Source organism: Molossus molossus, unplaced genomic scaffold, assembly GCF_014108415.1.
Source record: "Molossus molossus isolate mMolMol1 unplaced genomic scaffold, mMolMol1.p scaffold_m16_p_8, whole genome shotgun sequence".
NCBI lineage: Eukaryota > Metazoa > Chordata > Mammalia > Chiroptera > Molossidae > Molossus > Molossus molossus.
In genome coordinates, this window is record NW_023425402.1 from 19,475,911 (window position 1) to 19,745,916 (window position 270,006).

General features: G+C 38.4%; 1 protein-coding gene across 1 annotated transcript; it reads left to right on the forward strand.

Annotated features, from left to right (window-relative positions):
* The first annotated feature begins 35,380 nt into the window (after positions 1-35,380).
* Positions 35,381-220,865, forward strand: PTCHD4 (patched domain containing 4). The gene is made up of 4 exons (XM_036248867.1): positions 35,381-35,518; positions 35,838-36,252; positions 88,489-88,969; positions 218,849-220,865. Exons 1-4 carry the CDS (start codon positions 35,514-35,516, stop codon positions 220,480-220,482), a joined length of 2,535 nt encoding a protein of 844 aa, XP_036104760.1. The 5' UTR covers positions 35,381-35,513; the 3' UTR covers positions 220,483-220,865.
* Positions 220,866-270,006: the final 49,141 nt, after the last annotated feature.

A 270,006-nucleotide genomic window follows, 5' to 3' on the forward strand; every position in this document is an offset into this window, starting at 1 on the left:
GGCAAACAGTAGGATGGTTGGAAAAGCTCTGGTCACATTGTTTGAGTAGCTGTCAGAGGTTCCAGCACTGAGAAAAGTCCATTACAAAGCTCAAAATTATCCCACTGCCATGTCTATGGAAGGACAGTGAGTTTTATGAGTAGTCAGAACTCAAGATGCCACAAAAGAGACAGGCAAAATTTCAGAGATTATTGTGCATGCCAGTTGCCTCAAATGAAGTAGGAAACTCTTTTCTGAGAGGGGGCAGCTCTCCACTTTGATCCAACCTCTTCCGGTGCATGCGAGACAGAACCTCACCGAGCCAGCCTTCTGCATTCTTGATATGAGTTTGTGAGGGCAGGTTGAGGGACAGAGGTTGACATCATCTTCTTGAGAGAACAGAGGAATCTGTGTGGTGGATACAGGGGCTTGCTACAGCTACCTCTGTGCCTGTCATGACTTACTCCTCACTCTGTCATCACAGAGCCCTAATGGAAGGAACCTTGGCTTTTTGTTTTCTAACCTCTCTCTCTCTCTTCAGGAACAACTTTCACATGTGGTCTTATGGTCTGAGGTAGAACACTTCTACAGATAAAAAAAGACATTGCTGCACCACGTGTACCTTTAGTTCATTCATTCATTCTCCCTCAACAAACATTTAATGATCACCTTGATGGTTAAATATCCTTTGAGATCCAAAGACAAACTAAATTTCTATTATTTAAGAAGTTCACATAATCATATCAATAATAAGACATAAACCAAAATAATTCCATTTCAGTTAAGGGTGATAGGTATGGGCTGAATTGTGTCCTTCCAAAATCCAGATGTTGAAATCTTAACCTTCAGTACCTCATAATGTGATTGTCTCTGGAGATAGGGTCATTTAAGAGGTAAAATGAGGTCATTAGCATGGGCCCTAGTCCAGTATGACTGGTGTCCTTATAAGAAGAGGAGATTAGGACACAGACAAACACAGAGGAAGACCATGTGAGGACACTAGAAGAAGAAACCCATTTCACACTAAGGAGTGAAGCTCTCAGAAGAAACCAACCCTGCTGACACTGTGATCTTGAACTTGTAACCTCCAGAACTGGGAGAAAATAAATTTTGTTGTTGAAATATCCGGTCTGTAGTACTTTGTGATGAAAGCCCTAGCAAACTAACACAATATCTCTGACAGAATTAGGAAAGGGTAAAATATCACTTCATACACACACACACACACACACAAATTATGATCTAATGAGTCCTTACAATCTCTTATTTTAAAACATTGGAACATTGCTTCACCTCCTTAAACTTCTCTGATTCTACTCTCTTCTTGATCACATTTATAAATTATGTTTTTGTATGTTTTTTTTCAATTTATTTTTTAGAGAGAGAGAAACATTGATGAAAGAAACACCCATCAGCTGCCCCCTGCAGGCTCCCTACTGGGAATGGAGCCCACAGCCCAGGTATGTGCCCAGAATAGGAATCACTGGGGACCTCTGAGAGCATGGAATGATGCTTACCCAAATGAACCACACCATCCAGGGCTATAAACTCTTTTAATTACATTAGAATATAATCTTTTGATACCTGAAAACTAAATATCATTTAAAGGGTCAAGGTAGTCACTTTATATCTTTTCTCATGTATTGAGTTACATTCCCCCCTGACACCCTTTCTTTACATCTCCTTGTTAAAGAAAACAAAAGAAAATAATCGCTGACTATGTGTGCTGTTTCTGTCAGGTTAATAAAAGTGTACATCTCCTGTAAACAGTTCCCTTTCATGTTCAGCTTATGTTCTCATCTGCTTTTAGATGGGGAAAAAAATTGTCTTAAGCTTCTTTTCATAGATCTCAACAAAGTGTGGGCTTTGGGCTATAATGACCAGCCTGCTGCAGGCCTCCCTGAGCCGTTGAAGGCCTTCCAGCACACATCCATTCAGTGATCTTAATGATCTCTCTGTGTCAGTTCTTCCTCATTTTCTTTTTACATGTTTTTTTAAATGCTGATCTCAGAGAGCTCTGCTTGTAGTCACTTTGTTCTCTTCCATGGAATTATTAAAATTTTGTTAGAATACTATTCTGGAAGATCCTATCATTCTTTCATGTCAAATTTTATTTAAATATATTTACATAATTAGATAATAAAATATAAGTTCACTGTAAAATTGCTTTTCAATAATACAGAAGTTTATAGAACAGAAAGATAGATTTCTCCAGTGCCCATAATTATTCCAGTTCTATACCCAGAGGTAGTTGCCATTCATATTTTGATGTTTCAATCATTTTCTAGGAATTTTCTGGAAGAGTCAGCAAAAGGATGTGACCTCCAGATGGCCTGAGAGTTAGGAACTCTAGACAGGTTCCTCACCCTCTCCCTTTTTTCTGCTCACCATTCCCTCACTAAGAGCTGTTTCAAGGACACAGCTGTGAAAGTGTAATGTGTATGAAGACCATCTGGACTAAATGCAAGACTTAACCATGTTAAGACCTCTATATAAACTTTTAAGATTCTGGTGGGCAGGTGCCAGAATCCTGAGGTCACCCAAGACAAGCTCAGATATCAGTTCCCTTGCTTACTAACACTGCCACCTCCCAATCTAATGTGGTATGCCTCTTTGTTCTCTCCTTGCCCTCTGTGTTTCAAATTTTATGTGGGCAAATCCTGAGTGTTTGAATCAACAGCATTTAAATATGGCAGAAGACACCTGGATATAAACATCGGACTTTTTTGTTGTTGTTTGTTTTTTAATCCTCACCCGAAGATATTTTTCTATCTATATTCAGATAGAGTGGAAGGGAGAGAGAGGGAGAGAAAGGAAAACATTTATGTGAGAGGGACACATCGACTTGTTTCCTCTCACATGACCCTGACCAGGGCCAGGACAAACCGCAAACCGAGGTACGTGCTCTTGACTGGAATCGAACCTATGACTCACTGGTCCATGGGCCAAGGCTCTACCACTGAGCCAAACGGGCCAGGGTTAAACACCAGACGTTTTCAAGACTTTATCGTCTGTTCTTTGATCATCACTTTGTAAACCAAAGTGCCATCAAATTGAAAGGAATCACAATGCATGATACTATCGTGCCCTGTTGTGAATGGTACTTGTGGGTGGTGCTGCAAATGAAATCCTGGCCATGGGATCTTTGTTCTTTGTGATACAGCCAGCGAGTGTGGACCCTAAGGAAGGGGTTGCATGAACGTCCAGTATTATTGTTGGAATGACATAAGTGGTTTAGGATGTACAGTCACTGAGGTTCTTGGATAGTTAAAGCTCTTTTGAAACCACTGAACTGTCCAAGTGTGTATTCTGTAGTCAAATCTTTCTTTCTATTATAGCGCACTGTGATTTTGAACTATCTAAATGTTGGAAACAGCATTAAACCAAAACATGGCAAATCTCGACATGGATAAATTATATACGGGTACCTTTTCCGGGTCTTTTTAAAATCTAACATATCCATTGTGGAATTATGTTCATGTCAGTACACTATTTCTCCTTCGCACTATTTCATAGTTGCAGGGTATTGCATAGCTTGTCCAACAGTTGTGGCTCCAACAAGAAGCACGTGTGCCGCCCTGGCCAGTTTGGCTCAGTGGTTAGAGCGTCGGCCTGCGGTCCGGAGAGACCCGGGTTCGGTTCCCGCTAAGGGCACGTACTTCGGTTGCAGTTTGTCCCCGGCCCTGGTTGGTTGTGCGGGTGGCAGCCACTCTATGTGTCCCTTCACATCGATGTCTCTCACTCTCTCTCCCTCCCACTCTATCTGTATAAAAAATGGAAAAATATCCTCGGGTGAGGTTAAAAAAAAAAAGAAGCACGTGTGGGCAGGATTAAGTGAAACAGCAAAGGATGGTAAAATATCTCTGTTTTGTTAACAGAAGAACGAGCTACCACCTGCAGGCCTGAGGAAACAGGGAGAGAATGTTCTTTGTTACTTAAGTCAGGGGGAGCGATGCCCATGGGGGAGGGGTTGTCCATAATTCCGCCCTGGGATGTCTGACCACAGGTAGAGGGATGCAGTCACTATCAACCACAGTACAGCCGAGGAGAAACACCAGAAACCCCCTCACTGTCCATTCCTGTCAGTGCCTGCTTGGCTGATACAAACTAAAAGCCAGAGGGTAAGAAAATCCCAGGTCAGCTTCCAGAAATCACAGCAAGGCAGAGAATGAGTACAGAGGAGCAATCACGAAATAAAGAGTATTATATGTATATGAGTCCTTCTAAAATATTAATTGAGGACCTGCTATATGTTAGGCATTGTTTCAGGAGCAGGGGATACAATATTGAATGAAACAGACAAACACACTATTTTCTTTTAAATTTTCCTTTATTAATTTATTTTTGTTACAGATGTTTCTCCTTTTCCCCCCATTGACACCCTCCTCCCGATCCCAACCCCTTAGCCCCATCCCCAGCATTGTCGTCTATGTCCATTGGTTACACATACATGCATATAAGTTCAGTGGTTTATCTTCCCCCCCCCACCCCCTCTTCTGAAATTTGTCTGTCTGTATCCTACTTCTATGTCTCCGGGTCTATTTTGTTCATCAGCTTGTTTTGTTCATTATATTCCACAAATAAGTGAAATCATGTGGTATTTGTCTTTCTCTGACTGGCTTATTTAGCTTAGGATAATACTATCCAAGTCCCTCCATGTCCTTTCAAAGGATACACCATTTTCAATGAGCTTACAATTCTAGGGTGGGGAGGAAACAATGAAACTAACACATCTAGTTACATACTATATATCCACTGCCAGACATTGTTCTAAGTCCTTTCAAAATATCACCCCAGTAAATATATTCATAGCATAAACTTTGAATATTTCTCTAGTGATGAAACATAAGATGTTCCCTGTTTCCTTCCTTCCTTCCTTCCTTCCTTCCTTCCTTCCTTCCTTCCTTCCTTCCTTCCTTCCTTCCTTCCTCCCTCCCTCCCTCCCTCCCTCCCTCCCTCCCTCCCTCCCCTCCCTCCCCTCCCCTCCCCTCCCTCCCCTCCCCTCCCCTCCCCTCCCCTCCCCTCCCCTTCCTTCCTTTCCTTTCCTTTCTTTCTTCCATCTTTCTTTTCTTTTCTTCTATCACCAGTAATGGCAAAATAAATTGTTTTGAAGATTTTTTTTTTGTTCACACCTATAAGTGGTTCTGTGAAAAAGAAACTATCTAGATATGAAACTGCAGAATCAAAAAGGAGGTATTTCTTTTTAACTTAACAGATTCAGTTAAATAATTCTCTGGGAAACTATACTCACCAATGAAAATGCCAGATTCCCCAGACCCTCCCCCTGAGTCACAGACTTTTAGAGCACCTTGGAAACCATCCTGAATATAGGACGGATTGCTGCTCGGGTGGATGTTGGAAGAAAGATTCAATTAACAAAGATCTAATTAATCAGATGACCCTTTAGATACTTTGTAAACCTGAAATTCTGTGGTGCTGTGCTTTATGTTTAAATAAAAATATGTTTCCTCGACCAACATAATGCATCAAGATGATGAAGCTATAATGATGCCACACACAACCACCAGCCAGCTTTACTTCGGGAGCTTAGGGTCTGGGCCTTTGGGGCAACTGTAGACAATTCCCCAAGAGATCCCCTAACTGGAAGCCATCATTGGAATTAGAGATGAGAATACCTATGTGTTTTTGACCCTAAAAAATAACATTAAATTGAACACAAATCACAGATCAAAAATGTCATTACAATATTCTCCTGTGTATCTCATGTTGCTGTTACCCTGTGCAATTGGTGCCCTGGACCCAGGACATGGAGCAAAAAAAAAAAAAGGAAACAAAGCTGAGTTGCCTCTGTGATGTAGGAAGTCCAAACAGGCACAATGCCAAGTTCTATAAGAGCAGAAATTCCAGAGGTGTCTTGAAGGCCTGCTTCCATGGGCCCACAGCCCAGACACACCGGTGCCTCCTGGTGCTGGAGGCCGGTGTCCCTTTGAGAAATGGAGAGATGCAGACTGGTGACCAGTATCCAGAGATCCTAGAGTTTGCAAAGCCCTCTCCCAGTGTCCATTAGAAATCTGGATCAGGTCTGCATGCCCTAAGCCAACCTCATTACTGCCAGAAAGGAAGCAGCTTCTCAAATGCAAAGAAGATAAAGAAGCTTCTTTGTCATACTAATTACAGACAAAAATAGCTGAAATGCTATTTAATACAAAGCAAATTGCTGTGGAGGTACAGAGCTTGGTCTCCAGAAGAACAAGAGATACAATATGCTCTTTGCTGATTATCTTTGATGATTGTGTGCTGACGGTACGATTTGTCATTTTACTTTTCATATTTAGTTATATCTTAGAGAGGATGGTAATTCTCCTTTCTATGATTTGAACTTTCCTTTTCCTAGGGAAAGGATAGTTCTAGAGCTTCTCCAAACCCAGAAAGGATTTGTATTAAAAAGATTACTGTCTTTGTACAAGCACCAGGGGGTGATAGATAGTATCAAATATAAGTGTAGTTTGGTCAAGGGAAACATCAATTTCATAAATATGAAATTACAGTACCTTATCCATTTAGCCCGTACTTATTTCACGTTGAAGCTAAAGCAACTTCTATGTTTGCTTTTATTTATTTATTTTTTTTACCTTGCCTTCAAAATGTCAGCTCTTTTTGCTGCAATTGTTTTGTAGTGGAAAATGACACCTCAGTGGTTATTTGCTCCTGGATTTTTCTGGATATCTGAGAATATCAGTTTGGGTGACAGTGTCTGGAAGCCTTAAGAAGGGATACTGGTCATGCCTATCCAGGCCATAAGACCAGACTGCTTTGATTGGACAGATTATGTACAGGGTCTCGGCTACCAACCATGGACTTAAATAACTAAGGTAACCTCTTCTCTGCTTGCCACTGTCTTGTTCTAAAATTGATGTTAAGAGACACTTTCTTCCTGCTTCAAGACTTGGCCAGACTCATCCTATTTTGCTTAGATCTACAAAAATGAATTGTCCCTATTTGCAGATGGACTAAATTTCTGTATGCATGATCTCTTTGATTTCTTTTCCCATCAAACTTACTCTGTACCTTATATCTCTGTGCAATTTATAAAAGCTTCCCAGTAAGGGCTTACCTTCCTGGCTAAATTATAAGCCCTTAGAGGGCAGGGCCTCTGTCTTATTCATCATATATGCTTTTAGGTACTGGTCACAAAGTAAGTGCTCAGTGAAACTTACTAAATTGAACAGTTCAGGACCCAACATAGACTTTTTAGGGTCGGGTTGAATGACACCTTAGAATATTTCTTACTCTATTATTGGTCTTTTCATTAATGATTTTTAAATTGCAAAGGAATAGGCATAATATTTGGAGTTGGTAGATTTAAATTTAAATTCCAAGACTATCATTCACCTAACCACTGAGAACATTTTCAGGTATTATTAAAGTGACATTTTCCACTATAAAACAATCAGAAAAAAAAACAGCTGAAATTTTGAGGCAAGGTAAAAAAAAAAAAAAAAGCAAAGATAAAAATTGCTTTAGCTTCAATGTGAAATAAGTATGGGCTAAATGGATAAAGAACTGTAATTTCTTATTTATGAAATTGATGTTTCCTTTGATTTAAACTTTTTGAGTCTCCATGTCCTTGTCTTTCAAATGGGATAAATGATGCCTCTCTTATAAGGTTTTTTAAAAGAACTAAGTTGACATAAAAAAGGCTAATTGTTATATTTATCACATATTATATGAATTTCCCTATCCTAATAAAAAGATGAAATTATTTAAATCTCTAGCCTGATTATATGTATGAAAGGTTTTGGGTTTAGATCTTCTAATATTCAAACACAGTCACAAAACTAGAGAGCAAATAGAACCTTAAAAATTATAAACCCTAATAATTTTCAAACTTAAGTAGCTGTGGGATGCTCTGTTCAAGAAACGTCCTTCTAGGAACCTTACCTTTTGTAACAGCATGAAGGAACCTGGAGAGTATTATGCTAAGTGAAATAAGCCAGTCAGAGAAAGACAGAAACCATATGATCTCACTTGTATATGAAAACTAATGAACAAAATAAACTAATGAAGAAAATAAAAACAGACTCATAGTTATAGGGAACAGACTGACAGCTGTCAGAGGGAAGGGGGTTTGGGGGCTGGAAGAAAAAAGTGAAGGGATTAAGCAAAGATCAAAAACCTCATAGACACAGACAACAGTATGGCAGTTACCAGAGGGAAAGGGGTGGGGGGAGGAGAGGGGCAAATGGTAGTGGAAGGAGACTTCACTTGGGCTGGTACAATACAGTGCAATGTACAGATGACCATAAAAAAAGAAATTATTTCAAACACACACACACACACACACACACACACACACACACACACACACACAAGAACCAGGCTTCCTGGTTTCCAATGTGGTGCTCTCTGTAGGACAGCACATGTATTCAGCATGAAAAGGACAGCTGGTCCCATATTTATCTTTCAGGTCAATACATCCAAATAACAGTGACATTAAAAGTATCTAATTTTTGTTGAAGGTTTACTGTATATCAAACATTATGTTATGTATTTTAGAATCACTCTTTCAGTTAGCAGCTGTAAAAAACCTATGATTTGAATATTACTATAACTCCATGTGACAACTGACAACTTGAGTATTAGGTCAAATAACTTGCTTATGTTTACTCAGCAAGAATCTCTCGTGGTCTGAGCTAAACTCAAATTTTTCCAGCATCAAAATCTATATTGAAACAACACTGTACTTAGGAAACTAAAAAAATAGATAAAAATATTGAATAAATCAGTAATCTTTAAATCAGCCAAACAAAGATATTATCTGACTCCAGTCAGGGAAAAATGTTCATCCAAATAAAAGTTTTCCACTCCGTGCATTTGAAAAAGATTTAATAATTACTTTGCTTTTCCTAAACAAGCCATTTGCTTTATTAAAAGCCATTAATAACCACTGCTTTTTAAATTGGTCTTGCATTTCTCAAGCGTGTTTAAATTTTACAAGTCTTTATTTCCCAAGAGAAAGCTACATTTAATCAATATTTTTTCTAAGAAAGTTTTTGATCTATGATAATATGCTAATATTAAGACTTTAAATAACAAAGAAGTATAATCATGACTTAGCGAGCTGCTATAAATTGATATAGATTTACATTACAAAAATTATTTTAAGAGGAAATAAAATTATGGGTATTTTTGGTTGTACTCCTGTATCAATTTTTCTTTATATAGCTCCAAAATTACCCTTTGTAAAGGTCAAATATTTAACCATTGAATTCTTTTTGCACTGATTATTTTATTAGAGTCATTTATTTTTCTTGTCTAGTGCAATGCATATTTGTGCCAGTTTTACATTGATTATATACTTTCATATACTTAGAAGTTCTAGTGGTTCCCTTATGTATGAATTCTCCAGGGCAGCATACTGAGCCCATCCCAATATCGCCCCAAACTGTCCTCAGATTCATCTTTTAACTTTCTCCCACATTTGCTCTCTCCATCATGAACAACATGTCTTAAGCCATCTCCTAAGTACTATGCCCACTTAGGTCTACAGACTTTTGCACGTTTCTTCTGTATTGAATCTTTATACACTTTTCTCTGCTGAACTCTTTCTTCAAGGACAATGGAACTGTTCCTTTTTCCACTCAGATAATTAGTGGCTTCCTTCTTTGTACTTCTACTATATTCTATTCATAACATTATGACAAAATGTAAAGCACATAATAATTTATTTTCCTATCCATCTATTATCTATCTATCTATCTATCTATCTATCTATCTATCTATCTATTATCTATCTATCTATTTATCTATCTATCTATCTATCATCTATCATCTATCTATCTATCATCATCTATCTATCATCTATTTACCTATCTAATCTATCTACTTACCTACCTACCTACCTACCTACCTACCTACCTACCTACCTATCTTTCCTTCTTTCTGTCTATATACCTACAAAAAGAGAGAGAATACAACCCCCAAAAGAAAAAGCACATCCTATTTATCTTTTTATTCCCATACTTTTGCACGGTACCAACAAAACTATTTTAAATATTTCTAAATAATCTTATCTTTTTAAGTAAAATGTGACACAGATATTATATGTCCCATCTTTCACGTAATAAGATGAGGTTAAGTTCCAAAATCACAGAGTAAACCAAAGCCATAGTTGGCATAAGAGTGCAGGCATTCTGCCAAGAGGTCCTGATCTTCTAATGAATTGCAAAAATACTGTTTTTCATAGATATAATAGTATATTTCTTTTTAAAAATCACTATGAAGTAAGTTCCCCTGTTCCACAGGAAGAAGAGACATCCTGTGTCAGAGGCATATATTCTTAGGGGTTATCCAAGATTTGCCAAGATTATTATAGATTCTGGGTGCAAATAGATTTTCTATCATTCATATTATGTTTCTTTAAAGCTCCTTTATTAAAGTTTAATTGGCACAAAAACTGCACATGCATAAAGTGTGCAATTTGAGAAGTTTTGCTACATTTATTCCCTTATAAAACTATGCAGAAAAATAGTGAACACGTCTATAATCTCCCAATGTTTCCTTATGACCTTTTATAATCTGCCCTTGTTCCAAGCATTTACTAATCCATCTTTGTCCCTATAGACTAGTTTGATTTTTCTAGAGTTTTATATATGGAAGAATATAGTATGTGCCCTTTGGGGAAGGGCCAGTGAGTCTGGCTTCTTTCACCCAATACAATTACTTTGAGGCTCATCTATATGTTACACGTATCAGTAATAAACTCTAAAGTCACTACTTGTTCTAACTTGCTATAATTTCAAGGAGAAAAAAACCACACTTCTCTGTTATATGAAAACATTGCCATTATCTACTCACATTTGCCGTATTACCCTAACTCTTCCTTATTTCTTTAGGCCATCAATCACAAGATTTTTTGAGATACACACTTATAGATTCAATCATATCTCTTGAAAAAAAAAGAAAAAAAAAGAAAAGAAAGAAAGCTTGAAAGAGCTAGCCCCAAGAATTTAGAGAGGAAAAGTAATTTTATGATTTTGTCAAATCCATATATCTTCCAATATACTGTCAATGATGTTCTTAGTTGATTGTATTACTCAGCATTCAATGGGGCTTTTGCAGACTTCTTGTCTTCTGACTGATCTCACTATTTCTCCATTTTTTGTAGTATAAGCCTATTTCCCCTTTCTTCACTTTATCCATCAACTAGCAGTAAATGCTCCCAAAATGCTCCCAGTAAGTTCCCTCAGTGAAATCTTCCTGTTGTCACTAGTCATTATTCATATCTTTGTTTCCTTACATTATTTTTTTCACAAATCAGCTCTTTGGTTGCAACAACATACCATCCTTCATCCCTGAGACTTTCTCCTAGTATTTGTTTTTGTCTTTCAGGGAAAGAAAAAAAACACGATGCTTATGGTAAAGCATATTCCTCGTTATCTGGAATGCCCTTTCCCAAACAACCTCATTTTGCTGACCACTTTGAACTCTTCCCCCAGTCTCCCAAGACCATCCACTTTGAATTCATATCTGTTTCTATGCACTCCCACAGTACTTCACTTGAAACCACTATTGCATATTTAGTCCCCTTAATTTTATGGTAAGATTAAGAATGCATATAATATTTTCTTACCGCCTATGAGCTCTCAAATGGCAGCCTTTGAATCTTTGAAAATGCTTTGCACTGATGGGATAAACATTATCTCAGGAATTCTGTCATTCTTCTTTCTCTGAACAAATGCAAAAGCTTCCATGATAATCTTCCCACCACCCCTCATTATGGACTAGTAAGTCTCCTTATGGTCAATTTCCTTCTCCTCCTTCCAAGTTCCTTCTTCCTTTAAAGTGACAGATGATTCATATATGAAGGTGGAAAAAGTGGGCAACAAAGTAGTAACAGGTAATTGGATGTATCTAGAATTAAAGATGGAAAGAGAGGTTGTCAAATTTGATAAAGATTAATTTCTAGCAATTTCTCCCATCTCATATTTTCAAATTAAGTGAACAGAAATGACATTGTTACTTCTGCTCATTGGTACACTGCTTTATATTGTCACTCATTATTGACACATCATTTTATTATGCAATCTCTATTCGTTTCCCTACCACTTAGGTCTGCCTTCAAAAAGTAGCATGAACTTTCTCCCAAGGCTAGTAAATGCAATTTAAAGTTTAATTTCTACAGTAACTAAAAATGCATTCTACACTATGGCCTGCAGTTATTCACCTGTTTTGAATTCACATTTTTAAAAAGAGAACTGCTTAGGCAAGTCACTTCGCCTTTTGTGATTTCAATTTTTTTTCACTTGAAACATCATGAAGTGATTTGAAGCAAATGATCTCCGAAGTCTCTTATATCTTGAAGTCTCTCTGAATCTGTGACTCTATAATGTGTGCTTTGCAGGAATTCTATGAGAATTAATGTTTGTGAAATAATTTAAGGCTGAAGGGTGAATGGTTGTATGCTAGGGCCCAAAACTATGTTTTTATTAGATGAAGCCTGTCAAGGAAACGTTTTATATCTGGGGATAGTTGCTCTCAGGGACCCCAGCATTGCTTGTGCCCAACACAGCCTCCAAAAGGGGAAAAGGGAACAAAAATTCCTCTAATGGAGTCAGAAATCACAGGGAGTGGAGAACACAAATATTCATGAAATTCAAACCAGGAAGTGAGAACATGTACATATGAACACTAAACACTTCTGGATAAAATAAAGAGTCCATGAAAAGATTTTGCCTTGGTGACCCTAGTAAGGCCCATTCCCATGCCAGGGAAGAGGGTTGGTGATACCTCTGTACACTTGTTTGCACAACGTATCCCAATGACTTCCCTTCATGCTGAACCTTTCCTTGCATGCCTCCTTCTGCCCCATCAAAGCACACCCATTGGATAACCCCAGTTAGGCCATCTAAGTAAATGAAGTGATTGAGTGGGAATTAAAGACAACTTAAAATTATTAATTCAAAATTTTTTAATATCTTTCATATTAAAAACTAAGCCTCAGAGCAGTCAATGAACTATCAAAACTCACAATTACTGTATAGTTATACCAGGGCTGAATAGCAGACCTGTGGCTCATAACCAATGCTTCTTTCACTGCAGTTTATTATTTTATATAAAAGAATTCTAGTCTTGATACTGACTGAGGGGGCAGTATAAAAGATTCCCTAGCCTCAGGTTGACAAAAATTTTAATACTTTAACACAGAAGATGAAGAGAAGTGGATAATCTAGCACTTGGCAAGGCTGATTAAGGAGATATTATACAAGACCACTGGAACAGGTGATGCACACCATCTAGGGATAATCAAGGAATCATGGTCAATAAACTTGGCCCCATTGGTGAATTAGTATTTTAATTCCTCTTCAGGTCTCATTTTCTGCATTGATGGAATGGCAAGTTTAGAATTAAACCATCAAGTTCATAGAGTCATTTTTATTCACAGTAGATGAACATCAGCAATTTTAGGACAGGAGACAGATGTAGGGGATTTCTTTTTTCTTTTTTTTTTTTTATCCTCACCCGAAGACATTTTTCCATTTTCTTTGTTCAGATAGAGTAGGAGGGAGAGAGAGGGAGAAAGAAAGAGAAACAGTGACATGAAAGGGACACATCGAGTGGCTACCACCCACACAACCTAACCAGGGCCGGGGACAAACTGCAACCGAGGTACGTGCCCTTAGCAGAAACCGAACCCGGGTCTGTCCAGACCACAGACCAACACTCTAACCGCTGAGCCAAACCGGCCGAGGCTGTAGGGGATATTTTGAAGGTAGTTTTCCAGTAAGAGCTTATTTGGGTCTTTATTTAGTGGTCACACTAATAACAGGGAATCTTACCGAATATAATTTCTTCTTCAATAGGCTGGAGTGTGGTGCACGTGTGTGCACTCGGGATGCTGAGGCTGCCGGCCGGAGGACCTCACGTTGAGGAGCAGTGCTCTCCAGCATGCCTCAGAATCACACATGTTCTCAGAAATTGCTTAATGTGGAATTTGCAGGGAAATTTTAATAGAAAAAGTGGTTATGCTTTTTTATTACTTTATTATGTAATACGTGGTCAACCGAAAAGTTTGGTGTGAATTAAAGCTGTGAATTTTAACCAGATTTAAGTACCATGGAAGCATGCTGCTTTAAACAATGACAACACACTATTGTGATTTTACTTCTGTGAAAAATAAAGCAATCAAAGTTAAGACTAAAGTGGGACAGCTGATAAATAGTACACATGACTTGTTTTAGTGACTTGAACATCTATGGATTCCGTCTAGCTGCCAATGCTCATCCTACATGGTGCATTCTTGTCTGTACTACTGAGTGGCCCACCCCAGGCATGGAGAAATGACCAGGGATAGAGATTCTGCAGCCCTGGCAGCTTGATTTTCTCATGGAATAATTACATTTTTTTCCTTCTGAGATTTTTTTTCTGCAGCTTAGTGTATAAAAATTATAGGATTTTGAATCAAGCAGCTCTCAGTTCAAATCCTAGCATAGATAATTTTTAACAGGAAGACCTTTATGAGCCTGCTGTGAAATGGCACTAAAAATATCTACTTGGCAGGGTGGTGGCGAGGATTAGAGACTGTATGAGTTAAGTATCCTAGTTCCCAGCAGATAGCAGCTATTTTTTTATGGTGAAGCCATGTTTTTATAAGCTTCCCTGGGAATGATTTTCCCTCCAGTCAAATATCCAATGATCATGTGAAAATGACTCTTGTTAATTTATAAATAATGACTCAAAAGATAATTGTGGGTTTTGATTATTTATAAGAACTGTGTGCATTTCTGAATACATGTTTACTTAATATTGTTCATAATTAAGTTTGGAATTTCTAACTAACATTGAACTATCTATTTTAACTTTTAACAGATAATAATTATTTTTCTAATAACAGTAGAGGTTCTGAATATTAACTAAATCAAATGGCAATGTACTAAGAAGTATTAAAATAGACTAAAATTATCAAGTAGCTCTGAGACACTATAAAAATGGTAATAAAATGTTAAAGGATATATCAAATTGACTCTTCATTAAAAAAAACAAACAAAAAAAACCTTCTGTATCAAAGAAGGCCCATGGACAATATTAAAGAAAGGGAACCAATAGAAATGAAAATAGAGGCAAAGTAATCATGTGGTGTTGTATGAAGTGAACAAATCGCAGCCGTAATCAATATGGGAGACATACAATGGAACATGTGGGACAGAAAGTTGCAATTTACAACATTGGAGAGAAGAATTTCTAATGCAACTGAAAAATTCATTGAATACTATCATGATGCAAAGGTTTTCCTCAACCTGCTGAACTAGACATCTACTCTATTTAAAAAGATGATAAAGTTCGGTTGGTGTGGCTCAGTGGTTGAGCATCGACCCATGCACCAAGAGGTTGTCAGTTCGATTCTCGGTCAAGACACATGCCCAGGTTGTGGGCCAAATCCCCATTGGGGAGCATGCAGGAGGTGGCCAATGGATGTTTCTATCTCTCCCTCTCACTTCCTCTCTCTCTACAATCAATTAAAAAAAAGCTTTATAAAAAAAATATCACTAAGGAAATTTAAGAACAAAATAATTACAAAATCTTACACAAGAGGACATTTTAATAATGGGGGTTATGCCAATGAGTGCCAAAATTAAACCAATAATCTCTATGGTCATTCTCAAAAGAGTCACCATTGAACTTTAGTCATATAATTATTAGTTGTCTTTAAAATGACTATATGATTAAATACATTAATATGTGTTAATATTTTATTACCAATCATTAAAATCTGTTAAAACTATAAGTTCTCAGTTGGTCTAGCTAATTGTGATTCTTCCTCATCCAGTAGAGACAGATGGATAGGCTTTATATACCCATTCTACCTCTTCATTTGTAATTATAACTCACAGAGTTAAAGACCAATATTATGGAAAGTATTAAATAGATAATATATAGAGCATTCTTTTTAAAATGTTTTTTCTTTATTAATTTTAGAAAGAAAGGGAGAGAAAGAGAGATATAGAAACATTGATGAGCGAGAACATCAATTGGCTGCCTCCTGCATGCCTCCCATTGGGGTTTGGGCCCACAACCTGGGCATGTACCCTGACCAGGAATTGAATCAGTGACCTCTTGATGTATAGGTTCACACTCAACAACTGAGCCACACTAGCCAGGGTATAGAGAATTCATAAAACCATGTTTGTCCTAGACTGAAGTACACTGCAAGTTCTTCTTTTATCATCATTTAATTATTAGTCCCTTGGGAATTTTCATCTCATCTGACCTTGCTACTATTGACCTCACATCGATATAACTCTATCTTCAACATGGGCAAGTTTGATTGAATATGAATGTTACCCATGTTTTTTAAACCAAACATTTGGGAAAAACCAGTGAAATGGAACAAAAGACAGGTATATTTGATGTTGTAAAATATGTTCACTTCCACTTCACTAAATAAAGCCATCGTTGTTTAGTCTGGCTAGTGTGGCTCAGTGGTTGAGTGTCGAGCCATGCAACAAGAGGTCGCTGGTTCGATTCATGGTCAGGACACATGCCCAGGTTGCGGGCCCAATCCCTAGTGGAAGGCATGCAGGAGGCGGCCAATTGATGTTCTCTCTCATTGATGTTTCTCTCTCTCTCTCTCTCTCTCTCTCTCTTACTCCCTCTCTAAAATCAATAAAGAAAAAAATAAAAATAAAACCACAGTTGTTTAGTACCTGGGGGGGAACACTTAATGATATTCTTACATTTGTTGTACTTCACTGGATATTTGATCACTGCTTTGAAATAGTAAGTCATCTTCAACAACTCACATTCATGTTTACACAATCATTTCAAGCATTGCTTTTGTTTGATTTACTCAATAGTCTTCTTTAACACAATTGTCTCATAGTCATTATAGATTCTGAAAAGTCAATTGCTTTTTATGAACTAAAGAAACATTTAAATTACAAATTGCACACCCATTTTTGAACTTGGGGTTTTCATAAAATGGATCAAATTGACATATTCACTGCAGCTAAATTATGCTAAGTAAAGCAAATCAATCTCTACTGACTGGGGCAAGAAACCCATCCATCCAAATGGTACACACCAAAATTCTATCAATGGAAGACTCTAAAAATACAAACAGTATTTGTTTTGTGATTTATCTGATGAAGCCAACACGGGATGCTTTCCTCTAAAACTTCTTATAAAAAATGACAAGGAATCTATGATCTTGAGTTTTCTCTTGATAGCCTTGTAACCTAACATGCCAACTCAAAATGTAATTTTGATTTTGAAATAAATAAAATTATTACTTCTACTCTCAACTTATTGCAGCCAACTGGATTATGTATCATACAATAGATTGATATTTTAACCTAGAAGTTGCCTTTATATCAATATGTTCTATATATTATACATTTTATCTGAGATTTAACTTTTTAAGAGGCTACCATAGGATAATTCCAGTGGCATAGAGCTACATAGACATTATCATTGATCCTTGTCTTTGCTGTTTAACTCATTAATAATTGAGAACTGAATTATGTGTTAGATCACATACTAGTAGGTTAATTCTTTCTAATAGTTATGCCTTTTTCATTTGCCCTATCAGATTTCTCTTTAAAGCAATATGTAGGCTTTGGAGGAAGATAGATCTGGATTTGAATCCAGGCTCTGCCATCTAGTGGTTATGAGATCTTAAAGTTATTTCTCTTCTTGGAGCCTCAGTGAATTGCTCTGCAACCCTGTCACAATTAATCCTGCTCACCCAGGACTTTTGTGAGGATTAAATAAAGGAGAGTATGGAAAGGTTCTGGCTTTGGTAAGGGTGCCATAAATGTTCATTACTATGATTAACATCACTGTCATTGTAATAGCTTTATTAATAAATGGTATGATCATAGCACGACTTGGTTTATCGTATTTGTTATTTTACCGCTTACAAGCATAAAGGTGCTGGTTTAAGTACATTTCCTAGGGGAAGAAAACAAGGACTGAATATAAGACTCTGGGTGTAGGGGTTCCTGAAGATATCGAATAAGCCAGAAAAGGGAAGCGTTGAGGGATGGTCACAGAAACCGAAACCAAATCCCATTGCATAGTTTTTGTAGACAGGAGCTAGTCCTGTCCTGAAACAAAGAAATGCTGTGCCACATCGCTGCACAGACAAAGATGGGCTCAGAGGGGAGCAGAGAGGTGGCTGGGTAGGTGGGAATTGATGGCAATAGCCGTGACATCTCCCGGTTAACACTTTAAATAAGTAGGTGGCTTCTTCTCTGTGTAAAGCCTACTTTGGAAGAAACAGCTCTTGGGTGTTTACGATATAATTATGAAAATAAACAAAAACCAATGTTCTAGAATATTAAGGGAAAGGGCGTCTTCTTATTACCTCTTTTAGATAATTAGAATATAAATGTAAAGAAATTCTCATGTGCACTTTTATTTTTTTTTTATTATTTTTTTTTAATCCTCACCAGAGGACATTTTTTGATATTTTGTTCAGATAGAGTGGGAGGGAGAAAGACAGAGAGAAACATCAACGTGAAAGGGACGCATTGAGTGGCTGCCATCCACACAACCCAACCAGGGCTGGGGACAAACTGCAACAGAGGTACGTGCCCTTAGCAGGAACCAAACCTGGGTCTCTCCAGACCACAGGCCGACACTCTAACCGCTGAGCCAAACCGGCCAGGGCTCATGTGCACTTTTAGAAAAGAACAGGAGTCCGGCCGGTTTGGCTCAGTGGTTAGAGTGTTGGCCTGCGGACCAAGGAGTCGTGGGATCAATTGTGGCCAAGGGCAGGTACCTCAGTTGCAATTCGTCTCCTGGCCCTGGTCGGGGTCGTGCAGAAAGCGACCAGTCGATGTGTCTCTCTCACATTGATGATTCTCTCTCCCCCTCCCTCCCCTTCACTTTTTTAAAGATGAATGGAAAAATGTCCTCAGGTGAAGATTTAAAAAAAAGAACAGGAATAAGAAAAAATACTAAGACAAACGGTGTCACTTGTGCAAGTGACCAAAACACACACACACTCACACTCAGAGTAACTGTACAGTCATGGTGGGAATGTTTCATTTTTTCCTGTGTGTGTCATGTTTTTCTCCGTAGATATTCTCACTTTCTTAATCTGAAGCATTTTCTTTCCCTTCACTAAAGGAATAAATGCTTAAGGGGAAATATCTAAATTCCTCTTTTTATTGATATCCTTCTACTGCTCTCTATTCATAGTAGACGTAGAATCTTTAGTTTATTTATAAGCAGATTTGCTCTGAGAAAGAACTGAATATGTCTTTCCCTTTTCCCTCTGCACATCCCACTCTTTCCTACTATTTCCTACTGAAGTATATCAAAAAAATAATGATGACCATTTAGTGGTTCAAGTTTATTTGACATTTTTGAGCTTTTATTAAAGGATATCCTTCTGGTACAGGGATCTGCAAACTATAGCTCAATGGTTTAATCCAGATTTCTATCTGTTTTTGTGTAGATGATAAGATAAGGATGAGTTTTTCCTTTTTAAATCATCGAAGTAAAGTCAGAAGAAAAATAACAATAATTTGGGGCATGTGAAAATTCTGTGAAATGTTAGTGTGCATAATTAAAGTTTTATTAGAACACAGCCTCACTCATTCGCCTACACATTGTCTATGGCTCTTCCATGCTCCAGGAGCTGAGCTGAGTGGCTGTGACACAGACCATATGTTACTACAGTCCAATTGCTTTGCACTGCTGCTTGGTTCACTACAACTTAAAATCTACAGCCTTTCTGGTGCCAAGCATACCCCATACAATAACATTTGTTTTATTACTCTTGCATGTCATGTCAAAATGATAAAAAAAGAACAAAGGTGGAGTTTGAATATTGCAATTGTGGCACACTGGTATACATCATTCTGTTAACAAATAATTAGATCGCAAAATATCTTTTTTTAATTAAGCAATAACACTATAGCAATGCTACATAAATATTGATATTACCAGACTCTTCACTCATCACATCTTCAACTCATAGGAAAACAACAATCAAAAGAGGTAGAAAATTTTAAATGAAATATTATATTACAAAAGGATTTCTTCACAAAGATAAAAGACAAAAAAGGAGGCTACAACTAAATTTTGCAGAAGTTCATTTATTAACCAAGCTAAAAAAAAAAAAAAAAAAAAAAATCAATGTACCAATGTTAATTTAGCAATTGAAGAAATGTGGCCAGAGAAAGTAATTAAAACTATTAACTTCTTAAGAACGATTTCTCAAAGAATTAAAAAAATTAGAAGCAACATCAATAGTCAACTTAAAAACAATGCACTCCAGGTTCCTCCATGCTGTCTCAAAGGGTAAGAGATCCTTCTGTTTCACAGCTGCATAGTATTCCATGGTGTATATGTACCACAGCTTTTTATGCACTCATCTACTGATGGACACTTGTGCTGATTCCAAATCTTGGCTATTGTAAATAATGCTGCTATGAATATAGGGGGTGCATATATTCTTATGAATTAGCGTTTTGCGTTTCTTCAAATAAATTCCCAGAAGTGGAATCATTGGGTCATAAGGCTGTTCCATTTTTAATTTTTTGAGGTAACTCCATAACTTTTTTCACAGAGGCTGCACCAATCTGCAAGACCATCAACAGTATACAATGTTAAGTGAAATAAGCCTGTCAGAGAAATACGAGTACTATATGATTTCACTCATATGTGGAATCTAATGAACAAAATGAACTAATAAGCACAATAGAGACAGACTTATAGATAGAGAGCAGGCTGACAGCTGTCAGGAAGGGGGGTACTGGGTAGGTGGGGTGATACAGGGATTGAACAAAAAAGAAAAAAGGAGAAAGAACCCGTAGACATGGACAACACTGTGGTGATTGCTGGTAGGTGAGGAGAGGTGGGAAGTGGAGGAGGGTATGGGGGGATAAATGGTGATGGATGGAGACTTAACCTGGGGTGGTGAACACACTGTAGAGTGTATAGATGATATGTTGTAGAATTGTGCACCTGAAACATGTATAATTTTGTTAACCAGTGTCACCCCAATAAATTCAGTAATAAGGATAAAAAATAAAAAATAACAACAATGAAAATGATCTTGAATGTCTTTGCATGGCTGTTGGTAAGTCAAAAGATGTTACCAATACTCGTCAGTTGTTTCTTGTTAGAGAAGTCAGTGATGTGTTTGAAATGACTGAAGATTTATCAGGTATGAATAGTGAGTGTGGAACAAGTACAGGTGAGAATGTTTTCAAAGAAGTTGAGAAAACACTATTTTAGTACAACCTGAAGTGGAATCTGCTAAGATGTGTTATGACTAATGGCTGTAAAAATATATGTAGAGCATAAAAGAGTTTAGTTTTTCACAAATTCACAAAATTTGTGAAGATATAAAGTATTTAAAGCCTAAGATTATTCATGATATTAGTCATCAGAAGTTACTTTGAAGAAAGTATTTGGATCCATCTGATGTTATTGATAGAGTAGTGTCAACAGTATACTTCATTCACTCTTACAGACAGATGATTTTGAACGCAGGCCCAAGAATGAAATGTTTCTTAATAAGAAGAACTCTCAACCACTACTATCAAATACTAAGAACCTTTGAAATTAGCTTTTGCTATGGACTTGATAAAGTTCCTTAATGAATATTACAAAAGGCAAAACAGTGCGTTTATCTGTGAAATGTCTATTTCAGTATAGTCATTTCCACAACTGATATTGTTTGAATCACAGGTATTATATTTTATAAGTCCTATGCTTTCAAAAGTATTTGATCTCCATTTTTAAACAAACTAGTAGTAGACTGACCTCTAGTTCTGAGATAAAGCTATGGTTACAGTAACATTATTCTGATCTTGAAGAAAATATAATGGGAATTTTTATATTTTAAAGTTCATTTAACTGCAACTGAAGAGCTTTCCTCTAACCTTCATTGGAAGTAACGTATGACATGTTAAAAAGCAAATCTCAAAAAGAGAATCCAATAGAAATATATAATTCCCTTCCAATTAAAATGTTCAATTAAAATCACATGTCTGTGGATTTATTTGGCAGCACCAGCATATGTGAAAAGACATTTTGTACATGAAACATACAAAATCTCTTTTCAGCTCAATATTAACAGATGGACACATGTGACCACTTTTGATGATAAAGAACATTAAATTTGAAAGCCCAGTGTGTGAGTTTTCTATCACTGCTATAACAAATTACTACAATTTAGTGGCTTAAAACAACACCATTTTAATCTCACAGATAGCAAGTCAGAAGTCTGAGTTACAGAATAACTCATCTGGATTCCTTGCTTAAAGTCTCATAAGGCCAAAATCAAGGTGTCAGCAAAGAAGTGTTTCTCACCGAAGGGTTTGGAAATTATCCCAATTTTAAGTTCACTCAGGTTGCTGCACAAATTTAGTTCCCTGAGGCCCTCATCTCCTTGCCGACTGTCAGCCAGGGGCCAATCTTTGCTTCTAAATACTCTTCACATTCTTTCTCATGTTTTCCTTGTGGCCCCTCCACCAACGGTGGGTCAAGTCCCTCTCCTGCTTCTCATCTCTACAACTTCTCCTTCAGCTGCATCTCTCTGACTTCAGCCTGAGAGCATCCTCTCTGCCTTTGAGAGCTCATTTGTTTAGATCAGTTCCACCTGGACAACACAGGCTGCTCTCCCCTACTTTAACATCCACAATCTCAATCATATCTACAACTTCTTTTTTGCTATACACATATTTAAAGAGCCAAGGATCTGAATGTGGACGTATTTATGGGGTTGTCTTTCTGCCACTGACTCAAGCAAGCACAGAGGTATTACCCAAAAAGAATTTCATTCTTAATATTAGCAGATCTGTGTTATAAAATTTTATCTATTATTATTATTGTTATATTTTAAATGTTATTAATTAAAAGTGTATGAACATTTATGTTTTATTTTTGTTATATAGCTTTCTAGTATCCCCAATTTTTCCTTTTAGCACATAAAGATAAAATATTTATTATCTGGCCCATTACAGAAAGAGTTGCTAAACCCTGTTTTAGTAGAAAAATTAATTGATGTAGACTTTCTAGAAGGAAGTTTAACAATATATGTCAAAAAATAAATAAAACAAAACAAACAAAGTGTCAGAAATCATATTACTAAGAATTTTTCCTGTGACACTAAGTATATAACACTCAAATACAGCAATAGTTTTTATTTATTCGCATCATCTACAAAGGCAGAAATTTGGAGTTAATCTAAGTATATACAAAGAAGGATATGGTTAAATAAATCAAAGTAAAATTTTGTTGCTGCTAAAATTACATTATAATTAATATAAATACTACCTATTATTGTCATTAATTATATACATTCTAATGTTTTTAAATAATGCATATTTATTACATTTTAGAGAGATAACTATAATTAAAGTTATTTTTATAAAACGAATTGACTTAATATTGCAGGAACATTAAGGAAGCAATAAAAAAGACTTTGGTCTACAGTGATTAATATGAAAGCAGAGCTCTATAAATATCGTTTAGAGATATGGAAGAATGTTCAAGTAGAAAGGGCTAAACATGATGAAAGTTGTCCTTCCAGAGTAGGACTGAGAGTGAGAAGTCTTGCTTCTCATTATAAAGCTTCCATAGCATTTGCCTCTGAAATGTGGTGTTGAGGGAGAGCTCCAAAGATACCCAGAACTTCCAGAAAGGGGAACAAGCGGGTCCGAGAGCAAATTAAGCCTGAACATCGCTGGAGGCAACAATGACAAAAGCTGCCCTACTTCAGGTACATCAAGAGAAGGAGGGGTTCTTTGGAAAAGACAGCAATGCTGGGAATAATTAAAGGCACCCGAAATAGAGGAAGACCAACTATGAAGTGGACTGACTGCGTAAAAGAAGCCATAGGCAGGAATCTGCAGGAGCTGAACATCACTGTTGAGGACAAGACGTGGTGGACTTCAGTCATTTATAGATTCACCAGGAATTGGAGATGACTCAATGACATCACACACACACACACTATTTGATTTTACTTTAAAGCATAAAACTATCCTTATGTGTGTGTGCAGTTTATTCTTTTAAGAGATATATGATAGAGGCTAACCTTTCATCAGGAAATCAATACAGACCAGAAAACAGAAATGAGTAAGGAACAGAGAGTAGAGCTCATTACTATGGTTACTCCGTATGACCCAACAGGCCGTCACTTAAATGAATAAAACATAAATTGAATGAAATCTCACTGGGCTTGAAAATAATATTGTGTAGCTCATATTTTTCCTTTTGATTTTCATGTTCTCACATCTTCCTTCTGTACTCATATTTTAAAGGGAGGGCTTCTGCTGCCAATGGAGATCCCTCCCTTCCCACCAAGAGAACTTTTTTTTAAAAAATTTTTTTCTCTTTATTGATTTTAGAGAGAGAGAAAGAGATGGAAACATAGATGAGAGAGAACATCGGTTGGCCACCTCCTACATGCCACCCACGGGGGATCCGGCCCACAACCTGGGCATATGTCCTGACAGGGAATCTAACCGGCAACCTCTTGGTGCATGGGTCGACGCTCAACCAGTCAGCCACACCAGCTAGGCACCAAGGGAACGCTTTAAGCAAGGGTCTTTTTTATTCCCCTAGGGCAAACCAGACACAAGCAGTAAAATATTTTTCCTGGATAGATGAATAGGCAAAGTAAGAAAAAGTCAATAAATAGACAATGTTTCTTAAGAAGGGGATATGCCAAGAACACAGAACATTCTTCTACTCAGCAGTACCAATACTGGGATGAGCAGGGACTTTGGAGTACTCAGGTTTGACTGCAGATCCCGGTAATCGCAAGCCCTAGAAACCTTAATACTCATACCTGTAATGGTGAATAAGTGATATTATGTCAAAGGGTTTTAAAATAATTAATTAAACAATAAATATAACTAACACAATGTTTAGTATAGGTAAAGATTGAACATAGCTAAGTTTTTCTGTCTTTATTTAATTGTAAACTTCTCTCACCAAATCCTATTATTTTAGTGTCTATAATTATCACATATCTAACATATCTTTATATACTTAGGTATAACTTTTAAATGCATAAAAATTAATTTAATTATATGTTCCATTTTTAGTAGTTTCATTTATGATAAATATTTTGAAGGCAAGAACACATGTAGTAATTCTTGTATAGCTCCATATAATGTGCATCCTATTTCTATTAGTGCATTTGAATATTTTCATTCAGTATTCCACTTAATCTTCACAAAAACTAATGGTGTGTGAGCTTTTTTTTATTTTACTGTAACAAAAGAGAAGTCTAAAACTCCAAGTGGTTAAATAACTTGGCCAAGGTAACACCTTGGTGGCTGAACAGGGATTTAGGAAATTTGAACCTGGATGTGTCTATGTCCCGAGTGTAGACATCTACTATGTTTATTGCCCTCACCCATAGAACAGGTGGAAATGTTACTGTAAGCGTTTTTATACTTATCTTTGTAAGTGCCTTCAGGAGGCACACTATCTGTTATTAGTGTACACATCCACATATAACCCATCACCAAATAATATCTATTTTCACTTGTAAACAACTCACAAAGCTTCATTCCCCACCATCCCTGCTCTTAGCACCCTAGTTCAGGATGCTCCTGTCGAGGTTCAAACCATGTTAGCCTCCGAAGGACCACCTAGTCTTCATTTCTCACTGCAGCAGAGGTGTGGTCTAAACCCAGCCTGCTCTTGTAAAGTTTGTAATTCCACATTGCCCTAGCTCTTTAACCCCCCTCAAATGGTAACTCTGTGAAAGTAGCGACCCTTTCCAGCTTGCCAGGGAAGGTCTTGTGCATTTTGGTTTCCCACTAAGTCTTTGGTCAATGTGTTGAATGAAGCTGATTTTCGAGCTCCTTTATATGTGTGCACCAGTTCATTCCTTCAACCTCGTCTTCTGCTACTCCAGCCCTTGAATTTACACTCTAGCTATAATGAACTTGGTTTAGATCCGGTAAATCACCAACAAGAGATACAGTTATCAGAAACACACAGCAGTAAAAGCCAGAAAGGTAAACTCCAAGATCCAGAAGATCTGATAATATCAGGAGAGCTGAGCTGGGTGACAGGGTGTCTAGGGGGGCCAAACAAAGAGACGCTTGGGAATAAAAGGAAAACGGGCAATGGACACAAAGCAAACAGTACAGACCCATGTCAGAGCCACAAGGAATGAGTCTCTGCATTAAAAGTACCTGGTTGTGTCTTATCTTGACCGACGTTTAAACTTGTCACCTTTCTTGGTTTCTTTCATAGTTCTCTGACACTAAGAGAGCCATTCTGGAATGTGTTAAGTAGTGATTGTGCTATTATGTGGTTATTATGTACCAGGCATCCTGCTGGCACTGAGGGTACCTGGCCAGAGGGCAATAGGCATCGCCCTCCTGAAGACGCAGTCTATGTAGGAGGGAGGCATAGATCACGTCAACACGGTACAATGAAGACTGCTCTAAATTTCACAGCTACCCAGCAAAGGAGGAGCACTCTGCCAAAGGAAGAGGTTTCATCTGTTAAAATCAAGGACACGTGAAGAACAGCCTTGAAAGTTCCCAGAGCAGACAAACCCATTTAGTGATACAAAGCTTAACTTATTTTGCAAGACTAATTATAATATTCAGGACAGGCCTCCCCTACATATGCCACTATGTATTCAGTAGTCAATATACATCTTGAATTAAAGTTACTGACAGAACAGCTGGGGGAGGAAGAACACTTTCACCCTCCTTTACTCCCCCATGAAAACAGGAAATAAATTTCCCATGTGAAAGAGACCCTCCTTGTACCAAGAGAAAAAGAGGCATCCTTATCGCCAGAGAGAGGAAATTTGGGGCCAAGAAGGCTGTATAAACTTTGTCACTTCTTCAAGAATTTGCTACCCCATGCCAGAACTCTTTTGACAGTTTTTCGGGAATAATTGTTTCTCTGTTTAAAGGGTATATGTGCTGCCTGATTTGGTCACTTTTCTAAGCCTCATCCCAAGTGTTGGGTTGAGTGCTACTGGTTTGCAAAGCAGACTTTCAGTGTCTGCACAAAAAGCGGTTACTCATTACCACTTTAATGGTTCCTTGATTTGACTTTTGCTGTTGGTGAGCCTGGGACAGGTCACAGTTTCTCAAAGTGTCTGGTCATATGAAACTTTCTTATTTTCCCATTTGGACACCAACTTAGTTTGTTGACATCGTTTTTCCTGGCTGAAATGCTGAAAATGTCCCAAAGGTCACAGTGGAATGGCTCGCCTCGACAGGCTGAAGAGTACCTTTTTGAATGTCAAACTTTTCAATAGTCTGAGTTGGTCTGTTGTCTGATGCCATTTCACTTCTGTGTTTCCTGAAAAAATCTGTTTTCCCCGGTGTGAAAACGCAGTCTGAAATCCAGTCACAGGCAGGTTGTGCTGCCACAGGGGTCAGGTTCTTCCGTTACTTTCCTCTCCAAGTGGAGACCACGGTGAGGGGAATATGTCATCAGTCATCGTAAGGGCAGGGACTCCCATCATAGGAACAGAACAACGGTGACTTTCATATTGTGATTACAACTCGACTGTAAGTCCACTCACATCTGCTCAGCAATATGCAGTATTGAGTGCACAGAGTGGAACGTTAGTCAGAAACCACAGTTGCAGCTCCTGGGGGCAGCGATGTGCAGAGGAGAGGCACAGGGCAGAGGGCGGAACAATGGCAGTGTCCCATCTCTGTACAGGTGGTAACAGCACGGGCTGGAGAAAATCTAAAGACGTAGTAAAGCCGACTAGAATCTAGTTTGCTTTTTATTATCACTATATATTGTCATTCTAAATGAAGGCAGCGATTAAACCTCCTCCCTGTGGGATAGACCACGCCCTCTGTGCAACTCTGTCCCCAGACAGCCCTCTTCTCAGGACTTATGTGTTTCTTTCTCACTGGCCCTACTGAGCAAGGGCTGCTGTTAACAGAGATGGGGGTTGTCAGCTTCTGTTGCTGTTTAGAATGATTCAATGGGATGTCTATGAGGCAACAGTAGCATGGGATCTAATGCAGGGCAACATCCTCATTGCTTCCCCATTCGAACAGCTCCACCATGGTGCATCTGATGTTCACGTCCACTCCACAAGCAGCTGCATAAAGTTATTTTTCCCGGATCTGATTGGGAAAATTGCCTTTTCAGGGAGTAGGATAATTTTTGTGGTCATGCTTGAAATTAATGAACACATCCCTCAGCAGCAGGCATCTCTCTGAGTGCATAACACCACCAAAGACCCATTTTGGTAACCAAGAACCCAATTTTAATATGAGCACAAGTGTTTGGAAAATGTGTAACTTTGTGACAAACAATATGAATGTTAATATACCGCTGAGTTCATTCAGAAGGGAAGAGAAAGAGAGAGAGAGAGAGAGAGAGAGAGAGAGAGAGAGAGAGAGAGAAGACCTTTACAGAAACATTTTAGATAAATGAATTGCTATTGGAAGAAAAAGAAGAAGGAAAGGAGAGAGGGAAGGAAAGCAATGTAGGAAATCCTTCCATTTTTTGTAGGGCAGACTGACCTGTACGACACTTGGATTTAAGAAGTAACAAAATTAAATTAAAAGGTGATTTTTTTAAAAGTATGGTGTACTTCTTCCCAAATGACAAAATGTGTATTTACATGATTGAAAACCCAGCGTGTCCAGAGCAGCGTGCCATCTTTGCGCATTGTTTCAGTAGGAGTCTGTCTGCACCGTACTGTGTTTTGGCAGGTAGTATTCCATCTCAGTCCAGCTGTTCCCCTATGGCCTCAATTCCCCAGGTATTTTTACAACCTCTCTTTTTTCTAGACCACACCAAAGTTTGCATCTCCTTGTATGCCGAGCCACTCCCAAAGCTCAGTGACTGAGTCCAACATACTGTATAAACAACAAGAAGAAAAAAACAGGCTGAGACTTGAGTAGGGAATCAAAGGTTGTTCTTGGTGAGATATAGCAAATGGAGCCAATGAACCCCATGAACTCAAGTTCCAGAAGATCATGAAATCATAGCTGGAGAAAGAGTTAATGATCCCTTACTCCAGCTCTATTACTTTGTATTAGTTTACAGGTATAAATCAAAGGCAAGGTGATACAATGATGAAGCAAGAAGAGGAACTAACAGAATAATTAAGCAGAACCTTAATTGCCAGAATTCTCTAGAACTTGAGCCATGTTCCACCGTAGGAAAATACTAGTTCTGGCAAAAATTCAGTACTGATGATTTATTTATAAATGATATCAATGTATAAACATCTATATTATTTTGAGCCTTTTTTGAATATATAATGTGGATATTTTACCATTAGAGTGGGAATGGTACTTATTTTAGATTTGAAGCATACAAACTACAACAACATGGTAAAGAGACTGAACTTATGAGCCAAATTTGATGCACAACCTTTTATATAACAAATTTTAAATGATCTAGGAATGCAAATGTTATCTAAATTTTTTTTTTTTTTACTTTTATTTTGTCAAGATGATTGAATAAACTCCTTAGGTCAGTCATTTCCACCCCATATGGATATGGTAATCAAAGAGAGTGGATTTTCCAGAAGAATAATACTTACATATTTGTATCCCATTGAAATGAAGGTACTTTTTAATAGATCAAATATCACTGTACTTCCTTCTCAGACCATTATAAAGCTTTTAGTTTAAATGAATTGCAAGTCAGAAAATCAATCCTTTTGACAGATTTTAGCTCTATTTTTTATTCAGAAAACATGGTCTCCAGAAACTAGTTTGCACCATACAGAAAAACTCAGCACCGAGGTTAGTAGCAGCTGTACAACTTCCAAACATTCTTGCCATCACACCATGTTTCTTCCTAAAGAAACTTTTGCTTAAAACAAAACACTCTAACAGAATAAACCCCACAGAATCTCCCACATGACAGACAGCATGCTCAGAGAAGAGGCTAGCCCCATTCTCAGCTCCCCCGTGAGCCCAGATTGGTCCAAGTCGGTTACTATATTATCATTCTGCTTACTAGTGATTGGACATGGGAAATGTCACTCAAGAGCAAGTGTGTCAGGGATCTTCTGAAAAAGGCTTCTCCACTCTTAGAAAAGATGCAGAGGAAAAGGCAGCTTCTTCTTCCCAGGGTCTTGTTTTGGCTGGATGTGTTGCCTGCACGGGCTTAAAGCCTCTGGTCCCGAATGTGCAAAGCAGAATGAGAATGAGGACCTGGGTTTTTAATGACACCCTTGAACCTCTATATTAACCAGCTCTATCATTGCTGTTCTTCTGGACATCTTGTTTTGTGAGATAAGAAATGTCCTTATTACTTAAACTGGTTGCAGCTGGAAACATACAAAATATTCAAAACAAAATTGCCTCTAAAACTTTCTCAGAGGTCCCCTTCCTGGATGCACCAAGCCTGGCACAGGTGCGGGTGATCCAATGCAAAATCCTTAAAGCTAACACAAAATGAGCTCAGAGAGAATTTTCTTAAAGCCCCCAAGCCAGAATTTTGTAAATGGCAGTGGCTAAATGATGAGTGCTGTGTGAAATGACAAAGTGGCATCTGATATTAACCTCCAATTCATGATAGGGACTTTGGGTAAACAAAGCAAGAGAATGTAGAAAGAGGGTGATAATTTTGCTACCTGATCATTGAATACATCCCCTCTCCTCTCTAGCCACATAGCTTAGCTGCATTATTCAGCCTCTCTTATGACTAAGTTCTAATCAGAGGATGTAAGAGGAAGTGATGCGTGCCATTTTCCAGACTGAGCCATAAAAACCTCCCTGGTGTACTCCTCCAGGTTTTCCCCCTTTCAGCTGGCTAGCTAGGAAATGGACTCAGAAATGACCTTGGAAGCCATGAGGTGGATAAATGACTTATGAAACTGAAACCTCTGTGCTCCATGTTTTTCTGCTGAGCAGGAATATCCATAATGGACTGTTAACTCTGAACAAGATATAAACTTTTATTGTTCTGTGCTGCCGAGTTTTAGAGGTTATTTGTTGCAATTTCTAGTATTACAGCATTAGATAATACAGTAGAGTTACAGAGTTCTGGTGAATAGTGATATGAGTGAATTCACAGTGGGGCTAATATAATTCAAATCTATAAATAAGGAAACCGTGGGTGAGAGTTGAATATCTTGTCCAAAGCATCAATGAAGTGGCATTTGGAGCTTTCCTAGAGCTCAGCTGCTCTGTATCCAAGCTCACGTTCTTCTGGTGTCCTGTCTTGCAAAAGGACAAGCAAATAATTCCAGCTTGTTTCCAAGTGCTGAGAAATGACCCTGATCAAGATACATCAGAGAAGATAAATCCTGTATGAACTAAACACTACAGATGCTTGTGTTGTTACTGATTGATCCCTAAATGCACTGCTTTCAGCTGTATATTGACCTTCATTTAAAATCAGATTGACTAGAATCATCCTGTGATTGCTATTCACTGAAGTGTTAGTGAAAATTAACTCTTTTTATTTTGATTTGGAATATTGTTAGCATGTTTCTTCTTTTAAGCACATACTTTATGTTTCTAATGAATGCATAATACTATTTGGCATTATCCATGCCTGGTACCAAATTAAGGATCCATTTTTTCCTTCTTCCCCTTAAACATTTTTTCTAATAAAAATTAATATGCTTTTTTTTTATAGAATAGTGATTTGAAAATCACCCATGGAGCCAATTTTTCACCTCTCGAATGGGAGGTTAAAGGTAAGTAAGGAGAAGAGACTATAGTGATCCATGTTGCAATAGATTAGAAGATGAGACATATGTATAAATTCATACTTAGCTTAATATATATATATGGAGAGTTACACATGGAACTATTTCTGGACAACATATACACAGGTTAGTATAACCATGTATTTCATTGCTGTCAGATGAGAGGGCTTAGAAGCAATAACACCACCACAACAAGCAGCACATAAAATACCTAGATCTTTGTTTCTAGTACCATTTTTTAATGAAAACAAACCAGGGCTCCTTGGAGAAATGGCTGGTTCTAGCCTGGAGAAGGAAAGATACAAGATGAGCCTGGAATATCTCACAGTGCAATAAACAAGAAATAATTTTTTTACAGCACCTGACAATATTGGGATATGTCAAAAGGAAACAGGAACTAATGGAAAGAGATCCCAATAGCCAAAGTTGGAAAAGTCTGAGCAACAAAGAAGTACGAAATATAACCCAAAATATGAAAAACATACTTAGAAATATCCTTGCATCCATACTAATATAAATGAAAAGTTGAAAGGATAAAATAAAACAGAATGGAATGGAATAGAATAAAATAGGACAAATCTCCCATGTGGAAGAATTCCAAATAACTTATGTAGACTCCATCCTCAAGGAGGGAGGAGGTGGAGCATACTCCCACTCTACGTGTGGGCGCACATAATGACATCATTCCAAAGAGGACACTATGGAAAATGGAGAAGAGAGTAACTTTACAGTGGAGAAACCTGACAAACACTACCTCAGGCAGGTGATCAAGATTCACATCAACAATGGTAGATGCATTGATAGAATGTACCCTTGATATGATATCATAAAAATGGCTCTTTATCCAAATGTTATTCCTCCCCAAAACTCCTATTCCCAGTCTAATAATAAGAAAAACATCAGACAATTCCCAATTGAGGGACATTCTTCAAAATACCTGACCACTGCTCATCAAAACTGTCAAGATCACCCAAAACAAGGAAAGTATGAGAAACTGTCCCAGCCAAGAGGACCAGAGGAAAGCTGATGACTAAATGCAATGTGATATTCTGAATAGAATCCTGGAAGCAAAAGAAGAAGATTAGTGAAAACTAAGAAAATCTGGATAAACTATGAAATGTAGTTAATAATATATAAATCTCAGTTTATTAATTATAACAAATGTACCATCCTAATAAGATATTAATAAGAGGGACAGGATGTGTTGTATAAGGGTGCTCTGTGTACTATCTTTGCAACTTTTTGTAATCTAAAACTTCTAAATTTAAGATTTTTGTCTTTGAAAAGTAATCACGCATTATCTAGCAATTTAAAAAATTGCAATTTAAAAAATTTTTTTAATGCAGATTTTATTTTTATCCAGTGTCTATTTAAATTTTTCAAAGTGATTTCATACTGTACATACTTTTTTTCACTTACCATTTAGTGGATGTGTTTTTATGTGCTTATAATTCTACAACATGATTTTTATCTACATTAGAGTAGTTCACCTTAGGAAGTATCACATTATTTAGTCAATTATCCATAGGTATTTTTATTCTTCTCTAATCCCACTGAATTTATTGAGGAAGAAGATGTGGGAGATGGAGGCCCTAAGAAGAGAGAAGGAAGTCTGACCTAGTTGTTCATGGTGAAAAACAGAGGGGTGGGCCTGGTCCAGTATTGCCAGGGGAAACGCAATGGGACGAGAAACAAGACGCTGGTCTTAGCTTTGCAAATAACGTAAGAGTACAGTTAATCTCACGTAACCTCTACAGTTCTTAGTGTCCTTACCTATAACATGAACTACATACTTTATTCAACTGTCTAGTCCTAAAATCTACTGGTATACATTTTGCAAAAAGACCATTTTTAAGAAAATGTCATGTATAGAATATGACCAAGCATACTTAATATAATAGAGTGGGTGTAGAAAATGGATGATAGACACATTTCCTCTTTGCTGTATAGCCCAAAACGATTTCCCATCATGTTGTACTAATGGAATATATCATATGAAATGACATGAAGTTCTGACAGTTGTGCAAAGGGGACTCTTCCCAGTGAAGAAGAGGGAGGACTAGTCTATAAATGTTGCAAAGAAACTGAGTTCAGCTAAACACAAAGAAGGTGCTGTCTAAAAACAGAATGGGCTCAGAAAAATGAGGGGGTTCTTATATGTAAAGAATTTTGCAGCATAGGCTGGCTAGAGAATCATCAGGGATATTTTAGAAACTGTTCCTGCCCTTGGTAGAAATTCAAACTGATTGTCTCCAAGTTCACTTTCAATTTTAAAAGGCTAGAATTTTTCTTTAATGTTTCTTTAATGTTATGTACAACACTATCCTTTAGACTATTACCCCAAATCATTGCTCCTGTTTCTGAGTTCTCTGCTGTCTCATTGGTCTCTAGATAACCAAAGAATATATTGCACTAGCAAAAAAACAAAAACAAAAACAAACAAACAAAAAAACAACAACATCTATTTATTAAGAGGATGGTTCCTTTGGTTTGTTTGTGTGCATGAATGGGTACCTCTAAGCATCTAATGAAGAAGTTCTTTGGTGTCTTGAAGAAGGTGTGAGCAAATCTTCTCTTAAAACTCATTCTTCTCTAAGAAGTCAAAGCAAAAAGAACAGAAACGTTGGAAAGCAGGTCTCCAGTTCACAATCAAATTTTAGAATTTGTCCTCAAGATTTCTTCTTTCCAGAACATGAACTTGTGAAAGCTCTAATAGGTAAGAAATAACACACATACACAAACTTATTAGTATTCAAGTTTTTGCAGTTGATCTGATGCAGGTGAGATTTCCTCACCTTCACATTTTTGTGTACTGAGGAAGGAATTGTGCCTGATGAGAGTTTTCTTTCCTAAATGGTGAAGGTGACTCACTGTTTTACACAGCAAGTGACTCCAGTGTGCTTCCCTCAAGCATCTAGCCCTCTTTATTCAGGCAAAAACGGTGTGATGAGTGTCTCAAAATGGTTTCATTTTTCTGGAATTCTATTCACAGGGGAAAATTAGATAGCCTCTTAGTTTGCTTCATCTCAGAATTAATCAGATGGCTAGAAACCATTTTCAGGGGTGCAGAGTGGAAGAGAATATGGGGAAAGAGGACTGAAATCAGTTTTTAAAACTTTTTGTCCTAAACTTCAAAAGCACAGCATGTGGATGTAATATTGGATGAGCAACCATATACTGCATGTAGATCTTCACCACACACACACACACACACACACACACACACACTCCACAGGCTACTGCTAATGGCAACTGTCTCCTCTTCAATCACCAGAGCAAAGAACGGATGGTTCCCTACAGCTCCAAAGCACCGCGGGTCTCTGGCAGCCCTCACTGCAGCGTGTAGCCCATAATCTGTGGAATGACAGCGTGTAAGGTGTTGAAAGGAAATCCTTTGCATGCTTTGTGATATGTTAAAAATGCAGCATCATCCTCTCTGTTCCTTTTCGTCAGCCAAAGAGCAGAATTCGAGGGCACAGGGAACCTGGAGGGGCAAAACTGGCTGCCTGCCCCCAGGAGCTCCCTCCCTCCAGGTCCACCCGCCTTTCTGGGCTCTAATCGCCTCCGCTCCAATGGGCCAGCGGCACCTTCACCCATTTCCTCTTCCATTCACTCAGCGGGGAGGAAAGAAGGAAAGCAAAACTCTAAAAATAACTGTCAGCGTCTTTAAAAAAGAAAAGCTTAGCTGCTCCCCCCACACCCCAGCGCGCTCCCGCCTCCCCCCTCCTCCCCGTTCCTTCTGGGGCACGTGTCTGCTTCTTACAACACCGAGGCACATGGTTCCAGTTCGGCGCCAAACCCCACCGGGACGGAGAGGAAATCCACATCTGTGGGACGCTCCGCTCGGAACCACCTCCAGCGAGGGAGGCCCGGGGACTGCCGCAGCGAGATGAAGGGCTAGACCGCGGGATCGCTGCTCATGCGGTGAGAGGGGGCGCGGGAGACCGCGAGGGCGGCGGGAGGCCAGGGAGGGGTGGGCCCGCGGTGCCCCCGCAGCGCCCGCCGCTCGCCCCCACGAGCGCTGTGGATATTTGCCCGCCTTACTGCAACTTGCTGCAGTGTTTGAAAGAAGTAGTAGGAGCGCATGGAGGTGGGGCCCGGGAAAGACCAAGCGGAGGGGTCCGGGGTGAGCGCGGATGGGTTGGGGAGGTGGCAGCGGAGGGGAAGGGGGCTGGTCTCCACGGGGGTGGGATGCTGGAGAGGGTTAGCCCGGCGCTTACACGTGTCACATGTGATTTTTAAGACGGCCCGGAGCGCCTGCAAGCTGGATCTGGTGGAGGATGCTGCTGCGGCAGGTGCTTCGCAGAGGGCTCCAGTCGTTCTGCCACAGGCTGGGCTTGTGCGTGAGCCGGCACCCGGTCTTTTTCCTCACCGTGCCCGCAGTCTTGACCATCACCTTCGGCCTCAGCGCGCTCAACCACTTCCAGCCCGAAGGCGACCTGGAGCGCCTGGTCGCTCCCAGCCACAGCCTGGCCAAGATCGAGCGCAGCCTGGCCAGCAGCCTTTTCCCCCTGGACCAGTCCAAAAGCCAGCTCTATTCGGACTTACACACCCCTGGGAGGTATGGCAGGGTGATCCTCCTCTCGCCACCCGGGGACAATATTTTGCTCCAGGCTGAGGGGATCCTGCAGACCCACCGAGCCGTGCTGGAAATGAAGGTGAACCACAAGGGCTATAATTATACTTTTTCCCATCTGTGTGTGTTGAGAAATCAGGATAAGAAATGCGTGCTGGATGATATTATTTCAGTGCTAGAGGATCTCAGGCAGGCTGCCGTCTCCAATAAGACAACAGCCAGGGTGCAAGTGAGGTATCCCAACACTAAATTAAAGGTATGCTCCTCCTGCATGCTTCTGCCAATTAAAGAGGCAGCACTTCATTTCTTGCCCTAAACAAGCAAAGAAAATGCAGAGGTCTCATCCTTAAGACACAGAAGCTGATGCTTCTTTCATTTTGGGGGTGGGGGGGAGAATGGGCAACTGAGTGAAGAAAACGGGCAATGAATGGTATGACTAGATATTAAGAATTCAAAGCCAAACAAAACAAATGCCAAAAATGAAAAAAGAAAAAAAAAAAAAAAAAAAAAGGAAAAAAAAGTGTTTCTGAGACCCTGCAATTACATCTTTGTTCAGGGTTAATAAATCAGTGAATGGAAGGGGGAGGGGGAATCCTGAACAATTTGGGGGGTTTCTTTTCATTATGGGGCTCAATGTATTTCTTATTACTGATTACACATCCACCTGGTGTCATATCCACCTATTCGCATCTTCAGCCTGGCTTGATTTTGACATGTGGGAGTTTGTGTCTCAGTGCCCTGTGTGAGTCTGTGTCTGAGAGCAGTGGGTGTGAATGTAGTTGGGATTCCAGGAATTATGTGTCTGTGTGTGTGCATAGCAAAAGAAACAGACATTTTCTCTGATGTACTAGTTTCCTGTCGTCGTCCCATGAAAATAACCAAACCAAAGCAAGATTATTACAATAGCAAAAGGAAAGAAAAGCATCCACAGCCAACACAAATGACAAAGAATGATTATCTCAGCGCTAAATAGATTGTGCCATTTAAACGCTCAATTCAAATTGTGTTGCTCAAATGAGATTTATAAACTCATCCTACACTGTCAGGATTGAACTGCTGCGGGCAATGAGGCATGCAGTCTCCAGGTGACTGAAGTTTCAGGGACGAATGTGACTTCTAAAAGAGTCACTGCACCATTTGTATGCTCGACCCTATGCAGGCTCAGAAGCTGCACAACCAAGAATTCCCAAGACAGGTGTTTCCCTAGAAGAAGGCATTTCTTTCTTCTAATGTGTGTGAGGATGTGTGTGTTCTTTCATGGGGATAATGGAATAGGAGGAACTCCACTCTCAATAAATGGATGGCCTAAATATAGGAAACCACTAATATTTCTGTTTATCTGATATAGTGAGCATCTATACACACACAAAAAAATAATTGTCTCAGGATTTTTGAGACCAAAAGGCTCTTTTTCCTGAACAGAAGGAGGATTCAATGTACTTGGAAGCTAGGGATTCCTCAGGAAACCTCATCACCTGCCTCCTTTTAACATGTTGTCCTTATTTAAATGCATCTTCAGGCTGATAGGGTTTCAGCACCTTGTTTAGTTGAACAGCTCCTTGAGGTTTAGTGAAACTGGACATGATTCATCACCTTGAAATTTAGGTAAGAGCTTGTCTGCTTCACACTTATTGAAGGGAGTATGATGAATATATATGGTTGGGCAGCATGCTTTTCATTTCCTGAATCCTTTACATCATCATTAATGCTTGCTAAAGAAAACGATGTGGTGAGGAGTGATCTTCTCAGCCCATAGCCTTTTAACTGAGTTCTATCCCATGCCAAACATCTGGTGTAAAAAAGGTTTGAAACTGTGTCATGTATCAACTTCAGTTTGTTTCCGCTATTGAGGCTAGTTGGCAGTTTATTGATATGCATTGTTAGTTGGGTCCTTTATTTTCTTTATTCAGCAGTATTCTCTGGGTGTCAGAGCTTTGTCCATTCAGTCATTGTGGACGTTTTGTTTATCTGACAATATCATTGTGACATTTATAGTACAGACCCCTGAGGCCTTTAATCCACTCATTTAATAATCATTGGTTATGCTCCTATGATTTATTAGGTGCTCTACTTCATATGAGACAGTTAGAGGCATGAAAATCAAGGTTCTTATCCTCATGGGGCATTAAAGTAGTATGTCAGTGTTCTCACCCAGAGTTATCTGGAAGCAGGGACTTTGCAATTTGGGGGTTTACCATTGAGCCAATACCATGCTAGGCCCATAATAGGGGCTCGGTCAAAACTTTTGGTCTGACTGGTTGATTGGTCTATATCTTGGTAGAAGTCAGTGGATAATCATACAGGAATGGAGTAATTGATTATGAGGTCAATGTAATACGAGTAGAATTATTCCACTAACCATAAAAGAACTAAATTATATATTGGCTCTGTAAACTGTAACGCTCTTCTTCTGCTATATTCTAATGTCAATGTCTCCTCAAATGTGTTGGCTTGACTCCCTCTGCATGACATCAGTGGTGTCTTTAAGCTTTGATTGGGTAAATGAGTCTTTTAAGAACCTCTTGAGAACAATGTGCTCTCTCAAGCATCCAGATGTAATCTCACACAAGCTAATGTAATAGAAAATATAATTTGTGGAGTACCAGGGATGCTTAGAATCCTATCAAAGGGCCTCCAATGACCTTCAGGTTAAGAACTCCCTGGCACAGAGCAAAGTGAGATGGCTCTTGTTTCAATTACATGTTGTTTGGAAATAATTTTAATTCATATGTGCAGTAATATTCAAAGAATACTCCGACCTTACGATGCTGACCCATGCTAAGTTTGAGAGCTTCTGGCATATGAGATTTGAGGGAAATTTTTATACATAATTTTTGTTTGGCTTTCTAATTTATTTTGCGCTCCTCTGTCATACTTGGATCACCAATCTTTCAAACTCTGGACAATATGGAAAATTTTAGTGCTGGAAGATGCTTTGGTGGGCAGGGAGTCAGAAGCTGAAGAAAGATGAAAAATAAATAGCAGTGGTTGAGTGTCAACCCATGCACCAAAGGTCACTGGTTCGATTCCCAATCAGGGCACATGCCCAGGTTGTGGGCCAAACCCCTAGTAGGGGGCATGCAGGAGACAGCCAGTCTCTGTTCTCTCTCATCGATGTTTCTATCTCTCTCTTCCTCTTTCTTCCTCTCTCTCTCTAAAGTCAATTAAAAAAATAAATATCAGTGGCTGGATAATAGGAGTAGGAAATGGCAATCTCTTGACCTGATAGAGCTTAAAGGTAGTCTGAACATGTATAAACACTGACTGACAGAAAGGAGTGGTCAAAAACCTTAGTTATAACAATCATAAGGGCATCTTCCAAATATTATTAAGACACCCAAGTAGTCCTGAGCACATAAAGGTTTGAGACTTCTGATGAACATGATTATCTTGACAAGGTGATCCAGACAAGCAGAGACACAGAAAGCTGCTGGTATAGAATTCTAAACAGAGGCTCAGATAATGCTGGTATGAAAAAACAGCAGTCAGCTTAGAATAATACTACAGAAGAAATGAAACATATACGCATTTTCAAAAGCTGTGTACAAAAGAGGCCAAGCTCTGAAATCCCTACACCTACATAATGTGAATGTTGTAATTGTGCCTATCGTTATCATGTGTATGTTATTACACCTCTTAGTAGGCACAGAGGTCATGTCTTATATTCCTTCTGTACTATTCACATTCCTCCAGCCCAACCTTGTCGAATTCTGTGTAGATAGTAGTCACATCATTGATTTGTCTGTTGATTAATTTGTATATTTATGCTGTAATATCACACAATCATCATCACTTTTCAAACCTCTGTGTCATGCTTTTATTTTCATGGCATTCCAGATTTCTATAAAGTACTTTTGACCCCAATAATTTGGGGGTCTTTTTTTGTTTACCTATTAAAATCTATTTAGTATAAGTTAATACAATGTGGCCAGACTGAACTTTGCAGTTAAATGCATAACATATTGTTGAAACAAATCTCTTGATTAAAATGAGACAGGCACTCAAACTTGCTGAGCAAGAATGACTCTGGACTCCAAGGTGTATGTTCATGATAATTCAAGGGGCTCAGGTTGTTTCAGGTAATATTTTCCTGCCTCTTAGGTAGGCCATCATGACCGCACACCTCCATCTGCCTAGTTCTAAGAAAGGAACAATTCCCATATGTTCCCAGTTCTTTATTTTGGCCACATTAAAAGAAAAGAAAAGAAAAGAAAAGAAAAGAAAAGAAAAGAAAAGAAAAGAAAAGAAAAGAAAAGAAAAGAAAGAAAAAGAGAGAGAGAGAGAAAGAAAGAAAGAAAGAAAGAAAGAAAGAAAGAAAGAAAGAAAGAAAGAGAAAGAGAGAGAGAGAAAGAAAGACGCAGACAAATGTGGCCCATGACAAATGCTGAGAAAGGAATAATGCAGATTTGATTCCCCTGGAGCCTGTTCTTCCCATTAAAGTCCATAATACCACACCTCTGGACACCTGTTTAAATGGAGTGTATGTGCTTTATTATACCACATTTAAGAATAGTAACAAAGAAACACTTCCTGCTTTTAACAAAATAGAGTGTTTCTTTGGGTACATGGGGAATGCATCTTCCCGGTTTGGAAGATGTTGCTATTTGAGAAGGGCAGTGGAAGCCAGCGTGGAAACTGAAGACTTGATATCATTTTCAGAGGTTGCAAGAAAAGTTATTCCACAGACTTCTTTCCCTAATTCATTCTAAAACCTCACAAGACCTCCATGTCAGGATCTTCTCTGCTATTTAGATTTAAGCTTACTTTTTCGTATCTGTCTCTTAATAAGGGAAAACATGCCTATCTTGCTGAATGTCCAGGTGGTGTCCTGAGTGATGGTGTTTTATATACAGCATGTGATGTTTACAAGTCTGAGCCAGAGTGAGACTTTATTTCCATTTTAGAGGTAAGAAAACTAAAGACCAGGAGGAAGTTAAATTACTTCTATGAGGTCTCCAAGGTAGTACATTTAGAATCTGGGATTTAAATCCAGGTCTGTTTGGTATTGAACATCATCATCTTAACCACAATATACTATGTTAAGTTCTAGTACCTTCTGAGCCATTCTCAGTAACAGAAGCCCTTTGTACTAGGGACTAGGGCTGTACATCCAAACCATGTGAAATCCATGTTACAAGACCACTAATGCTCAGTCAGGGAGCTCAGCCTTGAAGAAGGTGAAGTGAGGCTGACCCACCCATGAGGGAGTGAATGCTGCAGTTTGGGCAAACTCCTACTCTGTGTCTACTGTGGAACCTACCACAAAGAGTTAAGAAAATTCCTCACTAGCATATGATTTCACCTTTTCTGTAACATCACATCAATGCAGAACACACCCAAGTGAGGCTCCAGGATTAACCGAAAGTGGGAATCTGTGATGTGACCCAAGGTTCTGAGCTAGGACCGTATGTGCCAGACAACAGGCTGGAGTATTTCTATCTTAAATTAGCATTAGGAAAAAAGAATGGATGAGATAGCATGGGATAATACAATAAAACAATGAGAATTAAACTGAGAAATATTCAAGAGACCTAACTAAATTCTAACCCCAGTCTTTAAAGAACAGTTGTGACATTTGGCCAGTCCCATCACAATCTGGGCTTCAAGTTCTAGGATTCTTCTGTAACATTCCACCATGTAGGACTAAGTATCATTACAGTATATTTGGGGATGTGTTCTAAAATATTTTTTCTCTTGAGTAAAGTAGATTTGCTTGATTAGATTTGAACTATGCTGTTGCTCACAGTTTCCTAACTAAAATTTTGCACATAGGTTTCCTAGCCTCTGTAACAGGATAAGTTTGTTTATTAAATTTTTCAGAGCACCCAAGTAGGCAAAACACTTGGTATTGGAACCTAGATCCCGCTCCTTGGTTTTAACAAAAACTTACTTTAAATTAAATTAAATAATTTTGGTATTTGTGTTGTTTTCCATTTTTGAAATTCAAGAATTAAGAGAGGGCTTTAAAAAATGGAACATCAATGGTTCTTTCCATTGTTCTCATTTCTTTACAATCAGCTGAGCTGATGGTGGATTCTTCAGTGGCCCAGGACCACTAAGGACTTGGGAGTGGAGTAGGGAAAAGGCAAAGACACACACAGCATGATGGAAATATAGATGGGACTACAGCCACCCCTCCCTCCCCCCAAAAACACACTTTTTTGCCTCTCCTATGTTAAGAAATAATTAACTCAGTTGTTTTTCTTAATCTGTTTTATGTTAAACATCATCATAACTGAAACACGCTAGGATGCACTTTTCAAAATATATTGCGTTTGGAGAACATGTTTTTATTTTAACCCATTAGTTATTACACCATGATTGGACCACATTGCTTTTAATTCCATTGTAGAGTTGATCAGCATATGTTCAAACCTATTCCAGATACATCCAGACATTTCTGCAGATGCTCAACATAAATATTGTTAAAGAGGATGTCTGGAATTTCCAAGATTCTAGATTTGCATAAGATAGCTCTAGATTGGACAGCAGGTCTGTTTCTTCCCTAAATGAGTCCCCCCCTCCCCCCACTTCCCAGGGTCGAACCATTGGAGTGACTCATTTCTGCGATGGTTTATGACAGCCGGAGGTGGACAGTTACATTCATCACAGCCCTGGCCCACAGAAACAGTTAGGCAATGCTTTTGACTAAAGAGCATGCCAAGTGCATTGTAAAGCACAAAGCTAATTTGCCACAGAAGTAATTTTGTTGCATTTTTCAAGACCTTGCTTCTCTAAGTGTTGTTTATGGACCAGCACCTTGCAGCTTGTTAGAAATTAAAACTCCCCAGGTTGACCTTAGTATTCCTCATTCATGGCTTGAGTTTAAAGGAACAAAAACACCCGAAGAAAATTGAGTAATTGAGCTCAGAGTCATATCATTTAGTCATGTGGTAGAGATGGAGAAATGCCTGAAGAATTATCTAGTAGCTGCTCCACAATGACAAACCCTCATCCCTGTCATCTGTAACCAGCCCTGCCACCTGGGTAAACTTGAAGCTGATAACTGTTATTCAATATTTTCCCAAAATGTTGAAATTAAATCTATCTCTTTAAGAAAAAAAAACGCAACATTTTTCTCAAGCCTGTTTGCGGTTATTTCACAAGAGTAGGAACATTAAACCCAGGTTAGACTAATTATGTTAATATCAGGAGAATGCAAGGTATAAGAACTATACATAGGAGCAAGAGTATCTGGGGAAAATGAAACACACAATTACAGTGATGTGTATTTTGAAAGTGACCTTGAAATCCATGCTTTACTCAGACAAGATTATTATGGCAGAGCCATTCATTGAAATCAAGGCTTATTCTCTGTTATTCCGGGAAATTCAGGGCCTCCGAAAGCTACCTGATGAGCAGCACTTGAAATGAATGGACTGTGTTTAGTTGTAGGGTTGTGCAGTGTTTTCTCTTCAGAGCTACCCTCCCAACATGGACAGGCCACACCTGGGCCACTCCATCTTTGCTGTCTCAAAGGCTGGCTCTGGTACAGGCTCTGGTTTTGGAAAGCAGCAACATGTTTTAAGGGTTTTCATAGCTTCAGAAGGTCTGAAAGCAGCTCCAGGTGTTCGTGGCAGATGGAGACTTGACTGCTATTTAGGGTTTAGCCTCAAAGATTACACTTCCCTTTGAGTGTTTGGTCTGTTCTCTCACTTCTCCAGGTCTCTTGATCACACGGAGAGAGGGAATGTCCAGTTCCGATGGTCACTGCAGGTCATACGAACGTGGGCAAGACATTCATATCCGTGTTCGTTTGGGTAACTATTTTAAGTGTCAGCTGGGAACAAAAGAAGTGTGGTGCTTGCCTCCCAGGAGCTTGAGTCTGGTAAAAAAGACAAAAGTCACATAGATAAATTCATAATTACAGGTTAGAGTGGAAGGAAATACATGGTGCTGAGAGAGTAGGATACTAAGACTTGGGGGTGTTAGAAATGACTTTCCCAAGAAAGTGGCTCTGGGCTGAGATCTGAAGGGAGTTCACACTCCTCAAGAGTGGGTTAGATGATAGAAGCAAGAGTACCATGGAGAGGACATGGGCCCTTAGATGCATCAGCAAAAGCCACTGTGGATGGATGTCCAAGAGTGATAATGGTGAGGGTGCCAAGGGCCATGGTGGGACTTTCTTGTGAGTTGGTGTAGAACAGAGTCTGTGAATGTGGATTGTCTAGATCTTTGCTGTACCCTATTAGCTCTTATGACTTTGCACACATATTTTAGCTTTGCTATTTAGTTCCTTGATCAGAGCGCCTACCTTGCAGTACTGAGTGGATTAAATGAGTTTGTGATACCTCAAGCAGTGCTTCTCAAACTGTGTCAGCCAGTGATTCTGATGCCTCTGGTCCATGAACCACCCCAGCCTCTGAGTAGGAAGCTCTTAGACCAGTACCTGGTTCACTGAAAGTTCTTAAATGCTAGTGGTTTCACCCTTAAGCACTGATACTCTGTTCTTATTCAGAATCAGTTCATTGACTTTCTTGTGAACTCATAATGAAATGAAAAACCCCTTTGTTGTTAACCCTCAGAGCTGAAAATCTATCATGTGGTAGTTGTTGCTATTTCCTTAGTGAGCACAGAGTGAGGGACATAAATCCCTCTGCTCTTTGCACTAAAAAGTTTGAGCTGTTTGCAGGGTTACCATTATGTATGTGATGTCTCTTTGCTAAGCACAGTAGAGGGCAGATAAGGAAGGTGTGGGAGGATGGTTTCGATGTTCACTAGGTTTGGATGTGTCCTGGAGGCTGCGTTTTTGTGGTAGTCTCAATAGAGCTAGTCTTGACAACTTTCTCCCCTCCTGGTTTCTGTGACTTTTGGTTTTCCTTGTATGTCCCTGAGGGATCTCTACTAACTGTCTCACTGCCTTTGCTATTCTCATATTTATAATCGCTCCCATGAAACGGTCTTTTTCACGGTCTGTTCTCTTACGATTCTCATTCAAGCCAAACATCTGTTTTCTTCCATGTCTGTAACTCTTGCAATGCCATCTCTATTCTGTCACTTACTCAGGCTCACCTAGGATTAACCCCTCCTTCCTTCCCAACCCAGCCAAGCTATTTACACAAGGTCATAGCTCATTAATGATCAGGTGCTGATCATCCTGCAGCAGACCTTCTCAAAGTGCGGTCCTGGCACCAGCAGCATCCCCATCATCTGAGAACTAGTTAGAAGTGTAAATTCACAGACCTCACTTCAGGTCTATTGAAACTCTGGGGGTGGGCTCAACATGCCCTCTAGGTGATTCTAATTCCTGCTGAAGTGTGAGAAGCACAGTTCTACAGCGTTAGCGCTCCACCGTGGCTGAGGTGGGAGGGAGCCTCAAGAATACTGATGTCATCTCCAGAGACTCTGATTTAATTAGTCTGGAAGTGGCATGGGTGTGGGGATTTTTTTAAGGTCCTCTTTTGATTAGAGTGGATTACCAAGGTCTCCTTTTCAAAAATCTTTTCCTTTTCTTTCTCACTGTCTTTCCTTTGGGCCCTTATTATTTATGTGAGCATCTAACCTCTCTCACATAATTTCTCACACTTGGCACCTAGCCTATGTAACAGGATCCTCTGTATTTATTGATTATATTTTCCAGTAACTAAATCTTGCAAGGGCTTCTCACTGCCTGGAGAAGAAGGGACAAACTCTCGACCATGACCACTGAGAACTTTCCTTGGCCAAGCCCCCAATTTTACTTGTAGTTTCAGATTGTAATACATCCCCTGCTACCACCAAACTAAAGTAAAGCCACCCTACACTTTCTTGTGTTCTTACCTCGATTTACACTTTTCATTCTGCTTGGCATTGCTTTTGCACTGTCAAATTCACACACGTCTCTTAAAAGCTGAGCCTCAAAGCCCATTTTTCCATGATGCTTCTCTGAGTGCTCCCAAAGGTAGAAAACACTTCCATATACCTTGGAGGCACTTGGAAGGCATTTCCCTTAATCACAGTATAAGGTGTATTATAGATCTGTCACACGTCTTTGCTAAGATACAACTGCATGTGCCTAACAAGCCAACGGGCTGGTAGCCTTCCTTACATAAATGGATTTGCCTGGGAGAAGCCAGCCAATAGGATGAGGTATGTAGGGAAAGCCATTGGGGGAATGTAGGGGAACAGGGAAAAAGCTCATCCCCGTCTCAGTCTGACATTCTCAGGCTGTGCCTGAGCCTGAAAGAGAGATGGCCACCAAAAGACATTAAAAGCTCTTTTCATGAGTGGTCCTGAGATAACTTGAGGCACAAGCAACCTAACTTTGGGCTTGGGAGACAACGAGCCAGCAGAAGACGGGGGGAGAGAAACACTTTTCCCACAGAACCCATGTGACTCCAGCTCAGGTGAGGCTGCGGGGAATCTACGTGGCTTGGGCATTGGAAGGGCTGACAGTTGTAGTGAATGAAAATGCAGGAAACCGTGCCCACCCGGTGTGGCTCAGTGGTTGAGTGTCGACCCATGCACCAAGAAGTCACTGGTTCGACTTCTGGCCTGGACACATGCCCAGGTTGTGGGCCCCATCCCCAGTGGGGGACATGCAGAAGGCGGCCAATCGATGTTCTCTCATTGATTTTTTTTTTCTCTCCTTCTCCCTTCCTCTCTCTCTAAAATCAATAAAGAAAAAAATAAAAAGAAAATACAAGACACCAAATTAGGTTTGAATTTTGGATAAATAAAGAATATGTTTTTTAGTATAAGTATGTCCTAAGTATTGAATTATTCATCTAATATTTAGATTCAACTTGGTGTCCTATGCTTTACCTGGTAGCTGAGCACTCTGGGAGTTCACAGAATCACATCTGAAAAACCCGGTTCTGGGGCTTATGTGCCAGACGGGATTCACTGCAGTTTAACTCTCAGTCCTGGCCATCAGTCAGAGGGCTTGCCGGGAACATCTGGAAAGGTCTAGTTGGGAAGTAATAATGATAGTGTAAGGACTCCCAGAAATACATGGGTGAGAATTTGCAGAGGCCAGGGTTCCTGTCTTATTCAAGTGGGGATATAAGAAAGAGAAACTTAAGTTCCTTTTCATATGTCCTAATTTGTATACTCTGGCCTTAGGAAACCCAGGTTACATTTATGGGTTTATTGAGCCATAGACAGGCTAGGTTACCCTTTCCACAGATGGACTGCTACATTGCAAGCAAAGGTGTGGCACTCTTGAATATTTGTCCAGCAGCACCAATAAAGTATTTGTGCTATTCAGAGACCATCTTATTTTCCTTCAAGACTATAAGGCTTTTTTATTTTTTTTAATTATTTATTTATTTTTTTGTTACAGATGTTTCTCCTTTTTTACCCCATTGGCACCCCCCTCCCCACCTCACCCCCACCCTGTCCCCAGCTTTGTTGTCCATGTCCATTGGTCATGCATACATGCATATAAGTTCTGTGGTTTAGCTCCTCCCACTCCTCACCCCCTCTTCTGAGGGATGTCAGTCTGTGCCCTACTTCCATGTTTCTGGGTCTACCGTATTCCTCAGACTGTTATGTTCATTATATTCTGTATATAAGTGAGATCATGTGGTATTTGTCTTTTTCTGCTTCACTTATTTCACTTAGGATAATACTTTCCAGGTCCCTCCATGTTGTCTCAAATGATAAGAGATCTTTCTTTCTTACAGCTGCATAGTAATCCATTGTGTATATGTACCACAGCTTTTTTATCCATTCGTCTACTGATGAACATTTGGGCTGTTTCCAGATCTTAGCTATTGTAAATAGTGCTGCTACAAACATATATTCTTCCTGATTGGTGTTTCAGGCTTCTTAGGGTATATTCCTAGAAGCGGGATCACTGGGTCAAATGGAAGTTCAATTTTTAATTTTTTGCGGGTAACACCATATTGTTTTCCATAGTGGCTGCACCAGTCTGCATTCCCACCAGCAGTGCACTAGAGTCCCCTTTTCTCCACACCCTCGCCAACACTTGTTGTTTGATGATTTGTTGATGGCGGCCATTCTGACAGGTGTGAGGTGAAACCTCATTGTTGTTTTAATTTGCATCTCTCTGATGATTAGTGATGTTGAGCATTTCTTCATATGTCTCTTGGCCATTTAAGGGTGGGAATCATAGCTGGTTCACATTTCTAGATCAAAAGAAATGTGGGAAAAGTCAAGTTTGTCATTTCTCTCTTCCCAGGAATCAGGACTTCCCGCACAAGCCAGTTTAGGGGATGGTTTCTGTAAGGCCAGGTCCCAGGTCAGTGAGGCAGAGCCTGAGTAATGGAGCGTGAGGACAGCGAGAACAGGGCACCAGGAAGTGCCCCTCGAGACAAACATGCACCTGTGAGGCCTCCCAGGGGGTGAGGAGCTCAGGGTCTGAACTAGTTTATGACCCCTTTTCATAGGTAGAGCATGCCTCTCTAAGGGAATAGCACATAAAACTGGCTTTAGCAACTTGACTTTTATTTTCATTTGTTCTTTTCGACCATTTTTACCTTGGGGATTATTTTTTTAAGGAATTGGATTTTTTCTAGACTGAGAAAATTGTGACTTTTTAAAAAAACTAACCACGTATTACCAGCCTGTCTCACTAAACAATGTTCAAGTTTATAATTTAGTGAACCTATCTAAAAAAATTTATTTTTATAAATACTTCTCTTCTTCCTGATTGAAGAATATTTTGGTAATTGATAACTAAATTGATCAGAGATCCTCACTTCTCATCTTTTCCTCAGTTGAGTATCCTGAAACCTTATTGGTGATACTAAAATTACAAGTGTTGACAATCTGGCCCATGTAACCTAAAGCAACATATATTTTTATTATGGTGGGTCTTATTTCTTAATGGATTGACAGAGGGGCACTGCTTACTGATTGAGTCCCTCTTTTAAAATGTGTAAATAATGACCGTGGTTGAGTAGCTCCGTTGGTTAGAACATTGGTCCAATGTGCCAAGGTTACAGGTTTTATTCCCAGTCAGGGCACATATGAGAAACAACAAATGAATTCATAAATAAGTGGAACAACAAATTAATCTCTGTCTTGCATTGTCCCTCTAATCAATAAATAAAACAATAATAAAATAAAATTTGTAAATAATGAAGAAGAGGGTGCTAAAAAGGAAACAGACAAATTTATGTTTGAATCTAATTTCTTTATTTACTAGCAGTATGACTTTGGACATGTTCCCTAATGCTTTTGTCCCCATTTTTTATATGTTAACAAACAGTATTATTACTATTAATTCTGTAGATTTTTTAAATGTCTGGCACTTTGTAGTTTCTTAATAAATTGTAGCTCTTCTTTATAAAAATTCAACATCATGACAACACCAAGGAATGATTAGAAAGCCATGTAAAAAATCACTTACAACTTCACCACCAATTCTCTAAACAATTTGTTTTCATCTTTCACTGCAGAATATACAATGCATGTCTTTTTTGATCCTGTTTGTTTTCATTTTTTCATAAGCATTTCCATATTTATCATTTTATTCCTTGCTCATATTCTGGCAAGTGATTCTGACAGAATTTACTTAACTGTTCATTTATCGTTGCCTTTGGAGTATTTCTGGGGCAGTGTTTTTGTACAATCTTTAACAGGCATAGGAAGAAAGCAAAATATTCTGGCTTGTCAGCAGACGCGGTAGGAAAAGAGCACTTCCTTATGTGATTTAAAGTGTGGCTTTTGTAAGTATGTGCACTTATGAAAGCAAGATACAAATATAGGTCAAGTTCTAGGGGAGCAGGTGTCCCAGGAATAAGCTTGGATAAAAATTAGAAGGACCTGTTATATTTATAGACCCTAATGCTGTAAATGGCTTTGTTAAGGACAACATCCAAGATTACACTTCTAAGAGTACCTTGTGGTTTATCCCACTACAAAGTAATTTTTCCCTCTTTTCACTTGGTATAGCTCAATGATTCTCATATGAAACACTTCAGGAACTTTCCAATTATAGGATGCCTGGGGCCCCTCCCCAGACCAATTGAAACATAATCCCTGGGGAAAAAGCCTGAGAATTGTTGTTTTGTAAGCTTTTTGTGTGAATACAGTGGAGAACCTGATTGAGAAACACTGAAGGACAGACCAGAAAGAGAACTGTCCTACTCAGCTCCTTCCCAGTGTACATAGGTTGAGAGGATAAGGGAATAACCTGCTTTCCCTGAGTCTCAGCTTCAGGCCCAGTCAGGGGTCTCAAAGGAGAGAGCATTCACCCTGACACCAAGTCACCATCGCCCCATCAGGTAAACTACCTCTTTGGGAACTCTGTTGCTAAAATGAACAACTTCATCCTCTTCTGTAATTCCCTAATCTGGTACTGACTAGCCAGAAAAGTGATGTTTTAATCAATTTGCTGTGCTTCAAAGATGTTCTAGATTGCTAGGCATTGGAAAGATATATCCCTTGACACTTTAAAAGGCATTGTTACTTAATACATTTCTGCAAAGAGATTAATAAAGAAAACCGTAGGCACGTAGTAAATATTTATTATTATGGTGATAGAACCAAAGGGAATAAATGTTGATAATTCCAAGAAGTATAGTACTATTCAATTTTTCAATTTTTACTAAATTGTTATTAGTTCCTTCATTTCTGTCAAGGTAACCAAAATCTCTTCATATACCGAGGTGGTCTATGTTTGCTAATTTGTAACCAATTTGTTAATGCTATCCTTTGTTAGCCCATTCTTTTGATAAGCACATAGGAGATAAATGTGTGTTGAATGAATGGCTTTTTAATTGTTCCATTTTGAGTTTTAGAAGCATGGCATTAAAGAATTCAAAATACTCCACGTCTCAGCTTAGCCAAAATTCGCTCACTCTTCAGCCAACTTCCATACCCTCTATCTTTTCACCTGTGAAAATATGATTACACTTCTTTGCTAGAAAGATGCATTCTGGTAAAGTACTAATTTTAGCAAGCTGGTGACTTCTAACTCATTCATGTATGAATCCTGGCTTTGCCAGTTCTGTGTGGCAAGTCCATCCGTATTCAACCAGTATGAACACGATGTCTAATTAAGGAAAAAGTATGTTCATTAAAGTGCAATAAATATTTAAAGTAATTTCAGCTACATAGGAGCCATAACAATCTAAGTGCCCTTCTTGGGTCAGTAGAAAGCTATTGCATTAGCATCCCAGTGGGTTCACAAATCATATACTTTCTTATTATTTTTAAATGGCAATTATAAATCACTTGATACAGTGAGGTGAAAGGGTGTTCTGCTAGTCAACATGAATGATGTGATGTGCACCACTGGCCGCTGGTAACTGGAAATTATCCATGACATAAGCAAAGCTACATATTTGTTTCCCCTTCACTGGCTTCATATTAAATACATCACCTGTGGCAAAAAGTAAAAACATTTGACAAAGTTGAATCTGTATATTTGCCTTATATTTTGCAGAGCCACATAAAAATAGGTATTTTAAAAAATTTACTATTTAAAAAAACTATTAAACAATTGTGACAGATCTTACACGAGTTTGACATGAGCATCATACTATGTACATATATTTTCACAAGGCTTCATCGAGACAGATTTTAGAAGGTTATCTGATCTACACACTTCAGAAAGCCCTGTTATGTATAATTGCTTCAATAACCCACTTACTAATTAGTATCTCTCTAGAAGAAAAGTATTCCTTCAATCTGTTTAAAACAGGTATCCTATCTGTTCTTCCTTCGGCGAAGGAGGACCCTTGTCATTACTGTCATTTTTTAACCATCTTCTACCTGCGGCTTTACAAATGGTCATTATATTCTCTTGGCCTTCTCCTCTCTGGCTGAATAATCTCTCACACATAGACCTCATTCTCCACCTCCCCGCCTTTGTGGTTTTAGCAAACTTCTAAGGTTGAGAAATTGATATGTCCCCTGAATCTTAAACACCTATGTTGTGTTCTTTTGAAAGATATATATCTTCCCTGCTCCAAACCTTCCCCTCCATGTATTTGCCTTATCTCAAGGTAATAGCCTTTCTCAATAGAGATGGGTTCTACACTTACATTGTTTCAGACTGTGGGTCAGGGACTGGAGTTACTGAGATATGTTACGGACCCTTTCTTTCAGAAACCTACAGTCTAGTGAGGAAGACTAGGACATGAAAAATTAGTATAGTACGAAAACTTGAATCTTAAAGGTTAGTCCCAAATGATCTAGAACTCTGAATAATCCAGAGTCTGTGCTATATCAAATTCAGCCTCCGCAGGGGCTCTGTAATGAAAACAAACACTCTTTATTGGTAGGAGAAGTCTTTCAGAGCCATTGATTTGAATCTGTAATAAATGTTTTCTTTTTCAAATTGAGGTCAGTAGAGAGCTGCTCTCCATAAGCAGAGAAATATTTTGCTGTGATCAATTACTGTGAAGGTTATGAAGTCAGCATAAAATCCCAATAATGCTATAGACTTAAAAATGAACACAAAACAGGAAAATTTTATGGGTATGGACCAAGAAATATCAAGATGAAAAAACACAAGGGTTATAAATTATCCACAAGACCTGGCCACAAAATTGTTGGATAGTGGAACTTTCCATGACCCCCAAAATCATCCTGCCTTTGGGTTTTTCCTCATCAGTGTATAGAAACTTTTAGGGTATTTAGGATTATTTAACCAGCAAAAATGGGGCATACATACAACTATAAAGCATCTTTTATAAATTGTGAAACAACCACAACTGTGAGACTGGGAATTTTTAATAGGGGCAAAAAATAGAGTTACTTCCTACTTTTGTTAAGGTAATGTCTGGTTTAATAAACTCTCATTTAGTGCCCACTTGGGTGATAGATCAACATTTTTATTCCCTTTAAAAAATTAGTTTATATCTTTAACAAAAGGTCAAAATAAATCTATCTAGAACAGAATGTGTGAATATCAGGAAAAAAAGGTATCTTACATCTTTACTGATCAAAAGGATGTTTGATGTATGCTTCTGAGTGTTAATGTTTGTGTACAAATTGCAGGACTCTAACTCTCTGTGTTAAGAAACATAATATGGAAATGTACCATTCTCTATTTTCAGTAAGGATTATCCATATCAGTAAAGTGAAGCACAGCATTACATAATTGCCCAGTGTATTCAATCATCCTGCATAGAAAATCTGGTTATTGTTAGCCCTGGCTGGTTTGGCTAGTGGTTAGAGTGCAGGCCCATGGACCAGAGAGTCACGGGTTCCATTCTGGTCAAAGGCACGTGCCTCAGTTGTAGTTCGTCCCCCGCCCTGGTTGGGTTGTGCAGGAGTCAGTGTGTCTCTCTCACATTGATGTTTCTCTCTCTCTCCCTTCCTCCCACTCTATCATCTGAGGATAAATAGGAAAATGTCCTCGGATGAGGATTAAAAAAAACATTTTTTTAAAGAAAATCTAGTTATTGTTATCAGTCTTAAGGCAACATTTTTATTTATTTATTTATTTATTTATTTATTTTTGTTCATCCTCACCCGAGGATATTTTCTATTGATTTTTAGAGAGAGTGGATGGGAAGGGGTAAGGGGAGAGAGAGAGAGAGAGAGAGAGAGAGAGAGAGAGAGAGAGAGAGAGAGACATCAAAGTGAAAGAGACACATCGATTGGTTGCCTCCTGCATAACTCTGACCAGGACCAGGGACTGAACCTGCAACCCAGGTACGTGCCCTTGACCTGGAATTGAACCCACAGCTCTTCAATCCCCAGGCTGACACTGTAACCACTAAGCCAAACCAGCCATGGCACAACAATTTTATTTTGCTTTACTTACCTCAGTAATTATTTCAGTTCTCTTGTTTATGGCTGTTGTTGTTGTTGTATGTTTTGATTTAGACATTATAAGACAGCAAGTTAGGAAGTCTGTTTTTTCTAATCATGGGGTTGGGGAAAGGACAGATGACAACGTGTCTGATGGGGTCTATGGGAGAAGTTCTACCACATGGGGGGATGTGCTCTGACAGACCCAGTATTCTGTGTTAGAGGGAGAAGGCCCTTTTCCTAAGAAGATACAGGAATTCAGCTGGTCCTCACGGGCAAGCCAGTGAGGGCCTGCCTTATCTTATCCTTATTTGCACAATGAGGAAACTGAGGCACAGATAGTTAAAAGTTGTCCAAAGCCCTCAGACTGGAGTGATGCCAGTGTTCTTACTGCAGCACCTACGTCTTTCTCCTACACCATTGACCACACATTGGCCTGACCACATAGGTTCTTCAGTCTCTGGTTTGGTTGCATGTAATATTTCCAAAGTTATTCCTGATGTTTTTCATAGGAAACTCAAGATTGAAAGTGGAAAAGGATTCACTGTGTCATCAAGTCATCCTTACCCAGAACTAATAAAAGTATATTCCCTGGCGCATTTTTCCCAAAGCAATTTCGGCAGTTTTATTAAGTACAATTTATGTGCACCTCATTTAATTGATTGAATTTCTGCATCTTTCTTGGAATACTCCTCTAAAGCTTAATAAACCTGACTAATAGAATGACACTTCTCTATTATAAAACTATTTCTCTTTATTATGATATTCCATTATTCCTTTTTCTATTAACAACAGAGAATGACCCTGAATAATTCTTCTTTTTCTAATAAGTCATGCTGACATCTAGTTTCTGTGAAGGCCAGAAATCAAAGTCCTCATCCTGGTTTGTAGAATAAGAACCACCATAAATAGAAACACGTTTGATGTAATTTTAAAATGACCTCTTCCTGCCCCAGTTAGACTGGGGACAACTGGCAGCCAAAGTCCTTCTAATTTTATTTAATAATCACCATTCGGAGGGTTCCCAGAATGTATGAAGACGTGATGTATAAACATGTATAGAGTTCTCACTATGTGCAAGGTAATCATTGACTGTCTGTTTCTGAAGTGGCGTGAAACACTGTTGCTCCCAGCAAGGAATTTACAACCAGTGACATGTCACATGCGTGCCGTGAGCGTATAAGAGAGCAAGTGCCTAGTGAGGGGTGCAGACCCCACTTGCTATAGAAAGGAGCTTCCTTAAGGCTTTCAGAATAAAGTAAGTTTTGAGGGCGTTCCCAGAAGAAGGGTTGCCATCCATTCACTGGAAAACTACAGAGAGAACACTTGAGACAAAAGAAGAACCAGTCTCTAGAGTATGCCGTCTTGGGTGGTAAATCAGCATTTCTATTCTCATTAAACACTGGGGACAATAAGTTTATTTCCTAGAATGGGCCCTGGTAAGCTAATTAGAGTCATGGAAAGCCCTCTTAAAGCAGTTAATTGTAAGACCCCAAGTATGCCAACATTTAAGAGAACTTGAAGTACTTGTAAATTCTCTAGTTCAAGGTTTCTTAACCTTAGCACTACTGACATTTGGGGCCTGGTGGTTTTTTGTTGTGAGGAACTGTCCTGTGCATTGTGGGATGTTTGGCAGCATCCTGCCCTCTCAAGTCAATCACCTTGGCACCTGACCTAAATCCCTCATTTTGCATGTGGTAACCCTCTTTGTTAGAGTGCCTTTCATGTCAGGAGTACTCAGACCACTTGGCAGGACACTGGGCTGCAATATCTGCAGAATTCCCAGGATGCACAGCAACAGCCACTAAGAAATGCTCGCGAATCTCTCTTCTCCACTGAATAAAAACTCTTCAGTCTTGCTCACTCGTCAAAATCGTAGTGCTTTTCAGATCAGAAACCTATTTCAATTGTAAATTCCATTGGTAGGGAAAGCTCAGCATTCAGGAGAAAGCACAGCCGGTGCTTTCTGGAAGTTAAATAATTTATCCTCCTCATTTTGGAGAGTCAGACACAGCCAAGCTGAGATGCTAAATTCTCAAGGTAATGTTGCAAAACCTAGTCCCTGGCACTAAGGAGGGAAAAGGACTACTACTTATCAGAAGCCACCCTGCACAGCTTTAGGAGAAGCTGTAGAGGAAGACTGTTTGCTAATGTGATCACTCCCCATTTGGAAGACAGGTGGCCCCGGGAGAACATTGTGAAACTCCAGGAAGCAAAATCAGCCCTTCCCCACGTAATGTATCGCCAGGCCTTTGCCACTCACGCGTTCGGTTCATTTTTCATGTGAAATGTTGTGATCCTTCGGAAAAGTACTTTCCCAAGATATCAAAAGCTAGTCTCGGAAATGGGGAACCACCTTCTCAATCGCATTTATAGAAAATAAATGGCATTTGGGCAACAGCTCAATAATAAATATTTCACATGAATGGCTCTATTTGCACAGCTGCCAATTTTTTTTAAAGATTTTTTTTATTATTATTATTATTTTGAGAGGGGAAGGAGAGAGAGAGAAACACAGATCGATATGAGAGCTAAACATCAACTGGCTGCCTCCTGCACGCCCCCTATAAGGGATCAAGGCCATAACCTGAGCATGTCCACTGACTGGGAATCAAACCAGACACCTTTCAGTACACGGGATGACACCCGACCAACTGAACTACAATGGCCAGGACGACACTTGTCAATTTATTGCACCATCAGTTTTAGTCCAAATCGTCCTAGTGCCTGTCTCGAGCTCATCTTATTTCTGTTGAAACTGCAGTAAATCTTCTGGAATGCACAGCTCCTACAACAGAGTTCTAAAGTAGTTCACTAACGCTATTTCAGGTAACAAGATCTTTTATTTCTGTGCCCTGAAAGAAGTAACTTTCTTACCAGAATGCCTGTTTTTTATCTTAATGAGACAATATCCTTCTTCCTATACGACCAGCTCCATAGGTGTGCTACTAACCTGTATGCTCAACTCCACCGAGTTTCATTGATTGTGGGACTCTGATGAGAATTTACAATGCTCAGGGTCTGTAGAAAGCTTCATATCTATATCTATCTATATCTATATCTATATCTATATCTATATCTATATCTATATCTATATCTATATCTATATCTAATCTATATCTATCTATCTGTGTGTGTGTGTGTGCTTGAGTGGTTGACTTCATGTGATATAAACAATCAAAACTACCAAACATCATATTTTTACATGGGTCAGGCTCTGCTGTCTTGAGTAATTGTACACAAGGTAAAGGAATGGGAGAAGCCTGCATGCACCCAGTTCTCAGGAAACACAAATCTCTGGATAATAATTTGGTTTTTCATTCCGGGGGGGGGGGGGTTTCTCAGGGTACATACATGGACAAATACTGAATTTCCCACCTGAAAACTGGCCTGCAGTGATTCGTTACGGGCCTGTGCTGTTGAAAAAGATGTAGTCATCAGAACAAGAAAGAAGGGAAAGGCAGGAGAGTTGTAATCAACAAAACCTCACTTTGAGTTCATTTAGTAAAGTCTTTCCTCACCCGGCTGGTGTGACTCAGTGGTTGAGCATTGACCCATGCACCCCACCTCCAGTGGGGGGCACGCAGGAGGCGGCCAGTTGATGTTCTCTCACTGATGTTTCCATTTCTCTCCCCCTTCCCTTCCTCTGTCTCTCAAATCAATAGAGAAAAAAATTTTTTAAAGAAGTCTTTCCTCATCTCATAAGAATGAAGGAGAAAAACCAAATGTTCTGGTGACTGGGCGCATGGGCCAGGCAACCCGAGGTCCAGGCTCTGACAGGGAGTCCAAGACTTCCAAATGATATTCAGTTTATGGAGTCCTACCACTGGAGGTGTTTTGAGCATCTACACTTTTTTTTTCCTTCATGATGTTTTCTTTGGAAATGAGCAATGTAACCTGAGCTACTCCAGCTTCTTAATAACTGCTTCCTTTAATGCCCCAAAGAGGGACATTTCATTCAAGCCAGGCTCCATTTTATTATGTTTCAAACATATCTTCCTTGGGAAACCTCATTTGAAAATTGACAAGTTGTATCCTAGAACGGATGTCATGCTGCATAATAAGATATGTATCATTAAAGAAGTCTGAACAATTGAGAAAGCTGTTCCAATATAGTATCGGTAAGTCGGGAAGCATATATACCATGGAAGGAAAATAGAAATTACTGGAAATCTTCATAATAAGGATTCTTATAAGTAATATAGTTAACACGGTTAAACTACTAGCTTAAAACTGATATTCAAAGGTAGAAAAGAATCAACCATCCTACCAATTAAAAGTATATTTGCTTAATCTAAAATGAAGTTGTAGTGCTGGGAATATAACAGACACTTTTAAATCTATCTGAATCCCACGCAGAAGAGCCTGGGAGAGTTCATTCAAGGTGCTTTCTTGGACGGGGGCTTCCCATTAGAGCTACTTGCACTTTGAATTCTTTTGTTTCTGGAAAGGAACAACTCCAGTAGGAATGAGATAAATAAATTTAAACATGGGCATATATCTGGGAATCAGTGACCATTATTAAATGGATGAAAAGGCCTTAGTCATGAGGGAAGACATTTGGACATTAACATAAACTAGTTCCGAGATGGCAAGTTTTAGAGTTATTTTCTCATTAATTCTCCCCAAACACTTATATTTATTTGTTCCCTGGTATTATTTAATGTGTCATCGTGGGTATTTGCTTTCTAATTGTCCATTTTCTCTGAATATCTGAATGAGGTCTTCAAACAAATTGTGACATAGTCAGGCTGGGTCAGTCATAGCTAAACCAAGACATACCTGCTAAGGATATAGCTAACATTTTTACGTAGACTTTAAACACCCTGTTTGAAATGTGTTTAGTCATTTATTCATTCAACATACATTTTAGCGAGACTCTCCTGCATGGGGAGAACGTGTGCTGAACCCTGGAACAAAAGGGCAGTCACCCAATTCCTCCCCTCCACGCTGCACAGACCGTGGGCAAGAGCCCATCTCTGCAATCAGCCCGATCTGTGATTGCATCCTGACCTTGTCACTCACTCGCTGTGTGATATTAGATAAATGACCATTTCCTTAAGCCTTGGCTTCTTCAATTTAAAGCGGGATAATGATGGAAACTATTTTATAGGTCACTGGAAGGACTGAAATGAGAAACACTTTTCAGTGACTATACCAAAATAAATGATGAGTAAATGTTCGTGTTCGTGCTTTAAAAGGAAGAAACACATTTAAACACACACACACACACAATTAAGTTGTAGGTGATCTCTAAAGTGGGGACAACGAGGACCTCTTGGCATCCCAAGAATAAAAAAACATGAAGATGCCTCATTCCATGTGGGTGGAGGCATTGCTGGAATAATCAAACTCGCCAAGTTTGAAATATTAACACTGAAACATTTTAAAATGAGATCAAAGAATTACTATATTCCTCATTTTAGTTAAATTAGAGGAGGGAATAGAATTAAACTATAGTAAAAAATCAGGGCTAAGGAAAACTTTCTGATTCCAAAGGTTGTTAGTAAAATTCATCACCCTCAAAAACGTGTTTTTAGGAACACAACCTGCCTGTCTTCCCTGCATAATTTGTATATGGGGCAGATTGGAGCCGCAGAGGAAATCTTTAGGATCTTCTCTCCTGCTATGATTGATGTAGGGCTGATATGCTGAGTTGACAACAGACAATAAACCATTAAGGCAGAGATGGAAATGCTGTGGTGAAAGGTCAGGAATGGAATATATTCTATAATGTGTGGAATTGCATAATTTTTTGAAAATTTGGTGCAAAACACCAACATATAAATTCTGTTTGCGAATTCTTCTGAGAATGGCAGCCTCCAGATGTTAATCTATTGCATTGAAACCCGAGAGTATATCAGTTAATCAGATGCCATTTGACAGGTTTTTGAGGATGTTGTCATTTGGAATACATGTCAAAAACAGTTGAACGTTTAAACTTCAAAATTTCTATCTTCTTTCATTTTCAAAGTTCATATTGCCCATTTCAACAAAAAAGGATTCTAAGTACAATAACACATGAAAGAAAATAAAATCTTAACACAGGGTTACCCATTTTGCATGCTCTAGATCAGGCATCAATAAACTTCCGTAAAGCCCTAGACAATGTGTAAACCAATGAGTGTGGCTGCGTACCAATAAAACTTTATTTACAAAAACTGGCAAGGGCCTAATTGGGTTGGTGGGCTGTAGTTTGCCATTCCTCAGTTTACATTTTTTTCAAGCCTTCTTTTTAAATGATTTTCTCTGCTAAATATTAGACACCCCCACATCAAATTTGAGTTGTACAACTGTTTTTTACCCCAAAGTTTACAATGAAGCATCTAGAACTGCACTTAGACTAGGAAGACTCAAATATATGAAAGAAATTCGAGCATCATTATGATGTGCCAAGGTGCCAGAGATGGGGTTTGATCCCTAGTCAGGGCACATATGGGTATCAACCAGTGAGTACAACAGATGTGTGGAGGGGCATGTCTATGTATCTCTTTCTTCTTCTTTCTGTAAAATCAATACATTTTTTAAAAATTAAAAGAAAAGAAAATTAGACAGGTGTAATATAAAATTACACTCAATTTGGAGAGCATCTGTGGACACTGAAAGGCTGAGTGAAGAGAAACAGCTCCTGGTGAGGTGAGCACACCTTCGTGGTGTGTTAAACTCCCCGGCTGCAGGGAAATGTCATGTTCTTCCCCTTCCATGTCTGAAATTGCTCCCTTCATGAAAATGCCTCAGGATGCAAGTACAAAAATTAAAATATTAATACAAGCACATCAAGCAGCAGCATTAAACTCTCCTTGGGAAAGGCCTCGTAAAAGAAGACATACCGAGCTCTGCAGTCAGGCTCGATTAGGGATCACGAGGTTCTCCCTTTTCTTTCCCTCTTCTTCCCCTCAAACCCCTGAGTGTTTGCACCTAATTCTCATATATCGGGACAATTGTACTTTAGATTTTGGATCAAGGTTCTAAGCCTGAAAACTAGTTCTGCTCGTGCCTGCGGGTGAACTAGCTTCTCGTCCTTAGATCCACGAGAGCTCCACAGAGCGCGTAACGATGCATCTGATAAGCCATATCCCCTGGAGGAGGCAGGCAGCCTCACTTTTATAAATACTTGGCATCTGGAAGCACAGTTTTCATTTCTGAACGTTGTTATGAGCTTGGCACCTATTTTGGGTGGCATTCTTAGAGTACTGCACGTAGTGAGAACAGCAAGCGCAGGCGTTGGGCTTTAAGGAGTGGTAACACTTCGAGTTTGAAATCGCATTTGTGCCTGGCATCATAGAGCATGCTTGATAGCAAACCGGCGATGGACGTCCTCATGCCAATGCCTTAATCTAAGAATGAAGAGATGTACAGACAGTGCAAGTATGCTTGAGACTACTTGAAAAAAAGGAGGAAACAGACATTCTCAGTCGTAGTCTTCTGATTTTGAACCACAGACAAGGATGCTTCTTAGCTTGGACAGAATAATTAAATACTTCGATAGGGAATGAATAATATTCCCCAAGAATTCTGTGAGGTGTGTGCTTCAGATAGGCATCTGGACATTACTATTATTGTTATAGATATTGGGACAGTTTGGGTCACACAATTATAATGATTGGAAAACCACTCTGGGAAGGCTTGGGATTGGTGTGGAAATTTATTGACATGAAAGAAAACTTAAAGATGAAAAGTGCTTGTGCATTTTTATTTATATTAAAGACATGTCCGTACCTCACGAGTAGTGAATACCTTTAACTTGTGTGTTTGCTTATACCAGGAGGCCTTTTTAAAAATGTACTTGTGTTTCTCTAACTTGCCCCAATTCTAATATTTGTTCCCTACTATTTTCAGCTTAGTCACTAATATTTTCCCATAGTTCAGTACACAGTGGAAACTCAACAAATATGTTTGATGCATTAGCAAAGGAACCAGACCCAACACTACTGACATTCGTCAGAAATCAGAGTAGACAGCACATTGGCAGCCTTCCCTTCTGGCCATGATTCCTTGGGTAAAACTGAAGCAAATGAGAAAATACAAGCGAATAGTTATGGTGCTGAATTTTGTTGGCAGTTGTTTCTGATTCATTACCGTATTGATTGATGTAATATTTATTAAGTTTTCCACGGCGTCAGATGGCTGCCGAGTATTTTGACCAAGAAACTACAGAAGAGGACTGCAAGGTAGAAAAATAGGAAGGAAGAATCTGCGATGCAGTGGCCCAGAGAAGGCCTGGAAAGAGCCATCCCGCCAACAGCATCCAGAGGAGATAAGACAGGGTCAGTGACGGGGTGGGAAAGGACAGCTGTTTTCATCCTGCTCAACTTCCACTTCTCTGTCAGAGTATTGAGCTGATATTTCTATCACACCTTTCAGACTCTGTGAAAATCTTGTTTCATAAGGAGCAGGGGTCCCTGTGGCCCAGATTTGGGTTGGAACGTACATTTCTATTGTATTGGATTGCATTTGCATCTGTATCCTCATTTCAAGATCAAGTAAGTAAGATTCCTGAAATGAAGTGATTTCCCCACAGACACAAAGCTAGGAGAAAGTGAACTCAAGCACACATCTTCTGACTCCAAGTTCATGGTATTTGCTTTTCTGCATACAGCCTGATAGAAACACGGGCCCTGGCTGGTTTGGCTCAGTGGTTGGAGCGTCAGCCCGTGGACCAATGAGTCGCAGGTTCAATTCTGGTCAAGGGCACATACCTCGGTTTCAGTTCGTCTCCAGCACTGGTCAGGGTCATGCTGGAGACAACCTATCGATGTGTCCTTCTCACATTGATGTTTCTCTCTCTTTCCCTCTTTCTCTCTGCCACCCACTCTATTTGAAGATAAATAGAAAAATATCCTCAGGTGAGAATTAAAAAAAAAAAAAAAACTGCATGGAGTCGTTTTCCCTCCCAAGTAGGAAGCCCCCCCGCTTAGATTTGAGTTAAAAATTGCTTAATGTGGGTGGTGATTGTAAACAAAAAGAATAAAGAAAGAATGAAGAATGATAAGTTTTCTTTCTCTGAGATTTAATCAATGAAAAGAAAGTGCTTATACTTAACCACATATCACTGGCCTCTTGTTAGTATCCATACCAGTCACAGATTGTAAACTTCAAGAGCAGACCAGTCTGTTTGGTTTCTGCAGTTCTGACCTTGAGCACCAAGGTTCTAACCAATCCCTCAATATGTTTCTGTGCATGTCTTAAACTATACCAGTCAGCAAAGGGATTTTACTGTGTGTTGCTCTTTCTTCCAGCAATCTAAACATCTTGACATATTTTACTACAAAAATATTCACAGTTTCAGATGGCTTTTTGAAAGATAAGGAAAACAATAATAATAATTTAAAAAAACAACAACAAAAGAACAAAGATATTCCTACACATAGGCTAGCAATTGTGGTCAAATGGTTTCTAAGCTTCAACTTCAAATTCCGATCAGTTTTCTGGATGCTAGGAGATATAACTAAAACAACAAAACATGACCCTCTCAACAAGGAAGATATGATTCTACTAGTCTTTCCTATCACTGAATCTTAAAGGATTGATATACTAGACAATAATCCCAGTGACATTTTTGGTAATCATAGAGGGAAATTAATGTAGTTGTGGCTTCCAGTGACCTAAGGTGAAAGTTAAGAGCATGGCACCCAAACATTTTAATGATGGAAGTTCTGTGAGAGGGCAGAACTGGGAGGGTTTGGTCTTCACACCGCTCATGTTCTGTTGGGGACCAAGGATAGATTTTAATAAATCTGACAGAACTGTGGGCCGTGTGTCCCTTAGACAGTCTCTACCAAATGTTTTTTTTAGCTAAACACTTGGTGAGGAATGGATTTCAGAGTGTTTGGAGTTGTATGCTTTGGCAGGGAACTGAAGACCTGATGTCCTACATTACAGGTATGAGAGAGTGAACACTTTTGGATACCAGAGGAGGTGGTAGCAGGGGTGATATTCTATTATGAAAATTAAGAGTCTAATTAGATTCTCAACTGGAGAGAGGCCCATTCATCTCTATTCTGTATCAATCAGTTTGCTTACTAAATTGAACGTGTCCCTAGGAATCAGTTTTAAAAACAAAGTGCATCTCCCTGTAATCCAAAGAAATGGGTAATTTACATGCAAGGGGTTGATAATTGATACTGTATTTTGAATGGATATTTGCCGTAATCATTAACATGGATTTTTATATATAACAAAGATGTCATTTTTAAGATATTTCTAATTAACCGACAATGCACGGTACTTCTCACCCATGCTTCACCAGAATCATATTTTACCTTTCTTTAAGAGATGAAGTAAGGCAGTGAAATCAGCCCAAAGGGCTACTGTCTTGGATTCTAATCTCAACTCCATCTATTAGGAGACTGTAGCTTTGGGCAAGCCACTGCACTTCCCTCTGTGAAGTGTGAATAATAACAGTACCCAGTCCACAGAGTTGTGGAGAGAATTGAAGCATACAGGGGGAGGTGGGGGTGGGGCAAAAGTAGGTTTACAGTCATAAGTACCCAAAACAGAGTTTATTCTTATATTATTATTTTTTATTGTATTATTCTCCATACGAACAACTGTTCACCTAATTTTGTCTCACACTGTATGTATAGTTTAAAGGATAATTAACAAGCAAATGCAATGTAAATACCAGGGTTCAAGCATCAGTCACTGCCCTGGCTGGTTTGGCTCAGCAGTGAGAGGGTCAGCCCCGTGGACCAAAGGGTCGCAGGTTTGATTCCCAGCCCAGGTCAGGGTCGTGTGGGAGGCAACCAATTGAAGTATCTCTCACATAGATGTTGCACTCTCTCTCTCTCCCTCCCTCCCTTCCACTCTGTCAAAAAAAAAAAAAAAAGGAAAAATATCCTCCAGTGAGGATTAACCAAAACCAAAACCAAAAAAATAAAACAAAACATGAATCGCTGTCAGTAGTTCCGCATTTCTGTGGCAGCTGCCTCCTCCCACCCCCCGTCATAACCCCTTTTTTCCCCTCTGGTGGTAATAACCACCAAAAGCATAACTGCTGGGCTAATCATTTCCCCTTGTTTTTCTTTATAGCTTTTCCCTCTAAGTATACATTCTTAAATAATATGATTCTGTGTCACTTGTTCTTGAGCATCATATAAATGGAGTTCTATGCTAGGTACTCCTTGCTAATTTCACTTAGCTTTATATCTGTGTGATGAGTTGATTAGTTTAGCTTTAGTTAGCTCCTTTCCATTTCTCTTATAATATTTCCTTGAGCATTAGCTTCACAATTTATTCTCGCATGCATGAGCATAGATGCGGTTTGCTCTTTGGGGCCATTATAGACCATGCTGCCAGGAATGTCTGTGTGCCTGTCTACTAGTATGGGCACAAGGTCTGTCCAGGCTACCTAGCTGAGGAACGGATCCCAGAGTACCCCCGTCTTCAGCTTTACTTGGTAATGCCAGAGGTTTTCCAAAGTGGCTCTGTCAGTTTACTTCCTGCTCATAAAAGACTTTATCAGATGCTGCCTTGATGGAATCCAGGTATACTAGATCCCCTGTGACTCTTTAACATAGCTGTCTGTGACCCCTATTTAAAAAATAAATAAATAAAACCTGCTCAAACCAGCATCTCATTTTTTTTATTAATTTATTTTTATTACAGATGCCCCTCCTTGTTTCCCCTTTGACACCCTCCTCCCTGCTCCCACTCCCCCCTCCCTGTCTTCGCCACACTGTTGTCTGTGTCTATTGGTTATGCCTAGATGCACATAAGTTCTTTGTTTATCTCTTCCCGCCCCTTCATCATTTTTTTTTTTATCCTCACCAGAGGACATTTTTCCATTTTTTGTTCAGATAGAGTGGGAGGGAGGGAGGGAGGGAGAGAGAGAGAGAGAGAGAGAGAGAGAGAGAGAGAAACATCGACGTGAAAGGGACACATCGAGTGGCTGCCACGCGCACAACCAACCAGGGCTGGGGACAAACTGCAACCGAGGTACACGCCCTTAGCGGGAACCGAACCCGGATATCTCTGGACTGCAAGCTGATGCTCTAATCACTGAGCTAAACAGGTCAGGGCCCCCCTCATCTTTTTATCTTAACCGCTCACCCACCATTGCCTGAAATACCAGTTCTCAAATCAACATCACTCCTTATAGATGCATGTGAGAAAATCTCTTTCTTTCATTTTTTGAACCCAGATTACCTTTGCCCATGCCCTGGCTTCTGAGCCCCATCGGTCTGTTCACTGTGGCTGCACCATAGCCTCTCTCTTGGCAGCTGGGGTCCTTCTCAGGCTGTGTTAGAACACTAGGTGGTAGTCAACCCAGGGCAGAAAACGTAACTTACAGGCTTTATCAACAATGTTTTCATCATCTTCTCTCCTTCCTCAGCATCAGTTCCTTTTCCCCTGTATACTTTCCACCCTCTCATTCTCATGGAAAGAGAAGGCAGAAACAAAGTTGTAGCTGTATTCTTCATTTTTTTCTTATTGGTCCGAAACCAAGAGTTATATTAGGAGCCATAAACAGTGGGCCTATTACTTCTTTGTTCTTCGTGATGCAAACAGAGAAAAATAGGTCAAGTCAAATATTAACAACAATAAACAAAAAGAACTCTTGTCTTAGTATTTAACAGCTTATTTTAAATTGAGTCTCTGAACACTATTTTTATAGATCCATGATGTTCTTTTAAATTGTCTCCTTTTTATATATATATTATTATTTGGACTTCTCCTTTTAAAAGTTAAACTCTTTGGAGAAGACTCTGTGACACCTCATTTTCTGTAGGTGTCTCCCTTTTTTTCTTCCTCATTGAAATGCATTCTATTTGCATAGAATGAAAGGTGTTTTTAAAACTTTACCAAGCTTTGAACCTTCTTTCTTTGTTATTCACTTACATGCCATAGATTCTGTCAACTGTTTCTTTTAAAGCCTTGAAATCTTCCTTTCTGAAGTTCACAGTGCACGTCTGACTAAGCCCAAGCTTGATCAGAATGAGATTTTTAAAAAAGAAGAAAAGAAAACGACACAAATTGGTACATCCTGCCTTTCTGATGAAACACTTCTAGATTCCTGGAAGTCTATGGACCTCTCCATTTCTTCAGTAGACATGTTGTCTCTAAGCACTTTCTAAGTTCTTCATCTGAGTGCTTTCACTTGTTCTCCTGGCTCTTGAACTTCAGTCTGTCTTGTTAGTGAAACCTTTCTCTCTACACTGTATCCCTCTCGGTTTTCTTCTTTGAACCATCTCTCTGCTAACAGACACATACTTCATTTCTTGGGAACCAAAGAAACAAGAAAAGAAAAGGAAATTGGACTTCTTACCATGTTTCTTGTGTGAAATTTGACTCATCACCATCAAGCCACCTTTACAAGCACAGGAGACTTTCTTGGAGGACAGTGCTTCTCAGACTTGAGCATGACTCACTCTCCTGAGGGCTTATTGAAGTGCCTGTTGCTTTGTTGATGGCGGCCATTCTGACAGGTGTGAGGTGATGCCTCATTGTTGTTTTAATTTGCATCTCTCTGATGATTAGTGATGTTGAATATTTCTTCATATGTCTCTTGGCCATTTGTATGTCCTGATTGGAGAGGTGTCTATTCAGCTTCTCTGCCCATTTTTAAATTGGGTTCTTTGTCTTCCTTTTGTTGAGTTGTATGAGTACTCTATATATTTTGGATATTAACCCCTTATCTGATGTATCATTGCCAAAGATGTTCTCCCATACAACCATTTTGATGGTTGTTTCTTTTGCTGTGCAGAAGCTTTGTTGGCAAGGGTGTGGAGAAAAGGGGACTCTAGTACACTGCTGGTGGGAATGCAGACTGGTGCAGCTGCTATAGAAAACAATATGGTGTTACCTCAAAAAATTAAAAATTGAACTTCCATTTGACCCAGTGATCCCACTTCTAGGAATATACCCTAAGAAGCCTGAAACACCAATCAGAAAGAATATGTGTACCCCCATGTTCATAGCAGCACTATTTACAATAGCTAAGATCTGGAAACAGCCCAAGGGTCCATCAGTAGACAAATGGACAAAAAAAGCAGTGGTACATATACACAATGGAGTACTATGCAGCTGTAAGAAAGAAAGATCTCTTAGCCTTTGAGACAACATGCAGGGACCTGGAAAGTATTATCCTAAGTGAAATAAGCAAAGCAGAAAAAGACAAATACCACATGATCTCACTTATTTGTGGAATATAATGAACATAACAGTCTGAGGAATAGGTAGACCCAGAAACATGGAAGTAGGGTACACACTGACAATCCTTAGTGGTGAGGGTGGTGGGGGTGGTGGGGGTGGTGGGGGGAGGGAAGAGATAAACCACAGAACTGATATGCATGTACACATAACCAATGGACATGGACAACAAAGCTGGGGACGGGGCGGGGAGGGGATGGGGAGGAGGGTGTCAATGGGGTAAAAAAGGAGAAACATCTGTAACAAAAATAAATTTAAAAAAAAAGACAGAAAAAAAATGCATGTTGCTGATCCCTACTCTGAGTTTTTGATTCAAAGAATCTGAATTCAGAAAATTTGCATTTCTACCAAGTTTCCAGAGGATGTCCACGCTGCTGGTGCAGGGTACAGACTAAAAACCACCATACTAGAGTGCAGTATTAGAATTTTCTGAAGAACTGATGTTCTAGTTCAGAGTAACCCAAGTCACTCTCATATTTGTTACTATGTAAATGATAAAGTTTGAGCTCTTAGTGTAGATTTACGTGTCATCATCTTCTAAGTAAGGGTTTCCATGGTGTATTATAGGTATTAGGAAAAATCATGATCTTTTAATAATTTTATCTCTGCAAAATGAAGAGATCATCATTTATCTACCATGCTGATATCAAGAAAAATACATGTTTGCATTTCATTTACATCTTAGTGTACAAGAATAGTAGAACATAATGAGGAAGAGGTTCAACTCTTTGAGGAATATGTCTTCCCCTTTTTAGGTGGGTGGGGGGGAATGCAGAAAATGTAACAGCTATTTTTTTTAATATTTTTTTTTCTTTATTGATTTTTAGAGAGAGAAAGGGAGAGGGAAAGAGAGATAGAAACATCAATGAGGGAGGACATCAATTGGTCACCTCCTGCATTCCCCCCACTGGGGTTTGGGCCCACAACCTGAGCATGTGCCCTGACCGGGAATTGAACCGGCAACCTCTTGGTGCATGGGTCGACACTCAACCACTGAGCCACACCAGCCGGGTGTAACAGCTATTCTAGAAAGGAAAGCACTTCACTGTCCCAGAGAAGGTAACTCTCTGCCCAGATACCTTTAATGAACATTTTATTATTATTCAGTAAGTCAAGACATTTTATCTTCTGATCATTGTTTGGGTAATGAGAGGATTAAATAGTGAAAAGCAGAGTTTTCATTGACTACAAAGGGAGTTTATTCAGATAAGAGATCGTGCCTTCAGTAATTAGGTCCTGAGTGATGAACTTGCTGATGGGCCTGAAGTGCACAGTATGCCTTGGCTCAGAGTGAAGGAAGCAGCAAAGAAGCAGAGAACAAGCATTCTGAGGACACCCGTTCTCCAACTCCAACACTCGTACCTGTTACACTTTCCAAGTACTTTTAGTGTTCTAAACCTTCATTCAAACACTGCACTCATCTGAAACAATAAAGTAGGAATTTTTAAATGCTTCACCACCCTCAGCTTTGTTCTATAAGATGTTCACCAAAGGGTCACTGGGTAATCCTCATTTTTTTCCCAAGGAAATTGAGTACAGTAGAGTCAACTGCTTATCTTCACTTCTAGGCCCTAATTTGAATCCCTTTGATCAGGGATTAGAATTCTCATTCCTCTACCAGGTAGGTTCTATCTTGTCAAACACACCTAGTCTCCTAATAATGACTGTCCTTAGACAGCTCTCCTTATTCAAATATGCCATCATTGAGGCTTAACCCTGCTTATTTAAAATTTGCCATTTGAGGTCATATGTGCCTGGAGATTTTGTTTGTTTGCTTTGCTTTTATAAAATAACATCTATTGTACAACTATTACATCTATCACACAACAGGAATTCTTTAGCTAATTTTATTCAAAAGTGTACAGTGTGCTCAAACTAACTCATTCTCTCCAACACCCAGAAGCCTAGGATTTCCTACGTAATGTAGTGTCTCCGAGGGTCCACAATTTCTCAAGGGATACCTCATGTTTGACTCTTCAAAGACTAATGCATCATTCTATCAGACCCTTGCTCTGTGCTTTCCAAGGTAATAGATGTTTGTTCTGGGCTGACCTGGTAGTAAGAAAGAAATAGCATCTAAGCTAGTCATTCACATCTGTATTAGTAATCTTTAAAGATAATTTTTGGGGGAATGTTGTTTCTATGTCCTTTGTTGTCTAACACATGATAGTAGTAAGAATTTTCAGGCCCAAGTAAGTGAGAGCAAGGCTAAGGCAATCAATGGGAAAGATATTTAAGAAAAGGTGGAAACCACAGAAATATACTTGGTACTGGTCCAGCTACCGTTTTGACATACAGAGAAAAATATGAATTACCTGGATTCCATCCATCTGCCTGCAACTTTAATGCCTTGCCCTTCTCTGCTGTTGTGATCTACGATTACAAGTCTGCACACAAGTCAAAAAGAAACGTTTTTAGCTAAGGTACATATCACTTTGTTAAATAATTTTTGAGAAGATACTATAATGTAAGCAATTGCAAAACAAAACAAATAAACAAAACCACTAAGTCTGACTCCAAGAAGTTGCCAGTATAATAAGGAAATAAATAAACCTAATTAAAAGACCCTGTGGTAAATATAAATGTCATGGGAGCAATCCAGAAAATATCACATCACAGAAAAGAGCTATCTCCCAGTTTAAGGTTCTTGAAAAATGTTTGTCAATTTTTAACTTTTTGTTTACCACAGATAAGAGTTTTTCTTGGAAACAAGTTGATTTATATCAGATAATTCAGAAATTTCCTCAGAAATACAGAGATTGAAATGGTCGTTTTAATCCAGCTTGAAAACTTGTTCATTTTGTTATTTTATTATATCCAGAAAACATATTCAGTTATTTTAATGCAATATGCTACTGCTTCAAAAATTGATCCTTCTTTTTGTTAATTCTTTATCATTTAACTTCTGTTTATTCAAGGCCTTACTGTGTCAGGTTAAATTAGAATTTTAGACCTCCTCTCCTACTGACCTCCCACTGCTAATTCCTGCTTTAAATATACTGCTGACTCATGTGTCCCTAAATGATCACATTCCCCTTTACAAAGAATTCTTAGCATATTCGATGACCCAATCTAACACGACTCTTTTCATGACTGATACAGGGCTGTGAAATGGAGATTTGGATTTTCTTTATATAGTACCCAGCAAAAGAGAGTGTGGTTTTTTTCATACTTGCCTTTTTTTAACTACACTTATTTTTGTTTTTTAATTTTAATATTGTTTTCTTATCCTCACCCAGGGATATTTTTTCCATTGATTTTTAGAGAGAGTGGAAGGGAGGCTGAGGAGGAGACAGAGAGAGAGAAACATCAATGGGAAAGAGACACACCCATTGATTGCCTCCTGTTTGTGTTCTGATTAGGGCTGGGGATCAAACCTGCAACCCAGGCACATGTCCTTGACCAGGAATCAAACCCACAACCCTTCGGTGCATGGGCCGACACTCTGTCCAGTGAACCACACTGACCAAGGTTACAATTTTTTAAATGTATGAAATACATTTTCTGGATTCTGTCATTAGTTTATGCTGAGCACATGGTCCAATAAAGTTTCTGCTTATGTGGAGAATAACCAAGTCAAGGACGTGGGGTACATCATTACAATAAAATGCAAATTTATCATTAAAAGGCAAATCCTTCATTTCCAAAGGTTGCAACTTCACTTGACTTAATTTCCTATTAAGGCCCTGAAAAAAGATTCCGACTAAGGACTATTCTTTGGATCTGAACCACTTTCATTTTAATGAATTAGAACATTTGAGTGTGTTGTAAGCTCATATCCTACAAAATTTTATTTTGAGATAATTATACAATGTCAGCAAATGGGTTGCCATCCTTTATAACTCCTCCTTTGTTTATTCTATTTTTTTCCATGCTAAAATGTTTCAATATAAACTCTACAGGAAATGCTATTTTTTCTACATTGTTTTGCCTTTTTATGGATTTTCCTGACCTATTTTCCTTATTCCTCTGGATTCCCCTCACAGCTTCTAGTCTTCTCACATTATTCACTTTCTCCTGGACAAGTATGGCTTTAGCCACAGTCCATTGGCTATGTAATATCTCTGAAGTATCCAATTCTAGCCTCTGTCTTAAGCAATCTATTCATAATTTTACTCGTTTGGAAGTATCTCCACCTTGATGTTTTTCAGGTACCTACAACTGAATACATAGAGTTCAAGTGTAGTTCCCTTAATCCCACACACAAGTTTTTTCAGCCTGGTGAGTGCCACTGGCTCTCCTTCAGGCTCCTAGGCAACAACTATGGAGTCATCATCCACCTGTCCTTTCTTACCTTCATCTCTGACATTCAGCCAGTCAACACGTTCTATCCGTCACTTCTTCAATATCCCTTTATTAACTCATTTTCTCTTCTCTTGTTGCTCAAGTTGGGGATTCATTGTCTCTCACCTGGATGTCTATTGGACTTTACTCACCAATCGCCCTGTCAATATTGTAAAATCTCAACACACACACACATACAGACACACACGCATCCCAGACCCTCCTTCATATTGCTACCAGAGGGAACTTCAGACGCATATGTCTCATCAGGTTCCTGTTTGAAAGATTTTCTGTGACAACTATCCCACTTTCTTTCGGAACGTTCAAAAGTCCCTTCTGATGTCTCCCTCAGTTCATCCTTCTTTTCTTTTCTGTTCTGGATGAGCAATACCAAAAACCATGCTCAGACTGCTACTTGGAGGGTGTGGTGGGGCTCACTGCCCTTCACAGCAGGAAGAGGACTTTATTATTCTAAATTGGTCAGCTCTGTCCTGAGTGGCAGTCCACCCCTTCAGACCCTCACTCACTATTTCCTTGTCAACAGCTCCAATGTGGTCCAAAGGGCTCCAATGCTGCTAGCCCATTTTGAGGAAGGTTGTTTTCTGTGTTTGTGTTGCTATTGATGTTTTTAACAATGCATTGACATAGCACTATGCATATGAAAAGTCTCCATAAATATCTGCTTATATAATTGATTGCAGTGGCTTCACATAGCCCTGATCTTTCAGTCAGAGCAGACACCCACTTACAAGTTAATCATGCTTCCACAAAGTACCTCCATGTAAACGAAGGATGTTCTATTGTTTTCCTTTCATAAGTTCTGTGAAGAAAGAGAGCCTCTCACCTATTCATAAGGAGTAGGCATGACTTAGCCACCTCAAATTCTCTGACTTCTGCGAAATTATGCGGAATTCATCTGTGCTGTGGTAAAACTGGCAGTGAATGTTCTTAAGGACAATGGACCAGCCTTTTATATTTTTGTGCCTCTACATAGCTTGTTTTGTAGCTGGTGCTCTAAAAAACTAGTCCTTTGTTGGGTTTGTTAAGTTGGAAGTAATGTCTATGTGTACCTTTCTTTTGTATTTCTATTTCCAACTCTATTTTTTCCTTCTCTTCACTTTAATATAATCAAGTCATTTGATTGAAGGTATTTGCTATCAATGGGGAAGGTAAAATACCTTGAACTTATATTAACACTGTGCTAGAAAAGGTACTATTCTTTGCATTCCTTAGTAAACTTTGGTGATTCCTGTAACATGTTTCAGAATAAGAGAACATTTAATATGTACAGCAAGCAAGAAATAGGGTAGTAAAACAAATATATTAAAATCAAGGCTTTCTGTAAATTGTTTTGATGAAATTATATTGCTGTGGACAATCCCGCAGGGTGATCAGATGATGGATCAAGAAACAGAATGAGACCACGCACGTGTGGAAGCCTCATCTGGTTACTGCATGCTGTCATTTTACGTTTGAAGTTTAAGGACAGGTGATACAATAGGGAAGCTATGGATTTTCACCAGGTGTTTCAGTTACAGGACTTTCAGGGGCGTGGGTGGGTTTTATATTGTGGAATCTGCAGACTTGGTTCTTACTGCCATCGTTTTTCTGGCTGCAGAGAATGCCACAAAGCCCCAGACCCTCTTTCCACCGTGAAAGTCATCACAGTTGGAAAGTCCACCTTTTTGGTGCCTATCACAAAAGCAGATGACAGGCCTGACTCAATCTCTGAAGCCAGTGAATCCAAGGAAGCCTATGGTGGAGGAGGCTAAACCCCAGGAGTGCAGTCCCAGAAGTTTGCTCTGATGTTGCACTGTTTTCCAGCTTAGAGAAAGCCCAAGTCCAGGTGGTTGTTTAGAGAATATTAGAGGGAAATTTGAATCAGCAATTTTAGATTTCCTCTGAATATACCAGATATAATCTGTCTCCTAAAATTGCATTGAGCTGGAAGCAAACTCTCGGTTGTATGGAGTGTGGGCCCCAGGACTGGAAAAGAGAGTTATCATCTTTTTTTCTCCCTTTTAGCTAAATATACCGTAATTAGGAGCCCTGGACACTATTTGTATTTATGGTATAGGCTGAGAGTTTAATGCAATGGTTTTGGTGCCAAAAAAACCCATGGCCTTTGTTTATTTCATTTTAAGATAACGGAATCACTCAATCAATACTTTGTAATTGGATAATAACTGTTGCTAGAGTTCTTACAGAATAACACACAGGGTGCCATGCCTCTCCAAAGTTCATCAAACATTTCTTATGATAAAGATGATGATCTAGACAGTCCCATTTCATGATTAAAGAAAGAAGCTCAGAAATCTAAGTAACTTTCCAAAAGTCACAGCGGTAATAAGTGATCAAATTAGCACTCAAGCCCAAGTTCTCCAAAACTTAAAGCCAAACTGCTATTACCAGCCATATGGCCTGCGATGCCAAAGTGGTTTTGCCATCACCACCATGGCAACCAGGTCATGTGACCTCTGCGAAGCACTATAGGTCCTTCCTCTGAAGAATGGGGAGGAGATCTCAGTCCATCTCTTAACACTTCTTAGGAACAGGTTTGAGAGAACTTGCTATAGGCTAAAGTTTTGTCCTTTGAAAAGAAAGGTAGTGATTTGTTGAAGAAAAAAATATATTGAGTGTCACAATTATGAGAAATTGGGCTGCTGAAACATGATACTATTTTGAAATATTCAGAAGAAAATTGAAACCAACCTAAAACAGGAGTGCAAGTTTGATTGGAAGCCTTACCTCCAAACTCCATGAAGTAGGACCAGGTGCTATCAGAACTGACACAGCTAAGAGGAATATCTATGTGCGGCTGGAAGAAGCAGCAATCATATTTATGTAGCAGAGGCAATTAAATTCCCAAAGGCTGGAATGTGGGTTGACCCTCTTAAAATTGGCCTAATTTAGAATAGTAAATTCAGAGGGATGATTGCTTTTATTATAATGAGTCTGTCTACCTTAATATTTCCCCTTATATTGCATAAAAATCTCAGTAAGCAATTGTGTAAAACTTTTGGGATGATGCATCAAGTATGTTTTTACTAACTATAACTTACTACCACTTAACTTATTAGGGTTGCCAGATGTTTTGAACCCAAAATGGGAATATGTGATCCAATGAACTATTTTAATTCATAGGTATTATTATACACCTCACATAGATATAAACTAAGAACACAGGTATTTAAGTGTTCTATGAATTGTTCTTATTTAAGTAATAGAAAACACATGAAATTTAACCTGCCTTACTAAAGCTAAAGGCCACAGTTATTATATGTAAATTAATATTACCTTTATTAAATAAGCTTTATATTAGTTTTTTAAAAAGTGAAATATTTGCTTTAAAGAAAGACATCCAGATAGGCATTTTTTTTTTCTCTCAAGAAACAAAGACACAATTATTCTCTAAATCTTTAAAGAGTTATAGATAATCTTTTGCATTAAGTTAAATTATCAAGCAAAAAATAAAGTTACATTGCCTTTGAGTTAATTTTTCATTTGGGTATACCTTAAACATGTTATTGATTTTTAAAATTTTACCTCCCAAAGGCATACAGATGCTCCTTTGCTAGACAAAGAAGAATATATAGTTTAATTAAAAAATGAGCTCATGCATGTCACTAAACCATGTCACATCCATGTAGAAAATGTTAACACAGTTGCAAAGGTGAGCCTTTACATCCTGGTCTCCTGAGCTGAGAGAAGTATCATTTAACTCCCACATGGAGCCACACTGCAGGAGGGTAGTTATTTTCTTGGTTTATCAAGAGGCTTTCAATTATTTTTATATCATTGACGCTGAATACCTTGGTAGTAGTAAAGAACAACTGCATGGATCTCATTAGAATGTGCATCACACACAATACTTTCAAAGCATGTCTGTCCTTTTAGGGATTAAAAAGAAAAAGTAATTTAGTAAAGATAAAATAGACTGAAGCACGCCTTGTATTCTTTATCTAGTATTTTACTGACATAGTTCCATAATATTTTTTACTGTGACTTCCAGTAGTTATCTTTCCAATAAAGGAAGGACAGAGATGGGAGGGGAAAGAGGAGGAAACTGGAGAGTCGACAGAGGGGAAGGGGGAGTGAGAGAGGGAAAAAAGAGAGACAGCTAGAGAAACTGCTAGGCAAGAGGAGCAGGGAGGAGATGGAGCCAGGAGGAGACCTGGGAATATTCATATAAGACAATGAAATATTAAGATCTGATTCATCTTAAGTAGAGATAGAACGGTGTTGTTTTTGTTTTATCAAAGGGTTAAGACACTAACTTCATCCACAATTGCATATGAGTGCTATCCTGTCACATGTTCTTTTATAATGTATTCATTTTTCTACATTGCCTTGAGTTACGTGCCCCAAAGTATTTCATTTGGCTCCTGAAAGGTACAACCTTCATTTCTTATCTTCAGTGAATCTGGACGTCTAGGTGGAGTGATTAAACAGATAGCAATGTTAAAAGGCAACATGCATTCATTATCAGAAGAGGCCCTTTTGAATGAAAATTTGATACAATCTGGGAAATCAAGACATAATAGAATTTAGAAAAATGGAGTTCATAAATGGCAACACTATCTTCAAACTGCATAAATTCGTGGCATATTTCCTGGAAGTTTTAGTCAACCTCATAATCTAGACTTTCATAATTGTAATTACCTTGATAATTCAAGAAAGAAATAGACCAGCTTTTGCTTAGAATGATGCTTTATGCATACCAAAAAAAAATTCTTTTTCATTTGATTGATCAAATAATTTGGCCTTTGTTTTCAAATTAAAGGGAAAAAATGCAAAGGAAAGATACAAAAACAAAAATTAAAAAGAACCTCACGAGGGCCAGTTTAGAACTCATGTTCAATGCACAAAAAGTGATATTGAGCTACCAAGGTCCTCACAATCTTTTCTTTGGAAACACATAGCCAAGTGCAAAGTCAGATCAGCTTCAGACTTAAGTGTGTGTTAGCATTGTTCCCTATTTTGGAACCCAGGAATCTGCTAATATTCACCTATAACTTAGGTAGAATATTATTCATTACATCTCAATGGACAAAACCACAGTCAATTATGAAGAATGAACCATCATATCTCAAGTTGACTGAGATGTCACAAGACAGATTCCTTATAACGTAAGCCTGGAATTAGGGAGTCCTTGTTCTTGGCCCTCTCCTCTCTCAACTGCCAAAGTAATATTTGATTAGAAGTTACGCTTAATTTATCCCTGCTGTTCCTATCTACCCTTTATTCAGTTTCCTTAACATGTGTTTTATAATCTTTGTTGATGAGTCTATAAGATTTCTTTAAGATAGTATAACATAGCCTAACTAACCAAGAAAACAGACATAGTTTATAATTTTACACCAAATTAAATGTTAAAATTTAGATGATTTCCTTTGAATATTTATATGTGCATATTTATTTTTACATGGCTGAGATCACGCCATATGGAAATAATGTTGCAGCCCTCAGCAATTATCTTGATTTTTCAGCGATGTCTTCTGTTTTATAATGCTGTCTGTTGCTTTATTTCTTGCCATATTACTTCTGTGATTTGTTTCTATAACTAAAGTATAAACTCTTCCAGGACAGAGACTTTATCTTTCATTTATTTGCCCTTATCTTGTTTTCTACACATAGATTAACAATTTACCTTCCCAGGCTCTCAACAGAGATACTGTTTTGATTTATTGTGGGTATGGGAATCATTAGAAGAGTAGATCACTTTCAACTACCCCTGCACCACTAGGAAGTAAGTTTTTCTCCAACAATCCCTCAGCACCCCAGAAGATGAGCTTCTTCTGGGCGTGGGAAAGTGTGTATTCCATAAGATCTGAAAAGTCTTTTTTTTCAAAGCTCATACAATCAGCTAGGTAAGTCTTGGCTTAGACAAAGCTATGAAGAAGGCGAAAAGTGATCCTATGCCCCCTCTCTAGCGCCCGTCTCTATCCTCAATACACACCTAACGTTTATTTTTCACAAATAGAGCTTTAGAATAAACAAATCTCCATAGCCATTCTCTGCATCACCTCACGGCCCGTTATATATCTCAGTCATCCTCAAAGTCCCAGTAACACAACATGCTAACTTTCCTTTCTCAGCCTTGGCACGTGCTTTTCCCTCTGCCTGGAAGAGCATTCTTCCCCATGCCCGCCAACCAAATTCTCCATGTGTACTGACTAATTGTCACTCATGCTTCAGGTCTCAGCTAAGATGCCACCTTCCTTGAAAAGTCTTCTTAGTCCCCGCTGGGTTAGGTGATCCCATCTTAATACTTCCTTAACATCTTGTGTTAGCTAGTACCATGGTGTTTGTAAATATATTTTAAATACCCATCTGCTACTTATCTTCCCCCATCCCCGATTCCACCCAGAGCCATAGGGTTGGGTCTTTAAAGCTAAGGGCTGTAGCTGTTCACCACTCTGTCCTTAACAGCCAGCAGACACAGAGACACAGAGCATACACTCACTGACTATTTCTTGAGTAAATGAATACCTTTGCTCTTCTTGCCCATTTCCACCTGTGCATCATGTCCTAGGGCACCCCAGGAACTCAACACACTAATGTCCCATGTAGGTACCTGCAGTACCTATACTTTGCATTTGCCCTAACTTTCCCATTTCTGTGAGGATGTTTTGAGCTCTGTTCTGAGGTTTGCCTCTGTAGGTTGTCAGTCTGATCTACTTATCCACTCAGAGGTGCTAATGGCCCTGATGTCACACATTTTATATAGCATGTGGTTGTACATTACAGTCTTTGTTTGGAGAGAGTTTCTTAACCCAAAAAGAAGGCTGGACCAGGCAGGGGACTTTCAATCCCTCTATTAGGGCCTTTCTGCATTCCTCAAATGCTCCCACAAGAGGGATGTATACTCTTCCTTTATGTAAGCAACGTCAGACATAAATGTTCTTAGAGATGGAATACTTACCCATGAATGGTTATTGTGATTTCTTGTGAAAACTCATGTAAAATAGTAATACAGCTTTTTATGAGAATTTTCAGGATAGGGTTATAAATATGAGTTATATAGAAACAAAAAAGTTCATTGTTATATGCCTCACGTTTAATGTAAATGTTAACTCTACTTCCACACATTGTTTATAAATTTGTGTAAATATTTTGCCTAAGGAGAAATTACAAATATTTATCCCAAGTAAACCAATACTGTAACCATGATACTCATGAAATAGAGAACTGAAACTAAAATGAGTTTTACTAAGGAATAATGAATTCATCTGGGCTACTGAGAGATGATTACATCTAGGTAAAATGGGGCAAATTCTTGATCTTTTTCCCCTTTGATAAGAATTCTATCCGGAAACTATTCAAAGGAGGAAAAAAAGCAATTGGGTGCAGATTCAAAGACAAGAAAACCTTCTTGTTTCTATGGAAATGAAAATGGATCATCCTGTATTCTTCCTTTCCTCTTATTTCTTTGTTTCTCCCCCTGAAGGCAGAATTCTCCAGCCCATGTGCAGTGTCTAATGACTTTCCCATGGATGAATCATAAAATACCGAGCTAATAAGATCTTTAGCGATAATGTAAACCAAGCCTTTTATTTTGGAGATGAGGGAGTTGACATTCAAAGAAGCCAGAGGCATGTCCTCTGTCCATCTGCTGTGAAGTAGCAGAGCTGGAATTCACAGCTGGGTGTTCTGTCACAGACCAGCCCTGAGAAGTGCGGAATAACCTTTGGTGGCTAAGCCAATACGCCAGTCTCACTCAAATACCTAATTCATAACATATACGAATAAGAATGACATCCAACACTTTCTCAGCACTATTCTAAATGTTTTATATGTGTTAACATGCTTGATCCTCACAATGCCTTACGCGTCTTCTTTTCACCGATGAGATCTGAAGTCCAGAGAGATTGAGACTGCCACAGCTTGTCAGCGTTGAGGCTGCAACGCTAAGTGAGACCATTGAACTCTTGAGTCTGTGGACGTAACTGCTATATTCTTCCTTTTATTCAAGTATATCCATAAATTATTCAAACATATGCACAGTGATGTGAAGAGCATGGGCAATGGAGTCAGAAATAGGAGTCAAGTGACTGCGTATGCCAATTAGGAGCTGTATAACCTTACATTATTTCCTCTCGGCCTTGTGGGGAAGGGAGGGGGAAATTACCCCTTTCCCTCTTGGTTCTTATGGCTGGTTGAATAATTAAAATGACACAAGGCAGATTAACAAGAGAAAATTAAATTTAATATGTACACACAGGGAATTCATATAAGCATGAACATTTCAAAGACAGTAAAGCAAAATGATGGACATTCAGTCCTCATTTAACAGGTTCTTGGAAAATGTGACTCTAAGGGAAATGACATATAATGAAACCAATTTTACTATAGGCTAATTGATATAAACAAGAATTAGGTTCTTGCAGCATATTCCTGGTCACAAAAACATCACCAAAGTTCTAAATTAAGACTGAAAACACTTCTGATATTAAACATGGAATTAAATGTGAGCAATACATCCATTTAAGAAAAATTAATAAACATAAGTAAGAGCATGATTTTCCCACCCGCTTATTCTAGTTTAGAGTCAGGGGTGGCTGGAGACCATCTCAGGAGCTCAGGGAACATAATGGGACCCACCCTGGACAGGACGCACTTGCATCTCAGGGCCAGTCACAGACACCCACACTCACTAAGATGGGGACAATTTAGACAAGTCCCCTCACCTCACGCTCGTGCACATCTTTGGGATGTGGGAAGGAATCTGAGTCCCTGGAGAAAACCCACAAAGACATGGGGAGAACATGCACACTCCACAGGGACAGTGGCCCCAGCCAGGAATTGATTTTTTTCTTTTTTCATCAATGTCGTAATGAAATGACATTGATTAAAATGACATTTTTTGAGGACCTGCTGTATATGTATAATGTTCTTGACAATGGGGAAGGAGGTAGGGGCCTGGGAATTCCAAGGGAAATAAAGCAATTCATCAGAAGATGAAAATGGTTAATGTTCAGTCAACAAGTGTTTGCTGGGATGTGTGGAAACAATGTGGCATCGAAAGGACTTTGTGTGTATACTTGATACTGATCCAAGGGCCTGACTAGGTTCTTCCCAGATTAAATTATTGTTATCTATGGCACTAGCTCCTTTCTTTTAGGTGGGTGGAGGCAAGGTCAAAGGTTCTTCCTGAGCCTTCTGGGCCTTACAAGTAAACAGCTTAAAATAATCAATACCCCAAAGAGGCATATTTGGGGGAGTGGGGGTGGCAACCTCTGTCCTTCTTCAGCCTCTATGTCCTCATTGGTGACTTGAGTTCACTCCAGTATAGCACCCCCTCCTGGAGTGACTGGAAGAGTTTCCTAGGATAATGCAACTGAAGTTGTTAAATCTTTAAGCAGAGTCAGTCACATGTTAAAAATTTCCAACCACGTCTCAGTTAATTGATATGCTAGAGTGCTGTGTCAGACGTATTTTATATTCTGGTTGGCTAAAGTTCTTATTTCGTTTCAACAACACAGAAACCTTATTTTTTAACCTTCCTCTTTCAAAAAACTAACAAAAAAAAAAAAAGATATGACTGCACTCTCCTAGCTCAGTAATATGCATGAGAAATTTAATTTATTCTTTATTGGAACATTTTAATGCTTTAAAGCCTTCATTTTGAAAATGATTCTTGATTTTTCTTTTAAACTAAATATCTTGTAAGAACTTGCTTTCTCAGTATTTGCTTTGTTTCTACTAAACATGAAGCTCTGGAGAGAATATTCAAGAAAGTTAATGGTTTTATTTAATCTGAGTTTGTGTGTATACTTGATACTGAGAATACAGCAGAGAATAGGTAAAGAAATACATATGAGGAAAAATCTTGTTTAAGCAAACAAAAAAGAAAATAAAACAACAACAAATCTCCCCTCCCCCTTACAATTCTTTTAGAAAAATCACAGTCTACTGTACATAGGGAGATATTCTTTGCAACAATATAAGACAACTGACAATATAAACATTTCCAACATCCTTGCAGGGTCTACCTCATCAAAAATGAATGAAATTTGAATTACAATTGCCTTGGATAGGAGCTGTGTTTCCAAATTATCCTGTAGTCACAACAAGTATCTTAATGTCAACCTAGCATATATATGGAGCAGGTCGGACACTTACTCCCTTATCATTTCAAAGCAACATTCAGTAATTTATTTTCTGCACAGTTGCTTATAACATTAATGTCTCTTTCCTCTTGTATCTCTTTAAGAATATATTCTTTGATCATATCTCTGAGAGTCTAATTTCCCTTTCTACTCTAGAAGTATAGTTTGGGTGAGAGTAATTTTAGGAGCTACAAAGTAGTTAGTGTGCACTAAAAAAGACCTAAGGAGCCCAAGATTTTCCTTCCTTTCTGGCATGTCTGCTCCTGGAGAGAGAGTGAGATGAGACGCTTCATGGCTGTGAGACAGCATTGTGACCTATAATCTCATTGATTCACCTTGGGACAATTTACCTACCAGAGACTGACTCAGCTGACAGTTTATTCATGCTGCATCAAGAACCAAAAATACTGCAGGGACTTTCTAACTGAGCTCTTTCCTTTAAAGTCATCCGACTCTCTATATCATGATCCGCAGTGCAATGAGAGTGAGAGCTCAAAAAAGCAAAAACATGCTATACCCCTGCTTAAATCTACCAGTGGCTTCCTACTGCAGGGTAGTTACGTCCAACTCAATAAGGCTTTCATGACCCTTACAGAAGAGGCCCTGCTTTCTGCTCTAGACTCAAATCCCATCACTTCCTTCAGCATTTTTTTTTTTTATCCTCACCCGAGGACATTTTTCCATTTTTTTTGTTCAGGTAGAGTGGGAGGGAGAGAGAGAAACAGAGAGAGAGAGAGAGAAACATCGATGTGAAAGGAACACATCGAGTGGCTGCCACCCGCACAACCGACCAGGGCCGGGGACAAACTGCAACCGAGGTACGTGCCCTTAGCGGGAACCGAACTCGGGTCTCTCAGGACCGCAGGCCGACGCTCTAACCGCTGAGCCAAACCGGCCAGGGCCCTTCAGCATTTTGAGCATATTGTGTCGTTTCTTGCTCCAAACATAGTGCATATAAATCCTTTTTCTAGCTATTCATTTAAGTCCCCCTGTCTGTTGACTCTTATTACACATTATTGAAGTGCGGTGGAAATAGAAGAGGAAACATATTTGGGGAAAATATTTCACTAGACTAAGAAGATTGAAAAAAGAATCAAGTTTATTTTCTTTTGTATTACTCTCTAATTTCTTTTTTTAATCCTCATCTGAGGATATTTCTCCATTTATTTATTTTTTCTTTTATTTATTTATTTTCTTCTTTTTATTTATTTATTTATTTATTATCCTCACACGAGGACATTTTTTCCACGTTGTTGTTGTTGTTCAGATAGAGTTAGAGGGAGAGCGAGGAAGAGAGAGAGAAACATCGATGTGAAAGGGACACATTGAGTGGCTGCCACCTGCACGACCCAACCAGGGCTGGGGACAAACTTCAGCCAGGATACATGCCCTTAGCAGGAACAAAAACCAGGTGTCTCGGGACCATAGCCTGGAGCTCTAACCGATGAACCAAACTGGCCAGGGCTATTTTTTTCTTTTAGATAAAGTGGACAGGAGGGAGGGAGAGAAAGAGAGAGAGAAAGGGAGAGAGAGAGAGAAGGGAAACACTGATGTGAGAGAGACACATCATTTGGCTGCCTCCTGCATGACCCCAATCAGGGCCAAGGACTGAACCTGCAATTAAGGTATGTGCCCTTGACGGGCAACCAAACCCATGACTCGTTGGTCAGCTGTTAGAGCAGGGCAATGCTCTAACTGCTGAGTCACATCAGCCAGGGCTTAACCTCTAATTTCTATATGCACCTCTCGTCATCTGAGATCCTACAGTCCTCAGATACTTTGAACTGTCTCTTACTTTTCCTGTTCTTAGCAAAGTAGTCATCTCAAAGCCATGTCACGGAGTTAAAGATTATGAAGTGTTTATTATATATCAGGCTTTGTTCTAGGCACCAAGAGATTATCAATGAGCAAGATAGGAAAGGAGCCAGCTTTCAATGAGCACACATTTTAGTGGAGGAGACAGAAAACGCAAGATTAAATGATCACAAAAAGATCAGATAAGATAGAAAGATCACTTCAGACTGAAATGGTTAGTAGGAAGAAGAAAAAATCGGCCATGTGACAGAGCAATTGCTGGTAAGGGGGTGTCTAGTTTAGACGATGTGATTCAAATAGTCCCTCTGAAGCTAAGATCTCCATGAGGAAGGAGCCCTGGCCATAAGAATAAAGACAAGCATTCCAGACAGAGGGGATGGCTGGTGCAAAGGCCATGGGGTGAAAATTAAATTCAAGGAGTAGGAAGAAAGGCCAGAAAAGCTGGCACAGAGTTCATGAGGAGAAAAATAGAAGGAGAAGAGGTTTGAGGGCTCACCGGCAATGGGCCATGCTGGGTCTTGCAGGTCTGGTAAGGGGTTCTTATTTTATTACCGGTGCAAGTGGAAGCCAGTAGAAGGTTTTACAAGCAGAAATGATGTGACCTCAATTAGAACCAGGCAAATGTGTTCTGCCTTTAATGTGGAGAACACAGAGGAGGAGCAGAAATGGACACAAGAATATGAGTTAGGGACTTCAATTCATCTCATCTTAATGATGACAGTTCAGTTCAGTGAAACACTGAAACAGGAGAGAATTGGATGTAATATATTACCATCTGTTATTTTAAGATTTATCTTCATTGAGACATGAAAGTGATTTTTGCACTTAAAGGAATTTCAGAATTTGTGTAGGAGGTTTTACTGAGACAGGAGGAAAATCAATCAATGCACGTTAAATGGTTGGCAAATGGCTTAATGGAGAGGAAAATATTGGGAAAAGGGGATCTACATATAGATAGTTTTAATCATAAAGAGCATTTAGTCGTGAATGGGAGCCAGTGTGGCTAGGACTAGAATTGAGGTTGTCTCAGTTGAGTTGGAACGCTGCGTTAATCCCTTTGACTGGCAGATTTGCTTTCTTTGAGCCTCTAGGTCAGCTCATTTAATTAAACAAAATAGTTCTACCCAGTGAGTAGAGTAGATGTAAAATTAATAAATTTATGGCTCTTTTAGTTATAATGATATCATCCTGACATTTAGATCTCTTCAAAGTAGCTTTATAGTATCTTCATAGAATAATATAGCTATAAATGTCTTCAATATCATATAAATATTTACTCATATACTCATATCTACTCATTTTATAGATAAGAAACAACTCTAGAAGGAGAAATGAACCAGACAAGGGTTCCTTGTCCAATTAGTATGTGATGTACATAGCAACCCAGGTCACATGATTTCTGATTATGTATTCCCTCCATTAATCCCACCCAACTTCTAAGAAGATAATTACAGCATGTGGTATATTCTTTCTTTGTGTCTTCTATGAATTGTTTAGTTTGGAAACTGAAGAACTCTTCTGCCACCCCTTACAAAGTAGTAGAATTCCTCTTACAGATAATGTATAAAAGTGTATTTTGCCCTGGCCAGTTTGGCTCAGCCCATGGAGCAAAGAGTCGTGGGTTCGATTCTGGTTGAGGGCACATAACTCATTTGCAGTTTGGTCCCTGGCTCTGGTCCAGGTTGAGTGAAAGGGAACCAATCAATGTTTCTCTCTCACATTGATGTTTCTCTCTCTCTCTCTCTCTCTCTCTCCCACCCTCTCTCTCTCTCTCTCCCTCCCTTTATTTCTCCCTTCCACTCTGAAGATAAATGGAAAAATATCATCCTTGGGTGAGGATTTTTTTTACGTGTATTTCTCAGGATTGTACTGAGTAGGATGATTGGTCCAACAGCTTGTCTCCGACGTGGACAATTCAATAGAGCTTTCGATTCAAGGACATACAAAGACCTTGCTTATTTTGTCCTGGTTTATGGAATAAAGCAGATTAAGAAAGAGAAACTCATTGCATTTGTCACTTTGATTTTAATATAATAAAATGAGACCATATTTTTTATGAAGTAATTTCTGTAGAAAATGAAAATTAGGCCACCTCAAAAGGGGGCTGAGCAGTTAGCCAAAGCCAATGAGGATCTCTTATCTAATAATCTATATTTGCTTTCCTTAAATTTTTACTTTTTTCCAGACACATTATCAGCATCTTCTTTGATCCACTGTAATCTCCAAATGAGGCCCGAGGGATGCATAAATCTTTGTTCTGCAGCTAAAGATCCCTGAGAAATCTTTTTGATTATGGAAATGAGTAAAGACACATGGAACTGCACATTCTTTAGTGAATACATGTAGTTTTTAAAATACTCTATCTTTCAAATCATCAAAAGTACAAGTCAACATCACAGGTGGGATTGCAAAGAAGTAGAACTAGGGTGGAGCTTAAAACAAAAATAAGCAAGCTTAATTAAGGATCAATTGTGTCCTAGACTAAAAGACTGGAAACCATATTTCATAATATCTCAGTTCTGGGTCAGAACTGTCACACCTCTCTCAAAGCTTTTTCTACCTTTTTACTTAATTCTCATCAGCTCACCCACAGGGTTTCATGGAGAGAGAGCCTTGTGAACTCACAGCTGGAATTTTAGTTTGATTTTTATAAGGAAAAAGAATGACTTGGCACTGGGAGATAAACTAAGCAAAGGAAAAAAAAAACAAACCTCAAATCAAATTCTTATTTAGAAATATATTGTTCACTTATAGTTGACCAGGTTGAGTTAAATAGAAAGATTGTTTTTATTTAACATGTAGGCAGACTGTGAGTATGTGGAATGACTATGGAATTTCTCTCTTGAATCTTGATTATCCTACAGCCAGTATTTGTACTCTGTAAATTTCCCAACTTTTGCCATACACTTTCAAATATTAGTGTTGCTTTTGATGCATGTTAAAAATACAAACAAGAACCTCAGATATAGGTGTTTGGACTAAAGTCCACAATAAGTGTTACATGGGTCTACATGAGTATACAAAACTTCATAATTCAGTGAAAACAACCATGGTCATCATCCTGTTGGTTTGTTGCCCTTCCGCACTACCCTTCTAGAAATATTGTTTTCTTCTCTGACTTTACTCTTTTATATTGTCGTGAGATAAATGGCTTGCCTGATTTAACAAACACACAGTCTATTTATGGCATAAATTGACCTTCAGGCCTGTGTCCCACTCAATACCTGTAGCACATTTTCAATACTATACTACATCTTGCAACCTGCTACTGGGTTCAGTATTCCATCTGACAACCATTGACAATGGAGTAAATGACAGTGTGGCAAACAACAACAAATTGATTAAAATTTGGTGATGGCTGTCAAGGATTTAGTTCTAAGTGCTAAGACACACTGGATGAAAATTACTGCTATGAACCTGTATAGCCAGATCAATGTCTACCTCAGGAGTGGCTTAAATGGGAGGGATTGCTTCTCTTATAAATATCCTCCTCTTATAACCTTGTCTACTCTACCTTATGTGAAATTCTGAAGTTGAGATGACTTTTAACACACCCACCTGAAAGCTTATCAGTCTCATTTAGGGGGTTTGTCCACTGTCTTCTGTGGGAAAAAGGGCAACCTAAGTCTGAGGCAGGTGTTTGGAGGGGAAATGATAATGAGTGAATAGGTGCTCACATTATAATTCAAAAAACTTCAACACTATAAAATTAATTGTACAAACAAAAACAGTATTTACTTGTACTTGTGACATGCAGCTGACTCCCCAAAATATAAAGGATGAAAATAGATGTTGGTAATGCTTGTATGTATCTGTGTGTGTGTTGGTGTAGATGTATGTGTTAATCTTAGAAAGTTTAGCATACATTTATTAAATAAATGATCAGTTAAACTTTTTAAATGTGAACTCATGCCGTGCTTCACTTTTAGCTGAAACTGAATTGTAAAACTTGATCCCACATTACGAAGTTATAACAGGTTGTTACGGAAGGAAATGGTGGGAATGATGGTATGGATGAGATCAAAATAATATCTATGTCCATTTCCTATGCATGTGGCAAGACTTGTATAGCTTCATCATTCTCTTTGCATCTTTTCTATTCCTGATCACCTTGCATGGTATCCCATGTGGCTCCAAAAGGTTGAAAATAAAATCTTAACATGTCACTCCACCCACATCAGTTCCACAATTGCTCAAGCCTATCTCTGCCTTCCTTGTGCTCCTTCACCTAGAGTAAGAATCTGTTCTCTGGAACATGCATCTCTCTTGTAACTTAAGTCTCCTTTTTTTCTGTTTTCAAGGATGGGAGGAACAGTTTTATTGGACACCAACTGGGCGGGGTAGTGGAAGTGCCAAACAGCAAGGACCAACGGGTCAAGTCAGCCAGAGCCATTCAAATCACCTACTACCTCCAGACCTATGGCTCTGCCACCCAGGACCTCATAGGGGAGAAGTGGGAGAATGAGTTCTGTAAGCTGATGAGGAAGCTCCAGGAGGAGCACCAGGACCTCCAGCTCTACTCTTTAGCATCCTTTAGCCTCTGGAGAGACTTTCATAAGACCAGCATTCTGGCCAGGAGCAAGGTCCTGGTGAGCCTCGTGCTGATCTTGACCACAGCCACCCTCTCCAGCTCCATGAAGGACTGTTTGCGCAGCAAGCCCTTCCTGGGCCTCCTGGGGGTGCTCACAGTGTGCATCTCCATCATCACAGCAGCAGGGATCTTCTTCATCACTGATGGAAAGTACAACTCTACCCTGCTGGGAATCCCGTTCTTCGCCATGGGTAACTATCCATCCTTGTGGTAATCGGATTCTTACCTGTTTGGGGCAAGGTAGTACATTTCTTGAATTCTCAGGTGGAAATCTGTTTTAATCTTGCATTTGGTGTGTCTGTATAATTCTGTAAAATTTTACATGGGGTTGGTTGGCTTCACCTTATTGTGCCTTTCAGGAAATTATGGGCTGACCATTTTTCCATTTAGGTCAGGGAATTGAATGCTGTCAAAATATTTTTAAATTATACCACGTTGTAATTCTTTACTCAGCTTCTTCAAAAATTATAGGTCAGGGATTCTGGACTACAGATTTAAGGAGATTCAAAACCTTCAAGATTTTCAAACAAAATTTTATAGTTTGAATTTATGAGCATCCTCAAGTTGTTGGTGATAAAGAGTGAACATCACAGGATGGAAATTCTGAGAACCACTAATAGATTCTAATCTCAAATAACTTCTTTATCAAAATTTTTTAAGTCATTTCAAAGTTTTTGCTAAGAATATGCTCCATTCCCCGAACTCTATATAAACTGAAACCTTCCTATTACCACTTAAAAATGTGTTCATCTCTGGTAAAAAAAAAAAAATTAATGAGCATCTTCAGTCAAGATTATCCCTTCTTGCAAGTTTTCTCCCAGGCATAGGAAAATGGTCTAGAAAATAGAATATGAGTGTGTGCGTGTGTGCACATGCGTGTGTGTGTGTGTTTGCAAATGAGATGATCAAGTCTTAGAAGAAAAGTGAGTGATAGCTCAGCAAAAACACTGATGGAGCTTATCAGAAAAGAGCTGGTAATGGGGATAACTGTGGTACTGCACAAGAGTTCTGTCAGAGGCGATGTAATTCCCTACAGGTAGTGATTGGAGGATGAGCTGTAAAAATGGCCTGTAGGTGGGGGGAACTGACATGAGCAAGAGAGCGTCAGCAGTAAAGTAATTGCTTTTCACTCCCCAGGTTAAAATCAGCTCTAAATTACAGTTTTATTGTTAGAGGAAAAAAACACAGGAGTATGGTCACAAAGTCTTCTAGGTGACCCGGACCCTTTTGTTTTTACCTTAAAAAACATTTTTTAGAACAGTGCTGAAAAGTGGATTCATACTGTAGGTACTGAGACCAAAGTTCTTTATCTGAAAATCCAACTTCATTGTGGCTCTAAATTCATTGTGAACTGAATTAGTTCATCTCATTACTCCTCAGTTTCTTATTGTATAAAATGAGGATAACAATTGTATCATCTTCAAAGAATTGTTTTCTGAGTTTAATAAAATATTAAAAATATACCTAAACCTATATATAGCACATAGTAAACACCCAATAAGTATCGATACATTTTATTGGTTTAGCTGGTATGTTATAGTGGATTCAATGATGAATAGGAAATAGCTTTTGGCTTCAGAAAATTGAAAATATTTCTGGATTTTTGCATATCATCTTTAAATGCATGTTTATCTTTTTAATAAAATGTGTTTTTCTTTTTCTCAAAGAACTATACAAAAAAAAGTTTCACTAGTGACAAGGATGAGTCTAGATTTGAACCATTTACACTTGTTATGTTTTTTGAGCTCAGTCTCTTGATTTGAAATAATAATATATGATTTATTAGAATCATACACATGAACCACAAATGAAATGTGACTCGTTCTATATGATTTCGCTCATATGTGGGATATAAAACTGAAACTTACAGACATAGACAACAGTGTGGTAGTTACGAGATGGAAGCAGGTGAGGGGTAGTAAATGGTAAAGGGGGTCAAATATACGGTGACAGAAAATGATTTGACTCTGGTTGGTGAGCACACAATGCAATGGACAGATCATGCATCATAGAAATGTATGCTTGAAACTTATATGATCTTATTAAGCAATGTCACCCCAATAAATTTAATTTAAAAAAAAAAAAGAAACACAATTCATTCAAGATTGACAAATTAGATACCTTAGAGCAGTGGTTATCAACTTGTGGATTATGACGCCTTTGGGGGTCGAACCACCCTTTGATAGGGGTCGCCTAAGACCATTGGGAAACACATATTTCCGATGGTCTTAGGAACGGAGACACCGCTCCTCTATCTGTCTCCAGGCGGGTCCGCCCACATGCAGATACGCCCACATACAACATGAGGAACTGTATTAAAGGGTCACGGCATTAGAAAGGTTGAGAACCACTACCTTAGAGCCTACTAGGGCTTTTTCTAAAACTGATGGTAATCTAATGAGGCAATGGAAAGGTTCACCAGGAAAACTTTATATCACATTTTATATTTCATACAAATAAGGAGAAAACTTGTCCCTAGTGATATAGACTTGTAACATTGGCTCTACAAAATCAGTGTTGTTTCCATTCCTTTAAGAGATCACAAAAACACTGAAAGCCAAAACGAGGGGAAAGGCCAGACACACGCTTTCCACTCTCCCCTCGTTCAGTGATGTTTAACATCGTAAATCAACCCCGGCCAGTGTACGTGCAGAAGTTAGGAAGCCTGGTGAATGGCTCTTCTTCAGTATTCCTGCAATTCAAACCTTAAAATATTCTAAAAAAAAAACAAAACAAAAAAACTTCTGCTGTATTCTTAAACATAACAATAGACCTATAAATATATACTTATTTAAAATATTTGCGCTGTCAACGGGGAGTTTGCTTGGTTTGTTTGTAAAGTAAAGATACCAAGACTGACAACTAGTGAAATGAAAGAAATAATACTCTGTGGGCTTAGGAAATCTGAGTTTTCATCTCAGCTTTTCCACTATCTTCATATGTTTTATTGGGCAAGTTATGTGTTGTCTTTTGTCCCTTTGTCTGAGTTCTTCATATAGTAATTGAAAGATTTGGACTTTTCAGTCTGAAATTTCTAAGATCCTACAATACTATTTATTTCATTCTTCAATTTAGGTTATAATTTGATCATTCCTTTATAAAAACCACTTAAGGTATATATTATCCTCAAATCTCTAATTCCTTCTCCTTTGTTAACTGCTGGGGGGTGCATGCGTGTGTGTGTGTGTGTGTGTGTGTGTGTGTGTGTGTGTACAGAGCCTTAGACACACAAAGCTATGAGACACACAAAGCACATCTCAATGAAGGTAGTGAGGTGGAATGTGATGCTGAGCATCAATAAGTTGAGTTTTGCAGATATATATCTTCTGGTGGTACACACAGTATTGGTTAAACTAGTCCTTTAAAGAATTACAGTGAGCAAGGTGCCAAAACTTCAGAATCCAAAATCAGTTGGGTGTAAAGAAAAAAAAGTCCAACTTTTTTGGTAAACCTCTATTTCTGTTCCCATCCTCCTACAAGGATTTCTTTGAGACAGTGAACATTCACTCTATTATGCTCCAAGATTCCAACCACTCATCCTCATTAGAACTTATCCCTCTAGCTGGGTATGTCACATATGGTGTTCAGCTCTTATCTTTGACCACCCCACTTCCTTCTGGACTGCATTTGCTTGTTCTCTTTCGTTACCGTCCATCCACTTAATATCCTCAATGTCACTTCAGAGTTCATATAAACTGTCACTCTGTATCCGGCATTTTAAAAGCCTGTACCAATGCTTAAATTTTGTTTTTATAAGTAAATTTGTTTGTCTAACAGTATATTACAAACTTAGGTTTAGACAAGATGATTTTAGGCACATATATGTTCTCTAGAGAAATCCACACTTACAATAATTTTTTAAAACCACCTAAAATGGACCCATTTAACCCCAGTCTAATGTCCTTTCCCTAAACAAGCATAAACCAGTGAGAATGCTGCTAATTTAATTTATACCATTTGCCAGGATTTTTGTTATTTTAAATGCATTTTCTTAATGTGGATGTGTCTTCTCTTTCTGCCAAAGAGAAATGTGGGCTACTATTACACACAAACGCCAACCTGGCTCCTGCCGTGTCTTGGTCTTCTGTGGCTAGTTGCCAGGGACATTAGTAGCCTTGGTTCACTACCATTTTTGCTGCCCATCCTGAGTTTGTTTTATATTTCAGGAGTCTTACTTTAGTCAGTTGAATGTCTCTGGATGCATGTAGGTGACCCTGTTTTTTTCACATGAACTTGGAGTTTCTAGATATGACACTTTCATTCATCATCTATAATTGTGCTTCTTATTCATTTATTCATTAATGGATTCAAATATTTACTGAGCACCTACTACGTTCCAGGTATTTTGGGGTCTAGAGTAAAAGGTATCAAATAGAACTGATCAAGCTGTTGCCTGTATGTTTTACATTCTAGGCCTGCATAGGGGAGGCATCAGACAATAAGCAAATCTACATAATCTAGGTTAGAGTATTGATAAGTGATATAAAATATAAAAATAACACAGGATAATGGATAGAGAGCATAGGTGGTCAGAGAAAAGCTTTTCTAAAAGAATGAAATTGAAGCAAAGAGCTAAATGAAGAACAGACCATGAGGCAAACTCAGAAAAGTTTCCCTGAGAAAGCTATGCACACAAAGGCTTTGAGATGAGCCTTGTTTGGTGAAGTTAAAAAGAGCCCCAAAGAGAGTGTGGCTGGAGCACGGGGGGTAATTACCTGAGTATTGTGAGAAGGAATTAGGGAGATACTATAGGGCCAGGTCACGTAGGCCACTGACAACTTAGCACTTTAGATAGAAAGCTATCCGAAGCATTTGAGACAAGAGAGTGTGATCTGACTTATACTTTAAAGCATCTTTAAACCATACATTGTAGCTATTATGTTGTAGCATCTTCTGCTATAATATGGAAATTAATCTGTAAGAAAGCATGAAGGTTATAAGAAAATGGTATAAAAATTATTGCAAAATCTTCATGTGATATGATGCTGGCTTGAAATGGCATGGGAACAGTGGCAGTGGTTAAAAAGGATTAGGCTCAGGATATATATTTGAAAATAGAATGGACAGGATTGGCTGAAGGACTGGATATGCTGTGTTAGAAAAAGAAGAGTCAAGGATGACCCCAAGCTTTGAGGACTGAATAACTAATAGAAGCAATTGTGACTTACGGTCATAGGGAGATTGTGGGAGGAATAAATTGTGGGAAAAAAATATCAAGAGTTTAGTTTTGTATCTGCTAAGATAGAGATACCTATTAAGCATCCAGTGGGGAAATGGGGTTAGCTCTATAAGACAGTATAGAGATCAGGTTCAGAAGTAAACTCTGTAAGCTGAAGTTGAAAATAAAATTTTTGGATTCATCATGCCACAGCTGATCATGAAAGACATGGAATCTGATAAATGCCAATGGAAAATTGAAGTCTGAAATCTGGTCCTGGGCCCATTTCAATGCATAGAGATTGGGAAGGTAAGCATGATTCAGAAAAAGACACTGAGCATGATTGATCAGGCAGGGAGATAGCAGGAAAACCAAAAGAGAAGAGTGTCCCAGCAGCCAAGTAAAAAGATGTTTCATGAAGGGAACAAAGCATCAGTTGTTCCAAAAGCTGCTAAGAAACTGTGTCCAATGCGAAGTGAGAATTGGTTTTTTTATTTGTCAATTTGAAGGTCATTGGTGACTTTGACAAGATCTCCTTTGGGAGAGTGCTGAGATTAATTTCAAGAGGTTCATTGACACTTGGAGTCTAGCAAGTGAAGATGGTGAGTCAATATAATATTTTTCAAGGACTTTTGCAATGAAGGGAAATAGCAACGAGTGTCTGGTAACGGGAATGTGCAGCAAGGAAAGAAAGCCGCATAATGAAGCAGAGAGAAAGGAAATGGCAGAAACAGTAAACTGAGTAGGAGAGACGAGACTGGGTTCCACGCTCAAGTAGAGTCATTGGCTTTAAATAAGAGTATAGACAGCTCATCTACAGTTAAGAAAAGGGAATGCAAAATATATGGACAAATCCCAGATAGGCTGGTACATGTGGGGGTGGGAACATGTGGGAATTCTTTTCTGTGGCTTCAACTTTGTCAGTAAAATATGAAGCAAATCATCAACGGAGAATAAGTTTGAGGAAGGAGGTGTTGATTTAAAGAAAATGAAGGGAGTTTGAAAGAGTCACTTTGGAAAATTGGAGGATGAATTAAAGAAGAAAAATTAAGAGAATAATGAGGAAGCACTAAGGGTCTGTTGGAAGTCTATATACATGAATTAGAAAAAGAAATCAGCATGGTTGCTAAGTGCCATCCTTGCTCTGCCAAGCCTTGCAGTGTAGTTGCTTCAGGAGAGGAGTTGAGTAGACATTAAGGTGAATTTGATGAGGAAAATAAAATTCCAGAAAAAAGAGGAGGACGTATAGTGTATGTAGTGACTATAATAACAGATTATGAAAATAATAATGGTTAAGGTTAGCTGGACTGTGTTGCAATAACAAATAATGCCTCCAATTTAGTTAACTTAATACAACAAAGATTTATTTCTTGTTCATATTGGAGTTTGTTGTGGATCAGGAGGCTCTCTTTAGCACCTCTTTGTGAACAGAGTCAGGGATCCAAGATACTTTTATCTTGCGACTCTGTCTTCTGAGTTTGTGTTCGTAGTTCAAAAGGGAGAATAGCTAGAAGAATCACATCTAATTGTAACTGTACCCAAAGTGATACCGTTATTTCTCATCATATTCTATTGGCCAGAACTAGACAGATGGCCATCAGCTAACTGTAAGAATATGTAGAAAAGAAAATGAATTATTTTATGAGCATCAAGTGCCTTGTCCACATAAACTAAGCTAAACCATAAGGACAATGCGTTATTTCCTCCATTGTCATCACAGTAAAAAGCTGATTGGGTCAAAATATTCTCTGTGGGATCAGACAATTGTTTTAAATTGGAGGGTGTTCTGCACTATCTATTGCTGTTGTCAACATAAGAATCATTCACGCCTGTGAAGAATTTAAGTTTCTTTGAGCCAAACTGTCAACAAATGCTTAGAAGAAAAACCTCAAGGAATTGAGATTATGTTCAGAGAATGGCAGTTTTGTAGCTTAATTTATACATTATAATCAAAAGAGAAGATGTAAGTAGGTTACATGAAATCCACTGGTGATGGATTAGAAAGGCAGGAGAAAGCAAAGGGAGGAGGGATCTCTGGGACTGCATAAAAAGTAAAATAATAGACACATTCTTCCTTTACATAGGTGGGTAAAGGATAGTTAACAGTCAACAATTAACATGATATTGTTAATAATAACAATGAGGGAATTTGTAGTCTCTGCCCTGGTGCATAGATTGTGCCTTGAGGGATCTGGAAAAAAAAAAGATGAAGTTACCCCACATTCCAAAGGTATGTTATCTTAGGTGCAAACAAAGAAAAGGCAGTAGGATCAATTAAGGTGAAAATTGAGCCCAGATGGTATGGCTCAGTGGCTAAGCATCCACCCACGCACCAAGAGGTTGTTGGTTCAATTCCTGGTCAGGGAATGTGCCCAGGATGTGGGCCTGATCCCCAGTGGGGGCCATGCAGGAGGCTGCCAGTTGATGTTCTCTCTCATCGATGTTTCTCTCTTTCTCCCTTCCGCTCTCTCTAAAATCAATAAAGCAAAATAATAATAATAATAATAATAATAATTAATTAATTAATTAAAAGGTAAAAATTGACCTTTGTCAGTGAAGATGCCTGCCTAGGATACGACTGCCTGCCATAAACTGCTTTTAGTTAAAAAGTTTAAATTTCAGACCATCTTTTGTGGTTACTTTAGGTCTTTGAGTTTCCTGTTACGTTAGCCTTCCCTGAGTTTTGTTAGATCAGCATGTGGCCCCTTTTCGTCCACACTGTGAAACAAACGTCATGTGCCATCTCTCTCAGCCTGCCAGGGTCAGTACAATGCAATAAACTACAAACAGACACTGTTTGAAGTGAGAGGGAGCATCTCAAGGAAGCAAATTCTCCAGATCTCTGGATGTGGCCCAATTTATTTGCAAAGTGGTTCTCTAGGTTACATGTTGTTTTAGGTAATTATTTACATGAGATGGCATGTCTGCTGACCATACAGCCAAGCCCTGTCTCTTGCTTTTATCAGCAAAGAAATATCAAAGGAGATATTAAAAAAAAAAAAAAAAAAAAAAAAACATTCACTCCTGGGCTTTCTTACCCATTGCTCCTTTTGGTGTGGTTTTCCTACCCTTTGGCATACAAATCTAATCTATTCAATCAGTACAAACAGTGTGGCTTTCCTACCCTCCAGGTAAACCTTTTTTATCCACAGCAACCTTTAGTTCTTGGCGGGCCAGGTCAGGGGAAAGCATATCTCAAGGTTACATTTTATTCATCCACCAAATCCCCATTCCTACAATCAAGAAATTTAGTAGTGTAAAACAGCAACCATTCGTTCTGCTCATGCATTCTGTGTGTCAGTAATTTGGTAAGGTCACAGTGGTGTCAGCCCTCCCCACTTCTATAATGTCTGGAGCCTCAGGTGAGATAACTTAAATAGCTGAGAGTGACTTGAATGTTGGAGGGCTGGATTAATGGACTAGAGCCACCACCTCCAAGATGGTTTCTTTGTTCATATGGCTGGTACCATGTCTTGGATTTCTGATGGACAATCTCAGCCTGGACTGTTAAACACTGCATCTGAACATGACCTCTTCAGCATGGTGTTCTCAGGGTAGTTAGACTTCTTATATAGTGGCTTCAAGAAAAGTGTTTTTCAATATTTCAAATAGTAATTGGCTTAGGGTAGACATTCAATAAATTTAGTGGAATGAATAAATAAATGTTCTCATAGTGGTTTTCAAATGGGTTATGATCTATTAGAGAGTCCTTAAAACAATTTAATGTATTATGATCCACATTTATATTTTACTTAAAAAAAATAAAAAGGAATAGGACAATCAGAAGGTGTTGCAGTAGTATGGTACTACTGTGTCAAACTTTTGTTTCAGTTCAACATTATGTATGTAATAATAGATGATGACGTAAGATGTATTTCCTAATGTGTGCCACAGTAAAAATTTTTAGAAAAATTACTCTAGAAATCTTCTTTGGACTAATATTTTAAGCAGATTATGCAGATAAGTGGAGATTTACTGATGGGGAGAACTCATTAAAAGCTTAGGTAGCAACTCCTCTTGGTTCTGCTGGAGGCGATATCTCAATTTAGGAAAGAGCAGGGTAGCCAGAGACTTAAGGTGTTACTTTTTGAGCACTTCTATTTCTCCAGCCATAAACCAGCACTGGGTTTTTAGCACATAATGGGCTCTCCAGATCTTGATGGTTGGCTGAAGTTCATTAATGATCATGTTATGGTATAGGAAATGTTCCTCAATAAATTGGTCTTCCACAGGGCCTAAAATAACCCCATTTCTGGAACAGAAATGGCCTCATTATGACATCAATAATGTTCCATTGGGGCTGTTACTCAGCCACATTAATTGCAGCCACCTTGCTTTTGGTGCTATAGTTATTTCCTTTGACGATAAAGTTACTTATTTTGGTGGTAAAGTTATTTTCTTTGGAAAAGTGTCCTCCAATAATGTGAAAATCCCTATGCTTAGATTCTTGGTGTCAAGAGTTGGAGCCCAGTTCAGTTTCTTCCTCTTGATCACTCTGTAATTTCTTCTGTCTGGGTCTCCCATGTTTTTTGTTGCATAAGATGAGGATGTTGGACTGCTTGTTTTTTAAGATCTCTTCCATCTTTACTCTTAAATCACTTAGACTCTATGTCACCTCATCAAGATTTTTCACTCACTGGGGGCTGGAATGGGTCTACTTGGCATCCTTTCCAGTGTCTAGTCTAAAATGTGTATAGTATGCATTTTGTAAAACATTGACCTTCTGATGTCTTTGTGACTGTTAAAGTTCTTAGAGCAAGAAAAGTTTAAACTTTTGGTTATTTTTAGACTGAATATCTTAATGTCCCTATTTTTTTAAATGTTATTCTGTAGTTTTAATTTTCTTATATTGATCTGTTCTTCTATTGTACATGTGAAATAGACCTCCTGAATCAGACATTTGAAATTAGTTAAGACATTGTCTCACTGGTGTTCATAGACTTTGAAAGAGGTGGGAAGGAGAAGATCTTGGCATAACAAGTAAAAAGTCAAATTTTATTTCAAGCATTTGAGGTAGAATTGAATATTATGTACTTTTATTGTATAGCACTGCACTGTCCAACATTAGTGGTGCTTATATCCTGACTCCTTAAGATTCTGCATTTTCTTTGGAATCCACCTCCATTTTTTGCACTTTTTACTGCTAATGAGCTTCCTCCAGTGGTAGTTGAAGTTTAGGAATAAGGAAGAGAACTGTTATATAATACAATGTTACTCAGAGTGAGAGGCATATGGACCCATTTTGGTGATCTTTTTTATCTCAGGAGTAGCTGATATACAAGTTTAGACTTTTAAAATGGAAAGACTTATAAATAAGGCATATACTACCTAATGTGTTCTGCTCTTGCTTTTTACCTCTTAAATCAAATATTGAATCAGGCTTCAATATTTAAGCAGACAGGGAAATGAGAAAGACTTCAATTTATCCAGCACATGGAGAACAATTAATGTCATGTACTACAACCTCTCCAGCTAAGACTTCTTCAAATACATGCAATCTTAACTATCCTCATTAATTGAAGTTGACTTGACTGTCATGTCAAAACATTCCAAGAACAAATATCGATGCAGGAGAGTTGTAGTTGCCAAGTAGAATGGGATTTTCTGCAGTACTCCATCAAGGTGAACAGTGCATCATGGTACATGCTCCAATGTAAACTCTTGAGACTTGAAGGGTGAAAAAGCACCAAGGGTGAAAAAACAAAGTCCCATCTAGGTAAAAATTATTTTAAAAATGGAGACTTATTTCTTAGATTCAATTCTTTTTCAAGACGGTGTTTTATACCCAGATATATAATAGATAGAAAAATTTACAGAGAAACATGAGATAAATCCGATGATGATTTGAAGATCATAGAGGCCAGCCTTAAGCTGATTCCCACCTGCTTCCCTGGAACACTGTGGTTTGTGTACCGTATGCATGAAATAACTGTATGTCACAATTGTATGTCCAGACCACAGCAGAACTTTATTACTCAAGCCTTGGCTTAAGCACTTAATATAAAGAAGGTGCTGTTATTTTTTCTACTGCTTCCCCACATTGACTTGGCCTAAATTGGAATAAGAATATATTCTGGGGAACCCAGCTAGTGTGGCTCAGTGGATTGACTGTGGTCCCGTGGACTGAGAGGTCCTGCTTCCATTCCTACACATGCCCGGATTGTAGGCTTGATCCCCAGTAGCAGGCGTGCAGGAGGCAGGCAATCGATGTTTCCTCTCACATTGATGTTTCTCTCTCTCCCTTCCTTTCTCTCTAAAAAAATCAATAAAAACATATTTAGATACAAAAAATATCCTGGTCAGTGATATTTCCAGTGATTGTTTCCATTTTAAATGTACACATCTTAAGATAAGTATTATATTTAATAATATAAAACAGTAAAATATTATTAGTTAAGAATATTTACTAATGATATTTGAAATGACAAATAAAAATCATGGTATAACCATAATGGTCAATGATATAAAACAAATAATGAAGGAAATGAAATAATTTTCTCAGAAAGAATTAGGTATAAGATTAAGTTGAACTACTTTTTACTAAAAAAAAAAGGAGGGGTGGGAATAGGTTAGATGATTCATTTCATTGAGTAAGTATAAGCCAATCAAAATTACACACAGAAAAGAGAGACTGATGAAAGGTGCCTAACTTGTAGATTTAGGGTGAGACTGTGATGAACATAATGAGGATTCATCATAAAACTTAACAATAAATTGACCAATTCACTCTATAATTCTACCACCCTCACCCTCTTATCCTTTGTCATGGTCAAGCACCTTGGCAACTTTATATATTTAACTGTGTTGGCACAATGTTTCATGAATAGTAAGTACTCAGTAATTATTTCTTGAATAAATGACTAGGTCAGAGCAAAGATAAAGGTTAATTTTTTAGAAATGAATAAACATTTCTATGTGAAATTGTGTGTGTTCTTTAAAACATTTTTATTTTATTTTATTAATTTTATTAATTAATTTTTGTTACAGATGTTTCTCTTTTTTCCCCCACTGATTCCCCCCTCCTCCTCCCTCCCTGCCCTTTCCCCAGTTTGTTGTCCATGTCCACTGTTCATACATACATGCATATAAATTCTGTGGTTTATCTCTCCCCCACCACCCCCTCTTCTGGGGATTGTCAGTCTGTACCCCACTTCCATGTTTCTGGGACTACCCCATTCCTCAGACTGTTATGTTCATTATAATCCACAAATAAGTGAGATCATATGAAACTTGTCTTTCTCTATTTGGCTTGTTTCATTTAGGATGATACTTTCCAGGTCCCTCCATGTAGTCTCAAAGGATAAGAGATCTTTCTTTCTTACAGCTGTGTAGTACACCATTGTGTATATGTACCACAGCTTTCTTATCCATTCGTCTACTGGTGGACACTTGGGCTATTTCCAGATCTTAGCTATTGTAAATAGTGCTGCTATAAACATAGGGGTACATATATTCTTTCTGATTGGTGTTTCAGGCTTCTTAGGGTATATTCCTAGAAGTGGAATCACTGGGTCAAATGGAAGTTCAATTTTTAATTTTTTGAGGTAACACCCTATTGTTTTCCATAGTGGCTGCACCAGTCTGCATTCCCACCAGCAGTGTACTAGAGTCCCCTTTTCTCCACACCCTCACCAACACTTGTTTTTTGATGATTTGTTGATGGTGGCCATTCTGACAGGTGTGAGGTGATACCTCATTGTTGTTTTAATTTGCATCTCTCTGATGATTAGTGATGATGAACATTTCTTCATATGTTTCTTAGCCATTTGTAGGTCCTGTTTGGAGAGGTGTCTACTTAGTTCCTCTGCCTATTTTTTAATTGGGTTCTTTGTCTTCCTTTTGTGGAGTTGTATGAGCACTCTATATGTATTGGAAATTAACTCCTTATCTGATATATCATTGGCAATTATGCTCTGCCATACAGTGGGTAGCCTTTTCGTTTTGATGATTGTATCTCTCGCTGTGCAGAAGCTTTTGAGTTTGATGTAGTCCCATGTGTTCATTTTCTCCTTTGTTTCTATTGCCTTAGGTGATGTGTCAGTGAAAATTCTGCTGCATATGATGTCTGAAACTTTGTTGCCTACAGTTTCTTCTAGGATTTTTATGGATTCATGAGTCACATATAAGTCTTTTATCCATTTTGAGTTTATTCTTGTGTAGGGTGTAACTTGATGGTCTAGTTTCATTTTTCTGCAAGTAGCTGTCCAATTGTCCCAGGACCATTTATTAAAGAGGCTGTCCTCACTCCACTGTATGCTCTTGCCAACTTTGTCAAATATTAATTGAGCATATTGCCTTGGGTCCATTTCTGCGTTCTCTATTCTGTTGCACTGGTCTATATGCCTGTTCCTGTGCCAGTACCAGGCTGTTTTGATTACAGTGGCTTTGTAGTATAACCTGAAATCTGGTAATGTGATCCCTCCAACTTTGTTCTTCCTTTTCAAGATTGTTGTGGATATTCGAGGCCTTTTTTGGTTTCGTATGAACTTTTGAAGTACTTGATCTAATTCTGTGAAGTATGCCATTGGTACTTTGATGGGGATTGCATTGAATCTATAGATTGCTTAGGGTAATATGGACATTTTAATGATGTTGCTTCTCCCAATCCATGAACAAGATATGTGCTTCCACTTTTTTATATCTTCCTCTATTTCTTTTTTCAATAACCTGTAGTTTTCAGCGAATAGGTCCTTTATTTTGTTGGTTAAGTTTATTCATAGGTATCTTAATTTTTTTGCTGCAATGGTAAATGGGATTGTTTTCTTCATTTCTCATTCTGTGAGTTCATTATTGGTCTATAAGAATGCCATCGATTTCTTGACAATTTTGTATCCTGCTACTTTGCCAAATTCATTTATTAAGTCTAGTAAACTTTTGATGGAGTCTTTGGGGTTTTCTATGTATAGTATCATGTCATCTGCAAATAATGACAATTTCACTTCCTCCTTTCCAATTTGGATCCCTTTTATTTTTTCTTCCTCTCTGATTGCTGTGGCTAAGACTTCCAGTACTATGTTAAATAGGAGTGGCAAAAGTGGGCATTCTTGCCTTGTTCCTGTTCTTAAGGGAAATGCTTTTAGTTTTTGCCCATTGAGTATGATGTTGGCTGTAGGTCTTTCATATATGGCCTTTATTATGTCCAGATATGATCCTTCTATTCCCACACTGCTGAGCGTTTTTATCAGAAATGGATGCTGGATTTTGTCGAAGGCTTTTTCAGCATCTATTGATATGATCATGTGGTTTTTATTCTTCATTTTATTTATGTGGTGTGTCACATTTATGGATTTGTGAATATTGTACCAGCCTTGCATCCCTGGGATGAATCCCACATGGTCATGGTGGATAATTTTTTTGTGTATTGCTGGATCCGATTTGCTAGTATTTTGTTCATGATTTTGGCATCTATGTTCATCAGGGATATTGGCCTGTAGTTTTCTTTCTTTGTTGTGTCTTTTTCTGGTTTTGGAATTAGAATTATGCTGGCTTTATAAAATGAGTTTGGAAGTCTTCCTTCTTCTTGATTTTTTGAAATAATTTGAGGAGAATGGGTATTAGTTCTTCTTTGAATGTTTGGTAAAACTCCCCCGTGAAGCCATCCGAGACTGGGCTTTTGTTTGCTAGGAGAGTCTTGATTGCATCTTCAATTTCTTCTGCTGTTGTTGGTATGTTCAAGTTTTCTATCTCTTCCTGATCCAGTTTTTGGAGACTATGTGTTTCTAGAAATTTGTCCGTTTCTCTTAGATTGTCGAATTTGTTGCCATATAATTGTTCATAGTAGTTGTTAACGATCTTTTGTACTTCTGGGGTATCAGTTGTTACCTCTCCTCTATCATTTCTGATTTTGTGTATTTGGGTTCTCTCTCTTTGTTTCTTGTTGAATCTAGCTAAGGGTACATCAATCTTGTTTATCTTTTCGAAAAACCAGCTCTTTGTTTCTTTGATCCTTTCAATTGTTTTTTTTTTTTGGTCTCTATGTCATTTATTTCTGCCCTGATCTTTACTATTTCCTTCCTTCTACTTGCTCTGGTGTTTTCATTTTGTTTGCTCTCTAGTTCATTAAGTTGTGAGGTTAGATAATCTATTAGAGATTTTTGTTGTTTTTTTGAGGTAGGCCTGTAGTGCTATGAACTTCCCTCTCAGAACTGCTTTCGCTGCATCTCATAGATTTTGTGTTGTTGTGTCTTCATTTTCATTGGTTTTCAGGAATTTTTTGATTTCTTCCTTCATCTCCTCAGTGTCCCATTCATTGTTTAATAACATGCTATTTAACTTTCATGTGTTCAAATGTCTTTGTATGTTCTTCTTGCAATTGATTTCCAGTTTCATGCCATTATGATCTGAGAAGATGCTTGATATGATTTCAGTCTTCTTGAACTTGTATAGACTTAGTTTGTGCCCTAACATGTGGTCTATCTTTGAGAATGTCCCATGTGCACTTGAGAAGAATGTGAATTCTGTAGTTTTGGGGTGTAATTCTCTGTAGATATCTATTAAATCCATTTGGTCTAGTGCTTCATTTAGAGTCTCTATTTCCTTGCTAATTTTTTGTCTAGAGGATCTATCCAGTGATGTCAGCGGGGTGTTGACATCCCCTGCTATGATTGTATTGCTATCAATTTCTCCTTTGAAGTCCTCCAGAAGATTTTTAATATATTTTGGTGCTTCTATATTGGGTGCATATATGTTTATCAAGGTTATATCTTCCTGTTGGATACATCCTTTCAATATTATGTAGTGGCCTTCTTTGTCTCTAGCTACGGCCTTCATTTTGAAATCTATTTTATCAGATATGAGTATTGCTACCCCAGCTTTTTTTTCCTTTCTGTTTGCTTGGAAGATTTTTTTCCATCCCTTTACTTTCAATCTATGTGAGTCTTTTGTTGTGAGGTGGGTCTCTTGTAAACAAATATAGATGAGTATGCTTTCTTATCCAATCAGCTACTCTGTGTCTTTTTATGGGAGCATTCAATTCATTTACATTTAAGGTGATTATTGATATGTACTTATTTATTGCCATTTTTGTTTAGTGTGGTTCTATTTTTTTCCCCATTTATCCTGCTAATTACAGCAGTCCTTTTAACATTTCTTGCAGTGCTGGTTTGGTGCTAATGTATTCCCGTAGCTTTCTTTTGTCTGGGAAGCTCTTTATTTGACCTTCTATTTTGAATGATAGCCTTGCTGGGTAGAGTAGTCTTGGATTCAGATCCTTGTTTTTCATGAAGTTGATTACTTCATGCCATTCCCTTCTGGCCTGTAGTGTTTCTTGTGAGAAGTCAGCTGAGAGCTTATGGGGTTTCTTTTGTAGGTAAACTGTTGCTTACCTCTTGCTTCTTTTAGGATTCTCTTTGTCTTTAATTTTTGGCATTTTGATTACTATGTGTCTTGGTGTGGGCCTATTTGGGTTCTTCTTACTTGGGGCTCTCTGTAGTTTTTGAACTTGAATGCCTTCCTCCTTCACCAAATTAGGGAAGTTTTTGTCACTGTTTCTTTGAATATATAACCCTTGCTCAATTTCTTCTTCTTCAGGGATTCCTATGATGTGAATGTTATTACGTTTCCAGTTGTCCCACAGTTCTCTTATGCTGTCTTCCTGTTTTTTAATATTTTTTTTTCCTTTTGGTTTTCTGATTGGTTAATTTTTTCTACCCTGTCTTCTAATTCACTGATCCGGTTCTCAGCTTCCCCTACTCTGTTTTTTAGACCTTCCAATGTGTTTTTCATTTCTGATATGTCATTCTTCATTTCTTCTTGGTGGTTTTTAATTTCAACTGCTTGATTTTCAACATTTCTATGTCTTTACTCATGGTGCTCATGTCCTTACACATGCTGTTGAGCTTCCTCAACATCTTGGCTCTAAATTCTAGTTCTGTTAACTTGCTTAACTGCACCTCATTTATCTCATCTTCGGTAGAGGTCTCTTGTTCTTTCATTTGGCTTTTGTTTCTGTTTTTCACCATTTTGGCTATCACGGTGGGCTTGGGAGTCTGCCAAATTTTCCCTGTGGGTGCTGGAGTTCTGCTGTTTGTGGCTCCCTCTCCTGGGTTTGGATGAGCCAGGGAGGACCCACTTTAAATACCACTGTCAAGTCCTAGCTTTTCTGGTTAGTGTTGCTAGCCCAGGGAATGGTAGTTATCCTCTAGCTTTTTTTGCCTGGAGGCTATTAGTAGAGGTCACCTGAAGAACCTTGGTTTCTGAGTTGCCTGAAAAACCCCTTCAGGTGCCCAGTGTAAGAGGATTTCTTGAGGGTGGGGCAACTGCTGGTTGTTAATGGGCCTCAATTAGCATTTCAATGGCCACCAGGTTGGGTTGAATCTTTGAGGGAGGGGCTTCCGCCTCTCCCCAGGGGCCTGGGAAGGAGTAAGATATCCACAGTCCTGTGTGGCTGCACTCAGCAAAAGCTCTGAGCACCCTCCGAAACCCGAGTGTTCCTACACAGTTCTAGTCCAGTCTGCCTTCCCTCTCCCGGAGCCCAAGGTGAGTGGCTGCTACCAATTTAGCCTCTGTCTAGACTCTGTGTTGTACAGCTGCCTGGGACTTTTAACCCAAGGGTGCTGCTTCCAGCCAAGGGCGGCCTCGGCTGTGGCACCATCGGAGGGTGTCTCACTCAGCAGAAGCCACAGGACTAAGCCGCGGTAGTGGGACACTGCCAAGATGGCAGCAGCTTCTAGCAGAGTCCCCTGGTCCCAGCCAGTCCGTGCGGCACCAGCCGAGAGCTTAGCCCGCAGCAGAATTCGCAGGACTCAGCCGGAGTTGCAGCTGAGGGGGCAGCAGCTTCCTGCTGAGTCTCCTGGTCCCAGCGGTTTCCGCTGGTCCCAGCCCAGGCTGTTGCAGACTGTGGGCTCCTGGCCCCCTCTCACGTCCTCACTAGCCTACCAGGATTGAGTCGGTGTCCCTGATTATATGGTCCTCCAAGGTGTCTTTCGGTTGCCCCTTTCTGACGATTTGTCTGTATTTTCATTGTAAATCCTGTTTGGTCCTGGGAGATGGTCTGTATAGCTCCATTCACTCCGCCGCCATTTTTTTGTCCTTTGAAACATTTTTAGAACAAAAGCTTTTGAACCAAGACCTTGGAAGTGATCATGTAATGAGGGGGTTTTGGATTTCCAAATATGAGAGTTTAATCTAAACACTGAATCTTTTGTTTGAGCCTTCATACAAGTTAAAAGTACTCCCATGCCCATTTTATCATGAAACTGGCTTCCTTGTTTATCTAGAAGTAAGGAGGGCAGCTGTTTCTGTTAAATAAGGAAATAACATCACCAGACATAATAAAGGCATTCCAGAGGTCCAGGGACCCGAGGGTTCGAAACCCATTGAGGGTTCTTGACTTTGCACAGGAAAGAATTCAAATGCCAACCATCATAGAGAGTAAAGCGAAAGTGAGTTTATTAGTGAAACAGCAAAACAGAGAGCTACTCCACAGACAGCAGCCCCACCCAGCTTTGTAGAATTTGCTTCCTTTGGGTTTATTTAATCAGGAGATAGGGTGTGCAATAAGGGGGAGGAATATTCAGGATCTTCCTGGGCAAGTGGTAGAGATTTCTCAGAGGAGTCCACTAGCCATCTTGTGTCCTTACATGGACTTTCCGTTCCCCATTATGGTGGCTCCAGGTGTGTTGTTTAGCATGCTCGTGTATTACAGTGAGCATATAATAAGGCTAGCAGTTGCCAGTAGGTGAAATTAGATTCCATGTTGGATCAAACTGATCTCTGTTAGTTTTAAGCCATAAATCCAGTGAGGGGTGGTCTTACTTTCTTGTTCAGGGTTTCTGTAGCTTTGTTTGATTGCAGCTGTATCACCACATGCCTTATCTCTATTTTCAAGCCTCCATAGCGCCAATGTAGAAATCTGTATTACTCAATTTTTCCTCTCAGGTTCCTTGATTCAGTTAACTGTTCTCAAACTGAGCCCAGCACTCCTTGGGATGTGCTGGGGAACTATGAGCTTTGGGGAAAAATTGAAGCAGCAGAACCCCTAGCTGTTCCTTCCTGCTTCTTACCATGCACATCACATTCGTGTTTTTACATGACAATTTTTATAAAGATTTAGTTTGCGGAAAAATTCCTGAAGATTAAAAAAAAATGTTTGAGACCTGCTGGTTCTCTACCATTCTGTAGCACCTCCTTCTTAATATAATGGAAGTTAAAAACTAAACTTGGGATAAACGAAGTTTACTTTATAGCCTGGGTAGTTATGCTTGTTTCAACTGTTACATCCACATACTTCTGTCATCATTTTAGTGAAGTGTTTCTAGAGGTGTGATTTCCACTTAGGACCTTAAGTGTCTTTGTAGACAAGCCAACCTATTTTTAAGATGCAGAAAATCTAAAGGGATGGAGGCAATGAGATTGCATGTTTGGCAGGGGAAACAACAAGGCTGCCAAGAGACTGCAAAGGGTAGAATTATTTATAATTTTACTGTATTCCAGGTTAGAACATCTGTCTTACAGGTCAGGGAATTGTATTGTAAAGGCACAGTGGTAAAACTAGATTCTCAATGGAAAAACCCCATTAATTAAGTTGACAAGAGGTAATACGTTAGTCAAAAATCTCTGTTCTGGTAACCTTTTCAAAAAGTGGTTTACATATATCCCCTAACTAGTCTTCCTCTCTTTTTCTTTTCTGGAGAGAGAGAGAGAGAGAGAGAGAGAGAGAGAGAGAGAGAGAGATTAATTGGTTGCATCCCACATGACCTGGGTTGGGGATTGAACCTACAACCCAGGTACATGCCCTTGACTGGAATAAAAACTGAACCCTTTGGTCCGAGGGCCAATACTCTAACCACTGAGAAAAACTGGCCAGGACTAGTCTCCCTTTCTTGAAATATATAAACAGTACCAAGTGTTAGCGTTAGGTGAAATTAGTCTCCATGTTGGATCAAGCTGGTCTCTGCTGGTTTTAAGCCATAAATCCAGTGGGAGTTGGCGTTACTTCCTTGTTAAGGGTTTCGGTAGTTTTGTTTGATTGCAGCTGTATCACTACATACTTTATTTCAGAACTATCCTCAAGCCTCCACAGAGCCAATATAGAAATTAGAAGGCTTTGTGATGAGCATAAATTAGAACACAGTGATGCCTGATGAATTTCTTATTCCTCTCAATGAATGCTGCCAAAATGCCCACCATGCCTCCCAAATTCAGTATAATTCTCCCTGTATACCCACACAGATGTTCACATTGCTGCATCCTACCATTCTAGGTTGGCCACCTCCCTTTGTTGATAACCTTCCTAAGATAAATCAAGATCACTGACTATGTTAGTAAACAAAGTAAATAGTGTTTCTGATGGTTCTTCCCTTCTATCCCCCCCGTGAGCTTTCGATGATATTTTTATTTTTGGTTATGTTATATATTCCAGTCTGTTTAACCCTTGGTCCATTCTGCTAATTCTTCATAATCCTATCCTGGGAATTGAAAACCCTAAAGCAGTGGCACGTTGTATGAGCATTTCTGTATTCCCCACCCTACCCAACACCACTACCAATATGCCATGTACTCACTCAGCTCAGCACTGCTATGTTTCTAGAGCAGCCTGTCCAAAGGAAAGAGGATCATTCAAGGAGACCTATGGGCTTAGTTGCTATGTAGCTTCTAATTCCCATCTCCTCCAACTTCTTTGCTCTGAACAAACTGCTATATGCCCAAATACACAGGGCTGTTTCATGTCTCATGATCCCTACCCCCCCCCCCGAAATATTCTTTTATCTCTTTTTTGTTCTTGTTTTCAAGAATTAAATGTCTTTTGCTCTATGGAATTTATTTACTGATTTCCAAACCCAAGAATGACTGGTTTCTTGTGTTGTCTACCTTTGTTTACATTCTATCTTTGTTGCCATAGTGAGCTGTAAAACCTTCATTATAAAGGATCAACTTAGTTTTTTTGTATACTTGGCAACTAGTAGAGGGGATAGCACAATGTACAAAGTATTTTTTAATTATTTTGGGGTTGACTGAATGAAGGATAGCTCTGGCATATTGACCCACTTAGAATAACTAGCCTCACCTTAGGTTCCTTGTATAATACTTGAGCAGGTTACTCTTTGTTTGCACTCTCCACCATCACCAACAGGTTTTCTTCTTTACCTTCTCTTCCCTGATTGTTGTACTAGAAGGCTGATTTTTATGGTCTCCATCACCCAGACTCTCTTGTCTTCTGGTTTTGGGTTGAACTTGGCCAATAAGTGTTATCACCAGCAGACAGTAGGGCAGAAGAGAAAGAGATCAAGCTCATTCTTTTCTGCTCGTTTCCTCCTTATTTTGACAATATTTCTCTGGCAACAACTTCAGCCTCTGGTAGGCAACCACTCTTCCATATTTATAGTGCTTACGGGACACTGGTGATATTGTTTCTTACCTTATTCCTTTAGACCTAAAGTGCTAACAGTTTCCTGCTCTTGATAGTCCGTGTATACCTCAGCGTTCCTTCTTGTTTTTTTTTTACATGGCTCTGCCCATACCTCTATAAGTAATCTCTCAATTAGTTCTTTTTATTTATGCTATCTGAAGGGTACCTATATCCTGTTAAGCCTCTCTATCTCTTGTGAGATATGGTACAGCACCTCAATATCTTGTTGGATTTGAAGTTCTGCCCTGAAGTTCATCTGCTTGCCTCAAGTTCCTGCCTAACTCTTGCCAACCAAGGACACTGAATTCTACTCTCCACCAATCCAACTCCTGGCTCTCCCTTGACCTAGGAGCAGTCTGCATTGTGTATCTGAATTAGATTATTAATTCACACCTACATACCAGCTTCCATATTCTGCTCGTCATTTTGGACTTCTTAAGTTCACCACGTCCTTTGGACGTGGTACATTATATCTACTTTTAAAGGCCAGGCTTGTGTCAGGATTCATTTCTCCTACTTTTATAATGTCTGGGCTTTTTCCTCAATAAGCTGAACTCTTGAGCGCATGCAAGCTTCCTATGAAGACTTATTTTTGTACCTTTTATAGCTCCTGTGATATGTCTTTTTTGAGAAAGATTCTAAAGAAATAAGTACAAATATCCATGGTTTTACCATTATCTTTGGTAAAACTTTGGGGCTTCCATTAATAGAGGCTATGTTTTTTACAAAACTAGAATGAGAAATTATCTCACTGGAGAATTTCATATCACCAAAATAATTTTTAGGTCATGGTGGCTATTTTCTTTCTTGTACCTACTTTAAGATAAAAACAGTTAGCTATAAAATTGTTGCCTTGCAGTCAGATTTTCCATATACATACATATATATATATATATATATATATATATATATATATATGGCTGCCTGTCCTTGTTTTGTGCCATGGTGCCTGTGCTTTTGCAGCTATAAATAACATTGGCTCTCATTCCTGGCACATAACACCACAAGGCTCTATCTAATTTGCTGTCCATACTCACCCTGAAGTCATTTTCAGCATTGCTGCTTTCCAAGTATTTTCTTCTCATTGAGTATCTATGTCTCACTTTCCACAAAGCTATTTATTTTCAAGGCTGATGCACATCCTTCTACAAACCTTTATTTTCTCTAGAAACCCTATTTTCTATTATTGTGTGGTAGTTATTTTCTTTAAATGTGTTTTTCCCTTATTGTATAATAATGCATATTATAGAAAAATGAAAGGCTAAAACCACTATTCAGAGATAACCGTTGATAAAAACTTAATGTATATCTTTTGACTATATCTATAGGTAGATAAATATGTAGATATAAAACAGAACAAGATGACTTTATATTTTTATGCAGCATTCTTTTTTATTGAATAACTCAAGCATTTCCATACATACAGAAAATGTTGAAGACCTGTATAATACTATTTTTCATAGTTATATGTTAACACTTGTGTGAATACAGCTCAGATTAAGAAATACAACCTCTGGCCTGGCCAGTTTGGCTAAGTGTTTAGCACATCAGCCCACAGACCAAAGGGTTACAGGTTTGATCCCTGGCCCTGGTCAGGATGGTACGGGAGGCAACCAATTAATGTTTCTCTCTCACATCGATGTTTTTCTCTTTCTAACTCTACCTCCCTCCTTTCCATCCACTCTCTAAAAATCAATGGAAGTCAAATATATGTACTCAGGTGAGGATTAACAAAACAGAAAAATATTCTGAATTCAAATGCCTCAGGGGAGAGGCTGCTAACACTCATATGTGCAACAGACTGTATAAGACAGTGAGGAGCAGTGGGGCTTTGTACGTAAGAGAACATATACACAGCCAAAAAGCATTGGAATGCCATTTTTTAAATGTATAATCTATGTCAGACATTTCTACAGGCCAGATTGTATGGCCAGGGAGCCAGCAAAACTCACGAGTAACGCTTAGAATGCCCCAGAGATCATTCTTTACAGTTTTAATTTACCTAATCCTCACAATAATCCATTATATGAAAACTCTTTTTTTAGACAAGAACAATGAGACAGAGAGAATGTTAATAATTGGCTGTAGGTCATGTTAGATAGTATGTGCTGGGTACAAACACAGGAGCTCTGGTTCCAGCCAAGCTCTCTGCCACTAAGCAGATTATCTCTCTCTGTCTTTATAAGTTGCTAATTATGAGACTAATCAAAGTTCTGTAAACAAAACTAACATTGTCTATAAGATTCACTTGAAATTCAGGCATATCTCCCATGTGATTGAGATTGTATATAATATCAATATATTAATATATTATACTAGAATATTAACTTATTACACAAACACATATACATTACTCTGTTCAATACAGAATGCAATTTAGCATGAACTAAGTCTGCTTGGCCTTTATTAAAAAGCAATTTAGTTACTGAAAAACAAACAAGCCAAAAAAGGCAAACAAAATTTTACAAAGAAAAACACCTCAGTATCAGATAACATTACCACAAGTTTTTCTCACAATGTAGACTCCATGGGTATTTCTAAAAATATCAGTGTGTTTGAATGAAAGTCTTCATGCTGAAACATTAAGCTTGCTCTACCTTAAATGGACAGTAAAAAATAGGCCACAGCAATAGAAAAAAAATTAAATGTGGATATACAACACACACAGTTATTGAATCAGCATAAATTTTATTTCATTAAAACTATTTTTTATTCTTCATTAAATGAAGGATTTTTCTAAGACAAGAAATTGAGTGAAAATAGTTACATCATAAATTGTTCTTCCTTTATTTTTTACAAATTTCTAACTTTTAAAGTCAAAATATTTTGACTAAATTAATGTCTTTCATACAGTGTCTTGCTATCCATGCATATCCTTTGTTACTGCAAATAATCTTATTTCTATCCAAACATACGATGTCATTTTAGCTAGTTTCTTCATAAAATTCCATGTGTCCTGATGTTTGTCCTTGTACCCTTCACAGGTTTTTAGCAGGTCCTTAATTTTGTGCCGTGTGGCCTTTTCTAACATTTATTTAAGGCACAGAGAACCAACCCCATCAGCACGATTATTATTTAACTATGTCAGCTTAAAGGAGCAGTAAGACTGGGACATGTGCATAAGGAAGGCAGGAGTCAATAAGAAGTTAAGTTCTGAGAATAATTTCAAGAAGAGCTACATTACGCTTTATGAATAAAAATCAGTTATTGTAAGACAATGAAACGTGTTGGAATGGCCACAATCATATTTGAAATTCCCACATTATACATTTCACTGCAGAGAACTGAGTTAACCCTGTACTCACATTAAATTCACAAAGAAAATCTTAACATAATATAAGATATGAAAATTTGTCTTTAGACACAAACTTAAAAAATCCTAAACTATAAATTTTTAAATTGTTTTTCCTGCCTTTAAACTTCTCCAACTAAGTTATATCTCACTTCTATTTTATGTTAGATCATAAGTGTGAGTATAGCAAATTACCTGTGTCTTAAATTGTTAATTAAATTATACTTATAATTTATTCACATTTATTTTTCTTTGATGCATAATCATTGGTAAATACCTTCTGAAACTGCACCTGTGTATGTACCTTGTATATTTCTTAAATATCTATTGATTTGCTTTGAACCTTTATGTTAAATAGACATTTTCATGTTTAAAAAAGTCAGTTTTAGCCTTGGCTGGTTTGGCTCACCAGTTAGAGCATTGGCTGCCGAATCAGAGTCTTGGGTTTGATTATGGCCAAGGACATGGATGTTGGTTGTAGTTTGGTCCCCAGCCCTCATTGTGGTCATGCGGGAAGCCACCAGTCGATATGTCTTCTCTCACGTCGATGTATCTCTCTCTCTCTCCTTCCTGCTCTATCTGAAGATAAATGAAAAAATACCCTCAGGTGAGGATTAAAAAAAATATTTTTTAAATCAGTTTTAGAGCAATTATACTTAAAACGTTGTATTTAAGATTAAATATAATATATGGCAAAGCACGGAATCCTTGAATATTTTTTTGTAGTTTTCAGTAATTATGAAGCCAATAATAATAATCATTTAAGATCTCACTTATTTGTAGAATATAATGAACATAACAGTCTGAGGAATGGGGTAGTCCCAGAGACATGGAAGTGGGGTACAGACTGACAATCCCCAGAAGAGGGGGTGGTGGGGAGAGATAAACCACAGAACTTATATGCATGTATGCATGAACAGTGGACATGGACAACAAAGCTGGGGACAGGGCGTGGATGGAGGGGAAGGGGGAATCAGTGGGGGGGGGGCATCTGTAACAAAAATAAATTAGTTTAAAAAAATAATAATCATTTATGTAGAAACATTAATAATGCAAATGTGTTTATAACCAAACATTTATTGATGGTTTATGTCACTTCTTATAGAACCTCTCGTTTCTATTTAAATATACCATATTACAAGGAGAAAGGAACATGCCCTTCTTTGTCTAAGTATTATATATGTGATACTGTCGTGATTTTACATAGGAACTAGGCAAAAATGCCATTTGGTTCACTGCTAAATGTTTGATATTTATGATTCATTATATTTCATAAATGCAAAACTAGAATTACCCTTTTTTACTAGGTTCTAATATTATTGTGACAGGATAGCCTAGATTACCATATTATTTGGTTTGTTTTTTAAATTTAAACTTCATAAGCCTTTAAGCTGTAAGCACAGCTTGCTGAGTTTATCGGTAATTTACCGTCTTCTTTATTTTTCTTTCATATGGTAATATAACGTTAGGCACTTACCAAAATCTTATCCTATTACACACAAAGCCTGAGTTTTGTCATAAGGTTGCACTATAAAAAACTAAGTTTGGAAATCTCAGTTATTTGCCCTTCAAATCTTGAAATACCAAATGTACCTTCCTAAATAGGAAAAGGGTATTATTTTAAAACTGTTTTAATGTCATGCTTTTATATTGCTTTCAGGATGCCAGTTTGAAATGTAGAAAAACTAAATATTATACTAAACCTTTCTCTTTGAAATTCAAAAATAATTTCTGAATCATGCATAAATCCCACCTTGGCATTATAAGACATCACAAAAAATTTTTTAGTCGTCTTTTTTTATTATACTAAAACTAATTTTTCTGTTGCAGAAACAAGCAAAAAATAAAAAAATACTTCACAAACTTTCGTATCCAAAGAACTTTTACCTTCTTGTTTTACCTCTAACATAATTCTCTTGCCTTTATCTGTCATTTATTTTACTCTTGATGTCTACATTATTTTACCCTAACTTTCAGAAATATGTAATCTATGTTAGTGTTCTTCCAAAGGTATATCAATATTTAATTTATTCAATTATGTTAATTATTCAATTATGTTAATTATTTAATTAAATTTTATTCTCAAGGCTTTAAGGGTTTATTTACTCTCTGCTGCTATATACATAACAGATATTATTTTATGGTCATTTTAAACAATTTTCAATATTATTTATCTTAATATACATTGGATTCCCTCAAAGATAATCTCTTGTTTGAAAGTCACTTTATACCACATTCATGAGTTAATTCATTATTCATCCAAAATTTTTATTGAGCACTTATTATCTGCTAAGCATTATGCTAGGGAGTATGGGAAAAGAGGTAGGCAAGACTGATGTGATCCCTTCATTCATGGAGATTAAGTTTTAATTTTTACATATGAAAAAATAAGGACTGATGTAGGATATAATCTGAGATATTTTACAGAGATAAAATAGTAAGTACTAGGAAGGAGCCATAAAGAAGAAAGATCAGATTGTGGATGATTTGTTGATGAAAATTCAAGGGGGAGTGGGAATTGATATCAGCTTCATAGATAGGGAATGCTTCTACAAACATTTTTTTTATCCTCACCTGAGGACATTTTTGCATTTATCTTCAGATAGAGCAGAGGGAGAGAGAAAGAAAGAGAGAGAGAGAGAGAGAGAGAAACATTGATGTGAGTCTCTCACATTGAGTGATTGCCACCCACACGACCCCAACCAGAGCCAGGGACATATTGCAACTGAGGTACGTGCCCTTAGCGGGAACCAAACCCAGGACTCTCTGGGCTGATGCTCTAATCACTGAGCCAAACCAGCCAGGGCATTACAAACATTTTTAATAGCTTCTCTCCCTTAAAAACCACCGAAAGCAACCTAAGAGTCACAATCCCAAACCATAAATTGTGAATATCTGCCATACTGGAACAAAAATAAGAGAGGATGAAAAGACTCAGCGTTAAGTCCAGCTCCTTGGTCTTAGAGCAAGCTGCAGATTCCCTGACAGCTAAATGTGACAATTCTGAGAAGAGCTCAAACCATCTAATAATGGAATGCGATGCAGAAGCCAGGGCTAGCCTTGGGAGAGTAGAGGGATGTCTCGTAAGAATTGTCTAATGTAAAATGTTAGGAAAATGGAGCAAAGAACAGAGTAGTCTTCCTTGATGAAGGAAAGCCTAGGTGAGGGCTGGAGGGGAGCAATGTGGACTACCCCTAATCTAGGGAACCCATCCTTTCAGGAGGGTCTCAGCGAGCCATTTGGACCTCTTGAATGCCAAAATCAAAGTGCAGATGAGGACCAGGATGGAGGACACAGAGGATTTAGTGAGGGACTGTCTAAAATGTCCAGCTTGAACTGAAACTTTAAAGTGAGTCCACCTTACTTCTGCAAGCACCCCTCCAGTTGTCCTAAAAGAACTGTGTACGTTCTGTAACCGGAGAGCTGCCAGTACACAGAGTGAAGGAGAAAAGAATATAAACAAGATGCAGATGATGGAATTCTACCAGAAGAGTAATTTAGCACAGAAAATGAGAAATCTCAAAGCATAGTCCATAGAAAAGACAAACACTATGAGCACTCTTGGTGATTAGAAATATGTGAAAAATAGACAAAAGAAAACAAGAAAACTGAAGAGACAGCCAAAAGAAGAAAAACAAGCTGGCAGAGCTCAGAGGGTAATAATTGAAGGAAAAAACAAAAACTATTATTGGAACAAAATATAAAATAAACAAGAGTGAAAACGTATTTAGAAACATAGAGCACAAATTTGAGGAAATCACACAAAATGAAATAGAAAAGAACAAAAATAGGAAAGCAATTAGAAAGATGTTTAGGATGAAGACAAAGGAATCAACATAATGATGGGCTGTGATTCTGAAGGAAAAAATGGAGAAATATGGAACAAAAATAAAATATTCATAATTATCTTCTATGCATTAATATGAAATATAGATGATCTCCTGTGTCTAACAGCTCAGGGAATAGGGCAAACATGACCCCTTCTTGAAATAGAAGCTCCTTATAAAATATCATTTTAAAAGAATCTAAATTAGAACCCAGAACTGAGAAACCGTGATAAAACTACTTAAATACAGAACCAAAGTTACCAGTTCTGAGGATTACAGATATAGAATTGAATGCAACTATTATAAGTCTCAAAAATGTAAAATATATATAATAAAATTGGAGAGGAGGAAATAACTATCTGTATGTCTTCCCTTTCACCGTGGAGAATATATGCATAGTACTTACTGTTGAAACATAACATTAAAAAAAAAAAAATGACCTGATATTTCAACTTTACACAACTTTTAAAATAATTTTTACTTAGAATATTTATTTAGAAACTTTATAATTATAAGGATGCTATATGAAGTTTAGCAATTTATTTTGAGGAACATTAAGAAAATGTATGATAACATTTCATTATGTTACCAAAAGCATTCAGTGATTGTCATTGATATTAGACAAGTATCTCTAGAACATGATTTAAAATATTTTTTTGAATAATCAAATCTCATATCTTTGAAAATTCATTGCATGTTAGAGGGAATTTTTAATTTTTTAAGTATGATGAGCAGTTATGGAGAAAAGAGTGTTAAGAAGGGAAAAAGTGGGATTAAGAATACAGAGAAAGAAGAAATAAATATGAAGTTTTGATGAGACTATACAAGTTTACTATGCAGCGATTTTTTTTATGTGTATTACCTGCCTTTGAGTTGGCTCTGAGTCCTAGAGACCCTATAAATGTGTGATGTCTACAATATCCTGTCCTCAGCAGTCCTGCTCTGCTCCTGCAGACTCATGCCCATGGCTTCTTTCATTGAGTCAATCCATCTCGTGTTTGGTCTTCTTCTTTTCCTGCTGTCTTCTGTTTGCCCCAGTACAGGACATGGCAAAAGTAAATTTACAGTTGTTCGTATGGAAACTAATACAATAATTAATAAGTGATAATACAAGAATAAACTCTGTTTCATGTGCTCACAACTGTACACCCACTTTTGCATCATCCTGTATTCTTGCCTTTTCCAAAGAACCCTGGCTTCTCATGATGTGCCTGAAGTAAGACAGCTTCCATTTTGTCATTTTTGCCTCCAACAATGTTTCAGGCTTAATTTGTTGTAGGACATACTATTTTGTAGTCCTGGTGGTCCATGTGGTCCACAGAGCTCTCCTCCAATATCACATTTCAAATGAATCCATTCCCCCTCCTCCCATCAGCTTTCTTCACTGTCCAACTTTCGTATCTGTACATAGCGGTTGGGAGTATGAGGATGTGGATGATCTTAACCTTGGTCTCTAATAACACCTCTTGGCTTCCAATGATCATCCCTAAATCGTCTATTGCCGCCCTTTCTTTTTTTCTTTTCTTTTTTTTTTTTATCCTCACCCGAGGACATTTTTCCATTTTTTGTTCAGGTAGAGTGGGAGGGAGAGAGAGGAACAGAGAGAGAGAGAGAGAAACATCGATGTGAAAGGAATACATTGAGTGGCTGCCAACCGCACAACTGACCAGGGCCGGGGACAAACTGCAACCGAGGTACATGCCCCTAGCGGGAACCGAACCCGGGTCTCTCAGGACCGCAGGCTGACGCTCTAACCGCTGAGCCAAACCGGCCAGGGACTATTGCTGCCCTTTCAAGTCTCAGCCTTCTTTTGATTTCTTGCCTGCAGTCTTCATTTGCATGGATGACTGAACCAAGATAAACAAAATCTTTTGACTGTTTCAACGTTTTCATTGTCTATGTTATAGTTCTGTATTTCTTCGGTAGCCACGATTTTTGTCTTCTTGTTCTTCAAATGCAGATCTTCCTTGGCACTGCCTACTTTCACTTTCATCACAAGTCATTTCAAGCTTTTGCTTTTGGTCAGTAAGATGGTGTTATTTGTGTATCTAAAGTTACTAATATTTCTTCCACTAACTTTCATTCCTTCTTCCTCTGATCTAGCCTAGTTTTTTTTTTATCTAGCCCAGATATTTTCATCACCAAAGAAAAATTGTAGCAAACCAACATGTGAATGTAAAAATGTGGGTTTGTGGCCTAAAGGTCATGGGTTTAGCCTTGTTCTATTTAGGTGCCATAAGGAATCAACTTCCTTCATGTTTTAATATTCTTATACATAGAAATAGAATTATTTTCCTTCCATGGTTAAGAAAGTGTGTTTGCTCTGTACAAAAATATTTGAATTCTGTGCATGAAATATATTGGATATATATATTGTTCTGGTCCTGGAGTAGTCAAATATATTGATGTATCCATGTTGAAGAATGATAAAGATATAGTATATTTTAAAACTTAATAGAAATAAGATTATTTTCTTAAAAACAGTATTACTTCCCAGGAAAGAGTATTTGTTCTTTGGCTATCAAAAATACAACAAAGAGAATATATGAATTATAGTGATTGATTTAGTGAACTTATAGGAAATATGAACTTAGAAGATTCTAGATTTCTATAACACTTTATTTATGGACAGTGTTCTTACTTGATTTTTTTTTTTTTAATCCTCAACCAAGGACATTTTCCCATTTTTTGTTCAGATAGAGCGGGAGGGAGAGAGAGGTAGAGAGAGAGAGAGAGAAACATCGATGTGAAGGGACACATCGAGTGGCTGCCACCCGCACGACCAACCAGGGCTGGGAACAAACTGCATCCGAGGTATGTGCCCTTAGCGGAAATCAAACCCGGGTCTCTCTGTACCGCAGGCCGACGCTCCAACCGCTGAGCCAAACCGGCCAGGGCCTTACTTGATTTTTAAAATTTGTATTGATTTATTGATTTTGAGAAAGAGAGAGAGACACTGATTTATTGTTCCACTTATTCACGCATTGGTTGCAACCTTGGTTCATCAGGACAACACTAAAACCAACTCAGTTACCTGGCCAGGGCTCTTATCTAATTTTTAAAATATAAATATTTAAATATTTTAGATATTATATATATGTTTATATATATGTTTATATGAGAGAGAGGAGAGAGAGAGAGAGAGAGAGAGAGAGAGAAGAAAAGAGAGAGAAATAGTGAAGTTCTTTAATATCTACCATGATTTGTTTACTATGTAATAAAAAAAAATATGTTATTGAAGAGCTTACTTTATCCTACCTCTTTATTATAAACATTTTTAAACATACACAAAAGGTAAAAGAATTATACCTACCATCTAGATTTCACAATTGACCTTTACTACATTTTATTTTTATCACATTACTATTCATCAATACATCTTCTATCCATTAACCATCTTATTTTTTATGTATTTTACACTTCACCCCTAACTACTTCAGTGCACATGTCATTTACTAGAATGCAATCTTATTTAGAGTTTATTATTTCTTTTGAGGTAAAATTTATATGCAGTAAATGCACAAATCTCAATTATACCATCAACTAACTTTTGAGGGAAGAACATTCTGTATTATTCAAATCCCAATCAAGATACAGAACTTTCCACCAACCCAGGAAGTTTCCTCATGCCAATTCCCTGTGATCCTCACTTTCAACCTCACCCCTCAGAGGCAACCACTGTTAAAATTATGGCTTATAATGTTTTGCTTTTTCTACAACTTCATAGAAATAGAATTCATAATAGTGTTTGGAAAAAGACTTCATTCTCTGGATGATAATGTTTTTGACTGTTGACTCTCATCCATGTAAGATTTTATTTTTTTTATATTCACAATCTGTTAATACTTTTATGAAAACCTAGAAATGAATACAATATTGTGTTTATTTCTAAGTGCATTAGAAACTTCATACAACAAAGAAACAGATGAGTCCATGAACTTCCTAAAATCATGTCACCAGTGGCACAAACCTCACTGAAGAAACATAGAAAATTCTAACATTGAATCCTGAATTTACTGTTTTATTGTTCTATTGCTAGATGTGTTACCTAACTTTACTTGGCCTCAATTTGCTTAGTCATCATTGGTATAAAAATATTCCTCTCACAGGATTATTTTGTGGGATAAATGAGAAAATTTATGTAAAATGTTTAACATAATACCTGGAATATAGAAAAAAAGGAAATAACTAGTAGCTATTATTATCATGGTTAGAGACCTATCAATCATTAATATAGAAAAGTAATCATAATAAATATTAATGTTTATTAAGTTATGATGTGCCACTGCCATAAGTGAATTAAGTCCTTTACTATTCAAATAAACTATGAAGTAGACACTGCTATTATCCTCCTTTTTGTATGATGTAATTGAGATAAAGAGAGCTGAAGTTACTTTCCCAGATTACACACTAAGTGAATAGAGCAGGGTTTCACAGTCAAACAGAATGCTTTTGACCACTAGGTCATAATGCTTCTTAGTAGTTTAGTAGTGGTCTGTAGTAAACAGTGTGGGAGGGGTAGTAGAATAAAAACTGTGAAGAGCAGTAGTAGTGGTAGTAATAGGGTAGTATTAGGAGAAATGGAAAGAAGCATAAGAGCAGCAAATCTCTGAATGAATTAATAAGGAGACGCTATAAAACATGGAAAACTCAAAAGGAGAAGAAAACAAGAAGGAGGACAAGAGCAAGGGGAAGAGTTAGAAAAGGAGGGAGGAGGAAGAAAAGGAGGGAGTGGAAGTGGCCAACTTGAATCATTTCCTAATTTCCCTATCTCTAGTTCTATCAATAAATTAACAACTTAAAGGAAAGTGTAATTGTGGAAGTTTCTCAGGACACATGATGCAATTGTGCTGTCAGGCCAAAATTAATTTTACCTTCATAAGCTTCATCTATTGCCCATCATGTTAGTTGATGGGCAATAGAAGTTCTAAAGTTACCAACTAAAAGATATATATATATATATATATATATATATATATATATATATATATATATATATTTATATATATATTTATATATATATTTATATATTTAAGTTATCTTTACTTTTCCTTCTCTTTCCATGTGTTTTTTATTGTATAAATAAAATATGCTATTTCTAGAAACACTTGAAAGTGGGAATGAAGCAAATTTAAAAGAAATTATTCTATCTTAATTTTATTATATAAAGATAATGCTGTATAAGACAACAGAGAAAGACAAATACCATATGATCTGACTTCTAGGTGGAATCTAAAGAATAAAATAAACTGATGAACAAAATAGGACCGGGGCATGGACACTTGGAACAGACTGACAATTGTCAGAAGGAAGGGGGGAGGACTAGATGAAAGAAGGTGAAGAGATTAGCCAAATGGCATATATCCATGACCCATAGACACAGACAACACGTGGGGATGCCCAGAAGGAAGGGAAGGTGGGGGCTGGGTGAAGGTGGGGAAGGCGAGGAGGGAAATGGGAACATCTGTAATAGTGTCAACAATAAAAACAACGTTCATAAATTCTGTAAGTATATGTTTTCCTTGTTTCTTACTACTTAAAAATCACCCTAAGACTTAACAATTAGTTTCTGGGGCCAATGACCTGAAGGTGGCCTAGTGTATCCGTGTCAGGATCTCTTATTAGACTGTAATTAGCTTTCAACTAGGGCAAGATCCCTCCCAAGCTCACTCAGTGATTATTGATAATCTTCAATTCCTCACAGACTGTTGCTCTGAGGGTCATAGTTCCTTAGTAGCAGTGGGCCAAAGGCTGTTCTCAGTTCCTTGTCAGATGGAACTCTTCAAAACTGCAACACACAAGAAAGCACACAAGGGAGTCTGTAGGCAAGATGGAAGCCATAGATCTTTGTAACCTAATCATGCAGGTGACATAGCATCGCTTTCACTCTAGATTTTTATTATTATTGTTACAAAGGAAATCTCTAAGCTCAGCTCACACTCAAAGGTGATAGATTGCAAAGGAATGTAAGTAGCAGGAGGTGGGAATCACAGGTAGTCACCTTGAAAGTCTGCCTACCACAATAGGTACACCGAAATCTTAACAAAACTGATTCCACACTATAAAACTTGTTTTCCTAACCTGTTTTACTCACTCAAAAATATACTCTGGTTATTTTCCATTGCAATCAGATATTTAAGCCTTTTCAAAAGCCTGTATAACGTTTCATCATATGGATGTGTGGTGATACTGCCAGTCCCCTATTCTTAGTGATTATGCATGTGAGTCTAGAGCTGGGTTGAGAGAGTTGGAGTCTTCGTTTCACCATTTAGTATCTGTGAGTCTTTGGGCATTTACTTAACTTTTTTATTACTTAGTTTTCTTATTGATAAAATGGAGCTAAAAATGATACCTACCTCTTAGAGCTGAGAACGGTGCCTGACACATAGTAAGCACTCAATGCATATTATCATCGATATTGTCATCATTATTTCCATTTTAAAAAATGCTGATGAGACCATATTGTACATACAGTTTTTTCACCTAAATATTTCCTTATGATAAATTCTTAAAAGTGAAATCGCAGAGTCAAAGGATATGTGCACTTTTAATGACATTGGCAAATTGCTTTTTAACAAGGTTATATTAATTTATCTTCTCAGAAAGGCATGCCAGTCAGTATCTGTTCCCTCCAGCTCTCACCAATCCTGGATCATTTCATCTTAATAATGGATGAGAACTTAAAAAGCAAGAACTGCTGTTACAGCTGCATTTTAAATTTTTTTATTGTCCTTGAGGCTGAATTGGTTTAAAAAATTAAGATATATTTGACATAAACATTATATTAGTTTCAGATATACAACATAAGGGATAGATATTTGTATATGTTGAGAAATGATCATCACAATAAGTCTAGTTAATATCCACCAGTATACTTAGTTACAGAATTTTTTGTTTTTTGATGAGTACTTTCAAGATCTACTCTCTTAGCAACCTTGAAACATGCAATACAGTGTTATTATCTATAGTTGCTATGCTGTACTTTACACCCCATGACATTTAGTTTTATAACTGGAATTTTGTGCCTTTTGACTCCCTTCACCTATTTAGCTCACTCCTCTATTCCCTATCCCTGGCAACCCACCAATATGTTCTCTGTATCTATGACCTTGGTGTTTTTCATTGTTTTTGTTTGTTTTTCTTGATTGATTTTAGAGAGAGGAAAGGAGAGGGAGAGAGAGAGATAGAAATATTGATGAGAGAGAACAGCAATTGGCTTCCTCCTGCATATCCCCAACTGGGAATCAGGCCCTCAACCTGGGCATGTACCCTGACCTGGAATGGAACTGGTGGTCTCTGGGTACACGGGTCAATGTTCAACCACTGAGCCACATCGGCCAGGCTGTTTTTTTTTTTTTTTCCTTTTAGATTCCACATATAAGTGAGATCATGGAATATTTGTCTTTATCTGTCTGACTTATTTCATTTAACATAAACCTTCTAGGTCTATCCATGTTGTTTCAAATGGCAAGATTCCATGCTTTTTTTTACGTTTCGTAATACCTTGTAGATTATTGTACATATGTGTACCACATTTGTTTTATCCATTCATCCGTCGATGGATATCTAGGTTGTTTCTATGTCTTAACTAACTATTGTAAATAATACTACAATGAACATGGGGATGCACATAGCTTTTTGAACTGTTAGTATTTTTTTTTTTTTCACTGTCTTTGGATATATACCCCAAAGTGAAATTGCTGGATCAGACACTAAACTTTTAAAATCTCCGTATTGGCAATATAAATTTCTATTTTTGTGTGAATTACAATGTATATTCTTTGTCATTTTAAAATGGGGTATATTATTTGAATTTTTCATTTATAATGATCTACTTTTATAACATAAATGCCTCTGGAAGAATTGATGCATCGAGATTTGAGCAGATTTGCAGTCAGAGTTCACTTCCCATTTGAGAGAAGGGAGCTGAGAAGACTCTGAGGAGATCGTGATTTTCCTCTGGGAAGGTACAATTGTGTGTTTGACCCTGCTCTTGGAAGACAGCCAGAAAAGCATTTATTTTCTAGGGCTGAACCATACCTATGAAGGGCTTTTTAAGGTTGTGGTGACTCCAGCAATAGGCTGAGTGATGGGTGTAAAATGAAATAGAAGTTTTAGGAAGTGCTTTTTCAAAGTAAAAACAAGAAATTTAAGAGTGATGTGTCGTGTAAAAGTCCCAAAATCGTATTGCCAAGTTGGAAGAACAAGACAGACAAGACACACATGATAACTTAAGGAGGGCAAGCAGGAGATCAGACAATAGAGGATCTGAAGGCTTATTTGGGGACCAGTCTCAAAAATATGGTCTATCCCTTCTGTACCTGTCTTGTCTACAAATGACCCAGGATGTCTTTGTAAAGTTGAAGTATTATATGGCTTACTATGGACTTTCCAAGGATAGAAGTTTCCCTGTTTATCTTTGTATGCAGAACGTTAAGTACAATGCCAAATTCATAATAGTTATCTAGGAAATATTACTAGTTTACTTAAAAAATAGATGCAGTCGACCAGTTAGCAAATGGCCTCAGAAAGCACAGCGATGATGCATGGATGCTTAGAAAACAAGAGGAATGGAGAATAATAATTGGAAGTGGGATGTGCTCAATCTCACAAAGTAAAAAGGATATTCCAAAGGTAAGGCAAGGTTAGTATATAGGCTTGAGACTCGAGAAATTGATGCAAACCAAGAAGATTGGGAATACAGATGTTAGGAAACAATAAAAGGCTATCTTAATATTAGGATGAACATCTGCCTCAACCCTGATGGGTCATATATGTTAGAATCTATGACAGGGTACATTTTCCAAGTGGATCAGTCATTCATTTACTTGCTCAGTAACTAGACATTGAGCACCCATCATGTGACAGAATACGTTGCTTACTGGGTATATGATGGTGAACAAGGTACATCCTATAACTTCAAAAAACAAACAGTTACAACACAACATAAAGACCATGATAGAATAAGGCGTTTTAAAGGAGTTTCAATGGAAAAGCCTAACCCAACCTTGGAGGTGATGAAGGCTTCCCAGAAGAAATGAGAAAATAGGGCAATTGTCATGAATAACTAGTTGAGCTGAGGGAGGAGCACTGGAGAGTAAATTTCTGAAAGGAGCAGCAGAATGCACCACAATGTGAAGTTGGAAAAAAGTTTGGAGGACTCACTTAGGAAACTTCATGTATTTTGGTATGAATACAACCTGGAGCCTACAAGGGAATCCTGCATATAATTAATTGCATTAAAAAAACATTTAACCACCAATTGTATCCTTAGCAGCATGACCTAAAACAAGTACTCTTAGCAGCATGACCTAAAACAAGTACACTTCTTGAGTGCTATTTTAGAATTGTTGTGAGTACAGTGAGACATAGAGTCAACGTTTAGCTAGAATATGTTGAGAATGTTCACATTTTACTGGAATATTGGTGTGCAGCCACAGAAATGTAAGCTCCCTGAGAGGCCAGGCTCAACTTTTTTTTTGGTCACTATTGAATCCCCAGTACCTGGAATGATGCCTAGTAAATGATTATTTGTTGTTGTTACAACTGGATTGTAAACATGTAGTTTATCATGAAATGTTTTAAATTCCAGATTGTTTTCTGGCTGATATTTTTGCATTTATTGGACTACTTCCCTGTTTGCCCATAATTTGTGGTCAGTAAATAAAAATCAATGTTAATACTAGCCTACATTAAACACAATTAGCAAGGGGAATCTGGAAGAAATAAAAACATTATGCCTTCTAAAATCAAATATTTTTTTTTGATTATTGCATTGTTCTCCACCAGAGACAATATCCACCCACCCCCACCCCAACCCCAAGTGATTTTCTGCAGTGTCTGGACATTTTTGATGGTCAGGACAGGAAGAATGCTACTGTCATGTGGCGGTAGAAACAGGGATGCTCATCATTTATTACAATGCACTGGGTTACCCCCCAAAACAAAGACTTCTCTAGTCCCCAATTCAATAATGTTAAGGTTAAGAAATCCTAATGTTTTTAATCAGGGTTTCTACTTATTTAGCAAAAATCATCAAAAAATGGTTTTATATTTGAATGTCTTGAACTCTTTTAGCTGCTAAAGTCTGTATTTTTATTGCAGCAAATGTATTTGGCTCTTTAACCAAACGGAATCTATAGCAGAAGGCATAGATGAGAAAAAAGATTTGGGGCCCTTGAACAAAGTATGTATGGAAGAATTAGCCTTTTGCTTACTGCTAAAATAAGATGAAATATTGGAGCCAACTTTTGTTTGCTTGTTTTTCTTTCCAGACAACACGAACACTGTATTTTCATTTTTTAAAAGAAAGATGGCAATGCTTTACCCATAGTTATTGATAGATAACGGTGAGATTTCAAGCTCTGACTTACTAGAGCTCTTTCAAGTATGTCTTTCACTTTGCCTTTGTTCTTTAGGATTGAGTTTGTAAACTCTAACACTATAGATGTAAGACTCTTAACCAAGGTTGGTCTTCATTCTTGACTACAGTACTGACAATATTTAACCACTGGTAGTGGGTAAACTCCTAAAACAGTTTCTACACTTATAGATACAGAGCTTCTGCTCTAAGCTTCCTGAATGCTCACCATCATCCCCAGTGACCTAGCCCAACTGTGGACCCTTCTTCATCTCCCCACAGTTCAGCAACTACAGGGTTAATACCTGCCCCAGTAAGTGCCTTCCCCCTCTTACAACTTCTGCTCTGATTGGCTGATTCCAACTGCTACCTCCCCCCCCCCTTGTTTGAATAGTGTTTAGATTATCACTATTTTGATATCACCAGCTACAACCATTGTCAAGTTGTTCTGTCATTATTGGTGGAGGTGGTGCTTATCTTCTTAGATTTCAATAAATGAAAGGAAGGGAAATGCTTCTTTTTCTTGATATCTAGTATGTGTTTCAACGTTTTCAAGGAAAACAGAAACCTCAGATATGAACCAAAATGTGGTTTTCCTCAATATCTTTCTTTAAATTCTAAGAAATATATCTATATGTTTTTGCAAAAACTAATTAAGATTTAAAAAAATCCATGACAAAGGTAGGACTATTCTGTTCACGTTCATTTCAAATGTAAAATACACAAAGAACTATAAATAGTGGTATAAATTAAGCACAATTTCTAACTCAAGAGGGTCAAATTGTAACAATGATGTTTAAATGGAGGAAAAAAAGTAGTAAGCGAGGAAATGAACAACATGAAAAAGTGGTTTAATTATAAGAGTACTGAACTTGTATAATGAGAGCTTCAATACACAAGCAGGACAAAAATGGAATGCCGTCACTCAACTTTCAAGCACTAAAATTCGTGAAAAGAGATCTCTTCAATTTCAAAATTAAAATTATTTTAATATTGATGTGATTATTATTTTTAGAAGTCCAGTCAATACAAAAGGTACAAAGACAAGAGGAAAAAATAATTTGAAGTCTCACCACTCATTATCATTAACAACTGGTGAACCTCAATCTATATGTTGCTAACGTACTCAGGCAGATATGATGGATGGATGAATGGATGGATGGATGTTTATACAGATAACATAGGTAGACAGATTGAAAAATAAAGTGATATTATATTATGCTTTATTATAAACAATTACATTTTATTTACTCTAAATTTTTGAAAAGCTATTATGAAACATTTTTAATTAGCACACTTTATTTTCTTTTAGCTCCCTCTTCCCAAGCTCCTGATCTTTGCTCATTATTAAATAACTTATTCTAATATAGCCATTATCCTCCAAGTTATGTCTTTTTAGTTCTACATTTAAGTAGTGTCCAGGCTCATCGTCGGCCTTCTCGCTGAATCCATACATGATTATTCAGCTGTTTCATGATTGATTTAAGAAGTGCACATTATCTATCGACTTTCTACTATGGAATATGAGGATTTAGCCCATTTACACCAGCTCTGCCACACATACTTTGCTCCTCACATTCTCTCATTGCAGTTATATCATCATTTTTATTAAATCAACGCTCAGTGCTTATAGTAATACGACTGTAAACACTTTTGGAACTGAGCCATGATTCAATCTGTCTCCCATACAGATTTTCCCACAAATTAGTAATCTCCTTGCTTTCCTATATTAATAGTGCTAATGCTTCCTAAACTCAGTATTATCTCCCACTTGTCAAAATGCTTTAAGTAATGGGTTAGGTCCATTTTTTTTTTTTTTTTCTTTCTCTTAGAGAAGTTGCTTCTGGAAACTTCTGTCCTCCTGAGCCAGTTAACTGATTCTTCTCTAAGGCTGCTGCAACTATTTTTGCCTTTGGTTGGGTGGTATCCCCAACTTCTATGTCCTGTGATTTTGACGGTATATCCCAAATCTCTTATCTTCTTGCACACATGGAGTACATTCTGAATAAGGGAGTGTGGGAGGTGAATTTTTGAAATCTCGTATATCTGAAAATGTTTTTATTCTATCCTTACACCTTAAAACAATTTGTCTGGGCATCAGTTAGAAACTTCTTTCTGAAATCTGGAGGCGTCTTCCCATTGTCTCCTAGGTTCTACAATGTGGCTCCTACAGCTACCGGATGCCGTTCTGATTCCACAGGCTTTATGTGTAACTTTTCTTCACTTCTCTTCAGTTTTATGGTTCTGAAATTTCAGGTTCTGAATTGGTGCAGGATTTTTGTTTTTCATTCCTGTGCTGAGTAGTACACAGTGGGCTATCCCATTTTAGGTTTCTGTAAGTGACTCACATGGCACAGTGATAAAATCGCCTAAGGAAATGTCTCAGAACATATTCCCGTTACCAAGAGGCACATGAACATATTACAAACCCACCTTTCCTTCTTTACCTTCTCATCTCCTCACCAAGTATTTTATGTAGGCTGGAATATAACTATGTCATAGCTAATGGACATAACCATGGACATATGGTTTTTCTTTTATGGGAGCAGTTCTCTCTTATCTCATTATCTGAATACATTTGTATTTTTATATGTATTCAGATTGTGTTTTTACCTTTAGGGACCAATGTGACCTACTCAAGGTTTTAAAAGAAGGTGTGTGTGCTCAGCTGGAGTGGCTCAGTTGGGTGAGCATCATCCTGGGCACCAAAAGGTTGCCAGTTTCATTCCCGGTCAGGCCACGTACCTGGGTTTCAGGTTTGATCCCTACTTGGGCCCATGGTCTTTCTCTCTCTCTCTCTTTTCTTTCTAAGCATGTCCTTGGGTGAATAATACATTTTTTAAAAGTTGTGTGTCAACTTTCTCAGCTTTTTTATTTATTTTGTCTGATCCTTGACAGCATTTAAGTCAGAGTTAATATTTGAATTGAAGATATGTTCTTGTTTCATTGAGGATAATGTTTCCATAATTTTAATTTCCTGTTAATACTAGTAAATTTTAAAGAAGGAGACTGGATTAGAAAATTGCATTCTACCATCTTCAATTGAAATTCCCATTACTTATCATTTTAAATATCTTCAAGCTTTATGTATCCTAGCTTGAGGTACAATTAAAATTACCTACCAGGAAATTCTTCAAGATTCCTGAAAATAATCTCCTAATGGCTCTGCAGTTTAAAAAATATATATATATTGTGACAAAATTTAATCTGAAGTGTTTACTGTATAACTTTAATATTTATGTTTACTAATTCCTGAGTTTAAGTAGAATTTTTCAACTTTACATAAAACTTTGATAGGTAATGAGTGTAAATTTAAAAAATTTTCTTAAGGATGAGTCAGTAATGATATGGCACATATATATTTTTTCAGATGTTTCTGCTGTGATGCCTAATAGTATTAGATGCTCAAAGGTATTATCTGAACCAATGAGTGAAAAATGGATCCTCTCAAATACATGCATACTTGTCAGATTTCATGTCCCGATTTTGCTTCTGTCACCATAAACAGGTTACTAGTGAGGCATTCAAGAGGAAAATACAAGTATGTGACAACAGTATACTCTGCCTCTGTACTCCTGAAATCTTGAAGGTTAGGGGATGGGTAGATGATCAACAGCCTTAGTTTATTTCATTTTGTCTAAATGTAATGTGTAGTCCTGTCTTTTGATTTGATTTGTTTTTCTTGAGATCCATTGAAGTTTCATGAAATAAGAAGTATTTCCAATATAAAATGGACTTCAAACCATGAGAGATAAACAGCTCTGGATTGTTATAAATTGTGTGCAGTGCACTTGTCTTTTTACTAATAGGGACTTTGAAATTTGATCTAACAGAGAAATGAATCAAATCACTAGAGATTAGTACAAGAACTACAGAGACCAGCGAGTAACTCCTTGTTAGGAATCAATTGGTGGGGTACTTTAATATAACATATATCATTTTTTTTCCCCCTCCCCACCACCTTCTCTCTGGATTTCCTATACATTCTCTAATTAGGTCTTAGACTCTAATTAGAAGAGTATTTATAGAAGAGTTTCTATTTTTCCCTTCAGGTTTCCGAAAACAGTTTTTTCTGTCCAACTTCCTGCCATCTCAAACACATCAAAAAGGTACTGTTTGAGTCCATTTTCATTTGGTGCTGCTGTCTGGACAGGGATTCAGGGAAGCACCAGCTCATTAATCAGCAGGCTAGCAGAGGTAGTCACAAATAAGACCACTATTATTTTTTACATTTTTTTCTGTATTTAAAATCATTAAGGCCCTATTAAAACAAAGGGCCACTCACCTGTAATATTTTGAGTTATAATGAAAACTTTATAAGGAGAATAATACAGAAATACTTCTTTCTTTAGATTTTTAAAAAGGTGCAATTTGCTTTTAAAATTTCTAGGACTGCAGTGCTATGAAGTGTAATTTCAAGCCTGCATACCTACAAATGATAGCTTGCCTTTGAAACTGGTCTTCATGAAAATCATTTATCCTCAAATATATTCTAATGAGTTTCAATTAAAATGCAATTTAATTGAACACATGTTCAGGGCATTCAGATTTGCTTATTGAAGCACTCATACTGCAAGAAAATTATACCAGGGAACATTTTTTTTTTAGTTTAAAAATATTTTCTCATTAGTACCCCATCACAAAGGCCCCAAATAGTAAGAGGAATGATAACGAGTAGATGCAGTAATGAATGCCAGGTATTTTTCAACTAATGACTGGCAGGAACGCTATTAAAAGAGAAATGTGTAATGACAGTTATCAATATTGTTCTGCCATACCCCAGAAGGTAGTCTATTGCAAAAAAAAGGTCCATTTTGTGTACTATTTTTTTTTTTTTTAATCCTCACCCGAGGACATTTTTCCATTTTTTGCACAGACAGAGTGGGAGGGAGAGAGAGGAAGAGAGAGAGAGGGAAACATCGATGTGAAAGGGACACATTGAGTGGCTGCCACCCGCACGACCAACCAGGGCTGGGGGCAAACTGCAACCAAGATACATGCCCTTAGCGGGAACCGAACCGGTGTCTCTCCGGACCGCAGGCAGACGCGCTAACCGCTGAGCCAAACCGGCCAGGGCTGTGTACTATTTTTATTTTATTTTTTTATCATGGGATTTTCTTTTATTTTTTAAATAATATAATTTTTTCCATCACCACATATCCCCCCTATGCCCTCTCCCACCTCCACCCACTCTTCACAATACTCCCCAACACAGCCATGGCATACTTACTGCATAGGAAAAAAATGTCATTTCAAACTAAACTTTAGTGTTGGAGTAGAGTATATTTTGCTAATTATTGCACTTATTCAACAATCAAAGCATTAAACACAATGCATGGTGTTGGTATACCGTGTTAGGATTAAGACATTCATTCCCACAGTGAAAGTATTTTTAAAGCACCGCCGTAGGTATCAAAAGTTAGATGACATATGCATAAATCCGGAAATGCATGTGAGACATTTAGGACTATCAATCTGCTTTTTTTTTTTCCTTTTAGAAAAATCTTTCTAGCAGTAACACTGGATATATTATTGTCAATGTATGGCAGAGAAATTCATGCCCAGCATGCAATTTTCAGTCCCCTAATAGTTAAGATCTAGGTGAGTAATTCTGGCTAATTAAATCCCAAAAGGGTTGTGCGTGTGACTTCTGGGCCGAGGCTATGAAAACCCATATGTGATTTTATAGTCTTGTTCTTGCTTTGCTGCAGCAGATATGGAGACCTCGGTGCTTTAATGCAGCTTTCAAATCTTAGAGTGTCCACAGCCTGAGTGATTGAGTGGAGCAAAGTCCCCATTCATCTGCAAAGGACACACAGAATGAACAAGAAGGAAACCTTGGCTATGCTAAGTGACGGGGATTTTTTTTTTTTTTTGGTACTTTGTATCTTTCAAAAAATTTATTCATTTTATCTAAATTATTTGATTCATTGGCATGAAAAATTTAATATTATCTTATTATTTCCATATCGGTAGGATCTGTGGTGATATAACCCCTCTCAGTCCCAAGAATGGTTAATTTTTGTCTTCTCTCTTTCTTGTTAAGTCTAACTAGAGGCTAATTGATTTTTTTTGGGGGGGGGGGCTCTTCTCTCTACAAACAATATTTTGCTTTTATTGATTTCTCTACTTGTTTAAAGTTTTCTGTTTAGTTGATTTGTACTCTTGTGTACTGTTTTCTTTCTTCTGCTTACTTTAAGTTTAATTTTATCTTTTTCTAGTTTCTTAACAGTAAACACTGAGATAATTGATTTGAGATCTTTCTTTTCTCACATTATGTGTTTAGTTAGTGCAATAAATCCTCCCCTAAATATTGATTCAGTGACACATTTTTTGATAGTGTGTTTAATTTTTATTCAGTTAAAAATATTTTCTAATTTTTTTCTTTGACCCATGGGTTATATATATTATTTAGTTTGCAAGTTTTTAATCATACTCCAGAGATTGTTCTACTGTTAATTTATAATTTAATTATATTTTTATAGAGAACATATTTTTGTATGACTTAAATTGTTTCAAAGTTATTGAGACTTGTTTGATGGCCAGTGTATGGTCTATCTTGATAAATGTTCCCTGTGCATTCTGCAATTGTGAGCAGCTTAATAAATCTAAGGTAGATCAACATGGTTGATAGCATTCTTTCAGTCATCTATCAGCTTACTGAGTATTTTCATCTACTTGTTCAGCAATTATTGATAGAGGGTTACTGAAATCTCTGACTATATTTGTGTGTCCGTCTCACTTTCTGCAGTTCATTTTTTTTTTTTTTTTTTTGTGGTACATGCCCCTAGCAGGAACTAAACCCAGGGCTCTCTGGTCCACAGGCCGACGCTCAACCTCTGAGCCAAAATGGCCAGGGCTGCAGTTCAATTTTTGTAATACTTTTTTTTTTCTTTATTGATTTTAGAGATAGAGGAAGGGAGAGGGAGAAAGAGATAGAAATATCGATGAGAGAGAACATTGATTGGCCGCTTCCTACATGCCCCCAGTGGGGATTTGGCCCACAACCTGGGCATGTGTCCTGACCCGGAATCGAACTAGAGACCTCTTTGTACATGGGTTGATGCTCAGACACTGAGACACACTGGCCAGGCTGCAGTTCAATTTTAATTTCATGCATTTTGAAGCTCTGTCATTAATACATGAACAATTAGGATTCTTATGTCCCTCTGATTTGTTGACTCAGGAAAGATTATAAAATTATCTTTATTATTTTTGGTAGTACTGTTCACATTGAAATTTACAGTGTTAGATATTAATATAGTCACTCCAGTTTTCATTTGGTAGTATCAACATGATATATCTTTTTTCTTGTATCAACATATCTTTTTTCTTTTTTTTCTTGTCTTTTAAAAAAAATTGATTTATGTGTTGACATTTTAAGTGAGTTTCTTGTAGCCATTGTAAGTTGGAATTTGCCTTTTAAAAATCCCACATGACAATCACTGTCTATTAATTGGAGCACTTAGAATATTTATATTCATGCTATTTTGATGATTTAAATTAAGCTCATCATTTGCTTATCTTTCCTTTCTTCCCTTTTTCATATTTTTTTTTCTATCTTCCCTTGTCTTGAGTGTTTTTTATTATTTCATTTTATTTTCTTGGTTGACTATAAGCTGTAGCTCTTCTGGTTTTCTTTACTGTTATTTAAGTGATTGCTCTGGAGTTTATAGTATATATCTTTAATGTCAAAGTCTGCCTTTAAGAGATATACCACCTCACAAATAGAATAAAAACTTTGTCATAGTATACTTTCATTTCTCCCTTCTCATCCTTTTTATTGTTAGAATATATTATTGTTGTGAATAATATATTCACAATAATATACTCTATAAAACAATAATATGTAAAACACTAAAAGTAGGGTTTTACATATGTTATAGACCCTATGCTACATTGCTATTATTTTTAAACAGTCAATTACCTTATAAAAATATTTAAATAAGAAAAAAGTGTATATTTGCCCATATAACTACAATTTACATTGTCTTTTGTTCTAATGTATAGATCCTTATATCCATGTGTTATAATTTTTCTTCCTTTGAAAGACTTCCTTTAACATTTCCCATAAAGTCTTTATTTTTTCATCACCTCCGAAAGGTATATTTTCAAGATACTAGAACTCTAGATAGGCAGATTTTTTTTTTCTTCAGTATTTTAAAGATGTTGGTGCACTGTCTTCTCACTTGCATTTTTTCCCCCAATGAGACATTTCCTGTCATCTTTATCTTTGTTCCTATGTGTATATTATATTGTTCAGCCTGCTCTTAAAATTTTCACTTAAGAAAATCTGTTTTTGCCTGGCCAGTGTGGCTCAGTGGATTGAGCATCGTCTCATGGTCTGAGAGGTCCTGGTTTGATTCCTGGTCAGGGCACATGCCCGGGTTGCTGGCTCAATCCCCAGTAGGGGGTGTGTGGGAGGCAGTAGATCAATGTTTCTTTTTCACATCACTGTTTCTGTCTCTTTCTCCCTCTCCCTTTAAAAATCAATAAAAACATATTTAGAAAGAAAAGAAAAGAATATCTGGTTTTGAGTAAAACCTTGTTTTGTACAATTTGAGGATGATGTGCTTTAATGTAGTTTTCATCATGTTTCTTGCACTTGAGCTTCTCGGATTTATTGTTATCACAAAATTTTGGCCATTTCTTCAATAATTTTGCCATTCTTCCCCCCACTCAGGGATTCCAATTCCATATATATCTTACTCTTTTCAGTTGCCCCAATTCTCACTGATAATCTGTTCATTATTTTATAGTTTTTCTCAGATTTATTGTGAATAGTTCTATTTCTATGTCTTGAATTTATTAACTTTTTCTTCTGCAATATCTAATCTACCATTAATCCCATACAATATATTTGTCATCTCAGAAATGGTAACTTTTATTTCTAGAATTTAGATTTTGATTATTTTTACATTACATATGTCTGCTTCAAGTTGCGCCCATTTCTCAATAGTTAACATCTTCAATTGTTTAAATACAGTGTCTTGAAACAATTGTTTCATACCATTTTTCCAGTTTTTTTGGTTGTTTCAGGTGGGGTGAGAGATTATATATCTGGTCCCTGTGACTCTATCTTGGCTAAAGGGGAGTTCAAACCAATGGGATTTTGAGATTAATATTTTTTACCACAGCATAATCTAATAATAAACATTATCACCAAATTAGAAAGACGATTAGCAAAGTGTTAGTTGATTTGAAATAAAAACAGAATCCACAGTGACTTAAGCCATCTTTCACTTTCTTGTTATACAAGGACATCAGATTTTCTATTAGTAAAGAGAGGATCATCTCACATCCTGAGAACTCTACATAATACACTTTGGAAAATAATGTGCATTTGGTTGTCTCCAGCCCCTAATGGACGGAATTCCTTAGCATTGGAGTATATTGAGTGTATGGATCTAGTGTTAAAGTTGAATAGTAGAAATACATTTACATTATTCCTTGGAATAAAAGGAGTGGGGTTGGGACATATAGAACTAATTCAGATTAAACTTTATAAGAGATGCACCATATGTTACTTGGTCTGAAATTTCATAACAGGAATAGAATGCACAGCTTTAGCAATAATATTTCTGCATGGTCTTATAAATAATGTAAATCTGACCTGCAATAACAGATGTAGCTCAAGTAATGTCTCAAAGTGGGATCTGAGACTTCACATCCTATGGAATAACTTGTCTTTCTTGAATGAACCTATGCTTGCTTTTTACTCCTAGCTATTAATTTCTTTACATTATGTTTTCTTCTCTCTGTTTAAAAGTCATATATTCCATTATTGGCAATTTAGAAAAATCATAAAAAGTATTCATATTTTCATTACCTAAAACAGTAATTTAAAAACATTTTTATTATCTTTCCACCTTTACCCGTGTGTGTGTGTGTGTGTGTGTGTGTGTGTGTGTGTGTGTGTGTGTTTGTAACAGTTTAAACCAAAAAGTACATAGCATAATGTAGTGTATACTATAGCAAGGACTTGGGTTCTGATCCATGCGTTCTGGCTACAAATTCTTGCCCTGTTACTGCCTAGCTCTTTGGTTCTGGCCAAGTTCTTTATATCTCTGTATAATGTGGAGAATAGCATTACCTACCTCATGAGGATGTTATGAGGATCTAATGGAATAAAATTTATAAAATACTTAAAATAAAGACTGGAACATGAGCACCCATTTAATATTGGCTATTGATATATAAATATATATATATATATATATATATATGTGTGTGTATATATATATGTATATATACACACACACACACACACACACATTTCTATAGATTCTTCATAATTGTTTACTTTAGGGCCATATTTTATCATCTGTATTTATTTATTTTTAATTCTCACCCAATGATATTTTTCTATTTATCTTCAGATAGAATGGGAGGGAGAGAAAGGGAGAGAGAAATCAATATGAGAGAGACACATCAACTGATTGCCTCCTGCATGACCCCAACCAGGGTGGGGGACAAACTGGAACCAAGGTACATGCCCTTAGGTGGAATTGAACTTGTGCCTCACTGATCTGCAGGCCGATGCTTTACCGCTGAGCCAAACCCACCAGGGCTATTTTATCATCTTTAAGGTCTGCAATTTACTGAATTTCTTCCTAAATTTTATTCAAGTTATTTCTAAGTGTCATAATAGATGAGGCTACAAAGAAATCTTTATATATATCTCTGATTCTATTGAATTATATATTAGAGTGCAGTAATTGGGTAAAACTATTTGTATGTGATACTCTTTTTCAAAAAGACTGTACTAAATACAATTGGTTTCTTGAATTATTCTTTTTTTAAAATTGGCATTTTCTTTCATGATCAACTTAAAGAAGATGGTAGATTAAAAAATCACTTACAAATCTTAATGCCCTAAAGCTTACATCATAGATCAATAAGCTCTCTCTCCACCCATGTGTAATAATATCTCTCTTGATGAAAAGAATATATCCTAATGCTGCAGTTAATTCATTTAGAAATGAGATGCATGGGAGAAAAGCAACATAAAAGGAAGTGCAAGATATGTACTCTCAGATGCCAAGAACTACTATATAATGAAACTAATACATAATAAAAATTCATTATATTGTAATTAAAATAAAAGTCTTCATCAAAAAGACACATGCTTCATAAATTAAACAAACGTTTAATTCAGACAAAAGGTGTGAGAAAGTGGGAGATGGGTCAAACTGTAGGAGTGACAAGGATCTGGAAGCGCATGTAGGACCAGAAATGGTGCTGTAGCCATTTCTAACATGTTAATACTTAAATGATCTGTACTGGTGGGAGATCACATCCACAAAGCAAGGCCAATGTAGAACAAAACTATTTTATTGCATGTGCCTGGGTACAGGTGGGCTGAGCCGAAAAGGGTTCAGCCCGAATAACAGTTGGGGTGTAGGTAATATACTCTACTTGTAGCTTCCAACAGTTCCTGCTGACGTACTCTGCCTGGCTCATTGTTCACTTTGCAGTTGGATTGGTCTGCTGTCTCATCATACATCTGCTGGGTGATTCACTGTCTTGTGGATCACCCAATAATTCTCACTCAACAGAAGGCTGAGCAAAGGTCATGCAAGCAATGCATTTTTCAATTTCCGCCTTTTGCCAGCTTTTACCTTTAACCTTTAAAACATTTCTAACCCTTTCAATGCTCCAGCAATATCACTAATGCACAGAATGCTAGTATTGTCCTGTATAAAGGGTATATCAATGCTAATACTGTAATAATTATCATATGCCTCTGGTGGTAACTGCTCCACTCTAGTGTATTTTCTGATTTTTTTCCATGGGACACAAGCTCCCTGAAAACAGGATTTGTGTCTTAGTATTATTTTATTTCAAAACCTAGCATAAAATTTAGTGCAGAACAGGCTCTTAATACGTGTTTATTGCATGAGTGAAAATTTTGAATAATCACAACTGAAAAACAAAAACAAAAACAAAACAAGATCATTCATTAGTAAACTAGGTGTCCTTCAATAGCAAAGTGAAAAAGATTATGTCAAAATAGGAAACATTTAAGAGGTTTAAAAAAGTAGAACTATTCTTAAATATTGAATTGGGATAAAAATATTGAATTAGGATTCAAAGTCTTCCCCTTGGGAGATGTTGGAGGGTGGATTATGAATTTAGATGATACTACAATGCTTAGCTTCTGCTCTTGCAATCCATTTTGACAAGCAGTATTCAAAAAGGAAGGAAGGTTTCAATTTAGACCAGATAGTGTGCTGCATAATGATATCATTTGAGCCGTCAGTGTTTCCTGAGAAATTTTTTTCACAGTCCTTAGTTACATCACTGTATCACTCAAATACATTTTTTCTTAATGGAATATATTTACGTGCAAAGCACTTTGGACAAGATTTACTTGGCCACATTTTACTTCTCCATTAGTGCATTTTATGTGCTTTATGTTTTACATTCTGATTCCAATATGTCAATGACCATTCTGCTTTTAATCAAAATCAATGTAATGCCATTTTGTGTTTGTACTAGAATCTTTTCTATAGGAATATCTCAGAGCATTTAACCTATTGTGATTATTTCTGACATCTACAGTGCAGGAGTAATTTTATTTATATTCCAAGCAAGGTACCGAAGAGTACAAAGATTACTGCTTAATTAAAATCTCATCTAAAGTTAGAGATAAATATCACACCAGCATGCAAGTGGTACATTTTTCAAAATGATTTTCTCCACACTGCAGAATTCTTAACGTTCTCTTTGTAATTTGAACCATTGGAAATGTGGATGAAAGGTAAGGACCCCAGAGTAAAAACAAACACATGCACATAGCTACATAATCATACTTCCTTTTTTTTGCATACAGTTGCCAAAAGCTGTCACAAATTTCTAGCAGAATGTTCATTATCCAGAAGTTAAGGTGAGGACTCCTTTGTGCTAGAGGGCATATTTTATCATTGACAGTCTCATCCTCATCATCACCACCATCATCATCCTCATTATCACCACCATCATCCTCATTATCACTACCATAATTATATGTTGTTTTTACAGTAGTTCAGAATTCTTAATGTACGTGAATATATATTGTTTGATTAAACCAGCCAGAGGCCAGCCCATCCTGTCACTACAAAATCCTTAGCCTATGTATTGTTGTCATACAGTTATCTTGATAAAAGACACAGTTACTTGTTCATTTGGTTCTTTATTCATTTTCCTAACTTGTTTGTTTATTGTCTGTCTCCCTGACCAGAATGTCATTTCGAAGTATGAAGGTATTTAACATGTTAGTTTACTACTGATTCCTAGAGCTTTGAAGTACAGACTCAATAATTTTTTGTTGACTACATGAACTGCAATGAATTCAATGAATATGAGTGAGGTTAAAGACGGGAGAGTGATGAGACATGCTGTTATGTTAGAGAAATAGAAAGTTCTAGGAATAAGCAAGGCAAGACCTGGGGTGTAGCCTGGCCGGTGTGGCTCTGTGGTTGAGCGTCGACCCATGAACCAAGAGGTCGCCCTTTCGATTCTTAGTCAATGCACGTGCCCAGGTTGTGGGCTCTCGTGTGATCTCCCTGCTGCAGGGTGGTCACGGGAAGTGTGGCTTGCTTTCACCCCATGGCATTTAACAAGGGAAGGGGTTGTGCCACCACGATCTTGTTACATAGGTGTGTGACCTGTCTAGTAAACATGCAGGAGGCAGCCAATCGATGCAGGAGGCAGCCAATCGATGTTCTCTCTCATAGATGTCGCTATCTATCTTTCCCTCTCCCTTTCTCTCTCTTTAAAATCAATAAAGAAAAAAAAAAAAAAAAAAGACCTGTGGTATGGACTTGATCCCCAGGGCTGTGTGGAGCCATTGAAGCCTTACAAGCAGAGTGACTCCTTATTTAGATGTACAAGACTGAGAGATGGTAGGGATCGCAGTGTAGAGACTGAATTAGAGGGAAGCCGGAGTGAAAGCATGAGACTAGTGAGGAGAATTTAAAGAAATCCAGGCAAAGACAAAAGCATAGAAAGAGTGCGATAGGTCTAGCTCCCTTGCTTAGGTTGATGCTTTTCTGTTTCCTGTTTTAAATTTAAAAATGTACTGAAATAGATATAGGAGTAAAACAAAACAAAGTAAGCTAACATAACATGTGAAGTGGACAAACTCTACATAACTCCTGTGGTACCCGACTCCTAATATTCATGCTCTCGTGTGATCTCCCTGCTGCAGGGTGGTCACGGGAAGTGTGGCTTGCTTTCACCCCATGGCATTTAACAAGGGAAGGGGTTGTGCCACCACGATCTTGTTACATAGGTGTGTGACCTGTCTAGTAAACAGACTCTCTACCTTGCCAGCTGAGGTCCAATCTTACAGCTACAAGGAGCTGAATCTGGCCAACAACCATGTGATCATAGAAGTGGATCCTCCTCCAGCTCAGCCCTGAGAGGAGACCTCAGCCCCAGCCACTACCCTGACTGTACACTCAGGAGATTCTGATGCAGAGGAGCCCAGGCTCATGACCCACAGAAACGATGATATAATCAAGGTGTGGTATTTTAAGCCACTGCATTTATTGTTATATAACCATATAGCAATAGATCACTAACACAACCAATTAAAAAAAAAAAAAAAAGATCAGAAGGAAAAGACCATAGAGACTAAGCATGAAAACTGCGTCAGGAGTGGGCAATAGCCTATGAGTGAATTAAGATGATGGCCAATGGCTAACAAGGGCCTGGCATCTGTGGCCTCAGGTTGGAGTTTGTTTTCTTTTATAGTGCTTATCATAAATATAATAAAATCAAGTTTCCAAGTATTTGCTGCATCTCTCTCTCTCTTCCAAGCTTCCTAACACCAGGGATAGTGGGAAAGCTTCTTTGGTTCCACTCTGTATCCCAGGCTTAGCACAGCCTGGCAGACAGTAGTCACTCAAAAATACATTTGTTTCACATAGCTGATGGGTGAGTAAAAGCAGAAACTGCAGCACGTTCCTGAGACCTAAGGTCTCTGGTCTACAGTTGTATTTTAAAGACACCTGGCCAAGAGCCCTGAGAATCTGGCTGTAGAAGACATGTTCACAAGGATTTCCTAGAGAGAAGCTGCTCTTATCAAGCCCAGGCAGGTCCTGCTGAACTCCAGTCAGTGGCAAAGGAAAGACAGCACCTCTGTGATCTTTTTTCTTCTTCTTCTTTATCCTTTTCCAGACCTAGCTCCTTTCTGATTAGAGAACACTTTGTTCACCCCATCCCACCTGTCTTCCAACTCAGTGTGCGTTTTCTCCAAGAATATTGTCTCCTGTCTTTATAATGTTGGGGGTGGGGGATAAACCATTAAACAGTGCTTCATTAATCATTACTCACATGCCTTGCTTGGCTGGCAGATGTATGATCTGCCTTCTGAGTAAGTCTAGTCGCTCTTCAGGTCCCCAAAGCAGATTTTCCCATCAAAGCTCTGGGAAAATTGGCATCAGATCTACAGAGTCAGCCTTTTGCTTTTGCTCGTTTCCAAATCCCCAAATGCTAACTTTTTACATCTTTTTCTCTCCCAGAGCTTATTCAAAGAATGTTCCCTCTTCGACACTCCCAATTTTCACCTCTTTGATATTATCTTTTGTCTTTTTTGCCACTTTGATTTTTTTTTTCCCTTTACCCCAGTTTATCTATTTATCTGGGCACATTTACTTTTTCTTTTTAATTCTCAAACAAGGATATGCTTATTGATTTTAGAGAGAGGAAGAAAGAGAGAGATCAAGACATCAGTGTGAGAGAGAGACACTGATCAGTTGCCTCCTATATGTGCCCTGACTGGGGATCAAACCCTTCTTCTAGGTATGTGTTATGACTAAGAATTGAACCTACAACCTATGGGTGTATAGGACAATGCTCCAATCAACCAAGTCTCCCAGCCAGGAGACTTGACAATTTTATTAATTGCCAAAGATGCCACCTACAGCAACAAGTTTGGAGTTTACTTTATACAACTACTATCAGGAAATTCAGAGTGAATTTAGTGTTGTTTAAAATAACTTTTTACCCCCCTTTATTACCCAAGTAATGTGCCATTAAGATACATAGATAAATAACATAAATAAATAAAAATGTCCAATAAAAGGAATAACCACTGGTAGCATCAGAGTAATTTCCTTCAGATATGTTCCTATGGTGAATAAGAAAGGAAATTATACTCATTCATTTCTTTTATTTAGAAATATGGCATTTTAGATGTACAAGAACACACCCAGCACCAACACCTAAAAATATTAGAGAGCACATTTTGTAAAACCCCCTTTTTATAGCAAAGCAGATCTGGCAGGGGAGTAAGGAAAAGAATCAGAGGTTGCAGATGACAGGGACTCTCACATCCAGAGACGTAACTGTACCTTGAAGCTGGTGTTCACCAACTGCCCACCTCACGGCCTAAGGCTGGGTTTCAGTGGGCAGGCCTGAGTAAGACCCAAGGAGAAGCCTGGCAACTAAGTGGAGTAAGAGAGAGAAATAGAATCTCACACATGATGTGTGGTCTTCAGAGGGTGGCATCTTTTTAGGTTGAACTGGGAAAAATTGATTCTACAGAAACAGTGGGGAGTACATGATTTTTTTGAGTTTGGTACTGGGTGAAATACCAAAAAGAAATTGAGAAATCCTTTCTTCAATGCTATGTTCAGAAACAAACATAGATTCTCTTCTTTCAAAAATATAACCTAAGTGCTATCTTCAAATAATTATGGAAACTGAAGTTTCATGAAAAGCACATGATCGCAAATAATGATGGACAAGAATTACAGAAGGGACAAACTGCAGAATCAGATCTAACAGATTACAGATCTTTGAATTATTAAGTATAAGTATAATAAATAAACAAAGCATTTCCATGTTTTAAAAAAATAAAAGAGAAAGTGAAGAAAATCATTAAATTTCAAGATTTTCAGAATTGATAAGGCAGTTCTGAGAAAGAACCAAATAGAGCTTCCATGAATAATATATAAAATTAAATTTAAAACTGTGGTTGAGAACTAGAGAGAAGGTAAACTGGAATATAGAGCTGAAGAAATTTCAGAATACAACTCAGTGACAGAGACAAACATATGAAGCAAAAAGCATTTAGGAATATACAGGGTAGAATGAGAAGACTTAGCAAATGTGTATTCATAGACCCAGAAAAAAAAATTCTATCTGTAGTTGATTGAATCTGTGGATACAAAGTAGCCACTGTAGAGTCAAATGTCTATGCAGCTTTTTCACCCATGTTGTTCAAGAGTCACCTGTATCTCATCAATGCCTTGGAGAAGTAGATTCTGTCACTTTGAGGTTTGCTATTTTATTTGTTTTACCTGCTTATCATTTACTTGTACTGATGATTCCTGTTTGATACATGGTCCTACATTCGCCATATTCTCAAATTGTCTCCTGGGTCAATTTCCTCTTTCAGAGCAGATATAAACAAGAAAGGATGGAAAGAGGGACTATAAAGAAAGAGCAGGGAAGGAGTAGAGAAGAGTCAGCAAATTCCTACTTCTCTCTTCAGATCTGAGGTGCCTTACCAGGAAGGACTCTGATACCCTAGCTCAGACCAAGGCAGATTTGCCTGGCATGATTTTACATTCCCCTATACCCACTAGCACATCATACTTTATTAGTGTTGCTCCATGCGTCTGTTCACCCACTTAACCATAGACACCACGAACTGAGGGAAGTTTGTCTTATTCTCTACTGTATCTCCTGCTCCAAGTTCAGTGCTTGGCATAAAGTATGACTTCAATAAATGTTTGTTGGATGGATGACGCGATACGAAAGATGCTCCCAAGTTGCATTAGCAAGCATTCATGCAATTACAGCAAGCCAAAGAAGACCCCAAGGACTCTTCTTCTCTGCCTCCCTCGCCCTCTTCTCTTCTACTCTTAGAATGATAGTTATTAGTGAAATACTGGTCTTCCAGCCCATTTGAAAAAGCCCTCAATAAAACTATGAGTCTTAATGGATCACCAAGACCAGGTAATCTGAAGAAGTAATTATTGCCATCAGATCTGTTGTTGATTTTTTTCTTTTATTCCTCAAGGGCATTTTTTCACATCATATTCACCTAGTAGTAATGTATGTCAGAGACAGATTGGGAATCCTACCAGATTATTTTCATGGATTTTTGTTTTTTGAAAATTCAGTAAAACCTCAATATAACAGACTAATTCGGGTGAGGGGGTGTCAGTTAAAGCTGAAAGTCCATTATATAATAAAGCAGGTTTTCTGAATGCGTATGTTATAAATTGACAAATTATTCGACCTCTTTTTGCTTACCTAGACACGTTTGTATAATTAAAATTAAGTGTGTATGAAAAGTTTGATTTCATATAAAAGATTTCTATACATATTACGGTAATTTTAAATTTATACTGAATAGGTCTAGTAAATTTGTGCATTCATCAGTCACTGTGTATAAACAAATGCACATGGTTGGGGCGTGGCTTAGCGTATGTGGGAACATGGCTGGTGAGTGTTAAAACTGCAGCAGAAGTCATGCCAAGGGACCACAGAACCAATTACTGAGCACATTGCACTGTGGTCATGTGATAATCATTCCCGAACATCGTTTAGGAGAGGTGATACTGGGATTTAAATATGTAGACTATAGTTGTTGATGTGTAATATTTATTTATGTCAGCGAAATTACTAGTTTTTTTCCCAACATATGGCCTTTTGCCATATTCACTGTTAAAAATAACAGTGAATCACCTGGCCATTTTGGCTCAGCGGTTGTTAGAGCCTCAGCCCTCAGACCAAAGGGTCTCGGGTTTGATTCCAGTCAAGGGCACATACCTGGGCTGCAGGTTTGATCCCTGTCTCTGCCTGGGTCATGCGAGAGGCAACCAATGGATGCGTCTCTCTCACATCAGTTGTTTCTCTCTCTCTCCCTTCCTCCCTTCCAGTCTATCTAAAGAATCAATTGAAAAATATCCTCAGATGAGGATTAACAAAATAAAAACAAAAACACAAAAATAAAACACAGTGAATTAATAACAAAAAATAACCTGTTAATTATAAGCAAATCCTGGTTAAAAGCATTTTTAAATTAACAGAGTTTTACTTTTCACATACGCTATGTGGGCCGGAAATATCCATTAAATCAAAATTCTGTTCATTCGAGGTCCCCCAAATCAAGGGTTTGCTGTTCTTTGAATAATGTGTTATTGGCTGGGGGTTGTCGTTATTGTTGCAAAATAAAATTTGTGAGACTTAGATTTTAATGGTGCAATTACGGTCAGGTTTGTCTCTTAATTGATTTCCATAAACCACTGTGCTGTGTTTTTGCTCCAGCTGCAGTGCTCTGTTTCATTTCAACCCATGAAATTATTATTGTAGAAACATAGAGCTACGGGATATAGGAATTGGAAGGTCTTTTGAGATAATTTAGTTCTATTCTCTCATTTTATTAATTGCTACCCACCTCTACCATTCCCTTTATGAACTGATAATGTGCAAAAGTAGTATTTGTTTCTGAAGGTTGATCACTTCTGGGGGTGGAGATTTTTAGTCTCATCTCAAAAACATTTTTTATAAAAGAAATCTGTGGACAATATATACTAATGAAAATAAACTTACTAGAGAACACTTAATATATTTACCTATTTTAAAGTTTGACAAGATAAGGTTAAATGAGTGGTGTTCAGACACCTGATTTGCTATTATAAAAATCTAAACCAGAGGGAGACAAACTTCTCTAAAGGATCAAATTGTGACTATTTTAGGTTTTTCAACTCCTCTCTTTAGCAAGTTCTTGGCTCTGCCTTTGTCCTGGAAAGTAACCACAGACAACACATCAATGAATGAGCTTGGCTGAGTTCCAATAAAATTTCATTTACAGAAACAAGCAGCAGATTGGATTTGGCCCAAAGTCCGATAAACTGATAAGCCTACCCCAGATATCTGTATTCAGCTGGATTGCAATGGACTAATTAACTAGATCATTTTTCTCATGAAACTCAACCTTAAAAAGATTAATCCACCAGCAAGTTGCAATCTGCTATGACAGACTTCAGGATTGCCACAGAAATTTTTCATTCTATGTTAATATAAACACTTGGAAAAATATTTCTCAGGTTCTGACATATTCTTGATGAATTTCCCACCTGATTACTGAAACGGTAGGAACTAGAGGGAATGTTTTTGCACCTAAAAGAAAGTGTGTCTCACTTTGCAAAACTGAACAGTGTCTGCAGGAAAAGAACACACACACTGCTTTTATCAGGAAAATAAGAAGTCCTGCATTTTGAAATTGCATTTTCCCCAACTGTAACTTTCAGATGTAAGACTGTGCCTAACTGGGCAGCCTTGGCAACCATTACCAGCTACAATAAGAGCAACAGAGAAAGACCATCATGACCCTGCCACTTATATTGTCTGTCCTTGGAGCTGTTTTGTGTTATTATTTTAGGTTTCCATTATTGTTGTGTTGTGTTTTGCTATTCCATATTCTAATTGCAAGCCCTGACAATGTAGGAAGGACAACCACCACACTCATGGGTATAAAAATGTATTCTTTAAATATGTCAACCAAAGAGTTCTGTCCTTTTCAAGTTATTCTGAGAGGCTGTCAGCATTGGCCGGTGGCAGTGCCATTGTCTGGGATGCATTTGCAGCTGCGCAGTTGGAATCCCTTCGGATTTTCTGCAGCAGTGTTTTGAACCTTTTTGAGGGTAGTGGTGCTTCATCCTTTGGGAGCGCCCTTGGTTTTGTACAAACAGTCCTAAATTATTCAGAACTGAAGCACATGAACAAGGTGAACCACTAAGTTGCATAACAACTGTTCAGCCCAGACTGAAGTGGACTACTAGAAATGCTGGGGCTTGGGAGTGTCCGACACTGGGAAGCAGAATAGGTCAGAATCAGAAATTACAGTTTTCTTATGTGGCTGTTAGGGTGTCAACACCATTTCCAAAATTTTCACATTCCAGGAAAGGTTTGAGCATTGGAATTAGCGTCTGACTTCCCAAGGAGACCACTTTGAAGGAAATGCCAATGTGTGTACTTTTTAGTTTACTTTCTCTTTAACAAAAATCATATAGCACTGACCATGTGCCATTTCTTGTCCTAAGAATTTTGCAAATATTAATGTGCTAAAGCACGTGATCCTATGAGGTAGTTAATGTCATCAACTACATTTTACAGATCAGAAAAGTGAGGTCCTAACTTATACAAGGTCAATCAGCTAGTGTGTTTTAATTATCTGCCACTCAGTATGCTTCTACAGGGCATTCGTTTTACCGCTTTATGGGCATGGGTTTTTGTGGTGAACCTCCATCTCTAGTTTCTCTCCTTCCTCCCATCGGAGGCTATCAGATCGGGTCCATCAAAAAAAATGAGTATTTCAAGACAGAAAAGATTCGATATAGGGAATCAGGAGCTTCAGAACCATTAAAAGAGCTGGAGGACTGAGGGCAAGGAAGGGTTTCACAAGCTTTTAGGAAGTCAGAACCTGCAGGACACACCAGCAAGGGCCTCAGCTGCCTGAACAATGGCCATATCACACCTGCCAAAGCACACGGGTCTTACTTCAGCTGGAAGAACACAAGTTTGTCTTTTGCTTTTCTTTCGCCTCCCAGATATCTTGAACGTGTCTCTGATTGATAGACTCCAGTCAGCAACCCTGCTAGTAAAGAATCTAGCAAACATGCTTCCCATTTTTCTAGCTCCTGCCTTCCGAGGAGAGAATACAATGATGCCGAGTTGCCAACAGGCACACTGGAAGTCAGGGAAGGTTTGTTCCAAAACAACTGGTACTGTGGCTCACTGGAAAGAGCAGAAAAGGAAAGGTCTATACATTAGACTCAATGTCAGAGAATCAATAGTTACTAGTTATCTGTCATGGACCAGCAATGGACCAGGTACTATGGGCGATATTAGACTTACGACGACTTTCCTTATTTTAGTATTGATTTGACTATTAGCTTGGGATGGCCAATTCCTCCCTCTTTAAATTGGATAGAGAATCATAGGAGCAGAAGTAAATAAATAGAAGGGAAAGACAAATGAAAACATGTAAATTGTTTTTTTTTTCTCTTCTCTTATTCTCTGTGTGACTGCATGTATGCCATATTTTTCAAAGTACTCTTTTCATATACATAAACAGAGCACAGTGGCAAAGAGAAATGCCCATTTTCATCAGCTTTTAAAAAGCATGGAAGTTAGGCTTTAAGTATTTATGGTTTTAATTTAAGGCGCAGATGGCTCAGATGCAATACAGTGACCTAGAAAGGCAAATGCTTTATGGTATAAAGTTTGAAAAATATTCAGTTGAATGCCTCTGGGGAACTCCCTTTGGAGATGAAAAGAAATAACTTGTTAAATTACTTCTCTCTCTCTCTCTCTCTCTCTCTCTCTCTCTCTCTCCCTTTCTCTCTCTTTCCCTCACCTCTCTCTCCCTCTCTCCTATTTAATATTTTAAAGTCCTCTACTGGGGTGGGGGGAGGGGATACATGGGTAATGTAGACACCAAGTTTGCTGAACAGACACTTAATACTTCTTCCTAAATACATTGCATGGGGCATTATGCAGGAAACATGATGTGGGTTATTTAAACTCAGTATACAGACTAGTTACCATTGTTACATTGTCCACTAAGATTATATAATGACATTATAGATGGAGTTGGAATGTTTCTATATATTTACCATCATTTTATTTATGATTTTCTTTGTGGTCATGTGTGGGATCCAAGACAAAAAGATCCCAAAAGAACTGTGGTCAAATCTATTTCTACACTCGGTGAAAGATCTTTACAGAAATAAAACAATTATGGTTATGATTATAGATTACGTCTTTATAATGACAGTGCTTTCATTCTATGCCAATGTCCTTTACAACATTCCTAGTTCAAAGGAATGAATATCTAAATCACCAAGTTGCATTTGTTATAGGGAGCCCTGTTTTTAAATGCCAAATAATATTAAGAAAAGAATAGAGTTCTACGTCAAACCAGAGGCAAAAGATCCGTTTCAAAGCAAGAGAGAGGATTTCAGAAGAGCTTATTTAAACAAAGAACACAAAGAAATTAAGAAGGAACAGATACAATTGGGTTGAGTTTGAGATCGCCATGAATCACTACAGCCCTAAGTACTAGAATATTTATTAACTCATTTATTCTCCCAGCAACCTTGACGGGTAGGTACATTTATTTATGTATTCTACTTTATAGATGAGGAAACAGAGATATAAAGAGGTAATCAACTGGTCCAAGGACACATAGCTAATAAACAGCCAGTCTGACTCCAGAAACCTCAGTTGGAGTCCCTGATAAAGAGCAGGAGAGGACAAAAACAAATTGCTGGGTAATCAGACCATTGAGACTGTCATACCCCCTCCCCTTGCTTTAGCAGTTTTAGCTCCAGACTCAGTGTTGCTCTCCTCCGTGTTATTTTCCGCTTAATGCTTTATTTTAATGTACATGTAGGGCATACTTTCCAAATGCAGTCTCCCACCATTGATATCAATGCCACTTAATTCTCTGGCCACACCCAAGACCAACTGAATTACATTTCTGAGAGTGGGGCCAGCAATCTGAGTTTTAATGACCCCTGCATGGGATTATGAAACAGCTCCAATTTGAAAAGCAGTGCTGTGGGTAATCTACCTCCTTGGTCTCAGTTTCCTCCCACCTCTTCTCTAGTGAGCTGCCTTCACTCAACCTCCCTCAGCGACCTCTGGCCGTCACCTAGGACTTTCCCAATGCCAGTCTTCATAATCTCAACACCATGCTGAACACCCCTGTCTCTTTCCAACTCACTCCTTCTTGTAGCCTGAACTCTCTTTCTACCCCGTTGGGACCTCCAGTACATTGTACCTCCATAAATTCCATGGTTCATTATTATGATCACTCTCTTGGAGATACTGAACTCCCTGGCCCTCTCTCATTTTGCTGGCATCACCTATGAAACTATAATTGTGGTTAAATTTAATTCCACCTACTGTGCACCTGTACCTGTGTAGCAGAACATGCTCAAAGAAAAACACACAAACTCACTGACCATTCTCACTTTCAATTCCTTTGTGAACAAATGAAGCTGTCCCTTATGCTGTCTGGCAACCAGGCTGGTCACCTCCAGTCCATACACTGCTCCACTCATCAGATGACTGTGTTACACCTTCCTCTCTCTGCTCAGATACCCAACACGTTCTCCTTCCATCTTCACTTTCAGCAGATGACCTTATTTCCCCGAGGAAATAAAAACATTCCCAAGGAACTTCCTCCAGTTCATTAAAATTCCAAATAATATTAAGGAAAGTATAGAGTTCTATATCAAACCAGGGGCAACAGATGAGTTTTAAAGCAAGATAGGGTATTTCAGGAGAAATTATTTAGACAAAAACATGAGGAAATGAAGAAATCATAGGTACAATGGTGTTGTTTGTGATCACCATGCGTCACTACTGCCCTAAGTACCAGAATATTTATTAACCCATTTATTCTCCCAACAACCTTGATAGGTAGACATATTTATTTATTAGCTCTACATTGTAGATGCGGGAACAGAGATATAAAGAGGTAATCAACTGGTCCAAGGTCACATAGCTAATAAATAACCAACCCTTTAGCATCTGTAGCCATAATTTCTCCCTTTCCTCCCATGTGTTCTATCTAAAGCCAGTCCCTCTCCTTCTTCATTAGATCATTATTTTTCCAGGTATAGTTCCTGAACCAGCAGCATTGGCAGCATCTATTTGAGAGCTTCTGAGATATACAGAATCTCGAGGCCCATATCATTGTACCAAACAGCTCTTAATCAGCCTCTGATGACAAGTCACTAAAACTTTCTTAGCTTCAAATTCCACGTCTGTCAACAGAGAATCATAGAATCTCTCCTATCAGGGTTTTGGAGATTTTTGAGATAATGTTGGTGGAAACACTTGGGACATATAAAGTGCTTTATAAACAGCACTTTATATATAAATTATAAAATATATAGTTTAATCCAAAGTGAGATTCTTTTAAGAATGAAAGAGGGCACTCTTGACAATTGTAACTGGAATGTCCTATGTAAACCAGGACATTGTCATCCTATATCAATTCCTGTTGGGTTTACCTTTAAAATATATATCTAGCTCTGGTCTGTGTGGCTCAGTTGGTTGGGTGTCATCCTGTGCACCAGAAAGTTACTGATTCAATTCCTAGTCAGGACACATGACTGGGTTGCGGCTTGATCCCCAGTAGAGGCATGCAGGAGGTAGCTGATAGATGTTTCACTCTCACATTGATGTTTCTCTCTCTCTCCCTTGCCCTTCCGCCCTCTCTCTCCAAAAAAAAAATCAATAAAATCATATTATACACATATATATATATATATATATATATATATATTCATAATTTTTTTAATTCTCACCTGAGGACATTTTTCTATTTATGTTCAGATAGAGTGTGAAGGAGGGAGAGAGAAAGAAACATCGATGTGAGAGAGACACATCGACTGGTTGCCTCCCACATGACTCGACCAGAGCCTGGGACCAAGCACAACCAAGGTACATGCCCTTGACTGGAATCGAACCCGCAACACATTGGTGTGCAGGCCAATGCTCTAACTGCTGAGCCAAACCAGCTGGGCTATTTTCATAATTCTTACAACCACCATCACTTCTACCCTAATACAAGCCATCATCTTCATCCCTTTTTTACCAGGTCACTGCAATAGCCTCCTCTCTTGACCTCTTTTGTTTCCTTTAAACTGTCCTCCCCAATCACCCTATTAAATGTAAGTCAGATCAAGTCACTCCTCTGCTTCAAATGATCCAGGGGTTTTGCCTCTCACTCATGACAAGGCCTCAACTACTTAGTATGACCTCCATGATCCATTATATCTCTTGACCATCTCTCCTATGACTTCTTTCCATACTTGCTCACCGAAGCTCTTGGCTATTCCTCCAATGTTTCAAGTATGCTCCTACCTCGGGGCCTTTGCACTTGCCTTTTTTGCCTCCGGAAATTCTCTTCCCCTGCATAATCACATGTCTCAATACCTCTCCCCTCTCTGCTTAAATGTTACTTTATTACCCATATATGTAAATGTTACTGTGTAGTAAAATGGCAGGTCCTCCCTCTGAATCACACTGCCACTGGCACTTTGAACTCTCCTTGTCTGCTTTATTAGTTTTATTTTTCTCCACAACATTTGTCATCATCTAACATTATATGATTTGTATATACTTACTTATTGTCCATCTCCCTCATTTAAATGTAATATCTGTAAGAGTGAAAACCCTTCTTTTTCTGTTATTATAACCCAGCATCTAAAACAATGTCTTGCACCTAATCATTAGTCTATATATTTATTGAATAAATGAATGGATGAAAGACATTAAAGGCATGATTAAATGCAAGTCAAATATAAGTCAACTTGTTTAAAGCAATAACAACCAAGCTAGAGTATGCAAGTGCATTGGTTGTGATGAATTCCTCTCAAAATGCTTTTACAGTGTTGGAGGCCGCCCTTGATGTGGTTTGGTTGGCGGTGATGTAAAGGAGAGGTGACAGAAAGCACAGGGTGTGCTCGCTGATGTTACTCCACTTGAGTTCATGCAACCATTTGATCAGTGCAAAGTGCCCCACTGCATATTCTCCTTTAAATAGAACCCAACATATTAATTCTTTCCCTAAATTAGACTCATCATAAGCATAACTCTCTAAATACTATTTAAAGCTGCAAATGAAGCGTAGCATAGGGATGATACACTTCACAATTGATTTCAGAGTTTAATTTATGTATATACCCTAAGAACAGCCTCACACTGTAAGACTGGGTGTAATACATGAGAACAACATAAAATGGAATGGCTTAAATTCTATGACAAATGATTTCTTAAATGGTCTCATATCTAAATCTGTGACACTATCACACAAAATCAACTTACTAAACATAACATATTCATTATAAATGACGCTAAATAAGCAGTTATGTAAATTTTTTTCAAGTGGATTTACTTTGTTACACAAACACTGTCTTCTTTAATTTTAGAAAATGAATATTTAGAAACTTAGGTAAATAATACTGTGCAGATCCAATAGTTTTTAGTTTTTATACATACTTAGACATATGAAAATTTACTTAAAATATCTATTCTCAAAATTGGTGTAGGCTTTAGAATCAAGTACAAATACCATCCTTCGCCCAAAGATGAAGACGATAGGATCAAAATGGATGAGGGAGGAAGTGAATGAAAATGCAAACTTGGGATTTGGGGGTCAGAGATGGAGTGAAGAGCCGCCTCTCCATCTCAATTCATTCTCAGATGCTTTATGAAGAAGGCACAGTTTTAGAAGGAGTTGAAGGAAAATATGTAAGAAGATGTAATGTTGAAAAGTGAACTAAAAGTCATACTGGTCAAGTTTAACTATCCATATGTGCTTTAACAAACTAAGTCACCCGTGTATTTTTATGCTACTAGATTAAGTTTCTAGATTTAGATCTGTAAACTGTGCTGGAAATCAAGCATTCTATTAATATGTCTTTTTTCTTGGCTTAATATTCAGAAAGCTTGCATATGTAATAGCATTCACTGTAATCATTTTATGAGGAATTTGATGAGCTAGATGTACATGCACATAATGTGCACATAACTATTTCAAGTTTTGAGCAGATGACCATGCTATTTTATAAATAATTTATAAAGACAACACCCGAAGTGTTTTCTGCAATAATCAAATGAAACATACAATTTAATTATTTGACATATTTTATTAATACATCCTCATTTGTTTCATAATTCATGGTAGTCAAAATAAATGGTGAACAGTTCAGAAAAAAATATATCATCAGGCCAATTTTTGTTCAAAACAAAGAAGAAAGGAAGTCTCGTTATTTTTGTATTTGTAGATAAGGCATTTTCCCTCATAAATGATGATTAGTCTCAATAATTCACTGATACTGATGACTTTAAAAAAAAAAAAAAAAAAGACTTTTATTAATTCTTAAATGCTAAAACCAGATTTTCAAACACTTGTATCTTACAACTCTATGTAGCAAGCCAAAACTCAGCTATCTAGAGTTAGTATAGCTGAATCCAGTTTACCTTTCAGGATTCATTAGGAATTTATAAGCACTTTAAATGTTTCTAGTTTCCTATTGAGATATATGATCAGGAAGGTTAAGTATTTACACTCACATTGAAAATTCTCCAAACTAAAATCATTTCAACTCATCTCTAACTATGCACAGAGTTCAGGCCCTTGGAGAGCTATGTGTATCTTTGTGGACCCAGAACGCTTTCCTGAGAAACGTTTAGATTCCTGCACAGGTAGCCCTGCTCATAGCGGAGGGATGGCCTTCTATTCACCATGTGTTCACTTGGGCTCCCGATCTTACTTTACAGATGTCAATTTAGCTTTTTACTTGGTTGATTATCAAGGAATATTGTTGCTCTTTTAATCAGCCATATAAAATTTCTGCAGGCTAGTTTCTTGTCAGAAAGTGTAATCTCAAACTCTTACCTCCTAACTGTGATCAGAAGTGCCACAGCAAGAAATGGTATTCATTGTGAGGGTTTTAAATTATGGGTACTCTTCCTTCTAGATATTCTTTGATCAATAATAATTTAAGCTTTTTTCTTTGATCAATAATAACCTCTGTGCCAATGTGCTATTTTCAGCCCTTTACACACATCAGCTAATTTAATCCTCAGGGAAAAAAGAAAAAACCTATGAGCTAGATTATATAATGATCCTTACCTAATAGATGACTACACCAGACAGAGAGAGAATTTATTCCATGACACATAGTCAGGAAGTGGCAAGGTTGAGTTCCAAAGTTTGGCAATTTGTTTCCAGAGCCTGGGCTCTTTTTTTTTTTTTTTTTTATCCTCACCTGAGGACATTTTTGCATTTATCTTTAGATAGAACAGGAGGGAAAGAGGGAGGAAGAGAGAGAGAAACATTGATGTGAGAGAGACATATTGAGGGGTTGCCACCCACACGACCTCAATGGAGTGGGGACAAACTGCAACCTAGGTACATGCCCTTAATGGGAACCAAACCCAGGACTCTCTGGTCTGCAGGCCGATACTCTAACCACTGAGCCAAACTGACCAGGGCCAGAGCCTGGGCTCTAAACCATTGTACCATGCACAGCTAGCCATGCGTTTGTACCAGAATGCACAGGACCCTAAAACTGTGCCTTTCTTTAGCTTTGCTTGGATACTGAACCACTTTTTGTATTGAAGGTCATCTTAAGAAGTAGCCTTATGAAACTCACTATTGGACTTATTAAAAACATAGTTCAATTCCTCACACCACATACCCTTTTAAAAGAAATTTCAGGTATCAAAACAAACAAATCAGAAATGTTCTTTTATAATGTGAATACCATTAGTTTCATTCTCATAACTTACTGAGTTTACCCCTTTATTCTAGCCACTGGAAAACTCCAAACCTAAGTTTTCTTCACCTCTGTTCCTCCTCTTTGCCTTCCTTGTATTTTGTACACAAACCCTACTTATTATTCAGCCTTATTTTTCTAAAACTATCTCCCTTGTTCTATTATTTGTGCCTCTTTATAGAACTTCAAATGCATTTTTAAGAATAAGCATTGAAAACACATTATACTTATTACTAACAGATTCCGTGAAGATAGAAATGTTCATTTATTTGTGCAGGCATAATTGAGTGGTTCTCTAAAAAAGAGGCCCTCTTCCAGTGAGTGTGAAGTGTTAGCAACACTTGCATTTGTTCATCAAGCATTTTAAGGTCAGTGAGCATCAGGTAACTGCCCCCTGGACTTCACCTCTGGGTTCATAGCCACCCAGGTTTCATCGTCTCCAGTAGAGGAGTTCAGCAGACCAAGCTTGCATTCAAGGAACAATGGGGAAATCTGAAAGTCAAGCCCTATTGTGCCCTAAATGAATGGAATAGAACAGAGCTTCTTCTAAGTCTATAGTGATAGCAAAGAGCTTTGGAAGCAGAGAGAAGAAAGAAAAGGATACAATTCTGGTTTCTAACATAATTAATAAGAAATCTTGAAACAAGCCATCTAATTTGGTCCTTTCTGAAGTCAACTGTATCATACAATAAGAGAAATAATTCTAAAATGTCTCTCCCAGCACCATATTGGAGATTAGTTTTGACCAGTAAGAAAACACTTCTAGCCCTGGCTGGTTTGGCTCAGTGGTTAGAGCACTGGCCTGCGGTACAGAGAGACCTGGGTTCAGTTTCTGCTCAGGGCACATACCTCAGTTGCAGTTTGTCCCCGGTCCTGGTTGGGTCGTGTAGGTGGCAGCCACTTGATGTGTCCCTTTCACATCAATGTTTCTCTCTCTCTCTCTCTTCCTCCCACTCTATCTGAACAAAAATAGAAAAATATCCTCGGGTCAGGATAAAAAAAACAAAACAAACATTTCTAGGACTCAAAAAGGCCCCTATGACATGATCCTGTCAACTAACATAACCAGCTTTTCTAAGACTTTGCTGAGATTAGCTAAGGAGATCAGAGTTTTAAGTAAAAGAGAGGAACCAGGGGTAATTTGTGAGCCCGGGACACCCCAAAGCAATAGTAGGGCGAGTAACAGCTTTACTAGGGGATTTGATGTGGAAAAAAACTACTGAGTCCAGTTCCAAACACAGTGAGCTTTTGGTGCCTTTGGAACATGTGTGTAAAGAGACTATGGTAACTATTGATAATATGGGTTAGAAACTCCAAAGAAAGGAAGTAGGTTTAGAAACAGTTTAAGAATTTGCATTCACGGGAGTGAAAGAGCATCAAGGAGACAAAGTGCATTTACTGAGAAGAGAAAGGAATGTGGGGATTGGCGAAGAGGCAACCCAAAGGCAGTTGGGGTGAATTGGCCAGAAGGAGAGGAGAGGTATAACCAAAGTGAACAACCAGTGTGTGCCAGTTGTAACCTGGCTTTCTTCTCCCTGGACTTTCAATACAACGTAAGCAGTACTCTACCAGGAACACCTGTAGGGCACTGCGGGGTCAGTCAGTTGTGGGAGCCGCAAGAGGAGGAGGTGTTGTCTACAAGGGAAAAACCTTCCAGAAAGGGAAACACCAGGAGCAAAGGCATGCAGGTACACATATTGTGTAGGGTAAGTTTTTATTTATTTGTTTGTTTGTTTGTTTGTTTATTTATTTATTTATTTATTTATTTATTTATTTATTTATTTATCTTTGTTGAAGATAAAAAATAAGAAAAAGCTAAAAGTGATGAATGATTTTTTTCACTTAACAAACATATGAAGTTTGGCATGAGCCAGGCACTGTTCTAAGTATCTTACGCAGATTGACGTTGAACTCTCCCAACAATCCCCTCCAGTGGCTTTGATTATGATCCCCTGTGACAGACAAGGAAGAGGAGGTTACGAGAGAATAGGTCCCTTTTGGAGGTCTTACAGCTAGCAAGGGGCCCTGCACCCCCAGTCAGCCTGGCTGCAGAGCTGATGTTCTTAACCACTATCCCCTGCTCCTTCTGTAGAAGAGAGAGAGGAGGAAAGCTGTGATGATGGGCAGCAGGAGACTTTCTTTGTATTTTTTAAATATGTTTTTATTGATTTTTTTAGAGAGAGAAGACGGGAGAGAGAGAGAAACATCAATGTGAGAGAGAAACATCGATTGGCTGCCTCCTGCACGCCCCCTGCTGGGGATCAAGCCTGCAACCAAGGCATGTGTGGGAATGGAACTGGGACCTGTCAGTCCATGGGACCACACTCAGTCCACTGAGCCACACCGACTGGCTGGCCAGGCAGGAGAGTGTTTCTTAAAAGAGAGAGATTCAGTGTAGAGATTAATGCCAGAAGGCTAGATGGGAGCCGTCCCCAGGCTACCTGGAATTTGAGTCGTACTCTTGGGTTTTGTGGCATTACATAGACATCCATAGTGTCCAGTGTGTCCCTGAGAAGCCCTTTAGTCCCTGGATCACTTCACCTTTGGATCTCAATTCCCCCACCAATAAAATCATGATACTGGCTGCCCTTTATCTCCACCCCCCCACCCCCACCCAGGGACCTTTGGAGGATACATAAAACACCTCCTAGAAAAATTCCGGAGCCCCTTAGAGATGAGCATTATTATTATTATTCTTGCTATTTTATACCAGTATCATGCTAATGATGACTTTTATCAGCTTCAGGTCATGGATCATTCTGTATGTCTATTCAAACCAAAATGAAAATGAGAATTTACTGTTTTTCTATATCTTACTTGACGAATATGCTTCATGATCCAATGATTCCACTTCTGGGACTATATTCAAAAGAATATACGCACCCCTATGCTCATTGAAGCATTATTTACAATAGCCAAGATGTGAAGCAGCCCAAGGGCCCTCAGTAAATGAGTCGATAAGAATGCTGTGGTACATTTACACAATGGAGTGCAACTCAGCTGTGAAAAGGAAGGAAATCTTACCTTTTGCAAGAGCATGGACGGACCTGGAGAGTATTATGCTAAGTGAATAAGCCAGTCAGAGAAAATCGAATACGATATGATTTTTTCACGTATATGTGGAATCTATGAACAAAATAAACTAACAAATAAAATAGAAACAGACGCATAGATACTGAAAGCAGACTGACAGATGTGAAGGGGAGGGGCTTCTGGGGGCTAGATGAAAAAGGTGAAGGGATTAAGCAAAAAACAAACAGACACACAAACAATAATATGGTGATTGCCAGAGGGAATGAGGGCTGGGGAAGGTGGAAGGGGGCAAAGGGGAAAGAGACCTGACTGACTGGCGAGTGCACAATGCACTATGCAGATGATGTGTTACAGAGTTGTACACTTGAAATGTGGATGGTTTTGTAAACCAGTGTCACCCCAATAAATCCTACAATTTTTTTTTTTAAGTGAATAGCATGTCAACTATATAAGCAAAGGGGGCATTTCACCGCTTCTGAAGCAGAGGTGATTACACAATTACCTGCTTTTCTCCATCTGAAATTACCACTGTGAACGTGCTCATTTACTGATGCATTTAATTCGTAGCCTGTCAGCTGCCATTTTAATTGCTTTGCTTTAGCCATGCATCTTCAACACCATGTTTGTCCATCTGGAAATAATTCCCTTTCCAGAGACAGAAAAGCTCATCAAAGAGAAAGTGCCAAGTGCATACACATAACTTTCACTGGGTCCTGGTGATATGTGCCTGCATAATGGCAAGGCCAAAAAGCCACTGAGCACCTGGTGACAGAGTGGCTGACAAGTGAGACTGGTGATCATTAGATGGGGTGCAGCCCCTTGGTGGTGGTGAAGAGCGAGGGCTAAGAAGGACACAGTCAGATTTCACATTTAGGGACCTCAGGAGTTGATTAATGAATCTTGTGAGACAGTTGCTGTCTTATATAAAGTCAGGGTCACATAAACAAGAATATCCTTCATAAATCATGTGAAGTTCAGATGCTGCCATTCTCATTAGCCTGACAAAAATCACATGTTGCACATCAGCTGTCTGTCCTGCTGAATCAAAGAGAAACAGAGACTACCTGGGGCAAAGTCATCGGATAGTAAAGCGCGCTCTCTCGCGCTCTCTCTCTCTCTCTCTCTCCTTGCTTCTTGTTTCTGGTCCCTTTGGCATTTCTTCTTGATAAAAATGACTAGTCCTAACTCCCTTCCCGGTACCCACACTGTGAAGGACCTGGTAACCTGGCATCTACAGATTGATAGACCCAATTAAATTTTGACTGAAATCAATTTACATCACAGTGTTATTTCAGCTTCAACTTAAGCCCCATTATGAAATCTGTCTGTGTCGCACGCGCACACACACACACACACACACACACAGTATATTTTTTAGGTGTAGTCAAAGAGAGATAGGTTTTGAGAAGGTGGAGTGCAGAAGTCTGTGAAATCAGAGGAGACCCACCTATTGACTTCAAGACATTCGTCACAGAAAAAGCGAACCTGAACCTAAGAAGCGGTAGCAAAGCTGCAGGGCACAGAGCAGGAAGCATTGCTTCCGTCGGGGCGTGGCCTTGGGGCCACTGCTCTGCAAGGAGCATGGGGCACTCCCAGCGGTGTGCCATGGAAAGGGAAAGGGACCCAAGGGGGGCGCACTCAATCCACACAGATACCTGGCAGCCAGCGGGACTGTCACAGTGACTTCTGTCGTCCTGCAGTTGTACATGCTGGAGGTCCATCTATCATCTAGGAAACAGCACCAGAGCACGCAGGGCCCCATTTCCCAGGCAGCGATTCCAACCCTTTACAGCAGCCCGGAGCTCCTCTCTGGAAATTCACAGTTCACTTCTGTGGTGGTATATGGCACCGGGGGTCCTAAACTAAAATGCAGTGGTGATTTGTCAGAGTTTACAACCTTTTACCTACTGCAGGATGAAAAGGGACAAAGTGTTTTCTTCCAAATAGGCGGGCATCTAAAGTGCTGGCAAGTCCCAGAGAGCAAGAATTAGCAATAAATTGCTACAGAATCATTTCTTTGGGCTTATCAGATACTCTTTCTATTCTGGTTTTATTTATTATAAATGTGAAGATGATAAATAATAACTTACCACATGGGTGCAGGTAGGTTCTTGATATTTACTGACCTGTATGAAGGTGTGAATGTGTGTTTTAAAGTATCTTTTTACTTCTGCTAAATCTTCTTACTGAGTTAAAATCCTTAATTTAAATGAGCATTTTCACTTTGATATGTCAATTGTCTTTTCTATGTGGACTACTTTACCTGCTTTGACAACTTTTTAAAAAAAATTTATATTGTTTATAAAGAAGATGTTGCATATCTAGGTGCTTACCTAGCATTTGGTAGGATTCTACATTAAAAGTTTCTAACTATTAAAATCAAATGTTCAGTATCAATTCGTAATTTTGACAAGGGCCTTTCTAAATGCAACTCTATTTAAAAACATTCTCTATGCCCCAGATGTGACTAGATTCAACTCACGTCTTGTTTTCATTTAGAAATTTCCACTCCAAAGTGGAAAGCCCATGATTGCTTGTAATACCTCTCCCCTCAAGCACCATTGTAAGTTCCTTGTATTAGTACACTGCACATTAATTCACTCATTTAACATCAGAAACACATTTATTATCAACTGCAGTAAGAACTGCCTGAGCCCCTAGAATGAAGGATGATTAAGACATGATCCCTGTCCTCAAGAAACTCACACAGACATGCCAGTGGAAACTGCTGTGCAATAAGATGGACACTATAATGTGATATATAACTTTAGGTAGTAGTATATAGTTATATACACACCATAGTGCTATAATAAAGATGTAAGGCGTCATTCTTTATGATTGGAAGTACACGGGGACATCACGGGGTGAATTCTTCAAAGGGAAGATATGAATTAAATGGTAGACCTGTAAGCCATTGGTATGACTTAATCCAAATCAATGAAGACTAAAGAAAATGCTAAAAGTACCTTTAGGCTTTTTCCTCAGTAGTTTAGAAAGACTTTTGTGGAATTCTGTCCTGAGTCCTAAGTCCCTGACTGAAGGTCTACTTTAATTCAGCACTTCTCTAGATTGGTTTCTTCCTCATTGACTTTCCTGTTTATGAAAATAATTGTCAGAGCCAGTTGTAGAAACTTTTCCTTGGTAAACATGGAATGAGAATCTTTTGCTCATCTTAGATGAGGAATGCTCCTTTCAAAATGTTCAGATAGGCTTTAGTTTTTACCGCCATGGGAGCAGTTCTTTAAAACTCATTCCCTTGGGAATATTCAAGTCTGTGCGTGCTTGGGTAAGGCGATATCCTGGATAAACAGCCACTGAGTGGGGGGATTCCCCCAACCTCACACGGGACATAAATTATTTATATGAAGAATGACGGACAAAGCAAAACCAAAAAAACAACAAACAAACAAACAAACAAAAAACTAGAAGCCTTTTAATTGGAGTGGTTTAAGTTTTTATGATATGAAAGATGATGAAATCTGTAAATTTTCAGAGAAATCTTCGGATTTTTCATCTCAATGCATCTGAGATTTAAAAAATCATCAACTTTTGAAGTGTTAATAACATTTAATCCAGTATTCTTATTTAACAAATGGGAAATCCCAGGCCAACATTTGTAAAATGTACTAGAAGAGACAAGCCAGTAGACCCAGGTCTTGACTTTAAGTAGTGTTCCTTCTCCTGCTCATCTTTTTATATGCCATCCAGTTCTGGTCCCTACATCATAACCTCTTATACCACTTAGATTAAAAGGTGGTTGTATTGTTTGTCACTCTTCATTCTTTGCCCAAGTGATACTGGGCAAAGGACTCAGGCAAACTGAAGTAACATCACTTGCAGCAAGCCGGAGTTCACGGACCAAAGGACCAGTGGTGTATGAGTGCCCGGATATTACATCATCCTGCAGAAAGGCCCCAGAGAAACCATTTGGCCTTGCAGAGAGCTCTTGCTACCATAGTTCCTCTTTTTAAATAAGGAATGTATTAGGTGAGGGTATGGGGCACATAAACATATTGGTCTTAGGATCCAAGTAGCTGAGCTTAGGCACCAGCTGTATAGGGTCATCCTGAGAAATGATGGCTTTTGACACCTGGAGAGCTTGGGGATCCCTGGTTCCATAAGAAGTTAAATTGGGTGTAGCTTTCCCTCTGGGAGGTAAAGGGCCCTCCAGTCCCAGTCACTTATTGAAAGGTAATCTAGAAGGAACTCATTGGACAATGTGACTGGTCTTCCACAAAGGGAAGCTTGAATGACTAAAAGAGTTTCAAGAATCCTCTAACTGTATAGCTTTTAACGACCCAATAATCATAATTATCAGGGTTGGATGCCAGATATTGCAGGTACTAGTGCTTTACGTGTATAACTTTTAATTCCCACCATCTATCCTGAATGCAGATGTTACTTTCTCCACATCACAAATTAGAAAACTGAAGTTACTTTCCCAAAGGTTATTAGTGATGGAGCTGAAATCCAGTTTCAGATCTATGTTCTTTCCACATATTCTTTGTACACATGTTCTTTCTACATGCTGTTGTTTGCATTTAAATAATTATAATATTTAACCTAAGAAACATAATCATAGAACCCCAAAATATTAGCACTGAAGGCCAATGTGACCTAAGCTATAATGTGCATATGAATCATGTAGGCACAGATTAAAATGCAAGTTCTGATTCAATAGATTTTTTTTTTTTTATCCTCATCCAAGGATATTTTCCATTGATTTTTGACAGAGTGGATGGGAGGGAGGGAGGGAGAGAGACAGATCGAGAAACATCAGTGTGAGAGAGACACATTGATTGGTAGCACAGCTGAGCATCAGTCTTCGGAACTGCTGTTTGCTCGGGTACAGAACAATGAAATAAACGAGGCAGGCATGTGTGAAAGGAAGCAAGGTGGGAACCACGCCCTGATAAATTGCCCCTGAGTTGAGAGCAGAATAAGCAGGAGCACCCACGTGACAGGAAGGAAGACCTGTGCAGATTTACTGAGGACAGAATAACTAGACACAGCCAACAGAGCAAGTCACGCACTTGTGAATTCCCGACTTCGTGGATGTTGACACAGGTCGTGGGCTCTGAGACATGGGACTGGGAAAAATTAAGAAGCCGTGACACTTCTGGAGCTCTTTTAGGGTGGCAACAAGTCTGAAAGGGAGGTGTCAGGTCCTCTGAGGACAAATTCTTTGCTTTGTATCAGTTGGTGCCACATATTGAGAGAAGGACTTGAGGGGCCAAGAAAACTAAGAGTATTAGGGAAAGACCCTGCCAGTCATACCTATACATCAGTCTGTGTGTGGCCACAGGAATTCACTATGATAACAATATATTAATAAACATGAAGTAAGACATGAATAATTCAGGAATAGTTTAATCAACAAATACTAATTGATTGCCTTCATTTCAGATATTTTTATGGGTACAATGGATACAGCAATAAACCAAAGTCTCTTCTTTCATGAAGATGCTGGTAAGAAAGGTGACCACCACTAGTAACAAAAAATATACACAGCAGGTCCTCCAAGAATGTTGTTTCTTTATAATGTAAATGCAAAAAATTGGTTCTCAGCTGGGGCCAATGTCTGTGTGGAGTTTGCACATTCTTCCCATGTCTGGGTGAGTTTTCTCCAGAGACTTGTTTCTCCCACGTCCCAAAAATGTGCACATGCAGTGAATAGACATGTCTAAATTGTCCCTGTCCGAGTGAGTGTGGGTGTGTGAGAATGGCCCTGGATGGAAGGGCATCCTGTCCAGGGTGGATTCCCACCGGCACCCTGAGCTGCCAGGATTGGCTCTGGTCACCTGTGACCCTGATCTAGAACAAGCAGATTGGAAAATAATTATCTCACTTGTGTCTATTCATCATTCTTAAATGCAGTTATAGCTCACATTTGTTTTGATGTTTAATATTAGAAGTGTTTGGGGTCTTTATTTAGAAGTCAGTGACGTTTCTGTGACCAGCAACATGCTGTAGGGAATTAACTCTTATTTCTATCAATTAGCCTAAAGTAAAATTGGTTACATCATGCGTCATGTCCTTAGTCGCAGTTTCCAAGAACCTATTGATGACGTGAAGTGAGAATGTACCGTATATGACATAATGCCTGGTTACTAGTGATAGAAAGGAAAACCAATCAAGAGCAAAGAAACCGATGTGACGCGCCATTTTATAGGAGGTGATCAGAAGAATTTTCTCTGAGGAAGCAACGCTTGAGCAGAGATGTGAATTAAGTGAGCAAAGGAAAAGAAAAAATACTTGGAGGCAAAGGATTGTACTTGTGCTCTGCACTTGTAAACATATACCAATCTGTTCTCAGCCGCTTTTGAACAAAACCTCAATGAAAATTCCTGGGAGCCCATGAGCAGGGATTCAGAGCCTGTTCTTTCTAGCTGTAGTCACAGAATACATGCCAAGGGCCAGGCACTGCGCTCAGTGGGCCAGGGACCTTATCTCCTACAATACTAACAAGTCTATAAGGGCGATGCCATGAATCTCATTTTTAAAATAAGATAAATGAGAGTCACGGGCTTAAGAAACCAGCCCAAGCTTTGCAAAAGCAAGTGTCAGGCCAAGAGTCATTCCTGGGTCCACCTACTGCACTTATGCTCCGCAAAGCCTCCCTTAGTGAATGCCTCTGTGCCACTGAGTAATAAGCAGAAACAGCCAGCTAGACATCCTTTTCTTTCCCTCTCCCTCCTTTTCCTGCTGATTTTGAAATAAGTCTTCTCTCTCAGGCTCTTCCACAGTCAGGACTCTGTCATGTTGGGCATCAGAGGACAGTACTGACCAGGAGTGGCCTGGACCAAGCAGCTGGCTGAGCAGGTGAGACAGCAGCTCAGGGGCAGGGCAAAGCTCAGAGGACAGGCTAGTGACATTGACCACAAGATTGAATTTCATATGGAAATCAGACAGGGTTAAAGGATTCAGTAGGATGCAGAGCCTAGGTAGATAGAAATCGAAATATTTAGGTCAATGTAAATCAAAACTGGAAATGTCAGGGAGAAAGCTGACCATCGAATGACAGATTTTTGCTGTTCATTCACACTTAGTGATGTCTGCCTTCAGCCCAGCACTGTGAAGTGTCACTCAGAAGTCAGGGGATTGGCACAGATCACTGCCCTTGGCTAGGACAGGAGCATGTGCCCAGAGTCCTGACGTGACATTGTTCCCCTGAGCTAACTCCAGGGAACCTCTTCATCTCTGCAATAAAGCTTTCTTACTTGTTCAAACTCAATTTTTCCATTCAGCAAATAAAAGACAAGGAAAACCTAACAAGGAGCTTATACCATTTACAGTGGTTTTGTAGTCACCATTATCCTGAATGTGAAACATCCATCTCAGACTTGACATCATCTATGTTCTTTGCATTTAGGGCAAGACAAAGACAAGTGAAGGCCACAGAAACAGCACTGCATGGTTATGTTAAGCGAGGAAAACGCTAACAGCGTGAGTTCCATTGCTAACACCAAGGGCATCTGGTTGGAAATGCCAGAGAGATCTAACTTTGGTTTTTAGATTTCAGAGTGTGTTCTGCACAAGTTAAGTTGAAGTTTATATGTGAGCACTCTGGAAAAAGAAGACATAAACATTCGTGGGGCTATAACTTCTGTAAGGACAAGAGGTGTGTGGTTATGCTGGTGGAAAGAATAGCATGACAACTAGAATATCTAATAAAAGATGGTGTATAATGTCCTACTGAGGCCCAGCAATTAAGAGGAAGAAGGCCAGTGAAGAAATAATACTGTACTCCCTAAAGCACATAGAGGAATTTCTGTATTGAATATTTTGATTTTTCTCCCTTGCAGTTTAAATTCGAAGAATGTTTTAAAATGTCATTTCCATGATAAAAATATTTAACTGATGGCTAATGGAATAGTCAGCCCATTTGATTAATTTTCCAGCTAATTCGGCTGGTATCTGTTTTCTTCTACATCCTTGGCCAACACCCATCAATAGGACATCATCACAAAAGAAAGCTGAGGGTAGAGATGATAAGAACCAAATAGAGTCTGGCCAGTGTGGCTCAGTGGTTGAGCGCTGACCCAGGCACCAAGAGCTCACTGGTTTGATTCCTGGTCAGGGCATATGCCCAAATTGTGGGGCAAATCCCTGGGGGAACATGCAGGAGGTGGCCAGTCGATGTTATCTCACATCGATGTTTCTATCTCTCTCTCCCTCTCACTTTCTCTCTCTCTCAAATCAATAAAGGAAAAAAAAAAAAAACACAAATATATACTCAAGGCTTAGAAAAACAAAATAAACAACCAGATAAGCCATAATCGGTAACAGGGTCTACCAGAAACAATGTCAGTAATTAGCGATATATGCAGGTAACAAATAAATCTCAGTGGAGCTCTTTACTATAATCTGATTGGGAATGAGATAAGCCAAGAGAGTCCATTTTTAGGCCTGGAAAACCAATAACAAGAATGACACTTGATATTGAGGCCAAGGGACTGTGCTGTGAACTAAGGGGAGTCTTGCTTCCTTCTTTGTACCGGAGTCTTGTTGCGGATGAGCTGAGCCTGCTAATAAAGGACTGTCCGGCTGCAAACATGGCCTATAGTTCAGTGCACATGGGAACCCAGCCAAGTGAGTGAATCGGGATTGAAATCGAGCCCAGGTTCTGCCTGCCAAACCATATGCTCCGTTTGGGGGTGGATCCGCCTGGGAGAAGGGGTACCTTTTTCTGATTCCCGCAATAGGTCTTCTTGCCAAGTTATGAACCAGCGGAACTGCGGCTTCCCTGAGGATGCCCTCTTTCTGATCCCTTCAAATAGGCCAACGGAGCCAGCAGAGGCCCTGGTGCGGAAAAGCAGGCACACACATCCGGAATGGGAAAGTGGTGGAGAAGTATGGGGAGGGGTGGGATAGGGAAAAAAAAAAAAGAAGAATCAGAGGGAAGGGATCAGGTCAAGATATTCAATTGGGGATTTTTCAAAAATAAGTTCATTGAAAATTTCTTCTGACAACGGCCTTACCTTCAAGGAGTCTCTCAAAACGAACATTTATTTGAAAAGGAAAAGTTGAATTCAGAGCCTGTATTAATTAAGATTGGGCTTAGCTAGGAGTGACAGAAATCTGTAAAATAGCAAGTACAACAAAATAAAGATCTGTTCTCTCGCATGAAAGTTTAGAGGGGACTGACCAGGGCTGTCATGCTGACTTCCTGCCGTCGGGAAACCAATGTGCTTCTTGGCAGTCACCCACAAAGGATGCCCTTGGTCCACAATGGAGATCCATGTATCACATCCATGTTTTAAGCACCAGGATGGAAGAATTGAGTAGAGTCCACTGTCTCCTCAAGAAAATTCCCGGAAGCTGTTACACTGTTTCAACATTAATATACATTGGTTAGAATTCGGTCATGTGATCATGTCTAGCTACAGTGGAGGCTGGAAAATGACTGATCTCAAGTGGCCTTAAACACTGCTAAAAATTAGGGGGTCTAAGAGGGAAAAGTGGATATTTCGGTAGGAAAATAGTAGTCTCTAACACAAAGACAGAAATTGGTGTTTGAAAACTAAACCCAAGGATATGCTTAGTTAATTACAAAAGCTAAATATAGCTGGGTAGCAAATAGTAGGATAAATGTGTAATGTACTAGCATTTACAGGAATGTAAATTAAAGCAGAGAGACAGCACTTTCTCTTACCAAATTAAATCCCTCACCTCCCAAAGAAATAAAATTTGCTGAATAGTTTATAGGAAAGTGTCATCGTTGACAATAGTTATCTCGGAGCAGGGGAACTACAAATGATTCTTTTTTCAAACGAGCTGGTCTTAAATTAAGAGTAGTGACAATAATAACCTTTTCTCTAAATGTTAGCCAGTTTTTGCTTTTGTTTCTGTTTATGCCTCTTGGTTTAACTTCCGCAGCTGACTTAATTCTTTCTCAGTGATCTAAACCGACAGCGTGGTAAATGGAATTACATTTCAGTGGTCATTTTTCCCCTTCTTCCCTCTTTTTACAATCGCAAAAACAATCTGGACAATCTATTTAGCTGTACTTAAGAGGATCCCAGCCCTCTTGTCTTGTTCTTTACTTTGACACTTGGGTGGTAGTCGTTATTCACTTCGGAACAGAGTTTTGGATAGAAATCTGTGTCTGTCCATGGTCTAATTCTTCACACTATGTTAACTTGCTTGTCCAAGCTCACATCGTTCTAATGTTCCTCTCTTATATGCTTGTGTGTATGTGAATCTTTATTAGTAGTAAGTGGATCTTTATAAGACATTGGTGAGGAGTAGACTTGCTTATGAGAAATGATCTGTTCTGTGGACAAGTATTGTGAATGTAAAGATTGGTCGAATTTACGTCATCTGTCGGGTGATGATTCCAAAATTTGTTTTTAGCCCTTCCTGCCCCTCTAGGTTCAGATTTATACATGCAACATTTCTATTTTGGTGTCTAATTAAGTATCTAAAAATGTATTCTAGATGGAATAGAATGCTTCCTTCTCCCTACCCAGCAGACACTTTTCCCTCCCCTAGTCTTCTTACCCAACCGGCATACTTAATGCAATCATAACCAAACAATTGCTCAGGTTACAGTCCTAAAGAGTCACTTCTTATTTTGCTCATAACCAATCCACCAGCATGTCCCATTTGCTCCCCTTTCTAATTATATCCCAAACCCCAGCACCTCACACTACCTCCAGTGCTACCTTGTTCACACCCCCATTTGTTGTCTGGTCAGGTTAAGCTGACTGCTTCAGCAATACCCAAACATCAGTGTCTTACCATAGTAAAGGATTATTTCTACCAGGAAGGCTGTGCTCCATGCAGCCATTCAGGATTTAAGTTTCTTAGAGTAATGGTTCCACTATCACCGAAGTCCTCAAAATGCAGCATTCAACCAACAGATGAGGAAAGAGAGAAATCATGGAGATTCAAAGGAGATATCTTAGTGTTTCAGCCTTAAAGTGGCCTGTATCATTTCCACTCACATTCCATTGGCCAGAAGTTGGTCACCTGGCCCCACCTACCTGCAACGGATACCGTGTAATCCTCTTCCTGTGTGGCCAAGGGAAAAATAAAACATGTCTTGGTGAACACATAGCATTGTTTATTGTTTGTTTGTTTATCCTTACCCAAGGACACTTTTTGCATTTATCTTCAGATAGAGCTGGAGGGAGAGATGGAGGAAGAGACAGAGAGAAATATTGATATGAGAGAAACACATCAGTGGTTGCCACCCACATGACAAACTGCAGCCAAGGTACGTGCCCTTAGCGGGAACCGAACCCAGGACTCTCCAGTCCGAGGGCTGACGTTCTAACTGCTGAGCAACCGGCCAGGGCTGTTCGTTTGTTTTTCACATGTATTTCCTGCTGCTATAACAGTTAGATCACCTTTTCAAATAGATTAAAAATTGGAGCAAAGCACCCTTCTATTTGAAGCTTTTTAATAGCTCCCCACTATAAATTCATAAAAATGCAAACTTCTTACCCAGTTTGCAAAGTCATGTATGATCAAATACCTTTACCTCTCTCTGACCTTAGATGTTTCTATAGGTCTTTTGTCTATTATTTTCTGATTCCCTTTAGCAACTTTGAGCTCACTCTTAACTTGGGGCTTTGGCATATGCTGGCTCCCTCTGCTGGAACACTTTACTTTCATATATTTAGATATTCAAATCCTTCTTATCATTCTGACCTTATCTTAATCGTCACCTCCTCACAGAGGCTGCCATAATTAACTCATTAAAAGTAGTCCCCCCTACACACCTAATAGCTGACTAATAGATTACCATGAGCCATGTTGATTATAGCATTTATAATTATGAGATACTATCTTAAATGTAATTTTATTTATGTATTGCCTGAAATCCCTCGTTCTATTAAGAGCAAGGACCTGGTATGCTTTATTTATTGTCAAATCTATTATTAGACTGATATAGGATATGCATGACATATCAATTTGTTGAGTGAAAGAGTGAACAAATAATCTATTTCAGTTGGATATGAGTTTGGGTTTAGCTGCTATAAAAGGGACCCAAAATAATGAGGCTTGAATATGATGAAAGCTTATTTTTCTCATGAGTAAATAATTTTTATGCAAGCAGCCCAGATTTAAGCATACTAAGGCCAATATGTCAGGTCACAGGGTCAAAGCCTCAGATCCCTTCTTCCTGGTTCCTCTGTTAGTACTAAGGATTTGCCCTGACTGGTTCACTGTGGCTCACACCTCATCCACATTCCAGCCAGCTGGTGGGAGAAAATCCGGTCCAACCTTTTATGTCTAGAACTCAGAAGTTGAAGACACCACTTCCTGTTGTGTTCCATTACCCAGACCTTAGTCATGTAGTCACACCAAGTTGTAAGAGTGGATGAAAAATTCAAATTTAATCTGTATAGCTATGCATCAAGATTAAAAATCAGGGTGCTGTTATTATAAAAGAAGAGATGATATACTAAAAAACAAACAAAAAAATCTCTGCCATAATAGTGGAAGTGATTTTTTCCCCCCATTTATTTCAGTGAGAAGAAACTTCATTGTAAAGCACTAAACCACCCTGGCCAGTTTAGCTCCGTGGTTAGAGCATCAGCCAACAAACCAAAGAGTCTTGAGTTCGATTCCAGTCAAGGGCATGTACCTTGACTGAGGTTCAGTCCCCAGCCCTGGTCAGGGTCATATGGGAGGCAATCAGTTGATGTGTCTCTCTCACATCGATGTTTCTTTATCTCTGTCTCTCTCTCCCTCTAACTTTATCAGAAGATAAATGGAAAAATATTCTTGGGTGAGGATTTAAAAAAAAGAAGGAAAGAAAGAAAGAAAGAAAGGCACTAAACTTTCAGTATGGAATGACCTCTATTGTATTTTGCAACAATTGAGTTTATAGCTAGCCAAGTACAAAACCAGCAACTATTCTAGCATTAACTACCAATCCCTTTTTATTTAATTATCTGTAATATCTTAGCAAAAATAGTATAAGACAATCTCTGTCCTAGTTTGGATTCAACTTCTCTGGCATTCAGTTGCCCTGGCTCTTGTCTCTCCCTCACTCCTATATCCCACGCTGAGTGATTTCTGGAAGCTGATCTGGATTCTTTTTTATTTAGAGCAAATGAACTAATTTCAAAGAAGTCTGATTCCAGGTTGAATCTTTAAAATGCAAAGGCATTGTGTCTTTGCTACCTTGACTTTGTCAATGGTCTTTCCATTGCTTTAGCTAGTTCTTTTTCTCCTTAGAATGCACTAATTTGTGCAAGTTGAAAATGCATATTTTCTAAAATGTGATTTTATTGATTTTATATAGAAAGAAAGGGAGAGAGAAAGAAACATCATGAGAGAGAATCATCAATTGGCTGTCTCCTGCAAGCCCCCTACTGGGGATTGAGCCTGAAATTCAGGGATGTACCCCGAAATTCAGGGATGTACCCTGACCAGAATCGAACTGGCAACCTCTTGGTGCATGGGACAGTGCTCAACCAACTGAGCAACATCAACCAGGCTAGTTTGTGTACAGTTTTTAATGGTATTACCATTTAAGTGTATTACCATCTTGTTACTTAGATTTATTTATTTTTTCTTTTTCTGTAAGTGCCTTCAGCGCTATCAGACAGAAATAATTTTGGGGCATGTCTATCTCCACAAAAGTAAGATGAAATTCCTAGAGATACATTTTTCAAATTTCCATTAACACTACATTCAAAACATATGCACTGTACATGTGTTTGGCACTGTGAACATTTAAATCTCTTTCTTTAGCAAATGTCTCAACATATTTGTTTGACAACATTTATAAAAGAATATGTACACAGTGTAATCAAGTGTTTTCTTCAATATTGGTTGATGATCTAAATGAGTTATGGCCCCCTGCCCTGACTTGTGTGGCTCAGTTGGTTGAACATCATCTCATGTACCAAAAGTTTGCTGGTTCCATTTCTGGTCAGGGCACATACCTGGGTTGTGAGCTTGATCCCTGGTAGGGAACATGCAGGAGGCAGCTGACCGATGTTTCTCGCACCATCAATGTTTTTTTTTCTTTCTCTCTCCCTCTCCTCACTCTAAAAAAGATTAATAAAAACATATCTTTTTTTAAAAAAAATAGATGAAACAAAATAGAAATACGTGCCCTTGACCAGAATCGAACTCTAGACTCTTGTCCTCGGGCTTGCTCTAACCATTAAGCCAAACCTGCCACAGCAAAAGAAGAACTTTTCAGCCACGCACGCTGCAGTTGAAAGAGTCCATCTGTTCTTATGCATCTGCCTACTTGGTAACATGAATAATTGCGTGTGTTAGAGTCTTTGTGTGTTTCACTGATGCATTTCCATTAGCCTGAATTTTGTTATTTGAATTGCTGCATAGGCTGGCTGGTGATGCATTCAATCCTAAACTAGGCTTCAAACATGACCCTGAGCAATTTACTGAATTTCTTTGTGGCATAGGAATTTGGAAGGAAAGACTAATTCTTTTTCTGATTCTTTGAAAACATAATACTCTTTTTACACAAATGTAGTATCATTGAAAAAAGTCAGTATAAATTAAATTGTAAAAAGTACCATGCGTAAAGGCAGAATTGCTCACTGTATGTTACTATACATTATATTTTTAGTTCAGAGAGTCATAATGAGACAAACAACTGTAGTTTATTTAAATTCATATTTTATAAATCAGAGAATGTATTTAAATATGGTGATGGGGTGCAAATGAAAGAAAATGTAAATACAAAGTGGTTTTATTTTCTCCAATTACTGCTTTCAACATGAGCCCTGATATTTTAGACAAATTTCATAATTTTAGGTCAATTTTAAGTATTATAACTCAGCATGTTTCACTATAAATGTTTAATTTCCCCTCCTATTAGCCATCAACTCACCCTTTTCCTTCTAAGCCCTGAGAGAGAGAGAGAGAGAGAGAGAGAGAGAGAGAGAGAGTGTGTGTGTGTGTGTGGTATTGAGGATGGTAGGAAGGTTTGGTTCAGAGACACTTGCTTCTGCTCCCTCATCTAGGGCTAGCTCTTCCAAAATTGGGAATGAAGAAGAAGAAAAAGAAAGGGTAGATCTTTTTAAGCAATTGATTACACATAGGTGGCTGGGAAGAAGACTTCTTCTCTGGCTCAAAATGGCCCCACCTGCTGCCGAAGGCTTCTACGGTTGTGGTAACTTCCACATGGATGATGAGGGTGGGTTGCTGAGGATCATCTCAAAGAGGGTTCCTAGTGGCTCCCTACCATTTTACAGCATGTAGGTCCTGAGGTGGAGTATACCCTTCGTTGGCCAGTTTATGCTCTGATTGCTTATGTCTTGTCTCTGTTATTAACCTTCCCACCCCTTCAATGAAATTAGAGGGACTGCTAAGGTCTTCTTGCATCCATTCAGAGAGCCACAAGGACAGGGAGGAGGACAGCACTACCTTTTCTCCCAAGCAGCACTACTCTCCAGTCCCTGGTCTTGTTGCTGATGTGAGCAATTCAAGCAGCCTTCCCGCACTGACTGGAATTGGCAGACCAGAAGCAGCCACCAGTCTCTTTGTTCACTCTCCCGACTGCGGGGCATACACACATATCAGAGTCCCAGGAAACTTCTCTGCATGCACTGGAGGAGAGCAAGAGGATGGGCTTCAGACTTGGCAGCTCAGAAACCTTTCAGCTGCTATGTGTAAAGGATCCTCTTAGCATCACCAGCCAGCCCCTGGCTCCAGATCCTTTGCTTTTTTTCATGTTTTGACACTCAAAGATTTCTTGTAGATTGGGTCACTGATTATTTATTTATTTATTTATTTTGTTGTTAATCCTCACCCGAGGATATTTTTCCATTGATTTTTATTTTATTTTATTTTATTTTATTTTATTTTTGTTTGTTTTTAATCCTTACCTGAGGACATTTTTCTATTTTTTTGTTCAGGTAGAGTGGGAGGGAGAGAGAGGAACAGAGAGAGAGAGAGAAACATCGATGTGAAAGGAACACATCGAGTGGCTGCCACCCGCACGACCGACCAGGGCCAGGGACAAACTGCAGCCGAGGTACGCGCCCTTAGCGGGAACCGAACCCGGGTCTCTCCGGACCACAGGCCGACGCTCTAACCGCTGAGCCAAACTGGCCAGGGCTCCATTGATTTTTAGAGAGACTGGAAGGAGGGAGCAAGGGAGGGAGAAAGAGAGAGAGAGAGAGTGAGAGAGAGAAACATTGATGTGAGAGAGTCACATCAATTGGTTGCCTCCTTCATGACCCTGATCAGGGCTAGAATCAAACCTGCAACCCAGGTACTTGTCCTTGACCAGAATTGAACCCACAACCCATCTGTCTGAAGGCCATCACTTTAACCTCTAAACCAAAGCAGCAAGGGCATGTTACTGATTTTCTGCCAGTTAAGGGTGTTCTCAAGAACTTTGTGCTTCTTGCTAGTACAGGGCGATTCTGAGGCAACAAGAAAAGCCCCAGTCATTGTTTCTAACAAAGCCCCAGTCATTGTTTCTAACAAGCTTAGTAATTATTAATGCCAAGCACTGCAACTTATAATCAAATCCATTACAAATAGAACAGCATTAGGAGTAGCCCAACTTCTAGTTGTGTGCCTTTTAGTCGTCACTCTCCCTTTAGCTTCAGTTTTCTTATGTCTTCTATGAGTCTACTCTACCCACTCAAAAACTTCTGGAAACTTTTTACAACTTTAGTCCAGATATGATGTAGCCATTATGCACTCATGAAAGCTGCTTAGGATTTTCAATACCAACAGATTGTTCTCCTCTATAACCAGGCATTTTCATCATTTCAAAGTGATCTCCATAAAGAATTTTTCTCTAGCCTGGTTGCTGTGGCTCAGAGGACTGAGCATCGACCCATGCAGCAAGAGGTTGCTGGTTCGAGTCCAGGTCAGGGCACATGCCCAGGTTGTGGGCCCGATCCCCAGTGGGGGGCATGCAGAAGGCGGCCAATTGATGTTCTCTCTCATCAATGTCTCTGTTTCTCTCCCTCTCCCTTCCTCTCTCTCTAAAACTAATAAAGAACAATTATTAAAAAAACAAAACTAAACATTTTTTCTCTATTTTGGCATATGTTTAAATTTTGACTATGGCTCAATAACAGTAAATATTACAATATAAACCTAACACATAAATCAACACACCTAGTAATGTAAAGAAATGCCAAAAGACTAAATATATTATTTTCTTAAATAAATAAGAGCTTAAAGATTTAACATCAACTTTTGCAATCCGTATTGACAAACATTTTGGAGAGCCTGAGGCAACCCTCTTCATGGCTTTACTTTTTAAGCAGAGAGGCAGTAAAAAGTCCATGGCATTTAATTAGGTTTCTTTTTCCTGGAATTTCCACTGTAGACCTTTAAATACGGACAGTTAATCACTACTGTAGGCAGACATATTTTATTGTCCCAAATCTGAAATGAATTTTAATAAAGGTTTAAGAAGTAGGTTTGGGGACTTTTGACAAGTTTGATGAAAGAGGAGAGGAAAAGGAACCTTGTGGTAAATGGTGAATCAGTCCCATGCTCTCGTTAGAGGAATTTGTGCAGCATTCATTCCTTTTCTTTCCCCTTCTTTTTTCCCCTTATTGATTTATGTGACTGTATTAGTCGGAGTTCACTAGAGAAACAGAACCAATATATCTGTAGGGAAACAACAAGGCATTGGTTCATGAGATTTTGGAGACTAACATGCCCCACTATATGCAAGTTGGAAACCCTGGGAGCTCGTGGTGTGGTTCCCGTTCAAGTCTATATGCTCTGAAGTCAGGTGGGTCAGTGGCCTAAATTCCTGTCTAATTGCAGAAGACATGTTCCAGCTTGAATACAGTCAGGCAGAGAGAGTGAATATTCCCTTTGTTCTATTCAGGCCTTCAATTGATGCATGAGGTCCACCCACACTGGGAAGAGCACTCACTTGTACTCAAGTCTATGAAGTTAAGTGTTGATCTCATCCAGAATCATTCTCACAGACTCTGAATAATGTTAACCAGCTATTTTGGCACCTCAGATGAGGGTACACATACCATTAACCATCAGAATGACACCAAGAAGATGTTTCAGTGGCCCTGAATCACACACAGGGAATACTAGTGAAGAAAGATATGAAGGTTTGCCATCCATACAGATATTTTTTGTACACAACACCAAAATTCAGATATTTAAACGTATTTAGAAAATTAAATTTAGTTAATTTTTGCTGTTGTCCATACTTTAAACAAATAGGAGAGAAAAAAAGAACAATTATCATGTTAACATTTGTAAATATGGGATATTCTGAAATAGTCAGAGACTACTCTAGATACAGAGCATTTAAAAATCTGATCCAGAGATGACCTACGTCAGAATTGCCCGGGCACTTGTTAAAATTTCATGTCTGAACTCCAACTCAATCTACAGAAAAATGTCTGGGACGAGGTGTTAAGGCTACATTCTAACAACTGCAGCATCAACTACCTCAAGCATGCTAAAGTTTGAATCTCTCTCTCTCTCTCTTTTATTTTTAATGATCTGAAGTAACTGGAGCCTAAAAATGGAAATTGATGTGGAAGGAACTGGGGCACTCTTTGTTCTTGAACTCTGAGCCCATCACTGACGGGGAAAGTGTTTTTCAAAGGGGTTTCTTCTACTTTCATCTCAACCACACTGGCTCAGGATTTTCAACATATTCCCCACACTGAGTTCATGATTTCATCTTACCAAGCGCCAGTTCACCATGCAAGTGCAGAGCTTTTTCCTTGATTCTTCTCTTTCTTTGATATTTCACTAGAGTGAAAAAAAAAAAAAGTAACACAAAACAACAAAAAAGAAGAGAGCAGACTATTGTTTCAGTTCTTGGAAATGAGAATGGAGATTACAGTCACCCAGACTGAAAAGAAATTAAATAGTGTGAAATACTTGTCCTCATTAGAAGAATGAGTAAGATTTTTCTTGGTTGGGAAAGTCATAAGAAGCAGTATCTCCATGGGGAGCACCATAAAATGAAGTTCACAGAACATATACCACCAGGATCCTCCACTAATAATAAAGTCTACTTGTGCCAAGTAGAAGAAAGGAATCTTATTGAAACAGACAGGAGCTGAGTTAATTATTGCTTCCAGGTGAAGCCATTGTTTTGCAAAATGGTCTGGCTGAGTCTGGGGTTTAGTTCACTGCTGGGTAAAACTATTTGCCTTTCTTTTGAAAATTTGCAGGATGAGGCATCCCAAATTATAGCAATACGTGATAAAATATAAGAGTTTAAATGTAACCAAAGGCCATGCCCCCAAATTCTTGGTAAATGTGAGCAACATTTTCTATATAGAAACATGTTATTGCATTTGACACATTTCCCATTCATATCACCTCCCACACAACCTATATACATGTCCCAAACAGGGATTTTAATACAGAGGATTAGGTACATAGATGCTGGGGTGGGGGAGGCGGGCAGAAGGAAGGCCCTGGCCACTGTGGCTCGGTTGTTTAGGTGTAGTCCTGAGTACTGAAAGGTTGCCGGTTCAATTTCCAGTCAGGGCACATGCAGTAGTTGCTGGCTCGTTCCCCAGTAGGGGGTGTGCTGGAGGCAGCCCACAAATGACTTGCTCTCACATTGATGTTTCTCTCTTTCTCTCTCCCCTTCTCACTCTCCCCCTCTGCCTCCCTTTCTCTCTCTCTCTCAAAAAATAAAAATAAAAAATGTTATAAAATACCCAACTGAAAAATTCTTGCCTATAGTTACAAAACAAGGTATAGTAGGTTTTTCTAATTCAGGAAACAACCTCCACTGAAGGCAGGGGTGGATTTGTTTCTTTTCCAGATAAAAGGCATGTCTATTTTCCAGTAGAGCAAACACTCAGCATTCTGCTTTGGACCCCTGGCCTACTACTGCCTTATTTCCCATGAGCAACACCCCACCCTCATCATCACGAGCTGAAGTGCAGCAATTAACTGAACTGAACGGCGAGTTCTCTGTTCTCTTTATCAACCTCAGAACAACTTTGACACAATCGATCATGCCCTCCCTTGAAACACTTGCTTCACTTGGCTTTTTTTTTTTTTTTAATTATTGAATTTATTGTGGTGACATTGGTTAATAAAATTATATAGGTTTCAGGTGTACAGTTTTATAATATATCATCGGTATAATTGTCAAGTCACCCTTTATCCCCTCCTTACCCTCTTCTACTTCCCCCACCCCCTTTCCCTCTGCTGATCACCATACTGCTATCTGTGAGCTTTTTGGATGGCACATTCTTCTAATTTCCCCCCTACCTCATTGGTCGCTTCTTCTCAGTCTATTTTGTTGGGTATTCTTTAGTGTTTGACCTCTATATATTGAATTTCCCTAAAGGTTGTGTTCAAAGATTTCTTTGGTATTTTTCTGCAAATATTCTCTAAATCTTTTTCAGTTCCCTGATCTTCCTTTATATCTTAGTGATTCCCAGAATTCATTTCTAGCCCAGTCTTTTCTTCCAAACTCTAGATGCACAAATTCAAATGTCCACCTGGCATCTGGATTTAGATGTCTATGAGGCATCTCCAATTTAAAATGTCCAAAACCAAACTCACAATTCCTGCCCACTCATGCAACCCCCTCCAGGATGGCTCCTCATCAAGTCTTCCCCAGCTCAATCAATGTCATTATGATGCATGTGGTTGATAGGGCTCAAAACCTTAGAATCACCGTTGACTTCTTTTTTGAGCAATCTACACCCAGTCTGTGAGCCAATTTTCTTGGTTCTACCTTCAAGACATACCCTATATATGCTGTATCTCACCATCTCTACCTCCCTCACCTGAAGTACTATCATAGTCCACCTGAGCAGACTGCTGCCTTGGCCTCCTAATTGGTCTCTTTATACACATTTTTCCCAGAGTCATCAGTTCAGTTTACTCTTCTCCCTGATTGTTCTGATCACTTCTATCAGACCTACATGATATGACCTTTCCCTATAGCTCTATCATTTCATATTAAGCTCTAATAACACTGATCTCTTTGCTGTTACTCCCACATGGCAAGCATGTTCCCACCTCAAGTCCTATACAACTATAATGCCCTCAGCCCAAAACATTCTCCCCTGAGACATACTCATAGCTCATATCCTCATTTTATCTGGGTGACTGCCCCAAAGCCACCTTCCTTGAGAAGCCTTTCCCAGCCATCTTGTAAAAAACAGCATCTCTTACCTCTCTGTTCTCTTGTCAGATGCACTGCATGGTGCTGTATCAAGCAAGGTCCAATATGGGAGTAAGAGCCCATGTTAAGTGGTCCAAAAGAAGAAATATATGGAAATAGGAATAAAGCTGTTGGAAGAGGGAGTCCAAAGATTAGGAAGAACAGGAAGCTGCTATGACCCTTAGAGGTAGAGGGAGAAAGTGAGGAGGTGGTAACACCAGAACCCAAGCACTACCATTGGAGAGAGGGTGAGGGGTGGATTTACAAGTAGCAGCTATTATATGGTACACTGCCTGAAACAGAAGGGAAGAGAAATGCCTTGGATTTCCCTCCTCTTGCGCTCTAATCTCCCATTAGTGCCTCCTTTGGCCCAAACTTCCTAGAAACCAGAGGGCAAGGGAACTTTGGAAATATATTTTCCAGAGGAATGGATTCAAGAGCAGTGAGAAAGTAACCACCATGAGTACTAATCACTTCTTGACTTTATTTGTACCTTCAGAGACTGTTTTGTTGTTGTTGCTATTGTTAAAAGTCTTTTTTCTGCCATGGCCAGTTTGGCTCAGCAGTTAGAGCTTTGGCCCGGGAACCAAAACGTCATGGGTTCGATTCTAGTCAAGGGCACATGCCTCGGTTGCAGTTAGTCCCCGGTCCTGGTTGGGGTCGTGCGGAAGACAACCTGTTGATGTGTCCCTTTCATGTCAATGTCTCCCCCCCCCCTTTCTCCCACTCTATCTAAAGTTAAATAGAAAAATGTCCTCCAGAGAGGATTAAAAAAAAAAAGTCTGTTTCTCCCATTAGAATACCAGCCTCTTAAGTAGATGTACTTGATTACCTGCTATATCTCCTATATCTCTTCTGCCTAGAACAGTGCCTGGGACACTGCACTACGGGTGGTTCTTTTTAACTCAAAACATTTAGGATGTCCATCTATCCAAAGTCTCAATGAAGAGCTTATCTCCCTTCAAAACCACTTAACATCTTGAAACACATGATTATCTTTGAACAACAGATTAGACCTCATATCTCTTTGAGTAAAGGATATTTAAGAAAGGGACGCTCAGCCTTGGGAGCGAGGACTGAATAAAGCCGTACTAGAAAGTAGAAAAGCCGTGAACTGGCAATGAGTTCACAGCTTTCAAGGGATATCTTGACTTAGAGAACCAGAGAAATTTCTAGCACAGGTAAAAGAATGTATTTCTGTACAAATTCTCTTTATTATTTCTATAGAAACATGTAGGAAGAGGAAATTAACTTAGAAAAGCTTTCTCCAAAGTTTTTTTTTTCCCCCCAAATCAAAAGCTTGATTTCAATTATGTATGGATGGAGAAATAGGAAAGAAACACTCCAACAAATGAAAAATAGAGCTTCGTTTTGGAGACCATAAATATTCACAAGAAATGTGTCCTGCCTCTGTCCTGTAGATGTCTGCACTGCAGCAGGCTGGCAAACAGGTTTGAACTGATCTATTCACCAGCCTGTGGAGGGTGCTTTGAGTAGCTCCTGATGGATTCAGATATCAGGGGCATGTGGGCAGGAGGTAAATAGTGTCTCCTCAGCTGGCCCACAACATCATAAAGTAAATAAATAGTAAAAGCAAAACAACAAAATATCAATGAATTGGGCAAGATGACATACTACCAAAGTCTGCAACCCGCAGAGTTAGAGACAGCAGAGGTGCTTTTCACATTCAGGAAAGAGCAACAGCAATAGTGACAAGATCTTAATGGTCCCCCAGTCAGGGCTCACTGCTTCTTGCCAGAATTCACAAATATTGATTCACTATTAATGAGCTTCTAAAAGCAGCAAGATACAAATCATTTATTTAAGTTTAAATAGAAACTTATTCCAAGTGCCCTCCCAAAACACTGGAGATATAAACGTAAGATACCGGACCTGACATTTCCCAAGCCAAGTAAGAGCCAGGGGCTGTGATGTGTACTAGTCAGAGTTCTTCAGAGAAACAGAAACACTGGGGCTATATAGATAACAGGGGAATGATGGATGGATGGATAGATAGATAGATAGGTAAATAGATAGATAGATAGATAGATGATAGATAGATAGATAGATAGATAGATAGATAGATAGATAGATGATAGATGTAACAGAAGTAATAGAATCTTTAAGAGAATTATTATAGAAATTGGCTCACACTATGATGGAGGCTGAGCATCCCACCATTTGCCATCTGGAAGCTGGAGACAGAAAAGCTGGTGGTGTGATTGATTTCTACTCCTAAGGTCCTACAATTGAAGGACTACCTGTATAAGTTCTGATCTGAGTCAAAAGCCCCCAAATCCCCGAGCCTAGATGTCAAAAGGAAGGAAAAATAAAATTGGGAAGAGATAGAAGTATGAAGTGGATTGCAGAGGGAAGTCAGACCAATGGAGAAACAAAAATAATGGGATTGAGATGTCTGAGTTCACCTGCAGTTGGTTGATGACATGGGAAGTAGAATGTCTATAGTTGTTCCTTTTCTGCTGAAGTCCTTACTGAATGTAGGTGTGACAGAATGAGTTTGTCAACTGGCAACACCAGTTGTTTCTAATCCAAGGGAAGCCAGGAATGAGCCCACATGCCTTTGTTCATGTTTGTCTCTTTGTTGTTATTGCTGTTTTCTGAGGTAATCATGGAACAGCCCATCCTACAGAGAAAAATAAAGTTCACAAATGTTTAGGACCAGAAAACCTGGTACTGTTCATTTTCCTTTGTTCTCAGTTTCCAGGACTTGGCTCCAAACTGAAGACATGCTCTGATGGAAAGGCAAAGAGGTAGTTTACAAATAAATGAACACTTGACTAACATGAAAGGCAAAACAGCTCTTTTAAACAAAACAGAACATATACCTCTGCCTCCTAACCAAATTCCAAGTGACTGACTAAAATATGGGAGTGTGTGTGTGTGTGTGTGTGTGTGTACATCCATGCCTGCAAAGTGCTCTAGATCTCACCCTGACTTTCCTACTTTTCTTCTGGTACAGATAAGATCTCAATACATCCCTCCATTCAAAGGTAGAGACCCTCAGAACAAGGGAAGCTGCTATCTTCTGAGGCAATTTCAGAGAATTTAATACCAGATGTGATCTTACAATCCACCTGGTGGAAAATGCTAGATGTGAATAAAATATTCAGTGATTGCTTCAAACTCACTAGGCCAGAAAGGGGTAGAGCAATTTTTCCTGGTCGAGGAGGATGTCCCCCATGTGGAGAGATGGCTCACCCCTTATATTCTGAAGAATCATTTCTATTTTTTGTTCTTATGTGACCCTTGTGCCAGGCTCACCAGTGTGGCCGGGCCACAGACACCAGATCCCAGCGGGGGCAAGATTTACAGAGTCCAATTATTCATGTCCATTGCTAACCTCTTGGCCTAATCAGTTAATTGTTAGTGTTTGTTATTCATCTGTAAAAGTGGGGAATTATATTACTGACTCACTTCAAAGAATCTTAGAGATGAAATAACAAAGAGTAAAAATGCTAGAGTAATTGAGTTTGAACTATAAGTTAATATATCATCATTAGACAGATATATCAAATAAGACAAAAATTTGTCATTTGGCTTATACTATTTTCTTAGTTTAAAAACCTTGACCTCTAGAAAAAGAATACTATATTTTAACAATAGAAAATATTAAAATCTTTAAAGGTATATATAATAGTAATAATATTGTCAACATGTTAAGAAAATGTCCCTTAATTTTTTATTACAATTGTACCAGGTAAGCAATTTTTTTCCATTGGGTTAGCATTTTTTTTTCTACCCATTAGGTTAACATTTTGTGCGTGTGCGTGTGTGTGTGTGTGTGAAGGGAGGGAGGAGGAGAGAGAAACATCCATGTAAGAAACATCAATTGGTTGCCTCCTACATGAGGATTGAACCTGCAACCCAGGTACGTGCCCTTGACAGGGAATCAAACCCACAACCTTTCAGGCCACAGGCCAACACTCTAACTGCGAAGCCAAACTGGACAGGGCTAGGTTAGTATTAGATACTGCTTCAGATGATGTAAACAAAAATATTTAAGTAAATGTTTCCCTGAGATTACAGAACTGGAATGGCTTTGCAAAATCTGTGTTTTTAAGTGTCTGATATGTATTCTCTCTGATATTTAAACTATTTCATCACACAGTCATGATCTCAAACTACAATGGTAATTTCTAATCTCAGGATTATAGTTTGCTTCTAGGTTTCTTTTGACCATCACAATTGAAGTAGCATTTGAACTACCCATTAGTGTGAACAAATCATTCAAAACATAACTTATGGTTTTAATTTCAGTAAATATGTACAGTACCCACTGTGTATACCAGACACCCTGCTAGGTATTTTGGCATTCAATTCATGTTGCATTCCTGCGAGAGATTTTGAAAATAAGGAAACCATTATGTCTTTACTATTTGTATCACTATTATTATTTCATGATTCACTTATTATCTCCTTAAAAAGACTATTTGCCACCTGCAGTTTTACATGCACTCTTAGGGAAAAAAAGTTTATTAAAATGATTTCATACATTAAAGTTAGTAAGAAAAATATGTGCCCTAAGTGGCTGAATTTATAGAATTGTGGCATAATTAGGTATTAAAAAAAGATTTAGTGGGTTAAATTTTTATTTCTGATAGAAACCATGACATTTGCTCAGGGGAATATTGTCAAAACTTATGGTGAGGTCTCAAGAGCATGGATTATTGAAGAGATGAAGTAATCTCCACCCAGACTGGGTTGGCAAAGCATGGCATCAGAGAAACTGTCCCAGTCTAGGACAAGTTTGGGGATGCATCCATAGACCTCCCCCCCAAATGGGGCAGCATCATATATCTATTCAATTGACCCATTCACAAGAGTTTATTCACTGCTGGGAACATGCGAAACAGAATCAGCAACCTCTTCTGGAAATGTTAGTCAATATCCCAGAGGCTGAGGTTGGAATCAGGACTCGGAGCTCCAGGCAGGAAAAGAAAGACAAAATCCCAACACATGGATCATGTCAAATGAGCAAGAGCTAGAGTGGGAGGAATGTGGAGAACTGGCTCACAGCCATCAGCATTCAGAGACCACTCCTCTAAACCGTAACTGGACATCGGGGGCATCATAAGATTCTGGATCCTAGTCTTTTTATAGCAGAGTTTCTCTTTGGGATCATTATGCAGGTCCTGACCTACTTTTGTGGGATGTGGTTCTGAAAACAACTTAGTCTTCCCAGCCTGTGCATTGATGTTCTAGTCCGCTTTCTATGTGGGCTATTCAGAGGCCAATATAAAAACTCGGACAACATTCTACACTGTATTTGTCTTAAACTGTTTGCAGTGTTAATTCTAATCAGTTCCATGTGTGGGTTGCTTGGAATCTGACCATATGAAAGTTTAAAGAAAGCCTTTCTCCAGTTCCTTCCTTTGCATTACCCCCCCCCCATCTCTCTAATTGGTAGGTGGGAAAATGCAGCCTAGGGTGATGTCAGGGAGTCCAGGTTTCCCCCGCAGTCTCTACCGACACCAGTCTGGCTGCAGGGAATCAGGGAGCTGCCTGCTGCTTTGCCATGTGGTACTCCCAGGTGGAACCGAAGTCCACACTCCATACCCACCCTCCACCAGCCCCACTGGGAGCTAAGGGAAGAAGGGATGCTTTTCTCCATGATGTTTGGTTGAAGTAGGGTGAATATTTTTCAAAGCATTGCCATCCTGCTGGACCACCCACTTTCTTCTGGTCTTTTGGCTTAAGAGAGCAGATTTTGGGGATTTTTTTGGCTGTGTCTTCTGGTACTTCCAAGTGAAGGGCTTCTCCAGCAACCAGCCTAGGATGTGTGGGAGGGAAAAAAGCGTAGGGAACTCATTTCATATTGCTAAAATTCCAAGACCTCCAGTGAGTAAAACCCACTTCATTCCACCTTTCAGAGTCTACTTACATTTGTCTTCTGAATTGTGTCCAGGAGTTTAGAGCAAGAAATGAGTTTTCTCCATCTTGTTCAAAACCAAAAGTCTCGCTTTAATAACAGTAATTGTTATGATCATTAACAAAACACATTCTTTCCTGTGGTTGTGCTCTTGGGAACTCAAACTAATGTAAAATAAGAGCAAGACCATATGGCTGACAAAATCTTAGACAATTTTATTGACACCACAGGCAGGCAAACAGTCCTCTGTTGAGAAAGGTTCTCATTTTGTTGGTACAGTCATTTCCAAAATCCCTTCCCACCAGTTCCACTTGGCTACTAGAGATGTTCACCCACATTCTAGATCTGAAGTCATGCCTGTTTCAAGGTGTGTTCCATGTGGAAAGAATAAAATACAGGCATCAGTCCAGCCAGTGTAGCTCAGTGTTTGAGCATCGACCCAGGCACCAAGAGGTTGCCGGTTTGATGTCCGGTCAGGGCACTTGCCCAGGTTGTGGGCCTGATCCCCAATAGCGTGCAGGAGGTGGCCCATGGATGTTCTCTCTCATTGATGTTTCTATCTTTTTCTACTTTTCCCTTCTTTTCTCTCTAAAAAACAATAAAGAAAAAACAAGTTTAAATACAGGCATTATATCAATGTTTACCATTCAAAGTGGTCCTGCTGTAGAAAACAGAAGTGAGGGGAAGTACGTGAAAGTTGACATTTTTTGTTTCTTTCCTAGATTGGTTTATGATGATCAGGTTTCTGCATAAGTAATAATATCATAGAACAATAGATAACAATAGAGGAGAAACCACCATCATTCTATAAGTAGGATCCAAAAAAAGTCCAGGCCACACTATTGTAGTATTAATGAAGTGATGTGAGTGAGCAATTCTTTGGAACTGCCAATCTCCTTATAGCCAAAATTTCTTAAACAATCTGCATCACCATAGGAATTTCACAATGGCTACCACTTCTCTAACACTGATCTCATGTAAAAATTTACAATAAGTGCTTTATCCTGTATGGAAGATTTCATTATTTTCCTTCTATAAGTGAAGAAATTAGGATTCAGAGAAGTTAAGAAATTTGTCCAAACGTATGCAGCCTCGAATATAGGAGAAAGAATGGGAGAATCTGGACTCCAGATACTTGGCTTTAATAAGTAGCTTATCCCCCAAAGAGCCGTATTCTATGGCCCAGGCCTAATTCAGGCTCCAACTCTTGGTGAGATTAACCTTTGCAATATACTCTTTGCCTGAGTTGGCTTATGGTGGTGAGACAGATCCCACAAAGGGAAGTGAGTCCAGCTTGGAGGCCTCAGAAAGAATGGGTTTGGCAGACTGTCTCACTAGCAGCAGGAAAAACACTCCAGAACATTCTTCACTGTGTGGAATGACTGCTATGAACTGGCTTCACTGAAATTTCATCACAGCTTACTTTGTACTTTTTGATTCAACGAAATGTTTATTAAATACCAAGTGTGTGCAAAGTAATAGGTGCAGGACCCTACCACCCTCATGTAGATCCCAAATGAATCAAGTAACTCTTGACTACAATACAAGATAAGTTTGTTGGATCGTGGACTTCTCTGAACGATTCCGACTTTATTTGGCATATTCACTTCTTATTCTTGGCTCCCTTTCACACTGTGAAGCCAGATACAACCAACTGGCTACAGGCAGAATAAAGGCAAGCAAGCTGTTAGCTCAGAAAGGGGTCTAGTTGTCCTGGCAGGATGTCTGATTGTGGCATATAAAAGGGCTGGTGCCAAGGAACAGGCCAACTGATAGCAACAGAGCAATGCAGACAGGAGATGAGATTGGCACATCCAGTACTGGAATTAGTATGTTTGGGAACAATGAACAAGACAAGAATGCAGAGATAAGATTCATGTCCTTTTCCCGGTATTTCCCAAGCTCCTGTCATGTATGAGGTAGTGAGATACTGTGCTCAGCATTGGGATACTGTGGTGACTACAATTCTTTCACCAATCAAGGCAGCAAAATTTTCCTTACCTTGGCCTCCAATGATACTCTCTGTCATCCTACAGAATTTAGAATTTATCAGATTGAGTGCATACAACAAATACTTGCATAAATGTTCTTACTCTTCAGAGCTGTATGTCTATTAAAGTTAGAGACAGTCTCCCATTCATCTTTGCCTTCCCAACATAGAACCAAGAGTATTATTTTATTTATGATAAAAATGCAGCCCTGGCCAGTTTGGCTCAGCGGTTAGAGCGTCGGCCTGCGGTCCGGAGAGACCCGGGTTCGGTTCCCGCTAAGGGCACGTACTTGGGTTGCAGTTTGTCCCCGGCCCTGGTTGGTCGTGCAGGTGGCAGCCACTCGATGTGTCCCTTCACGTCGATGTTTCTCTCTCTCTCTCCTTCCTCTCTCTCCCTCCCACTCTATCTGTACAAAAAATGGAAAAATATCCTCGGGTGAGGATAAAAAAAAAAATGCAATAAATGTTTGTTGAATTAAACTATACATAGACGCTTAGTGTAAGCCACCATCATCGTTTCTGTCCCGAGCCACTGCCAATCAGCTCCTAACTGGTTGCTGGAATTCAGTTCTTTGCCCCCTTTGATCTATAGTCCATTTGGAGCTAAGTTGTATATCAAAGATATAAAGCTTATCATGACACCTTTGCCTCACATTCTTCAGTGGTTCCCCATTGAATTTACAATAAAATCAAAATTCCTTTACATGATCTACAAAGCCTGGTATTTTTCAATCCAGGCTGCATGTCGAACCCATCCCAGGACTTTTTTTATTGATGTCCAGCCATTTATGTATGTGCATGTCTGTGGTGTGTGTGTGTGTGTGTGTGTGTGCGCTCACGCGTGTGTGTGCGTTTTCTTTCTGGTTCTTCTAATTCCAGTTTACCACCTTTGTACATCTTGTTTCACATAAATGCTTCTTATATCTTTACTCCCACTCATCCTTCAGGTCTTGACACAAATGGTATGTCCTAGGATCCCCCCTAATATCAAGTATATCCTTTGTTGTTCTTTACATCGCACCCGATTCTTTCCCTCATGGCACTTAGTGCTTTTGTAATTATATATTTACTTGTGCGGTTTTTTGCTGTCTCTCTAGCTCATTAACCTTATTGATAAATGTCATTTTCAAAGAATATTTATTCGAAATATTTATTAGTATCTCGTATTGAAACACTAATCTTATTTTCATACTGTTCCATTCACTAAAACCCAGATATAATTTTGTCCACCTTCTGCAAAGCACATAGACTCTATAGAATCATAATAAAGAGAAACGATGATTGTGCCTATGCTGGTTTGCATATCCAAGAGGTAGTTTAACTGCCATAATCCCCCTTTCCAGGAGATTCTAAATCAGAGGTGGGCAGCCCTTTTCTGAAAAGGGCCAAATACTAAATATATTTTACTTTGCTAGCCATATGTTCTCAGCTGTGGTAGGGAGAGAGCAGCCATATGCAATATATAAATGAATGAGCATGTCTGTGTTCCAATAAAATTTATTTCCAAAGCAAGGAGCAAGCTGATTTGAGCCTACAGGCTGTAGTTTGCCAACCCCTGCTCTACGAGGTCAGAGACACAGATTTAGATAACACTTCTATATTGCTTGGATTATTGCAAAAGCCTCCTAACTGGTACTGATCACTTATCATTTGCCCCCCTGCCTTCTGTTTTCATTACAGCAAGCAAGGTCATCTTGTGCAAGGGCCTCCCATGTACTCAATGTAAAAACCAAGTCCTGATTGTGATCTACCAGGCTCTCTCTGTTCCTCGCTATTTTCTTTCTGAGTTCATCTCCTATCTGTCCTCCCTTCTTACAGCCCCTCCAGCCATACCAGCCTTGGGGTGCTCCTTGAACATGTCAGGCAGGTTCCTGCCTCAGTATCTTTTGTACTTAAGATTTCCTCTGCCTGGAATACTCATTTCCTGCAGATATCACAGCTAGTTTTTTCACTTCTTTTTGGACATCATTCCAGTCATTTTTATGGAAAGGTCTTTCTTAGCCACATTATTTAAAATCTCCCACCCTAGACACTTCTAACCCCTCTTATCTGCTTAAATTTTTCCTAATTCACTAGTACACAACACATTATATATTGTGTTTATTTATCTTATTTATTATTTGTCTTCTTCACTAGAACATTGATCCCATGAGTGCAGGGACCTCCTCTGACTTGATCACTGCTGTGTTCTTATTGGTTATAATAATGCTAAGCACATGTACACTCAATAAATATATCTTAAATGAAAGGATAAATGGATGAGCGAGTCCTCTCCCCTTCTGTACCTGACCCAAGATACCATTACAGGTAATTTTTTTCTTATCCTTTTAGTATTCAAGAAAGCTAACAAGCTCTGGTTGGTTTGGCTCAGTGGTTAGAGTATCAGCCTGCAGACCAAAGAGTCCCGGGTTTGATTCTGGCCAAGGGCACATACCACAGTTGCGGTTGGTCCCCAACCCTGGTGGTGATTGTGCAGGTGGCAACCAATCTATGTGTCTCTCTCACATCGATGTTTCTCTCTCTCCCTCTCCCCCTTCCTCCTCCTCTGAAAATGAATAGAAAAATATCCTCAGATAAGGATTAAAAAACAAACAATAAAGCTAGTCAAGTTTTTAACTGGAAAAGTCTGTACACATTGTGCTCATTTTTGTGCTCAAATTAAGAATGTGCCCTAGCCGGTTTGGCTCAGTGGTAGGAGCATCGGCCTGAAAATCAGAGAGCCCCAGGTTCTATTCCCGCTAGGGGCATGTACCAAAAAAAAAAAAAAAAATGCTTAATAGATGCATTTTAACCCCTTCATTTCTTCTGAACTGACTGTCTCCATTGATGGGATAGAACTAGAAGGGGGAAGTTAAATTGCAAAGCTCAAAGAGATGCACCTTGTTTCTTAATTAAATGCATGCACAGAAATTGGTTATTGAGAATTTTCTCTTAAATTCTCTAGGTATTTCTGAATGTGCTGACAGATCCTCAGTCCACGGGTCATAAAAATGCCAGAAAAACTTTTCTTAGAGAGCTCTAAGAACAATAACTCATTTTCATAACTTTAAATGGAGAGCACTATGTGAATACAGGTTTTCTTTGTAATTTAGAACAAAAGAAAACATTGAGTTCTTTTAAGATTCACAAGTGTGCATGGATTACGTATGAGCACATGAAATTGGCACAAGATAAGGCATCTCTGACAATTACCCCATCAAAAGAGATGAGAAAGATCGGAATTTGGATTTATTCATATGTGATTAAAAGGAAATCAGAGTAAAGAAAATGAGTGGACAGTTTTTTAATTGGCTGCTTTGTTTAAAATGGAAGAGAAACCATTGCTAATTAATCTGCAGGTGAAATCATTATTAATGCCTCCCATTTCTTTAGCACTCTATGTTCTCATCTTCTTTCTGAGTCCAGCATCATTTCCTTCATTTTAACTTTCCTGTTTCCTACCTTCAGTGCTTAGTTTCACCACTGAGAGACATACAGTGTCTTGCACAACTTAGGTCAACAACAAATGCCTGTGTACCTGGATTATAGCATCTTGGATTCTTATTTAAGTATTTCTTAAATATGTACATTCTCTCAATGAGACCAGGAACCTCTCAGAATAAAAAGTATCTGAACCTTCCTTCCTCTCTAATCCCTAATTCACACAACCTACTAGTTACTGAATAAATATCTGTTGAACTTGATTATTATTACTTATTTATATTTTTCTTTATTAATTTGAGAAAGAGAGAGGAAGGGAGAGAGAAATAGAAACATCAGTGAGAGAGAACATTGATTGGCCGCCTCCTGCATGCTCCCCACTGGGGATTGGACCCACAACCTGGGTATGTGCCCTGACTGGGAATCAAATAGGTGACTTCTTGGTACATAGGTCAACGCTCAACCACTGAGCCACACCGGTCCAGCTAAACTCGATTATTTTATTAATTAATTTATTTATTTACTTACAGATGTTTTTTTCTTTCCCCCGACTAATTCCCCCCTCCCCCCCTTCCCCGCCCTGTCCCCAGCTTTGTTGTTTATGCCCATTGTTCGTGCATATATGCATAAAGTTCTGTGGTGTATCTCTCCCCCACCACCCCTATTCTGGGAATTGTCAGTCTGCACCCCACTTCCACGTCTCTGGGACTACACCATTCCTCAAACTGTTATGTTCATTATATTCCACAAATAAGTGAGATTATATGATACTTGTCTTTCTCTGTTGGGCTTGTTTCACTTTGGATAATACTTTCCAGGTCCCTCCACATGGTCTCAAAGGATGAGAGACCTTTCTTTCTTACAGCTGCATAGTACTCCATTGTGTATATGTACCACCACTTTTTTATCCATTCGTCTACTGATGGACATTTGGGCTGTTTCCAGATCTTAGCTATTGTAAATAGTGCTGCTACAAATACGGGGCTACATATATTCCTTCTGATCGGTGTTTCAGGCTTCTTAGGGTATATTTCTAGAAGTGGGATCACTGGGTCAAATTGCAGTTCAATTTTAATTTTTTGAAGTAACACTGTATTGTTTTCCATAGTGGCTGCACAAGTCTGCATTCCCACCAGCAGTGTACTAGAGTCCCCTTTTCTCCACACCCTCGCCAACACTTGTTGTTTGATGATTTGTTGATGGCGGCCATTCTGACAGGTGTGAGGTGATACCTTATTATTGTTTTAATTTGCATCTCTCTGATGATTAGTGATGTTGAGGATTTCTTCATAAATCTCAGCCATTTGTATGTCCTGTTTGGAGAGGTGTCTATTTAGTTCCACTAACCATTTTTTAATTGGGTTCTTGGTCTTCCTTTTGTTGAATTGTATGAGCACTCTATGTATATTGAAAATTAACCCCTTATCTGATGTATCATTGGCAATTATGCTCTCCCATATAGTAAGTTGCCTTTCCATTTTGATGATTGTATCTTTTGCTGTGCAGAAGCTTTGGAGTTTGATGTAGTCTCATGTATTCATTTTCTCCTTTGTTTCTGTTGCCTTAGGTGATATATCAGTGAACATTCTGCTGCATATGATGTCTGAAATTTTGTTGCCTACATTTTCTTCTAGGATTTTTATGGACTCATGAGTTACATTTAAGTCCTTTATTCATTTCGAGTTTATTCTTGTGTATGGTGTAAGTTAGTGGTCTAGTTTCATTTTTTTGCACGTAGCTGTCCAGTTTTCCCAGCACCATTTATTAAAGAGGCTGTGTTTACTCCACTGTATGCTCTTGCCACCTTTGTCAAATATTAATTGAGCATATCGCCTTGGATCCATTTCTGGGTTCTCTGTTCTGTTCCACTGGTCTATATGCCTGTTCTTGTGCCAGTACCAGGCTGTTTTGATTACAGTGGCTTTGTAGTATAACTTGAAATCTGGCAATGTGATCCCTCCATCTTTGTTCTTCTTTTCCAAGATTTCCATGGCTAGTGAGGTCTTTTTTGATTCCATATGAACTTTTGAAGTATTTGTTCTAGTTCTGTGAAGTCATTGGTATTTTGATGGGGATTGCACTGAATCTATAGATTGCTGAACTCGATTATTTTAAAGAAACATTGATATACATCAGATATTTAGAAATTAAAATATTATAATTTTACAGCATTTAAAATAAAGCACTGTAGTAAAGCTTAGTGTTATGAGGAGAACCAGACGTTGTTAATTCATCCAGAATCAGGCAGGTTATTTTGCTGTTGTTTTTATTTTTAAAATATTTAATTATCCTGTGTTTTCATAATAGTAAGTCAGAAATCGAGTTAAGGTAAGAAAATAGCATTTACTCTTTATTTTACTAACTGACTTGCTCATTTTATTTTTAAGGTATCAATGAATTATTTCCACTGAGTTTATCTCAAGCTAGTAGCAAATTTACTTCTAAAAAAAAGAAAGGAGGAGGAAAGAAAGAGGGAAGAGGGGAAGAATGGAGGGAAGAAAAAATATCTGGTGGGAAAGAGAAAAAAAAAATTGAAAGATTAAACATGAAAACTCCTCTTTTAGAGTCTAAAAGAGAGGATACAATATCATCATCATCATCATTATCAGAATGATCTGTGAAATACTGAGATTTTATTTGTCTAAGAACCTACCTCTCTGCAGTTTAGCAGTTAAGTATCCCTGAGGAATTTCTTCCCTCTTGTGCTTAACTGTTGCTTTTCTGCAGCACACACCATCTCTCTTTACCTCCCACCTGACTTCTCCCATGGGGAAACTGAATTAGTTTAAATCATGTGGGAACATGATAAATACTGTTTGGTGATGAGAATAAATTGGTTCAAATCACATAGGTACTCGCTTAAGTACTGACTGATGAGGAAGTTTAGCTATGTGTAATTTATAAACAAAATGAAGGAGGTTCCCTGGAAAGATATAAGAGTTAGGAATAATTTTTATATTTAATAAATTTGAAGTACAGAGAGGGAACACTTTCCAAATTATTCTATGAGGCTAGTATTACCCAGATTCTAAAACCAGATCAAGACATCATAAGAAAATCATAAAGAAAGAAGACCAATATTTCTTATAAATTTTAAACACATAAATTCTTGATAAAATATTAGCAAACCAAATCTCACAATATATAAAAAAGAATATACACCAAGATCAAGTGGATTTTATCCTATAAATGCAAAGGTGGTTTAACATCTAAAAATAAATTAATGTAACACAGTCTATCAAAAGAATAAAGGTAGAAAATTATATGATCATCTCACAGATACAAAAAGGGCATTTGACAAATTTCAACACTCTTTTATGATAAAAAATGCTTAACAAACTAGGAATAGAACTTCCTTAATTTGATAAAAAGTAGTTATAAAACACCCAAAGCTGACATCATACTTAATGGTGAATGCTTTTTCCCTAAGATCAGGAACAATAAGGATGTCTGCCCTCACCACTTCTATTCAACATTGTACTGGAAATTCTAGCCAGGACAATAAGCAACAAAGTGAAATAAAATACAACATTCATATTGAAAGGATAAAGCAAAATATCCCTACTTGGAGATGATATAATCTTATTATAGAAAATCCCCAAATTCACAAAAAAAATGGCAAGAATTAATGAACAATTTCAGCAAGGTTGCAAGATACAAGATCAATATATAAAAATTAATTATATAGAATTAAGAAGATAATTCCATTTACAACAGTATTAAAGTAAAATCCTAAGAAATAAATGTATCAAAAGAAGTGTAGAATTGTAGTCTGAAAACTACACAATACTGTAGGGGGAAAAGTTAAAAGACAAATAAATAGAAAGTCATTTTATGTCTATAGATCGGAAGACTTACAGAAAGGCTACAGTAATGGACACAGTGGCATTTACATAAGGAGAGAAAGACAAATTAGTGAAATAGAATTGAAACTTCAGAAATAAATTTTTACATTTATCATCAATAGATTTTTTTTTAAATTTTTTATTACTTTTTTTTGTTACAGATATTTCACCTTTTTTACCCCATTGGCACCCCCCTCCCCACCCCACCACCGCCCTGTACCCGGATTAGTTGTCCAGGTCCATTGGTCATGTATACATGCATATAAGTTCTGTGGTTTATCTCTTCCCAGCCTCCACCCCCTCTTCTGAGGGATGTCAGTCTGTGCCCTACTTCCATGTTTCTGGGTCTACCGTATTCCTCAGACTGTTATGTTCATTATATTCCGTATATAAGTGAGATCATGTGGTGTTTGTCTTTTTCTGATTGGCTTATTTCACTTAGGATAATACTTTCCAGGTCCCTCCATGTCATCTCAAAGGATAAGAGATCTTTCTTTTTTACCGCTGCATAGTACTCCATTGTGTATATGTACCACCACTTTTTTATCCATTTGTCTACTGATGGACACTTGGGCTGTTTCCATATTTAGCTATTGTAAATAGTGCTGCTATGAACATGGGGCTACATATATTCTTCCAGATTGGTGTTTCAGGCTTCTTAGGGTATATTCCTAGAAGTGGGATCACTGGGTCAAATGGAAGTTCAATTTTTAATTTTTTGAGGTAACACCATATTATTTTCCATAGTGGCTGCACCAGTCTGCATTCCCACCAGCAGTGTATTAGAGTCCCCTTTTCTCCACACCCTCGCCAACACTTGTTGTTTGATGATTTGTTGATGGCAGCCATTCTGACAGGTGTGAGGTGATACCTCATTGTTGTTTTAATTTGCATCTCTCTGATGATTAGTGATGTTGAGCATTTCTTCATATGTCTCTTGGTCATTTGTATGTCCTGTTTGGAGAGGTGTCTATTCAGCTCCTCTGCCCATTTTTTAATTGGATTCTTTGTCTTCCTTTTGTTGAGTTGTATGAGCACTCTATATATATATTGGAAATTAACCCCTTATCTGATACATCATTGGCAATAATGTTCTCCCATACAGTGGGTTGCCTTTCCATTTTGATGATTATTTCTTTTGCTTTGCAGAAGCTTTTGAGTTTGATGTAGTCCCATGTGTTCAATTTTCCTTTGTTTCTGTTGCCTTAGGTGATGTATCAGTGAAGATCCTGCTCCTTATGATGTACGAAATTTTGTTGCCTACATTTTCTTCTGGAATTTTTATGGATTCACGGGTCACATTTAAGTCTTTTATCCATTTTGAGTTTATTTTTGTGTATGGTGTAAGTTGATGGTCTAGTTTCATTTTTTTGCATGTAGCTGTCCAATTTTCCCAACACCATTTATTAAAGAGGCTGTCTTTACTCCACTGTATGCTCTTGCCACCTTTGACAAATATTAATTGAGCATATTACCTTGGGTCCATTTCTGGGTTTTCAGTTCTGTTCCACTGGTCTATATGCCTGTTCTTGTGCCAGTACCAGGCTGTTTTGGTTACAGTCGCTTTGTAGTACAACCTGATATCTGGTATTGTGATCCCACCTACTTTGTCCTTCTTTTTCAAGATTGCTGTGGCTATTTAAGGTCTTTTTTGGTTCCATACGAACTTTTGAAGTATTTGTTCTAGTTCTGTGAAATATGTCATTGGTATTTTGATGGCAATTGCATTGAATCTATAGATTGCTTTGGGTAGTATGGACATTTTATTGATGTTAATTCTTCCAATCCATGAACGAGGTATGTGATTCCAGGTTTTTTTTATATCTTCCTCTATTTCTTTTTTCCAATGTCCTATAGTTTTCTGCAAATAGGTCCTTTACTTCTTTGGTTAAATTTATTTCTAAGTATCTTAATTTTTTTGCTGCAATGGTAAATAGAATTGCTTTTTTAGTTTTTCTTTCTGTGAGTTAATTATTGGTATATAAGAATGTCGTTGATTTTATGATGTTAATTTTGTATCCTGCTACTTTGCCAAATTCATTTATTAAATCTAGCAGATTTTTGATGCAATCTTTAGAGTTTCCTATGTATAATATTATGTCTTATGTGTTAATGACAGTTTTACTTCCTCCTTTCCAATTTGAATCCCTTTTGTTTTTTCTTCATGTCTGATTGCTGTGGCTAAGATTTCCAGTATTAAGTTAGATAAGAGCTGTGAAAGTGGGCATCACTTTCTTGTTCCTGTTCTTAAGGGAAATGCTTTTAGTTTTTGCCCATTGAGTATGCTGTAGTTGTAGATTTTTTATATATGGCCTTTATTATGTCCAAATATGATCCCTCTATTCAGAAATGGGTGCTGGATTTTGTCAAATGTTTTTTCAGTGTCTATTGATAAGATCATATGGTTTTTATCTTTCATTTTATTTATGTGGTGTATCACATTTATTCATTTGCGAATATTGTACTAGCCTTGCATCCCTGGGATGAATCCCACTTGGTCATGGTGAATGATTTTTTTGCTGGATTCAATTTGCTAGTATTTTGTTCAGGATTTTGGCATCAATGTTCATCAGGGATATTGGCCTGTAGTTTTTTTTCTTGTAGTGTCTTTGTCTGGTTTTGGAATTAGAATTTTGCTGGCCTCATAAAATGAGTTTGGGAGTCTTCCTTGTTCTTGAATTTTTTGAAACAGTTTGAGGATAATGGGTGTTACTTCTTTGAATGTTCGGTAGAACGCCCCTGTGAAGCCATCCGGGCCTGGGTTTTTGTTTGCTGGGAGAGTCTTGATTACCTGTTCCATTTCCTCAGTTGTTATTGTTCTGTTCAGGTTTTCTATCTCTTCCTGGTTCAGTTTTGGGAGACTATGTGTTTCTAGAAATTTGTCCATTTTGCTTAGATTGTTGAATTTGTTGCTGTATAGTTGTTCATAGTATCTGTGAATGATCCTTTGTATTTCTGTGATGTCAGTTGTTACTATCCTCTTTCATTTCTGATTTTGTCTATTTGGGTTCTCTTTGTTTCTTGGTGAGTCTAGCTAAGGGTCCATCAATCGTGTTTATCTTTTCTAAAAACCAGCTCTTGCCCGGGCCGGTGTGGCTCAGCGGTTAGAGCGTTGGCCTGCGGTCTGGAGAGACCCGGGTTCGGTTCCCGCTAAGGGCACGTACCTTGGTTGTAGTTTGTCCCCGGCCTTGGTTGGGTTGTGTGGGTGGCGACCACTCGATGTGTCCCTTTCACATCGATGTTTCTCTATCTCCTCTCTCTCTCTCTCTCCCTCCCACTCTATCTGAACAAAATATCGAAAAATGTCCTCGGGTGAGGATAAAAAATAAAATAAAAAAATAAATAAATAAAAATAAAAAAAAACAGCTATTTAATTCATTGATCCTTTGAATTATTTTTTTGGTCTCTATGTGATTTATTTCTGCTCTGACACTTACTATTTTCTTACTTCTACTTGCTCTGGGTTTTTCTTTTTGTTTGCTTTCTAGTTCTTTAAGTTGTGAAGTTAGATAGCCAATTAGATATTTTTCTTGTTTCTTGAGGTTGGCGTGTAGTGTTATGAACTCTCTCTGCTTTTGTTCCATCCCATAAATTTTGTGTTGTTGTGTGTTTATTTTCATTGGTTTCCAGGAAGTTTTAATTTCTTCCTTGATCTCCTTGGTAACCCATTCGTTGTTTAATAATATGCTATTTAACCTCCATGTGTTCAAATGTCTTTGCACGTTCTTGTTGCAGTTGATTTCTAGTTTCATGCCATTGTGATCTGAGAAGATGCTTGATATGATTTCAATCTTCTTGAACTTGAAGAGACTTAGTTTGTGTCCTAACATGTGGTCTATCTTTGAGAATGTGCATTTGAGAAGAATGCGAATTCTGCAGCGTTGGGGTATAATTCTCTGTAGATATCTATTAAATGGGTGAGTTATATAGCACCTCAATAAAGCTGTCAAAACAAAAGGAAGGGCTTCACCTTTCATATTATTTTTCTCTGTTTAATTTGAAAACTCCATTAGGACAACATGCAAAGTCATTTTAGCAAATGTATGATCTCCAACGCATTTTCTCACCCAATACAATGAATTAAAACTCAGAAATTTATAACAGCTCCACAACGTTAAGCCCATGCTACAGTTATGAAGCACCATTGATTATTACTGTTTCCACAGCCATTTCCCCAATACCATCTCATTTGGGGGCAGTCAGGGGAAATATTTTATCATATGTGTCAAAAGTATTTTATAAGCACCTATAATAATCATAGTACAGTGAAAGCTTGGGTGTTTGGGAGCAAAGCGACATAGAAGATTACTTCGTGGAGGTAACTAAACACATGGAATGACAAGAACAACAGAGGTGCAATAAGAACGTATTTAACTAAATGCATATTATATGGTATAAAATCTTGGGAGAATCCCAGGAATTTTTACATTCCTGGTACTATTTTAGAGTCCTGCATGAAGGGGAAAGCCCCTCCTAGATCTGTATCTACTTTAATGTTCTGCTTTAGTATTTTACCTCTTAACCCTTGTAGGAGCAAATACTTATCTACTTATGCATACTTTTAGTCTTCTACCTGGGGGAAGAATCTAAAGCAAAATGCTCTCCTTTTATTTATGCAAGTTCTTCACTTGGTTGCTTTCTAGAGAAAAGAGTAATATCTTTTTTGATTGGAGAAATAGGGAGAATCTGATATCTGCTGGCCCCAGGACCACCAGGGACCTAAAAAGCAAACTTGTTTCTCTTCCTTCTCTTTCCTCCCTTTTTTGTTTCCCTTGTTGGCATTCCTCTTTATTTCCCCACAGTGGCATGGCCTCCATCCTCTTGCAAGAGATGTATGTCTTCCTGAATTGACATTGTCTTCAACGGGAAAGATGTTTACATCAGGTTGGGAGGTAGTAAGCTCCAGTATACCCCCGTCTAGTTTTACCACAAGCAAGCTGATAAATTCATTGCTGCTTAGCTCAGATCTTTGTGTTTACTCTAATTGAAAGAGCCCTTGAGAAGAAATTTGATGGTAGCACTTGCACACTGAACTGACCATGAATCTTTGGCACTACGAATGAGACTTTCTTCTGCTGACCTCATGCTTCCATTCTTGTCCAATGAGAAAAAAATTTTAGACACAGTATATGTTTTATAGGTCTTTTTAAATGATTTTTAAAAAATTACTGCATATAGGGTCAGGTGTAATAATGGAAATGGAACTCATAAGATATTTATGGCCCTGGCTGGTTTGGCTCAGCAGTTAGAGCATCGGCTTGCAGACCAAAGAGTTGCAGGTTTGATTCTGGTCAAGGGCACATACCTCGGTTGCAGTCCAGTCCCTGGCCTGGTCAGGATCATGTGGAAGGCAGCCAATTGATGTGTCTTGCTCATATTGATGTTTCTCCCTCTCCCCACCCCCACCTCTATCTGAAGATAAATGGAAAAAAACAAACAGATATTTAAAAATTGATATTACCCAGCCAGTGTGGCTCAGTGGTTGAGCACCAAACCATGCACCGAGAGATCGCCTGTTCGATTCCTTGGCACATGCCCAGGTTGTGGGCCAGATCCCCAGTGTGGGGTGTGCAGGAGGCAGCCAATCGATGTTCTCTCTCATTGATGTTTCCATCTCTCTCTTCCTCTCCCTTCCTCTCTTTCTTAAATCAATAATAAAAATAATTTTAATATTAGCAAAAAAATTCTGGAAGTTATCTAAATTTTAGACATGGGGTTACAATAGTTAAAAGTGCAGTTTAAAATGTAAAATGATGTTTTTGCAGAATGAAATAACTATAGAAAATGAGAACTGCAGCTTTAATATTATGTATTTTTGACATGCTTACTCTATATCTACCACCAGACTACTTGATTAAATATTCTCTTTCATTGATCACTTCACAGATAATATCTGGAAATCTGTCATTCAATCAATCAACTTCATTGGGTTCTATGCAGTGGAGAATAAACACCCAAGAAGCTAAATGAGAGACCAATTTTTATCCTTATAAATGAAGGCATGGAATGTCCCGAAATTCCTTATTAGGATGAAATGGTGACCATGAAATGGTCTTACATGAGACCAGAGGCCAGTGTAGAGATCTCAACCTAACAAATCCACAATCTAGATTTTCCTTCCCCTCTTAACTGTATGGGGAGTTAGGTCTTCTAGGTTATCCCCCTAAGATTTCCTTAGCATCCAACTACGTGAAAGACTTTTTGCCTCACAAATCCAGTTGCTGTCAGAAAAGAGTGTGCCAGAGACCAGTGTTAAAAGACGGAAACATGGCCAGGAGTGCATCCTGCAGGGGATGAGAAAGCTGAGGGCCAGCCCTGACCCTTCTTATGCACCTGGCATATAAATAGTGCAGGAGGGAGAAATGGGGTTCTGCTTGTTGTTTTAGAGGAAGAGTAGCCAGTCCATTGATAAATTGTCACAAGTATTTTCCCTGGAGGAGTGGTTAAAGAGAACGAACGAGGAATGGAAGTGTATGCTCTAGCACAGCCGAAATGAAAATGGAGTAGACACTTCCTCTTCATGGAAATGTGAGAAATAGGGAGCAAGACCCCCCAGAGTACTAGAACACCAGAAATCTTGGAAAATCAGAGGCACGCATAGTCATTCCTCAACTTTACAATTAATAATTACTGAGTGCTAGGTACTGCCTTAAAAAATGGTGATAATTCATAGTCAAAACAAGATCGCTGATGCCCTCAAGATCATAGTCTGTTCATTCTAGGGTAAGAGGCTGAAGATGTGGGTGCTGGTCCTGACTACCAAAGGGACTCTGAAACCTCTGCATGTCCCTGGCTCTTTTGCATTTTTGTTTTCTAACTATTAGATAAGGGGGAAGGGGGCGGTAGGACACCTGCTTCAGGAGGAGTTCATGAGATCACATGCAGGGATATTCCTCAGGATTCCCCTGTGCATATGTCCTCATTGCTGGGTCCTTCCTTTGTGCCTAGTCTACTTGTCAACAAACTTTCATTTCAGGAAAGGATATGAAAAACTCATTCATCCAAAGGACTAAATAACTACTGTGCTTACAAGATGGATCTTCCCAGGAGTATTTCCATTTTTGTGGAAGACTAACTCCTTAAATTGCATACTGAAATACTTTCCAGTTGTAGATTTCCACATAATAACATTTTTTTTTCCTCTTAGCATTCTTCTAAAGTAGTAGGCAATTCTCCTGACATGTCTGTCTGGCCAGCCCTGCCGCATGGAGAGCTAGTATGGAAAAACCTGTCTCTCTCTCTTTCTCTCTCTCCCCCCCCCCATGTATTAGTTTGTTTGCAGACTTTATAAATCTATCCAAGAAGTATTCTTAGGATACTCTGCCTTATGAGAAAGAAATGGGTGCTTCCTCTGAGGTCCTCCACCGTTAGTGAGGACAGGTGTTCTGCAATACTGACTTGACCACATTTGTCGCAGAAAACACCCTAAACATCACATTAGAAAAGATTGTCATCACTCACTAACATACAGGAGAAGAGGGGAGGAGTATAACAGTTCACAAGATGTAAATTTGAGTTCCTCTGCTGTGTTTCCTAAGTGTAAATCAACCAACTTTTGAACTTAGCAAGTTTAGCTGTAAAATTTTATCAACATTAGATTCAAAAAGTATTACTTTGGTACCCTCTACCCCATGACACTGCTAGTTACCGAAGGACAAACAAAAAGTAAAGCCCTGGTTCTTGGTTTCAAGACACTCTCACTGCTATATAATACTTCCTGTGGAATTCTATGCCAATATCAGGAGAGAAACAGTGAAAGCAATGAGATGATTGGCCAAGAGAAGATGGAAGCTACCATGCTACTGTCGCAATGTGAATCAGGGGTATGTGGCAGAATAATCGGCATATATTCCAAACAACACAATTGAAAGCAGATTTTAGAAATTTCAGGTAACTAATCTCAACACTAAATATGGGAAAACTTTCCAAATTCAGAAAGTATCTGGGCAGGATGTGCACTTGAGCCTATGGGAAGAGTGCACCAATGAGGGAGGACACTGAGTGAGTGTGCTCTTTTGTAGCAACATGACTTGCATATGGTAGGTGCTTAATCTTCTGCCTCATTGATCAATTTTTTTAAGAGATGTGTTTTTTAATGAAGATTCCCATGATGCTGTTATTACAGTCTACCCTTTGAGAAAACTCAGGTAGATAATCATTTTTACAAGCTGCTATTCTTTTATTATTAGCTCTTGGTTCAACATTTCTGTGCCCTGGGTCATTGTAACTAAATTATGAGTAAAATGTTCTGAAAAGAAATAATGTGGACCTTTTCTTTTCTTTTATAATTGTTGGAATTTCCCTAGAGTTTTAATACAGCTCTAAGAATTAGAAGTCTTCAGATCATTTGCCCAAACTTCATGATGGTCAGTTGGCCAAAAACTATTCTTCCCTAGAATCAGTTGGTTATTCTATAATCATATCTATCTGGGAGGATTTACACATCACTGTTTCTTATTTTTTAAATTAAGATGTAATTAACAGACAGATATTACATTAGTTCCATATATATAATAAAATCATTTGATATTTGTATATATTGAAACATAATCACCACAACTCTAGTTAACATCACCACACACTTACATTTTGTGTGTATAATGAGAACTTTTAAGATTTATTCTCTCAGCAACATTCAAATACACAATACAGTATTATTAATTATAGTCACCACACCGGTACATTACATCACCAGGACTTATTTATTTTATAACTATAAGTTTGTATCTTTTGATCACCTTTACTCATTTCTTCCATTCTTCATTCCCCATCTCTGGCAACCACCAATCTATTCTCTGTATCCATGAGTTTGGTTTTTGTTTTGCTTTTAGATTCCACTTGCCAGTGAAATCAAACACTATTTGTCTTTCTCTATCTTACTTATTTCACTTAGCACAATGTTCTCAAGTCCTTCCATGTTGTCACAAATGTCAGGATTCCCTTCAATTATTTTTGTGGCTAAATAATATTCTGTTCTCTATATAGTATTGATTCATCATTCATCTATCAGTGGACACAGGTTATTTCCATGCCTTGGCTATTGTAATAAAGCTGCAATGAACATAGGGCTGAAGATATTTTTTTCAAGTTAGCATCTTAGTTTCCTTGGGAAAAATACCCAGTAGTAGCTTGTAAAAGATCTGAGCTGGCAGGAAATCACATCCACAACACAAGGCCAATGTAGAGCAAAATGGCTTTCTTGCATGCATCTGGGTGCAGGTGGGCTGAGCCAAAAAGGGTTCAGCATTGAATAACAGTTGGGGTGTAGGTTATATACTCTACTTATAGCTTCCAGCAGTTCCTGCTGATGTACTCTGCTTGGCCCATTGTCTACTTTGTAGTTGGACTGGTATGGTATCTCATCCTGCATCTGCTGGGTGATTCATTGCCTTATGGATAATCCAGATAGTCCATACTCAACAGAAGGCTGAGCAAAGGTCATGCAAGCAACACAATTTTTCACAGTTTCCACCTTTTGCAAGCTTTTACCTTTACTGTTTAAAATATTACTAACCCTTTCAGATTGCTGAATCATATGGTAGTTTTAGTTTTGTTTTTTTAGGAACCTGTATGTTGTTTTTCATAGTGACTGTACCAATTTATATTATGACCAACACTGCACAGGGTCTTCTTTTCTCTACACCCTCACCAACACTTGTCATTTTTTGACTTTTTGCTAGTAGCCATTTTAACACGTGCGAGGTAACGATCTCATTCTGCTTTGAGTTTGCATTTTCCTGATGATTAGTGCTGTTGTGTTGTTTCTTGATTAATTTTTGAGTAATGAAAACAGGCAGGACAAATTCCTGAGGTTCATTAAGATGGAAAAAAGAAAAAAGATTTATCACAAAAGGATCATAAGTTTCCTACAATTTCTATTCCCTGAAGCTATGTTTGGTGGCCAGGCATGTTATCATGGTGAGCTGACATTTCTATGGATAACTTCAAGAATGAAACACAGAAGTGTGACTATGAAAGACTGTGCTTAGGACTCCTCTGCCAGGCTGCTATCTGCCCCACCCACTGTCCTCTACCTTTTGCCTTTGGAGATTAACTCCTAACATTTTCTGAGATAACTCCTCTCTAGAAATTTGTGTTGTCATAAGGCTAAACTAAACTGTGGGCTGCTGAAAGAGGACAGATTATAGAAGAAGAAGAAGAAAAAAAAAATGGTTGAGAAACAGCTTTTTCGACTGAAAAGGAAGTCTACTGATCGGACATATATTCTCATGATACCAGTTCAGTCACTTTGAGAGCACCCCCCAGAAAAAAGGTCTCCTTGCCCTGGGGCTGATGGAGCTCATTCAACTGCCTCACATCTCTGCTGGGCTCTCCCTCTGGGAGAGACTCTGCCTTGCTCTGTGAGGTGCAGAATACAGAAATCAGTGGCTGGAGAGCTCCTGTTCAGCTTCTCTCCTGCTAAATGAGAGCAATTCTATTAGCTTATTCTGAGTAAGGACCCACAGGTAAGGAACACAGCAGTTAAGTCCAGTTAACTAAAACCCATTCTTAATCAGCATTTTCCCAACAAAGGAAAATTATAAAATGGTAATCAGAGAAAAAAACTTTAAAACTTTGCTCTAGGTTCGGTACACATTCAACCCAAACTCCCACACTTCTATATCTATATAATACTATTCAATAATACTTAACATTTGAAGGAGTTCTAACTGTGTGGCAGATATTTGTACTATGGGATTCATGTGTCTAGGTTACCTTTAGCACAGCAATCCTTTGAAGCAGATTTTGTTCTTCTTGTCATTTTACAGATTGTCAAATCTGGCCATGGAGTTGTTAGTTTGACCTAGGTCAGACATCTAATGGATGGTGTTAAGGAAGCACAAATCCAAAGAACTCAGTGCTTTAAACAATATGCTACATTGCCCCCTGATTATTGGTGCATGATAAAGTGGTGACTCAGAAGTACATTATTCAATAAGTAATAGCTGCTAGTTCACTGAGTGTCTCCTCTGTGCCTGGCACTGCTCTAGGCACATTATAATTATTATCTAATCTTCACTTAATCCCTTAAAATAGGTACTATTTTTATCCCCACTTTCCAGACTAGGAAAGTGAGGTACACTGAGTTTAAACTAACTCTCTACCTTACACATGGTAGAACTGAAACCAAAATGTGTTACTCCAGAGCATGTTCCTTTAATTGCTGCACATGCTGTCTTATCCTTTTCTCCTTCCTTCCTTCCTTCCTTCCTTCCTTCCTTCCTTCCTTCCTTCCTTCCTTCCTTCCTTCCTTCCTTCCTTCCTTCCTCTCTTCATCCTTCCCTCCCTTATCTCTTTTGGACTTGATACAGTACAGAAGAGAAATACAAATCTAATGCATTTTGGAATGATCTTATTCAATAAAGTTAATCAACCAATAAAAGTTGAATCAGTAAGGAAGTTCTGGTTGAAGACTTTAATGACTACTCAAATAATCAGATGATTCAATTCCTGAGCTTTCTGGTTAATTAAATTCTACAGGCTTCAGGCGATCCTGTTCAGAGAGAATTCCAGCCCATGGGATGTTTCTATTTCATCTTGTTGGTAAGAAAAGCAGCAAAACATTCAAGGATGCTCCCAGAAATCTTGTCCTTTGAAGCAATATGCTTTTATCAAGCATTTGTGCTACAACTTTGAAGATTTTTTTCTTGAATGATATTTATTAAAAACCAAAACAGTGCATAATTTAAATTGGCTAAGATTCCTTCCGTTTCAAACACATTACTGAATGGTTGAATCAGACATTTAAAAAGTGTTCTCTAGATCTTGGTGTTACGCAAACCCTAAGTCATCATCACTTTTACTCTTTATAGGATTGAAGAGCCCCACATCTTGTAATTCATGAAGTACTAAAATCAGACATATAAATGTGATGTATGTGGTTTTCAAGTGATCTTATACCTAGACAACGAGAAGACCAGACCAGACCAAGACTAAATTAGTAGTAAGATTGGTAAAGAAGCAGGAATCCCTCCTAGTATTCTTGATAAGAAGATATTTGGTCCATTTTATGTTTAGACAATTTTTTTTTTTTTCATTTGAACCCTGTCATGATCATGGAGTGTGGTCTTATCTTTCCATCCATCACAGTCACGGAGTGGGCTTATCTGCTGCTGTCCTGCTGGTCCAGCTGTGTGTTCCAGGCCAGCATCTGGCAAGACCAACGCCTTCTGGACAGCACCAAGCTGGCAGGACTGCCTTTTTCTTTCTCAAAACCATGTATATTTATTTCATGAAACTTTAGAGACAGGGAAAGCATTGAGAAGAAAATGGAAAGCTTCCTGGTAGTCATCCCCACCCCACCCCCAAATAGGGATACCAGAGAGAGGGAGAGAATAGGAAAGCAATACCATCATGTGTGAGCTGGCCCTGCAGCCAAAAGAGAGCGCGGCCCCGCCCCACCCCACCCCACCCCAAGCCAGTTCAGCTGTGGTGGGAAAGATAGTGGTAACCAAGCTCCATTCAGAAGGTGGCATTCAAAGTGAGATGATTTGGAATGTGCTCCATGGCAAACATCCTGCGGTGTGCCAGCACTGAGCTTTGCATTTCAATACAGTCCTTACTGGGTACTAAATACATGTGTTAACTTATCTAACACTCATCACAATCCTATGAGGAGGCCCCATTGTTACCTCATTTACAGAACACAGATAAGGAGAGGTTCAAAAAACAACCTGTCCATAATCACAGAACTAGGAAGCCAGACCTGGAATTTAAATTTAAGTTGCTTGGCCTTGGGGAATGTGCTACTAACCAATATTAAATAGTGTTACTTACCTAATTGTGCCCACTTGAAGTATTAAAACTTTTATTGTAATAGTTATTAAGTTTTAAAACAAACCTGTCACCTCTCTTTATTTTCATCTCTGCTATCTCTCTCTCTCTCTCTTACACACACACACACACACACATATACACACACACACACACATATATATATGCATATATGATTACATGCATGCATAAGAACAAACATATAAAATGGATTTTAAAAAATTTTAACTTCATGTAGAATTACAAAAATGATGGAATGAAAACTTTGAATGAGACTATATGGCCTTTTCTATGCATTAAATATGTACACAATATACAACAGCTTTGAAAACCATACAGTGAGAATGTTGCTAAATTCCATTTTTTTAAATCAGGGACCTAAAAAAATCCTCTAACTTCCTGCTAGGTGCTAAGGGGTGAGTGTCTTTTCAAATTTATTCTGAATTCCTCTTCTGCATGCAATACCCTGTCTCTCTGTGTTTTAGCCTGCCTCATTCTAGACTGGAATGGGGGCATCTCAAGAGAAACTACTTCCTGATTAAGGGTCATATGAAGCTAGACCACTCTCATTGCACAACATGATCACCGATTACCAGGTAAAACCATCAAACACACCTGGCAAGAGTAGTTGGAAAATCCTGTTGAGTAACTTCCTACCTTATGTCTTTTTGAGCTCTATAGGTACCACGAGGCAAAAGCCTTGCCCATCCTTTATGAATGGAGCTTGATAACCACCTATTTATTCTAGATGAGAGTTAATTAAGAACAGGCATGCTACACATATACACTATTCATCACCTTTAGGTTAGACATCATGGGGATTAGAAGATGTCTAAAAAGCTTATCATATCTTAGGTAGCATGAGTGCTTTATGGACCCATTTATACTCTGCCAAATAGCAACTTAGAACAAGTTTTTAATTCTGTATTCCATTCCCTCTAGACATTTATAATGCTGAACCAGTCAAATTAATGAATTACATGCTAATTGGGCAATTGGGCATCATTGATATATATCACCACCTTTGCCACAGGATCACGGAGTCACACTCAACAGGTGTCCTTCCCAGTGAAATGAGGCAAACTACTCTATCTATATCGCAAAATGTTATGCCAAATAAAGGATTGTTAATAATAATCACTGAAAAAAAAACATTTTAAAATATATTTAGAACTAGACACAGACACAGATTATGGTCAATTCAATATCACAATCATTTATTAAGCACCTGTAATGTGTCAGGTAATTTGGACACAAAAATGACAAAGACAAGTGTCTTTCCTAGACAGTGAGGACCTTACAGACTTACACAAAAAACACCACCAATGGATGACTTCAGGTAACTGTAGTAATAAATAGTATGCTATGTGTTGGAAAAAAAGAGAGACTTCCAAGCAGGTGAGTTGGAATTGAATAGGGCAAGGGAAGGGGTTAGAAATCAGATCATGTTTACACTGGCCAGGTGGCTTGGTTGGTTGGAGCATCGTCCCCTTACACTAAAAGCTTGAGAGTTCAATTCCTGATCAGGTGTGGGTTTGACCACCAATGGGGGCACATATAGAAGGTAACTGAGTGATGTTTTGATGTTTCTTTCTCTCTCACTCACTCTAAAATCAATAAAAACATGTCCTTAGGTGAGGATAAAACACACACACACACACACACACACACACACACACACAAGAAATGAGATCATGTTTGAGTAGTTTCTTTAAAAATCTAATTAAGAATTAGCCAAGTAAAGAGATGGAGAATGGATAAGGATCCTGTATAATGCCAAACAAGTGAACAATAACAAAAATGCTGCTTCAATATCCAGGTTTTTTTGGTAGCTGCTTCACTGGTTCCACTGACTGGGACTTTATTTTTTCATTCATGATTCATTCATTTGGTTGGCATTGGCAAGTCACATAGCTTAAGAGCCCAGTCAAAATGCTGTTTTCCACCTGGGCCTAGTGGTGACTTCCACAAACACGATCATTGAAAGCATAGCTAACCAAAGCAGAAATAGCTCCTAAGATAAAGTAGAAAGCTTTTTCTGGAATAGGTCATAAAGAGTTTGTTTTTTAATCTTTATTTCTTTTTTCTTAATCCTCACCTGAGAACATGTTCATTGGGTTCTTTTTATTTTATTTTATTTTATTTTGGAGCAAGAGAGAAACATTGATGTGAGACAGAAACATTGATCAGTTGGTTGCCTCCTCACATGCCCTGATCCAACCCATAGCCCAGGCATGTGCCCTGATTGGAAATAGAACCCACAGCCCTTCTGTGTATGAAGCGATGCTCCAACCAACTGAGCCACACCAGCAGGGGCTCAATCTCTATTTCTTATGTCTCTGATGTAGGTGTCATGCTCTCATGTCTTGCTGTGGCCTTAACATACTCAAGGGAACAGGGATACCCATGAGTGCATCTTCTTGAGCCAAATGGAGAGAATTCTGATTCAGCTGATTCAAAAAAACCAGAAGCCCACAGATGGTGCTCATTACAGCAATATATCAAAGAAGAACCCAGTAGAGTATACTAATTGAGTCCATTACAATTAGTTCCGACTGGACTTGATCCTCATTCAAACTGTTTTCTTTGGAATTCTAGGTTTTGGAGAAACTGGGTTTGGGGTCGAAATGGCAACTGTCATATTTGCCTCAGAGTTACCGAAGTTACAGAAGAACAGCACTGCTTTGAAGGAAGTCACTCTGGAGTTTCCTGCAGCACTGTGACGTGCAGTCCGCGCGTGGGCTGCACACTGGAAGTGTGGGGCTTTAGGAAGATGCTGCATGAGGGCTGAAACTAGTTCTCAGGAATGGTCTACCCTCCTTTGGAAGTCACCTTTACTTGTCGTGGGGAGATTACTTGAGGCTCAAGTGGAATTGCATTCGGTTCTGAATGTTGTTCAGCTCACATAGGACTGAAATCAGTTTTGTTGGTAACAAAACATATTACTTTTAAATTTTAGTCACTTAAAATATTTGCTCTGGCTGACCTGTGCTACCCCAGCCAAAAGAACTCACAGGATCTTTCTTTTTCATAAATCTCCATTTCAAATAGCAGAAGTTATTAAGGTATTGTTAAATAGGTGATATAAGCAAACTGCCATGTGTGTTTTCCTTGTGATTACATAATGCTTCCATTTTCCTTCATCTAGAATGAAGTCTCCCCAACAACATCCCCAAAGACTTTTGGAATATTCAACGCATACATATAAGTCTTTTATTTCTATTCATTTCTCTCTTTGAATTTTCTCCTAGTTTCAGCTCTGTCCAAGTTATTATCTCTCTCTTCTCTTTCATAAAATTTTGCTAAAGGGAATATTAGTTATCCTATAATGTCCCAAGTGAGATGCATATTATATTATTCTGATATAGTCTGCAAATTACTAATATAGTGAATCATAATTAAAATTTGTCAGTCATCTTTTGGAACATTAAATAAAATGTATATTTTGGACAATAGCTTTACCTGTTGTAACAGCAAACTGATCTCTGCTGAGAAAAAGAAATCACAATTATAAACATTAAAAACACAACCATCTCCTCTTAATTTATAGATGTTTGTATCTTCACAGTATTCTATCAGAACATTCTGGACTTCCATTAGGCTGCTAAAACTTTTGGAGCTTTTTCTGATCCCTTACAAAGATTCAACTGTATTTTCACAGTATATAGCATGTATAAGTAGACACTTGGCAAGAACGCAATTCTTTCTTATAAATCAGTTAACTGCTTACATATATCTCTTTTACTATTTAGAAACTTGAATGTAGTTGGTCATAAGACAAGTTGAAGCCTCTACTGGGGTTTAAGGATTTGTGCAGAAAAAACAAATAGAAGGAAAGAACAGTCAGGGCTGGGGTACCAGGAAGTAATACACTCGAATTAGCTCAGGTCATTGTTCAATGAGGCAACACACACTTATATTTGGTCAATGCAGCAGCATCTGAGATGGTGGGCCACCTGTCTTTGGGGTGGATATTAATATCTTTCAGGTGCATTGTTTGAGTTGGAAAAGGACTCTCTGAGTAAGGGTGGGAAAATAGTAAATACAACTTAGTTAGAAAATCTAAGTGGAGAATTAGGGCTTCTTTCAAGTGAGCAGATGTTTAAAACAAATGGTTCCATCTCAGAATGGAAACCAAAGTGAAAAGTCAGAAACCAAGAGAGAAAACACTACAAAGGTTAGAAAACAGGTTATCTGTGGTTGACAGGCCACTGGACTCAGTGACAAGGGTTATCTCAAATCCTCATTTCTTCTTGGTAGGAACCCAGTTCTGTGAATTACTTAAGTAGTTATCTATCTGGAAGGATGGAAGGATGGATAGATACGTCCTGTGTTTATAATCAAGAAAAGGTGATGAAATATGTGTGTGACATGCATGTGTGCATGTGTGGGTACCATTTCTTTTCATTTTGAATTAACCAATAATTCTCAATCAAGTGCAATTTTCCCTCAGACAGCAAGCAGCATTTGCCAATGTCTGAAGATATTTTAAGTTGTCACCACTACAGAGTGTGCCATTGGCATAGCAGGAAGAGACCAGGGGTGCTTCTAACCATCAAATAATGTACAGGACAGTGTCTGAGATTCATACTTATTAGGAGATTTGGAACTGTTTCAGAACTATGCAAGTAAAACCGAACCTCTAGACTGACAGATGTTTGAAAAGATTGTGTTTCTTATTTACCTTTATGTTTCATGTATAGTGTAATAAACTTAAAATATATATTGGGTTAAATTGAATTAATGGATAAAGAAGATATGGTACATACAGGGGTTGGAAAAATAGGTTTCCAGTTGTGAGTACAGAAAACAGAGTTTATTCTTGTATCATTATTTATTAATTATTATATTGTTTATTTGTATTACAACTGTAAACCTATTTTTACCCATGCCTGTATCTACAATGGCATATTACTCAGCCATAAAAAAGAATGAAATCTTGCCATTTGCAACCATAGATGGATGGTCCTGGAGGGTATTATGCTTAGTGAAATAAGTCAGACAGAAAGAGACAAATGTCATATGATTTCACTTACATGTGGAATCTAAAAAAAAAATAAATGAAAAAACAAAACAGAAACAAATTCACAGATACAGAAAACAAATTGATAGTTGCCAGATGGGAGGAAAAGTGGGGGTGGTGGTGGTAGAAAAGGTAAAAGGAATTCAGAAGCACAAATTGTCAGTTATAAAAATAGACATGCCCTGGCCCGTTTGGCTCAGCAGTTTGAGTGTAGGCCCTCAAAACAGAGAGTCCCAGGTTCGGTTCCCACTAAGGGCATGTACCTTGGTTGCAGTTCCTCCCTGGCCCAGGTTGGGGTTGTGTGGGTGGCACCCAGTCGATGTGTCTCTCTCACATCAATGTTTTTCTCTCTCTCTTCTCCCTCTCTCCTTCCCACTTTATCTAAAAATAAATGCAAAAAAAAAAAACAACAAACAAAAAAACTGTCCTTGGGTGAGGATAAGAAAAAAAATAGTCATGGGATCCTGGCCGGTTTGGCTCAGCACTTAGAGTGTCAGCCTGCAGACCAAAGAGTCACAGGTTCGGTTCCAGTCAAGGGCATGTACCTGAGTTGTGGTTTTATCTCTGGCCCTTGTTGGGGTTGCACAGGAGGCAGCCGGTCAATGTGTCATTTTCACATCGATGTTTCTCTCTCTCTCCCCCTCACTATGTCAGAAAATAAATGGAAAAATATCCTCGGGTGAGGCTTTAAAAAAAATAGTCAGGGGCTGTAAAGCACACCATAGTGAATATAGTTAATAATATTTAATACATATGTATGGTGTCAGATGGGGACTAGATGTACCTGAATGATCACTTCATAAGAAATATAAATGTTTAATCACTATGTTGTACAAATGAAACTAATATTGTATGTCAATAGTAATTGGAAAATTAATTATTTTTATAAACTATATATCTTTTCTTTTTTTTTATCCTCACCCGAGGACATTTTTTGATATTTTGTTCAGATAGAGTGGGAGGGAGAGAGAGAGGGAGAGAAACATCGACGTGAAAAGGACACATTGAGTAGTTGCCACCCACACAACCCAACCAGGGCCGGGGACAAACTGCAACTGAGGTACGTGCCCTTAGCGGGAACCGAACCAGGGTCTCTGGGGACCACAGGCCGACGCTCTAACTGCTGAGCCAAACCAGCCAGGGCTATATATCTGTTCTTGACATAAATAATAAAGATACTTCAAGTATATTATTTTTATAATTAAGAATAAGTTGCTAAAAGATGCATACATTTTCTGAACCCATCCAGAATCAAGAATTACAGTTGATTTAATTCGTAATGATATGAGTGATATCATATGATTTAATTCAATAAGAGGTTAGTGGACAACTCCTGGGCATCTATACTTTTGCCGGATGTTCTGCAGAGTATAAAACTAACATGAAATGCATTCTCTTACCTTGAAGAATTTGCCATCTAACCAAAGAGATAGAACGTATCTTGAGAAAGCCATTTTGATCCAGAGCAAAACAGCATGTTTGGGTGTCAAAAATGAGTAATTAATTAGCTGTAATAGAGTTTAAGGAACAGAAAAAAATCAATGGGTCTGGAATTGTCAGATAGCTTCTTGGCAAAGATAAGAATTGTGCTGACCCTTAACAGTCCAATGGATAGAATTTCAATTAAATGACTAGCAAAAGGGAGAAGGCATTATAAGACAGAGAAAAGAGCATGAACAAAACTAAGATAAGACTAATCATGGGCAGATTCATGGGGAGAGGGAAGGCTACCCTGGCTTGACACAGGTAAGAGATCCGAACTGCTAGGAAGTAGCCAAGTTATAATGAGAATTAAATGAGTGAATATTGATAGGAATACCTTGTAAAAGACCCAAATCTATGAATGCAATAAAACACGCCTTTTCCAAACAAAGTTTGAAATTTGTGTTTTCAGTCCTTATCATACTTAAAGTGATTACTTAGTCTAATATTGTGTAGCACATCTTCCTACACATACAGACCTTTATACTATATAAAGTGACACTCTGGCCCCCATGGTGTTCCTGATATTTCATAAAGTGACGATTAGCAAGAGCATGCCAAATTTACCTATAGCCCATGTAGCCTTTTATTCCTTTGTGACTACAAAGATAGCACGAGTCCTCATTTCAGAAGAGAAGTGCTCTAATTAAAGAGATAGTTTAATTACCTTAACTAATATCCTAATATTACATTTTTGTCAAGGGAATAAGAGAACAAGTATCCTTTTTGGTCAAGCAATCTTGCAGAAGATAATTGATGTTAAGAATCCTTAGATTAAATTCAGTGTACATATATGGTGGGTTAGTAATTTTTTATTAAATTTATAGGGGTGACATTGGTTAATAGGATCAGATAGATCTCAAGTGTACATTTCTATAATACATGATCAGAACATTGCATTGTGTGCCCACCACCCAAATTCAGATCATCTTTCATCATCATATATTTGGCTCCCTTTACCCTGTGCTACTCCCCACCCACCTCCCTCTGATAACCACCATACTGTTGTCTATGAGTTTCAGTTTTATATCCCATCTATGAATGATATCATATGGTTCTTAGCTTTTTCTGACTGACTTATTTTGCTTATCATAATAATCTCAAGGTCCATCCATGTTGTAAATGACAGCATTTTATCTTTTCTTATGGCTGAGTAGTAGTCCATAGTGTATACGTGCCCCATCTTTTTATGCAATCCTCTATCGAAGGATACTTTAGTTGTCTCCATGCCTTGGCCACTGTGAATAGTGTGGCAATGAACACAGGGGTGCATATATCCTTGGGAATAAATGTTTTTGAGTTTGGGGGTAGGTACCCAGAAAAGGGATTGCTCTCAGAACTCTTTCTACTTGCTGGGTTAAAGGATCTTTCCTGACTGGAGACCCAGAAAAGAGAACTTTGGAGAATAAATGGGCTTCATATTTGGAATGAGAACTCCAATGCAATAACAACTAATAATAGTTAATAGTAATAGGTGGATCAATGTGGCTTTAAAATCAAAGATCAGCATTAAATACATTTAAACCTGTAAATTTCATAGTTTAACTATAAAGCATGCATTTTAGGTCCTCGTTAAAGAGGTTTGGGTAGATGTCCACTCACCTACAGAACTTTGTTGGTTAGGAGTACGTTTTCCTTCATATAACTGCCTTATTTACAGTGGCTCAGACAAGTGGGGATTTGCTTTTCTTTAAAGAGAATGCAAGGCCAGGGCTCTTATTAATGACCCATGATGTCAATTAGGACAAAGCCCATTCTGGTTTTTTAATAACAATCCTTAAATGACTTCCAGTTACATAACATTGTCCAGAAATATGTCACTTGAACCATCCCTAGATGCAAGGTAAGCTGAGAAATAAAAGTTATTAATTGTGCACATGGGAGTCCCAAATAAAAGTGACAAAGAAGGAAAAGTATTATGTAGGCCAATTAGTAAACTCTACAAACAACACAAGATCAGTGATTATAGTGAGCTCCCAGCCACTATAATATGCTTGTTAAAGCACCACTAAGTAAATTGGGTCTGTAACCCAGAACTCCAATATCTTGGTGCCACATGAAGTCCATTTCTCAGGTTTTCTTAAATTAGTTTATTTGGTACCTTTACACTACATTTTTGTCTAATGGTTTTCTTGAAGCAGAGCCCAAGCATAGCTTTTATTCATTCCCAGGAAAAGTTTGTGTGTAGTATACAATGGCTACAAAGGCAAGACTGATCTTTGAAGATTTCCACTCAGACAATTATCAACTGATATCTCTTGGATGGTAATTGACAGAACTAGTGAAAAAAAGAAAAGAAAGAGCAGATGTAGCATGATAACCTTTACGATTTCTTGCTTACAAAGAAGCAAGGGGTGGTATCTTAAGAGCTGTCAAGTTCCTGAAATAAAACATCTCAGTATCTGATAGTTTCTGACACATAGTAGGGACTCAAGTAATATTTGTTAAATGAACTTTTTTATCTATATACCCTTATCAGATGTGCACTGAAATTGGTTATAAAAAGAAGCATTCTCTATGCACTTGAATGAGGCAGTCAATCTTTTAGTCGGCATACATGTCTTTGAATAAAGGCTCTGGGGGGAGCCCAGAGGAAATGCTTGCTGTGAGCTCTTGCCCTGATGGTCTTGCCCTCTCTTTTAGGTGACCTGGCAAATTTTATCTTTTTACTCACGTCCAGTGTGCATTAATTAAATCTATAGGAATTGGCTTCTAAATCATTTGGTCGCCGAGCAGATTATTAACATTGTAAAATCAATTTAAAGCCATTTTTAAGTGTTTAAAATCATTTTATAATTGCCTAAATCAGCATGTAAATCAGCCTGAAATGGAGGTCAGGGGCTATCAGTCAATACATCAGTTGATCAAGCACTAAATTAGTGTTGAGGGGCATTTGAAGATGCACGAATAACAGCCCCTGCTCTTGAAAATGTATAATTCATATAAGGAGACAGTGTGTGTGCGGATAATGTCACTTTGTATTACAACTTGTCAAATGAATAGAGAAGACAATAAATACTTCATTTTTTCCAACACCACCAATAAATCTGGACTCTCCTAAAGTGGACACAGGAAGCAAATACCTCCTGTTACATAACTTAAATGTTGAGACCCAGATAGGAGGATTCGAGTAGAAAGTACTGTTTAGCATAGATCACCTATCAGGAATTTGCTTGAACCATTGGAGGAAATTTTTAAAACATTGTTTTTCTTTTTTTCTTAAATTAGGTCATGGAACTAAAGGAGTATTTGAGCTTCTGTCTGGATGGCGGAGAACCAGAGAAAATGTGCCCTTCAAAGACAGGGTAGCCGATGCCTATTCTGACGTGATGGTCACTTATACCATGACCAGCTCCCTGTACCTCATTACCTTTGGCATGGGTGCCAGTCCATTCACAAACATAGAGGCTGTGAAGGTCTTCTGTCAGAACATGTGTGTCTCCATTCTGTTAAACTACTTCTACATTTTTTCTTTCTTTGGCTCCTGCCTGGTCTTCGCTGGGCAGCTAGAGCAAAACCGCTACCACAGCATCTTTTGCTGTAAAATCCCTTCCGCAGAGTACCTGGACCGCAAACCTGTGTGGTTCCAGACGGTGATGAGTGACGGGCACCAACAAACATCCCACCATGAGACGAACCCCTACCAGCACCACTTCATCCAGCACTTCCTCCGTGAGCATTACAATGAATGGATTACCAATATCTACGTGAAGCCGTTCGTCGTCATCCTCTATCTCATTTACGCCTCCTTCTCCTTCATGGGCTGCCTGCAGATCAGCGACAGAGCCAACATCATCAATCTGCTGGCCAGCGATTCCCCAAGCGTTTCCTATGCCGTGGTTCAGCAGAAATATTTCAGCAACTACAGCCCAGTGATTGGGTTCTACATCTATGAGCCCCTGGAGTACTGGAACAGCAGTGTCCAGGAGGATCTGCGGAGACTCTGCAGTGGGTTCACAGCCGTGTCCTGGGTGGAGCAGTATTACCAGTTCCTGAAAGTTAGCAACATCAGTGCCAATAACAAGAGCAACTTTATCAGTGTCCTACAGAGTTCCTTTTTAAAAAAGCCAGAATTCCAGCACTTTCGAAATGACATCATCTTCTCCAAGGCAGGGGATGAGAACAACATCATCGCTTCTCGCTTGTACCTCGTGGCCAGGACTAGCAGAGACAAGCAGAAGGAAGTCATAGAAGTGCTGGAAAAGCTGAGGCCCCTGTCCCTCTCAAAGAGCATCCGCTTCATTGTGTTCAACCCTTCCTTTGTGTTCATGGACCATTATGGCTTGTCTGTCACAGTGCCTGTCCTGATCGCAGGCTTTGGTGTTCTCCTGGTGTTAATCCTGACTTTTTTCCTAGTGATCCACCCTCTGGGAAACTTCTGGCTAATTCTCAGCGTCACCTCAATTGAGCTGGGCGTCCTGGGCTTAATGACATTATGGAACGTCGGCATGGATTGCATTTCCATCTTGTGCCTTATCTACACTTTAAATTTTGCCATTGACCACTGTGCACCACTGCTTTACACATTTGTATTAGCAACAGAGCACACCCGAACACAATGTATCAAAAGCTCCCTGCAAGAGCATGGGACAGCCATTTTGCAAAATATTACTTCTTTTCTTATTGGGTTGGTCCCCCTCCTATTTGTGCCTTCGAACCTGACCTTCACACTGTTCAAATGCTTGCTGCTCACTGGGGGTTGCACACTTCTGCACTGTTTTGTTATCTTACCCGTGTTTCTAACCTTTTTCCCCCCTTCCAAAAAGCACCACAAGAAGAAGAAACGTGCCAAGCGAAAGGAGAGAGAGGAAATCGAATGCATAGAAATTCAAGAGAACCCTGATCACGTCACCACAGTCTGAAGGTGTAGACTAACGGATTATTTTTCTTTTCCAGTATTGCACAACGATGCAGGGCGAGTAAAGCTCAGACCTCAGCTGCTTGGGCTGGCCAGGGGTAACAAGGCAAGTCAGATCAAGAGTGAATTGTTCATGACACATCCAGGTGCCCACTTCTTGGGGGCAAGAGGGAATCAAAGAAGGGGGGAAAGTTCTTTGCAACCTTGTTCTCCCCTAAAGATAAGTTTCTGGATGTGATCTTAGAGCTCTTTCAAGGAATGGATGAATCAGTGAAGTGTTAGAAGGCCAAAAGAACCAATTGCTTTCAAAAATTAAACAGTTAGGAGAGATGGAGAAGAGAGAGAAAGGAGCCTCCAAGTAGGGAAAACGACATAGAAAATGTCAAAATTGCCATGGCACTTTTCATATTTGCTTTTTGAACAGGTTGGTCAAAAGAAACCTATGCACTTGGGAAGTACATATTTAATCCTGTCTAAACCAAAGGACTTCCCGATCCATTTTATGTGTACATATACATGTCATATATATACATATACTTAGATTTGTCTTTAGTGTACATTGACCCTGTGTGGTGGGAGTGTCCATTTGCAGATAGGCTTGTCTTTCTCTAAAAAGTCAGATCAGCCTTAGCCAAATACAGGAGCCTTCATGGCCATTCAAAATCAACTCAAGTGTTTCAGCAGCCAGAGTATTATTCAACTGTGTTAAGCAAAATAATCAGAGATGTGAATCTATTAGATTCTACATATCATGTTGTCAATCTTTGAGATTCTTGCTTTGAATGGCTTAGCAAAAAAACACAAAAGGCATTTGAATGAATTACCCCATGGACAAGGTTTAAAATCTCATGTTAAACTAAATCCATGACCCAGGTTTTCATTGGCTTTTAATGGTTTTATGCATTTGAGGAAGCAGATTTGGCTGCTTTCAGAGAGCTCACCCACTGCAAGTGAACACTGTACACATATTGTCTATGGGTGTGTGTAAGGGTGCACAAGTGTGTGTGGGTGTGAGTGTGTGAGCTGGGGTCTTCAATAGTTATAGTATTCTCATTTTAGATGGTGAAAATATACTGCCATGGAATAGAGGTAAATAAGAAGACATAAGTAAGAAATTTGTTTTTGAATGAAATAGAATAAATGGACCATCATCACTCATGACAAGCCATCAGCTGGTTGTTAGTGTAAAGAAAATATTCTAATCCTACAAAGTCTATTGTGTTCCTTGCATTGATATTGGGAACATTAACCCAGGCCACAATCACTATCACAGTGGTCACTGTAACTACTGCAATATCGTTTTGTAGCTTCTTGCTGTGTCTTTGTTCTTGTTACCAATAATGTGCTCCTCGGTCGGCCCTGCCTTCAGGGTGATGGTAGCTTTCCACAGGTGGCAAGTAATTGTAACTGCTGCTGAACTCTCTCTCGAAAAAAGGACTGAGGTAAATGTTTTCATTGAGCTAATGTTTAAAACTGCTCCCCAGCAGATAGACTGAGTCTGTGGGGTGCTTACTTGGATTAATGCTGTGCTTCCTGTCACAGAAAATTACTAGAAAATGCCTTTTCCCATGCCAAGTAGTAGAATAAGTTAATTTTCAGGTAGGACTGAACACATGTCCAATGACTATAAAATCTGTTAGTAAGCTCCTTTACCAGAAAAAGAGCTATTCTTTCCCACTAACTTTGGTTGTATATTTTATTGAATTTAAAATACTAAAATCTAGAAAAAAAACAAAAACAAAAAGCCAATCTCCTGGATTCCGTTAAGTTTAGAAAAGAGATACAGGAGATGTAGTCTTTGGAAATAAAGTTTATAGATGAATGAAGTAACAAAACAAGTGTACCTTTTACTAATAGTTTACCACAATAATAAAGGAAAGGAGAACTATCTCTCCACCTCGAAAATAAAAACAACAACCACAACATTTAACTAAATTTTATTTTATTAAATGGAGTCTGTTTTGTCCTACCTTGAGGTAATTGAGTTCCTATGAGAAATGATCTATGTCTTTTCAATTGTGTTCATCTGGGTACAATATCAATAGATTGAGTATGAAAAATAATTGCCATAACCATAGGATTATTGTTCTTACATTATTTGTAGTCATGTCACAGATAACTCTAGCCTTTTACTTCCTGAACTGCTTTGCAAAGAGGAATTGTTGTTTAGCAGTAGTAGACATGCAGACCATGATCTCATATCTGAAGTAGAAGTTTCTGAGGAGTTAAGTGTGGGTTTTTTTGGGGGGGGGAGGTGGATTCTTCTTTCACAGTTTGCACATTCTCTGTGAAGATTTGTTTTACATCCCATCTAAAAGATGAGAGGTAATCGTGTGTGAAATTCCATGAACTATCATGTCATATCACTCTTTCCAAGGCTGTCATACGCCCAAGCATATACCAATTTTTAAAAAGCTTGCCTATTTGGGTCTTTTTTTTTTTTTTTTCTTAAGTACCTACCATTTCAAATGCGCAGCAGGTTGCAGGATGAATCAAGCATGCCAGTTGCCAAATGTATACGGGGATAGTGACCTACATTGCCAAACCACTAGAGTGCTTCTAACATCATCTTTTCATCTACATAGTGTCTATTTGGAAGGGGAAAAGCAGTTCTCTTTTGGGTTGCATCTTCAAGGATTAAAGTGACTAAGATAAATAGGAATATCTCATTGCTCAAGTGATGAGAGGTGTGGAATTTTGGAAGGGGCATTATCTTTTCCAGGACACCATGGTACTCTTTAGTGCACTGCAGCAATAATTTATTGAAATGGAGTCTTTCTTGTTTTGGAAGAGTTAATACACCACTCAAAATGCCCTAACTCAGTCCCAGGAAGTATTTAAGCCCAGGAAGAATTTAACAGCATCATATGACCTTCCATCCTCACTCTGAAAGAGACATTTCCAAGAACTCCATTTCCTGAATGCCAAAATATATCCTAAAATATGAGATCATGATTTGCAGGTAACACACCGCCTCTGACTTTTTTAAATAGCTTGTGTGTAACTCTCCCTGGTTTCTCAAGTTTACTCCTGGTGTTTTGTCCATTTGTGAAATACTGGTGGTGTTCAACTAGATGGCCAGTAACTAGAAGAGAAGAAATATGCAGGAAATTTCTCAGATATGTAGAGTATTTTATTTTGTTGAAATGTGTTTTTTCCTTAAAGTGAGAGGTTCCAAGTTTGTAAAAACCACACCTTTTCTGAATTTAAACTGGAATGTGGATTTGTTTTCTTCCGTCAGAATTTATATTTATATTAGAAAGACCATAAGAACTTGCTCTCCATGATGGTTAATAAAGCTTCAAAAAGGTACTTACTTAAATTGTAGAAAGAGATTTGGCTACAAATTAGTCTTAACCACTTAGAGGTAATCATATGCTAACTTCAACCATGCTGACTTTTTTTAAATGAAGGGTGTATTTAAAGGTCATCCCATTAATTCTTCCAGGGACTGCAACCCTCTCTGAAAGTTGTGCATGAATATTCTATGAAAGAATTATTCTCCACTGTGGTTGTATCATGTGGGTGTTCCTTTCCCATTTAATTCCTATTTATTTCCATGAATTTTTTGTTTTACCTTGTTAGCTTAGAAGAATTGTGAGAAAGGAAGCTCCAATGATGCTATAATAGCCATTTCTGAATGTTGAATTCAAGGGGGTGAGAGTCTTGTCCATTTTGTAATTACCCATTACACTTTCCCATAATAAGCTAATCCTTCTAGGCTTGTGGTTAGAGCTAGGGATTAACTATTGCCATTCAGAATTACACATATTTTTATAAATTGACTGTACATATTATAATTACAGTCACATATTTTTTATGACCAAATAGTTATGAATGCCTAGCACTATGCATGCATTGTTACTAGTAGTACATAGATTTTTATAGACACTATTTTCATGGTTATTGCAACTTTTATTAAAATTCTCATATTACCTAGTAATAAATGCCTTGTAGGTTTGGGTCCCAAGGACCTAAATTTCATAGAAAGTTCTTTCCTAGGGTGAACAATTTAAAAATTGCCTTCTTTGGGTGTCAATGGCAGCAACCTCTTCTAGAATGTCCTCTGGAAAATCTAGTTGCTAAATCTGGCTTCCAGGTAAAGGACAAACCAGATTCTGTTTCAGTCAGTAATTAAGCATAGTTTAATGTCCTGTGTTTGCTAATCTCATGGTGATCCAGAGAATACAATGCCTTGAAACTGGAATTTAGATGTTGTCTCCTGTGGATTGGAGAACTCAATAATTTGCTTAACCTATTTCTAGAGGACTTTTTCCGTTCAGTCTGTTTTGTTAGTGTTTGCAAATGGTATTGATAATCTTTTTAATGTGAACCTGAAAACTAATTTATTTCAAAAGAGATCTAGAAACACTTTTATTCCAAAGCAAGAAAGAAAGAAAGAAAGAAAGAAAGAAAGAAAGAAAGAAAGAAAGAAAGAAAGAAAGAAAGAAAGAAAAGAAAGAAAGAGGAAAAAAAACCTTTTGCTCTTTCTGTGCTACTAAAAAAATTTGTGACCAATTTTATGACATTGATTTCAAAACCCATGTATAGGAAAATTGTTAAGCCCTTGAAATCTCCCCATTTGAAACTAAGTATGAAACCCTGCATCATTATTGTGGTGCAGGCATTTGTACCAACCCTTCCAAGCAATGATCTGCCAATATATTGTGTAGAGGAAAAATGAGCTAATTTGTTTTACTGGTTTATCTCCAAAATCATGACTACAAATGTATTTACCCAAATGAAAGCAAAACATTCATAAATGAAAGCGACAAAGCCTCTTTGCATCAGTCGGTTCAGCATGGGAGGGACTATATATGGATATGACAGCAGTAAGTTATTTGATTTCTAAGCTAAATGGCAAGAGTCTAGTCACTATCATGTTTTAGTTAGAAAAGCAAAAGCTAATGTTCTGCGTTTTAAGTTCTGTGGAGTTGGATCAGGCACCATTTGCGATAAGATTGAAAGGATGTTTAGAAATGAGCCTACATGCTTAGAAATTAGAATGTCTGTAAGTAGGTGTGATAGACACATGGGAAAATTCCACATATTTTACATTTTAGGATACAGCACAGAGAACTGCATGGTGCCTCAAAACTATAGATTCTTACCTGCTAGCAAATTGATTATAAGCAAATATATCTCATTTGAAGATTTTCTTCTCCTTTGTCAGATTCGTAAACTGATATTTGCAGGGAAAGTTCTCCTAAATTTCCGAGCATGAACCAGCAAGCATGAGCCATAGGTCATTTTATGGGTGAAAGTGGGCTTCTTGGGATACTCCTTTAAAAGAAGCTTCAAGCAAGCTCCCGGAGAAGCATTATTTATTCTCAGTGATGGCTATTGGCATTGATCTGATTTTGTATATCTTGAGACATAATGAATACTTTTTTGATGTTTTCTCTATACTTAATGAGGACCACTCTATTCCTTTTCTTATGAAAAGTTCTTTTGTTATAAATTTAAAAAAATAACAATTTAAAGAGAAATATATAAGGTCAAAAATCATATATTAGAATCATACAGATAACTAACCTACAGGTAACATCAATCTCTTCTGCACCTCTAAAGATATTGTCAAAATTAAATGGGCTATGGTCTAAGTAAATTTTATTGTTTTAAGTATTTATAAAACAGCACTGTTAAATTTGCACTTTTAGAAATTGTAGAAAGGCAGCCCTCATTATTTTTCCCAGTTAAAGTTTTTCTTAAGAAAGTTCTCATAGGTTATACTAATTATGAAGTCTTAAAAATTAGAAGGAAATGTTAGAAACAGAAGAGTCAGAACACCTACTGGCTATATGTGGTCCCTGCTTCATGTCACATGTTTGTACTTATCTGAGCTGGGATTTTTAGAAGTCATTTTTAACAGTGCTCTAGTTTCCCGTATGGCTAATGGCATGGCCAGATTAGAGCAACAGAATGGTTTCCTTTTCCTCTATTTCCATAGTATTAGAGCAACTGTATTACCCACAGGGCACTGTCAAACCAGTGGAAAAATAAGAACTTTGGAAAGAGTTTGTTGAAGAATTCTCTAGGAGTTACTAAGACAGACTTCTGTGGGTAAAAGACAAGAGGAGATGATTGTCAGTGTGTTGCTTTCCAGTCCTGTATAAGTTTATGGCCTTGGAATGGGGCAGAGGCGGTCTATAGTACAGAGGGAGCACTTAGGTTATCTAATGTAAGATGACCAAGAGAATCTTCCCCTGGAAACTGAAATACCTTCCTTCATTCTATTTGGTTGATTTGCTGGTGATCAGTTGCCATGGTAAGGGAGCTGGAAAAAGACCAAATTGTCCTGTTCCTGCAAGCCCGCGGCCGTATGCAGCCTCTATTTTGAGGTACAATAAAAGAATCCTGGCATCTTTTCTTCTCAAACAGAAAAGTGCTTGGTACTGATAAATTATACTTTAAATTCATCAATGCTAATATCCCAAAGTGTAGCAGAGCTTAAGTAACAACTTTATTATACTTTCTTGTTAGTTATCCATATTTTTTCAGCAATAGACTTTCTTGCTCTAAATAAGAAATCTGTCACAGATTGTAAAGGGCAAAGATCTCTCTAAACTACCTCATAAGGGTATTTAAAGGCAAAATGGAATGCAACCTTTGATTAAATGGCGATATATTAAAGCCAAAAAGCAATAGTATTCATCACTTCTCCTTGATGCTCTTTCAATTTGTAAATTGAGACCAGGCTCAATGTAAACAAAATACTCTATTTGTGAATTTTGGTTAATATAACATTTATTAAATATGAAATCTCTCAGGGAAGTTGTTTGGTTGTTTCTCTACAGACATCCCAGAGCACAACACTTGGTTCACAAGGAGAATTAACCTGACATTGACTTTAAGGGAGTGGTCTACCATGTGAGGTGCACAGAATTCAAATAATCTGTGAATAACTTCAGTAAAAATTCCAAGTGAACGTCTTATTCATGGAGGGAAAATTCAGTGTGCTTGTTTATCCTGAGAAAATAGAAAAAACAAAACAAAAAGTTAGCTGTATTTGGCATTTTACTTAGGTTTTCTTTTTTCACTGATGTCATTACTATTATTTTTGGCTAAATTGGACTTCTGAAACATGGGTCACTTTTGAACGTTAGAATCAGTGAGAAGAAAACTACTAGGAAGAAACTCTCTTCGTCCAGGTATAGACAAGTTGTAATGAAAGTCAAAGGTGAGCGCTTTTGTTTCTTTCCCTAAAACAAAAGCCCACTTACTCTTAACTGCGGCTAAACAAAATGCTAACTTCTTTAACCAAATAAAGAACAATGATAAAAATTATGAAATTATGAGACTCCAGTGTCTTGTCAGTGTGGTTCAGCAGCCAGCCACCATTTTCAGAAGTCTTTCCCTCTAAGAACATTATCTTTTAAATATTCAATAGCATGTTGGTTCTTATCACATCTCATTAATAAAAAACAGCCTCATGTATCACTCCTTAAATAGTACAAATAAACTAAAAAGCCATTAAAGGCTCTCTGCAGTGTAACTCTGTATTTTGGGCTCTAAACTAAAACTACTTATTGAGGAAAGCTTTAAAAATGTTTGAACAAAAATGTCAGTAACAAAAATATTACATGTTATACTTTTATCCCAACATATCTTCAAAGTAGGGGAATGCTCAGATGTCCATTTTAGATCTTCCTACGAAGCAGATATTCTTATATGAGCCCTTCAGAAATCTCCAAATTGCTTGCATTTGGTTCACTATAAAAATTTACCTCCCTTTTCTATAAGTGAAGAAACAATTCATAAACCACTGTAGCTCAATGGTTGAGCATCAGCTCATGCACCAAGAGGTCACCAGTTCAATTCCCATTCAGGGCACATGCCCAGGTTGTGGGACACATCCCCAGTGAGGGGCATGTAGGAGGCGGCCATTCCATGTTCCCTCTAATCAATGTTTCTCTCTCTCCCTCTCTCTTCCTCTCTCTCTAAAATCAATTCAAAAAAATTTTAAGTAAAGAAAAAGCTAATTATCCCTACTAGATTTGCACATGTAAACATATATTTAATAATTACATTAATCTCATAACTCAAGGGGAAATCAGTTGCAAATATTTCCTTGTTTGTTTCATCATTATTTCCTACTTTGGATATGCAGAGATATAATAATTTTAGTTAAATTATTCAAGATTGGATCACTCTGTTTAAAAAATCTATGCTTGAAGGCCTACATGTAAAAATCTTAAGAAAAATAATAAAGTCTTAGCTACTTACAAAAATGTCATCTTAATTATATTTACTATCATGCCACTAGGCAAAGTTATTTACAGTATTTTGGACTATGTCATCCTTTTATTTTAACAATAACAAAAAATTTATTTTCATTAGTCATAATAGTTAGCATATTAAAATAGTGATAGGTGATATGGGTGTTTACTCTTTAGTTCCAAGGTTAGTTGACTTTATCAGATCTTTCTAAATCACTATCCCAAGTGCTGTAAGCTGGACTGCCCATATAGTCACTGTTCTCTTCTTCCTTTCTTGTTAATATGAAATGTCCCACAGAATGTCATAATACCTGACTTTTTCATCTAACCTCAGTGGGATCTTTGGGCCTCCTCTCCTTTAAGGATTCTAAGCTAGGAATTAAACTTCTTAAACAAAGCATCTCATGACATCACAATGTAACCTAAAAATTTATACTTCTTCGGTCCTTTATTGAATCACAGATTCTGAAAATTACAAATGTTGTCCTTTAAAAAATTTAAGAATAAATGCCTCAAAAGTAGTACCATGATAATAGATAACAATTATTCTTTTTTTTTTTTTTTCTATCCTCACCTGAGGATATTTTTCCATTTTTTGTACAGATAGAGTGGGAGGGAGAGAGAGGAAAGGAGAGAGAGAGAAACATCGACATGAAGGGACACATCGAGTGGCTGCCACCCGCACGACCAACCAGGGCCGGGGACAAACTGCAACCGAAGTACGTGCCCTTAGCGGGAACCGAACCTGGGTCTCTCCGGACCGCAGGCCGACGCTCTAACCGCTGAGCCAAACTGGCCAGGGCGATACCAATTATTCTTATGTGGTTATGATAAGGCAAATTCAAAATACCTTGGCATTCCTGAGGCATGTTTTTATGAATCGCTAGGTTCACAAATATCTTTACAACATAAATTCTATATAGTGCTACTGAAATATTTAGATGGCCCTTCAAGACCCCTAATAATTGTACTAACTTCAAGTCTAAAGCAATTTATAATCACTTTAAAATTTTGTTTAAAGCTTCTCACTGCATTACATTGCATAACTGTAGGAACATGCACTATAAAAGTGCTTGAATCAATGATTTTTTACCCTGTGAGAGTCACAGGGATGAGACTGTAATAAGCAGGACACAGGCTCACTCACAAAGCACAACTCCCTTCGTCTGCACGAGAGACAGTTCCATGTCTGGGCAAAATTAAGCGTAAACTCATCATCCCTTCTAAGTATTAATACCAAGAATGTTAAATCTCTGAATACCCAAGTCCACTGTATTCTCATGAATAATGTGGTGGCGTTATAAGACATACATAAAAAAAAACACAAAAAAAAAACAATGTTCACTGGATTTAAGTGCACCTGCTGCCAAAATTATACTGAAACAATGTAATAATCTATACTCCACTATAGGAGCTTTTGCTATTGCAAAAGCATCTTTATTATTGACATCATTTGCATGACTAAATAGAGAACTCTGCCTAACATTTTATAGTATATAGTTTTCGTATTTTTTTTTAAAACAAGGATGCCCAGAATTTTATATGGAAATGTTTAGATTTGCTCAATAGCCAATTTTCTGTCAACATTTAATAATTGTATCATTAATTTATTTAATTTTGTTCTTTGTCTAAATATGTTTAATTTTTTTCATTTCTAAAATAATTTTCCTTAGAGGAATTAAAACATGTTTTTTTTTTTCCCTTTAGATAAGAATGAGCATGGCTAGAAAGGAGTAAAATAAGGACTTAGGAAATTAAACAGGACAGGTGAACATATTTGCAACCACTAAAGTTTGGGGAAAGAATTACTTATTATTAATTTTATGTGCACCAAGTTGAAATTCCCTACTGTTTTTAATACTTGTTTTTTATTTTTTAAACATTCAATGAAGAAATAAATGACAGAATTCTACTGCCTCTGACTTGTCTGCATGTGGCCTAATGAAAAGTGAGTTGTTTAATAATCTGAATTTGTGAAGGCCTGTATGTGAATGTTTTAGTTGTTGCTTTGTTTTATTTTATTTTCTGGAATTCTCCTTGATAACTAGTTACACAGGAGTTAGGCCCGACATGAAGGATAAAGTTTAGGTATGTTGAAACTAACAGTCTTTTCCAATAAGTTGAAATTCTAGAGTCTACAGCTATACCCATCTTAATAGAGAAATAAAAGGGAATGAGATTCAACATGAAGAAAAATACCAAAGGATAGGGATGATTTAAAAAAAAAAAAAAAAAAAAAAAAGGTCAGTAAGTAAAACCAAAAAAAAGCAAAACTTTTGAAGAGTATAATAGACAGCTTAACTACATTTTTAAAATTTGTATTTGCTTTCTCTTTGTTAGCTTGTGTATTTATTATTTTATAAATAACACATTGGAAGGGGTCAAAACAGATGTTGACCTAAGTTTCCAAAAGTTTGTTGACTGTTAACCCTTTAAAAAATAACACCAGAAATTCAGTTGTATTTTACTGAAGATTTCCTGTGGATGGGTTCCTGGAGAAACCCTATATTGCTTGGGATTATATTCATTTACTCAGATAATATTCAGGAGTACCTATGTTAGTGCTAGGCTCAGAGATAACACCAGTATTTAAAGCCCTTGCTCTGAAGCGCTCATCAGCTCTTGAGAAAACTTCAGGCTGGGATGTTCAAGAGAGGCATCATGAAATGGTCCTCCGTGAATCTTGGCTAGGATTCTAATAGACAGAGGTGAGGGCATGGGCACCACAATCTGGAAGCAAATGGAATACACAAGAACTTACAGGCTGGAAATCAGGTTGCCCAAGATGAATGCTGTTAAATATGAGGTCATTGGAACCTAAAGGCGAGTGATTGCAGGTGGGATATGGTAAAGTAAGGACCACCAAGACAGGAGGAACTGTTTGGATTTACAAGTGGGATGATCAAGAGGAGGCTTGTTCTGAGCTCTATTCTGGGCTTGATTACAGTGAAAGGTGTACATAGTATAAAAACCACCATCCCCTTTTCTGTGGTTTCACTGTTAAAGGAAAGGATTCACAAATTCAGCAACAACGCTTAAATTTATAATTGTAATTGCTTAGAATACAGCATTTGGAAGAATTACTATTTTTTATATATATTTTTTATATTTATCTTCAGGTGGAGTGGGAGGAAGGGAGAGAGACAGAAACATCTATGTAAGAGAGACACATTGACTGGTTGCCTCCTGTATGACCCGACCAGGGCCAGGGATGAATCGTAACTTAGGTACATGCCCTTGATGAGAATTGAACCCGTGACTCTGGTCTGGGGGCCAATGCTCTAATCTCTGAGTCAAACCAGCCAGGGCTGCAAGAATTATTTTAGGGCATGAGTTTGATTCTCCTGTTGGTAGAACATCATCATATTCTGTCACAGCTATCTGTAGCCATCTGGTCACCTTATATACACCTGTTGTCCCTCAGTGTGCAAGAGTGAGAGACTGACATGGATCAATTGAAATCTAAACCTTCCAGAAAACAACTCCAACTAACATGCTCAAACTCCTCACCTCAGTTAATATTATTAGTTTTGGCAACAATTCAAATAATACCTGCCTAATAGGGTAGGTATCATTATTCCTGCTTTATAGGTTATTTTAAGCAAGAAAACATTGTAAGCAAGTACTACATCGCTTTGGTGCAATTCATCATCTTTTCATCGTAAATCAATACGAACGGTGCCTCCACAGAAGAGTACAAATGCAAATTATATGTGATAAAAGCAAGTGCATAGATTTTTTTCTATGCCCTTTTCTAAATGCAAAATTTAAGACAGTCTTTAGTGAAATACTTAAAACTATATTTTAAGTCATATATTTAAGAATCACTTTTACTTTCTTTGGAGATCACAGTGAGATATGTGTATGTAGTTTTAAGCTAATCAATTTATATACTAACTTTTTTATAATTAGAGTTTGTAATTATAATAGTAATTAGTGTTCCCCCAAACCAGCAAAAAGGATTATAAGGAAGTTTGGAACTGTATATTTTAACCTTTAAACCTGAGATAAGCATTTCTTAATAATGTTGCCTGCAGTTAAAGATAAAATTGGAGCCCTGGCCGGTTTGGCTCAGCGGTTAGAGCGTCGGCCTGCGATCTGGAGAGACCCGGGTTCGGTTCCCGCTAAGGGCACATACTTCGGTTGTAGTTTGTCCCCGGCCCTGGTTGGTCGTGCGGGTGGCAGCCACTCGATGTGTCCCTTCACATCGATGTTTCTCACTCTCTCTCCCTTCCTCTCTCTCCCTCCCACTCTATCTGTACAAAAAATGGAAAAATATCCTTGGGTGAGGATAAAAAAAAAAAAAAAAAATGGAATTGTGTGGGGAAGCCGCATTTTAGAGGCGTTCAAGAGTTATGAGTTCAGAGAGTTGGAATGGACATAAATCCACCAGCCAGGCAGCCATCAGAGACTATGGCCAACACACACACTCCCAAAACATGTCTACGGTAATCTCAGAATTAGACGAACCACTGGTTCTCAAAATTTACTGCATATCTAAATGGCCTACGGAGATTTTTAAAGCCTCAATACCCAGACCACATACCAGACCAATTGAATTGTATCTCCATCAGTGGGATTCTGGTCTCAGTATTTTTGTAAGCTCCCCCAGTGAGTTCAGTTTCAAAGCCAGTGGCTTAGACCACCAAGCCAACACATTTAATCCAATGAATATGGCTAGAGCCCTTATATGGAGTGAAGATATAAAAGTCACAATACAAAGGCATCTGTGGCAAGTAAGAACTTGTCAAGTCCCAAAGGTAGTGCCTAGAAGGTAGATAGATTATTTCTAGTAGAGCCAAACCTGGTGGAAATGCATTGCATTTTAGAGCACTTAATATGGGCTTAGATTTTTGGCCTGAACATCCCATGTGATGTGAACAGCCTTAGCAAAGTCAGAAAGAAACAAAAGTGCAGACTGTGTTCCTGGTTCAATGAACTCAGATTTAGCTTGAATGCATGTTTCTAGCAGAGGAGTTGAATTTTGTACTAGTAGAAAAGTTTGGTATAGGGACTCATGAATGATGTACTGAAGACCTCATCTTTGCACTGATGAACTTTGTAATAACTTTAAAAAAATGATTATTAGTGTCAGGATTTAGAAATATTAGTCTGCAATGATATAAGTATAGAATAGATTGGAGATGGAAGACCTAGACCAAAGAACATTAGAAGGATGTTTTGCTCACCAAGGATAATGATGATAATAGCATGAAATAGGGTTGTGTTACTGAAAATAAAAAGGAAGAAATGAATGCAATCAATACTACAGCACAAAATCCTACACCAATAATATAGCCTAGACACCCAAGAATTTTTGAGTGTCCAAAGCACCAGCATTGGTATTCTATAATTGAATGTATTATGGTTTGATAGGGAATTGCAGTAACTAGTCATTTACACTTTGAATGACCTATGCCCTCGAATATGCTAATTAATATTTTAAGATTCATATTCCTGTGGCTTTGATATGCAGAATGACCCATTAACCATAAAATATCAGGAAATCACTCTTTATAGAATGGTTGATTTGAGTCTCCACATATCTAGCTTGGGGGGAAAATTATTTAATTGGCTCATCTTATTGACATCATTTTAGTAGAGTTAAAAAAAAAAGATGAGTCAAAGAGGAAGAAATAAATTTTTAGGAAAATAAGTAGGTATATGTGATCTTTTGTGCTTCTCTCCATGTTAGATTGCTTAAGTAAGATAATATATGTATATATGTATGATATGTAAATAATTCACAATATCTAGATTAATCTACAAATGGAAACATCAGTGTAACCAGCAAATCATTCTTGACATTTGTTTGCATTTTAGGGAATTTAACATTTCAGGTAACTCCTGCTTAGAAACAAGATCACTGTTTCTCCCCCGTTTAGAGAGGTGGTCTTTAATCATCATCATTGGAAGTTTTGCGTAAGGCAAACACCTTTATTTCATCATAAAGGTAAGGTCTTGTCATTTTTAACCATCAGCACTGGTTAATGTTGGATATGTACATAAACTGTAATTTTCACAACATATCCTTATACACATCAGTTACATAATTCAGTAGAAGACCTGTCTCTAATTTCATACTGTTCCTATGGAATACTTGTCCTGTCAAACACACCACCTTTATAGATATATGCTTTTTAACATTAGCATTAAAATGAACAGAGATAATAATTCCCATGAATCCTTTGTATTCTACAATTTTATAGAATAACAAAAAAGTGCCAGAAAAACAGAAGCAAGTGGCAGCTTCGGAAAATGTAACATTTAAAAAAATTTTTTAATTGATTTTAGAGAGAGAGGAAGTGAGAGGGAGAGATAGAAACATCAATGAGAGAGAACATTGATTGTCCATCTCCTGCATGCACCCCACTGGGGATCAGGCCCACAACCTGGGCTTATGTCCTGACCAGGAATCAAACCAGCAACCTCTTGGTTCGTGGGTCAATGCTCAACCACTGAGCTACACTGGCTGGACAGAAAACGTAACAACATTTAGATCCTGGAACTACAAATCACTCCATAGGACCCCAGAACAACTCATTCATGCACTAGCTTTATGGTGTATCCTTTGGGTCACAACTTTTGCTAGATAGCTTACTGCAAAAGCTCCATAATTATCCATTCACTCATCTACTCACAAAATCTTTCATTCAGCAAGCATTTTTTAAAATTTATCTTCAGATAGAGTAGGAGGGGGAGAGAGAAACATTGATGTTTACAATCGAGATCCATGCCCTTCGCTGGAATCAAACCTGGGACTCTTCAGTCTGTGGGCTGATGCTCTAACCACTGAGCCAAAGTGGCCAAGGCTCAGCAAGTATTTTCAAACATCCTCTCTGTGTCAGGCACTGAGTGCAAACACAAAGGAAAACCCATTGCAGCTGCTACTGCTCAAAGAATTTAGACCAACAAAGGAAGCGTGAGACAGTTAGACATTATCTTAACAAGAGTGATGAGTGTCAATAGAAAAAATTTATTCTCAACCTTAAGTGTGCATCAGAATCACCTGGAAGGCTTGTAAAACAAGGATGGCTGGGTCCTACCTCTGGAGATGCTGATTCAGTAGGTTTTGCATGAGGCCTGAAAATGTATATTTCTAACAAGCTCTCAGGTGCTAATGCCAGGGGTCTGGGGAAGCACAGCTTCACTGTGCAAAATCCGGCAGCAGAAGCCTGTAAACAGCAGTGGGCATTCTGTGAGTAGGTGGATTTAACCTGCTCAGGCGAGGGGGTGATGATGAGGGACAGCTTCTTGTCACTTGGCTTGAAAGGCTGGATTCAAGTAGGTGAGGGCATTCCAGGCTGAGGAAATGAAACTACCCGAATCAAAGGCATGCTTGCCAAGTTTGCCTGTTCACTCACTCACTGGGAAAGCCTGGTGAATTCATTCACTAGAGGTGACAAGTCCCCCAGGAGGATCCTCTCATGGAGAAAATGTAGGAAACACTGAAGCAAGGCATGGAGTATGAAAAAATGTATTATTTCAGAGAAGTCCTGATACAGAATTTTTTGGGTGAAGAGGAGCAGTGGAGGGCTGTTAACTAATCTGTGACTAGAACACATGGGTTGCCAGTTAAACACAGGACATCAGTTAAGTTTGAATTTCAGATAAACAAATAATAGTTTTTTCATTTGTTTGTTTTTAGTATAATATGTCCCATGAGACATTTGGGACACACTAAAAAAATTTTTGTTTAATTTAAATTCAATTTTAACTGGGGATTCTATATTTTTATTTGCTAAATATGTTGACTCTAAGAATGTAGGGTGTGTGTCATGTGGAAGAAGGACCAGAAGAGATGAAACTGAAACAATATTAAATGATGTATCATTTAATAGGATAATATAATATTATTTTCTTGGGGGCTGATGCAGATTCAGCATGGAACTAAGGAGACTGAATTTTCAGAGCCCCTTGCTTACATGGGTCCTTCTAGGCAGTGCTCACATCACCACAGGTTTATATAAAACTTGCTAACGTAGGATAATTTGTGTTTTGTTTTTTTTTTCTTACAAAGGACTTCTAAATTTTATATGCTTCAGGCCCCACAAAATATTGATCTGCCTCTGCATGTGAGACCATCGTTGGTATCAGTTAAAACATCCAAAGGATATTGGCACTAACTCTAAGGTGAAGTATTAACCACAATCAAAACCCAGACCAATTGAAGTCCTTTTTCTTCCTTTCTCCTTAAGAGGAACTACTCAAAGTCCAAAGGGCTTCAACACTGGCAAAATGAAACATATTCTTTAAATTATCTTAGATGTATGCAGTCGGTTTGCCAGTGAAGTAGAGAGAAAATTCCACTTCCCAGAGATGTTTGACCGTGGGGCCCTATGTTCATGGAACATCTTAAAGAACTAATGTTCTGTGGAGCAAATTTTAGGAAATGTCATATTGGAGAAGCTTACCCTTAATACTGATGTGCAGATGAACATTTCTTCCATTTTTAAGGGAAGCAGTATGAACAGGCCTGTACAGAAATTAGTTCTCATTTCCTAAATAATATTGCTGCCTTCTAGATAATCAAAGTGATTTATGTCCTTACAGAAGAGTAGAATACTTCAGGGAAAATGACTCATCAACATGGGTAACTTGATTGAGAGTCTGGTGTTTGTTAAAAACAATACAGAGCTGATTTTGCTCTTTGGTTCCAGCAGAAATTCATAAAATTGGAAGTAAATAAATAAAAACCAAGTTGAAGTAGACCAAAAAGAGTAAAATACGAAGAAAAAAAATGCCAAAATGGTCTGGAAAAAAAGGAGTTGACATTTTATTTTTTATTCTTTTGAAAAATGCTATAGCATTCTAGGATAATTGGGGAATTTTGGTAATAAATAAAACACTTGAGTAAAGTTATTTCTCAAAGAACTTTATGAAATACAAAAGACAAAAATCTGCCAACAAAAAAAATACAGTGTGTTGAAAATGTCTATAAGCAGATCTTTGGTCTCAACAGCACATCTATTGAACTGTGATGTACGTTAGATTAGAGATTTTTTTTTTTTTTCAGCCATAGTTAAGCAAAAGCAGTAATTGACAAATGCATAATTCATTTTTTTTTTTAATCTATTAGTAGATCCCCAAAAGGCCACCTTGGTTATACAGATAGAATAAAGAATTTATTGAAACTTGGAGTCACACTCAAAATGCCTCGAGGGGCCAAAGATCTCTTACCAAGTGTGCCAATAGTTTTTCTTTATGTATTTTATCTAAATAGTTGGAGTACTAGTTTTATTTATTTTATTTTTTTATTATAAAATGCCACAACTGTAAGTTGTCAATGCTAGAGAGTAATTTTTGGTTGAAAGACATTTTTCAACAACTGGAAATATGAGCAGTTACCTGGAAACTGTGAAAGTAAAATGGCATAATGAACCAGCCAAGTCATTCACTCACGAACCCTCCAGCAAACTTTTATTAAGTACTTAGAGTATGACAAGTAATGGACCAAGTGTTGTTCCCATAATTCCAAGGAACATCTTAATGTCGTGTACAAAGATGAAAGTGACTATGCGTTTTAACTGGAATGAGCAGAGCTCTTTGCCTGCTGTCAACCTGATATAAATGCTGTTCAAAATTTTGCTAATATTTTTTTGCCATAATAAATTGCAGTTCTTCTGCTAATTTTGTTTGTTTGTTGGAAATGCATATCAATGAGGACTAGATGTGTTTTGGACAAGATGGTGAGGTAAGAAAGCAAGGACAGGCAAGCAGCTGATGATTGTGATTAATGCAGAAGGTAAAAACTTGAGAGTATCAATCCTTTTGCTTGTTATTAATACACTAAAACAAGTTAGTAGCTATAAGTATACACAACTTCCAAAACTCATAATTGACTCAAGGGAAGAAATACTGAGAAATAAATAGACCAGTCAGGAAAGAACTCCAACATAGATAAGAAGAAGGGGGAAAAAAAAAAAACAGTAAAGGAAAACTTGCTTTTGGAGAGAACATCAGCAGGGGGCATTTCCTGTTTTGTTGACACCTCTGCTGGCTTTTACTTAATGTAGCAATGACTAAGGCATATGCAAAAGAATGGCTAGGAGAAAGGAAAAACCATGACTAATTTGAGGAAAAATAGGAAGAGGAGAACAATCTTGTTTCTTCTTAGTGCTAGGTCCCATAGTGTTTGTCCAGTTTGACATATGCACTGGAAGGATTGTAAAATCTCGAGCACTGCACAGAGATGGACAAATTTCACCAAAAGAATGGGTTGAGAGGCATCAAGTGGCACACGTTTTTCTTCTTTGTTCAATTTAACATGGGACACGTCAACATTTATTGTTCAGTTGGACTATACTATCTTCAAAGGGGAACTGATGAAAATTGTATGTAAACGTTTTTCAAGTCTAAAAATGATGAAGACCCTACCCAAGGAGAAATAATTAACTTATGAAAGTGTTTTATCGCCCCTGTTCATCCATGACCTCATTATCCTGCTTAAGTAGGTGAATCTAAAGCAAATGGTTCATGTAAAGGAGTGGCCGACTGCATTTTTACCCTGTAGCTTTCCGCTCTGATGTATTTAGAACCCTGGGATCACAGACAGCCCTGACCTTGCTAAGAAACAATACCCTGGGAAACTGGAGACATAAATTCAGAGAAAAAAAAATCATAAATAAAGGCCAGCGTTAAGTGGAATGAGTAGTAATCATATTGTAAAGAAAAATGGGCCCCATTTTCTGCAGCAGAGGAAGAAGGAGTCTATAAATACATAGATATAATCTCTAGATTTGGATAGAGGATGACATCCATCAACAGACAATTCAGATGTCTTAGCAACTGAGTTCCAACCTATTGTTTTTCGTTCTGTTTTCATGACAACATTCTCCAAATTCTTTGTATTTCTTATTTTGGATTTCCCTATTTTTTTCTTAATTGACACATAATTTGTATGTATTTCTTTCATTGACTTACTTTTGATACCCTCGTAATTAACCCAGTTATTAATAACAGGAAAGGGGCAAAGGGAAGCTGTAATTTCGATGCATACCCAGTCAAGTCTGAGTGACCACCACGGGAGGGTGCTTGCCTATCTGTCACACCTGGAAGCAGGTCATTGGCCAAAATGGGCGTGGCCACTGCAAGCAAGGGAAGGTTTGATACAAAGGGGTTCTCTCTCTCTTGCAGCTGGTGACTCCCCTTCAAGTTTCTTGAGATCTATTTAGGGATGTTAAAAAAGGAAATAGTCATGAATGATAAAACACAGAAAATGGTTGATGAATAACTTGCATGGTTCATACTTTGGAGTTAAGAGAACCTGGGTATTGGGAGCATATTAGCATTATAGGGGACCCGGCATAAAGGATATATGACTTCCAGCAGGCCTGGAAGATACATTGAATCTGCTTAAGCAAAATATTCAGTTCTCCAAAGCTGTTAATTCTGGTGCAAGAGGTATGCTAGAGGGAAGCCCTAAGCAATCTGTGTTTCCCACCCACTCTGTCCTCTCTGAACCAAGCATGTCCCCACCCCCCACCTCTACTCCCATGGGGTTTTTGTGCTTCCTCTTCTCATCACCCTGAGTACTCCTCTTCCCCAATAAAGCCATAGCTATTCTTCACTTTTTATCTTGGTTTCTATTTAAATAGCATGTCATTAGAAAGACATCCATGACCATTTAAAAATAGTCAGCTTCCTTGCCTCCTTGTCATGGTATTTATTTATTGTCTGTCTGTTCCTGTATTGAAAGCTCTGTAAGGGTAGAATTTTTTTTTTTTTTTGATCTATAAACTACTGTAACTGTGATCCCCTAAAATAGTGCCAGGCACATATGAGGCATTCAATAAATATTTGGGAGAGAAAGATGGGGAGGAGGAAAGGAATGGGAGGGGGGAAATAAGAGCAAAGTGTGAACCAATTTCAGGAGGACCTTGAAAACTCCAGTGTTTAAGTTATAAAGTTGAAGCCATTAGTATCTTGTTGTCTAGTAAGTAATTCAAGGCAGACCTACTAATAAATTAGAAAGTTTCTTGCCTGTGAATTTATTGCCAGGTCATATTAGCAGCTAGCCTTTCATTTTCTCAAATATTTATCAGCTTAAATTTTAACAAAAGCCATGGTTTTCTTTGACACAGCAGGAACTGGGTTCATATCCTAGCTTGCAGGGAAAAAAAACAAAAAAGGAAGACAGTTGAAAAAGTGAAAGATTATCATGGCAATTGCTATGCTACTTCTTCTGCTCACCTAAGGAGCTCAAAGATACTGTCATAAGCCATTTTCAGCTGGAATTTTAGGGTTATGTACACAAGCACCCAGAGCCAGCCAGACTTCAGCATAAGTAAAACATATCATCTGATGCTCAGGAACATTTCTTCTTCCCACTAACTGAATCATTTATCGATATTCTACCTGCTGTTTCCAAGCTCACGTTGATGATTTGTTAATTAGTCTGAAACAGATGCTCGTAATTAAATCACAAGTTCTGTAACATCATTAACTAGTCCTCTAACAGCTTAAAAAATTAAGGAGAAATTTTGTAATTTAAATTCATCAACTCAGAAAGAAATATAGAAAGCATTTTCTGTACAATTGTGATATTTGTTGTATTGTTTTCCTTTCTGATTGATATTTCTCATCATCTCAATTTTTGTTAGTATAGAACTTGTCTGTGTTTCTTTAACATCAGCAGGTTGATTCTTTAATTCCATCCACAGAAATTCTGACTTAGATGGCTCATGGAGTGGAGCATCGTTGCTTATTCAAATGTCATTACTTTTGGTTGATTGCCTTAAGTTATCCATGTTAGAATCCCTCTAAAATAATATAATTTATGTTGGTGAAGCACCATCACACTATTTGTGGCAGAAAATAGTATATTAATTATACCCAACAGTTTTCAGCATCTGCAAAGTTGTCTTTAAGTTTTGTAGATGATAGTTGCTTGGCATGACAGTTGACACAATAGCTCTTTCATCTCCATTAAAGTTTTCATCTCTGCTTTGTTCTCAGCAGAAATAGTTATTTATACGTATTTTTATCCACTTGAATCTTGAAGTTGAGATAAGCTAAATCCAATCTTCTTTCACACACATTATGTTGTCTTACATAAAAAAATTATTGATGGAGCAAGGTGATAAATATTATAAACTAAATAATATTTTCTCCTTATGCCTGACTCAATTTAAAATTGAGGGTACCTGCTACAAAATTAAGTAGACTTCTGTCTGAAAACCTTCCTTCTCCTATAATCACTGGAGTATTCATTTTGGGCTCTCACCTGGTATATAATTTTTAGCAAAACACTTCTAAGGGAAGGTTTAAATGGAGACCACATGGATAATATCCCAGTGTAAATGTCCATAGGTGGTAATTATTCTTTATATAACTTACCAAGATTTATCAGCGTGTGTAATTTTCATAATCAGAGGAATTTGGTTTTTTGCCATTCTTGATTACAAGCTAAAATAACTGACATATTTCAGAAATGTTTGTTTAGATTTGAGTTTGAGATATGAAATGAATGTCTTCCTTAAATGCATTATTCTCAGTCCTGGTACCAATATCGAATTAGTTCTAATTACATTTTGCTAGGAAACGATTCTAATAAAACTAACTTTGGGATGTAAGTGTTAAGGTACCGGCTTGTAAAAGAATACTTAATGACCACCACCAGTGTGTCTAATATCTGTGGGCTCAATGCAGTGTGCCTTTACTAGATGATTTACTTCACAATGTTTTTATTGCCACTCTCCAAATGAAAATTAGAGTTTACAGCATTTATATTTGAATACTATTGCAAAGACACAGCAGCACTTTTAACGGAAACACTATAGGTTTGCTAATGGCATGAAATTGGGTCCGCATTTTAATGTAATATGGGCAAAATTAGAATGCAATGAAGAAATGTAGATATTGCACAGGACTACATCATGCTACCCAGACTCCTCATTTCTTACTTGGACACAAGAAGTATTCTTTGATCTTGCCAAAAGGCTATTGTCAGGCAGCCGCTGTGATGCCACCTTGTTCCAGGACAGACAATTTGAGAAGGAAGATATTTTGAAATGATGCATTAGTATTCTAAGACAGAGGTTAGTCCCCTAGGAAACTGCATATTCTGATGAAACTGTATTGTTAATATGCATCTGTTCTTACTCGTCTGATTTCCAGTTTACTGTTCATCTGACACCTCTCTGTAGGCAGCACAATATACCAGCACATGGTTATCACCACTCTGGTACAAAACTGTTGAAAGAAAAGAAAAAGTTCTTGTTCTGAAAACATGTAAAGCAACGGTGACCATGCATAGTTTTTTTTCAAGTGGGGCAATACTATCACGATACGAATTCTTGGGTCTAGATTTTCTCCAAAATATAACTTTTTCTGGATACAGAAGACTCACAAGTTCCCTGAGCAACTCTGATCATAAATTTCATCACGCTTCCGCTTTTGGCAGGTTTGATTCATTGCCAATTATTAACATCATTATTTAAATATGAATATTGTCCCTTCCCATTATGAAAAGCTACTACAAACATATATGGATTTATATAAATGTTGATGACTATATGCTTTTTTATATTAGAAAATTGTGTGAAAACAAAATTAATCTTATGAATGCTGTTAATTATTTTAACTTTTTTATTAGGTATAAAATGTTCATAAAATTATTCTCTATATAACTTACCAAGATTTATCAGCTTGTATAATTTTTATAATCAGAGGAGTCTGGTTTTCTAATTAAAGTTTTGTCAAAGAAATGAATTGTGTGGTTCTTTCATGCCTTGGAGGCATGTTATTAAAATGCCAAAAATACTGTCCAGGTTTTCTCTCCTCATCTATGTGCTGTGCAAATGAAATTGTATGCAACCTACACACCTGGATTTGGGGCTACTTTCAATTCCCATTCCTGGGGAAAATAAACCAAAAACTTCTTATGCATACCTGAACATCATTGGAACAAGCTAAAATCAGGAAGTCCATGCTGATCACAGTGGAAGCCTAATCACTTTTATTCATATTTATTTATTTATTTGTTTATTTAAATGTGTATTGATTTTTTAGAAAGAGGAGGGGAGAGAGATATGGACACATCATTGATCACTGCCTCCTGCACGCCCCCTACTGGGAATCGAGCACACAACCCTGGCATGTGCCCTGACTGGGAACTGAACCAGGACCTCTTAGTCCATGGGACGATGCTCAATCCACTGAGCCACACTGGCCAGGCCTAATTGCTCTTATTTAGAAGTCACTCTTTCTATCTACTCCCGATCTGGGGAAAGCACTAACATGATTTCCAGCCTTCCTTCGAAGCTGTCAAAATCTATATCGTGCAAGCCTTGACTATTTCATTTCAAACCCCAAATGAAAACAACAACAACAAAACACTTTATTATTACCAGAAATATAGACACTGACTCTCAACATATTCTAGGAAATAATGACAAGAGCAGCTGTGAGAGAAGACGGGCACTAAATCACACACATTGGCTCTGCCATCCCCAACTTCCCATGAAGCAGAGAAGTAAAAAGGAAAATATTACCAGACATATCTTTTAGTCAAAACTTTTCTGCTCCAGGGAGCCTGTGTTGCCAACTTCCTGGGACCAAATTGTATGAGACAAATTGGAAGTTTGACAAGCAAGACAACCTATCCAAAGACATCAGTTTCAAGGCCACATATCATTGTCATTTCATTCCTTTGATCTTGAAAGCTTACCACTCTTAAAAGTTCTCTATCAAGATGCAAACATGGTAAACATTAGCAGCTTAGTAATACATTTGTTCATTAACACCTTAGCAGGGGTTAGCGAAAAATTGATTTAAAAAAATTCAAATCAGGCAGGGAAGAAAGTGAATATATAAGCAATATGCCCATGTTGTCAGACTTTCAGAAAACACTTTAGATAATATTCCAACAATCTTACTTGCAAATTGGGCTCAGCATAGTCTCAGGGATAGAAAGTTCACAGACTTTTGCTGAGGGGAGGTATCATCAGCAGCCCCTGGAGTCAAAGACTGTTTTACATCTTCATCATTGATTTGAAGTATCCATAAACCAAGTGTACAAGTGGTAATCAAGCAGTGTTCCTAAATGTCACAAAGGAAGACAGTCAAGAAATACAGACATAGACAGGCTGGTGTAGCTCAGTGGATTGAGCATCGTTCCATGGACTGAGAGGTCCTGGTTCAGTTCCCGGTCAGGGCACTTGCCTAGGTTGTGGGCTCAGTCTCCTGTGAGGGGTGTGCAGGAGGCATCTGATCATTGTTTCTCTCTCACATTAATGTTTTTATCTCTCTCTGCCTTGCTCTCTCTCTTAAAAAGTCAATAAAAACATATTAAAAAGGAAGAAGGGAAGAAAGGAAGGAAGGAAGAAAGGAAGGGAGGGAGGGAGGAAAAGAGAGAAAAAGAAAAAGAAAGAAAGAAAGAGAAAGAGAGAGAAAGAGAAGAAAGAAAAAGAAGAAAGAAAGAAAGAAAGAAAGAAAGAAAGAAAGAAAGAAAGAAAGAAAGAAAGAAAAAGAAAGAAAGAAATTCGGACATACAGATGTTAAAGATGCAAGCATTAAAAAACCAAATGAATCTGGCTGAGAAACACACAGGGAAATTTACCAGAAACCTGGGTTTGGAGGTGAGCTTAGGAGAAACACACACATACACACACACACACATGCACACACAGATAGCTAAGTCAACAGAGCTCAACAGAGATATGGGAAAGCAAGCTGAGAATGCCTTTATAGGAGTTATAAGAAATAAATAGGCCAGTGCCATTTGGGGTGACATGCAGTATGGTATTGAGAGATGAAAATAGTTTTTATATACTGCTGAAATGAGGGAATTGGCTTTTTCAATCCCAACATGTTTGGGACAAATTGGAAGGATCAATAGTGAGAGAAAAGATTAGAAGCAGTTAGGTGAACACGCTCATGAAAATAAGCCATGGCTCAGGAAAAACAGAGCAGTGACACACAGTGGCAAAGCAAGTCAGGAGGAAAATAACAGATCTGAGCCAGTACATCCCAAAATATGTACAACGTGTTCACACTCAGCTGGGTTTTATGGTGATTGGTGCTCAAAATAGCAGTGGATGGCATTTTAAGAGGCGGGGAGTGAGTTTCATTTTCTCTACTATGGGAAGCGCAGGAGATAGAGGAGGTGCTATTTGGTATAGATGAGAGTTTCCGAACTGTCAGTTGTGGAATTCTTGTTTCAAACAAAGATCAGGGCAAAACTGCATATGCGGAGCGATGAACACAGTGACTCTGACCCCAGGAGCCCGTCACTCCTACACCACTCCATTTCCAAACCCTCAAGCCACCTGGAGAAATTTGGAAACCATTTGTAAGTGAAAAAAAAAACAACACCTGAAAATCTCCTTTATCTCTGCCTCCAAATGACTGAGTGACAACAGTTAGCCTTGCCTATAGAATAAACAAATTACATCAATGATGTCTAAGGTCCCATCCTTCTTTCTCTTGTCACTACAGATGTGGCCTCTGCCAATTTAGCAAAGGGAAACTATCATATCCTATCTTAACTTGTCCTGGCAGGACTATACCAGAAAGGGAGACATTTTTCCGAGTGAGCTGGCACTCCATGCTCCCTGGTATTTACTGCCTAACTTCTTACCCAACATGAAATCCTCTCTGCAAACATATAGCTTCTGCTCCCACACATCTTATATGGAAAGCCCACTCCCCTGGGAGGCAACATCTTTCATCTTCAGAACATTATTAGAAAGCTCCTGTACATTGATCTGACATCTAGGCCCACCCTTGAACCCATTCAGAATAAATAGAGTTCATCTTTCAGACAGATCCTCAAATATTTGATGAGATTGCTCTTGTTCCCCTGAAGACTATCTCCTTCCAGAAAAACAAAATCAAGTCTCTGGCCCCTTCAATGATTGCTCAGATGACACGATTTGCCAGGTTCCCTATTTGGTCATGCCCCTGTGCACCAGTGACACTCTGGAAGTTCCTTGCCCAGACTGGGCCGGACCTACAGCCGTAGTCTGATTGTTACACAGTGAGAAGGAGGCTAGTTCCTGTGCATGCAGCTTACGATCATGTTATCTGTCTCAGTGGCCAAATCACATGGTTGGTCCGTTATTACACGAGGAGAGCACTGTTGTGTCTCAGACGCCCTTCTGCTACCTTCTTGCTGATTGGCCTCTGGGAACCCACTCCTCTGTGATTTATTGGAGGGAAACAAGACACGAAAAGCCCTGGGTGACCATATTGCAATTAGCTCCTGATTTTTTGAGCAGCCAACGCCAGCCACAGGACGGAAGCTTTTCCTTGCCAGCTTTTCTGACTCAGACACTGTGTGTAATGTCCTTCAGACACTGATCCAAGAGCCATTTCAGTACCTGTAGCTCGAGGAGGAGCAAGTCATTTACTCTGGCAGCCAATGCGGATTGTGCAATCCCTTCCATGCTTTCAGATTTGGGATGTGCATTCCTGATTTGAACAACTCCATCATAACTTCTAGGAGAAAATGAGCACGAGAAAATCCCGCCTTCTATTTTTAATATATGTGTACAAAATACAATACATTCAACCAGTTCTCGTTAAAGCCCAACCGTATGTGCCTCTTCCCACCTTTTCCATGGCAGTAGTCATTACACACCACGCTGTCTGCAACTGAAACATAAACGGGCTTCTGAAGTATTTGTTCTATGATAGCAAAAGACGTCATCTTCAGCCTCACGTGTGAAAAGCTCCTCAGGAGACCTTGCCCATGGTGCTGGCTTTCTGGATGGCAAGCTAGCTTTCTGAGTCTCCCAGCCCTCTGTGAATATCCTGACTCTCTGCAAACCATGTTGTATTTGGCAAATTGCCTAACAAAGTAGGTTTTTAATAATTATGCACCTAGAACTCAGTGTTCCCTACTTACTTCATTTCTGCTACCTGGAATTTAATCTCTCAGTGCAGTTTCATCAACTGATGTACGTATGTCGTTACAGGCTTTGTGGCCTAAAGGCACTGTAATGTTAAATTCAGATGTTTCCGTCACAGCCTCTCCTGGCCATGGATGGGCTATACAACTGGGAGAAACACTACCACACCCAGATGCCAGCTTCTAGGACTGCTGGGTTTTTTTCCCAGTCCATGGACCTGCCCTACAGAAATATTTGTTTAGATTTTTTTTTATTTTATTTTGTTGTCTACACTCAACTCTCTTTAACTGAGCACCTACTCCATGACAGGTTCAGGGCTAAGCACTGGAGATATGAACACTTGGCCTTATGTAGCATACATGGTAGCAGGGGAAGTCTAACATGGTTTTTAAAAGGTCTGAAAGGAATACTAGATTATTTGTTGATGTCTGTACAAAGTAGAGAAGAGCACAGAGGAAAGAATGTTCAATTCTACATGCTTAGAGGTGAGGAGGGAGAAAGAGTAAGACTTCATGGGAAACGTTTCTCAACTAGACCACACATTCTGTAAGCAGAGTCCAGTCGTCTGCTTTGCCCCTGTTCTCCCTGGAGCCTAGCAGAGGGTTCAGGTACCAAAGGAGATTGAGACATAAAATGTGTCTACAGTTCTAGGCAAAGTAGTAAAGAAAGAGAGACAAAGACTCACCAGAAGACATGGAGTTTGTCATTCTTCTCACAGGGAGAGACTGGAAAACTGATTGCCCTCAGGGTCTAGTTAGAATACACCTAGTATAGCCCCTGACACTGATCCACCCCCACACCCACCACCCTGCTCCCTGGCAGTTAGGGCCACCTCAGGAACACAAGTTTTCTGTGGTGAGCTTGGATTCAAAAGTAAGGAAACTGTGTGATCTGAAGGATATTTCCCTCGGGCTACAAGAGAATCTGGTGGGCCATCGACTCACTCAAAGCGAAGCAGATTGTTTACTGAATATCAGCTCCCCCTGCATGTACCCTTTGTTCTCACTCAGGCTAAGTCTGCAGTAGGGGTCAGGACATCTTTCAGTCTGCAGCAGAAAAATGTATGTATCTAAAACATTAGTGAGTGCTCTAGTGTTGAGGGGAGGTTTAAAAAGGGAGATGAAGGCTGTTTATGCTCAAAATTTCATAACTCATAACCCTGCATTGCCCTGAGAGAGATGCCTGTTCTTCCAAGTCCTGTTGGTCAGTGCTGCACACCTGGACATTTCTTTCTCAGCCACTCCCCAAGGGAGCTCCCATTCCAAATCCTGGACTTATCTCAGACCTTTTAAAAAAGATTATTGAGGTGACCTTGGTCAATAAAATTAAGCAGATTTCAAATGTGCATTTCTGTGATGCATGACCTGGATATGACATTATGTGTCCACCACCCACAGTAAAAACATCTTCCATCACCATATATCTGACCTCCTTTACCCTTTACTGTTCCCTCAGCCCCTTCAATTCTCTGCTTTTTAAAAATCTCCCTGCCATATCCTCCAAATTTACCACCTCTAACCCAATCACAGACCTAAAAAGAACCTTCCTGCTATCAGAATCTACCCATCTTAGAAGGCAATTGGAGGTGTAAATAACATTCACAAGACAAGTGTGTTTACTTTATCGTATGTTACTGAATAACACTGAAAATTTGCTTGACAAAGCTTTCTTTTTGCATTATTTCTCATTTTCATATTTCCCATTTTAAGTCTTTTACATTACTGTAGTATGTCACTTTGAGGTATAGCTTTGGGATTAAATGCATGGATTTTGGAATTAGATGTAATCTGGATTCATTTCAAATCTCACATCTGCCACTCACCTACCTGAGTGTGACCTTGGGAGAGATATTTCACTTCTTATGGCCTTTGTTTTCTAATCTCCTAAAGTGGAAAAGTGTGAAGTCAACCACTATATGTTGAGAGATCACAATCAACCATTTGTTTTCTCACTTATTAATTCACCCAAATATTAATTCCATGCATTCTTAGTGGTGTTCATGGGCTTGTCTGAAGTAATGAATGTAAACCTCTTTATACAGAGTTTATCACATAAGCATTGAGTAAGCCCTTGTCATTATTGTTACTTTCATTCTTGAGAAAAGGCCTATAAAAGTTCCCATTACCTAGAAAACTTATTTCTGTTGATCACTGAACATGTATCCATGTGATCAATTTGCCTTCTGGTTTTCCCCCTCTGTTTACCCTAGCCTCAGTCTTGAGGAAACCAGGTATATTACACTTTTTGACTGCTTGAACTTGACAATTCTTCTAATACTATCAAAGCGTCAGGAGACAATGACCTTCATTCAACATCAACACCCTACTAATTCCAGAGCAATCTTTCTTTAGTAACCTGAAGTCATAAATGAAACTAGTTATTGCTGCTTTGTGGAAATATGGAAGTTGAGGTATCTAGCTGATAAAATTACAAATGGACTGATTTTATTGTCCATATTTATCAAGAAGTAAAATATTTTACCAGCTGTTGTGGTAATGATTTAAATAATTCCAAATTTAAATAATTCAGTTTGAATTTGCCTTTCTTTTAACTTAACCTTTCTATTACACCCCACGAGCCAACCCAGATGATGCTGGTTGGAGCCAACACTGGCTTTCCTGAGAAAAATAAATTATTGTTGTTTTAAACCACTAAGTTTTGGGAGAAATATTATGCAATAATAGACAACCAGAACACCATTACACTCTAATATCTAAAATCATACAAAACAGTATACCAGGACTGGAAATGCTCTGGAGGTTATCAAGGTAGTCTTTTACTTTTTATATATTGCATTACTAGGCTCAGAGATTCAGTGGCTTCTCTGTTATAAAGAGGATAGAACCTAGCCCTGGCCAGTTTAGCTCAGTGGTAGAGTGTCAACCTGCGAACCAATGAGTTGAGGTTTCAATTCCAGACAAGGGCACGTTCCTCAGTTGTGGTTGGTCCCCAGCCCTGGTCGGAGTTGTGCGGGAGGCCACCTGTCCATGTGTCCCTCTCACTTCAATGTTTCTCTCTCCCTCTCCCTTTCTCTCTCCCACTTTATCTGAAGATAAATAGAAATAATATCCTTGGGTGAGGATTAAAAAAAAGAAGAAAGAAAAAAAAAAGATAGAACTTACACAACTAGAACATATATGGTTCCCTTTTTAAATTATTATTATTTTGAAACTCTTTATTATTTGTCTTCATGGTTCGTATCTTCTTGTTTTCTGGAGTTAATTTCACTTATTTAAAATCTTCTTTTCCCCAGAATAAATCAAGATATATTTGATTCCAGTTAAACATTTATAAAAGGACTAATACAGAGTAGGGTAAAAGTAGGTTTATAGTTGTTCATATGGAAAACAATGTAATTTAATAAGCAAAAATAGCTGGGCCAGTGTGGCTCAGTTAATTGAGCATCATCCCATGGACTGAGAGGTCCCAGTTCGATTTCCATTCAGGGCACATGCCAGGGTTGTGAGCTTAATCCCCAATAGGAGGCATGCAGGAGGCAGCCGATTATGTTACTCTCTCACATTGATGTTTCTATCTCTCTCCCTTCCTCTCTCTCTAAAAAAAACAATAAAAAACATATTTTAAAAATAAGTAACAATACAAGAATAAACTATGTTTTATGAACTCACAACTGTAAACCTACTTTTACCTCACCTTGCATACTTGGTATGTGTATTTTTTTTTAACTTTGGTCATCCATAGTTACAACCTGTTGTGCATCATCCATATAAAAGCCAAAACTGGCAGAGAAAAAGGATTTTTAAAATAGTTTCAAGTCAATACTTTTTTATCCTCAAGGCATAGCTTCAAGTGGGAATTACGACGAAGGAAAAACATCCTGGCAGAAAGTGAGAAGCAGGAAAAGCCTGCCTTTTCTAGGCTAACTGGCTTGTAGAGAGATGCAAAGGTACAGGAAGGTCATGGGAAACATGTGTCCTACCTTCTCTTCTCTGTGCCAAATTTCCAGTTGGGAAAAGCCTTTTATATAAGCTTAGGGCAAACTGAAAGCCAAGGAATTTTCCCTGTTCTACTTTGAAACCTTGGGAAGAGCTTGCCAGGACGATTGGCTCAAAGCCAATAAGAGGTACTGTAACACAATAGAGCTGCTCATGGAAATGTGTAGAGAAACAAAGTTCTTCTTCTGCATAGCCTGATGGGGCATGTGGAGCTGCTGAATGCCTTAGGAATGGAATAAAGAGACATTGAGAGAGCCAGTGGTCTGATGGGACCTGGAAACTGGACCCCAATGACAGAATATTTACTGGGGGTGCAAATGGCCAGGGCCACAGCCTTCAGCAGTCAGTGTGAAATGAAACAATTTAGAAGCCTACAGTCACTAGTCCAAGAGCCAAAGCAGACTAACCACCCCATGGGCCTTTGCCCAGAGGGTACTATATAAATCCAAAGTCCCCGCACTCAGAGGCCATAGGCCAGGAAGAAGAAAGGGAAACATCTTGAAGACTGAGTGTGTGTGTGTGTGTGTGTGTGTGTGTGTGTAATTTCAAAGGGATTATTTAAACTGACACTTATAGGAAGTTAAATTGACTAAACATCTGACCATAGTAGACTATATCCACCAGAAGAGGCTGCCATAAAGAGTCAACATACTCTGTTTTACAGTGAGGCATGAGATCACGAAGAAGATCGGAGACAATACAAGACCGCACTTCAGATTAAACATAGCATGTTAATCGTACAGGTTTATTAAGTCTTCCTCCTGGAACCTGAAAACAAACTAGACATTGAGGTATGAAAAAGGCACATACCCAAAAGGGCAAGGAGGACCAGATAGGCAACAACGGCGGACAGATGTTAACAAAACCTGCAAACAGATGGAAAATTGGTAGCTGCCCTAAAAGACAAAATAAAGTGGGAAGCTAAGATGGTAACGAAGAAAACTAACAAGAAAAATGGATTTTCAGCACAGAACTCCAAAAAGCTTAAGATTGAAGGAGCAGCTAACATGCAAGCTGGTGGTGTGAGTGGGTCTAAAAGTAAGAGTTGAAATATTCACCCACACCCACCCAGTCATTCTCCAATAGACCAGAGCGTTCCTCTCCCTATGGGGCCAACTGGAGCTGAAACAGATGAGACTTGCAGAGTCCCAGACTGGGTTGAGAGGTCTTTTGTATTATGGGAAAGAAGGCCGCGGGAGGTGGGAACAGACAGGAAGGTGGGAATAGACAGGAAAGGATAAAAGATAGGACTGTAGGAAAGCCACAAAAACTTAGAAGAACACAGAAAGAGGGAAGGACGGAGGATTCATGCCTGATACCCTCCAAAACCTACTGGGAAAGGCCCTGTCCTCTTATGTGGAAAAGTATTATGTTAGGGGTAACAGGCACAATCCCTGAGCTTTTGATGTTGTAGTGTTTTAAGACACTAGCTTGAACCTTTTGTAAAATAGTTTATTAAACCTCCACTGGAGCCCAGTGATAAACTGTCTTGGGTGGATGGGAGCAGCTCACTAGCTCTGTAGCTGTCATTCTGGCTCACCCGCAGCAAATCACTAGGAAAGAAGCAAGACTGAAAAGCAAACAACACCAAGCTAGACCTTGAGTGCAATCCTCGAACTACCTCCCCTCCACAAAGTGGCTAACAGCTTCCCCTGCAGATTAGAAAGAAAAGCCTCTAATCCAAGAATCACACTGGTAAAGTTACTATAGTTTAGAAGTTAGAAGCAAGCATGGGATTGGAACCCCTGAACATAGTTTTGTTGTTGTTGTTGTTGTTGTTGTTAATCCTCACCCGAGGATATTTTTCCATTGATCTTTAGATAGAGTAGAAGAAACGAAGAGAGAGAGGGAGAGAAACATCTATCGATGTGAGAGAGACACATCGCTTGGTTACCTCCCACATGACCCCAATCAGGACTGGGGACCAAACTTGCAACCCAGGTACATGCCCTTGACTGGGAATCAAACCTCCGACCCTTTGGACCTCAAGCCAATGCTCTAACCACTAACCCAAACTAGCCAGGGCCTGAGCATAGTTTTAATCCCAACTCTGATAACCTACTTATTCATTCATTCACTCAGTAAATATTTAATGAGTCCCTGCCAAGTGTCAGACACTGGGGATACAGCAGTGAAAAAACAGACCAGAAGAGGGTTGCAGGCAAAGAGAACAAGCAGGGAAGAAATACTGATCAAGGACCAGGACAAAGAGGACCAGCACTGCTGAGCACGGAGACCAGAAGGAAAGTGGTACGAGGAATGTTGGGGAAGAAGGGAGCTTAAATAACATGGATATTATTCTAAATAGAATGGAAAGCCATTGAGGTTTATGTTGGCAGTAAACATATTATTTTTTAAACTATCAAATAACTAGGCAACCAAGGAGTTTTCAGGAAAGAAAAATGAAAAGAGATGGTCAGGGAGATGTGTGGAAAACCAGGAGAATGAGGTGTCAAAGACAAAGCCAAGAAAATGAAGGGAAATAAGTTACCATTTGGATACAATGCAGCTTAAAACCTCACAGAAATAGAGAAACCTGTTTATTGAATTTTGCATGATGTAAATCATGGGAAAATATAGAAAGAGCCCCTTGAGTGGTGTGGGGGGAGGCGGCCTGACTGACATGTGACTGGGAAGTGAGGAGGTGGCACCTGTCTGGGAGACAACTTTCAAAACTTTCTGCTGTGACAAAGTGCAGAGAAGGGAGGTGGTGACTCAAGGTGGTGTGGAATCCGGGGAGGAAGGGAACCTAATGCCACATTTTTGCTGATGGGGGATTTCCAGTAGAGAGGAGAAGCTGATGATGCTCAAGAAGAGGGTGCACAACTCCAGAGTCATGTTGTGGAGAAGAAAATAGACACATTCTAAAGGTGGAGGCAGAAACTGAGAATGTGTGCACATAAATATGTAAGTGTTGCTATGGTTCAAAATACAAGGAAGTTTTTCTGTTGGGTTGTTTCCTCCGTGAAGAGTGTGCAGAAATAGATGGTGAAAAGCGTGAAGGGAAGAAAGTGTGAAGTCATTTTAACAGGTGGAAAGTGAAGAAGGCAGGACACCTCCTCTCTCACAGTACTGTGCAGGGAATGTAACTACAATCTTCTAGGATGGCACTTAACCTCTGCTTAGGACCTCACTCCACTGGTGGCAGAAACTTAATTCCAATGTAGGATCTTACTCTTCTCCTCAAGGTTACCTTTAATTTCTGCATGAACTGGGGCTTAAATAGTACCAAGGCATGAGGGGTGTGACCTTGTCATTACCAAAAGCTCTCTGGCATCCACAGATACGTCTTTGTTCCTATTTGGTCTTAAGTCTTGAGTTCACACAAGTCACTGGAAAGCTGTGTCTGCCCTCCAACTGCAAAGCTCTTTCCAGACTGGATTGTCCTACACTAGCTTTGTCCTGCTATGAAACATGAGGTTATTCTGCTGCCAGATGTGTGCAGTTTAGAAGTATTGATGTCAAGGACTGGGAGGCGGGATGCAGGAAAAGATGGTTTGATGTGTGGCTATTAAAGAACTGATAGCTCAAGGTGTGGACTGGTTCAGTTACGTGGATCTTACAGTTATCGTAAATGATGACAGGGCCAGAGGTGGAAAGGAAGACACAAAGCCAGGAGTTAAAGTCTTCAGGGAGAGGAGCGATGGGGAGACCAGTAGTCAGTAGCAAGGAGAAGAAAGATGGTAGAAGAGCCAAGTTGCTAAGGAGCTGGATTTTTTGATTGTTTGATTTTTGATCCATTGTTTTTATTTGCTTATATTTTCTGATGTAGGAAGGAAGAGAAATGGCTTGCAATCAAAAATTGAGATCCAGGGGTACACCTACACCATTCTCTGACCTTGAGGCTTACGAGATGTGAGAGAGAAATCGCATCGTCATCATTTGAGAGAGCCAAAGAAGAAGCCGTGTCATCACAGAAGACCAAGTTAAAGTAAAGGCAAAGATGTGTGGGGACAGCTCAGAAAACCATATGAAGATACGAAGAACTCAATGAATCACAGACGAGTGGAGAGAGACGGCTGGGGGTTAGGTCAGTTTAGATGTCTACAGAGTAGTGGGAGATGACCATCCAGTCAATAACAGAAGACAGGGAAGGCATACATGTGTGGCCCTCCCAGATTCCTTAAACCCCTGAGCCTACATTACTTCCGTGGAAAGTGAAATGTATATATGCGTTCCACTACATATAGAGTAGGTATAAAAAGTAAATAAGAGTGTTGGGAAATATTGATATGCTCAAACCCATGAGAAGGGGCATGGGATTATACGGGGGCACCCCAATCACCCAAATCAAAACAACCTAAGGGGAACATTAAGGTGAAATAAAGTATCACATTAGATCTGAAACGTTCAAGAACCATGGACCTCCAGAGGAAAGAGCACCAGGACAAGCTGAGGGGTGTACTGTGCGCAGGTTCCGGTGAGGGAGGAACTCACCTGGCCTAGAAAATGGGGACAATTAGGACAGAGAGACAAGGGGAGATTCTAGGCATACTAATCTTCCATCTCCTCTCCCCCGCTTTGCCACTCCTTTTGAGGAGCAGTGCTAAGCTGTTGGGCCTTCTTACCCTTGGTTCTGTGCTCTGAGTATCTCCAAATTGTGGCTCTTTTATCATTTCCACCTTTTCTCTGGATCTAATTAGTTCAGCACTTCAAAGCCAAAAAGGCCTTTCTTCGTGCTCTCTTTGAACATCCAAATATCTACCAGGAAATTTCTCTTTTACACATCTTTTTTTTTTTTTTTTTTTTTTCATCCATATCCTTTCTTTTCATTGGTTTCTCTTTAGATATACATTTTCTATGAATGCATTAAGAGAATTTAATATTGAATTTATTGTAGAAGGACATGTGGTTCAAAATTATAAAACAATCAGGGGCTCTAAAGGCAAAAGAATATCTTTAATTATTTCTTTCAGAACTTGAGAGTCCCTTTTGATTTTTCGTTCCTTGTAGCTCCTGATTAAATAAAAAATAACTGCCTCCTGTTTAGAGCTCACTAAGTGCTAACCACTGGGGGAAATGCTTTCCATATCTCATCTCATTTAATCTTCACAAACACACTGTGAGGTAAATATTAGTCTTATCCCCATTTTCCCAGTTAGGAAATTGAGGTTCAGAGAAGTTAAGTAACTTGCCAAGATCACACAGCTGGGAAGAGGTGGAGATGAGGCTTAAACCCTGAGCTGACACCCAAGCCTATCCTGTTCATCATGCTATACTGTTTGAGATTTGGTACCAGTTGTGAAAATATGAGCCCCTGTTGGACACCTATGAGTTAAAGTGAATACGTATACAGGCTCTTGGATCCACAGGCCACCAAGATCAGTTTTTCAGATATTTGAGGCTTTGAATAATAGGTCACAACAAAGAATGATGAAGGGTGAGCTAAGGGAAGTTAATGGAGGAACCACTTGGTCTTTTAATATATGCTGCAAAGGCATCACTCAACCATGATGAAGGGCTTTGGCCCCTGTCATAATTTTTCTAATGTATTTTAAAGCCAGTTAGAAGGTAACATCTATAATAAAATTACAAACAAAACCCTAGAAAAAACATTTTGCTTTGCATCCGAGATCAGACCCACAAAGGTATTGCTATTCATGCATTAAGCTCATTCTTCTTTGTAGAAAAGAGAAATCTAGTTATGATGGGCCCTGAAACTTTTGGATCTGCTCTCTGGCAGGCAATTTTGCTTTCTTAAGCGTTTTGATAAGTTAACTTTGCTCTCCTGCCAAAAGGCCTCTTCTGAGAACACCCAGTTATTAGTCCAAATCCAAGGAGCTATCACCCTGTCCTATTTTCAATTGAACTTGACCTTGAAGAAATATTAAGTGTGACTTGTTTGGGGAGGAGAACTACTTCATTCTCTATCAGCTCTTCTTAGTCAGAGGAATTTCACACCAAGAGAAACCTGTGACATTATGAATTACTCAAGTGGGAAATCCTCCAGAGCAGGCATACTGCTGCTTTACTTTTATGGGGCTGAAAATGTACTACTGTAAATAGATTTTCATAAGATATCCCCTGTCACTTTGCCTAGTGAGATAAAGTAATTTCCCTATCATTGATAGTTAGATTGGACATAGAAAGAAAGAGAGAAAATGCTTGGATCTTTTTATAAGGGAAGTTTGTTACTATAGGTCACCTTCAACTTGATCTTCAAATCACATGAAATCCATATTACTTACATTTTATAATACAAATACAAGATGGTGGCAAATTTATTGGCCAGAGATAGTTCTATTAAAAGAAAAAATGCTAATATTTTCATGTAGGATTTGTCAAAGTCTCAGATCCCTTGGTGGAGAGCTAAATGTTTCTGATCATCCTTTAGGATCCTCCACATTTTGCACATATCAGCTCTCTTCAAACTCTCTTTTTGTTTTGTCACCAAGTACAATGATTCCGAGTCCTCAACTATTCTCTCCTTTATTCAGTATATCTAGTCAGTGCTCCAGTCCCGTCATACTTTTATAAAAATGCCTCAAACCTACCTTCCCCTCTCACTTCCAATCTGACCGCCCTCTTCCTGGCACTGCTCTGGGCAATGACCTTGCCTAGACTCTCTGGGCCTTTAGCCGTTTCCCTTTGCTGTCCGAATAAAGTGCCACTTCCTAGGCCCACCGTAGGGCCTCAGTTCTGTGCCAGCTTAATCCCCTACTTCTCCCATCTCCCAAATTCTGAATTGCTGTTTTTAGTTATCTGCACACCGAGTTGTCAATCACTTAAATTTGCTCTTCCCGATACATTCCCCCTTCCCCTCCAGACTTCCACCCCTAGACTAATGACTGACTTTTCCACTTGCCTGCACCCCACAAGCCTAGGTTTGAGGCTGCTCCTTTGTGCCCTGTAGCATCTGGATCCCCTGCAGCAGGATGTTCCAACTCGTGCTGCAGACTTGCTCACTGTCTCTTTCCCCAGACAGATTCTACGATTCACGAGGAAAGGGAAGAAGTTTAGTTCAGTCTTCTTTTGTTTTTCCATACTTGTATCCTTAGGGCCTGGCTCAATGCCCAATTCACAGCAGTCACATAATTCCCATTTCCTAAATAAATAATTCAGTAAATGGATTAAATAAATTCATGATCTAATAATACCTAAAATGCTATCACCTGCCAGTTTTCTCTCTTGGTATCTGTGATAGGGAGAAAAATGGCCCCCAATATTCTCGATCTCCAGAAGCAATGAATATGTTATGCTATATGGCAAGGGGGATTAACTTCACAGATAGAATTAAGCTTTTTAATCATCGAGCTGAACTTAAGATAAAGAAGTTCTCCTGACTTGTTCAGATGAGCCCAACATCATAAGAGGATTAAAGTGAGAAAGAGGATGACAGGGGCATCAGCACTAGAGAGATGGCATCACGAGGAAGACACAACCCTCCACTTCTGGCTTTGAACACGGAGAAGGAGATCCTTGAGACAGGGACTGTGGTCAGCCTCAAGAAGCTGGAAAAGGCCAAAAAACACTCTCCCCTACAGCCTCTAGAAAGGAATACAGCCCTGCGGATGGTTTTAGCCTCTTTCAGATGGTTGACCTCCAGAATCATATGACAATGCATTGTGTTGTCTCAAGACACTAGGTTGGTGGATGGATCTGTTAAGTGGTGTGGCTGTGGAATTTCACATCTCACACTTTTCTGAATGAGAGCAGCCATAGCCGTCATTCACAGGCTGTCATATGACAGCTCTCAGATACACATTGAGAGTGACTCAGCAATAAGGTAACGGGAGGCTGGGTCTTGGTCAGAGTGAATCCATGCATCAGAGCAGCCCAGACCACCTACCCGAGAAATAATCATGTCACTTATTTGAACCACTATTATGCATTTGTAATCTCTCTCTTAGGTGCTATGAAGAAAATGTTGTATGACAAGGTATTGACTGTATCTACAGGCCTACAATATAGATAATATTATTTATCCTCCACTACATTTTAGCAAGGACTTAACAAGACTTGCACTAATATTAAGAGTTGATATCCTCACTGGTGCTGACCAATAAAACAAAACGACCACCACCCCTTCTGTCCTGTGTTCAACAAAACCATTTCATTTTTCTCTCGGGCACACAAGTGACTCATTCTTCTGGACCTTGTTGCAGTTGGGTCAGATCATATGACTCAGTTCTGGCCAATGGAAAGTGGTAGGAAGTGATGCATTAACACTTCTTAGAATGACCCTTAAAACTTTCACCTCTTGATTCCCCACTCTCACTTCCTCCATCTGTGATGACCTTGGGGACTGCCTGTTGAAAACAGAGATGTCACAGGATGAAAGGACACTGACCCTGAAGGACTGTGTGGAGCAGAGTGCCTCTGCCATTGGCATTGAACTGTGACATGAACAAGCAATACATTTTATTGTGTTAAACTGCGGAGATTAGGGGGATTTTTGTGCATGTGTGTCATTACTGCAGCATAGCACAGCCTTTTTTTAATAAAGCTTATCAGGGGCAATATTTTAAAAGGTTTTATTATTTCTTTTTAATTTATTTTTTCAGTTACAGTTTATATTCAATATTACTTTGTATTAGTTCCAAGTGTACAGTGTAGTGGTTAGAACATCATATACTTTACAAAGTGTTCCCCCTGAAATTCCCAGTACCCACCTGGCACCATTCATAGTTATTACAGTGTTATTGACTATATTCCCTCTGCTGAACTTTACATCCCTGTGACAATTTTGTAACTACCAATCTATTCTTCTTCATCCTTTCACCTTTAATATTTTTAAAAGTTAATTTCTTTTTCTTTATTGATTTTAGAAAGAGAGGAAGGAAGAGAGAGAGAGAGATAGAAACATCAATGAGAGAACATTGATTGGCCACCTCCTGCATGCTCTCCACTGGGGATCGGGCCCACAACCTGGGCATGTGCCCTGACTGGGAATCTAATCAGCGATCTCTTGGTTCATGTGTTGATGCTCAACCACTGAGCTACAGCAGCTGGGCAATATTTTTAAAAGTTTTAAAATGTGGCTGTAATTACACAAGAGTTTACTTACCTCTGTCTTTGTTAATCCCTCTGATTTCTCCATGTGTGTGTGTCTGTCACACACACACATCCTATTTTTTCTCTTTTTAATTTTTTCTTCAATATTATTTCCCATGTTTTGTGTTTTTCTTAAATGTCCATAATATAGGATTGAGATGTTGGCTGTGGTGTTGGGCTTCATGGACAGCATGTCTCCAAGTTTCTGGGCCCCTGTTGTAATATGCAATGACTGCCCTACTTACAGTCAGTTGGAGAACCAGCTTTTCCAACCAGATACTGCCTCCTAAGATGAAGGCAAAAAGGCTATACTAGAATATTTATTTAATCTTCCAATTTTTATAAGGTGACTTTGGGGGATTTGTTTTGTTTAGACAAGGCAATCAGTGATATGACTTAGAGACATTATAAGTTGCTTGGACAACTCCCAGTGCTATTAAATGTTTAGAAATATTTCTAACCAGTGAGCGTTTTTGCTGAAACCTTGTGGTTTGGGAGAAGTCTACACAAATCACCATAAAGAGCAAATAGAGAATTACTGAATTGTGCAATTTGGCTGGTCCCTTTAATGTAAGGTACCCTTATTTTAGTTCTGTCAAAACCTCTTATTTGCTACCAACTAAGTTGCTGAATCTTTAGATTTCAAATAAACAATACCAACAAAGCCACAATGATTCAGAATGTCAATACAATATAGTTTCTTTATTGAAAAAAAAATGCACTTGAATAACACAGTTGCGGCTTAAAAAGAAAAGAAAGAGAAATTGCTTTAAATGTGTGGGTAGAGAGAAACTGACAGAGATGAAAAGAATTAGTCCCTTTCCCCAGTGCCGTAGCCAAATGAACCCTTCAATGCAACACACAACTGGGCTGGAGATAATGCATCAGCAGCAATAACATTTTCTGCATATTCTCATAGAGAGTACTTACAAATGCATTGTACAAGTTGACTTGAAAGATGTGCTTCTAGAAATTGCCCAGATAAGCATTCAGAATTCCAACCATCTACAGGAAGAAATAATTGGCCATTTCCAGGACATTTTTTACAATAATAAGTGCATCAAGAAGCTTGATTGCTATCACAATGAATGAAAAGTTTAAACTACCTGTTGCCTTCCTATTGCTTAGAATGTCCTTTCTAACTTGGGTCATTATTTTTTTAGTCATCTATGAAGATTGAAGAGTGACTATTTAACAATATGTGTAACCACTGATGACTGAACTTCAGTAACAACACTTCAGCGAGCATCGGCCATGTATTATCTCAAGCTTAAAAAAAATAAATACAAAAAGCACACTCACTCTTTTTTTAATTACAAAAAATATATTAGAACTTGATTATTTTTCTGAAAGTCTGCCGAACAGTATAGGGTTTCTTGGCCTCAGAATATAGCTTCTTATTTCTTGTCATAGTTGCCATAATTACCATGACTCCCTCCATCTGTTCATGAGTACTAGTAAATTTGTACTTGCATTGCAAGGGAACAACAACATTTTTAGGTGCAAAATATCCATTGATAATAATCTGTTTGAAAGCTTCTCATACCTATTCACAGAGGGCAGAACAATGTGGTCACTACAATCTCTGTGCCATATTCTCTGAGGCCAGACTCCCACTTATCTACTTATTTACATATATCTCAGCCATGGACACAGGGGTGGACATGAAGAGTTGTTTGATTTTTTACAGAGCAGCAAGTTTAATGCTTGCCTTAAGTAAATTCAGAGAGATCCTCAGGATGAAAAATAAAGAGAAGTCCAAGGGTAGTGTCCAAATCCAGCTGAAGTTATAATCAGAATGGCCCATTGTATTGTGTTCCACTAAGAAATGTGTAAACTTTCTAAGCCAAGAAATTACTGCTAAGCTTTTTGCAGATAAAACCAATTGTCACAAAAGTACAAAATATGCATTTTTCCCATTTAAAATACTTCCAGAAATAATGCAACCATTACTCACAGTCTTTACAGAAAAATTAGATGAGAAATAGGCCTGCTGTATGCAATCACCCATATATATATAGAAAGATGTACACACAAATAGAATCATAGATCAATAGACAGACAGATAGGTTATTTCTTCAAATTCTCCCACGGAGCGGACAAAAACATTGTGTAGCCAAAATGGTATTTATTATCTTACAACTTGGATAACACATTGCAAGTCAAATGCCCCAGAAGAGATAACTCAGGCATGATGGGATTATGCTCTATTCAATTCAGACTGGAGTTCTATCTCTGCATGAGAAAATTACCTTTCATTCCAGCAGTTTCTGTATTATATTCACCAGGCAGAGGTAGCTGCGTGCCTGGAACCAAGGCAGCTACTCCTCTCCAGACCCATCTTGTCCAAATAGGTACCTGCTCAGATCCTCCTCGCTCACCATTGCACAGAATGCAAACCACACACAGCAAATGTAGCAAGTCTTGGGCTCATTCTGCTACTTACTTTACTGGTTCATCTTTCTCTAGGCCCTTGGTTCCTCTTTCTGAAAGTCTGGATCATGTCTCTTTGGACTGATTTTCTAAACTTCACATCAAAATTACCTTGCCCAAAAAGATGTATATTAAATACATTTTGGTGATGAGAGCTCTTCTAAAGATACGTGATAGTCATCAATTGCCATGCCATCCAACACTTTTTCCTGTGAAGCTTAGTTAAGGAAATGGGGGACAAGGGTTGAGGGGAAGAGTCTAGTATCTAGAGTTCTGCTCAGGGCCAATGTGCTAGACATAACTTCTGGGTCTGCTTCTCTCAGTACCCGTTTGTGACCTATGCCTGATTCTAGACCCAAAGCCTTCAGTCTAGCATTTTTCATAAGATTCATCCCCACAGAAGATGGTCGTGGTAGTCTCTGGTGTTGCTGAGACATCTCAAGTTCTTTGAAGTTTTCTAGCGCTAAGATGTTGTCTAATAATTTTTTTCCTATGTATGAGTAGGGATGAATATCACACTGTTTACACCTTAGGGCGTTATCTTTGCTTTATACATCTTCCTTCATGCACTATTGCTCCAATTGTTCCAATGAGACTGTGTTACCATTTTAATTTTAAAATACAAAAAAAAAACTTAAAAATTTTTTTCTATATATTTTTTTTTTGTCATCTCTTTAGGATGAACTAAAATCTGTCTACATTTTCTGTCATTTTGACATTATAACATAAAACAAACTTTAACTACATAGGAGATAATTTTCTCCTAACAATTCAACTTGTGATTCAAAATATTTGTAATCTATACATGGCTTGCTCTGAAAAATAACTGGAAATTTTCCCATTGGGGATTTAGCAATGGAGAGTCTCAAATGGCAAACTCACCTCCAAATAGTATAAGGACAACAAAAGAACAGTTACTGGCAATAGAAATGCCAGAGCCCATTCTAAGGCCACAAAGGCCTCCCACCCATTCCTTTCTGTTTGGATGTCAGATGAAATTCCCCACAGTGCCACCTAACTCACATTCCAGTGACCTACCCTTTGCACCTCCCCACCAAATTATAAAGTGCATTCTTCCACTGCTAATCTTATGTAACCCCTGCGGTTTTTAAGGGAGGTATCATTTCTCTTTAATTTGGAAAGATTATATACCCTACCTGTTTATTTAGGAAGCAATTACAGCAGACCTAATTCCTTTTACTAGGTCTTCACACATCCCTGTGAAAGTTACCCTCTGCAAAACCCAGAGATTTCAACACATCCTTGTTATGTTTTAAGGTCCCCCTTTTTCTTAACGATACTGTCTTTGTGTCTTTGTGAAGTAACTGCTATGCTCAGGATATTCTACAACTTGCAGCAGATAAAGCAGGTGGAAGGCTCTTCTAGGCCTGTCACCAACTCACCATGCTCGTGTGAACATCGGAGGGGGGGCTAGCTCTCTGCCTCTGACACTTCCAGAAGAGAAACAGGAAAGGCTGACTGACTTCCTAGGGCAAGTCAGTGTTTTAAACACTCATTGATTAGAAAGTTTGCTGTTAGCAGAAACTTCCTAGGAGCATGAAATGGACATTTTTCATTCTGGATCATCACAACCTAATTAAACCAACCAGAAAATAAACACTATTTACACTCTTAAACCACAATAACCATTGACTACCATGACACATACTTGGGTAAGGAACCAAGTGGCCAGACCGGGGGTGGGGATAGTACTTTTCTTCTTAGTGTCACAGATCTCAAGGTCATTACTTACTGTATCTCTCAGGCTGATACTTAGTGTGTGATTGGCTCTTGGGCTGGTTGACCTTCTTCTCACTCTTGAGCCCAGAGGCAGCCTAATGCACTTCTGTTTCAGAGGGGCAGGTTTCATGTTTGCACAACCACATACACCACCTCTTACAGGGGACTCGTCATTTGGTGCTGCCTTCCTGCTCTGGCTTTCTTGCTCCATTTTTAAAACCATTATTATAAATAATTTGTTTAGGACACTGCAGGTCCATATATTATATTATTTTATTCCCAGAAAAGCATTTTAAAGGTTTATTATTATCATCTCAAAGGCTCAAAGAGATTAAATTATTTTCCTAATGCTACGTTGTCAGAAGTGCAATTAATTTCTTAACCCCGGTTGTCCAATCTGAGGACCAGAGCTCTTTTTGTCAGATCATGGTCCTTCCACATTGCTAATAACTTTTAAATTTATACCTTCCTTAATTATGAGAAGGAATATAATATATAATAAGATCATGGTGCTTTACTCTGTAATCTCTCCTCTTGTAATCTATTCAGAGACAGGTATTTTAATCACCTACAATGGATGATTTTTATTATATAATTTAAGGTCAAGATATGCACAGGACTCAAATCTAGTGAATTGCCCCTGGTAATTATATCATGTGAAGAAAAAAAAACTTATCATATTTGCTGACCTTGACCTACTTTAATGAAGTGATCATGTTCACTATTAGCAACTGCACATCCAGATGTTCCCACTCTCCATGCAAGAGTGTCTGAGCTGGAATAAATGCCCAGCTAATCACAGATGTTTTGCCCCAGTAAAGCTCTAAGAATGCTGGTGCTTAATTTTGTGCAGCTATTACACAAATTTCCTTCTTCCCATGATACATTTGACAATAATTGCATAATTTTTAGTTTTCTGCATAAATGTGTACCAGATGAGAATACACCAAATGTGTACTCTAGGAGGTAATACTTTGACCTTGACAAGGAAAGTGAGATAGATAATAAATAGCTGCTCATTGCTCTTCCTGGCTAAATCATGGACACCTTCTCTAAGGAACCACTGTGTGGTTCCAAAGGACCCCTCCCATCCTTAATGGGCCATCGACCAGACCTTCCAAAACAGCTTGGGGGTGGGGTAGGCTGGAATCACAGTGAGCATTGGCAGTGTTTTCCATGATCTAAAGGAACAAAGGCATATGATGGTATTCACAGGTTGTCCTATGAAACCTAAATCATTAGATACCTCACTACCTACCGTAAAACATGAAAAACATGATTAAGTTGTTGAGGGAATCACCAGACTTTGCTTCTAGAATATTTTGAGAAACGCATTACCATTTGTGGACTCTTAACTCTCAAGTAAGTCTAGGTTAAAGCAGTCTCCCCCCCTCCCTTTCCTTTGGCTCCCAGTTCACCTCAACAAGAACAAGCCAGGAGTCAGGGGCACACCCCATTCGTCAATGCGGTCAAAGGAAATGCACTGGGCATAGGTACCTAAGTTCTGATTTCAGCTCTGTAAAACACTTGTCATTTTGGGCAAGACTTGCACCTTCTCTGAGCCTTGTTGGTTCAATAGAAATAATGCTGATCCTACCCTTTCCCAAGGCATCAGGAAGTTTATCTAAGACAAAAGACGTGAGAGTAACCTAATAAGTACACAGCACAGTGGAAAGAGAAAATATTGTTAAACAAAATCATTAACTGGGTGACTTTTAAAGTGTGTTGTACCTTTGTTTTTCTTGTCACTGAAAGAAAACAGGAGTATGTCAAGGCCCCTTACAGGCTGCTCATATCATCAGGTATAGCCCACACCTCCTCTCCAAATGTGTACCATGGTGGCTGAGGCCTCAGGTTCTGGGGTCACACAGATGTCCTGCCCCTGTCTCTTTAACTGCTACGTGACCTTTCTCAAGTTATTTCATATTTCTGAGCTTCAACTTCTTCATCTGAAAATGGGGCAATATATTCATCTCTTAATCCCATCTCAATGGATTATTATAAGGATTAATTAATATATATATAAAGTACACTTTATAAAAAACCTGGTACATAGTGAGTGCCTAATAAATGTAAATATTTTCTCAATATTTTTTACCATATGATGTAAATAGGCTCTCCTGGAAATAAAGAGTTCCAGACCCAATTGAGTTTGAAAGATACTGGTTTCAATGAGTTCTAAGAAGCAGACTTCTCAGAACCACTCATGTGTTAATGTACAGTGCAACTCTTCCCAAAGGAGACGGTGTTTAGTATTTGCTCAAAGTATTTTTTTAGAACCATTAATAACTGCAGTAGCTTTGCAGGACAGGGTTTCTGTGGATTATATTTTAGAAAATTTTATTCTCACAAACCAGACATTCATAAAATTGTGGTGAAATCCCAGGGCATTATTTGCTTCAAAATAATCAGAGGGGAGGGCAGAGAAGGAGGTAGACATTCAAGCAATAAGATAAGCCTTGTGTAGATTACTGTTGTAATGAATACATAAGTGTTCATTGTACTGTTTTTTCTCCTCTGTATATGTTTGAAAAATTTCATGAAATTTTTTAAAGATTAGCAAACCAGAAGACACACACACACACACACACACACACACACTCACACATGCTCACATGTACACCAAGTCAAAGAGAAAAGGCTAATCTCCTGAGGTTCACAGACCCACTCAAACAAAGGCAAATGTACTCACTAACTTGGACATGAACCTCTTCACACACCTGAAGAGGTCACCTGTAGGGACAGCAGTCAAGGAGAACCCAATTGGCTAAATTTTTTTTCTCACATGCTTACCAGGTATGCTACTAGAGTCAAAATCATCCAAAGGTTTGGCAGGAGGAAAACCAGAATCAGCCCTTCGGTAACAGAGAACCAAACATGTCAAACATTCAACTGAGCTGCTGCAGTAAGTAATAGGCTGGGCTTGAAAACTCTTGCACATCTTTCCTTCCGACTAAGAATGCTAAGGTTTCCAGCTGCCAGGGAATCCAAGGGGCTTGAAGTTGGCCCAGAACCTACTTCACTTGCCAAAGGGCACAATTTATTACATTAAGAGATTCATTTTTACTGCTATCAATGAAGTAACCAAACAAATACTATTTTTTTTTTTTTTTGGCTTTAGAGGCAAATTCTTCCTAACTGCTCTCTTGTTCTAAATGTCATTATTTTAAGCATACCTCCTTATGTTTTGTTATGCCCAATTAAAGGTACTTGCCTATTTCCATCACGTATTTAATGATTCAAACTCACTCTGGAGCAGTAACTAAATCCTATTATTGTTCACTTAAACTTTAGAAAGTTCACAGATAGCTAACCCACCTGTCACCAAGATTTGCGTTCATGCATTAGTCATGTCCCAAGAAGACCATTTCATAGTCTCCTAGTGGAATGATTTTATTCATCTCTTATGTGTTTGCAATCCACTAAAAATTTATAAGATACTTACATTTGTTTCCATCCTCTAAATTTCCTGTTTTTACTCTCCCTCTGGTCATACATAATGACCTTCTTCTTCACCTAAGAGTTACCCTTGAAACTAGGGTAACACTTCTTATTTTGTTTCTATTGTATAGTCAAAAAAGAAAGAGAGAGAGAGAGAGAGAGAGAGAGAGAGAGAGAGAGAGAGAAAAAAGAAAGAAAGAAAGAAAGAAAGAAAGAAAGAAAGAAAGAAAGAAAGAAAGAAAGTTATTCTGTTGAGTTATAACAATAATGGTGTTCCCATTCTTTTCTTTACAAAATTGATTCAGGTTGCCCTGGTTTGACTTCTACTCTCTGATGACTTCTAATAGGGGCATTCCCAAGATCCTTAAGCAAGAAAAAAAAAGAGTGAGAAGTAATTCAATTGCAATAATTGGCCAGTTTCTGACTACATGGGACCCACATCCGGGCACCTGCAGCTGGGAAAGCAATCACCTACATGTGAACTGTAATGAGCGGGCACCTTCTGGGCATAAAAAGCCCATATTATCCTCACTGAAACCTCAGAGAGGTGCTCAGATACTATGGTAAAGGCATCAGAATCAAACCCTGCCTCCCTAATCTGGTGACCCTTCCTATCAGTAGAAGAATCCTTTGCATTGCTTTGTCAGTTATATAAAAATATATCTTCACCAATCCACACTCACCTCTGCCCAACACTTCAGTAAAATTACAAATGTGGGGAGCAGCTGCCCAAGATGGTGATGCAGACTGACCTCCTTTAACCAGAACTATGTCCAGACCAGCTTTCACAAGCCCCACTTCTGTAGGAAGGGAGTCCCTTATGCACTAGACTGAGGTGTGCACTGGAGGCTGGTGATAGCACAGGTTTCTAACATTCTAGTTGGTGACTCTACTGTTAGACTAGAAGGGGATATTTAGGTAACATATTTGACTTCAGTATTTCTAGGGTGCACCATTGTTTAGATATTTCTTGTCGATTACTTTTTTTCTGACAATGTAGATAGGGGTGGGAGGTCAGAAAATTAACACTTGTAAACTACCTTTCTTGTGTGTGCCAGACACTGCATGAGCACTTTAGAGGACCTCTTCACAACCAGTAAGCGTGTATTCACATTGTACAGAAGAAGAAGAAGAAGAAGAAGAAGAAGAAGAAGAAGAAGAAGAAGAAGAAGAGGAGGAGGAGGAGGAGGAGGAGGAGGAGGAGGAGGAGGAGGAGGAGGAGGAGGAGGAGAAGAGGACGAGGAGGAGAAGAGGACGAGGAGGAGGAGGAGGAGGAGGAGCTTCAGGAAGAAGCAAACTGCCTATAAATGGAAAATATCTGAAACTAAATTTAGACCCTAATCATACCACACATACATATGCTGGGAAGAACAGGAATTAGGAATTGAGGTGGACATCATCATTGAGTACAGTTTCTCTCTGAATTCCTTTCTTTCTTTTTCCAATTAGTCCTATAGACTTGAACTTCCCAGATGCATCTGCTCCTGTTCCTTCCTGGATATTCTAATGGCCACTATTCTAGTTCAAACCTCCTTTTTTATCTATCATACCTGCAGTAGTCTCCCGACTCAGATCTTGTCTTTACTCCTACACGTTACCTAGAATGAAATGTAACCTCCTAAGACTAACCTGTAAGGCCCTGTAGGATCTGCTCCTTATTCATCTGTACAGTCTAATTTCCTCCTACACATATTTTTAAAAAAAATCCTCACCTGAGGATTTTTCCCATTTATCTTCAGATAGAGTGAGAGGGAGAGGGAGAGAGAGAGAGAGAGAGAGAGAGAGAGAGAGAGAGAGAGAGAGATGTGAGAGGGACGCATTGGCTAGTTGCCTCCCACAAGACCCCGACTGAATCACAACTGAGGCATGTGCCCTTGACCAGAATCGAACC

What these genes read in the sequence shown, in the direction of transcription:
- PTCHD4 (XM_036248867.1), top strand. An exon ending in GAGCCGTGCTGGAAATGAAG is followed by an intron (nt 36,253 to 88,488) that starts GTGAACCACAAG and finishes TCTGTTTTCAAG; the next exon opens with GATGGGAGGAACAGTTTTAT. An exon ending in AATCCCGTTCTTCGCCATGG is followed by an intron (nt 88,970 to 218,848) that starts GTAACTATCCAT and finishes TTCTTAAATTAG; the next exon opens with GTCATGGAACTAAAGGAGTA.